This window comes from Pristis pectinata, chromosome 11 (assembly GCF_009764475.1).
Source record: "Pristis pectinata isolate sPriPec2 chromosome 11, sPriPec2.1.pri, whole genome shotgun sequence".
In the NCBI taxonomy this organism is placed as follows: domain Eukaryota; kingdom Metazoa; phylum Chordata; class Chondrichthyes; order Rhinopristiformes; family Pristidae; genus Pristis; species Pristis pectinata.
The window spans coordinates 33,105,906-33,364,180 of record NC_067415.1 but is presented as its reverse complement, the minus strand read 5'-3'; the positions used below and the strand labels follow the sequence as shown (position 1 = coordinate 33,364,180).

Sequence of the window (258,275 nt, the reverse complement as noted above, 5' to 3'; positions counted from 1 at the left end):
GGCAAATTATTTGCTCCAAGGAGATGTGAATAGAAGAAGATGAATTAAAACAGAAGGAAGAGAGAGAGAAAAAGGGAAAACATCTCTGGCCAGTTCTGATGGAAGGGCTTGTTATCTGAAATTGTTGAATTCAATGTTAAGTCCTGAGGACTATAATGTGCCTGGTCAGAAAATGCTGTTCCTCAAGCTTACATTGGACTTAATTGAAATAATCTAAAAGACCAAAGCTAGAAAGGTCCGAATGGGAGTGGGTTGGAGAGTTAAAAGGACAGACAACTGAAAGCTCAGGGTCACCTTTGTAGACTAAACAGACGTATTATGCAAAATAGTCAATCAACATGTACTTAGTCTTTCCAATACAGAGCACCTAACTCAATATACTAAACTGGAAAAGGTTTCCTTGGAGTCATATTTGGTCCCAAGTTGAGTTTCAGACCCACATCAGTATTGTTATTCAAATCGATTCATAATTTTTCCCATGTTGGTATTGTTTCATAACTCTATGCATAACTCAGTTCAATAGCTATAGAACCCCTTGTCCATGCCTTTTTTTACTCCTAGACTCGGCTATTCCAATGCACTTCTGGCTGCCTCCTTCTCTCTATATCTTGAGGTCATCCAAAAGGACTATCCATCTTGACTAGCTCCAAGTCCTATATCCTTGTATCTGCAGATCTACAGAGACTCCTGTGTGAGCATTGCCTCAACTTTAAAATTCCTAAATCCCTCCATGGTCTGACCTTTTTATATCTTTGTAATCTCCTCCAACCTTGTAAGCGTCCAAGATATCTGAGCTCCTCTACTTCTGTCTTCTTATTCTAAAATGTAATCATTTCACTAACAGTGGCTATATTGATTTCTTCAATACAAATCACCTTGTGAGCATTGAATGCATTACACTAGACTGGAAGAATTATACTTCCATTCCTCTTCTTGGTAACTTTTCTCAGTATTATATTTAGTCCCAAATTGAGTTTCAAATCCCTATCTTCACTATTAAGGCCCTAAGAAATGAAATTCCTCCCCTTAAACTTTTCTGCCTTTCTTTCCTCCATTAAGATACCCCTTAAAGACTACCTCTTTAATCAAGCTTTTGGTCATTTATCCTAATATCCCTTTATGTGGCTTACACAAATGTTGTTCATTGATCCACATCTGAAGCCCCATGAGACATTTTTGCTTTGTGAAATGAAATTATATAATTAAAAGTACTTATTGTTTTTACTGTTATGGTTGTAAATCCGTCCTCCATGAAGGATTGATGGTGTTCAATTTGTTGCTTTGGAGATGTTGCTTTACTTTTATAGATAACACCGTAAAGCAGGTTTCATTACTTGCTTCAATGCAGTATGAGAGAGAGAGATATGCCAAGGGACAACCAATAAAGTTTAACAAGCATCCAGGTGTAGTTATATAGCGCAAACGAAAGTCCATACCAAAGCACTTGAGGAAATATTAAAAAAAAGATGCCCAATGGCTTGGTTAAAGTAATGAATTTTAAGGAATTACGTAGAAAGACGGAGAGGTAGGAATGACAAATCGTTAAAATTGAATTCGGTGTGACTAGTTTGCTGAACTTGTGAAACGAATGACATCACAGTGGTCAGAAAAGCCTTGTGGATACTTACCTTTCTAGTTCGATCGGTAAACTACCTTCAGGCTGGCGGTTAATACAGGGATAACCCTACAGATGGGGCCCTTCTCCACACTACCTCACAGCCAGATATTGGGGTGCCTAAAAATACTTCCCCGCTGAAAATAAACCCATCTGAGTCACCAATAAAGGTATCCAGCTATTGCAAAAACTAGAACAGGTTATTGCTTTTCCCAAAGCCACCACGGGACTGTGCGCAAGTCCACGTCAAGAGCAGCTGGTTAATGAATGTGACATTAATGGCACAAAACTGAAGATGAATGGCTAGCCCCCCGGCGTTTAACAGCGCGTCCTCCATCGGAAATGCTGCCATGAATCGACATCGCGCATTTAAAGCGCCTCTATACACAGCATACTCGATATACGTAATCATCAACATTAAACAACGAGGTCAAAATTAATAATATGTGACGTACAGTTGGTTTTGCATTTGGATGCCTTTAATATAGGTCATAGCGTCAAGATTACATTAGTTAGTTTTATAAGTTATTTAGTGCTGATCTTGAGTTAAGATTGTAATCGCGTGATAATATTCCGTTACTATCCGGAGAGGGGTGGGGGTGGCGCCTGGCTTTAATTCCCAAATGAAACGTGTGGTATTAATAGAAGACCGACAAGCAACCGGTGATTAGTAACAAAACAATGAAAATGATCTCGATTGTAAAACAAAAACCTGGATACTTCACAACGTAAATGCTCCAAGTGAGAAAAGACACCGGGCTTCCAAGGCCTGAATTCTTAGGCAGGTCATCTGATAAGGCTATAAGAGAACATTTGGGACTAATTCGGGTAATTCCGCGCTGATCCTATCTCAGTACTTTGATAAAAATTATTCATTATATTTTCTGTCTATTGAGACGTATCAACAGTTGGATATCCACCGCAAATGAATGATATCTTAATGCAGTTCATTGAATTGCATGCTGCTGTCAGCTGTATTTACTTTGAGCTCCTGTGACTCCCATATTGCAAATTCCTTTCCACTTTCAGCCATGTGGAATGAATACTGATGGAGGAGATGGTTTCTCAAGGAAAAGCAGCAGCAGGCACGTCCGTGGCTCCACTGCACAAGAGGGGAAGGAAAAGATTGGGAGGAGGAAGAAAGGGCATTTCCTCCCCTTTCTGCGGCCGCAAATGAGTATGTTGTCTCTCTGGTGCTAGGGTCAAGATGTCTCCGCGCAGTTCTCAAGACACATTCAGCAAAAACCACAGGAGCAAAAAAGGGCCAGAACCCACACATGAATAGGTAAATTTAAGGACCTCAAAGTTATTAATCTCTGGAATACTCCCAATGCTATGTGCTAGCAAGAATAGAAATAGAATCGTTCATCAGATGAATACCAAAGATGCTATGGTGGTGGGGGTGGTGGTGCTTGGTGTGTGGTTGGTAGGGGAATTCAAATTCTTGGGCCAATTCTGGGGGGGAGGGGGAGTGGAACCAGAATAATCTGGACAGGTTACAACAATGTCTGAGGGGTGGGGGCGATGTTCACTGTTGCTAAACAGGAGGATTTAAACTAGAATTGCAGGGGGAGAGGAACTTGGGAAGGCAGAGGAAGGGGAACAAATGAAAGACGGACAAGAAAGATGCAAAAGTGGCAGGCAGAGAAAACAAGGGCAAGAGACAAATCAGGTCATACTGCAAAGAAAATGTTAAAAAGGCAAGGCTAACACACTGTGCTTTAATGGGTGGAGAATTCAGAATGGTGTAAATGAATTAATAGTGAAAAAATATATAAAAGGTTATAAGCTAAAAAAAAACAAGCTGCTGGCAAAACTCAGTGGTTCCATGTCGATTCTCCATTTCCCTTCTACAAATGCTGCCTGACCCACTGAGTTCCTCCAGTAGCTAGTTTTTTGCTCTAGATTCCAGCATCTGCAGTCTCTTGTGTCTCCATAAAAATGTTATAATATTGTTGGTATTAGGGAGGCATGGCATGGCTGCATAGTAGCTGACTGAACATCCAGGAATGTTCTATATTTAGGAAGGTCAGGCAAAGGGTAAAGGGGGTGGGAGTGTTTTTAGTTAAGGAGGAAATCAATGAAATAATGAAAATGGAAATTGGCTCAGAAAATTATGATGTGGGATACCTATGGTTGGAGTGAAGAAACATCAAGGGGTGGAAAATGTTGGTAAGTGATGTAGGGGGTGGAATTAAACAGGAAATTGGAGATGCATCCAGTAAGGGTACTATTGTAATCATGGAAGACTTTAATCTACATATAGATTGGTCAAGCCAATTTAGCAATAATACTGTGGAGGATGAATTCCTGGAGTCTATGTGTGAAGATTCAGGAAAGAGGGCTCCAGCATGGCTTACAGGGGAAAAGGCAGAACAATTAAACACATACTTCAGTTCTGTCTTCACAAAGGAGACAAAAATAATCTCTCAGATATGTTAGGGAACCAAGGGTAGAAGTAAAGAGAGATCAAGGGACTGAAGTAAATCAGTACTAGTATAGAAATTGTGCTAGGTAAACTATTGGGGCTAAAGGCTGAGAAATTCTTAGGGCCTGATGATCTAAATCCTAGAGTACAAAGGAAAGTGTCCCTGGATGCATTGGTGGTCATCTTCCAAAATTCTTGAGACAGCCGTTCCTACAGATTTAAGGGTGGCAAAAGTCACACCACTACTTATAAATGGAGGAAGAGAAAAAAAAAGACAAGGAATTACAAACTGATCAACCTAATGTCAACTGTGAGGAAATGCTAAAATCTGTCATAAAACATTTGGAAAGCAATAAGTCTTGAACAGAGTCAGCATGGCTTTATGAAAGGAAAATCATGTTTCACAAATCTACTGGAGTTTTTTGGAGGACATAAGTTGTAGAATAAATAAGAGTGAACTGGCAGATGTGATGTATCTGGACTTTCAGAAGGCTTTTGATAAGGTTCCTGTCAGAGGTCAGTGTGCATGATTAACTGGCATAGATTCAGAAATGGTTGGTCTTCATTGCAATAGGATTTGAGTATAAGAACAATGATGTCTTGCTGGACCTTTGATGGACCCCATCTGGAGTTTTGTATGTGGTTGGTCTCCATATTCAAAGTTGGATGTTCTTGCCATAGAAGGAGTGTAACAAAGTTTTGCTAGACTGATTCAATGGCAAGACTGACGTATGAGGAAAAATCATGTCAGTTAGGCCCATAGTCACTGGAATATGGAAGAATGAGAGGGGATCTCACATAAACCTATAAAATTTAACAGGATTAGGCATATTAGATAAAAGGAGTGTGTTTCCAATGGCTGTAGAGTTCAGAACCAAGGGTCACAGCCTCAGGTTGTGGAGTCTGCTATTCAGAACCCAGATCAACAGAAATTTCTTCACCAATGGGAGGAGAACCTTAGAAGATGGTGGTGGCAAATTCATTAAATATATTCAAGAAAGTGGTAGATACTTTTTAATAAGAAGATCAAGGGATATGGGGAGAAGCCAGGAACATGGTACTGAAGTGGATGAATGGTGGAGCTGGCCTGACTCCTCCTATTTTCTATGTTTCTATGAATAGTATTTAGTGACACATTTTTGGCTTTGAATACATAGGTTATATTTAGCTATTTGTATATATTCTGAGAATCTACTTTATCAGTGATTTAACATTTGGCAACATGCCATCCTTGACTTCATCATAAAACCCTTGCCTCTGAGACTAAGAAGTTTGTGAGTCCAAATTCCACCCAGAGACCTCACCACACATATAATCACATTAAGGGAAAAAGCAATAATAATTGCCTTCAGTTTGGTGGAAGGGCTAACACAGGACAGTTTGCAATCTATCAGCCATTGTGTACCAGATGTCAAAATGCAATATTACATATCAGGTTTACTCATGGGCACATGCTAACTCGTTATGTTAGGTCACGCCTGCCCTCTTGCATTGCTTGCACATGTCAGTGTAAGCCAAATCCCTTCTCTGTATTCATTTTCCTTTTATTGCTACAAATCCACCTCATAATTCTATTTTATATATAACCATAGAGCTTTAGCAAATTACCCTTTGTACTATTTAACACTACGCTGATTTTCAATACTTGCTCTGTGCCTACAACTTATTCACTATCGTACCACATTCTTGGAGGATATTTTCAGTGCTACGACCCAGGACCAATCGCTTTGAATCAGCTGAATATTCACTTCATCCTTCAGCACTTCTACAACATATCCTCTTTCTTCTTATTTTTACACATCCAACTCCCTATCATCAAGTCTGAGTTTGTGTTAGAATAAATAAGATATTGTAACTTGGTTGGCGAGGTCTGTACATGCGCAATTAATGGAGGTGCCAGTCTATTCTTCGTCTTAGTCACTTTTTATTAGAGCAAACCTAGGAGTCAATTAAGATTTATACATTTAGGAAGGTGGACTCTTATTTGACTAAGCAATGAGAGGAGCTCATATAATTCAGGCGAATGCAAACTATAACAACACATTAAAATAGAAAATGCTGGAAATAATCAGCAGATTAGACGGCATATATTGAGAGAGATGCAGTTATCATTTCAGACAAATGGCCTTTCTTTTACACAAGATATATTCCTCTCTCCGCAAATGTTGCCTGAACTGGTGACCATTTCTAGAATTTTATTATCTCCGATTTCCAACATCCACAGTATTTTGCTTTTGTTGCTGTAATACCTTATTGTTCTGTAGTGCATTACCAAATTGTTCCTGGCAGTTCTACAACTTGACAATCTCCCACCACTTTCCTACTGTCTGTCGAATTGTTAAAGAGCTTTCTCCCTTGAGCTTAAAGGCCTGATGATTCATCCCCTGCACAACTTCTTTACACAGTTACAGCCTAGTTATCCTCTAGAGGAATATAAATTGAGAATGGCAACATTTCCAACATGCATTGAATCAACATTTAATTTCAGACTGGCACCAATGGGTGACTTATTTACTGTATATCTTCACTACAATCTTCATATCTTCTCAATTTCTTCAACCTATCCAATATCTCATTAAATGGGATGACGCACAATGGAATGGTGTAGGAATGTGCATTGTCCAAGATGAAAGGTGCTTTGTGAATGAAAATCAAAAAGCTGCAGATCCCAGAATTAAAAAAAAAGACAAAAATAGTGGTAACACTCCACAGATCCGGTAGCATCTGACATGCAGATAAGACACAAGGTATACCTCTAAAAGAGCAAGGCCAGAATTGCCCAGGTGATCACAATGTCTATTGTATCATCTAGTTAATAGATCAATGAGGGCAGTTAGGGAGAGAGAGAAAACAAACAAAAAGAGATGTTACTGTTGTAAATTTAGGTCAGAACTGTTGCAGAAAACTGAAACCAAAAGGAGAATGCCGGAAATGCCTGTGGAGAGAGAAAAAGATCTATTATTACGCCCCAGTGTTCTCGTCTCTTACTGCTCTCAATAACCTAGGGTATATCCCATCAGGCCCTGGGGACTTATCAATCTTAAAGTTCTTCAAGAGACCCAACAGTACCTCTTTCTTTATCTCAAAATGCCCTAACATATTGTCATGCTCCACACTGATCTCACTATCCTCCACGTCCTTCTCCTTGGTGAATACTGATATAAATCACTCATTTAGGACATCCTTTGCACATGTTCCCTCCTTTATCCTTAAGTGGTCCTACTTATCCTCCTGCTCTTGATGTATATATATTTGAAATTTCATTTACAGAATTTGATTTTCACTGGCAAGACCACAATTTATTGTTTATTCACTTGAGAGGGTGGCGGTGAACTGTCTTCTTGAACAACTGCAGTGCTTGAAGTAGAGGTATGCCTGCAGTGGTACTGGGTACACAATTCCAGTACCTGGATCCAGTAAGAGTGAGTAAGTAGAAAGATGTGTGACTTGAAGAGGAATTTGTAACTGGTCGTGTTCCCTTTTGCCCTCTGTTCTTGACCTCATAAATGGTTGAGATGATGCATTTTGGAAGCAATATCAAAGAAGCCTCAATTCATTCTTGCACTGCATTTTGTACTTGGCACACATACAGCTAGTGTACATCAGGGGCAGAGAAAATAAATCTTTAGGGTGGAGGATTGGATACCAATCAACTGGGGTACTTTTTTCCTGGATAGTGTTAGACCCTTAGAGTATTTTTGAAACTGCATGCATCCATTCAACTGAGGAGTATTCTGTCAACTCCTTGTAGATGGAGGAAAGCATTTGGGAAGTTAGGAACTGAGTTACTCCCCACAGGATGCCCAGCTTCTCCTTTGTTCTTGTAATGAAATTATTTATGACGAGGTCCCACATGGTGGGCTGGTCTGGAAGATTAGGTCCCATGGAATCCAGTTAGGTTGTCAATCCATGGAGAGCTAGTTAGGTGGATTCAAAATTGGCTCGGAGGCAAGAAGAAGAGGGTGGTGATTGAAAGTTGTTTCTCGAATGAAGGCTGGTGACTGGTGGTGTGCCGCAGGGGTCAGTGTTGGGACTCTTGTTATTCATTATTTATATAAATGACTTGGATCCAAATGCACAAGGTTTAATAAATAAGTTTGCAGATGACATGAAATTAGGAGGTGTTGTTGATTGTGAAGAAGGTTATTGTAGACTACACAGGGATTTTGATCAGTTAGGGAAGTGGGCCGAGGAGTGGCAAATGGATTTCAATACAGAAAAGACATGAGGTGATGTTTTTTGGAAAGTCAAACCAGCGTAGGACTTGTACTATAAATGGTAGGGCACTAAGGAGTGTAAGAGTGTAATGGAACAGAGGGTCTTTGGAGTACAAATGCATAGTTTGTTGAAAGCAGTGTCACAGGTAGACAGATTGGTGAAAAAGGCATTTAGCACGCTGGCCTTCATCAGTTAGGGCAATGAGTTGGGACATTATGTTGCAGTTGTATAAGTCATTGGTGAGGCTGCACTCTGAGTACTGTGTACAGTTTTGGTCACCCTGTTAAAAAGAAAGACATGGTTAAACTGGAAAGAATGCAGAAAAGTTTACGAGGATGTTGCCAGGACTAGAGGGCCTGAGTTATAGGGACAGATTGGCCAGGCTAAGTCTTCATTCCTTGGAACGTAGGAGAATGAGGGGTGACCTTATACAAGTGTTTAAAATTATGAGAGACATAGCTGAGGTGGACGGTAACAGTCTTTTTCCCAGGGTAGGGGAGTCCAAAGCTAGGGGTTATAGATTTAGGGTGAGAGGAGAAAGATTTAAAAGGGACTTCGGGGCAACATTTTCACTCAGAGGGTGGTGAGTACATGGAACGAGCTGCCAGAGGGAGTGGTTGTGGCAGGTACAACAGCATCATTTAAGAAGCACTTGGATAGGTACATGGAGGGGTGGGGCTTGGAGCGATATGGGCTGAGTGCAGGAAATTGGGACTAGCTGGGTGGACACTGTGGTCGGCATGGACTGGTTGGGCTGAAGGGCCTGTATCTGTGCTGTATTGATCTATGATTCATGTAACTAGTGGAGTTAAGTACGTCTGGTCAGTGGTGGCCATCAAATGTTGATGGTAGGTGAAAAATTGACAATGGTAATGTCATGTGGAAGTAATTAGGATCTCTTGTTGGAGATGGTCATAGCCTGGTGATGCTGATGGCCAACACATGTTAAAATGTCCAGCTCTTGCTACGTACACCTCATTATTTGAGGTGTTGTTTGTAGATCTTGGCATCATACAATCATAAGTAAATAACCCAATTATGACAGAGCTAATGTCACTGATGAAGCAGAAAATGGTTGGGCCTGGAAAATCATCATGCTGAACTTCTGCAAAGAAGTCCTAGGATTGAGAAGATGATTTACCTTCAACAATCGCAACTATTTTTCCTTATGCAAGGCATGGTTCCAGTCAGCAGAGAGTTTAACCCTTGGATCTCATTAGCTTCAGTTTTATTAAGGTTTCTTGATGCCACATTCAGTTTAATTCTTCGTCTATTGTCAAGAGCAGTCATTTTTGCCTTGCTTCTAGGATTCAGCTCTTCTCTGTTTACTTCAAAGCTACAATGATGTCTGGAGCCGAGTATCCCTGCCATTAATGGTGAGTAAATCAACAACATCATTCATTACTTTGTTGATGATGAGGTGGTTTTGGTCCCGAATGGATTTGTCCTTTTTGTAGAGAGGTTGGTCAGTTAATTGGCCACTGTTAGTGTATAAGTGAGTGGTAAAATCTGGGGGGAATTTTTGGGAATATGGGTAGAAAAAATAGGATTAGCATAAGTAGGTGCTTGGTGTTCAGTGTGGAATCAGTGACTGTTGGGGGGAGGGGGGTGCTGGGATAGAGGGCCCCATCTAAGTATGACTCTATGTCCTACATTAGCAGTTTTCTACATTTGTCTGCTAAATGCTCATATTGTAGCTGAAAAGAACGAGTATGAGAGGCTCATTCTGGACTTCAGTTCTTCAACATTGTAGCCATTTTATTGGGTCTCTTAGCCTTTACTGTATCCAGTGTTTTCAACAATTTCTCCATATTGATGATCATGAGGACTCTTCTCTCAATCCTGGTGTTGCACATCACACATCCTCTGTCTTGCTTCTTTGAATTTAAGCACAAGTGGCCTTTAAAGTAACCTTCCTACCAAAACAATATTTAATTGTTCTTATTGTGGGAAGCTAATGAGAAGCAGGAATACAACTACAAACACAACAAAGTACGTGTGGTGATGGTTGCTCTGGCTGCCTAAATCTTTGTCTGCTTCTAGATAGCCCTGGAGTGCTCAGTGTCTCACAATACACTTAAGGCATCTGTGACCAGTGGGCATGATAGTGCCTGTTGCTATGCCATTGCAGAAATAATATTTAAAATGCTTCCTTTATCATTTTTAATAATGTTATCTTAAATGCCTACCTCCTAAAGTAAAAAGCATTTTTGTTGGATGCATCTACTATCAGGTGGCTCTTTAATGCTTTCAATTAAAAGAGCAGGGAATGCATCAAGTTATTAGCAACATCCTGTGGACAGGTGAAGTTCCTATCCAACATGAATATAATAAAATACTCCAATAATCCACTATCCGACTATTGGGAAATGCTGATGGTTCAGCATCTGGCTCACCAGATGATTCTCGCCGGGCTCACTTTCCACTCTCTGGGGCCCCTGTTCTCATGCTTCGTTCCCATTCCCTGGGACCCCGGTTCCCGTCCTCTCTTTTCACTCACCTGGGTTTCAATAAGATTACTCTTCATCCTTCTAAACATCAATAACAATGTTTCCTCTTAAGACAACCACTTTATCCCAATAATCAACTTAATGAGCCTTCCCTGATCTGCCCCCAGTGCAATTATGACCCCCCCCCTTAAATAAAGAGACCAAAACTGTACGCTGAATTCCAAGTGTGGTCTCACTGACACCCTGTGCAGCTGTAGCAAGTTTCCTACTTTTATATTCCACCTCCCTTGCAATGAAGGTCATTGTTCCATTTGCCTTAGTTATTTGCTGTATTCACATTGCTGACTTTGAGTTTCATGTGTGAGGACTCCCAGATTCTTCTGTACAGCAATATTCTGTAGTTTAGGTTTTGATTTTTCTATTATTCCCAGCAAACTCACGTTTTCCACATTACTACGGCTGTAATTTTCCCCCCACTCACTTAAGCTATCTCTTTTTTTTTAGGAAATTCTGTGTGTTTTCCTTGCAACTTTCTTTCTCACCTATCTATGTATTATCATCAACTTTGGCTACCTTATATTCAGTCCCTTCATCTAAGTCATCAGTATAGGCTGTAAATATCTGAGGACACAGCATGGATCCCTGTTACACCCCATTAAGTTGCAGGATGCCAACCTAAAAACATCCTTTTTAACCCCAACTTTCTCTTTTCTGTTAGATAGCCGACCTTTTATCCACACCAATAAACTTACCCCAATACCATGAGCTATTTCCTTGTGCATTAATGTGACATCATCAAATGATGTTTGGAAATCCAATTACATCTACTATCAGGTGGCAGAATGGAAAATGTATTATCATTGTATATTTTAGATAATATTGGAATAAATCAATTGTTAATTTAAAAATAAATGGATAGTAAAGTTAAAAAGATAAATTATTGAGAAATACAAGTTTAAGAAATTGAAATTTATTAATAAAGAACAGTAGCAAACATTTTTGAAAGAAATACAAATGAATTAATTTATATTGATTTGTAATTGCAAGTAATATTTTTGGATAACATTTATGGATGCTTGATACAAATGTACAGATCAGATCTAATTAAAAGGTAGAATTTTCCATGGGTGCCAGCTTGCATGCTAGAAGGAGGTTATCTTTATTGTTGGCGATGAGGTAGATTGGAGCATCAGTGCAAGTTTTGTTCGCTATGGAGTTTGGATTGAGTAATGGCAAGGAATGAAATGTTTAGAGATGGGTTATGTAGTAAGTAAAAGTGGCAAGCTGTTGTTAAGGGAGATACTTTTTCTGATTTACAAAAGCCAGTCAAATGTTAGAAGACAGACTAAAAATTCGACAGGCACAGTAATTGGTGATTAGAGTGCAGGGAAAGAAGTTGATGGAATAGAGTACACACAGAAAAGGCAGATTAGGATAGAGAAATTGCCAAAGGGAAATTTATGGGGCAAGATTCAGTACAATTAAAAATTAATGTGGGAGACAGGTCTCGCTGTTTGAGATGATAAGTCTGAAGGTTGAATTAATGGACATAAAGATCCAGTTTCTTCATTTTGACCTCCCAAATGAGTATTAATGGCAAGCAAACTTGTTTTAATCAACTGTTGATTAATATTTAAAAGCTTCTCTCGATTGTTTTTTTAAGAGGGGAACATACTAATGATATATTGCAAATGCCCAAAGGGTCTTCCACCTGAAAAGTCAGCAGTTCTCCTTCTACAGATGATGCTTGATCTGCGAAGTGTTTCCAACATTTTCTGCTTTTAGCCCAAATGTAACTTCGTTCCTCGTGTCCAGTATTACTCAGGTGATAATACCTTCAGTTTGCCTTGAACCCGGTACTCACGGTTTGGCCGGTTTTATTTTTGGTTGTCGAGGTGAGCTCGTCGCGGGATTCCCGCTGCAGAGTCCGCCGCGCGGGCCCGGTAGCGTGCACGAGAGTCCGCAGTGCGGGCCTGGCGCGCGTGTGTGCGACTGCGGCGAGGAACCCGCGCGCCCCGGGTGCTCGCAGGCGCGCGCGCTGCCTGCCTGCCTGCCGTCCGCGAAGGCGCTGCTGCTGAGGATGAGGCGCAGAGAGTGAAACAGCAGATAGTCATCATCCTCCTTCGCCGGCTCTTAAGACCAGCACCATGTGGCTCGTCATGGCCGTGTTGTCGGTGCTGCCGTTCGCCTTTTTCGACTTGTGGTATTTCATGCGCGGGGCGGTGGTTTTACTGGTCGCTTCTTTCGACACCCCGGTCAAGGATATTCTGAGGGAACAAACAGTCCGGGGTAAGGAAGATCGTTCATGAGGCGCTGATAGGCTCATTGCAGCGGGTGCAGAAGCTTGGCCTCGGCTCACTTTCATTCATTTGAGATCGCCAGGAAGCTACGGCCTCCTCGAAGCCCGATGACCCAGTTAACCTATTGCTTTCTTTCTGCTGTGCAAACTGAGGTGGTTTCCCCGCCCGGCCGTGGCCATTTACTGCCGGTTCTCTGTGATGCCAGTCGTATCGCGATGACTGGCAGCCCGGCAGGGCAGGGCAGGGCAGGGCAGGGCAACATCAATGATTGAAACCGTTCCATGTTTGGGAATTGAGACTGAGGCAGATTCTCCCAGAGGTTTTGTTTTAGTTAATTTATTTTTCAGGAACTTGGCATTGCTGGTAAGGCCAATATTTATTGTCCATCCTCATTTGCCATTAAGAAGGTGATGGTGAGCTCCCATCTTGAACTGTTGCAGTCCTTTAGGTGAAGCTCTTCATACAGTGCTATTACTTAGGGAGTTTCAGGATTTGTACCTGGTGATGATAAAGGACTGGCGATGTGTTTCCAAAATCGAGATGATGGAAGACTTAGAGGGGAATATGTGAGTGTTGGTGTTACTTGCTGCCCTCGTTCTTCTTAATAGAAGTTGGGTTGGAAGGTGCCTTTAGAGTAGCCTAGTGCATAACACCCGTGTGTTTTGTACGCAGTTCGGATTGAACCTATTAATGCTTAGGTGGTGAATTAGGTACCAATAAAGTGGGCTGCTTTATTCTGGATGCTATCAAGTTTCTTCAGTTACTGGAGTTACACTGATACAAACAAGTCAAGAGTATCATGTTCCTTGTATTTGGCTTCCACCATGTGCCATCTCAGTGGTGGAAAGACTTGGGGGTGGGGGGTATCAGCAGATGAGTCACTCACCACAGGATAACCATCTTCTGGCCTATTTTTGTAGCCATGGTATTTACTGTATCTCAGTAAATGTGACAGTAAACCAATTACCAATTATCTTGCTGTTCCAATTGAGTTTCTGGTCAAAAGTGACCCCAGGATGTTGACAATGGGGAACTCAGCAATGGGAATGCCCTTGAATGTCTATGATAAATGGGCCTTAGGCATCAGGCTGAACGTAACCAGGGTCAACCAGCTAAAAGACACATGGCCCTGGCTGTGCTGTTTCTGCCACTGTAGAAAAACATTCTCATTCTCTACTGCCTAATACTGAACAATTGGAGATGTTTCCATTCTATTTTGTTTTACAGCTCCATGTCTACATGCCTTTTTGTCTTTAAATAGATAAGATTAGTTTATAGTTGAGTTCATTTAGATCTCTCTTTAAAATTGTATGGGCAACTGCAATGTATACAATTTAAAAAAAAGAACAGTGGCCTTCATTAATACAATTTGTTTTTCATCAAGGATTAGGAGAAAGACGGGTTGTTTTTCTTTAAATATTAATTATGCTTAATAGCTCCAGGAACCCAGGTTTAATCCTGACCTCGGGTGCAGTCTAGTGTAGAGTTTGCATGTTGTCTCTGTGACCATGTGGATTTCTGTTGGGTGTTCCAGTTTCCAAACCACGTGCTGGTAGGTTAATTGCCTACTGCAACTTACCCTGTCACGTAGGTAAATGGCAAAAGAATCGAGGAGAGTTGATGTAGGAGAGAATAAATTGTATGGCTGCAGGGAATAGGATTGCTCTGTTGGAAGCTGGTATGGGTTCAATGGCCCAAATGGCCTCCTATGTTGTAGAAATATATTAGAGATCATAAGAACATATTAAGGAATGTTTGAGAGGAAAACAGTAGTATCTCAATATTCATACATTCCCTTACATGCTACTTCCTGATGACTGCTTGTGTTGCTGTTTGATTTTTATGTTGTATAGCAAAATAGCAGAAATTAAGAATACAATAAATCTCTGTTGATCTGGCTTGCTCAGGACTTTAGTGCCAGACTAGCAGGTTTTCTGGACTATTGGATATTGTTCCAATTAATACTTCAACACAATTTTAATTTACTTTGTTTTTAGATGTTGCACACAAGTATAATCAATTTTCCAGTGAACCTGGTAAGTTTAAATGGAGCACTAAGAACAACCTGGTGAGTTTCAAAGGAGTGCAGAGCCAATTGGCCCCAGAATCAGTACCCAGTAAACCAGATGTTGAGCCATCAGAATTTCCAAACAATCGATAATGGATTATCAGAGTATTACTGTACTTGGAATGCCCCATTTTCTTCCTTTGCACAGTACTTGAGACTTGCCTACAACAATTTCATCAGTCTGATTATTGAAGATGTTGTCTGTTTTTCTCAAAACCTCGAGCTGACTCTTCACCTTCAGGTCCTCTTTTTGAGTCCAATTCTTCTGTGAATCTAACCAGTTTGCAAAGCAATTCTGAATTTGGTATTAATTTAATTTGCACAGAAAAGTGCAAATTTCTGAGGCACTCCAGTACTTACTCCTTACCTGATGTAATTTCTCTAGCTGCTCAACTTTAATTTTCTTTTGACAATTTCTGAAGTGAACTGGAATGTATGCAGCAATGCATCATGAAGGCCCACAAAAGTCAATTCAAAAGTCCTACAGGTTGTCCAGCTGTGCACAGAACTGATTCTAAAGCAGGTATTTTGATCTCTTTTATGTCTTCAATTGTTTGAAGTAGTGTATTTCCCCAGTTAATTATTTGCATCTTGAATTGTTTATGCAGATTCTGTTAAGTAAATCTGACTAATTTTAGCCTCTATGTATATTTTTCTGCTCTTCCTTCCCACTTTCTTATTCTTCCCCTCTCTGTTTGTCCAACCCTTGGACTCAAGAATGACTTTTGTCCACTCCAGTTCTATGGGTTCTGAAGTGGCTGATAATGCCAGTGTGGGGCAGGAGGTATTTGATGGGGTGGGCAGTTTGGGAGGTGATGTGTTCCTCCTGTCATTTATTTTGGGCTTCTGCATGCTCCTGGTGAATGGACTCCAGGTTCTCTACACCATCCCAATGTTGCCTCTCCATTTTGAGCAATCATTGGCCGGGGTTCCCACAAATTTGTGGAGAGATTAAACTTTCCTGAGAAAGCATTGAGAACATGCTTGAATTGTTTCCCCTTTCCATCTGGTAAATGATAGCCATCAAAAAGAGTTTTAGTTGGTTGTAGTATCAAATGACATAAAAAGGACCTATAGTCAATATTACACTTGAATGATGAACTTGCATATTGGACCAAACATTGCAAATTTGGGTGAGCTGATAACAATGGATGTATGCACAAGTAATGTGTTGTTAAACCTACTAGGTTTTGATTTACAGTCCATTTTGAGTCAACAGCTTGTAACTGGAGTGCCTTTTGAGGAAATAGATATGCCTCCATACTCTTATTGAAATAGATTGGGCTAAGACCTTTTTGCCCTTCCCATAAGTAGCCTCTTGGTAGAGTCATAAGAATATTTACTACTCAAGTTTCCAGGCATGTACATATGGATTTTCAGAGACATTCAATACAGTCTCATAATTGGGATCTGATTTTTTTTAAAAACAAAAGGCAAAAAGTAGAGAAACAAATTTTCCTATCCTAGACAGTTACTGTAAAGCAAGAAAACAACGTATTTAAGTTAATTAGGTACAACTCAATAAATGGATGTATGCCAGAGTCGATGTTGGTTCTCTTTTGTTCCCAATACATAAATGACTTGAGATTTGTCTTTGGAAGTATAATCTCATGGTGCCTCGCTTTGCTGATTTATTGGCAATCTGTGTCTTTGAGCACTTATTCAATGATCAAAATTACCCTGGACTCGTCTTCCTTCTTCACTGACTGTTTGAGATTTACGTTTGCTTTTTCTAGTAGACTGAAGGCATGTTGATATGCAGGGTGAAAGATCAGGATACAATCTTGTAAATGACTAATGTCACTCAACCCATTTACATTAATGGTGCTCTAAAGAAAATTTGTCATTTTAAAGGGAAACTTCAAAACTTTGTTGCTAGTGATGCTGTAGGCAACACTTCCTGTTTTTTACTTTTGACAGGGTATATGACCTTTTCAGACAACTTGTATGTTAGTTTTACCTTTCCTACAAGCATTAGGATGGTTCCATAATGCAAAATATATGGCAATTTTATATTTGCCAACCCCTAGCGCCAGGTCCATTTTATGCCAAGGACAAGGTTGATTTCTCCAAGTGGATTCTTATTTTGTCCCAATAAGTTGTCTATGGAGATAACGTGTCTTAGATTGTAATTGGCTTATACTAAATAAGAAAACTATAATCAGCTTGTGAAAAGGGAGGTCATTTAGGATTTTCTAAACACATCCAGTCTTAAATATCTTTCTGGTAGAGAGAGACTGCAGGAGTCAATCACTTAGCTTGCCTTGATAAATAATTCTGAAATATGCAAGACTTGACATCAAAATAAAAAAAGTCTGCGAATGATGGCAATCTGAAATAAAAACAGAAAATGCTGGAAACACTCAGCAGGTCAGGCAGTGTCATGGAAAGAAAAAACTTGTTATTCCCTCTTTCCCAATTATGACAAGTTTTCAGTTGCAGAGAAAGTGGGGGAGGGATGGTTGAACAAATGGAATATTTGTGATAGGGTAAGACAAAGGGTATCACAAAAGGTCATCATATCAAAATGGACTTCACTTGGTGTTTATAAAATAGATTTTTTTAAGTCACTCAGTGTATTTTCATATTTTTGCCTTCTCTTTTCATTGGAGGCTTTCAAATAGCTATTTAAACAATTTATTTAGGTGAAGTTTTCCTAAAGACATCATATTTATTCTACTATCTGCATTTTAGGCATCGTGCTTTTCCAAGACATCGACTTCCTGGGCCACATGAATAATGCAAGATATTTGCGGGAGTGTGATTTTGCCAGGTAATTATCATTTATACTATATTAATTAGGTTTGTGTCAGAACTGGGCCTAGAAAGCATCAACTGTTCCAAACTATGCAAATCCCTTCTACTTTCTAAGTGAGGAAAATTAATCCTGAAAAATCCTTTGATGTTGAATCAATGCCCTTCCTGGCTGAAGAGTACCTACAGAATTATGTTTTGGAAAAAGCATTTTAAAGGTGTGAAGTATAGGAAACATTCCTTAGATAATACAAAACCCTTCTGCTTGTCAGCAAGATCTTCAAAGCCATTTCTTGAGACAGTCTCAGAGTAGTTTGGGTTTAGGCACATGTGATAAACCATTCTGTCCAATGTTTAATTTTTTTATTTCTAGAAACACATACTTTGGGGAAAACTGCAGAAGAAATTTAGTTGTTTAATTATTGAAATTAATTCTGATATCCAGCTTGGTACCCGCTGTCACAAGCCAGTCTTTAGCCATTTCAGTTTACTTCATGTGATGTCAGGAAATGGCTGAGAGCACTGGATACAACAAAAAAGGTATGAGTCAACATCTCAACTTTTGTAATGAAAAGCTGCACTCCAGAACTAGCTGTGTCTTTAGCAAAGTGCCAGACGATGACTATCTCACACGAGAGTTTAACCGACTATCTCACACGAGAGTTTAACCAACTATCCTTGACATTCAGTGGCAGTACCTTTACTGACTTCTCCACCTATCAACATCCTGGGGGTAACCATTAAACAGAAATTTGTCTGGACTAGCCACATAAATGCTGTGGTTACCAGAGCAAGTCAAAAGCTGAGTATGCTGTCATGAGTGATTCACCTGGCACCCAAAGCCCTTCCATCAATGAAGGCACAAATCAGGAGTGTGATGGAAAACCCTCTTTGTGCCTGGAGGATTACCGCACCAACAACTCTTTAAGAAGCTTTCAAATCCAGGAAAAAGCAGTCTGCTTGGTTGGCACCCCATTCATTTTCTCCACTGGTGTATAGTGGCTACAGTACCATGTACAATGTACTGTAGTTACTGTCCTTGGTTGCTCTGACAGCTCTTCCCAAACCCATGAACTCTACCACCAGGAAGAACAAAGGCACACATGAACACTGTGCAGGAACAGGGCCTTAGCAACCATTCTGACCCTTAAAGTTTGACCTTGCAATTTACAAGGCTGATGACTGGGATCTCAACCAATTTCAGGTTGTGCATTGTATCTTCTACAAATGCTACCTTTATGTTTACCACTATTACAAATTGTTTTTCTACTTCACATCACTTGCACTGTTCCACTCACAAATTCCTAATCTGCCTGATAGTTGATGTGTACGAATATACCTCAGATGGTCTGGACTGGACATACTTTCTTGAGTCAAGTGACCAGATCAACTCCTCCTTCAATTGTAGTTTGATTGTCTCTGACTACAGTTCTGATTCGTATCTCCTGCTCTTTATCCTTGTCCATCTGTGAGCACAAGATGATTGCATGGTCAGTTCTTGATTGGCCACCCAAGCTGTGCTCCTAGTGACTGGCCATCTGTGGCACATTCTGTAGTTGTTATCTCGACAGATAGGTTTAGGTTGCAAGTCTTCAATGTAAATATGCCTTGGATGATGTTTATTACTTTGCTGTTCCCTTGTGAATTGTAATTTGTCCTTCAAGTAAATTCTATAATCTTCATAAATTGTACTTTTTAACCTCAGTTTTTGTTTCTGTTTAACGGTTTGGAGAATAATTCTAGTCCTTCAATTGTATTTGTCACTTACAACCTAAGACAAACTCACTTACACGGCCCCTCATCAGCCAAGAGCGAATCTGTACCATCCCATATGATTTTAAGCATGTTATAATATACATCAGTCTACATATATGGTTAGTAGTTAAGTCATTGGCTATTTTTCATAAAAATTCAAAGTTAAACTTCCAACATATTCAGATATTTTGTAATGTGATACTAACTGATCTAACTGACATTTAGACAGACACAGAAACAGGCAGGGAATGGAGGGACAATCAAAATCAAACTGGACAGATTTTTTTGTATTCAAAGTTCCACTTTCAGCAAATTAGATCAGAACATCAAAGAATGAAACAGGGCAAATAGACAGCTTTTAATTTTTAATCAGACTGGAGGGAATAAAAAAATACAGAAGCAATCCCCAGTGCATCCTCTTGGTCTACTAATAAGGCAATCAACTGTTAACCAGCAGTACAGTACCTAGGAAAAGTCAGTCAGGGACAGTGCTGGCAAGGCCTAGGGCATCAACAGGAGAGGGGAAAATAAGGGAAGAATCCCAAGCTCCACAACCGCAAAAATCCCAACCAGGCATTAATAAAGGGCCCACATTGCTAACTCGGTAAATAGATGTACTCCGAAGGAATGCCATTGATGTATTTTTTTTTTAATTGGCATCTAGTTTTTGATAACTTAGAAGAGAGATCTACTTATCAACCAGTGGAAAATCTATGCCATATTTCTTCTTAATCTTGGGTGGCAAACTATCAATTTGCAGTTCCTTTGTGAATTGTAAATTGGCCTTCCAGCAGGTGCAATGATACTTTGAGCTGTAATTTTTGTTTCAATACTTTTTGCCTAATCACTTGGGGGGGTGGGGGGGGGGTGTCAGAAGGATAATTCCATTTATGAGCTCTGGCAGGTACTTTACCAAGTCTCAGGTCATCCAGACTTGGAAATGTATCACCATTGCTTTGTCATCAGTGGGTTTAAATCTTTGAACTCCTTGCCCAACAGCATTGTAGGAATATCTTCATGCGAAGGACTGTAGTGGTTCAAGTAGGTGGCTCAGCACAATCTATTCTAGGGCAATTGATGGGCAATAAAGGATGATCTTACTAATGACACTTACATCTCAAAAAAAATTGCTTTTTTTTTATTAATTAAAGTTGTCTTTTACCTCTTACAAAATGGCAACTATTCTTTAAAGAGACCATATTAGGGTATGCTCTGATGAAATATGCGTGCAATTCTAAATGCTCAAATGAAATGTGTTTCAAAAGAATCGTGGCTTTTACTTGTTGGTCTTCCTCTAACAGAGAACCTTTTTTTGTTACTTTGTGTCACGAGAATGATTTTGTAATTGGTATTTAAATTGTCTCTTACTTTTGAGTGTTTCCTCCCAGTGACGAATAAATGAGTTCACCTGATGTCGAAACAAGATTGCTTCAGTCATATCATAGTTTTGTTGGGCTGGAGAGAATAACTAACATTAAGTTAAAATAAAATATTAGCTACATATTTCCTTGAACACCTGAATATAAAATAGTTGGCTCAGCCAGGTTTTATTTTTCTTTAATTATTATTAGAGATACTGTATTGAGGCTAAGTGTCACATGAATAATCCACTTGAAATTCTAGAAAACTCTGCCCTGTGCTGGTGGAAAAATTATTTTGCCTAAAATTGTTTTGGTTGATTATTGTAGGGAAATGGCTGGAGGAAGTATCTAAGGTTTTGTCTGATGTTTTCACTTCCTTGTTTAGTGCACTATATACATATTTCTTTCATATGCAATAATTGGCTTGAATTGAAAAATTGATCTACTTTCTTTTACTCCCTGGTTTGTTTGACTTGTGCAATTTTAAACCACAGTGTTTTAAGGAAGTGTATTGTCACTTCCAAAATATGCTATGCTGCATTGTGTTGGAAAAAATCCAGTTTATGCCTGCAGTTCTCTACATGATAAATCCAGTTGTGACATGCAGTGAAAGCATAAAAGCTCTTTCCCCATAGGGAGAAAGGAAAAAACAAGTGTCAATTTTGTGACTGAGGCCAAAGATCCGTTTCATTTCCCACACTCTCAATGAAGTAAAATATGGAGATGGGAGAAAAGCAAATTGAAGCCAAAAAGGACAAAGTTTGAAAAGAAAAATGTGTCATTTGGGTCTGTGAAGTTTAGTTTTACAGGAAATAGCAGTGATCAGTAGCATTATAGTTGAATGGGTTAGTGTGGGAAAAGAAGGCTTTATTTCTGCATTACCCAGAAATTAAGACCTTTATAATTAGTACGATCATGACGTATCAAAAAATATCAAAGGCAGAGTGTGAAAGATTACTGGTTCTTAACCCCCCAAGGAAGCAGTTGTAGTTTTTCCACCACTTCAACTCTGCGCCACACCACAAGGAGCCTTGGACTCTGCAATTAATCTTCGGGCTATCCAGTAAGGGTTAACAGCATTGTCTAATGGTGCCCAGATTCCTTGCACCTACTAGTGCTATATGTTAACTGTGTGAAGTAGTACAAAATGAATATTGTTTTCACTTAGTGCAAAAGTATTTTATCACTAACAAGAGTTGGGTTCACCTGAACCCTTCAGGAAGATGATTATTGATCCAATAAAATACAACTGTCCTTCGATTCCTTAGTTTAGAGCTGCAGCTGAAATTGTATCACTACAATTTATTCATTTCTGAGAAGTGGCTGTTGCTGGTAAGGCCAGCAGTCATATGCCATCCTTAACTGTCCTCTAAGGTGATGTTGACCTGATTGACCCATCTTCTTGAACTGCTGTAGAATGCTTTCAGTTGAAAGATCCAGGATCTTGACTAAAGTGATTATGTAGGAATGGTGATGTATTTCCAAATCAGGAAGGAATACTACTTGGAGGGAAACATGCAGGTTGTAGTATCCCCAATAGCCAGTTGCCCTTGTCCTTTTTTGGTGGTAGAGGTAGTGGGTTTGGGGAAGTGAAGTCAGTGTAGCATAGCTGAGGTGATTAACTGTGGTTCCTTTTTGTAGATGGCACACATTGCAGCCATGTTGCAATGGTGGTGCAGGAAATGACTATTCAAGATGGTGGATGGGGTCCAGTTGAGTAGACTGCTTTATCCTGGATGGTGTCAAGCTTCTTAAACATTGTTGGAAGGTCACTTGCTTTGTAAAGTGGAGAATATTCTATTAAGCTCAAAACTTGTGCCTTGTAGATAAAGCACTGAGTGTCAGTAAGCAAATTATTCACTATAGGATATCCAAACTGTAACCTGCTCTTATAGCCACCAATAAATGTACAGCTGGTCCACTTGCATTTCTGCTCAGTGGTGATCCAAGAATTTTGATGGTTGGGGATGTTCAGCTATGGTAATGTCATTGGTGTATGGAGTGGACTCGGCCTTTACTTGGTGGTGTTGAAGTATGACATGATGCATTTTAGGAGGACTAATGAGGGTTGGATGTACACAATGAATGGTAGGGCCCTAGGGACTATTGAGTAACACGGGGATCTTTGTTTACAAATCTAAGGATCATTGAAGGTGACAGCACAAGTAGATAAGGTGGTGAAGAATGCATATGGGATACTTGCCTTCATTAGCAAGGGTATAGAATATGAGAGCAGGGAGGTTATGGTACAACTTTATAAAACATTGGTTAGGATGTATTGCATTGCAGAAGGTGCAGAGGAGATTCACCAGAATTTGCCTGGGCCGGAGCTTTTCAATAATAAGTAGAGACTGGACAGGTGGATTGTCGGAGGAGGGTGAGTGGGGAGCTGATTGAGGTATGTAAATTTTTTTGTAGATAGATAAGATGGTTAGAAATATTTCCCCATAGTAAAGGTCTTTAAAGACACCGAGGGCATAGGTTTAAGATAAGGGACAGGAGGCTTAAAGGGTTATGAGGAATTTTTTTTCATCCAGAGGGTGATTGGAATGTACTAAGTGGGTGGTGGAGGGTGAGACTCCCACGTTCTAAGGATCTAAAGGAGCACTTGAATGGCCACGGTAAAAAAGGTTACAGACCATTGCTGGTAAATAGAATTGAGATAGATGGGTGCTTGATGGTCAGCATGGACATGATGGGTCATGGGGCCTGTTTCTGTGCTGTATGTCTTCTTCATATGAAATTATTCTCCAGGTTGCATTTAGAGAATCTCACTGAATAATGTGATACCCTGAACAAGACTGACAATAATTTCCCCTTCATTAGGGAAAACTTAAACCTGACAACCCCCTTCAGAGTTTGAGATAAGATAAGATTTCTTTATTGGTCACATGTACATCGAAACACACAGTGACATGCATCTTTCATGATTCCATTTGGTAAGGAGTAAGAGTGTGATAAATTGACCAAAAGTCCCCCGCCTTGAAATGGTATTTTTCCATGGATTTTGCAATAACCACAGTGCATAGCTCCTAAAGAATTGCTGCTGTATACATATCATCTAAATCTCTGAATTCCAACTGGTTACTTCCTCACAACAATTCATGCTATCAAGTTCCATTTTGATAGTTTGAAGTAATAGGTCTATCTCAATTATCATGTGCATTGTTGAACAGCCAGGCATTTTAAAGAAACTGAAGAAGCAACCCACAATAACTTGTGGAAATCTCAAGGTGACAAGGAAAATTGAGATAGTTACAAGTTTTGTGGAAGAATTTGCATGGAAGGTGAAGTTGCAAAAAAATATAGAAAAATTGTAGGAGCCAGGGAGGAATTAAAGTGAAAGCAAGCAAAGGAGTTCCATTGAAGAAGTTCTGCTGAAGGTCTATGAGCATTAGGGTTCAAAATAAAACAATGATAATCTCTGGATTACTACTTGAGACACATGCAAATTTGGCATAGTGTCATTGAGATCAGTGAATTGTATGCATGATTAAGGATTGGTATGCGAGAAATGTGCATCAATACCACGGAAAGTGGGAATTGTTCAGATGGGATAGGCTTTGCTTGAATTGGCCTGGGCCCAGTGTCCCAGCAAATTGATTAACTAGGGTTGTAGATGGAGAAGGCTTTCAATTAAGTATTAAGGTGGGTTCTGGTGAGGGGAAATTTCGGAACTTAAAGTGAAGGGGAAAGATGAATAGCAAAATGGATAATAAAAGCTTGTCAGGGAAGGTCAAGGACTATAAATGTAAGGGAAAACCTCCAATTAGTGTCAAGAACAGGGGAAAATGATTCAAAGACTGAATTGAAGGCTCTTTATGTGAATGCATGTAGTATTTTTGACAAGATTGGTGCCATTAATTCACCTATAGAAATAAATGGATGAAGATGCAGTAACCTTTACAGGGACCTGATTCCAAGATCAGGAGTTAAAAATTCCAGGATACCTTTAGAAACATGAGGCAAAATGGAAAGAAAGGAGGGATGGTCCTGATTTTTAAATCGTAAACAAAGATAGTAGATTGGAAGGATCTTGGCTCAAAATATCAAGAAGTATAATCAGTTTGGAAGGAAGTAAGAAACAGCAATAGTCAGAAAACATGAGAGGGAATTGTATATAGGCCCCCAAACAGTAAAGGTAACAGATGATTGGTATAAAACAGGAAATTATAGGTGCATGTAACATGAGTAATAACATAGTCATGGGGAACTCCAATGTACATAACAGACTAGGCTAACCAAATCATCAGTGACTGACAGTTAAATTTATGGAATGCATAAGATATCATTTCCAGATCAGTATATTGAGGAACCAATGATGGAGAAGGCTATTTTAGATCTAGTATTGTATGATGATAGGATTAATTGATGATTTGGTAGTTAAGGGGTCTTCAGGAAGAGATAATAACATAGAATTTTATGTAAAGATTAGAAGTGATTTTAATTCAATCTGGCAGAATAGAAAGGGTAAACCAATTGATGTGGTGCTTTTTAACTTCAAGGAAGCCTTTGATAGGGTACCACACCAGAAGACTTTTTTTTAAATTATGATGCAAGAAAATGGGATATATACTGGTATATTGAGGATTGGTTAACATAGAGAAAACGGTAGGAACAAAAGGGATACTTTCAGGTTGGGACTCGTAACGAAAAGGATGCTCGAGGGATTGGTGTTGGAGCCCTAGCTGTTCACAACTTATTTCAATGATTTGGATGAATTAACCAAGTATAATGTATCTAAATTTGTTGATGGTGCAAAGCTAGATTACAGCGTGGGCTTGAGGAGGATGCTGAGAGATTTCGGGAGATGTCACCAGCCTATGAGAATGGGCAAGGACATAACAAATGGAATATAATATCAAAAAAGTGAGGTCATTCACTTTGGTGGGCAAAATATAGAAAGGTGAAATTTGTTTTTTAAATGGTGAAAGATTGAAAGACATTGGTATTCAGAGAGGCCTGAATGCTTGTACATAAATCACTGAATATTAATGTGTGGATTCAACAATCAATTAGAAATGCTAAGGGTATGTTGGCCTTTATTGCAAGAGGTTTTGTGTACATGAGTAGAGACGTCTTGCTCCAATTATCCTGTTAAGACTGCATCTGGAATATTATACACAGGTTTGGTCTCTACTTAAGGAAGAATATATTTGCAGTAGCAGGATTACAGCAAAAGTTCACCAGATTGACTCCTGAAATGGTGGGTTTGATGTACAACAAGGGATTAAGTAGGCTTGGTCTGTACTATCTTGAGAATTTTAAGAATGAGGGGTGATTTCATTGAAATGCACAAAATTCCTAATGTGTTTGACATGGTAGATGAAGAGTTGATGTTTCCCCTGGCTCAGTTGTCTAGATCTAGGATTGCAGCCTTAAAATAAGAGGTCAGCTGTTCGAGATGGATGAGAAGAAATTTCTTCATACAGAAGGTGGTGAATCTTCGGAATTCACCACTAGGGAGCTGTGGAGGATCAGTAACTATGCACATAAGGCTGAATTTTTCTTTTCAGTTGGCCACTTGAGCCTTCTGTGTCTTTCGGTAAGGTCGTGGCTGATCCAGTCTTGGCCTTGACTGAACACCGTTGTTCTGCCATCTCTATGGGGCAGGGAAATGCAAAGATTCTTAACCCTCTGAGAGAAGTAATTCCTCTTCATTTTCATCTTAAATGGGTGACTCCTTATTCTGAAACTCTGCTCCTGAATTCTAGATAAATCTACCAGGGAAACAACCTCCACCATCCACCTTTTAATACTTCTCAGGAACTTGTATTTCAATATGATCACATCTTGTTCTTCTAAACTCCAATGAGTACATGTCCAATGTGCTCAACCTTTCTTCATAGGCTAACTCCTTCATTCTGGGAATCAATATGGTTAACCACCTCTGCACTATTTCCAGTGGAAGTGTATCTTTCCTTTAAATATGGAGACAATGATCTTTGGGTTACTAGTTACTGTTTGACAGATTGAAAATGAACCATTTATCCTGACAATTTTCAATTAGTTAGCGGTTCCCCTTTCTGTGCTTGTATTTACCTGCAGCACCATACTTTGAAGTTTTGGATATGAGTTTCAGACTCTAGTTCCTCAACCTCAAACTGAATTTCGAATTCCACCATGCTGTGATCACTCTTTCCTAGGTGATCCTTTAATGTGAGACTATCAATTAATCCTGTTTCATTGCATAATGCTCAATCTAAAATAGTCTGCTGTTTGGTTCCTCATTGAACTTCTCTAAGAAACCATCCCAAATACATTCCAAGAACTTGCTCTTAGGCTACTTCTGCCAAATTGATTCATCCAATTTATATGATGATTAAAATTGCCCATAATTATTATAATAACTTAATTACAAGTCTGCATTATTTCTTGATTTGTACTCTGTTCTACACACAGTGATGTCTTGCCCTTACTATTTCTTATCTCCAGCTAAACTAATTTTATATCCTGAGATTGAGCAGTTTCATTCCTCACCCTAGCAGTGGTCTTTTCCTTTACTAACAGTTACTTTACCTCTTTTACTCTTCTGTCTATTCCTCCAAAAAAGCAAATAGCTATTAAATAGCAAATAGAAAATAACAAATACTTCATTTCATATTCATTTCCTAGCCTTAGTCATTAAGCACATCTCTAATGGCTCTCAGATAATACCCATTCGTTTCTGCTAGTACTGTTAACTAATCCATGTTATGAATGTTGCATGCTTTCAGATAAGGATTCTTTAATTTTACCTCAGTTTTCTTATTCCTATTCTGTTTGCTGTGCATTCTAACTAGGATATGCTCTGACCCTTCCTGATACACTCTGGTTATTGTTAGTTCCATCATTGCCCAGCACTATTACCTTTTCCTTTATCTGAACCCCTATCTTCTCCATGGATTGTCACCTTGTCGTGGTGGAGAAGCTTGTGTGGTCCTGAGATCCCGAGAGCGATGCCGTCTGGAGCTATGCTCCTGGTAGGGTCACCCATGGCGGTAAGGTCAATGGGGAGGTCCCTGACAAAGAACAATCCAACCAAAACTTCAGCGGTGGAACAGGCGGACAAAGTTACTTCGAACTCAAAGGCTATGAAGGCGGCAACAAATCCATCAGCTCCAATCATCGTGGTTTCCATACCATTGGAATCAGTTGGTTGATTTGTGAAATATCATGTGCTTTTTGTAGTGCAACATCAAGTACATGTTAAACAAATACACGCACAGGCATCTTCGCTTGTGGGCTACTTCTAAATAGATCAACGGAACGAAGACCATCATCCTCGACCTCGAGGGATAGCCACGACGACCCCATCTTCTATTTCCATCTCACTGCCATGCTAATTTAAATCCTCCCGAACAGCCCTAACAAGTACTCTGCCCGTCACCACCACCACCACCACCCTGCAAAGAAATTGGTTGCTTTGGTGCAACCATCTGGCTTATAGAGTCCCGGCCCTCCAGGAAACAGTCTTAATTCCTCAGGAATGTAAAGTCTACATGATCTCTCCAGCTATCTGTATCTTCCTTATTTTTGTACTTACTAGCACATAGCACTGGTAATAATCTTTTTGAGATTCAGTTTTTTAACCTCTTTCCAAGCTCCCAAAACTCTGCCTGCAGGACCTTATCCCTGTTTCTACTCATATCATTGGTAAGAGATGAACCATGACCTCTGGCTGTTCGCCCTCCCCCTTCAGGTCCCTGGCACCAAGGAAGCAACCTATCACAGCTGAAGACAAAGGCTTTTCAACCGAAAATGCTAATTCTATTTCTCCTTCCATAGATGCTGCCTGGCCCTGCTGAGGGTTTCCAGCATTTTCTATTTCTGTTATAAGAAACATATCATCCTGGATTGACATCACTCACTGAAGCACCTGTTTGACCCCCTAAATATTGATTCCCCTATCACTATTGGGCTCTTACTCCACTCCCATGCAGCTGAGCTGCTTGTGTTGCCATGTTCCTTTCTCTAGCTGTACTCCCCTTAAGAACCACCCACCACATCAATATCCAAAAGGGAAAATCTATTTGTGAGGGAAATGGACTTGGGGTTGTGTGCACTGCCTGCCTTCTCTTAGTCTGCTTGACAGTAGACCATTCCTTTTCTGCTTGCACATTCTTGGGTGACGGCATCTCAAAATATTCTACACCACTTCAGTAAGGTTATGGCTGATCTTTTGCCTCCAGGTCTCTTGCCTTGTCATTAACTCTATATGCCTTGATACATATGAAATATGTGACTGGAATATGCATCCTGTGCTTTTTGGGGAATTTTTGGATTCTCCCAATGGTCAAGACTACTGCATTGCAGGAAGTATCTCCAGTCTTGCAGGTGTGCCATAGTGATTCCAGCAGCTATTACATTTCGAGATGCTGGAAATGCTTCCTGCACCTGTGTTTGTCTAGATCACCGGAATTGTTCACAATCTAAGCTGGGCACCTTCTGATAGCTGGCCTTCTTGGCATCCAGCTTCAGTAAGGAAATTGTGTAGTGCTTCAAAGTGCTTTGATTCTAACATTCATTGAGGTGATGTTGAATATAAGAGAAATAGCTGGATATTTAGTGGATTGGACTTTGCTTAATCATTTGCATCATTTCTAATGGAAAAATCAGTTGGAAAGGAATGTGATGTCTAAATTACTCTACTCCAAAACTGAAAATCAAATTTGATCCAGTCTCATGTATGTTGACAGCTTATCCCTGGTTTCTGGTGTTCACATTGGCATCTAATTTATTTTGTCAGCTGTCATTATTAGACTATTAGAACACAAGAAAATATGAGCAGGAGTAGGGTACCAGGTCCCTCAAACCTGCCCTGCCATTCAATATGATCATGGCTGACCTCTGTTGGCCTCTTCTGTGCCAGCTCCCCATAAATTTCAATTCTTTGATCTTTCAAATATTTATCTACTAGTGCTCACGCTAACACAGATTTGCAGTCCCTTTTCCACTCTGAATTATAGTTTTGTGAGTTAAACCAAAGATAATTTCACAAATTAGTTTCTGCTCATGATAGTTGATTATTCTCCAATTGTCTTTCTTCCCTTTTATCCTTCTAGTCTAGCCAAGGTTCTACTTACTCAAGTTGTCAGGATTATTTAGAACACATCCCTTTAGAAATAAATCATACTTGAATCATAGTATTTCCCATTCTTGGGAATAATATCTAACCCAGAACTTTGTACATATATAAATAAAGATGGGTTACTTTCAGTATGTTCTGGAGACTGTAATGGTATTTTGTGTGTTTTTCAGGTTGTCCCTTTATATCCGCAATGGTCTATTACATGCAACAAGGAAGTTAAAAGCTAATATGGTGGTCGGTGCTGCAACCATACGGTATAGACGATCTCTGCATTTGTTTGAGCAATTCAGGATTAGGTCTAGAGTAAGTTGGTACTTTGTATTTAACATGAGAAAACAAAGAAATAGGCTGGATTATGATTTTTAATTTTCATAGTGGATAAGTAAGCAATAAGTAAAAATAAAATGTTAAACTTAAAACAAAAAGTTGAGAAAGCAGGATTCTAATAGATGTTTGAAATTCAGACAGAAAATGCTGGAAACGTTGAGAAGGTCAGGCATCATGAAAAGCAAAACAGAATTAACATTTCAGGTTGAAGACTATTTGTCAGAATTGGACTTAGTACCTCAATCTGGTGATGACCTGTAACATTAACTCTGTTTCCCTTTTCATTGATGCTACCTGATCTGCAGGGTGTTTTGAGCATCTTCTGCCTTTATTCAGATTTCCAGCATCTGCAGGTTTTTTTATTTTCCAATCTGATGGAGATTTATTAGATGATTCCCATTAAATAAATTTGGCAGGATGGGGATAACAATTGTAAGTTTTATAAATGTCAGCAAGAGTTTTTCCTAGCTAGTATATGCCCCAGGATCCCATTTCCTTAAGCTCCTTAAAGCAAGAGGTATACCTGTTTCTTGTTGTGACGGATATCCTTTCTTATAAAATGTAGGTACTACAGAAATTTCAAGTGTCTAGAAGGTTGGGAGAGGAATTTCCCCCAAACTCATCTGAAAACTTTTATCTAGCTTTCACCCAGATGTATATTGTGATACATAGTGCTTCACAATTAAGCACAACAGACTGAATAAATCAGAGGAGCCCTACCAGGTTGTTCAATATTGCATGCTGTGTTCGGGCAAAATCAGGTTATTTGCTTTTTTTTATAGAAGCTTCATAATGGATTCTTTTCAATAAATTTCCGGTTATATACTCATCTGATAAGCTTATTGCAAAAGTAATTTCACCCTTACACAATGGGAGTCAGGCTTGTTCAGTACAATACAAGGATAGTTAGAAGGAGAACTCACTTAGCTTGGTAATCTATTTAAAATATCATTAAAAAAAAATTGTGTTCCTTTCGTGGAAGACGCTTTGTGTGAATGTAATATCAAAGAACTAACCAGAATTTTAGGAAGCCATACTGGTTATGAAATTTTCATTTGATATCCATTGCGACAATGAACACATGTACATAGTTAAAGATTAATGTTATTTGTCCAAAATTTTGCCTAAGAGAATATCTTACACCATTTAACATCTGGCTGTTGCAGTGATGCATACAGCCCTGTCACTGCTGGTGGAGTGCAAGGTGTTCAATCTGGAGCATATAATAGGGATATTGAACAACATTAGGAACACTGACACATGGAATCAGAATCCATCCTTTTTGAGATGAGGAAATTGAGAGAAACTGGAAAAAATGGGTGCGATGCAACGATTGTATCAGATTTTACTGTAATCTTATACAGTCTATGATCAAGATTTCAGACTAAGGTTTTGACTGCTTTTCTTTCGCTCCTCCTGTTGGCTCACTTATCCTTCCTTCTGTGATCCATTATAAAATACACAGCGTATCCTACTAGTAAGAGATGTTTAAAATAATCTGACCAGCACAAATGCATTTTAATTAATGTTTAATGATCTAAGTTTCTAGACAGAATAATGCTTTCGAATTTCCAGGTGAGGAGAAAAGGCACAAAATGATTGATTTTGTTTTTATGTATTTGTGACATCTTAAGGGTGATGGATATACTCAGAACTGTTAATGGTTGGATTTGTTAAAAGAACAAGTATTTACTTAGAGCCTCTTCATTTCTTCCAGGACTTTTCTATATTTCCTACATCACAGGTGTTTCCCATATAATAAATTTGAAATCTAGTTTCTGGTTAGACAAATGTAACATTCATTTTATAGATCTGCAGGAAGACTGAGCAGCTGATCTTTGTTGGTTGAGGGAATAATGTTAGTCACTGTACTGGAAGAACTGGCCTGCTATGATTATTGCCAAAATTCCAAATGGAACACCTAACCAGAGGTGAGCTTATTTTGTGTCTTATCCAAAACGCAGCATTGCCATGTTATTACTGTTCCTCAGTAGTCTGCTGTTATCTTCAATCAAGTCTACACAAGTTAACATTCTAGTAAAGTTAATAATCCATGTACATACCATGATACATACAAATATGCAAGTTATAAGTTTTAAAACTCTGGTCACTCAAGGAAAGAATTGCAACATTGCTTGATATACCTCCATTTCAGAATCAGATTTATTATCACTGACATATGACGTGAAATTTGTTTTGTGGCAGCAGCACAGTGCAAAGACAAAAGTCTATAAATTACAAAAACAAAAAAGAATAATGAGGTGGTGTTCATGGCTCATAGACAGTACAGGCCCTTCAGCCCACAATGTTGTGCTGACCTATATAAACCTTATCCACATTCAATCTATCCCCCTCTCTACTTCACCTCTCATAACCCTTTATTTTTCTTTCAACCATGTGCCTATCTAAAATTCTCTTAAATGGCTGTATCGTATCAACCCCTACCACCACCCCGGCAGTGCATTTCAGGCACCCACCGCTCTTTTTTTTTAAAAAAAACACCTGCCTCTGACATCTCTCCTGAACTTTCTTTAAATGGGTGACTTCTAGTATTGGCAATTACATCCCTGGGGAAAAGGTGCTGGCTGTCCATTCTGTCTGTACCTCTCATAATCTTGTATACATCAATCAAGTCGCCTCTTGTCCTCCATTGCTCCAAAGAAAAAAGCCCTAGCTCGCTCAAACTCCTCATAAGACATGTTCTCCAATCCAGGTAGCATCCTGGTAAATCTCCTCTGCACCCTCTCCAAAGCTTTCACATCTTTCCTATAATGTGGCGATTAGACCTGAACATAAAATTCCAAGTGCGGTCTAACCAGAGTCTTGTAGAGCTGCAACATTACCTCTCGGCTCTTGAACTCAATCCCCGGCTAATGAAGGCCAGTACACCATAGGCCGCTTTAAACACCCTATCAACTTACACGGCAACTTTGAGGGATCTATATACTTGGACCCCAAGATCTCTCTGTTCCTCCACACTGCCAAGAATCCTGCCATTAACCATGTACTCAGCCTTCAAATTTGATCGTCCAAAGTATATCACTTCACACTTCTCTGCATTGAACTCCATTTGCCACTTCTCTGCCCAGCTCTGCAGCCTGTCTATATCCCATTGCAACCTACGATAACCTTCTGCACTATCTACTACACCACCAGCCCTCATCATCTGCAAACTTACTAACCCACCCTCCTACTTCCTCATCCAAGTCATTTATAAAAATCACAGAGCAGGGGTCCCAGAACAGATCCCTGTAGAACACCACTGGTCACCAACCTCCAAATCGAATACTTCCCTTCTACAACCACCCTCTGCCTTCTGTGGGCAAGCCAATTCCAAATCCACACAGCCAATTTTCCATGGATCCCATACCTCATGACTTTCTGAAGTCGTTCAGAAATCTGGCAGAGGGGAAGAAGCTGTTCTTGAATCATTGAATATGGATCTTCAGCCTCCTGTACTTCCTCCCTGATGGTAGTAACAAGAAGAGGGAGTGTACCGGATGGTGACAGTCCTTAATGATGGATGCTGCTACCTTGATGGTGGGGAGGGTTGTGCCATGATGGAGCTGACTGAGTCTACAGTCTCTTGTGATCCTGTACATTGGAGTCTTCATACCAGGCTGTGATGCAACCTGTCAGAATGCTCTCCACCGTACATGTATATAAGTTTTAAGAGTCTTTGGTGACGTACCAAATCTCCTCAAACTCCTAACAAAGTAGAGCTGCTGGCGTGCTGCCTTCGTGATTGTATCAATGTGTTGTGCCCAGGATAGATCCTCTGAGATGTTGACACCCTGGAACTTGAACTTGTTTTACTCAAATTTTACAAAATGTCAGATGTTACTGAGTGGTGAAGGTAGTTGTATTTTAGGAAGTATATTCAGTAAAATCTAATAATTGCAGTTGAAAGTGAAAATTTAGAAAAAAAACAATTATAAATTATGAAATATCTGTTGAAGAATCTGGGATGCTGGAGTGTAAGGTCAAGCATCAGCTGAAAATTGAGTGCTCTTGTCCACGAGCAATGGATTATTGGCAGCAAGATCATGAATAAGTGAGGGAGTGGGAGGAGAAATGCATTCAGAACCATTCAGCCTGAAACTTTGTTCACAGACTGTATAAGGTTACTGTAAAATCTGACTGCTCTCGCATATCATCTGTTCTTTTCAGTTCTTCTTGATTCTCCCATCTCAAAGACAAGGTGGTAGATTTTGCAAGCACAGATTCTGTTAAGGCTTCTCTTGTTGTGCCATATGCCTGTTACAAGCTGCTTCAAATTCAATACTTCACATTCTTCCACCAACAGTGACACAGCTATATCAATCAGTTCTTCAGCCAGATGATAAATAGAAATGCAGGAAATAGGAACAGGAGTAGGCCATTCGTCCATTCAACATGTTTCAGGGCCTGTCATAGCTGATCATTCGTTTCAGGACACTGTTACTGCTTTGTTTCCATAAGCCTTAATACCTTTTAGCAATAAAAATGTGTCTGTCTTTCCCTCAAATATATTTAATATCAAATGGTATAAGATGTTCTCTTGGGCAGAATTCTAAACTGATCGAATCTAATCTTTAACTACACACACTGTCTTCACAGTTCCGGTGCGAACCAAATGGGAATTTCATCACCTTTCTGAAACACTGATTAGTTCTTTGATATTAAAGTCATACAGAGAGAGCTCCAACAATGAAAGGAGTACAAAATCGTTATTACATTTTCTAAGCTAAGTGTGATCTCCTTCTGACCATGGTTGTATTGTATTGAACAATGAGCCTAACTCCTATTGTGTAAGGTGTGAAATTATCTTTGTATCAAGTTTTTCAGATGAGTCATTACTGGAATTTACAGAATGGAATCCATTTAACTACAGCTTCAGTCTGATGTAGATTGTCAGACTTGCCAAGGATAACTAAATTGATACTCTTTCATCCTGATCCTACCATTGCAGTTGAAATGTCATTAAAAAGAATATTTTATTGTCCCAGATTCCCTTTTGGTTACACTCCTCTTAAAGATATTTTGCAATGGTAGTTCATATATATACAAACTCTACAGATCACTACTTGTCTTGAGGAACAAATTTGGCAATGATGAGGTTACTATACAATTGCCTTAGAGCGATTTTTTTTAATTTTTATATATATATATATAAAAAAATCTTTCTTTGACACTCTGGATAGATCTTTGAGCACAAATGGCAATAACCTGATTTATAATCAGTGAGGTGAGAATATTTTCCAATACAGGCAGACCAAGCAGCATGTATTACTACCTAGAACATTTTACATTGGTGCTTTGCTGACTTCTATCAGATTCATCTGAAGAAGCATATGGTAAAAGAGTTTTTCAGCATCTGATTATGTAAGGGGTATAATCAAAAACAACACTATTAACTCAGTGCAAGTGGTGAATATTGTGTTTAGGCCTGCCCGTTCACTCCCATATTTGGCCAGCCAGGTACACTCATTGGGCCTTGAGGATGGTGGTTTTCTGAAAAGTTAGACAAGACTGATGTCAGAATATATGTAGCTAATTCTGACTATTGTTTTGGCATTTTAAAATCTGCAAGAAATTCTAGCATTTCTTGCCAAATGCTAGAACATGGGGAATCTCACTTTCTCATTCTGCTGTTGACACCTATGTTAGACTTTTGTTTATTGACTTCAGCTCTGCCTTCAATACAATAATCCCAAGCAAGCTTGTCACCAAACTCCGAGATCTAGGACTCAACACCTCCCTCTGTAACTGGATCCTTGACTTTCTAACAAATAGACTGCAATCAGTGAGGAGAGGCAGCAATTCCTCCGGCACGATTATTCTCAACACTAGTGCCCCTCAAGGCTGCGTCCTCAGCCCTCTACTCTACTCCCTATACACTCATGACTGTATGGCCAGATTCTGCTCTAACTCCATCTACAAGTCTGCAGATGATACCACTGTTGTAGGCTGTATCTCAAACAGTGATGAGGTGGAGTACAGGAGGGAGATGGAGAGCTTAGTGGCATGGTATCATGACAACAACCTTTCCTTCACTGTCAACAAAACAAAAGAGCTGGTCATTGACTTCAGGAAAAGGGGCAGTGTACAATGCACCTGTCTACATTAATGGTGCTGAGGCCGAGAGTGTTGAGTTCCTGGGAGTGAACATCACCAACAGCCTGTCCTGGTCAAATTGCGTTGATGCCACAGCTGAGAAAGCTCACCATCGCCTCTACTTCCTCAGGAGGCTAAAGAAATTTGGATTGTCCCCTTTGACTCTCACCACTTTTACCGATGCACCACAGAAAGCATCCTATCTGGATGTATCACGGCTTGGTACGGCAACTGCTCTGCCCAGGACCACAAGAAACTGCAGAGAGTTGCGGACACAGCCCATCACAGACACCAGTCTCCCCTCCATGGACTGCCTTTACTTCTCGTTGGTGAAGCAGCCAGCATAATCAGACCCCACCCACCCAGGACATTCTCTCTTCTCTCCTCTTCCATTGGGTAGAAGATACAGGAGCCTGAGGGCACGTACCACCAGACTTAAGGACAGCTTCTGCCCCACTGTGATAAGACTATTGAACCCTTATACAATGAGATGGACTATGACTTCACAATCTACCTTGTTGTGACCTTGCACCTTATTGCACTGCACTTTCTCTGTAGCTGTGACACTTTACTCTGTACAGTTATTATTTTTACCTGTACTACATCAATGCACTCTGTACTGACTCAATGTAACTGCACTGTAATGAACTGACCTGTACGATTGGAATGCAAGACAAGTTTTTCACTGTCTATTGTCACAAACCAGCAACAAAAGAAACACACTGAGCATGATTCAGTGTTAAAAACTATTTTATTAATCACTACTTATGATAATACATAAAATAAAAGTTAAAAAAAAATGTTAGTATGTTAGAATTCAAGAATGTTAAACCTCGAACGTTAACCCCAAAACTAAACTCTTCGTGTGTGTGTGTGTGTGTGACAAAGTCCAAAACTCCCAGTTCCGGAATGGTTCTTAAAGTTCAGTTCCGCAAGCCATAAGGTGAAACATGAGCAAGGGCTTCTTCAACAACCACCGTTGTCTGAAGATAAGATGTAGATGTAGAAAAACATAGAGAGAGTACATACGAAATCCAAATGTTCCACGATGGAACCCAAACGACACTCCAGTGTTTACTCGGTAGTGACTTCCTCACCCCGAAAAGCATCCGAACCGTGGTCGTCCACATACAAATACCTGTTTCCTTCTACAGGTCAGCAACAAAGTGAACTCCACCGGATTACTTCCAACTTCCATACATGGATTTCAGTGGCAAACACAGTTATTGTTTCTCATCCATCGATAGAGAAAACAAGCAGGCTGGTGTCTCTCTCCCTTCTCTCTCTCTCTCCTTCTTCTTCTTCTTACTTCTTCAACAACGTCATTACGTCCTTTATCTTCTATTGACGTAAGCACGTCCCACACACACATACACACACACTCTCTATCTTAAAGGGACTTTCACTGAGTCCGTAACACTATTGATATTGGTTTATTATTGTCATTTATACCGAGGTAAAGTTAGATTTCCCATATTCAAACATTTGGCAAGATACTTCATAATCCATGCATTGAACTTGAAAAAAACACATATAATGAATACAACCATGCTTATTCTTTTAGTCCACATCTCTGGCTGATTTTTTTTAAAATTCCAAATTCCTGTTAGAATCCAAAAAACCTATTCATCTCAGGTCTGAATATACCAAACAACTATATATTCACATCACTTATTAGTGAATTCTGAAGGTACACAACCCTCTGAAGTTCCTCAAAATTCTAAATAGCCCCTTATTCCTGAGACTGATCCCTTGTTCTGGACTCTACAGCCAAAGGAGACAGAGCATTTCCAAGGGTAGATTCTAACTCCTGTTTCAAGGAAATTGATTCTCATTCTTCTAAATTCCTAGAATATATGTGATTCAAACCCATATCTTGGGACTCAATGTTGCATTTGGCCTATAATTTTCCAGCACATCCTCAGACTATTTGAAATATCAACTCCATGACAAATTGAAAAGTATGCTCAGTGCTGAATATTGAATTGCTGCACCAATTCTGTTGCATATCTCAGACTGTCACTGCTCATGCCAGTATTAATGGTTCTGGATTTAATTTTATATTCTAAAACCTGAATGTAAAAAGTGATCCCGTAATAAGGGTTGAGGCTTGAAAACAAGGTCTGAAATTGTGAACTGAAATCCAATCCTGGGCTAGTATCACTGTAGATAGCATGCCAAAACAATTCTGTTTTAAAATTACTTTTTTCACGCAAACTATGACTGACTTTCAAGTTATTTGCTTTCTCTGAAGACCACCAATGTGAAAATCATGTCCTTTTAAGAATTAAAATGATAAGTGCAGTCATTAAGCTTTCACACAGGGTTGATTTTCAAATCACTCTACCTGCTTAGAAATAGAGCAGTACCAGATACAGCTGCAACATTCATAGCAAACAATGGAAGTAACATGCTATAGCCAGAGCTACACAATCCCAAAACTAATGGTTCAGATTAAAGTTCTCTTGGTTCTGCTACACCAAGTTTTGAATGGTGGGGGACAATTAAACAACTACCAATGAGAGGAGACCCTATTAACATCTCCTCCTTCTGATGTTGGAACTGAATGGATGAATGCACTTACAACTATATTCAGCCACAAAAACCGAGTGAATGATTCATTCACCTTCTTAAGGTCAAAACCGTCACAGATACAGTCTTCAGCCAATTTAGTTCATTCTACATTTCAAGAAATAGCCAAATACATGGTTACAGCAGAGGCAATAGGCCTTGGCACCATTCCATCTATAGTGCTGAAGATATGTCCTGAAGAACCAGTCACATCTCAGCCCACCTGTTCCTTTCCAGCAAATGCATTTACCAAAAAGTGGGAGTTGTGCAGTTATGTCCTGTTTATGAAAAGCAGGACAGTTTCGATTTAATTACCACCCCATCTGTTTACTCTCAAACATCATCTAAGTAAAGGAATGTTGCCAGCAGTGGCTCCTGCCAATATCCCACTCACCGATGCTCATTTGGATTCTGCTTGAACCACATGGCTCCAGGCTTCATCACAGCCAAAAAAGCTAAATTCCAGAGGCAAGACAAAACAGACTACTTTTGAGACTACTCTTGATTGAGAATGATTTCAAAGAGTCCCACTAAAATTGTAGTGAATGGGAAAATTCTCTATTTGTAGTGCAAAGAAAGATGGCTGGAGAAATTGGAGCAAGTTAACACATTGTTTTGCATGTTTGTCAGGGCAGTGCCCTAGGCCCAACCATCGTCAGCCACTTCATCAGTGATTATAAGGTCAGAAATGGGGAAGTTTGTTGATGATTACAGATGTTCAATTCCATCCGAGATCCTTCAGGTAATGAAGGACTCCGTGTGCATTCAGCAAGAGCTAAACAACATTCAGGCTTCAGCTGCTTGTCCCACACAAGTGTCAGGCAAATACCATCTCTGGTAAGGGAGAGTCTAAGCATCGCCCCATGATATTCAAGTGCATACCATAGTCAAACCTCTCCCCTCACTGCTTCAACCCATCAATATCTTTGAAGGGGGTGGTGGTGTGACTATGAGACATTAATAATTACAGTTGGCCATAAGCTTAACTGAACTGACCACATGAATGCCATGGGTATAAGAGGAGATCAGAAGCTCAGTATTCTGTAACGCAACACCAGACTTCTCAAAGACCATCCTCTAGAATGCAATCAAGTACTCTCCACTTGCCACGATGAGTACAACTCTAATAACACCCAACAAGATCAAAATCACATTGGCACAGCAACTTGCTTGAAATGTTTACTCCCTTCACCATTGCATTATGACTGCACTATGTATTGTCTGCAAAACGCACTACAGACAAACTTTATTTGACAGTATTTCCTAAACCAATGACCTCCACTGGCCAGAAAGTTAAGGGCAGCAGGCACATGGGGAAACCATCACCAACAAGTGAGCAGCATTGTTACCTTTAGGATCAGACATATACCATTTAACGTGCACCAGCTCCAGAAATGACAGGCAGTAGCTGATGGCAGCTTTCAAAATATGAGAAAAAGTTTCATCAAGCTAGGCTTCTGAATGTTTTAATATAAATGAAGAATCAAGTAATGGACAGATACTCAATCAGTGTTCCCTCAGCTTTACAAACTCCAGTAATTTTGATCAGGCTATTGGAATTGGTTTATTATCATCAGTACTGAGGTACAGTGAAAAACTTGTCTTGCATACCATTCGTACAGATCAATTCATTGCACAGTGCATTGAGGTAGTACAAGGTAAAACAATAACAATGCAGAATGAAGTGTAACAGCTACAGAGAAAGTGCAATGCAGGTAGACAATAAAGTGCAAGGTCATAACGAGGTAGATTGTGAGGTCAAGAGTTCAATTTAACGTACTAGGGAATCGTTCAATAGTCTTATAACAGTAGGATAGAAGCTGTCCTTGAGCCTAGTGGTACATGCTTTTAGGCTTTTGTATCTTCTGCCCAATGGGAGAGGGGAGAAGAGAGAATGTCCGTGTGGGTGGGGTCTTTGATTACGCTGGCTGCTTTACCAACGCAGCGAGAAGTATAGACAGAGTCCATGGAGGGGAGGCTGGTTTCTGTGATGTGCTGGGCTGTGTCCTCAACACTCTGCAGTTTCTTATGGTCACAAGCAGAGCAGTTGCCATACCAAGTCGTGTTGCATCCAGATAGGATGCTTTCTATGGTGCATCGATAACAATTGTTAAGGGTTACCGGGATCATGCCAAATTTCTTTAGCCTCCTGAAGGAGTAGAGGCTCTGGTGAGCCTTCTTGGCCGTGACTATCTGGGACATCCTGCTCCATCTTATTGAGGATCTGGATATGAACTGCTCTTCCTTGCATCTTGATTTACACTTGTGAGATTCTTTTCCCCTGCAGAATAAGGGAAAGATGCAGTTAGAGGCTATCACAAAATGATGTGATTTTGTGATATCAATTATGAAAACTATTTCATAAATGTTGTATACTGGGTGAAAGGGTTGAATAGTATGTTGCAAGCAGGAAAGGGAAGTGGAAAGAAAATGGTTGAACTGTGAATTTAGAGAGGTGTCGTCAGAATAGTTCTATATTTTGCAATTGCTACCAAATCAGAACAGAATGCTGTAAGGGGGTAACTTTTATTTTACGCCTTCAACAAATGCGGGCATTGCTGCAAGGCTATCCATCTCTGATCTCAAACTTAGTTGTTTGCTGATTCATTTCAGAGGACAGTTAAGAGCTAAAACTATTGTTGTGGTCCTGGTCTTACAGATGTTTTTTCCCCTAAAAGACATCAGTGAACAAAGTGGGTTCCTATGACAGTCTTGCAGTTTCATGGTCATCGTTACTATTCGAGGTACTGTCCCCTCGTGTGTGGCGAGGATGGGGAACTGATGTCCCCAGATGTAGAAGAGTGCAAAAGTGAACATACGTACCCATTTTTGCTGATCTAGTCAGATTATTGAATTTTTCTTTCACTGAATCCTAGGCTATTGGGAGTGATACTCCCCATGTTGATGACCTCTGCTTCCTGCAGGCATGTTCTTTTTTCATATCATTTTCCCCTTTAATGCCCTGTGTGCCTTTGTATTCAATCTTTAAATAGTTATTTGTATATCTGCTTGAAATCATACCCTGAAGGTCAACTGACTGCCCATACTGAAATTTCAATGAATTCCAGCAATTTAGTACACCCAGCCCTTCCTCAGAAAGCTCAAAATGTGCTGCCAGTTAATATTCCGCTTATAAAGTCTCATACCTTTCCATCCCGGTCTAACCAATTATCCTATGCAACAAGTGGATGGGCACCCTACAATACTTCCTGCTCACTCGAAAAAATTATCACTCCATTTCTATGCCCTGCAATTTTTTGTCCAAACCTTTCTGCCGTGCCACTTCCTCCCTGTCTTTTAAAGTCTTCAAAAAATATTCTACCCCTCTCCACATGTATGCACATTTTAATACTGCTTTGATCTAAATGATTGATTAGTGGGACCTTAAATATATGGTAATTCAACCTTCTGGGTAACCATGGATAAAAATAATGCTTGATCAGTCCATGATACATCCAGTTGCTATTGTAATACTCTGCTGCCACCTGACCTGTAAATAGTACTTATTCTCAAGTGTTGCTGACATTTTCCTTATGGCCAGGACTAAGTATAAACTGCCTTTTTGATAATTGCCTTTCTTTATTTGATTGTGATACCAAGATGGAATAGATTTATATGAGAGCATCGACTTACATTTACATAGTATCTATTAATGTTGTTAAAAGCCTGGGTGTTTCGCTGAAGTATATGTTTTGTAAGTTTAACCAGTTTCCTACACATTCAGATAAAATGTGTGCAGAACATTAAATGTTTGAAGGTCTAAGGTATTGATATCATCGTATTAACATGTGCATTTTGTTAACATAAGTGTCTCAGTAAAAATAAGTTGAGAATTTTTTCCAGAAAAAGCATATTGAGGGATAAAGTACAAACTGTAGGAAGTTACAGTAAGTCTTTATAAAACAATGCCTGGGCCTCAGTATGAGTATTGTGTTCCACGATGAAGAGATATGGATAAGTTCTTTAGGGTATTAAAATTGTATTGTGTTATGACAAGGCTGATACCTTCATTAAAGTACAGAAAATGTTTCATTGAATTACTGGAAGGGCAGAGAAGAAAGTTGTGGGCTGCAGGAAGATACCAATAGACAATTCAAATGGGCAAAAAAGTGGCAAATGGAACTCGGCCTGGGGTAATGCAAGGAACCCAAGGGAATGTGCCATAAATGGTAGGATAATAAGAAGTGTAAGGGAACAGTTGATGGCTAGATTTATACACTTGGCCTACTGACACAACTTGGACACTCCTTTGGTGGCTGTGATCCTTTGACATTGAGTCCTCATTGCTCTGTAGATTCTGTGTTCTGTGAATTCCTAACATTTAGCTATCTGCAAAGTGTGATGAAAAGTGTAAAATACACTCTACATACGTTACTACAGCTTCAGGAGCATTCAGTCACATGACACAAGCCCCCAAGAGATAGTAGCCTTAAAGCAACAACTATTGTTCACAACCAATATTATGTATTGTATACATTCTTTTGCAGGCATTCTTTTAATATTGTGCTGCCAATTACATGTGTTGCATAGGTTATTTTTTGAAACAGAGAGATTGGTAGCTTATAGAGCTTCTCAGAATTGGATTGCTGCTTTGTAGAAGGTTCTCAGGCAATGTTTCTTATTATTATGATTAGTATTGTGGAAGCAAGAGTGGCAGCAGCAGCAAGAGTTCAATATCCTTTGAGTTATCCAAGTGCTGTGACCTGCATCTAAGTGCCACAGCCACATCAAGCACTGATGTGTGGCAAATCTGTTTTCACTCTCACCTTTGAGTAGACTTCTATGAGTATTTTTTTGCACACTATTGCTACCTTATAATGATCTTACATTTCCAACAAGAGAGTTAATTGTCTGATTTGGGTTATTTTGCACTTTGTTGTAAACAACTGCTCCTCAGGATTATTCCACTTACTTCAGCTGATGGACATTAGTACAGAAGTAGTAATTTTGACTGCAGTTTAAAAACATAAGCATGGAACCATGACAAAAAGACCATTTGGTTCAGCAAGACTGTTCCCTTCACAGACCACCAATGGTCATTGCCTTCAGGGATTCTTGCAGCAAAATTTCTCTAGAATACGTTTTGTTTAAGAAATCTCCCATCCCTAAAGTTGATCAAATACCACCTTTCATTTTGATCTGTTGTTTTGCTAAAATACTATTCAGCCCACCCAACCTCTGGCTTCATCAGAGGAATATTGGCTGCATCATAGTTCATCATCCCAGTCTACTATTGTACTATTAGCTTGAATGTTAGAATTGAATCTGCACTGAGTTCAAAGATCAGAGAGACAATGTTGTGGCCTTGTCTTTAGTTAACACTCTACAAACATGAGTCCACTTTTGGCAAGTGGAATCATCCCTACTGTGGCAACACCATCACTATTTTATTACTGAAATACGTATTCTCTCTCCCAACAGATCCTTTGCTGGGATGAAAAAGCTTTTTATGTCGAGCAGGAGTTCATCTCCTGCAGGGACAGCTTTGTGTGTGCCACCATGCTGTGTCGACAGAATGTATTGTACAGCACCCCAGATAAGTTACTGCAGCTCCTATGTAAGAGGAAGGTAGAATGCCCAGATTTTCCTGAAGAGGTGCAGTTGTGGACCAAGTACAACCTGGCCAGCAGTGCAAGGCTGAGAGCATAACGATCTCATCAGCGAGACCAAACAGCCCTAGGCGAGGAACCAAGGATGGTGGAGATTTCTAGTGATAAAAGCAGTGGTGTATCACTTTAATGTTGATATTCTGCTCTAGGATTTGTTTTTATTTTAAGCTCCTGACCAAATAATTTGTTTTATGTTTCAAGGGAAAGCTTAGATTCATATTTGTGAATTTTATTATAAATCAGTGACACTGGATGGCACATTCCTTAGAAATTGTATTTATGCAGTTTTTGTTTTTGTGAGCTCTTTATTGTTAAATGTACTTCATTGACTTGAAATTACATTCATATTTGCTTGGTGGAAATCATCATCAATGCATTATTAAAATAACTCTATCCATCTCATCTTCCCTACAGTCCAATGTAATCCTTTTGTCTGTGATGGCTGTCATCCTTGCAGTGATTTTTCACTAGAACAATGGCATCAAACCACAGAAAGGGAGAAACAGTATCCAACTGCTGACCATCTGAATAAAGGGGCAATACAGCAAGCAATTAGAAATAGGTGTGGACTCTACCTTAGCGCTGGGGAAGATCTCCCCATCTCGCCAGCATCAGTGTTTAGTGTGACAGCTTGAATAAAACCTGCAACATTTTCTCACCTAGCAGGAGGCCCAGGACTTCTACTGGACAGACAGCAGCTCAAATGCTAAGTTACAGCTTGGGCAGAATCCTGATTACAGGATAGAGACGTGACAAAGACACAGGTAGCTGATGTAAACCTGGACCAGACATTCCACTAACCAACAGGCAAAGATCCCATGCATGGCATCAGCTAAAGTTGATCTGTATGATGTTGTCATTCTTCAGCAGGTTGTCAGTTTCTTCTCTCAGAGCAAAATTTGTAACTTACACTGTAGCACATTCACAAATCTTGGCTTCAGAACTGAAATATCAGTTCCATACAACAAAGTTGTGTCATTATAAAAGTTAAAACATTTGGTGGTTCAAAAAAATCAAAATTACATCCATATTTTGAAGCAACAGTTTCTATCTCATATTTTAGAGGTCATGTCATCTTGGCACACCACAATTGTTTTCAAGACTACAACAATGACTTCTGCCTCACCTTTGCACCACACTGCAATGGGACATGCCCTTCCAAATCCAAAAATGTTCTTCATACCTACAGGGTTTGGTTACCTCTGTTTAACAAAAGCTTGACATCTTTAAGAGGCCTCAGACTTGCACTCAAATGGGGAAGGTCCAGGGGCAGGGGCTGGCAGTGATCACTAACAGCCTCAGAAACAAAAGTGGTATAATACAATTTTTCATTACATCAGAATGGAGAGTTGCAACTCAGAACTTTTTTGGCAGTATAGCACTACAGCAAAACTGAAATTAGGCCAAAGCTGAAAATGGTTTAAGCCTTTCTCCTCCAGCTTGAAAAATCATGACCTTATTTACAATAATAGGCTTGTTGTGGGCCCTGGCTGAAAAACCCACAGTAAAAGTTCACAGCACAAGAAGGAAATTTATACAAAGACAACTTATATATGAATTCTAGCATGACCTTGATGCCACTGTCTAAATAAATCATTTACTTCACAGATATTAAAGCAAATAGATTTTAATCAAATACAGATTTGCAGAAAATGCAAGGTAAGCAATGAGATTTTCGTACACATTTCACACCAGCCCCGAAGTATCAGAGATGCAAGAATTAAGAGGCATAACAAGAGTTTAGAATGCCTAAGAGACAGCAACAAATGAAGGGTAGGCAACTTCTGTTGAACCACACCTATGTAGACCTGATGGAGCCCTTGGAAGCCAGGACTGAGTCTTTGCAAAAGGTAAGGAAGTGGCTGTGGCGGTATGGTATGAGGATGACAACCAATCACTAAGAGAAAAGTCAAAAATACAAGCATCTCACCAACCAAATCCGGGAACTGACAAAAGGATTCTTTGACAAAACTCTTTGACCTAATTATTGAAGCAAGAGTGAAAAGGGCAAAGGAAAACAACAGCCTTATGCAGTTCCTGTAGGTCAATAGATATAGATAATTTGCTAAATGTCTCTAGTCTAACAAGCAGATGATAAGATAAAGATATCTTTATTAGTCACATGTACATCGAAACACAGTGAAATGCATCTTTGCGTAGAATGTGCTGGGAGCAGCCTGCAAGTGTCGCCACGCTTCCAGCACCAACATAGCACGCCCACAACTTACTAGCCTGTACGCCTTTGGAATGTTGGAGGAAACTGGAGCACCCGGAGGAAACCCACGCAGACATGGGGAGAGGGCACAAACTCCTTACAGATAGCGGCCAGAATTGAACCCAGATCGCTGGTGCGGTAACAGCGTTATGCTAACCACTACACTACCATGAACAATATATGTATAGATGGATATGTGAGATTGTAGTTCCCAGCCCATCAACAAAATCTATTCCTGCATGGTAGTGCGGTGTTTTGGTTTTCCATTAATCATTAATAAACTTGGCAATAAAAGACATCAGATGATGGAATCAAAAGTATTGAACAACTACATAGGCAGTAACAGTGGCAATCTTATTCTATGGCTAGGAGGACAGCATGCTTGGTGATGCAACTGACCAAATGTCTATATATCAAGATCAAGCAAGACTTTCATCTGAATAACTGACCTACCAATTCCATCTGGTCAACTAAGGAACACATTTCAATGAGACAGGCCCCATATATTCAAATCCAACCATTCCTAATGGCAGTGGTGAATGAGGCATGATACAATAGTAATACAATGATAGAGGAAGCTTATTTGGGGAAAAATATACTTTTAAGTCAAGTTTCTCATGGTCTTTTTCATTCCATGACTATTAACTATTTGAATGACAGAGTCAGCACTCAGTAACGCTCATCATATTCTGTCATCTCAACTTTTAATTTCTGTCTTCCAGTCATATATATGACCAGCCCTGGCTTAAAAATGTAACTGATATTAAATGAACTGTTTTAACTCGGTGTCCATTCCTCACAGCCATTACTGTAATGCAAAAATCTTTGTAATCACAGCCTCCTTCACCTTAGTCAACATAACACTTATGGCTTCTTGCTCTGTGCTCAGAACCCAACTCCAAATAACCTGCTTTCAAGTACATTATCAATTGCTGTTTATACTTTAAAATAAATTGGACAGGTTTCTTTGTCTAATCGGTCTAGAAAGATATTCCCAAAATCAAGCCCACAGGAGTATTTATCCATACCTGATGTGAATATTTTCTTTCCCTCCCCTGACTTTTTTTGTGTTTGAAGTGAGTGACTATTTGCATTAGAAACTGCTATTTTTGGTAATTGTTGTGCACACAAAGTATTCCCAGCTTGTCCTGGAATGTTCCTAGCCCTCTTAGAGTCATAGAGTTACACAGCATGGAAAAAGGCCATTTGGCCCAGCTTGTCCATGCCGACCAAGTTTCTAGTCCCATTTCCCTCTAAACTGTACTAAAATGATATTTTTCTATTTATCACAGCATTCATCCTGTACACATTGTGAGACTGGCAATTTAGTACTGGGCTTGCAGCAGTTCATGTCAGGGGCACCCACACCCCTTTTACTTACTTACCAATAAATTAGTCTAGCTCTCTTGAATTAGCAAAGTTTCAGAAGTACTCAGTGATGAACCTTCCAAGATTTCATAGAATGCTGAAAGACTAACCAGGTCCTGTGAACAGTAGAAAAGAAACAATAAGACAAAACAAAGCTTTCAGTGAAGATTGTACTAATGGCTACAATGAAATTTGCTATTTATTAAAAAAGTCAAATATGAACTCTAAAAATTTTCATCACAAGAAAGAAAATTTATACAAAAACAATGTGTATTTGAATTCCACTGTGAACTGCGCAAGTGGAATGTAAACCACTTGTTTCAGATATTAAAACAAGAGTTGGCTCAAACTAATTCTTTATATAGTGCCATAATAACAAGTTCTCCTATGAATGTATGCTTTGAATAAGAGTGAACAGTGTAACATAGGTAAAATTGGTTAATAATCCTTGCTGTTTTATGACTGTACCACTATTGTGTGACTACATCATGTGACCAACTGCTCTCTGCAGTTGCCACAATGTTTAGTGTGGAAAGTTCCAAAGTCTGTCCACCTCTGTACAAAGAAAGCCACAGCAAGAATGTTCCCTAACATTGTAAGTTTTTCTTTTATTCAATAACATACTCAGATGAGCGCATTTGCCATTTAATATCTGCTTCAATGAACAGTAATTTACTCTGGCTGTTACAGAATTGTAGAAGTTCTACGGCAGTGATGGAGGTTGTTTGGCCCACAAAGCAGAAGCTGATTTTCAGGTAATCCCATTCACAGGCTCTCCCTCCAGTCCTGCGACTTTGCCCACTTCAAGTACTTAAGCAATTCCTTTTTGAAAGCCACAATTGAACCTGCTTTCCATCATATTTTAAGGAATGATAAGGATTTTCCTCATGTCTCCTTTGCTGTGTCAGTGCCAGCTCTTTGAAAGAGCAGTTGTACTTAGTCCAACAACCCCATTTTTGATGTAACTCTATAACTTTCTTATTCACAGCTGCCTGTTCAAATTTCAGTGAAACTTGTTTATGAAATCAACTACCACTAATTTTTTTCAGGCAGAATATCCCAGATCACAACAGTGTTGAGTCAACAATTTTAAACCTATGACCTTTGGTTATCACTCCACTTGCCAGAGGAGCAGCTGTACTCTATTCCATCAAAACCTTTCAGCTAGAACATCTCTATCAACTTACCCCTTCTCCTCTATCCTCAGAAAAGCATACTCCATAGTCACTCACATCTGTCAAGTTCTTGGAGACTCGTTATTAGGGCCATCATATCTTTCCTGAGAGTGGTTAGATTTCGTCTGAAGCCTAACAATGTTTTTATGAGGGGAAATGCTGCCCGGGAGTTGGCATGGACCTGATGGTCTCCTGCCTCGTTATAGAGATGAGTACTTTGATCAGCTGTTTTTAAAGGCTTTTCTATTTCACAGTTTCATTGTTGAATACCTGCAAATGGAATAATCACTGAACATTAATTGCGAATCTAATACTTAAAGTGGGATCATCTTCAGAGATTTAAAGTTCATGGGATTACAACGCAAAACATTAAATTTACTGACCTTTTAGGATAATAGTTCAGTGACAGGAAGCAGGGAGTGGTGGGTGGATGTTTTTCAGACTGTAAGATATTTTGGAGTCGCTGCTCATCTACATTGTTAAAAATTGTGACATTTATAGTATAAGGCTTTTTCATACTGGCCTTTCCAAAATCTGCCACCTCATACTTTCTGCTTTGAACTCCCATCCACTATGCTGGTTTCTTTAGCCAACCTGCCAATAACGTTCTGCAAGCCACCATTCCCTCTGTTCCGTCTATAACGTTGACAAGTTTTATGTCATCTGCAAATTTTCAAACAGTGCTCCATCTGCGTCTAGAGCATCTATAAACATTGAAAGCAGTAGATTTATGGAGCCCAAATTGATCCTTGGGAAACATTGCAAACCACCTCCCAGTCTGAAAAACAACCATTCTCTGCTTCTTGTCACTGAGCCAATATCAAAAGAAAAATCAGTGAATTTAGTGTTTTGTGCTGTAATCCTGCGGATTTTAAATCTCTGAAAACACTCCCACTTTAAGCATTAGACAAACGATTAATACTCAGTGATTATTCCATTTGTTGACATTAAGCAATGATACTGTGAAAATAGAAAAGCCTTTAAAAAACAGCAAAATACTTTGCTGGGAATTGACTTGCACAGATCAGTATATTTGGACTGGAAACTGATGGATGTTTAATGTAAAAACAGAAATGCCTCCATCCCACATCCAGATGGTCTGGGGACCGTCCCTATCTTCCATGAACAGAGGCCCAACCACCACACTCATTTGCTTAACTGAACTCATTCTTACATTGCACAACAACTCCTTTAACTGGTAAAAGTTAACTCCTTTAACTACCCCAGTTGGCCCATTGTTTCTGCCTGTTCCTGCCCTACTGAACTTGCATCCTCATATCTCGACTCCATCTTGTCCCCCTTTGTTCAGTCCCTTCCCACCTACATCTGTAACACTTTGCATGCTCACCACCACTTCAAAATCTTTCAGTTCCCTGGCCACGACCACCTCATTTTCATCATAGACGTCCAGTCCCTGTACACTTCTATCCCCCATCAGGAAGGCTTCAGGGCTCTCTGCTTCTTTCTTAACAACAGACCCAACCAGTTCCCCTCCATCGCCACCCTCCTCCGTCTGGTCAAACAGGTACCTCAACAACTTCTCTTTCAGTTCCTCCCACTTTCTCCAAACCGAAGGTGTAGCCATGAGCACTCGTATGGGCCCCAGCTATGCCTGCCTTTTCTTTGGTTATGTGGAACAGACCATGTTCCAAGCCTACACCAGTAACGCTCCGCAACTCTTTCTCCACTACATTGACAACTGCATTGGTGCCGCTTCCTGCACCCATGCAGAGCTTGTCAGTTTCATCAACTTCCAACTTTCACCCTGCCCTCAAATTCACTTGGTCCATCTCTGACACCTCTCTCCCCTTTTTTGATCTGTCTCCATCTTGGGAGACAGATTATCCACTGACATCTTCTACAAACCCACTGACTCCCAGAGTTACCTCGACTACACCTCTTCCCACCCTGTCACTTTGAAGGATGCAATTCCCTTCTCTCAGTTCCAACGTCTCCGCTGCATCTGTTCTTGTAATGAGGGTTTCCACTCCAGGACATCCAAGATGTCCTCCCTTTTCAGACAACGGGGTATCTCCTCAACTGCTGTTGATGCAACCCTCACCCACACCTCTTCTATTTCCCATACATCTAACCTCATCCTATCTCTCCCCCAAACATAACAGAGATAGAGTACCCCCTGTCCTCAACTGCCACCCTACAAGCCTACACATCCAACATATCATTCTTTGCAACTTCTGGCATCTCTAGTGGGATCCCACCACCAGGCACATCTTCCCCTCCCAGATCGCTCTCTCCGTGACTCCCGTGCATCTCACAGTTTGAACATGTTCTTTTGTTTCTTTCACTGACTGCCATCATTAATCTAACTTGACAACTCTCTAGACATCAGGAACAGGTGAACAACTATGGCCTCACTTTATCAAAGATATTCTCCTTGTCCTATCCATCCCTCTCTACAATTTAAAACTTGTTCTGATGAAGGGTCTGCAATCTGAAACATTAACTGTTTCTCTTGCTGCAGGTGTTGACCTGCTGAGTGTTTCCAGCCTTGTTTTTATTTCAGCTTTCCACCAACTACAGTTTCATGATTTTTGGTGTTTATTGCAAAGTGGAATAACAAATCCCAACAATATAAAACATGCAGTCTGCATAATACATTGGTGAATCCAGAGTTCACTAACAGCCCCAGGAAACCATCAATAAAATTAGAACCGGGAAATAAATCTCAACTTCTCTGATTATGTTAAAGAGACTTAAAACTGTAGTTGGAATGGATAAACTCAGCCCAGGCCATGTATACAGCCTGGGACCTTCTCGGCTTTTAATACTGAACACAGAGGATAAATTCACTTAACAGAATAACACAAACACACTAGCATTATTGCCAAACCCTTTCTTCAGGAATTAAACTAGAAACTGAGCAATATATTTAAGACTTAAGGGTCAGTCCAGTGTTCATTTGAATACACAGTTCTGTCTTGTAAATTAATTCCCTTCTGTTCACCACATAGCTTACCGCTCACATAAAGGTGCACAGTTGCTGTATCGAGGAGAGCTTTGAACCGTTCAATGGTTACCAGGGGCAATAACTACGTTACCAAAGTGTTCGTCTGGCAAATTGTTCATTCATTTTCCATTGCTGACAAGGCCAGCATTTATTGCCCATCCTGAACTGATATTGAGAAGGTGATGATGAGCCATCTTGAACTGGTGAAGGTGCTCCCACAGTGTTGCGAAGTTGAAAATTCCAGGATTTAGACCTAGCAACAGCAGAAGGACAGCAATATTTTTCCATATTAGATGGCGTATTATTTGAAGTGAATCCCAATTTCTCCATCTCTGTTGCATCTATTCTGATAATGCAGTCATTCAAACTAGTGCTTCCTTTATCCTCATCCATGGTTTCTCCACTACCAGAGTAGAAAGGTGCTCAACTGTATCATTTCCATTTCCTGAACCTTCGCTCTCGTCTCTCACCCAGATTCTCTCCTTATCCTCACCTTGAAACCCATATTGAACAGTTTATCCTTTGGAATTTCTGACATGTCCAATCTGATGTCACCACCAGACACATCTTCCCATTCTTCCCTTTTGCCATTCCAAAGGGAGCATCCCCCCCCACCATGCTCTAGTTCACTCTTCCATCTCCAACACTCAGTTCCCTTCGCATAGCCTTATTCTATACAAACACAGGAAATGCAACATCTGCCCTCACTCTCCTCCTGCCATTCGGAGCCCAAGCATCATTTTCAGCGATTTACCTGTACAGCATTCGGTGCTCACCATGCAGTCAATTCTGCATTTTGAAAGCCAAACACAAACTCCATTTGATCTGCAAAGTGGCCCCAAGTTGGCCACATAAAAAGAATGTTCAAAAATCCAGTTCTCATGAAAGGTCATAGACAGTTTCTTTCTCCATAGATGGTGGCCGAGCTGCTGAGTCCAGCATTTTTGAGTTTTAAAAATAAAAGCATTTCAGTATAATGGAAAAGTCAGAGGGCAGGTAATGAATGACCATATTTTCTTTGTGAAGTTACAGAGCTAAATGTTTACACTGATATTCTCAATTTCTCCCTTTCAACAGAGATATTCTACACAATAGACTGATGGAGATTGATCACTTTTTCAAATCTACGTATTTGTAATTAGCTGACTGCCCAACAATACTTATGTCAAGTTTTGTTAGTCTTCAAGAAGCTGAAGGGAGAATGTGAAAGGATGAAACAGCTTAAAGAATGGTGGTGAAATGACAGAAATGCACTTCTATTTAGAGTATCAAATTTTAATTTGCTTTCATAAACTTTAACTGAACACAATGAAATTTGAACCTCACAGCTGAGGACAAATTAAAAATATACATTAAGCTCATTCTTATTTTCTATTTACAGTGCAAAATGATGGCAATTTAAATATCTTCAATATGGCATGATTTAAATTTTACATTCTTGTACTGCCATCTGAATGCTTCATGATAAAATCAGTGGGGTCTTGAATTGTTTTCAGTTTTCTTAATCAGTTGTGGTTGACCTAGAGAACCATTGTAAAGAAACATCTAAGTCATCGTCCAACACAATGTTTCAAGGGACTGTAACCATTTTCTTGTAGAAGACAACATTATTCCTTATTTTTTGTTTTGGTACAGTCATATGGCTTCCACCACTGTGAAAACTGCAGCACTTTCTTCCTCTGATCGTCAAAGTTTTCTCTGTGTGGTTTCCGCCAACGTCGTGGCTCTAGATCTAACATGCCACCGACAATTTCCTTTAAAGGAGGACACAAGTTAGTTAATGTCAATTATTTTTCTGCAAACTAACAACGTGATATTTCTATTCCCTATGTTATTTCTATTTCACCCATTCCCCCCACATACAAAACCGAATCAATTTCCCCCCTCTGCCTCTTAGGGTGGGCAGGGGGAATACTCCAAGTTGATTTCTGACTCCATCCCTTACCTTTCAATATTCAAAGAAGCATTGCCCAATGTTTTCTAATGATTCTGAGATTTTAAAAAATGAATAACTCCCCCATTACACTTCTGAAGCCTTTGTTCTTTAGTTACATTGCCTTCACTTGTATGGTTCTGTTTTTTTATTCATTGTACTTAATGAACTGCAGTCCCAAATACTGGCCTTGTACTCAGGTTCAGTGCACTTGTGAAGTAAGCTGGTCGGCTATCTGGCAAACCATTACTAGTTTCATAGATGATCTATTTTTAATCAAAGCAGCTTTTATTAATCCTCCTGCTTGCACAGGAGCAATTTACTTGGATCAATGCGAAGTAATGCATTTTGGAGGGAATATAAAGAATGAGGCATAAAGTTACTGGAAAGATATGAAATAGTGTAAATATGAAAGGAACATTGTGAATAAGATAATTTCTCTCCTTCAGACATCAATGACAGGATGCTTTTATTTCAAAATGATTAACAAGAGATTGAAGAGGTTAGGAGAATTAAGTTCAGTGAATTAAAGAAAAAATAAATAATTATTTGAGGTAGCTCAAAAGGAAGAGAATGAAGTAATGGGATTTATTTTAGATAGTTCTAGATAAAACACCAGCACAGGCATGATCAGCTGAATGGCTCCAGATTGTATCTGTCCTCCCTGAGCGACAGAAGACATGGTGAACAGCAAACAGCACAAGTAACAAAACAGTGTCCAAAAAATGAGACCAGAGTGCAAATAGATAAAACTCCCAGAATTCACCTTATAATTAAATCATCAGACCTTGCGGGGCAAGCACTTCAAATACTATAGTTGGTATATCGTCTCAGGAAGTTGAGTCAATACATTTAACATTTAAGGAGTTTTTAACTAACTGAATTCTTTCTGAGATGATTTAAATAAGAATTAACTTCACTGTTTGTGCAACTCCATAGCAATACCAGTTGCCAGCAATTAGGTTACCTTTCCAAAGTAAAAAGGAAACTTGTCTTCATTTTCAATGACATGAGCAAATCCACCTTGAAGACCAAAATCCACAGAAAAATAAGGAAGACCTTTAGGAACCTGAAAAAAAACTATTATTATTAATAGGTATCCTTAAGTGCTGTTGATTTTACAATGTGAAGCCAACTGCATCTAAATGAAGAGTAGTAATGTAAGAAGTCAAATACTCAAGGACTGTGTGTTCACTATCAGATTATATCAAGCATAAAGAAGAAACTTTTATTGAATAAAGACAGACTCAAAAGGAAATGGAATGATTCCTGAACATCCAAACTATATTATATCTTTTGAGTTCTAATATCTGAGTAAACAGTGAGAAGTCCTATTTGGCTCAACAGGACACACAATTCCCATTCCTAAAGTTAGAGAACTTATTTTCTTCCAATCAGAGTAACTCCAAAGGAAAAGAACTTTCCAAGAGGCTATCAAAGTATCTAAATTTTGCTCTCAGTGGGATTAATGAAAACTGTAAACAAAAAACAGAAAAAGCAGAAGTATTCTTGGCTGAATGCAGCTTGAAGTTTAAATACTCTTATGCACTGTGAAATAAATATTCAATCTACAAATATAGCTGCTTAAACTTTTGCAATATCCAGTTGTTTTATTTGTTCTTAAATATATCTTTTCCAGAAAAATTAACTTCATACAATTATTTCATACAGATATTTGCAGAATTTCTAGATAATGGTAATAATTACTTACAGCTCTGCGGATATCCTTTGTTGAAAGATCAACTAGCTTCTTGTTCATGGCCCACTCTTCATCAGCTTCCATTATAGCTTTCTTTCATAAAGTGTACAAGTAATAAAGGAAAATAATTACATTTAGGAAAAGCATTACATCAAACAATGTCCTCTAATATCATTTTCCTTTTGTTTCCTTATTGTTGGCTCTATTTACAACAACCATTACCATATTATGAAAAGTTAAATGCTTATAAATGATTTACACTTAAGGATATAAAAAAAATATTTCAGACCAAAAAAAACTGAAAGCACTGTGCTTCAAAATTTGTAGGTTACTCAGTACATTTTACTCACACAATCTGGTATTTTTATTTATAAAAACTTACTCTTTTTGTACACTTAGGTTTAATTAGTAACAGTAATGTTAAAATGAATGATAGTGAAAAAATGCTTTTGGGAAACTGATACTGTTTGGCAAATGTAATTTTCAGAAAAAAAATATTTTTCCTGTTTTGAAACTAGTTGGTCCTTAGCATATGTTTTAGCTTAAATCAAATAAAAGAAAAATGGATATGTTCGATTTGTAGCATTTGAGTATGCAAGCATAAAAATAATTAAAATTGCAGGCCCTAGAGAAGTCAAATTAATTTTTAGTGGTGCACTGTATTACAACTTGGTATATCCCTTTTGTCACAAATAACATATACTACAGTTAAATAATTTTAAGATTTTTTTTAAAGTAGAATATGTACAGTAGGACATTTTTACCTATCATCTCTTGCTCTTGGGACTAGCTTATAAAGATTAATTTATTGCCTATAGCTATATGAACACTCAACATTTAAGATCGAACATAGAATTTAGCACAGTACAGAACCGTAACAGGCCTTTTGGCCCATGATGTTGTGCCGAACTAATTAAACTAATAATTAAATGCCTAACTAAACTGATCCCTTCTGCCTACACAATCTCCATGTCCCTTCAGTCTCTGTACATTCACATGCCTATCTAAGAGCCTCTTAAATGCCTCTGTTGTATTGCCTCCACTACCACCCCTGGCAGCATATTCCAGGCACCCACCACTCTCTGTGTTAAAAACTTGCCCTGCACATCTCCTTTGAACTTAACCCTCTCACCTTAAATGCATGCCCTCTAGTATTAGACATTTCGACCCTGGGAAAAAGATACCAGCTGTTTACTCTATCAATACCTCTCATAATCTTATAAAAGTCTATTAGGTCTCCCCTCAGCCTCCGTCACTCCAAAGAAAACAACCCAAGTTTGTCTAACCTCTCCTCATAGTACACGTTCTCTAATCCAGGCAGCATCCTGGTAAACCTCTTCTGCACTCTCTCCAAAGCCTTCACATCTTTCCTATGATGGGGTGATCAGAACTGAATGTAATGCTTCAGATGTGGCCCAACTGGAGTTTTATAAAACTACAACATAACCTCCCGACCCTTGAACTCAATACTTCGACTAATAATGGCAAGCGTGCCGTAGGCCTTCTTAACCACCCTATCAACCTGTGCAGCCACTTTCAGGGAGCTATGGACTTGGCCCCCAAGATCCCTCCGTACATCAACAATGTTAAGGGTCCTGCCATTAACTGTGAACATCTCATCTCCCAAAGTGCAACACCTCACATTTGGCTGGATTAAACTCCATCTGCCATTTCTCCACCCATATCTGCATCTGAACTATATCCTGTGAACTTACTAACCCACCCACCTACATTTTCAAACAGCACAAGTCCCAGTACAGATCCCCGCAGAACACACTAGTCATGGACCTCCAGCCAGAATAAGTCCCATTGACCACTACGTTCTGTCTTCTATGGGCAAGTCAATTCTGAATCCAAACAGCCAAGTCACCGTGAATCCCATGCATCTTAATCTCCTGGATAAGCCTACCAAATGCTTTACTAAAATCCATGTAGACAACGTCCACAGCGCTACCTTCATCAATCACCTTCTTCACATCCTTGAAAAACTCAATCAAATTAGTAAGATATGACTTGTCCCACAAAAAGCCATGCTGACTGTCCTTAATTAAGCCATGGTTTTCCAAATGCTCACAAGTCCTATCCCTAAGAATCCTCTCCAACAGCTTCCCTACCACTGACATGAGACTCACCAGTCCATAGTTTCCAGGATTATTCCTATTTCCTTTCTTGAATTACAGAACAACATTAGCTATTTGCTAGTCCTCTGGGACCTCGCCTGTGGCTAGAGAGGACATGAAGATCTTGGTCAGGGCCCCAGCAATCTCATCTCTTGCCTCTCTCAATAACCTGGGGACTTATCCATTAATGTTCTTTAAGAGACTACCTTCTTGGGTTCAAAATGCCCTAGCATATTACCACGCTCCACACTGATCTCATTATCCTCCGCATCCTTCTTCTTGGTAAATACTGACACAAAGTACTCATTTAGGAACTCACCCACATCCTCTAACTCTAAGCACATGTTCCCTCCTTTATCCTTCAGTGGTCCCACCCTCTCCCGAGTCATCCTCTTGCTCTTGATGTATGTATAGAATGCCTTGGGATTCTGTTTAATCCTACTTGCCAAGGATTTTCCATGGCCCCTCCTGGCTCTTGAGTTCTTTTTTAGCTTCTTTATAATCCTCATGGGCTCCATTTGATTTTAGCTTCCTAAGCTTTACATATGCTTCCTTTTACTTCTTGGCCAAGCTCACCACCTCTCTCAACATCCAAGTTTCCCTTACCTTGCCATCCTTGTCCTTCCTTCTTACTGGAACACACCTGTCCTGTACTCTGTGCAGTTGGTCTTTAAACACTCTCCACATGTCAGATGTGGACACCCTAAAACAACCGTTCCCAATTAACTCTCCCTAGTTCCTGCCTAATACTCTCGTAATTTGCCCTGCTCCTGTTTAATACTCTCCCTCAAGGTCCATACTTAACCTATCTATAGCCATCTTAAAACTTAAGGAGTCGTGGTCACTGTTCCCTCAATGTTCTCCCACTGAAAGGTTGGTCACATGGCCAGGCTTATTTCCCAACACCAGGTCCAGCACGGTCCCTCCTCTCGTTGGACCATCTACATACTGACTTAAGAAACCCTCCTCTGGATGCACCTAACAAATTCTGGCCCGTCTAAACCTCTTGCACAAAGGAGGTCCCAGTCTATATTGGGGAAATTGAAGTCACCCATGACAATAATCTTGTTGGTTTTACACCGTTCCCCAATCTGCTTGCATATCTGATCCTAGAAATACATTTAATTGTTAATATGCACCGCCTTCAGAATATTGGGAATCATTACTTCAGGGAAGATTATTCAGTACTGATTGCTGATTCAAAACAATTTCCAACCTCAGTACTAGATATTTTATGTCATCTGTCTTATCTCGGGCTGCAATGTTTACACGGCTATTGAAAGTTTACTACCAAAGTGGCTCTGCTGTTTATTGGCAAGCATTTTTCTATTTAAAGTAAAAGTTGTAATTGAAATAGCATTTCCAAAAGGCAGTGCACTGCAGTGAAGCATTATTTTTCCAGAAGGGTCAAGTTTAAGCTTTAGACCCTTAAATGAAACAGTTCCCATGGTTTGAAGGTTGTGTTGGGATAATGGTGGTTAGGGGAATGTAGGGTTTCTAACCAAGCATTAATCTATAAACTTTTTTTAAAATGTTGATTGACCCGAGTTTCTAGCACTTTTTGTTTATATTTCCTTCATTGGCTGTTTTTTTCTGTCTCCCTTGCACCTTTCATTGGTCTCATCTTGGTTTTAAATGTCTTTGTATTTAATTAATTCTTTTTTGTGACATCAGAGATCTTCAAAATCAGATTTTCTCTTCATTCCAATATCTATTTACTTTCCACTGACTGTGCCAGAAGCAGCACTCCTGACTTCCAACTATTGTTGCATTGCCTCCCCACTTTAGTATTATTACCGGGCTCACTTAATTTCCAGTTCTGATGAAGGAGCTACAACTAAATTTAAAATTTGTTTAAGAATAGGAAAAGCTGGACCTACTCAGAATATCAGATAGCATCCATGGGAAAAGAAAAACAGTTAGTATTTCAGGTCATTGACCATGGTGTTTATTGTCTTACAAACTTTCCTTTGGCATACTTTTCCTGTTTCTTCTTCCTCTTAACGTTTAGTCAAAAGGACGAAGGAAGCATATTTAAGGTTTAGGAAGCAAAAATCAGACAGAGCTCTTGAGAGTTATATGGTAGCCAGGAAGGAGCTTAAGAAGAGACTTAGGAGAGCTAGAAGGGGACACATAAAACGCCTTGGCAAGTATGATTAAGGAAAACTCCAAGGCGTTCTACATGTACTTGAGGAGGATGACGAAGGTGAGGGTAGGACTGCTCAGGGATAAAGGGGAAAACATGTCCCTGGAGGCGGAGGAGGTCCTTAATGAAGACTTTGACCAATGAGTCTTGTGACAGTGGTGGGCAAACTATTGGAGAGGATTCTCAGGGACAGGATTTACAAGCATTTGGAGAAGCACAGAGTGGAAGTCTTATTAGGGATAGTCAGCACGGCTTTGTGAGCGGCAGGTCGTGCCTCACGAGCCTAATTGAGTTTTTCGAGGAGCTGAGAAAACAAATTGATGAAGGTGGAGTGGTAGATGTGGTGTATACGGACTTTAGTAAGGTGTTTGACAAGGTTCCCCATGGTAGATTCATCCAGAAAGTCATAAGATCCATGGAAACTTGGCTGCGTGCCTTTGGAATTGGCTTGCCCACAGAAAGCAGAGGGTGGTAGTAGATGGAGCATATTCTGTCTGGAGGTTGGTGATTAGTGGTGTTCCACAGGGATCTGTTCTGGGACCCCTGCTCTTTGTGATTTTTATAAATGACTTGGATGAGGAAGTGGAAGGATGGGTTAGTAAGTTTGCAGACGACATGAAGGCTGGTGGTGTTGTGGATAGTGTAGAAGGTTGTCATGGGTTACAACAGGATATGGACAGGATGCAGAGCTGGGCAGAGCAGTGGCAGATAGCAATCCGGTAAAGTGGGAATTGATACACCTTGGAAGATCAAACTTGAAGCAGAGTACAAGGTTAATGGCAGGATTCTTAGCAGTCCATAGATCCCTCAAAGTTGCCACCCAAGTTGATAGGGTGGTTAAGAAGGCGTATGGTGTGCTGGCCTTCGTTGGTCAGGGGATTGAGTTCAAAAGCCGCAAGGTAATGTTGCAGCTCTATAAAACTCTGGTCAGACCACACTTAAGAGTATTGTGTTCAGTTCTGGTCGCCTCATAGGAAGGATATGGAAGCTTTAGAGAGGGTGCAGAGGAGATTTACCAGGATGCCACCTGGATTAAAGAATATGTCTAATGAGGTATGAATGAGCAAGCTAGGGCTTTTCTCTTTGGAGCATAGGAGAATGAGAGGCAACTTGATAGAGGTGTATAAGATTATGAGAGGCATAGATAGAGTGGACTGCTAGCTCCTTTTTCTCAGGGCGGCAATGGCCAATACCAGAGGGTATCAGTTTAAGGTGAATGGAGGAAGGTTTAGGGGAGATGTCAGAGGTAGGTTTTTTTTACACAGAGAGTGGTGGGTGCTTGGAACGCACTGCTGGGGGTGATGGTAGAGGTTGATATAACAGGGACATTTAAGAGACTCTTAGATAGGCACATGGATGCAAGAAAAATGGAGGACTATGGGCTGTGTAGGAGGGAGGGGTTAGATTGATCGTGGGTAGGCTTATATAGGTTGGCACAACATTGTACACCGAAGGGCCTGTACTGTGCTGTACTGTTCTATGTTCTATATTTGGCTGAGTTTTGCTATTTATCTTCCATAATCTTTCTACTTTTTTGGCTTGATTCTTGCAGATTAAAGAATGGGTGCACAGCTTATTAGTAATGCTTCCTACAGCTATCCAAGGAGGTAGTGAAGACTTTGTGCATGTTAAACCTTCAATTTTAAGCCCATCTCCACTCAAGTGTCTTCCATTGGCAGGGTTCAGATCAGGAAGAGTGGAGCAAGTGTCAACTTTCTACCTGACTTCACCTTATGAGAACACAGTGTACTAAGTTCTTTGAAAGTGACTTTTTTTTAAATTAAATTTTAAATTTTATTTACAGCGTGGTAACAGGCCCTTCCGGCCCAACGAGTCCACGCTGCCCATCTTAAACCCCCATATTAACTTACCCGTACGTCTTTTGAAAATGTCCTGAATTTAAGATCGAATCATTATCAGATAAGGTTAAAATGGAATAAAACATGCTTGTTACAATCTACTTAAATATTCAACTAAAGTATCTGTAAAGATTAGTTATCAACTAATTTCCGGAATCAATGAAAAGTGAGTACTGCACTAGAGATCTTTTTTGGAGGTTCTTAATTATCTATTAAAGAAAAACAATGTTTCAATTATTTTTGTCTATATTCAGAACTTACCTTAAAGTAGATAGGAGCCATGTCTCCAAGTTCTTTTGACAGTGGAATACATTCATACACCATATGAAACCGTTTCTTCAAACTCATACTTGTCTCAAAAAAGACACAGTCAAGACCTTTGTCTTCTAACATTTTCACCAAGGTTTTTCGGAACAGCTATTAAAAAGATAGAATTTAATTCCATGCCTAAAAATGAAATATTCTACAGTATACACACAGCTATCTGGCAACTATGGGAAATGGGGGGGGTTGGGGTCGGTGCCAGTTTCTTGAATATGCTGGTTGCAAGAGATTTGCTCAAAAAAAGACATTACTGTACATCACACACTAGTATTTTATGCATAAACCTTTAAGTAAATTGCTGTACTATGTGTTGCCATGTGCATTGCACAGCACTTTTCATCAATTTTATCACTCTCTGAGTTCAGGAACACAACTCTTTAAGCTTTGCACTTTGGTTCCTCAATGATTTGTGCCATTAAAACACAATGTTGAATTCCTTCATAATAACATAACCATTTTCACCTTTTTCCAGTATTTTACATATTTTCTGTTCAATGTTAGAACAACACGTTTCTGCCTCATACCTTTGCTGGGAATGTTCGTATCCAACATAGTGGATAGTTGAGTGAAATAAAGTAAATGATGAAATGCAATTGGAATCAGCCGCCACATGTAAATGCATGCGTGGGACTGAGGGTGGGCTGCTGTGCTGTAGGTTGATGGAAGACAGCACATGAACAAAATTAGATTGGAACCCAGAGTGCCAAATTCAAATATACGCTTTTTATATTTTATGTAATTGCTTGCTTAATATTCTTAGAAATCTTTGCTGGTTGCATGAGAATTCCAGTTGCATTAATACCAGATAAACAAGAGTTTACTATACTTTTAAACCATCTAACGACTGCTGTGTTATGGCTGTTCAGGTTACAGAAATTCGCCCTTACAGAATTCACAAATCACTACCTAAAAATTTAAGTTACAGAATAAAATTCATTCTTACAGAACTTGTGCAAAAAATATAAACACTCTTTTTCACACTGCGCATTTCTTGAAGCATGCACAGACAAATGGCGTCACGTTACAGAAAATTACAACATGGGCCATTTTCTAGGAATGCAACCTCCCCCGGTAACACAGGGGTAGCCTATATTTCAAATTCATGTAAATATATTCAATCAATTACCAGAATATTCAGCCTTTTATCTGGAGATCTGTCAAGGATAGTGCCCTTGCTCAACGTCGATTCATAGCACTTCTACTTTTCATTCATTTTTGTGAATGTTTTGATTTTAAATTTAAATTTTTGTGAATGTTTTGATAAGTAGCATTTTTTCGTGACTTGTTTGTATGAATTCAATCTCTGAGTTTTGATTTTTGGTTAAATTACAACAATCAGCAATATTTCAATAAAATACAAAAAAATAATTTGCAGTATTAATCTAACCTGCATTTCCTCCCAGATATCTTCATCCAATAGGTTACCTGCAGTATGATGCTGGAGAGGTACTATTAGGCAGTGACCTTCTGTCATTGATTGGTAATTAGGAAGGCACAAATATACCTGGCGATGAGAGGAAATGTCTGAATTCACATTATTAGACTAAATGAAGAAAAGAATTATGTTAGTTCAATATATTTTAGTTCAAGATGTAGCTGCTCCAATGTATAAATAAATGACTGTCTCACATATCATGTTTTGGATGAAATTAAGGCATATTCTGAAGAGCAATAAAAAAAAATCAAGCACATACTTGGTGATATTCCATATTAGCTATCCATAATTAGTCAAAAGTAGAGTAGTCAGATTGTAATAGGAGTAAAGTGTTTTGATCAGTGGGGTGGTTATCATATTAGTGTTTAAAAGGATTATGTGTCATTTTATTCAGTTCTCAAAAAAAAAGGCAAGATGATGAGAAGGAACAGAAAAAGATCCCAACATTTTCCAATGAGGATGGTCTCGACAATGAGGATGGTTAAGGCAAAAGCTCCAAAACTGGTTCTCACACCACCAGGTGGAAGGGAGATTATAGTGATGCTGAATGCCAATTCTCTAATGCAAGAACTACACATCAGTACTCCAGGAAATGAAATAACTGAATCAGGACAGGCAAGTAACACACTGAGCACATTCCTGCGATTTTTAAAACTGTGCTCCAATATACCATTCAATTATTGGAAGTCAGTAGCATGAAGCCACTACTCTTCGAGGCAAATTACCCTTTATTTAAAAATAAAAGAATCCTCTGATACAATGCGACAAATGTGATAGGAGACCTGCTAATTTCTTATGAAATTTCCGGACAAGAGATCAGTTGCAGGCTGCCAGATGTAATTATACATCCCCAGAAGATCTCACTATGATCTCTACCACTGACCACCCAACTTCGTGTTCTTGCTCCCAATTGCCTGGCACATCCACCCTCGTGCTCAATTCTTCATTATCCAGTGAGATAATTTTTAACTACTGGTCAACAGTCTTTGACCCTCCAGAGTTTAAAAAAATATATATTTATATATAATTAATTATCTAAAACATTGATGAAACAAAAATATATTTTATTATTATCTCTAGAGCATTCATTTTGAGCTGCAATATCCCTCAGATAAGTTTTCAATTCAGGACAATCAGCTAGACTAAATCAGTACAGGGACTGCAAAGGCCATTGGTAAAAGCTTGTTTCTTTGCAGTGACTCCAAAGTTTATTTACCTACCTTTACACCAATAGCAATGATAAGGTGCTTTGGAAGTTCAGGGTTTTCAAAGCAGTACTGGCATTTCTCCATACGCTCAGCCAAATGCTTGTGTTCATTTATAGCTTTATTTCGTTGCCTTTCGCATTCACGACCTGACTGGTCTTTCCTGGCTGCTTTCGACACAAACATATCATCCAATGTGTAGTAGTCCCTATCCATCTTCTCCAGAAACTACAGAAAAACATAAAACGAACAGCTGAAAACACCAAAATAATTGCCATAAAGATCATGAATCTTACTCCTTGATTTTTATGTTCACACATCGACATAACGTTGAGACCGAAAAGCAAGTCATATATAAAAAGAGAGATTTGTTTATTTTATTCTATTTTACTTCTACAAATTGCATTTTCACCCATCGTGTTGCAATTGTAGTTAACTTTCCAAGGCTAACATCCTGAGCTGAAAAACAAAGGAAATAAACAAGGGTAATTAAATACTTGGGCTTTACTTAAAAGATGCTCGAATTGTTAGTTCTCCTTGGTAAATTCCAGTTATTTCTCCTTGCAGAAAGAAAGCTCTATGTCCAATGTTCTTTTATAATATCTCATTTTATGAATTAAAATTTCTGATATAAAGTTTGTAAATTTAGATTTTTTAATGCAACCAACAATTGGTTGAAATGCTATTACATTGGCTCTTTGGCCATTGAGTTATTCAAAATGATGTATTTCAGAATCCAGTCCCAACAACCTGAAATGCAGTAAACTTGATTCCTGTTCACTGAACTGAAGATACCTCTCTCTACTCCTCTTGTCAAGGCATCATAATAAGAATAACTGCAATTTCAGTTTTGTAACAATGTCAATTTGCTAATCAAGCTGGGACACTGGATGGATCTGCTGCAAAGGCAGCAGAGCAAGTCCTAGCGCATTGCAAATGCACATTCAAAGGAGATGTGCAATTATAAAAGAGGGGCACATGAAACATACATTAGCCTTAATGATATACTTAGCCACCAAAGATTCATTCAGGGCACCTGCTGCCATAATCCCCACAATGCTGGCAAAGTCAAGAAAAAAAAATTATAGTACTCATTTTTATGTGTCAGAATAAAAACTGCAAAAATAACATGGTGACTTGTCTGAAAATTTCTTTGAAGGCTTCACGAGTGAAAGCACAACTCATAAAACAGAACACCCAAGGCAAGTCTCAGAAAATATGCTTGGGTATATACATCCTGTTGGATGGGCATCATCAAAATGATCTGACTGGTGCTGCCTGGTGAATCCACCTTGCTTGAGATTGATGATGCTTCTCCTCCCCTGTATATGAATCATGCAATTAGAATTCACACCAGTAAAATCACTGCACGCTTGCTGTTAGAAATTCAAAAAGTCTTTTGGAAAAAAAACTATCATTAACATGTGACTGCCACTGGGAAAACAGAATGGAATTCACATTGGCATCAAGCTGCATTGGAATCCTGGCATAGAATGCTACCACCAAAAATTTCTGTATAATTCTTGATAAATTCTTCTCCTGCCTAGAAATTTCTACTGCAATTTTCTGGTTATGGAGAAAATCTGTTTTCTCATTAGCATAATTTGAAATTTAGAGCTAATTTTAAAACATAGAACAATACACCACAGGAACAGGCCCTTCAGCCCACAATACTTCTGCCGACCATAACGCCAATGCAAACTAATCCCATCTGTTTGCATGTGGTCTATATCCCTCCATGCCCTGCTTGTTCATGTGCTTGTCCAAATGCCTCTTAAATGTTGTCATCATATCAGCTTCCACTACTTCACACTTCAGGCACCTACTACTCTGTGTGTTAAAAAAAAACTTGCCTCATAAATCTTCTTTGAACTTTCTTCCTCTCATCTTAAAGCTATGCCCTCTGATATTTGAAATTTCCACCCCAGGAAAAAAACTATCTACCCTATCTATGCCTCTCATCATTTGATGTATTATCAGGTTGCCCCTCAGCCTCCGACGCTCTAGAGAAAACAATCCAAGTTTGTCTAACTTCTCCATATAGCTAATACTCTAATCCAGCCAACATCCTGGTGAACCTCTTTTGCACCTCTCCATAGCATCCACATCCTTCCTGTAATGCAGCAAAAAGAACTGCACATAAATCATTTATCTAGAGGTCCCAGCACTGATCCTTACGGAAAACCACTGGTCACAGATCTCCAGTCAGAATAACACCCCTTCACCACTACCCTCCGTCTTCTATGGCCAAGTCAATTTTGAATCCAATCTACCAGGTCTCCATGGATTCCACATGCCTTAATCTTCTGAGTCAGCCTACCTTGATAGACCTTGTCAAAAACTTTAAACAAGTCCATGTTTACAACATCCACTGCCCTACCCTCATCAATTATTATTCACCTTCAGGCTAGTCTGGAAGTTTAGATCGCATGGGATCTGGAGGGGGAGAGAGCTGATTGGATTCATGATTGGCTTGATTGTAGGAAGCAGAGAATGATCGTCAACGGTTGTTTCAGACTGAAGGCCTGTGACTGGTGGTGTGCCACAGGAGTCAGTGCTGGGAAATTTGTTGTTCATTATTCATATAAACGATTTGGATGGGAACATACTAAGCATGGTTAGTAAGTTTGGGGCTGATACTAAAATACGTGGTATCGTAGACAGGTTATCAAAAATTACAGGGGGATCTTGATCAGCTAGGTAAGTGGGCTGAGGATTGGCAAATGGCTTTCAATTCAGATAAGTGCAAAATGTTGCATTTTGGGAAGTCAAACCAGGGTAGGACTTATATAGTGAATGGGCAGGCACTGGGGTGTATTGTGGAACAAAGGGACCTAGGAGTACAAATATATAGTTAGCTGAAAGCGGCATCACAGGTAGACAGGGTGGTGAAGAGGGCATTTGGCATACTGGCCTTTATCAGTCAGGGCAATGAATACAGGAGTTGGGATGTTATGTTGCAGTTGTACAAGACGTTGGTGAGACCGCACTTGGAGTACTATGTACAGTTTTGGTCACCCTGTTATAGGAAAGACATCATTAAACTAAAAAGAGTGCAGAGAAGATTTACGAGAATGCTGCCAGGATTCAAGGCCTGAGTTATAGGGAGAGGTTTGGCAGGCTAGGACTTTATTCTTTGGAACATAGGAGATTGAGACCTTATAGAAGTGTATAAAGTCATGACTGGTATAGATAGGGTGAACGCACACAGTCCTTTTTTCCAGTGAAGGGGAACTAAAAACTAGAGGGCATAGGCTTAAGGTGAGAGGTGAAAGATTTAAAAGGGACCTGAAGGCCAACTTCTTCACACAGAAGGCGGTGCGTATATGGAATGAGCTGCCAGAGAAAGTGGTTGAGGCAGGTACAATAACAACATTTAAAAGACATTTGTATAAGTACATGGATAGGTGGGGTTTAGAGGGAGAAGCAGGAAAATGGGACAAGCTCGGTGGCACCATATTCGACGGCACCATGTTCGACATGGACAAGTTAGGCTGAAGGACCTGTTTCCATGCTGTATTACTCTATGACTCTCTGTAAGACATGACCCCCCCACCACACAAAGCCATGCTACTAACCCCAATAAGTTTATGCTTTTCCAGATGTGATTAAAATACCATCCCTAAGAATCGTCTCCGATAATTCCTCTACCACTGATGCAAGGCTCACTGGCCTATAATTTCCTGGTTTGTCTCTACTGCTCTCCTTAAACACAGAGGAACAACACTGGCTATCCTCCAGTCCTCTGGGACCTTACTCAAGGCTACAAAAATCTCGGTCAAGGCCACAGCAATCTCCTCTCTTGTCTCTCTTAATAATCTAGAATAGGCCTGGGATCCCATCAGGCTATGGGGACTTATCCATCTTAATGTTCTTCAAGAGACCCAACACTCCTCTGTCTTGACATCATCATGCCGTAGAATATCAGCATACCCTTCTCTGATCTCACTGTTCTCCATGTGCTCCTCCTTGGTGAATACCCCATGTGAAGTATCTGTTTAGTACCATGTCTACTTCCTCTGGATCCAGACATACATTCCCTGTGTCCTTGAGTGGTCATCTCCCTAATTACCCTCTTGCTTTTACAGTATGTATAAAAAGCCTTGGGATTGTCTTTAATCCTACTCGCCAAAGACATTTCATGGCCCCTTTGAGCCCTCCCAATTCCCTGTTTAAGTTCTTGCTTTCTTTATATTCCTCAAAGGCCCTGTCAGACTTCCTTCACCTGGAGTAGAAAAAAATATGCAAGCTAGAATTTTGATTAAAATAATTCATTTAGTGCTATCCCCTGTAACAGATCAAATACACCCTCAAATACATTATGTAATTATGGAAAACATGATAAAGATATTATTTCTCCTCGGCACTTGATTCTAAGAGTATAAAAATAACATTATTTAGCACAAGATTTCACTTTAACCAGTTCTATATGTGGAGAGTTAATAATATTACTTTTTCAGTTAATGCATACAATTCTGAGTCAAGGAAATTAACCAATTCTGGTCAGTTTATGTTGAAGCCCCTCCCATCACAGAGCCTCTGAAAGCCCCCTCCAAAGCACTATTATGTTTGCCAATGAGTTATCCAGTCTTAAATAGGCAAATCACAATATAAACTGAAATTTGCAAAGTATTAAATTTTCTAAAACACATGCCACGCACGTATTTACAATCTCAGTACAGGTTCCACAATGCAAGCACCTGGCCTCAAAGCTGTTGACTGACAACAAAGGTTCTTGGTCAACACCATCAGCCTTCACTGTCATTTTGTTGTTTGGTTATTTGTGCTCACATGTATGATTTTGAATTTTTACTACCACTTTGTCAAACGAAAATGAATAATGTAGAAATTCCCCTATTCTAGATTAAATGTGCCTGTTTAATGGCAGAGTAAACATTCACATCACTCTCAACTTGTCCCATATTCGCAAATTGGACAATTCTTTGAAACGGAGATAATTTTTTCTAGATATGTACCATATCTGCTGACAGATCAAAATGGTACTGTGCTTTGGGAATTGAAGTAGTCATGCAACTAAATACCTATCAATCTATTTCTAGAGTTTGAATAATTTTTACTTATCGGCCATAAAGGGTTTTGGGATGCATCCCGAGTTTGGGAAAGCCATTAAATAAATGCAAAATTATTTTTTTCTGCGTCTGGATGGATCAGTTTCTTGAATGCAACGTTTGAACATTTCCACTATGCACTAAATACTGCTTATAGCAACAATTTTTTTTAAATAGTAAAATGATTTACTACATGGAAATCATATTGATCTATATTATTCAATATTATTCTGATCAGTGATCTAACTTCTTGAAAATGTTAAATATTGACATATTCCTCAGAAATCTGTAAATTAGTGGCACAAGTAGAATCTCAACAAATATTAATTATTATTTTATTAATTCAATTTGCAATATGGCTTCAACTTTTAAAAGTTACATATTTCATTATTGAGAAATATATTATTTTTAAGGTGAATAATTCAGAAAAGGCAGAGAAGAGGCAACAGGAAGGTCCACAAAAACACAAATTGAGGTATGGTATCAAACTAAGATAAATTGCATTTAAATAAAGCAAATTTAACACAATCAAATTTCCTAAGGCATTTTATGGGAACAATCATCAGACAAAATTTGACATCATTCCACATACAGCAACTTGGATTGATGAGTTGCCAAACCAGAAGTCAGCAAAAGTCAGCAGATGGGTGAACAAGACTTAGAGAAAATTAGGATACATAAAGCAGAGATCTGAATGTACATTTTTGATAGCGCAAGATGGAAAGTTTTCCAATGATCAAGATAATAAATGAGTTTAAAGGTTACAAAAGCATGTGTGGTTTCAGCGTCAGATGAGCTGATTAGTACAATGAACTATGCACACTCCAGATCATGGTTACAAAAAGCCTACAAGAGAATTGTGCAAAAGGCTACAATGAATTTAAAATAACATCCTAATTACCTTCTGGCAGAAGATTCACTTTCAAAACACTATTCAAAGATTATAATGGACAACTGCCTAACGAACAAATTACCCATGTACAAATGAATGTATCATAAAAAGACTGTATTTATAAAAAGACTCTGTGCCTTAGCTTATTCATTGCTGAGTATTTCCAGCAAGTTCTGTTTCAACTGCATGGTTGCAAATTCACCCTACCAGATACTCTCTTTTTAAATATACTTAAGATCTAGTGATTCCATAAAGTGAAACTAATCTAAGTGAATACTCCTGGTCCTAAATATAGTATTTAGGTTCTTTGATTTGACACACCTGTATGTGAAATCACTTCAGGACCAGAATAATTTTGCTGATGATTAACATTTTATGCTCAAATTTCATACAAGAGGTTGGACAAATAAAACACTGGGAAATAAGACTTAGGGTAATCAAGAGCACTGCAACACCAAGACATTAAATCATCTTACTGAGTGAATGTTAAAGTGTAATAAATATTAAAATTAAACTCATTTCAATTTGTCCACTATAAACTGATCTGTTAACCTGGATGAAATGTTTAATGAAGCCTATATACAAAAAATTACATTGATGTATTAAAAGAAATAAAACAATGCAGTGCAAAAAACTCGAGACACAAAAGACTGCTGATGATGGAATCTGGAGCAACACAAAAGGGGCTGGAGGAACTCAGCGGGTCAGGCAGTATCTGTGGAGGGAAATGGACAGTCGATGTTTCGGGTTAGAACACAGAACAGTACAGCACAGGAACAGGCCCTTCAGCCCACGATGTTGTGCCAAGCTAACTAAATTAGTAATCAAATGTCCAACTAAACTAAACCCTTCTGCCTACTCTATGTCCATATCCCTCTATTTCCTGCACATTCATGTGCCTATTTAAGATCCTCTTGAATCCCTCTATCGTATTTGCCACCACCCCTGGCAGCGCATTCCAGGCATCCACCACTCTGTGTAAAACTTGCCCTGCACATCTACACTGAACTTAGCCCCTCTCACCTTAAATGCATGCCCTCTGGTATTAGACATTTCAATCTTGGTAAAAAGATACCAGCTGTCTACTCTATCTATGCCTCTCACAATCTTATAAACCTCTATCAAATCTCCCCACAGCTCCAGAGAAAACAACCCTTGTCCAACCTCTCCTTATAGCACATGCCCTCTAATCCAGGCAGCAGCCTAGTAAACCTCTCCAAAGCTTCCACATCTTTCCTGTAAGGGGGCGACCAGAATTGAATGCAATACTCGAGATGCGGCTTAATTAGAGTTTTATAAAGCTGCAACATAACTTCCTGACTCTTGAACTCAATTCCTCAACTAATAAAGGCAAACATGCCATATGCCTTCTTTACCATCCCATCAACCTGCATAGCCACTTGCAGGGAGCTATGGACTTGGACCCCAAGATTCCTCTGCACATCAACACTCTTAAGGGTCTTGCCATTAACAGTGTACTGTCCCTTTACATTTGATCTCCCAAAGTGCAACACTTCCCATTTGGCCGGTTAAACTCTGTTTGCCATTTCTCCATTCATATCTGCAACTGATTGATAGTCCGCTGTATCCTTTGGCAGTCTTCTATGCTATCCACAACACCACCAATCTTCATATCATCGGCAAAATTACCAACCCACCCATCTAGGTTTTCATCCAGGTCATTTAATATACATCACAAACAGCAGAGGTCCCAGTATCGATCCCTGCGGAACACCACTAGTCATAGACCTCTAGCCAGAATAAGCCCAAAGACCACTACCCTCTGTCTTCTATGGCTAAGCCAATTCTGAATCCAAGTGCCAATTTTGAATCCAACTGCCAATTTACCATGCATCTTAATCTTCTCAATGAGCCTCCCATGAGGGACCTTGTCAAACACCTTACTAAATTCAATGTAAACAACATCTACAGCTCTACCTTCCTCAGAGACCCTTCACCCGAAACATCGACTGTCCATTTCTCTCCACAGATGCTGCCTGTCCTGCTGAGTTCCTCCAGTGCCTGTTTTATTACTCCAGTGCATGAAATCATCACTATCATTTGCTACTATACTCAGTATCAGCTGCTGTTAGACATCAACTGTGGATGTTTTCCTATTTAAAAAATTATACCCCATCCCTTCCTCCAACCCTTTTTTGCATTACCGGAGGCTATTTCTAAACAGGCTGAATTAGTTGGAAGTCTGGCTCACAGGCTCTATGAATTGTTAAAAGACTTAGGAATACTATGTTGACCAGCAACCATCTTCAGAGATTTACTATCAAGATGTATATTCAGAATTAACGGTCCAGATTATGCAGTTAGTGGTGAACCAGTCACATGCTCCACTGAATGTCACGGTAAGGTGTCATGGCTCTATATGGCAGAGTGATTATGAGTCTAGAAATCTTTTCCCTAGAAGTCAACTGATGCATGTCAGTTTAATTTAATTTTAAATTTAAGATAGATGGACTTTTATTAACAAAAGGCAGCAATTGGTACAGGAAAAATGAAGCTGTATGGAGTTAGATTACAGATCAGCCATTGAAGGCAAAGTCAGCCTAAGGGTTCAAAAATTATTCTTGTTACTAGCAAATTGCAACAAGAGAAAACAGTAATTACAAAGCTCTAGCTATCGTACAACATAATTGCATCATGAAAAAAATAACTAGAACATAATGTGTTAGGGCATATGACCATGGACTGATCATGGAAAACTATCCTTAAGTATAATTTATTTAGCTAGATTCAAAAAAATTAAACTCTACTTAGTTCACTCATTACATGGTTTAATAGTTTGTTTTTTTTTATGTATTTTGACCCTTTTCTCTGCAGAGGAGGAACAAACAGAATAAGCAAACTATTTCAATGTTGTTTCAGCTGCAGCAGGAGCATGGGAAAGAGCACAGGTCATTATCTAAAATGTTGTCTCTTCATTTAACTAGTGTATACTTCGAGTTACCAGTTTTCAGTCTTTCTCCCTCTAGCAACCTGCATTATGCTGAGAAAATTCCCAAATGCCCATCATTTGTGTTCAAATGGGCAAAAGTTGTATCTCTTCTTCCTCCTGGCAGAGACTCTCCATAGCTGTCTCTGACAGCAGAGTATGCATTTGCGAGGCAAGTTTTTTTGTTTTATACAGAGTGTAGTAGGTGCTGGAACATGCTGCCAGAGGAGGTAGTAGAAGCAGTTATGATAGCAATGTTTAAGAGGCATTTAGACAGTCACATGAACAGGCAGAGAATAGAGAGATAAGGGTCACGTGCAGGAAGATGGAATTGTTTAGAAGACATCATGGTCAGCACAGACATCATGGACCAAAGGGCCTGTTCCTGTGCTGCACAGTTCTATGTTCTACTCCCAAGACAACCTCAACCTGAGATGTGGATTAATAGATCAATACAGTAATCACAATGTTAATACAAGATGGGAAGATGTTCTCAGAAACTAGCAAGAGTGGGTAAATTATTGTCTGGTTATACACAGAGACACTTCATATCATAGCATTTCGATCCCTGCAGGAAATGCAAGAAAAAGTTTTTAAAAAAAAAAGCTTCTATGGATGAGGTATATTAGCTACAAGGTTTGACTGGAGAAGCTGGGGTTGCTCTTGAAGCAAAGAAAGTTGAGAGAAAGTTTCATGAGGCATACAAGATACAGTGCTAAGTTTATAAAGGGTAAACAGAGAGAAGCTATTCCCATGAATGGATGGTTCAAAGACTGTTAGATGGGCAAACCATATGTCTGTCATAATCACTCTCACTAAATGGACCACAACCACAGGATAAACACCTGATCTTACTTTATTCATCTGTGGTTTACTCCTCACCCTGCTGAAGAATGCACAAGACACAAAAGAACAGGTGAGGACTGTGAGTGGGGTACACAAGTTGTGCACTCACTGATGAAATGTTGGTGCCATGGAACTAAATAGCACATTTTTGTCCTCTTCAATCAAATGTTAATTATTGGGAACTTGTTTGTGGCTGTGAGATTAAAAATCTCCTTGACATGCATCCTGGCTTTATTTCATCAGTGAGTGAACTAAGAAGAGCCTGAATATAATGATTCAGGTTCTTCTTAATTCACTGTTTAGTAATAAGAAATTCATATTCCTTTCTTTTGTCTTCTAATGTACAGGTAGTATAGCCTCAAAGGACCTAATTTCTTCTAAGGAAGTACTAACACAAGCTATAAATCAGCTTACTCAATAGATTTTGTAGTATTCACTTAGAGATTCACTGTTCACAAAATTCTGCCGTCAGGGGCAGCTATGAGAGTCTATGCCAGGAGGAGGAGGGGATACAATCTTTGCTCAGCTGAACACAATGCTAAAAGAACAGCTATCATCATTGGGAAGGAGAATGCTACCAGGGCATCAGACAATGTGATGCACACATTCCCCACGATAATCAAGGTGTTCCCTGTAAACACCAATGGAATAATGGAGAAATTCATTATGAATATATCTGCCAGGAAGGGAGTGGTTCCCTCATGAAACTTGAAGTATGACTTTCCAAAGCATCTATGATTATGGCTGCACAGACTTCATGTGTAAGATAGAGAATGTTGATTTAATTTTCAAAGGCTTCAATTCGGCACATTAGGGCTCTCTGGAGACAACATTGAGTTTACCAATTTTAGGTAATGAATATTTACAGAATTTTCATTCCAGCTCTCTTGTACAGTGATATCAGGTAAATTCTATATTTTTGCTTTTGTTATCTTGCACTGTCATCCAGCAGAATCACAGAATGACAGAGTACTTTCAGGATTTTCTGTTTTTATTTCTTATTTCCAGAAAATGCAGTATTTCATTTCTGCAGTTAGTTTATTAGGTGATTGCACCCAGCTATTAAGAATTAAAATGGGGATGAAAATTAGGTCAAGATATCACACCTTCACGAGCCAAAAGAGTATGTAGTAAAACATCCAGTTACCAGATTACATTGGACCCCACAGTTAATGATTGGCTCTATTTACAAATAAATAACATTGCAAATAAACAGAATTGTAGTCTAAGTAATGTACAAGAAGTCACTATTGCATCTGCAATTGAGAATGACAGATATTCTGATGGTGCTATACATTGATTGAAAGGTGATCTTACTTTAGAAGCTATTCGCGAGAGCCTTTCATTCTGATCCCCTGCAGTCGTCATTTTTTCTTGTCTAACCAAATCCTGTAGACTCTGATTGTCATCATCCTGAAAGTACCTAATCCGTTCTCCCTTATGGTGAGTCTCAATCTGAAACAAACATGTTTTATTACAATTGCATCAATTATATAAAATGCCACCAAATTTCTCAGCCAATCCATCTTAGAAGCAATATTATAGCTTTATTATAATTCAGAGCTTCATGCAAAATATCTGAATAAAATGAATCAAGGATAACAGAAAAAAGTAACATTATTGCATAACTTCCTTTTTATAAGTCAAGGCTTCTCAAGCCAGCTCCACCATTCAATGCAATCATAGCTGATCTATGCTGGCCTCAACTCCTCTTCTGGCCCAGTTACCCTCAATTCCTCAATCTTTCAAACAGTTATCTATTTTCATCTTAAGTACATCTAATGATTTGGCTTCCATCACTCTCGAGGACAGAGAATTCCAGAGGTTCACTAGCCTCTGACAGAAGAAATTTCTACGCACCTTGGCTTTAAATGACTGGTCCCTTATCTTATAGTTATGTCCCCTTGTTTGATACTCTTGTACTAGTGAAAACATCTCAACATCTTGAGATTTTATATGCTTGAACAATGGCACCCTTCATTCTTCTAAACTCCAAGGAATACAGACCCAAACTGCCTAGCATCTCTTGAGGGGACAAATGTCTCATCCCAGGAATCAGTCTGGTACCTCCGATGTTATGACATCCTTTTTTTTAGGTAAGGGGATCAAAGCTGTGCACATTATTCCAAATATGGTCTCACCAACATCCTGTACAACTGCAACAAAACCTATTTTTAAATTCCAACCCCTTTGTAATAAAGGCCAAAATACCATTTGCCTTCTTAACTACATGTTCGACCTGCCTGCTAACCTTTTGTGATGCATGCACCTGAACACTTAGATCCCTCCAAACTTCACTCATTTGTAATCTACCTTTTTTTGATTCCTCTTATTGAAGTGCTGACCTCATAGTTCCCCACACTGAACACAATTTGCCAGGTTTTTGCTCAATCCTCAATCTGTCCATACCCTCACAACATGCCCTTCCACCTATTGGCAAACTTGGAAACCATACATTTCAATTCCCTCCTTCAAGTCATTAATGTAAATAGTAAACAATTGACCACTTCCTAGGGCAACTCCACCAATTACATTCTTCCTACCTTTTCCTTTGGTTAAATACAATCATTCTCATAAAATCTGCAGCAGATACTTAATGATACTTATATACAAAGAATACCTTTTTTTAAACTCTGGCTAACAGAATAACAAAGACTGCTTCTCTGGGTCCATACCCTGAAATTAATCTGTCCTTACATTGATGTTGATTCACCCATTGAGTACTTCTCCAGTTTTGTTTAAAAATGACTGATTTTAGAAACTTCCTACTTAGCTTTACATTTCATTCTAGACAGGTTTACTTTTGGGACAATGCCCTTTGTCAAAGTTCTCCACTGACAGTGGTCAATATCCTTTCTTCTTCATGAGTAATTCACCCATCGGGCTTGTCTGCATTTCCTCCTTTAACTCCAATTTTTCTGTATTATTTCTCTCTCCTTCACTACTGTGGTGCTTTTGTTGTACACATTTCATATCATGTTTTTTTCCCTCCAATCTCAAAATCTGCACACTCTTTTGAGCTTTCTGCATTATCCCTTTGGTGATTTTATTATTGTTTATTTTTTATGTAGCTTAAGGTCATATAAGTCATTTATTGTTTCTATGATTCTGTTTTATTTCTTTTACTTTCCTACTGATCATCATCAACATTAACTGAAATGGCTGTTTATCTCTTAGCCTTCAATATGATGAAAGGTATCCAAAGAAATGACAAGTATTTACATAGTACCTTTAACATTAGTAAAATACGAAGGCATGTCATAGGACCTTTACAAAACAAAATTTGAGAGAGAGCAAAATAAAGAGAGATTAGAGCAAATGACCAAAAGCTTAGACATAATTACAACACTATAGCAGAAAAGAGAAATATGACAGCAAGAAAGAGTCTCACAATTACCATTTTTAAAGGCTTTAGGACAACTAAAGCACTTTCCAGCCGATGAAGTACTTTTTAAGTATTGACTATGCAATAATAGAAGAAACTCTCACAGCAATGTAATAATGACCACCCTTTATAGTGATGTTCGTTCAGAGAAGTGTACAATTATTATTGGCTGCTTTACTAATCAACTGGTACAGAAACAATTTTTAATCAGTCTGTCATTTACTACTGTTTTTCCTCTGGGAAGGATCCTTACTTAGATTAATTTAGTACTTACTAACAAACGTCAGGCTTTTTGTCTACATTGCAGGAAGGATATGTTATGAAAGCAGCAGAGAGGGTTCAGAGGAGAGTTAAAAAGATGTTGTCAGCAATAGAGGAAAGATTGGCTAAAGCAGGGAAGGACAAGATGGTGAGGTCTAATTAGGTTGAATAGGATGGACCTATTTCCCTTACTATAGAATTCAATAACTATGGATCACAAATTTGGGTAATATGTGAAAGGATAAGAAGTGGAAACATTCTTGACCCAGGGTGGAGGAGTGGGGGAGGAGGTCTGGGGTTCTGGAACTCAGTGAATAACAGCGTAGTGGAAGCAGAAACCACCATCAATAAAATACTCTGAAATTAATTTGAAGTGGAATTTTGACACTTGGCAAGAAGCCCAACCGACATCTTGGAAGCAATTACTGATGTTTTGACTTGAAGAAATGTCTATTAATCATAATAAAGATTATCTACAATTTACCGTTTGTCTCTTCTTTTTTCCTTCTGTACGGATCATGGATTCTGCTGATGTACCAACAGGCCACACTCTACCTGATGGATCAGTTCGAACAAGTACCACCTCATGATCTTCATCTGTGGGCTAGATTTTTTTAAAAAGACATAACCACTTTGTTAAATAAATATATTTCTTTCATAATTTAACCTGTTCCAACTTTCAAAAGTATTGTACAATATGGCAGGAAGTTACAATGCACACATTTTCAGTCCACATGTGAGCAGGCAAGAAAATGAATTACAAGCTGGAGAACAGATGAGCAGATATGAGGGCCTCTTGTCCATCTCCTATACTTATTTCTTATGTTCTTCTATTGTGTATCCATGCAAGGTACTTTTACCATTGCATCAATATAGGTGCAAGTCACCAAATCAAATAAGGAAAATAGACTGAAAGAACTTTCGCAGAACAAACTACGGGGATAATCATTAGTTTGAATGGACACCCATCTTTCAAGCAGGAAGCATCCATAATTTAACAGTAGAATAGCCTGCACCCAATATATGAAAAAAAGTATACATAAATTTCTTTCCCATCACCTCCAAAATCTACCCTCTGTGCTGTCTCTGCTCAGACACTTAAGAAAAAGCTCATTTTCCCATGTCATGAATGGGAAAATGATCCACCCAGGTATTACATGGGCCAGGTCTGCCAGAGGCCGCCAACGTGGGAAATAGAGACTTAACTTTTCTGGTTTTCATGATCTCCTCATCATTCTATATCGTACGCAGCCTTCTCTTCCAGAAAACAGCCCCTGCCTCCCTAATCTATATTTGCAATTCTCTCATCACAGGAACCACTCTCGTAAATCAATGCTCTAGTTGAGGCTGTACCAGTAGTTTATAAAATTTCAACATGACTTCCCCACTTTTACATTCTATGTTCCATTGACAACTACTTCCTCAACCTGCCTTGCCACTTTCAATGACTTAGTCCCCAAGTTCCTGCACCTCTTTTAAAATAGTATCCTTTATTGTATATTGGCTCTCCTCATTTCTCTATTCAAAATGCATCAACTTACATTTCTTTACCTTAAACTTTATCTGCTACATGTCCAGCCATTTCCCTATTCTACCAGCCTTTTGACATTCTGTTGCAATGTATCATTATCCTCTTTGCACATCACAGTTTTTGTTTAAAAACTGTGGCTTGCACTATCAAGGTTAGGTCATTAACATATATCTGAAAAAGCAATAGTTCTAACAACAATCCCTGAGGAACACCACTGTTTACTTTCCTCCAGCCCAAAAAACAACCATTCATCACAACTGTTACTTAGCCAACTTCATGTCATGATATCAATGTCCCTTTTTTTTGCCAGGTGCTCCAACTTTGCCGATAAGCCTGTTATGCGGCTCCTTATCAATTGCATTCCTCTCATCAGCTTTATCCGTTACGTCATCAAAATTTCCATCAGATTGGTCAAACATGATGCTGTCATATGGGAGGTTAGAACAAGCTCTACCCATGAAACAGTTATAAAATCTATTTGCTGTCTCAGCCATGTCCCCAGGACACTCAAACATCTAACTCTTAAAATTCAATAAAACAATTAAAAATGAAAAGCAAAAATATTAAAATACAAAAAATTTTGAAACGAAGATATTTAAGCACTGTCAATGAATATTTTATTTCTTGCAGTCATTCCTTGTATTTGAGATGAGTGGGACTGATATTCTGCACCAGTCGAACTTGGGGAATTAAACACTAAAGATATGCAGCAACTTTGTGCTCAATCCACGAGGAAACCAAATCAGAATGTAAAATACCAATGAAGTACAGCCTGCAAGTCTGGGATGAGCAGGTCTACCTGCAAATTCTGGTTAAAAAAAAAACACCATACTGCTGGCAGTTCAGCACTAAACCACTGGTAATTCCCAAAATGTTCTGGCTCACCTGTCCAAAGCAGGAAATTCACATCATTAATTTTGTTGGATTTGCAGGAAAACTACATTGTTGTCATTGATGAGAAACTATTAATATAGCAGTATTTGTACAACATGTAGCTTCAAAGTAGTTGCAATATAACTAAATGTATATTTTAAGAATAACATTCGGTAAGTTCTTGAATACCTTTCCCATCAATTAAATGATTTAGTTATGTCTAGGCAACTGACAAGGAAGATCAAAGTTGAGCTGCTTTTATCTAAAATTTTAAATGAGTAAGATTTTGGAATCATTGGGCAAAAACGCATAACAACAATTCAGTTCTGTCATATTGAGATTAAAATAATTTAAAATATGATACATCTTCAATGTGTGCCAGACATTCTTTGATGCAGTTTAAGGTAGTTCACAGGACCCATATGTCAAAAGATAAGCTAGCTCGTTTTTATCAACATATAAATCCTATATGTGACAGATGTAAATCGAATGTGGCTTCTTTAACACATATGTTTTGGTCTTGTCCTCTTTTGGAAAAATATTGGAAAGATATTTTTAACATTATTTCAAATGTATTGAAGATTGACTTACAACCTCATCCTATCACTGCAATTTTTGGATTTCCAAGGATAGAGTCTGGCCATCTATCTGCCTCCGCTAACCGTATGATTGCTTTTGTTACATTAATGGCCAAATGATCCATTTTGCTTAAATGGAAGGATCCAATATCCCCTACTACTTTTCAATGGTCCTCTCAAACTATATCATGTTTAAACTTGGAAAAAATTAGGAGTGGTACTGTTGATCCTTTGCTTAAATTTGAGGAAGTTTGGAGTCCATTTATTCAATATTTTCACATGATATAGATCCCCTTGTAATAGCCTTTTAACTTAGAGGAATAGAGTCGATGACATAATATTGCTCTGTTTCTGAGTAATTTTAGTCCAGTTTTTTTTTGAATTTTTTTTTCTTTAGTTTAGTTTGGTTTGATATACTGTTTATAAATTTTCTTATTGTTTTGGGGACTTTTTTTTCTTTCTTTTATATTTTATAATAAATCTTTTTCTTTCCTTTCTTTTATATTATATTCATTCACTAAGAGATCGCTGGATCTATAGATTTTTTTTATACACTTTATTGTTTTTTATGATTATCCATGCCATGATTATTCTTCTGATTTCTTTGTATTACATGTACAAACATTGATGTTGTATATTAATCTGTATTAATTTGAAAACTAATAAATAGATTGAAAAAGAAAGTAAAATATGTAGAATTTAGTTCACTAATATTTGTTCATCCACAGCTAAAAGATTGACTATTTGTCATTTTCTAAAGCACTAATATCTTGAGTTCAAGTGATGTTGGCAGGTTCCCCCAGTAATTTCCATTTCGTACTCAATATCATGTTTAATGTAACATGCTTGATTTATTGTATAAACAAAGTCAGTGTTTTTTATTTAGAATAAAAGTGCATCTATCCAGTGAACTTGACCTTCAACTTTAAAAAGTTAATAGTCCCATGTCTCCAGAGATGACTTTATAGCAATTACTTTAAAAACAAATCATGGATAACCTAAATTAAAACCGACAGAGATATATTGCATAAACTGCGAAGTAACTATGTGCGCACTGAAAAATTCCAGATTATGAAATCTGTCTTTTATGGAGCTATATCCATGATAACAGATCAGAATGGAATTACCCTCAAGGCCGAGAGCAGAAGTACATCATAACATCATCCCTTAATGGCACAACCCTAATTTTAAGAATAATTATGCCCTTTTGTTCTGGATTCTCAGCAGATAAGAAATAGTTTCGAAGTACCCTAAGAGACACCCTTATTCAGTTTAAATAATTAAATGAGATCACCTTTTTAATATTCTATACTTCAGTGAACATATGCAACCTGTCCTCATAATTTAACCATTTTGGCCTTGGTATCATTATAGCGTTTCTCCCACTATATGGCCCATATGCCCTTCTGCAGGTGATACACAGTCACAGAATTAAGGCAAAGTACTAAAACTAGCTTTTTAATCTATCAAAACATCTCTCAATTAAATTGTACTTTAAAAAAAAATGAAGCAAAGATGGATTTTAAATCATAGGTGAAAGTTTTTTTAAAAAAATCTGCACAATACAGGCTCCACAATGCTAATATGGATATGCTAGAATAGATAACACCCACTGGAAATCCTCCCAGAGCATGGAGATAATTAGAAAAAACTTTGTAAACCATTGTCAATGGGAGCAGATTGCAAGTCAGAAATCATTTCAGTTCTCATCAAATATTAAAATGGATCTCTGTATTTGTTATTTTAATCATTAACCTTATATCTTATATAAACAGTTTTCAATGTAATTCAATGACCTAGGCCCATTTTGTGGAGAACTAGTATAATTCTGAAATTTTGAAGACCTGAATAAAAATAAACACAAAAGATTAATTTACAGTAACAAGATAATTTGCAGTTTATTGGTTTCCACATGGATTGGAGCACCGATGATATAGCACTTTCCGAAGTCAGCTGTGAGCGCCTGTCTTACCACACTATCAGTCCGCTTTTGTGTTGTAGCTGCTGTAATGTGACTTTTTCCTTGAATCTTCAACTTTCGAGCCTCCTCCAACTGAGCTTTAAGTTTTGATGCCAGTTCCTTAAAAAACAAATTCAAAATTTACCAGTGAAAACATCCTCTATTTAAGTTATTTCGAATGTCTTGGCAAACCATAACACATTTACAAGAAGGTTCAAGGCAACAGGGGAGATCTACATTAAAGTATTTATATGGACCCCTTTGTTATTACTCTGTTATTTAATTCCAATTAACAATCAGCTTTTATCACTTTACTAATGCCCTACAATGTGGTATGAATTATTTGCACATTAGCCAGAGCTGGAAGTACTTGCAACTCAATGGACCACAGGATCAAAAGACTTGGGAGAGTTACACATTCAGGTCCTGATCATTATACACTGACCCTAGCTGAAAACAGCACACGTGGATTTGCAGTAAGAAGAGATGTACACTACCCTATGGACAAAAAGCCTGTAGATTAAAGGTCTACACTCAGAACCACGTCAAACTGATTCATACCCTTCTACTTTGAAAAAAAATACTGGAAAGAAATTTGTGAAGCAAAAATCAGTGTAAAGCACAATTAGGATTCTTGGATGATGACCAAACCATGACAAAATAGGGAGCCACTGCAAGTCAAAAATGACTGCAGTCTTGGGATTTTGCTCCATATTGAAATCCCAAAATAGAGAACATGAAAATGGACTCAGCATTGAAGCCATACGCCTCCTTTGTACAATGGAGACATAAGAGACTGCAGAAGCTGGAATCTAGAGCAACACACAAAACGCTGGAGGAACTCAGCAGGTCAGGCAGCATCTATGGAAAGAAATGGACAGTCAATATTTCAGGTTGAGACCCTTCATCTGGACTGAAAGATAGAGGGCAGGTAGCCAGTATAAAAAAAGTGGAGGGAAAGGCTGGAGCAAGAGCTGGCAGGCGATAGGAGGATCCAGGTGAGGGGGGAGGGGGTGATAAGCAGATGGGGAGAGCCCCTGGGCCCCCATCACCATATCTCTTTCCACTACCCCACCCTCTCCATTTGCCCATCGCTCGCACACTCCTCCCAGTGGTTCCCCTCCCCATTCCTTCCTTGCTCCACCTTCCTCTCCTATCAGATTCCATCATCTTCAGCTCTTTGGCACTTACACTAATTACCTCCCAGCTTCTGACTTCATTCCCACTCTCCCCCTCCCCTATCTGCCTATAGCCCCGCTCACCTGGATCCTGATATTGCCTGCCAGCTCTTGCTCCACCCCAGATAAAGGTCTTGACTCGAAACATCAACTACATTTCTCTCCATAGATGCTGCCCAACCTGCTGAGTTCCTCCAGCGTTTTGTGTGCCTCCTTTGTACATTTCATCTTAGTTCTGTCCTCTCCATTCACAGAACATTAAGTCAGAGAGAATATAACAAGATTATTTTGCTCATTCTGTCTGTGCCAGTTCTTTGAAAGTGAGCTGATTCTCTTTCTCTGACTGACCCCACTAATCTTTACAGCTTCTCCCCATGGCAATGCTGGCCTCACCTTATCAGAAATAGTCCCTTGATCCCATTCATCTTCCTCGCACCCTCTCTGCAACAAAATCAATTTGTTTTCTCTATTTCTCAGTTCTGATGAAAGGTACTCAATGTGAATCGATAATGCTTTTGCTCTTTCCACATATCCTGTCTGACCTGCTGAATGTTTCCAGTAATTTTTTGTTTTTATTTCAGATATCCAACATCTGCATTTTTTAAAACCTACTTTGAAAGTATCATTCAATTAGTCTCATTCTCCTGACTCATTCTTCTTCTCAGTGCATTCCAGATCAAATCTCACGTTTCCTTTGGTACTTTTGCTAATCATCTTATTTTCAACCCACTCACAAGTGGAGGAAGTTTGATCTTTATAATCTCATCCAAACCCTTCATTAATGCAAGTACCATATCCAACATCTGGAGGACCAGCCTGTTGAAGAGCAACCAATTAATTTCACTATGCTGCACTTTCCCCAATGCCCTATAAATTTCTTTTCAGCATTTTCCAATAATGTTTTGATAATTACCATCAAACCTGCCTTAACCAATTTTGCTACAGAGAGAACAATTGTAGCTTTTCCAGTCTCAAATCTGTCCTCTCAAATCTGTACTCAATCTTCTAATTATTGCCATTCCAATGCTCTTTGGCCTTAGCTGTATACTTTTTGTTAATAAAACCTTATCTGTATAGTTTCACTTTCATGTTCTTGCATTCTCCAAATTGTTTTCTTTCGGATACTCATACCATTTTCTTTTAAAAAGTGCAACAAAGAATGACTACCCACTGAATATAGTCAAGGAAAATTCAAATATTACAAAAAGCTTTGTTTCAGTACACATTTACATTGTAGCCGAGATATATTACAGGGCTTTCTTTGATGTGTATACTAAGCATTTGCATCTGTAGGAAATTGAAAATGGTTCAAAGCATGAAAACTATTAAGGGATGATGATATATGTAAAGATACACAGAGACCAGGTCAGAGATGACGAACTAACACTTTAAAATATAGATTTGTCTGCATTAAATAATCTAACTGCCAAGCACAATCACCGGCTTCAATAAATAATTCTCCATTATATGCATATGATAAAAGATTAATTGAAAAATAACAGCTTAGAAAACTTTCAAATGGGGTTGATAGCAAAACCTTTTGCTTGATTGACATAGATAACATAGCGAGTTTAGCTGAACATATAACCACAACTAAAATTTGAAATGGGCTACAAATTGCTTACTTCTGTTAAAATATTTTAGTGACTGTATTCTAGTCATCATTATTATTAACAGCCTTGGCTTTATCAAGCCAATTCAATTATACTGAAACTTACAATGTTTCCCATCAGCTCTGCTTTGATGACCTTAGCACCTAGTTTATTCATTTCTTCCTCACTGAGGGCCGGTATGGGTTCTTCAATCACAGCAACAGTTCTGGTGGAAGTAGATGCATTATGTCATGGAGGAAGAGATAAATCCCATTGAAAGAAAATGTGAATAACTTTTATCCACATTCACAAAATACCATCAACAGCATGCAAAGTCACACAAGGTTTGTACCCCTTTTACAAACTTTAAAGAAAAGTTTTGCTTGATTAATGAACTATGCAACAAGATATATTAATTTTTATACTACTTTGTCTTTATAAAGGGTCAGCAATATGACATTGCAAAATATTGCAACAACAAACAATAATTTATGAAATCCTTTCATGAAATAATGATGGAAAGTGCATTCTAGCTTGGACTACCATTATTCTATATATCTAAATTACACTTCTGGAACCTCATGGTTTGATTTCTTATATGGATTTCATATTACAGTGCTGATAATAAAATAAAAATAGGAAACACCAAGTAGGTTAATGCAAGGTCTGCACACAGGGATTGAGTTAATATTTCAATTTGATGACCTTTCTTCAGAACTAAACAAAATGTTGTAGATAAAACAAGTTCTAAGATGCACAGAAATGGAGGAGAGGAAAGTGCAAAGGGGAGAGATTAAGTAACAAAGAAATAATGGTGCAAGGCAAGAGAAGAGCATAATAAAATAAAACAACAAAAGCTTGATTTGATTGAAGTCTAAATGGTAACATTATCTGCTGTTGTAAACTCAAGGTCAAGTCCAGAAGGCTGTGATGTGCCAGATCAAAAGGGGGAGCTCCTCTTCCTTAATTTATATTGTACTCCACTCGAACAATGTAGGAAGCAAAGGAAAGAGAGTGCTTGAAATGTGAAATTAAAGTGTCTTTGCTTTTATTTTGAATACTGTGTAAAACATATGACTTTCACGTGTAGATCCCAAAGTGCCTTAAATGTTAGTCAACTTGCATCGCACAAATTATAAATATTTTAGAGATATATAAAAAATCTTACATACATAATAAATGTGCATGGGAAGATACAAGGTTTTCAGCTTCAGATAAGCAGAAAACAGTGTTATTTATGCTTTTTAAACCCTTTAATCACATTAAAGCCATGTAAAGTCATCCATATATCATTTAACAATTTTAAGAGCAAAATGTAAACATTTACATTGCTGTGTCACCTAGAAACATGCGTCACTTTCCCACTTCACTCCTCCACCCTCCAATACACAAGAACACAGGAAAATGGGAGCAGTAATAGGAGTAGGTTACCAGGATCCTCCAGCCTGCCCCGCCATTCAACATAATCACGGTTGATCTGATCCAGGCCTCAATTCCTCTTTTGTGCCAGTTTCACATTGCCCTCAATTCTCTTAATTTTTTTACCTACTTCCTCTTTAAATATCTTTTTATCTTAAATGATTTATTTTCCAGAATCCTTCATGACAGAGAATTATAGAAGTTCATCACCCCCTGTGAGAAGAAATTCTCACACTTCAGCTTTAAATGACTTCCCTTTATCTTGTAACCATATGCCCATGTCTGAGACTCCTGCTAGTGGAAATGCTCAACATTCATCCTAATATAATTTTTTTTTGGAATCGACTAAGGTCTCCCCTTCTTCGAAACTCCAAAAAAAACAAAAGTCTAACTTTTTTTAGTCATTTGTGATAGGTCAACCCTCTCATCCCACAAATTAGACTACCGAATCTTTTCTGCACTACAATACTAGTATAATCTTTCTTAAATAAGGGCATCAAAACCACACACAGTACTCCAGGTGCAGCTTTACCAACATCCTGTAGCATTGTAACAATACTTTCCTCAGAATTAGGTTTATTATCACTGACATATGTCGTGAAATTTGTTGTTTTGCAGTAGTAGTAGTAGTTACAAAATTAAATAAATAGTGCAAAAGAGGAATAACGGTTCATGGACCATTCGGAAATCTGATGGCAGAGGGGAAGCAGCTGACCCCTCAATGAAGATTGGTGTGTGTTCTCCTGACTTCCCCTTCCTGAAGTCCACAATCAATTCCTTGGTCTTGCTGATGTTGAGTGTGAGGTTGTTGTTGCGACACCATTCAACCAGCTGATCTATCTCACTCCTGTACACCTCTTCATCGCCATCTGAGGTTCTGCTAACAACAGTGGTGTCATCGGCAAATTTATACGTTAATTTTATGCATTTCCCTGCTTTTAATATCACTTGAAGAACAGAAATCAGACATCGGTGGACTGAATATTTAATCAGTATTCAGTAGTTAATCAGTATAGCAACAATGGGAAGGTGGTGAATGTTTAATACACTATCCACCTATTGGTTGTTTTTTTTTATAAGGCATTGCACTTAATACTTTTTGACATATTCCAGTGATATTTCATGAACAGACAGGAAGCCATTCAGTCTTTGAATCTACTTCAGCTCTCAGAGCAATTCTATCAATCCACAACTTATTTCCTCACAGCTTATTCTCTCTCACATGCACATCAACTCCACACTGTTTCTCTAGCATCAAGGACCAACTAACCTACCAACCAGCACACCTTTTGGATGTGGGAGGAAACCGGTATACCCAGGAATATAAAGAATCTCCACAATGACAGTACCAGAGATCAGGACTGAACCCAGGTCACTGGTGCTGTAGGCCAACTGCACTACTTCTCTAGCCTATCTATTGAAATGAAAACCAAAAATGGCTTTTTCTCAAAATCACATGATCAATATTAACATAGTTTAGATTAAGGTATCAATCAATTTTCAATATATATTTAATTATTTGTTTTGTTATTATAGTGGTGTCGCAACAACAACCTCACACTCAATGTCAGCAAGACCAAGGAGTTGATTGTGGACTTCAGGAAGGGAAAGTCGGGAGAACACACACCAATCTTCAGTGAGGGGTCAGCTTCTTCCCCTCCACCATCAGGTTTCCAAACGGTCCATGAACCGTTATTCCTCTTTTGCACTATTTATTTATTTTTGTAACTACTGTACTACTGCTGCAAAACAACAAATTTCACGACATATGTCAGTGATAATAAACCTGATTCTGAGGTGCAGCAAGTAGGTAGGAAGGCCAGTCCATATTGGCCTTTATTGGTAGGGATTTGGAGTTTAAAAATAAAGAAGTATCACATAGCAAATTTACCTATTATTGCACACTTAAAAAGGAAATACTGTGAACCATTTCCAGTGACGATTGAAATGATTTCTGCCATCTTGTAGCAACACAAAAAGGACTGGAGGAAGTTCCTCCAGCGCTTTTTGTGTTGCTCCAGATTCCAGCATCTGCAGTCTTTTCTGTCTCCACTCTGCCATCTTGTAGTTTATTTTTTTTTTAACTAGACTATTTGATGGAATTCATCTTAATGGCAAGAATGTATCAACAAAAGTCACATGTTAGAGGTTGGAGGGAAAAACGGCCACATTGACTTTGTCACCTCATGGATATGATCCTGAAATCCCATGAAATAAGTTTTCCTATGATGGGGTTATTACTGTCACTTCTTATGTAGCATTTTACTTAGACATGCTTAGATCTCTCACAATCCTCAAATGTGAAAATGGCTTTCCTCAGTCTCATTGACACATATGTGACAGAATGACTAGATGAGACTTACTAAATATGTCACAAACCAGCAACATATACTAAATATGTCACAAACCAGCAACAAAAGAAACACACTGAGCATGATTTAGTGTTAAAAACTATTTTATTAATCACTACTTATGATAATACGTAAAATAAAAGTTAAAATGTTAGTATGTTAGAATTCAAAAATGTTAAACCTCGAACGTTAACCCCAAAACTAAACTCGTCGTGTGTGTGTGTGACAAAGTCCAAAACTCCCAGTTCCGGAATGGTTCTTAAAGTTCAGTTCCGCAAGCCATAAGGTGAAACATGAGCAAGGGCTTCTTCAACAACCACCGTTGTCTGAAGATAAGATGTAGATGTAGAAAAACATAGAGAGAGTACATACGAAATCCAAATGTTCCACGATGGAACCCAAACGACACTTCAGTGTTTACTCGGTAGTGACTTCCTCACCCCGAAAAGCATCCGAACCATGGTCGTCCACACACAAATACCTGTTTCCTTCTACAGGTCAGCAACAAAGTGAACTCCACCGGATTACTTCCAACTTCCATACATGGATTTCAGTGGCAAACACAGTTATTGTTTCTCATCCATCGATAGAGAAAACAAGCAGGCTGGTGTCTCTCTCCCTTCTCTCTCTCTCTTTCTTCTTCTTCTTCTTCTTCTGACTTCTTCAACAACGTCATTACGTCCTTTATCTTCTATTGACGTAAGCACGCCCCACACACACATACACACACACTCTCTATCGTAAAGGGACTTTCACTGAGTCCATAACAGTAGCTATTGGTATCTTTTGAATCCTTAATGTTCTTTCACAGCAGCTATCCTTTCGAAAATTTCTTTTTTCCCCCATTATTGCTAATTCTGAATTGTAGATAACTTTAATTTTTATAATTCCAAACTATTTGAGAGCTTCATTACTAAAAAAAATCAAATACAAGAATAGCTACTGTATATTGTTGTAAAGGTCATTTCATTTCTCTCTCTGATCCCAATCTTTTACCATTATTTTAAAAGCGTCTACTACAATACTAACTGTATATCTTAAGAATAAGCAATAACTTCTGTGGTGATTCAGCCCCTGAGGTTCTCCTTTTTCACACATGGGGTTCTGTGCTTCCCAACTGCAATGTGCAAGAAACTTTGACTGACATGCAGAAAACAAAAGTACGGAGGATGATAATGTATGTTAAAAGAGGAATGACAGATGACAGGAAAAGGAAAGAGGATGACAAAAACAAGGAACTGAAGCAGAGTATGTACAATGTCAAGGATGAGACATGGGTGGTATTGAGATAGAGTAAAGGACACACAGAGAAACATTGAAAACAGAAACGAGAAAGAATCAAACTGAACTTGAAAATTAAATAAATGTGATGAATTAATAAAAGATCCTTTTTGCAGTCTTGGAAGTACCAATATCCCTGGAGTGCCACCAAAACAAGTGAACTCTTTGGTTTCAGTTCTATTAAGTTAAATAGATTTCAGTGAAATGTATTATTTATGGTGTTCATGCAGCTTGAAACAAAAATGTGAAAACAAGATACTTTCTCCAGATAATATGGATAGGTTAAACTCACTGCCATTAGCTTTAGTTTAGTTTCTTACCAGAAACGGAGATAATGACAGCTTCCTAGCTGAACCTGCTCTAAGCCCTTTTCCATAAATTCCTGGTGTGTTAGCCCTAGTAATGTAGACTAGAATTATGTCAATTTGAGGTAGGTCTAAGGGCGGCATGGTAGTGTAGCAGTTAGCATAACACTATTACAGCACCAGTGATCGGGTTTCAATTCCCATCGCTGCCTATAAGGAGTTTGTACGTTCTCCCTGTGACTGCATGGGTTTCCTCCGGGTGCTCCAGTTTCCTCCCACATTCCAAAGACGTAAGGGTTAGTAGGTTAACATGGGTTTAATTGGGCGGTGTGGGCCGGAAGGGCCTGTTACTGTGCTGTATAAATAATTTTTCAATTTATATATTAAAACTCATTCATGATTTTTTTTTAAATAAACCACTTTTAAATGTTGTCCACCCTATCATTTTAAATGTAGCATGAACAGAATTTCAGCAAGGGAAGGCAATACTAAGATTGTGATGTGCCAAATTGGCCTAATCCACATTTTGACTCCCTCAGTCCTGGCTCTAATCCTGCCTATCTAATGTCTCTAACACCCAAGTTTTAGCATGGGATACATTCCACCTTATTTCCCACTTCAATCCACAAAGAGTCAAATATATGCTCAGTATATCTGCAACATCACATTTATGAGAGTTGCACAAGGACAGAAAAAAAATAATAGTCAGTGGGGAGTGAGATTTACACAAAAGTTTTGAGCACCCTTTAAAAAAGTTAAAGTAGGGGGAAAAAAGTTTACAACTACACTTGAGAAAGCAAGCCTCAGTGGCAAACATGTGGAAAAAAGTCTTAAAAGTAATGGAGATAGATGATGCAGGTGAGGGTTTGATTAAGAAATGCACTGATTTCAAATGCTACTGTAGATAATAATAAAAGATCAAACTATACACACAATTCTAAGTTTAGCTCAAAATGGGAATGAGGGAAGTATTTGGAGTGAAGAGAGGTCTAAACTTTGAAGTACACTGGTTACGGTTAACGTTCACAGAAAAAAAAACCTACAGTTTAGGCTTATGAAAAAACAATCTACAGCTTATGCTGTAAACAACCCCAAGACACCACAACAGCATCAACAAACAACATTCAACACCAGATCACTAAAGGAGTTATTAGGACAGATAATTAAAAGCTTAGTCAAAGATGTAGGATTTCAGTAGCATCTTAGGAAAGAAAGCATTAAAGACATACAGAGGTTTAGGGAATGAATTCTGAACTTTGCATCCAGATAGCAGGAGGCAATGCTACCAGTGGTAGATTACTTGAAATTGGGAATGCACAAGATGCCAGGATTGGTAGAGGACCCAGAGAATTATGGAGCTGGTGCAGATTATAGTAACAGGGAGGAATGAGGTTATGGAGGATTTAGAAACAACCTAAATTTTAATAGGTGCATTACTAGATCATGACAAGGTAGATAGGTTTATGATCATAGAGATGGTGAGTCAACAGGGTCCAGTGACACTTGTGGAAAAAGCAGTAAGCTTACGTTTATGGAAAGGTACTCAGGAGAGCACTAGAAGAGCCTAAAGACAACATATTAGATAACCTGAGGCTTGGACAAAGGGCAGTTAACTGATTCACAGCACGTGCACGTTGCTGGCTGAACCAGTAATTACTGTCCGTCCCTAACTGTACCTGGAATAGAGTGACTTGTTAAGCCATTTCACAAGTCAACCACATGCATGGGTCTGGAGTCACATCAAAATGCAGAATTCCTTCTTTGAAAGACATTAGTGAGGGATCTGGCAGTTCCCTGCTCACCATGACTGATACTACCTGTTTAATTCCAAAAAGTAATTACTTAAACATAGATTTCTCAGATGCTATGGGATCAAACATCCTGACCTCTGGATAGTTAAGTAACTTAACAACTTTGCCCTCAAGTAAGTTGAGAAATGATGTGCATTCCAACACTTGGTTTTGTGCAATTAAAAGGAATCATAGGTTGCATAACTGTCTTTAATGTAAAAGTAACTAAAATATAATTATCAAGTCTCTGTCCATTATATTTTCAATGAAATTTGTAAGTTATCAACTTTTATTAACCTTTACAATGAACATTCAAACAGCTAAGTGTTTTGTACTGTACATTCAAGACTTAGTGAAGCCTTCGATCAATTTATTCATCAGCAGCAATTTTACTCCAAGTTATTTAAACCACATTCTCTGACTCTAGTGGGTATCATCAGTCCTGACATGCAGACTGGAGTATTGCTATAACAAAATAGCAATGTTCAAAAGCTATGAGACCACATTGAATCAGATGTGTTAACCACCCAATTCCATAAAGTAACACCCTCAGGTCATCTGTTTAATTAAATAGGAGACTGATGTAATTTAATATGCAAGTAACAGGTTGGTACATGAAGATGCATATTCCTATTATGACCTCAAGAGACTCGTTGAATAAAGTCAAGTACACTTTGTCAGCAGACCACAACAGAAAGATTGATTCAACATTGGATTATAGAAAATATATTAAATTATCCTAAACTGTGGAAAAAAAATTAGTTTTTTCACAATTCTATCATGCAAGTAGAGATTTGTAAAGTAAAAGAATGTTGACCTTTATACAAGTTTATCTAACCATCCCAAATATTTCATTAATAAATGGAATTCAGAGAATAAAATATTGCCAGATATTTATGCTTGAAGGATGGTGACTGTAGCAGTGTGAAACACACCATCAACCTACTATGAATTGCAGAGAAGATATTGCAAATAGATAGAAGTCATATGGGTAATATATGAATTAGAAAGCAGAGGATATTTTCAATACAATGAAAAAAAAGGAAATTCAAGTAGTTATAAAATATAGTTCAGGTATGCGCATTTAAAACCACACCACCCACAATGAAAAATAATTACACCTAAGTAAAAACAAAGATAAAATCAGAAAATGCTGTAAGTATTCAATCAGTCAGTCAGATAGAGTTCTAAGGAAAGAAAAACAGAGTTAATATTTCAGGTCAATGACCCTTCAACAGGTTTTCAAAACAAAGAAAATCTGATTGCTCTGGGATATAAAATGCTTCAAATCGAACACTTTATTTGCATACAACTTAACTAATAGGTTTTGCTATCTTGTGCTGCAGAACGAGATAACTGAGAAGACATCAAGTACCACTGTCCTACTACTTTGGCATTCCAAAGAATACCGATTTACTAAACATTTAATTGCCATTAAATGGTCAAAGATTCTTCAGTAATAATTCACTTAAATAACCCACAAACAATGCCCATAAATAGCAACAGAGTTGCAGGTCAAATATATAGTTTGATGACCATGTCTAGGAAAGGGTCATTAGTTTTGGCATTCTAATATTGCACATTTAGGAAAAAAAGTACACACTGCAGGCTCTGGCTGCATTTCCAACCCCTGGCTCTGGCACACACCCAAAACCACATTCCAGAACCCGGCTCTTGCCACATACCAGTCCACATTCCTAACTTCAGCTCCACCTTGGTGACGGAGGCCAGGAATGCAAGTCAGCTGCATGCCCCGTGTAATGGTTCAGAATTTAGGATGTGCAACTGCTTCAACAAATGCACAGATGGGTCTGATCATGAATGGAGCCCGGTATGTGGCTAGGCTCAGGAGCTGGTGACCAGATGGGAAGGAGGGAAGCTTTGGGCAGGCACGGTAACACGGTAATGTAATGTAGTGGTTAGTGTAACGCTATTACCAGTGCCAGCGACCTGGGTTCAATTCTGGCCGCTGTCTGTACAGAGCTTATATGTTCTCCCTGTGACTGCGTGGGTTTCCTCCAGGTGCTCCGGTTTCCTCCCACATTCCAAAGACGTATGGGCTTGGAAGTTGCGGGCATGCTACATTGGCACTGGAAGACCAACAACACTTGCGGGCTGCCCCCAGAATATTCTACGCAAAGATAAATTTCACTGTGTGTTTCTATGTACATGTGACTAATAAAGAAATCTTAAATATTAACCTTAAAGGGCTTCTGCACCCGAGTCCACACATATGTATGTGCCTGTCTGTGTGCCTGCATGTAAACTGGTGCACACATACCAGGTGGCACCTTTAAGCGTGGACATTAACACTCGTGCAGCAGAGCCTAGTCTCCAGTGGTCTTGATTCCTCTTGTGTACGTAAATGGCATTAAAAGAAGGAAAGCTGAAGGACATGTGAGACAAGATTATTCACAACGGAATGCTCCTAATTAAATTTATCTACCAGGAGCCGACATAAACTCAGTGGGCTGAATGGCCCCCTTAACATCATTATAATAAGGAAGATGTTTAAAGATACAGGATAATAATGAATAAATGTTTTAATTTGTTATCACTTACCTTAAAAAAAACTTGAAACTCTCTCTTAAAGAATGTTCCTCCCTGACATCAATTCCCACATAATTAAATGGAAAATCAAGTACTTTAGCTCAGCAGGACTGCACCAGTACTTTTCCTTTTGCCCAAGCACTAGTCCTTGTACCTGTACTTGCCCCCTTACAACATCATTTTATGCCTTTGTTCCATCTTGGAATGCATCACTGCCACCCAGTTCTGTACTTAACTAATATACCATCTATCTCAGCCTACTTCATGTTTTGATTACAACATGAAGACACCAACAGGTGTCTTGAATAACTCTGTGCTGAGCCACTAATCTTACTGCCAAACAGTCATCACAATCACTTACTTCCATCCTCATATTCTGTCCACCTTATCCCAATATCACTGAATCCTCATCCACACCATTTAAGGCTTAAAAAAACAACGAAGTCATTTTGAAGAAAATATCCGAAGATGTGTTTTAAAGCATGGGCATTGAATAAAAAAAACAGAACAAGGTCATTTGGCCTTCTGAGTCCATGGAGGTTTTTTGTAGAGCAAACCAATCACTTGGAGAAAGTCACCACGTGAGCCAATAATTTGAAGGACTCAAACAGCAAAGTTTACATGAATTTATGATAACAGTGGAAGAACACCTCAATTCAGATTTTAGAAACTTTTAAAAAATACTCCAACATATGAGGATGGATGCTGACATTACCAAGTCATTGCACAATTAGCAAAAACTGCATGATCATACTATTGTTTTATTATATTATTAATAGTTTATCATATTATTGTGCATCAGAGTTGAAGTTATTTCTACAACACATCCTTCTCAATTAGCAGTAATTTTAAATTATTAAAAGAGTACATGAAAGTGAAAAAGTTCTAAACCAATTCTATACTCACTAGAATACTATAATGTCAATATGAACCCAAAAAATGCACTGAAGCTTCCTTGTTTATTGAAGTACACATACCTAAAACTTGACTTGTGTTGGCCTTGGGAACTTTCTCCTCGCACAGGACTGTTTTCCCTGAGCTTGGTCCCTGTCCATTCATCTGCCGCATTCGGTATTCCTTCAGGTGTAGCGATGCTTCTTTGATGTAGTAGTGGTGTAGGTTGTTGTGATGGGCTTTCCCCACTATTGGATCTGCTCCACATTGATATACTATCACTACCATCATCTGGTTTTTGAAAACTGCGACTACGGAAAGGTTGTGATTCCGACAATCGATTAGAACAGCTTGGAAACTTAATACCCCATTTGCTGCTATCACTTCCAAAATCCTCAGGCTTCATAAACTTAGATTTTAAATCATTTAAGGGAAAGGATTTGTCTTTCTCCCTTTCATGAAAACGATCACTTCCTAAACTTCTAACACAAGTATTTTGTTGCCCTGACTCCTTATGTTTTTCTTCTTGGATTCTGTATTCTCTATTTTTATCTTTGGCATGCTCAATTTCCACCTCCCTTTCACTGGATTTACTTTTGTCTCTGTACCTATTGGCAATTTCTTGTCTTTCTTTATCCCTTTTCCACTTGAACGGATCTTGGAAATTTCCTGCTGGTTTCTCTCTCTCTGCAGTACTGTCACATTCCCAGTGTCTGTCTTTGCCTCCACTTTGACCCCTTCCAGAATTGTATTTCTTCTTATCAGTCTGATCAGAAGTCCAGTTCTTTGCTTTTTCCAAAGTCCCTCTCCAACTCCTTTCACTGTCTTTTTGACATTTTGATGCTGCGACTTTTTCAGCAGCTTGGAGCTTCTCCTGGAATACTTCCACAGACTAAAGGGGAGGGAGTAAATACATAAAAATTCACAATTAGCAAGTCCTTCTATTTGGATTCTTTTATCACTTCAATCACAAATCATAATGCTTTGCAATTAAAATATTAAGGTGATAAAGTCAATTTTACCCATCATATAATCCTCACAAATAGTAAAGCTGGTAAATACTTTTTTAAAGAAGCACAGACAGAAAAAGCTGGAAGCACAGAAAAGCTGGAGATGCTCAACAGGTCAAATAGCATCTGTGGGGAAAGAAAGAGAGTCAATGCCTTAAGTCAAAGACGCTTCATAAGGACTGGAAAAGTGACCAAACAAGCATGTTTTAAGTCGCAGACAGAAGGGTTGAAAAGAGCAGAAGGAATGCAAGGCAGTTCTGAACTTTATTAATAGAGGCATAGAATATAAAGGCAAGAAGGTCAGGCTGAATCTTGTCCGGCCACAACTGGGGTACTGTTTTCAATTCTGGTCGCCCGGTTATAGGAAGGATGTGAAGTGGTTAGTGAGGATTCACAGAAGATTTTGGAAATGGTTCCTGAAATGAGAAACTACTATGAAAAGGATAGATGAGAGAAGTTGGAATTATTTTCCTTGGAGAAGGCTGAGGGGTGATTTGATAGAAGTATATAAAATGTTGAAAAGAGTGGATAGAGGAAGACTGACCCTTTGGTGGACGGATCGAGGACCACAGGTCACAGGTATAAAAATGGGAATAAAATTAAGAAAGATATGAAGAAAAACTCTGTCTGAAATCTGGAATGTACTTCCTGTAGATGTGGTGGATGCAGGTTCCACTGAGGCCTTCAAGAAGTATCTGAACAAATATATGTGAGGGAAAATTTTAAAGAGGGGATTGGGGTGGAAATGGCGAGTTGGTCTGGTAGAGAGCTCCATGAATATCAAAAAACCTGTGCTGTAACCATTCTATGATTCTGTCCTGTGATTCTATAAATATGTCTATATGCATCTGCTGCTTCTTGCTATGTTTTTCTATTTTAACCACATCTATAGAAATTCCTTATCATTCTTCACTTAATTAAGGCAAGAGTAAATAATAGCTTCAAACTCATGCATAACTATGGAGAATACAAATCTATATGCGCTGAAAGTAAACATGTTTCATGTACATTATAGAAACTTGTATAATAAAGGCTAGAACGACGAAGTAGTAGAAGGCTTAAGAGCCAAAGCAAATACGGTCAACATATTCTGTCAAATCCAACATAGCATTTAAGGACAAATTTGCTGACCTTAAATGAATTTTACAAGGATTGAATCTATAGCAATGTGGCTTCCTATCCAAATATCGGGAAACCAAGGTGACATTTAAAAATTGGAAATTAAAAGCTGAAGGTTAAAAGAAAAGTAGAAATGAATCATTTTGCTTAGTTAAATAAAAACACTCTTACGCCATATCTCTCAGCAATTACATCCTCCAGTTGACATTGATCCCTCGCTGCCTGTTCCTTCATGCGCTGATAGGATCGTCTCAACCAGCTCAGTCCGCCATCTTCTATCAAAGCTGCTATGTATTCAAAAGAGTTGGGAATAATTTTTTTTAATTTCAATGGAATGCAAAATTTATGTTTAAACCAACTAGGATTTTATCAAAATTTGCAATAGTTGAAACCAGAATTGTGTATTAATTGTGTTGATAAAAGATCAACAAGCTCTACTATCAACTTGTACAATATTAAACATTCTTTTCTATGGCACCTTTGCTTCAACATGTAAGCAGAGCGTTCAATTTAAATTAAGCCTTCCTTTGACACACACCCAAACCAACCAACCAAACAGCAAAACGTAACTCTTGCAGAATTTATTTTTAATAGAAAGACAGAATAATGGGCTGTAATTTGGCAAAAAATGCAGTAAATATTTTAAACATCTAAAGTGTATGGACTAAGTCAGAGAATCGTGTCTCCAGAACATTTAGTCTTTCTTACAAAGAATGGTGGACAGAGACAGTTGGCTAAAGTTTCCCAGTTCAGACTGCTTACTTGGTGGAAAATAAGGAGTTGGGATGAATCTGTCCCCTTTTTTTCACCTGTCTGCAATCTGCAGGGAGAAAACATGCGTCACATCTGTCTCAGGTAGACCCTGGCACATGACTCAAGAGGTAAAACACGAGTTGTTAACCCACCACAAAGAATAAGGACTTAATTTCTGAACACAGGAGGAATGGAAGATGTAGTTCCACCGTGACTTCCCAGCTGAGAGAATACTGAGACTTACATGGAGGAAAAGAAACTTCATTGTCCCCTCACAGCAACTCAGATGAAAACTTTAGCAGCTACAACTTAATTAAATTACTATGAAGGCTCTGCATCTTCTCTTCCTGTATGCACCTCCACTTTTCATACCATGGCCCCAACAATACATTTATTCTCTTCCATTAAGGTTGTTCCCATTATCAAGGTAACTCAGACCAGAGCAATACTGGCACACCACACATTATGTCATCCATTACCAGACTTGGCTGGACCCCATTAAATGGTCGAATTTCACTCTGCCAAATTATTCAATAATGCAGGATTATCCTGGATAGCAAAGAAAACTCATGGCTTCTTTTCACTAAATCATTGCCTTAAAACCTTATCACTTGTCCCCCTCTACCACTACTTCCAAGAGTGCAAGAAGCGCATGTACTTGATCTTTCCAATAATACTATGACCATCTTACCAGCTGGCTCTGGTCTTTCTCGTGCTTCCATGTTCCTACTACATCAAATTTTGCCCTGGCTTTCCTAGTCTCCTCTTGCCCTGAAACCATTTCTTTCCCTTGCTTTACTCATGCAATCCTTTGAACTCTATCATGTAGCTCCTACTCCTCCAATTCCATTCACAGAAGCTATTGATAAATCAACTTCTTCTCCTGACTCAAATATTATTGACTTTATAAATGGACCATGCTCCACAGCCTTTCAATCCACTTACTAAAATTGTCATCGACATCACAGAGAAGGCCACAACTTATTTGCCCATGTTTGTAAATAAACAAGCAACATGTTAGCATTGAGCAGCAAGGAAATTTAAATAACATTAAAACAGCTCCCAAAATTAAATTGAATGGAATTCCAATTTACCTTTTTGAATTTGTGCTGAGTCACTCTGTACAGATGGCAAGCCTGTTCCTCCATTTTTCCAAAAGGGGTTTAATTCTCTTTTGTCTATTTCAGCCTATAAGGAAGTACAATAAATTAATCAGATTGGAAACATAATTTCTAATAAAAGAAACTAATTTAGTTTGCTTTCTTCTATTATCACTGATGTAAAAAGTGGGAGTTGTTTGAAAACTAAGGCATTGATACCCAGAATAAAGAAATCCAGTGCTAAAATATTTATTAGAAATAAATGTTGAAACTACTCAACAGGACAAGCAGCATTTGTGAAAGAAAAAGAGTACTGACCATTCATCAGGACTGCTTTTGGAAAAAGCTTGTGTCTCTGACTGTAGGCTTAAAATAAGTATGCCTTTAGCTGTACTATAATTAAGCGCAAATCTAAGTGTTTATTTTGAAAAAGCTAGGTAAAGAATTTACAGATTATTATAAACACAGAATGAGACCAATTCAATTTTTGGTGAGCAATTCATTAATAATAATATAGCAGACTTGAAATTCATCCTGGGAAAGTTACTTGCATAAGCACTGTCAGTGCTTTACATATCACATTATAACTATTCACCATAATGCAGAAACAACGGTTCACACAGAAGTTCTGATATATGGAAAGGGACTAGTTGATTCAAAGTTAAAGAGAGCTAGGGGATTGTGTACAAAAATCATTAAAATATCTTGTTCAGGTACATAAAATAATTGAAAGACCTTTTGAAATGTTTGCCTTTATATCTTGGGGCCAACATACAAGGGTGGGCGTAGGTGACATAAATTTTGCTACAGCTATATGAAACTCTGCTTAGACTATATCTGGGAAGAATACACTGGCCTTGCAAAGAAAGCATACAGATTTAATATAATACCTGCATTCCAAGGGTTAGGTTGTGAGCAGACACTAAAAAAAACTAAGGATGTTTTTGACAACTTGTATTTGTAAAGTGCCTTTAATGTAGGAAAGGTCAAAGCACTTCAAACATGCAATGTAAAAATTTGTTAATGAACCACACTAGGGGATATTAGGTGGGTGACCAAAAGCTTAGCAAATGAGAAAAAACTTTAAAGTTACACCTTCAAGGAGGAGAAAAATGTTCCTCCAGCATTTTGTGTGTATTAATTCACACCGATTGATTGTTGCAATGTTGGATCCTCAAAAAAAAACCCCAGCAGGAATGAATCGAGAACAGCATTATCAAATGATTAAAGAATTTTGGAGCAGACAGTATTCAGGCCAAAATTCTAAAACTGTGACTGAAGTTTCTCTCTGTCAAAATTCACAACTTCATCTCATTTGTCCAGAAAGAGAAGGACATGCCAAGGGACTCTGGAGAGGCCCTAATACTGACCATATTCAAGAAAAGAGACAAAGCCAATTGTTCTAACTATAGAGGGATGTCCCTGTCTGCTATAGTTAACAAAGGAAAGTTATCAGAGTCTTCCTCAACCACCTCTACCCAGAGGGCAAAGAGCTGCTTCCCAGATTGTAGATTCCATCCACTAGGAAATACAACAGACATGATCTTCACCATGCATCAACTCCAAGAGAAATGCATCAACCATGATACATGGCCTCTTTTGACTTTCCTAAGGCCTTTGACTCCTTTAGTAAAGAGTGACTGTTGAGCATTCTTCTTAAGTTTGGCTGCATGTAAAAATTCATCTCCATTTTGCGTTTGCTTCAAGATGGTATGCAAGCCATGATCTTAATTAACACACCCACAATAGATATAATCTCAAATGCTTCAAAAGCTCTCTCAATCTTTCTTGCCACAATGCACATCGTCTCTAAAAAGCTTGCTATTGGAGTAGGGTTAAATCTACAAAACAAATACATAGCTGTTCAACCTGGATCACCTCCACTCCAAAATAAAGGTAACCTGAACTTCTACTGTCAAGCTGCATACAATAGTTTTTTGTATATACACGCTTAAGACAAGCTCCAAGTCACTGTCAACTTGTTCATTGATGTACAAAAGAAAGAGCTTACAATTAATATTCCTCCGTCAATTGTCTCCAACTGTTCAAAACTGCCCACTAACAATAAAGGTCTCATATAAGAACTTGGAAAATGTGGAACAGTCATCGCAGGAGTACCCTCCAAAGAAGGGAGATATCAATAATGATATTCACCATTGTCTTCAGTGGTTCAAGAGGAAAAGAGTGCTTAAAGATCAATAACTCAAACCTAGTGCAAAGCTCATGATCTACCAGGTAGCAGTAATGCCTGCCCTCTCTTGTGGTTCTGAGACATGGACAATCAAAGCAATGGAGATATAATATCAATGTGATTATCAGGAAAATATTCAAGAATGTTCTCAAAGCATCTCCGATTAAAATGTAATAGCCTCACTGACATGTGGAAATCCCTGGCCCATGACTGTTCAAAATGGAGGAGCATTTGGGTATGGCAGTGAGAACTTCAAATTACAAAAAAAAAGCCCAGTGTAAACAGTGGAAAGAATACACCACCCAAATTACCCAACCACCTGCCCCATTAAGCATTCCCTGCCCCAACTGCAGCAGAGTCTGCAGTTTATATATTGGCCTTATCAGCTGTCTCAGAACCAGAAAAACAGCAAATCACTCTCAAACCCCAGGGGTTGCCTAGGATGGAGAAGAGATTATTTGAGTAGCCCAGATAAACTATATGCCACACTAGTTTGGAAGCTCACTAATTGTGGACTTTATTGTTCCATTGATTAGCCAGAATAAATACAATGACTATTTGATATAGTTGAGATAAATGAAAAAATGGAAACAGTGTTCTACAATGAAACATTTTACTTACAATGAAACCCCACATTAAATAGCTTACAAAAGCAAGAAGCTTTGTCACTCCTAGCTTACAATAAATACAGCTGGCAGAGAATAAAAAGCAAGAATAATAAATTCAAAAATCATACTCAGAATCAATTTCTAAATTCACAGAGTCAACCTTGCTCTGTTAATGGAAAACATCAATCAACTATGAAATGTTAGCTACTCAAACCTATCAAACAGAAGGCTAGCACGTTACTCCATATAGAAGAAATTAGAAACTCTTATTTTAGATTTAGAACAACTGCTTTGTAACAATTACTCAGTTTTCAATAGAGAAATTTCTTTGATTATCCTCTGGACGCAGTCTAACTTGCTATTATCAAAACCCACAGGATGCAGCAAGTATAATTGAAAGTAAGATCAGGTGGGAAAGAACACTTGCACTGAATCTGGTAACATCAAGTTTCTGTTTAGCTAGATGAAAGTCAATTATCACCCCAGAACTGTAAAACATCTCAGAGTTGTACAGCATGGGAACAGGCCCTTCAGCCCAAATTGTCCATGCTGACCAAGGTGTCTTCCTAAAGTAGTCCCATTTGCCTGCATTTGGCCCATAACTCTCTAAATCTTTCCTATCCACGTACCTTTCCAAATGTCTTTTAAATGTTGTAATTGTACCCGTCTCTACCTCTGGCAGTTGGTTCCATATACCCACCACCCTCTCTGTGTAAAATTTGCCTCTCGGGTCCCCTTTAAATCTTTCCTCTCTCACCTTAAACCTATGCCCTCTAGTTTCAGACTCTCCTTCCCTGGGAAAAAGACTGTGACAATCTATCTTATCTGTGCCCCTCATGATTTTATAAACCTCTATAAGGTCACCCCTCAGCCTCCTCCGCTTCAGGGAAAACCATCCAAGCCTATCCAGTCTCTCCTTATAACTCAAGCCCTCCAGTCCTGACAACATCCTTATGAATTGTTTCTGCACCCTCTCTGACTTAATCACATCCTCAAGTGCAGTCTCACCAATGTCTTGTACAGCTGTAACATGACTTCTCAATTCTTGCACTCAATGCCCCATCCAATGAAGACAAGGATTCCATATGCCTTCTTTACCACTTTGCCTACTTGTGTTGCCACTTTCAGGGAACTATGTTACTTGTACCCCGAGGTCTCTGTGTTCCAGAATGTTTCCCAGGGTCCTGTCACTTCCCCACTAGTGGAAATATCTGGACATCTACACCATCTCAGGATCTCATATGTTTCAATAAGATTACCCGATTCTTCAAATTTCCAAAGATCATAGATCTAATTTCTTTAGCCACTCATAATAGAACAACCCCTTTATGCCAGGATTAGCTCAATGAATCTCTTTTGGGCTGCCTCCAATGACAGTGTACCCTTTCTTAAATAAGGGGGCCAAAGCTCTGCACAGTTCTCCACAATGTACAACCTTAACAATACTTACCTATTTCTAACCTCCAACCCTCTTGCAATAAAGGCAAATATGCCATTTGTCTTCCTACCCAGGCATTGCACCTGCCTGCTTACTTTTTGTGAATCATGTACAAAAACACCTAAATCTCTCAATATTTCACTCTTCTATAAAGTTTTTCTTGTATTAATTCCATATGCCTCTATGCCTTGCTCATTCAAGTACCTGTCCAGATGCCTCTTAAATATTGTTACAGTTCCTGCCTCCACCAGTTCCTCTGGCAGCTCATTCCAGACACCAACTACTCTGTGTGAAAAATCTACCTCTCAGGTCCCCTCTACACCTCCACTCTCTCACCTTAAATCTATGCCCTCTAATTTTAGACACACCTACCATGGGAAACAGACACTGGCTATCTACCCTCTCTGTGCCATTCATAATTTTACAAACCTCTTTAAGGTCACCCCCCCAGCCTCCTCCACTCCAGGATAAACAAACCCAGCCTATCCAATCTCTCCGAATTACTCAAGCCCTACAATCCAGGCAACATCTTATGAACCTCTTCTGCACCCTCCCTAGCTTAATCACATCCTTCTTATATTGTGGCAACCAGAATTGCACACAATGCTCCAAGTGCAGCATAATCAACATTTTGTACAATTTGACATCCCAACTCTTATACTCAGTGCCTCAGTCGAAGAAGTAAGCATGCCATATGCCTTCCTCGCCATGTCTACCTTGTTGCCACTTTCAGGGAACTATGTCCATGTCCCCACAGGTCTCGCTATTCAACGACACCCCCCAGGGCCCTGTCTTTCACTGTTTATGACCTGCCCTAGTTCAACCTTCCATCATTTTGCACTTGCCCAAGATAAATTCCATTTGCCATTCCCTTGCCCACTTTCCATAAGACATAGGAGCAGAATTAGGCCATTCGGCCCACCGAGTCTGCTCCGCCATTTGATTATGGCTGATTTATTTTTCACTCTCAACCCCATTCTCCTGCCTCCTCCCTGTAATCTATCAATCTCCACTTTAAATATACCCAATGACGTGGCCTCCACAGCGGTCTGTGGCAGTAAATTCCACAGATTCACCACCCTCTAGCTAAAGAAATTCCTCCTCATTTCTGTTCTAAAGGGATGTCCTATTCTGAGGCTGTGCCCTCTGGTCCTAGACTCTCCCACTACTGGAAATGTCCTCCCCATGTCCACTCTATCCAGGCCTTTCAAAATTCGGTAGGTTTCAATGAGATCCCCCCCTCCGAAACTCCAGCGAGTACAGGCCCAGAGCCATCAAACACTCCTCATATGTTAACCCTTTCACTCCTGGGATTGTTCTTGTAAATCTCGTCTGGACCCTCTCCAATGCCAGCACATCCATATATGGGGCCCAAAACTGCTCACAATACTCCAAATGTGGTTTGACCAATGCCTTATTAAGCCTCAGCATTACATCCTTGCTTTTATATTCTAGTCCTCTCAAAATAAATGCTAACATTGCATTTGCCTTCCTTACTACTGACTTAACCTGCAAGTTAACCTTTAGGGAATCCTGCACTGGGACTCCCAAGTCCCTTTGCACCTCCGATTTCTGAATTCACTCCCCAGTTTAGAAAATATTCTATGCCTTTATTCCTTCTACCAAAGTGAATGACTGTACACTTCCCTACACTGTATTCCATCTGACACTTCTTTGCCTATTCTCCTAACCTGTCCAAGTCCCTCTGCAGACTCCATGCTTCCTCAACACTACTTGCCTCTCCACCTATCTTTGTATCATACATAAACTTGCCCACAAAGTCATCAATTCCATCATCCAGATCATTAACATATCATGTGAAAAGTAGCCAACCCAACACCGACCCCTGCAGAACACCACTAGTCACCATCAGCCAACCAGAAAAGGCCCCCTTTATTCCCACTCTTTGCCTTCTGCCAGTCAGCCAATCTTCTATCCATGCGAGTACCTTTCCCGTAATACCATGGGCTCCTATCTTGTTTGGCAGCCTCATGTGTAGCACCTTGTCAAAGGCCTTCTGAAAATCCAAGTAAACAACGTCTACTGACTCTCCTTTGTCTATCCTGCCTGTTACTTCCTCAAAGAATTCCAACAGATTTGTCAGGCAAGATTTCCCTTTAAGGAAACCATGCTGACTTCGGCCTATTTTATCATGTGCTTCCAAGTACCCTGAAACCTCATCCTTAATAATGGATTCTAACATCTTACCAACCACTGAAGTCAGGCTAACTGGCCTATAATTTCCTGTCTTTTGCCTCCACCTCTTCTTAAAGAGTGGAGTGACATTTGCGATTTTCCAGTCCTTTGGAACCATTCCTGAATCCAGTGATTCTTGAAAGATCACTACTAATGCCTCCATAATCTCTTCAGCTACCTCTTTCAGAACCCTGGGGTGTAGTCCATCCAGTCCAAGTGACTTATCTACCTTCATACCTTTCAACTTCCCAAGCACCTTCTCCTTCATAATAGTGACTACACTCACTTCTGCCCCTGACCCTCTCGAATTTCTGGCATGTTGCTGGCATATTTCATCTTGTCTCTCCTTAATGTTTTTTTAGTTGCCTTCTGTTGGTTTTTAAAAGCTTCTCAATCCTCTAGTTTCCCACTACTTTTTGCAACATTGTATGCCCTCTCTTTTGCTTTATGTTGTCTTTGACTTTCCTTGTCAGCCATGGTTGCCTCATCCTCCCTTCAGAATACTGCTGCTTCTTTGGGATGAACTGATCCTGCATCTTCCAAATTACTCCCAGAAATTCCTGCCATTGCTGCTTTACCATGATCCCTGCTGGGGTCCCCTTCCAATCAACTTTGGCCAGCTCCTCCCTCATGCCTCTGTAGTTACCTTTACTCAAGTGTAATATCAATACATCTGATTTTAGCTTCTCCCTCTCAAACTGCAGGATAAATTCTATCATATTATGACTACTGCCTCTTAACAGTTCCTTTAACTTAAGCTCCCTAATCAAATCCAGTTCATTGCACAACACCAAATCCAGAATTGCCGTTTCCCTAGTGGGCTCGATCACAAGCTGCTCTAAAAAGCCATCTTGTAGGCATTCTACAAATTCCTTCTTTTGGGATCCAGTACCAACCTGATTTTCCCAGTCTACATGCATATTGAAATCCCCCATGACCACTGTAACACTGCCCTTTTTATATGCCTTTTCTATCTCCTGTTGTCATTTGTACCCTACATCCTGGCTACTATTCAGAGGCCATCAGGGTGTTTTTACCCTTGCAGTTTCTTAACTCTACCCAAAAGGATTCTACATCTTCTTATCTTATGTCACTTTTTACTAAGAATTTGATTTCATTTTTTACCAACAGAGCCACCCCACCCCCTCTGCCCACCTGCCTGTCTTTTCAATAAGATGTGTATCCTTGGATGCTTAGCTCCTAGCTGTGATTTTCTTTCAACCACTACTCTGTGATGCCCACAACGTCATACCTGCCAATTTCTAACTGTGCTATAAGCTCATCTACCTGCTTGCATTCAAATACAACACCTTCAGTCCTGTATTCACCACCCTTTTGAAATTTGTCTCCATGTTGCTTGAAATTAAGTTCTTATCCCTTTCTAAACTTTCCATCTTATTCTTTATTCTGGTGACTTCAGTAACCTCCCCTGCACTCTCCTTCCCTTTTACTTTATCCATACTTTTCCAATCTGCTGAATCCACCCCCTACTATTTAGTTTAAAGCCCTATCCACAGCCCTAGTTATGCGATACACCAGGAGCCTGGTCCCAGCATAGTTCAGGTAGAGCCTGTCCCATCGGAACAGCTCCCTCCTTCCCCAATACTGGTGCCAATGTCCGATGAATCCAAACCCACTTCTCCCACACCAATCTGAGGCACGCATTTAACTCTCTGATCTGGGAGAATGGATCAGCTCATGATAGAATGTTGGAGCAGACTCAATGGGCCAAATGGCTGACTTCCGCTCCTTTGTCTTATGGTCTTATTGACCCTGTGCCAATTTGCATGTGGCTCAGGTAGCAATCCAGAGATTATTACCTTTTTTGGTTCTGCTTCTTAATTTAATCATTGGTACCCACATTGACCATGACAACTGGATCTTTCCCCTCGCTATCCAAATTCCTTTGCAGGTCAGATGAGGTGTCCCGAGCCCAGGCACCAAGCAGGCAACACAGCCTTTGAATCTTGCAACAGAGAATTGTGTCTATTCCCCTGACTATACTATCCCCAATTACAACCGAATTTCTCTTCTCTCCCCCCTCTTGAATATGCCACCCATGCTGCCACAGTTCAGTTGCTCATCCTTCCTACCTGTCTCACTTGCAGTCACACCTTCTTGTCCCTGACCACAGACCAAATTTGAAGTAGTTAGTCTAATGGGTGTGACTGCCTCCTGAAATAGAGCATCCAGGTAACTCTTCCCCTCCCTGATGCATCGCAGTGCTTGAAGCTCAGATTCCAGGTCATCAACTTTGAGCTTGCGCTCCTCGAGCAACAAACACTTGCTGTAGATGTGGTCACCAGGAACCACAATGGGGTCCACCAGCTCCCACATCATGCAGCTACAACATTTCACCTGATCCTGCATCTTTATTTTATTGAATTAGTTGTAATTTAGTGTCTTTTTACTTAACTGCTATAAAAAATAGTTAAATAAAAAGATACCAAAACATCCCAGTTGATCTATATCCTGTTGTAACTTTCAGACAATCTTCTTCACTCTCCACAATACCACCAATTTTGGTGACATCTTTAAACTTATCGATTAGGCCACCTAGAACCTCATCAAAATTATTAATATACATGACAAAGAACAAAGAACCCAGCAGCAATCCCTACAACACACCACTGGTCCCAGGCCTCCAATCTGAAAAAAAGCCCTCCACCACCACCCTCTGTCTCCTACCACCAAGCCAATTTTCTATCCAATTTGCTAGCTCCTCTGGGTCCACATCTTTAGTTGCAACTTGATTCTGTGTCAGGAGTAGGGAAGAGTCAATACAGGCCAGCACTTCAAAACTGACATGAGAAATTCGAGGTGCTGTGAACACCTTGCATGGGAAAATTCTGGTTGCCACAATATAGAAGGGATGCGATTAAGCCAGAGAGGGTGCAGAAAAGATTCACAAAGATGTTGCCTGGATTGGAGAGCTTGAGCTATTAGGAGAGATTGGATAGGCTGGGTTTTAGATAGCTCTAAAAAAAAATTGGTGCCATTAGAGGAATCACTACATTTGGAGTTGTGTTACCTGCAGTAGCAGCAATATCATCCAATATGACAAAAATTAATACATTACAGTATTATAGCTACACTTATTGGCTGCCTAAATCATGTCTATTTAATGTTAATTTTTTTTTCCCTCATTACCTGTTCAATGGCTTGCACTTTCTCTTGCTCAATTTCTTTCTCCTTCAGTTTTCCAGCTCGGATTTCAGTGGTAGATATAGACTTTATGGACATGAAGTCTAACGTCATCCATTCTTCCCTCTAGTGGAGAAAGAATACATCATAGAATGCATTTGCCTCAAAGTAAGACGAGACAAGACATCTTTATTAATCACATGTACATCAAAACACACAGTGAAATGCATCTTTTGCGTGGAATGTTCTGGGGGCAGCCTGCAAGTGTCGCCACGCTTCTGGCGCCAACACAGCATGCCCACGACTTCCTAACCTGTACATCTTTGGAATGTGGGAGAAAACCAGAGCACCTGGAGGAAACCCACGCAGACATGGGGAGAAGGTACAAACTCCTTACAGACAGTGGCCGGAATTGAACCTGGGTCGCTGGTGCTGGTTACACTAAACGCTACACTACCATGCCAAGTATAAAAAATGCTTCTGCAGGTGACTTCTGATGGAGAATGGTTGAGAGCCTCTGTTTTTTGGTGTCCAGGAGAGGTAGCCCAGTTATGCTGGTAATTATTTTTTGGAAAGGGCACATGTTCAACCCTGGGCAGTGCAGTCTATGCCAGTCAACATCTAACACTGCTTGCAGCTGTAAAAACCTTAATCGAAAATCAAAGCAAAGTTGTCAACATTCACTCTCATTACCTGAAACTGTTAAGCATCTTCCAGATTACGCACATATGCAGTGAAATAGAAAAGACATATCAATAATTTCCTGCTCCTCCAAAGGCTTTGCTAGCATACTCTTTGAGAATCAAAGATTTGATGAGAAATTCTGGTATTAACTAATTTTGCTGATTTTCCCCCTAAAAAACTTACTTATGGTTGCATGAGGTATAAATGAATTTTTAATAATGTCCTAAATCATTATTACTGCTTACTAACTTTCATGTGTGTGAATTGTCATTCATTCTGATAAATTTCAAAAAATGGATTTAGGAATTATAAAAATTACGTATCTTTAAAAGTTTGTAAAGTTGTTCCTTCCATTTCATTGGTGTATTTCAACTTATATTTAAAAATGTTTAAAATTTCCATTAAAAAATTACAATTTTATTTCCAAGGTTGCTGCCTTTTTCTTCAATGTGATTGACTGCTAAGCCTAACTAATCACATGCTGGACCCCCAAGAACTGATACTCAATAGCAACCAAAAGACAAAATAAAAGAACGATAAGGGAAGCCTATGGCACAGATACCAGCTTTAACAATTTAGTTAAAATTTTAAAACAATATTGAATCAATAATGATATAACAAACATTAAGGGTCCCAGGACCTGTCCCTGTGGTACACCACTGGTCACAGACTTGCAATTACAAAAACAACTTTCCACCACTTACCTCCTATTACCAAGCCAATTTTGGATCCAATTTGCCAACTTGCGCTGGATCCGACTTCCTCTAAACTTTTGGACCAGTTTCCCATGTAGGACATTGTCAAAAAGCCTTAGTGAAGTCCGCAAAGATTACATCAATCACACTGCCTCATCAATACATTTTGTTACCACTTTGGTACAACAGGACATCTCCCTAAAGAAGCTGTGCTGACCATCTTTCATAAAGCCCTGTGTTTCCAAGTGTAGACTAATCCTGTCCTTCAGAACTTTTCCTAACAACTTCCCTACCACTCGCATGAGACTCACAGGCATGTAATTACATGGACTATCCCTGCTACACTTCTTGAATAAAGGTTTCACATTTACCATCTTCCAACCATTTGGCATCTTACCTGCAGCCAGGAAAAATCTATAAATTAATCAGGGCCCCAGCAATTTCCTGTCTTGCATCCCAGGCTGCTGTGGGAAGCATTTATCAGGCCCTGGGGCTTTATTCATCTTAAAGGCCATAAAGATATCTGATATTTCCTTCCTTTTGATGAAAATGTGCTCTAGAATTTCAAAATCCCCTCCTCGAATTCTCCAACTACAATGTCCTTCTCCTTGGTGAATATAGACTAGAGGCATTCATTAAGATCTCAGATATGTGCTCTAGCTCCCTGCACAGATTGCCCCTTTGGTCCTTTATTGGACACATTTATTCTCTAGTTATGCTGTCACCCTCGATATAGTTTTAATGTTTTGGGATTTTCCTTAAATTTTGTCCCTCTTAAGCTTTGTGCACCTACTTTGCTGTCCTAATTTCTGTTTTAGTACCCCCCCACACCATCGATACTCCGGAAGTCCTCCCCCATTTTCAGTTCTCTGTACTGAAAATATACATTTCCTTTCTTTATCCAACCCTCACAATCACCCAACATCCAAGGATCCAGCAACACTAGCCCTGAACTCATTCTCACTTTTAAATGTCTCAGTTGAATGCAAACATATCCGCAAGCAGCTGCGCCCAGTCCACTTTTGCCAGTTCCTGTTCTGTGATGTTGAAATCAGCCTTCCCCCAGTTCAGGACCTTAATTTCTAAACCATCCTTACCCTTTCCGCAACCACCTTGAAATTTACAGAGCTACAGTCACTCCCTCCAGAATGCTTAGCCACTGACACTCCTTCTACTTGTTCAACTGCATTCCCTATGATCAGGTCCAGTATTATCCCCTTTCTACTAGGACTATCTGCACAATAGCTCAAAAAGCTCTCCTGAACACACTTTAACAATTTCAACCCCTCTAAGTCCTTCACATTAAGACAGCTGCAGCTAATATTGGGGAAAGTGAAATCCTCTCCTACTTTAACCTTATTTCCCTTATACCTCTCTGTGATTTGCCTAAATATCTATTCCTGTAACGTCTATTAACTGTTAGGAAGCCTATGGTATACTCTCAGTAATCACCCCCTTTTTGTTCCTAAGCTCTTCTCATACGATCTCATTTGAAAAATGTTCCAAGGTATCCTGTCAGAATACTGGAGTATTTGACTACTTAATCAATACAGCAATGCCATCTCCACTTTTACATCACCCCCACCTCCCCCTTATGCCTGAAGATTCTATATCCTGGAATGCGAGTGGCCAGTGCTCCTTTCTTTCAACCAAGTTTCTGTGATAGCAACAATATCAACAGCGGTGATCACTCTCTTACTCAGTCAGACTCCTTGCATCAAAATAGATGCAATTTAGCCTTCCAGTCCTCCCATGCGTCTCATCATGTCCATGTCTGCTCTACCTACTGGACTGACTTGGTTTTCCCTCCCCGCATCTCTGTACAATTACTTTGTGTCCCATCCCTGCTACATTAGTTTAAAACCCTACCCAACTATTACCAGCAAACCTCCTCACAAAGAGTTGGATCAATTCCAGTTCAACTACAACTCATCCAGCTTCTACATCCTACATTCCCCAGAAATCATCCACATGATACAGAGATCGAAAGCCTTTCCTCATTTAGCCAAGCAGTTATCTGACTTAACTTCCTGTTTCTATACTCATTGCATTGTATGGCATTACTGTCATGCTAATGGAATAGACTCAGAACAGGCAATCTTACAACCAGCAGCTTAAATCAGGTTTCTGCAGTCCAGCTGTGTCTGATTATGAATCATTTGGCAAAGCATTCATAGCCACATTCAGCCAGAAATGCCGAGCACATATCCTGACATCCTCACCAACACAGATGCCAGTCTTCAGTCAATTTGATCCATTCCACATATTATCAAGAAAGCTTGGAGAACACTGGATATGGCAAAGGCAATGGTATCTGACAAAATTGCAGTTGTATCACTGAAGCCCAGAAAGAGTTGCACCTCCAGGCAAACTGTTCCAGTAGAATTCAACACCAGCATCTACCCAAACAACTGGAAAAAAGCTCAGGCGTGTCCTGTTTACAGGACACCTCCAACAACATGCAATAATCTTGACAATGTATGGGTACTAGCTTGGTTCCACATGAACCAACTTAAACATTCATTCCCACCACCACCAGCAGATGGTGGCTGCAGTGTGTACCATCTCCAAAATGCCCTCTGCATTGAAATATTCAGGCTACTCTAAGCACCTCTCAAACTCTCAATCTCTATGCCCAAGAATGATAAGGGCTTCAAGCACATGAGAACACTACCTACCACCTGCACACTTTCCTCTAAGTTGCCACACATTCCTGACTTGGAAACATGTCACTGCTCATTGATCACTGGGTCTAGATTCAGAACATTTTCCGTAACAGTACTGTGGGAATATCTTCACCAGAAGGACGGCATTGGATCAAAGTGGTGGCACACCACCATCTTCTTGAGGGTAATTAGGGATGGACAATCAACACTGGTTTTCCCAGAGATGCCCCGACCCCAAAAATGGATAATCAAAAATTAATTTAAATATGCAATTGCTCAAAAATGAGGAATCTTGAAGGACTTCAGCCAAATAGGAAGAAGATGGCCACTGAGAAAAGGCTGCAAATATTGGAAATTGAAATTAAAACAAAATACAGTAACTAAACTTGTATAGCCTTCATTAAAGTATTAAGCTTCTATTTTTTTAACTAGCTTTTTTTGGTTTACATAGCTTCTAAGGAGAAAAATACAGGCATGGACTTGAAAGTTTACTTCCATATATTTCTATATTACAACATTCTGAGATGCCATACAGGTCTTTCATACCTGAATGGTATCTGTTTTTTCTGTTGAACTTGATTGTTCTTCCTTGATTTTCCAGGGTTTCTGAATGCTGTCAAGATTAGAACCAGCAGTAGATTCAACCCATTCCATTTCTGAACTCTGAAGTGTAAAAAGCAATTAAAATACTTTTTGTTAATTATGACAAGCACATAAATAGGATTTAATTGGTTTAGATGTAAGGAATTTTTAAACAGATAAATTACTTAACTTCCATATTGATCAAGCATTTCCTATTAAAAATTTACCTTGCCTTTGTCAATTCAATGTTGCATTACCTTGATACTTGATAAAACAGCAATTACTTTGCATTCTTTACAATTAATTTCTCCCTGCAATTCTGACCAACTCATCAATGAAAGTCTCAAGAAGGCACAAGAGACTGCAGATGCTGGAATCTGGAGCAACAAATAACCTTCTGAAGGAATTCAGCAGGTCAAGTAGGAACTGTGGGAGGAGAGGAACTGTTGATGTTTTGGGTTGAAACCCTGCATCAGGAGTAAGGGTGGAGAGGGAAGATAGCCAGTATAAAAAAGAGGGGGGGAAAGTGCTGAGGCAGGAGCCAGTGGGTGATTGCTGGATCAAGGAAAGGTGAAGGATGACAGGCAAATCAAGCCATGTAAGGGAGGAAGAGGTGTGGAGTTGGGAGACAGAGGCAGGTGGATAATAGATTTTATAACAAATTTAATAAAATTACTATCCACTTTAACCTTGCACCACCATCCCTTCTGCCATTTAATCATACCTATTTTCCACCTTATAAAATTGAATTCAGCTTGTGCAAATAATTATCTGCACACCTGACATTATGATTAATTGGCAGAATCGCACTGGACCAGGCCCATGACAGACGGTTGCCTTAGAGCTAACCTCACAGCAGTACTAACCTTTTGCAACTGCACAGTTCCCAACAACCTAAAAGCCTCACTGCCATGACCATTGTGCAGCAGGCCACTCAGTGCTAAGGATCTCAGGTAAGTGCAAGCCAAGGCCTCACCCATGGACAGCCTCATTAGTCTTCATAAAGTCTCAGACACATTTAGAAACAACAGAAAAGATTAATTTAAAAAATTGTAACTAATAAAAAAAAATTAAAAATTCACTTAGAACACTATTAACTGGCATGTCCAATGCCTACATTGCAGTGGCATGGGAGTGATCCCATTCACTTCAATTCTCTAACTGTCTATACTAACAATCAGGGGAAAAATTATACTCATAAAATGAAAACCACATTTATAATTCTTGAACAGTTGTATGTATGTTTTATCCCACATTTCCAGCAGCTTGTCACAAAATAAAAATGTTTTATTTTCCAATAAATCCACACTTACAGAAGAACTGTCACTGAATGTTTCAGTCTTTTCCTTTGACTTGTTTCTTTTTTTCGCTTTTTTGTCTTTCTTTGATTTCTTTTTTTTCTTCTTGGATTTAACGGAATGTTCCTATAAAAAAAGCACAATTCAAACATTAAACCAAAGGAAACAGAAATTTTACCACTCTTGTGAATTACTTAGCAAAAATATGCTGTCTTTATCCAAACTATGCAAACAACCCAGTAGCAGAATATGACTGCAAATTTTACGTAGGTTTTACTGAACATATTGCAGTGCCAAGATCAAATTCTTACAGGTTATTAACACATACAAATGTGAATAAAGAGTAATTTTTTTATCTATCTATCACACACACACACCAATAAGAGAACCTAAGATTGGGAACTACAGCATATTAAAACACGTGACAAGTATGTGTGTCAAGGCAGCATTTACTAATCATTTTCTAGTCAAGGAAACCTTACAAATGGTAAATCTATTTCATTGTTTTTTGTGGAATTTTGATAGCATTGTATAGTTGTACATTTGTGAAGTTATTTAATGACATTGTGACATAAAAAGGAGCTATATGAAGTCACATTTTATTACCTACTGCAATAAAATTCTCCTATTGACAATTTATAAAGTACCTTTAACATCGTAAGGTATGCCAAAGCATTTCACAACAGTACTATTTGAGAGCAAACAATGCAAGGAAATATCAGGACAGGCAACCAGAACTTGGTCGGAGTTGTGGGTTTAAAGAGAGTTGTAAAGGAAGAAAGAAAGGTGAACTGGCTTTTGGGACGTTTCCAGAGATTACAGCCTTGACAGTTGATACCATGGTGGCTAATGACTGGGCAAAAGAAATGGGTGAATGTAGAGGTCTTGGAAGGTTACTAGCAATGAAGGAAGTTAGAGATATGAAGGAAAAGGATACATAAACAAGCTCAAGAACTTTAAACTTAAAGATTTCCTAGACCTGGAGGCAATGCGAGTCAGAGAGTTGATGAAAAGAATGAGATTAATGTAAAGAGCTAGCTCAGGTTGCTTCAAAGTCTTGGGGTGAGGTATAACCTACAACTATCTGAGTTAATACAAAAACCATTCTGAACTGTGCCAAATGACATAAAAGTTAATATTGGGAGGCTTTTAAAATCATACGAATAGAAGTGAACCTGTTCATTTTATAATTTCCCCAGCAGCTGCCCGAGTTGAAACCAGATTTTTAGCAACCTATACGAAAACAAACTGAGGTTGTTATAGGCTACGATAGGCTATTTGTGACATCACACATGGAAGAAACAGGCACCAAAGAACATGATCAAATTCCAGCACCACATCAAATTACACACCATCCTAATAATGATTTTTAAATATATTGCCATCCATTCATTATTACTGGAACAGATTGCAGTGGTTGAACACAGAAGCTAACCAATACCCTCTGGCAAGCGAAAGGAATGATCAACACTCATGATGAATGAATGAACATGAAAAGGGTTACAGAAATTCATAAATTATCATGGGCATTCTAACATTCTGCACATCACCTTTCCATCACACTAGGTCAGATCCCCTTTGATAAATGTTGCCCTCTAGGTTTTTCTATATGAACCCACTTGTGCATCAAAAGAACTACCTTCAACTTTGAAGATTCTTAACCGTATCTCTCCTTTGTGATTTAAGAATAATTCACAAAATGGCATTACTATGCTATATTTAAAATGCACCTACATTCTTGCAGGACTTGTTTTTTTTAAACAGGATCCATAAATAAGTGACAAACCAAACTACCCTTGAGATCAATTCCAATTAAAGAGTTATTGGGCAATGTTATTTTAGCATAAGGAGAAATCAACAGCAATAACATTTAATTTGTATTTAGCTAATACTTCCAAATATCCTCTGTATGACTTGTACAAAAGGGACGGATTACACCTGAACTCGAGAGGGACCAATGTCGAGAGGAACCATGGCTAACAATAGAGATGGAAGGTTTAGGAAGCAAAAATCAGACAGGGCTTTTGTGAGTTATAAGGTACCCAGGAAGGAGCTTCTAAGTCTCTTCTTAAGGAAAGCAAGAAGGGGACATGAGAAGGCCTTGGCAAGTAGGATTAAGAAAAACCCAAGACGTTCTACAGGTATGTGAAGAACAGGAGGATGACGAGGGGGAGGGTAGGACCGCTCAGGGATAAAGGGGGGAAACCTGTGACTGGAGGCAGAGGAGGTCCTTAATGAATATTTGCAGACATATTTAACCTCTCCCTGCTTCAATCTCAGGTTTCCACCTGTTTTAAGAAGACTACTATCATCCCGGTACTGAAGAAAAGCAAGGTAACATGCCTCAATGACTACTGACACCCACCATCATGAAGTGCTTTGAGAGGCTGGTCATGGCACGCATCAACTCCAGCCTCCCAGACAATTTCGACCCACTGCAATTCGCCTATCGCTGAAATAGGTCTACAGCGGACGCCATCTCCCTGGCCCTACTCTCAGCTCTGGAGCATCTGGACAGTAAAGACACCTATGTTAGACTATTGTTTATTGACTACAGCTCTGCCTTCAGTACTATAATCCCAAGCAAACTTGTCACCAAACTCCGAGACCTAGGACTCAACACCTCCCTCTGCAACTGGATCCTTGACTTTCTGACCAACAGACTGCAATCAGTGAGGATAGGCAGCAATACCTCCAGCACGATTATTCTCAACACTGGTGCCCGACAAGGCTGCGTCCCCAGCCCTCTGCTCTACTTCCTATATACTCATGACTGTGTGGCCAGGTTCTGCTCCAACTCTATCTACAAGTTTGCAGATGATACCCCTGTTGTAGGCCGTATCTCAAACAACGATGAGTCGGAGTACAGGAAGGAGATAGAGAGCTTAGTGGAATGGTGTCATGACAACAACCTTTCCCTCAATGTCAACAAAACAAAAGAGCTGGTCACTGACTTCAGGAAAGGGGGCGGTGTACATGCACCTGTCTACATCAACGGTGCTGAGGTTGAGAGGGTTGAGAGCTTCAAGTTCCTGGGAGTGAACATCACCAACAGCCTCTCCTGGTCAAATCATGTAAATGCCATGGCCAAGAAAGCTGACCAGCGCCTCTACTTCCTCAGGAGGCTAAAGAAATTCAGTCTGTCCCCTTTGACACTCACCAACTTCTATCGATGCAGCACAGAAAGCATCCTATCTGGATGCATCACGGCTTGGTATGGCAACTGCTTTGCCCAGGACCGCAAGAAACTGCAGAGAGTTGTGGACACAGCCCAGCGCGTCACAGAAACCAGCCTCCCCTCTTTGGACTCGTCTTTACCTCTCGCTGCCTGGGCGAAGCAGCCAGCACAATCAAAGACCCCACCCACCCGGGTCATTCTCTCTTCTCTCCTCCTCCATCAGGAAGAAGATACAGGAGCCTGAGGGCACGTACCACCAGATTTAAGGACAGCTTCTACCCCACTGTGATAAGACTATTGAACGGTTCCCTTATACGATGAGATGGGACTCTTACCTCACGATCTACCTTGTTGTGACCTTGCACCTTATTGCGACCTTGCACTTTATTGCACTGCACTTTCTCTGTAGCTGTGACACTTTACTCTGTACTGTTATTGTTCTTACCTGTATTACATCAACTGTATTACATCAATGCACTCTGTACTAACTCAATGTAACTGCACTGTGTAATGAATTGACCTGTACGATCGGTATGCAAGACAAGATTTTCACTGTACCTCAGTACAAGTGACAATAATAAACCAATACCAATACTTTCCTTCAGTGTTCACCAGGAAGAGGGACTTAGATGAATGTGAGGTCAGTATGGAACAGGGTAATGTGCTAGAGCATGTTGAGGTTAAGAAAGAGGCAGTGTTGGAGCTTCTGAAAAACATTAGGATAGATAAGTCTCCGGGGCCGGACAGGATATATCCCAGGTTACTACGGGAAGCAAGGGAAGAGATTGCTGGGTCATTGACGATGATCCTTGCATCCGCCCTGGATGCAGGAGTGGTACCAGACGATTGGAGGGTGGCAAATGTTGTTCTGTTGTTCAAGGAAGGTAATAGGGATAATCCTAGAAATTATAGACCAGTGAGTCTTGTGTCAGTGGTGGGCAAACAGTTGGACAGGATTCTTAGGGACAGGATTCTTAGGGACAGGATTTACAAGCATCTAGTGAAGCATAGTCTTATTAGGGATAGTCAGCATGGCTTTGTAAGGGGCAGGTCATGCCTCACGAGCTTAATTGAGTTTTTCTGAGGAGGTTTCAAAACAAATTGATGAAGGTAGAGCGGTGGATGTGGTGTATATGGATTTTAGTAAGGCATTTGACAAGGTTCACCATGATAGACTCATCCAGAAAATCATGAGGCATGGGATCCATGGAAACTTGGCTGCATGGATTCAGAATTGGTTTGCCCACAGAAGGCAGAGTACAAGGTTAATGAGAAGATTCCTAGCAGTGTGGAGGAACAGAGGGATCTTAGGGTCCAAGTCCATAGATCCTTTAAAGCTGCTGTGCAAGTTGCTCGGGTGGTTAAGAAGGTGTATGGTGTGCTGGCCTTCGTTGGTCGGGGGAATGAGTTCAAAAGCCGCAAGGTAATGTTCGGCTCTATAAAACTCTGGTTAGACCACACTTGAGAGTATTGTGTTCAGTTCTGGTCACCTCATTATAGAAAGGATGTGGGAGCTTTAGAGAGGGTGCAGAGGAGATTTACCAGGATGTTGCCTGGATTACAGAACATGTCTTATGAGGAAAGGATGGGTGAGCTAGGGCTTTTCTTTTGAGTGTAGCAGGATGAGAGGTGACTTGATAGAGGTGTATAAGATTATGAGAGGCATAGAGTGGACAGGCAGCACCTTTCTCCCAGGGAGGCAATGGCCAATACCAGAGGACATTCGTTTAAGGTGAGTGGAGGAAAGTTTAGGGGAGATGTCAGAGATAGGTTTTTGTTTACACAGAGAGTGGTGGGTGCCTGGAATGTGCTGCAGGGGCTGATACAATAGACTCTTAAGAGACTCTTAGACAGGCACATGGATGTAAGAAAAATGGAAGGTTATCGGCTGTGTAGGAGGGAAGGGTTAAATTGATTGTGGACTAGGTTTATATAGGTTGGTACAGCATTGTGGGCCGAAGGGCCTATACTGTTCTATGTTCTATCCTCTTTGTTCCCACACCCCCATTTTGTGATAGAGCCTTCAGCAACATTGATGCAACAAAGTGCAACTTGCTCTGTAAATCTTTCTGTACCCACCCTATTTAAAAGCCTCCTTAAAATTAACATCTTTCTTTATTCACTATTAATTTTCAATTGTTAGGCATTTACTTTGTTGCAAGTGCAATAAAAGAGAAAGTAACTTTTGCTCATGGAATAATCATGAACTCTGATGTAATGCATATGGAATTTTAAAAGAAATCTAACAAGTCAAACCATTTTTTCCTCTTTGAGAGATCTATTTCTGTGTAATAAATCAAAAGAATCTCATTAATTTAATTGAAGCAGTAACAAAGATATAAAAATTACGGTTCTATTACCTCTGAAAATTCTTCTATTCGTTCATTAACATCTGGCAACATCCATGTGTCCTCACCACGTAAACGTTTGAGCTGCTTCTTTTTCTCTTCTTTTTCATATTTAGCTTGAGCCTTCAGTTGGAAAAGATTCCATTAGGATGTGAATATCTACAAATACATACTCTGATCTTTTTCTTCATTTTCTAAATGGAAAGCTATATACCACATGGATTACGATAATGTCACTTTGGGACTTAAATATACCAGTTATGCCAGTACATAAAAACTAATCCAAGGACAAAGCTTTCTTTAAAAAAATCATGTGTAGCATATTAAATGTGGTCAATCTGATTAAAGTTCATGCCACAGCATAACAATTATATATACTTTTTGAGGTACTTCATTCACATTAAGGCCAATTCTAAAAGCACAGTATCACATAACATATCCTCTCACTTACATTTGTTAGATTGAATAATCACTCATTTGTGCAGGATCTTTATAATTGTTGTTCCAAATATAGCAACCTTTGAATGCATGCTAGCTGAAGACCAGTTGGCGTGATGCTACATATGGCATCCTTTTCTATATTAGACACAGAACCAGAGTTGCTTCTCTATCTTCATAATGATGGAACTGCAAGAAGCCGTGAGATTACAGAACAAGATGACATTTCATTCACCTAGTCATCAGTGTCTCATACATTCCGGTATTGATTGTAAATCAGGCTCATTTAGCTCAGCTTTATGGCACCATGCAATAGAGGCCATTCTCAGTACAAGGTCAGAATTTTGTCTCTAAGCAACTGCGTGTTCATTTCTTCCAAAGCTGTCAGGGACAGATGAGTCCACAAATGGTACATTAGTTAGGATAAAATTAGGTAAGTAATTCATGTGTTGATTCTCTCACCAACCCAACTTGGCAGCTATATTATTCAGGATAGAGGTCTGCTCTGGTGAAACATTAAAACCCAACCCAAGCCCAAGCATTTTGCATGTCCTCTGTGGCAATGTGGGTTTCCTCTTGGTGCTCTGATTTCCTCTCACATCCTAAAGATGTGTAGATTGGTACATGAATTGGACACTGTAAATTGCCTCTAATGTGTAGGTGAGTGATAGGATCTACTGGGAATGTGGGTAGAATAAAATGGGATTAATGTAGGATCAGTGGAAATGGATGCTTGATGGTCAGCGCAGACTCAGGGGACCAAAGCACCTATTTCTATGCAGTACAACTCTATAACTTATTTCTTAGCTGACCCAGCCCAGAAGCATTTGCAGAATATTATGCCCAGTAACTGATACCAAGTCAGATTTAACACAAACACTCAAAAAAAGGAACACCAAGACACACAAAGTCACCCTGCTTCAATCTGAGGTTCCCACCTGCTTTAAGACCATCATCCCGGTACCTAAGAAAAACAAGGCAACATGCCTTAATGACTACCGCACGGTGGCTCTGACATCCACCATCATGAAGTGCTTCAAGAGGCTGGTTATGGCATGCATTAACTCCAGCCTCCCAGAAAATCTCGACCCACTGCAATTCGCCTACCACTGAAACAGGACGCCATCTCCCTGGCCCTACACTCATTTCTAGAGCATCTGGACAGTAAAGACACCTATGTTAGACTATTGTTTATTGACTACAGCTCAGCCTTCAATACTATAATTCCAAACAAACTCTGAGACCTGGGACTCAACACCTCCCTTTGCAACTGGATCTTTGACTTCCTGATCAACAGACTGCAATCAGTAAGGATATTCCAGCATGATTTTTCTCAACACTGGTGCTCCACAAGGCTGTGTCCTCAGCCTCCTAATCTACTCCCTTTACACTCATGGCTGCATGGACAAATTCTGCTCTAACTCCATCTACAAGTCTGCAGGTGATACCACCATAGTGGTCTGTATCTCAGAGTACAGGAAAGAGATAGAGAGCTTAGTGACATGGTGTCATGACAACAACCTTTCGTTCAATGTCAGCAAAACAAAAGAGCTGGTCATTGACTTCAGGAAGGGGCGGGGGTGCACATGCACCTGTCTACATCAACGGTGCTGAGGTTGAGAGGGTTGAGAGATTCAAGTTCATAGGAGTGAACATCACCAACAGCCTCTCCTGGTCAAATCATGTAAATGCCATGGCCAAAAAAGCTGACCAGCACCTCTACTTCCTCAGGAGGCTAAAAAAATTTGGCATGTCCCCTTTGACACTCACCAACTTTTATCGATGCACCACAGAAAACATCCTATCTGGATGCATCACGGCTTGGTATGGCAACTGCTCTGCCCGAGACCACAAGAAACTGCAGAGAGTTGTGGACACAGCTCAGCACATCACGGAAACCAGCCTCCCCTCCATGGACCCTGTCTATACTCCTTGCTGTCTCGGTAAAACAGCCAGCATAATCAAAGACCCCACCCACCCGGGACATTCACTCTTGTCCCCTCTCCCATCAGGCAGAAGATACAAAAGCTTGAAAGTGCGTACCACCAGGCTCAAGGACAACTTCTATCCCGCTGTTATAAGACTATTGAACGGTTCCCTAGTACAATAAGACGGACTCTTGACCTCACAATATATCTTGTTATTGTCCTTATTGTCTACCTGCACGACACATTCTCTGTAGCTGTAACACTTTACTCTGCAATTCTGTATTGTTTTACCTTGTGCTACCTCAATGCACTGCGTAATGAATTGATCTGTATGAACGGTATGCAAAACACATTTTCAACTGTACCTCGGTACAAGTTAAAATAATAAACCAATTCCAATTCCATCTCCATCACTCCCCATCCACTCTCTCATCCACTCCCCATGGATGATGGTCACCACTTGACTAGGACACCAAGGGAAACTTGAAATCATTGCCAAAGAAGGAACTCCCCAATCTCAGGCAACATTCCCTTTCTTCCTTCCTTGTCAGGTAACACACATGGCTGCTAACACTAAAACTTGAAATCGACATCTGAAAAAAATCACACTTCCATTTTGGAACATATTGCCCTCTCTGTCTAATACTGCTATCACAGATTGACACCAAGTCAATCTCACCTGGATAAAATACTGAGGTGAGCTGGCATAGCTTGACCCAAACCCAATAAGACCCAAAGCCACTGGATATAGTCAGATTCACAGAGCTTGTATCTAGTAGTCAGACTCTAATTCAGGCCTAATCCAACCAGGATTACTGGCGGTATTTCTAGGACACTTCTGGTGACAGACACAGAATTTACTCTGGCTGAAAAATGTCATTTCTTTGCTACCCTCAGCCCTTCCACACATCATCATCCTATAAATTGTAATCATTAATCAACTGAAGGCTTCCAAGCACATTTAACTTTTAAGCCAAAATACTGCAGGTTCTGGAAATCTGATACAAAGTCATCAAACTGAAATTTTAACACTGTTTCCTTCTCCAAAGACACTGTCTGACCTGCCAAGTATTTCAAGCAATTTCCATTCTTGATTCAGGGATGATGTCTGCAATGAGTCTGGGATATAGGCCAATAATAGTAGTGCTGTGGGCACAATGAGAATAGATTTTGTGCAAAGTATTCAAGGGATAATTCTCCCAATGTGGACACCAGTCTCCAGATTTCAATGCCTAGCTCACTGAGAAGTGGTTAGTTCCATTTTCTTATTGCGGGACAATGAACAGAATAACTTAAATAGCATCTGAAATTGCTAAACAAGAGTCAACTATATTGATGTGAAACTGCAGTCACACCCGGATCAAACTGAGTAGGGACAATGGGACATTAGTGCGCAGGATGTTCTCTTTCAAACAATCCAACAGCTTCATGGTCACTTTACTGGTACTAGCTTTTATTTCTAGAATTTCTTCTTCAAACTGCAATGTTGGGATTTGAACTTAGTTTCTCTGTATTTTACTTGAATGCCAACACCCCCTTGTCTACGAGTCAGTATTATTAGTCTAGCAATCACTGCACTTACAAATCCACAGTGATCCAGCTGGAAGGTCAGGTAAACTCTCTGATGTCCTGGTGAACAGTTATCCCTCAACCAGCATCAGAAATGATTTGGTCATTGTTATATCATTGCTGGTGGAAACCAGCCCAGACCAAGTTAACTGCCAAGTTTCCTAAGCTATAATTCTGATTGCATTGCAAAAGTAATGCATCTGCTGTCGAATGTTTTGTGGTATCTGAAAGGTGCTGTATAAATGCAACTCTTCTTCTTTCATAGTGCAGCAAAATGAAAGACCAGGTACAGACACTACATCTGTAGATGCTGCCTAACCTGTTGAGTGCTTCTAGCATCTTCTATTCTTCTTTCAAATCTAGAGCATCTGCTTTATTTTTCAGGCTTTTTTCCCCACCTAGTTTTATCTAACATTTTTAATCACAGTAGTTGATCTTAGGGTTCTTAACTTTTAAAAAATGGGGACAAATTGTAAGTTGCAAGACCCAAACTACTAGAACAAAGGCAACACAGAGATAAAGCAACAACACGGAAAATAGGAAGAAAATATGGATTTAGCCTTCAGCTAATAATTATCCAATAATCAACAAATGTAAGTAACACATTGCTATAAAAATGAAATCTGATTAATTTAAAGAGTGAGCACAGACTGTACCAAAGTACCCCAGTAAGAATAAGAATACAAAATTCTCAAAATATTTTCATCTCTTATTGGAAAAAATCTTTTTCTAGACAAGTAGAGAAATTCAGTTATTAAAAGTTTGCAATCTGTGACTCATCATTGTGGAATGAAGATGATTCTTGGCAAGTCTCAAAAAGATTAGTTTCAAACTCTTGTACAAATTTGGTTACTAGCAGCTCTGTAATAATTATATACTTGATTTACTTAGAAGTGTGATGCTTTTTTGTCTATGCTGTGAACAAGCAGTAACTTTATGAAGAAATTTGCCTCTTTGACCATATTTAGCCTAAAGCTTGTAAGCAATATGACCTTACTGAATTCAGAAACATATCTTATTTTCTTCTCCAAATTCACAACAATGATTTTCTAAATTTATAGAAAAGACAAGAAAAATATGGAATAAGTTTTCAGGTAAAATTTGACACAACCAAAAAATATAACACAGTATCTTTTGAAACTAATAATGAATATTTCTTCCCAAATGAAGGACAAGATGATGCTTTATGACACAGAAAAGAATTCCAGCCCAATCCTGGAATGTAGCCTTCGACTGAATCAATACTGATTTTCTTTTCCCAATGAGAACATTCAACATTAGAATGTAATCCATGAAGACTACTATCTTTTAGAACACTAATGACACAAATCATTCATGGTAACATTTTATGTGCTCTTGACCTTAGCCTGGCAAAATTTTTAAAAAATCAAAAATCAAAAGGGGCTTTTTATTTTAAAATTGAAATTATGGAAGATTGTAATTAAATAAAGGATTTACTTCTACATCAACATCTTTCACTCCATTAAAATGCTGTTCTAGGAAATGAACCTGATAAGTGTAATTTGATTGTTCAATTAACAACAAGGAACAACAAGATGTACTTTTAAAGTTAATACTTTTCAATTATACAAACCAGTAGAAAAAAAATTAGACACCCACACCAAACTCCCAAGAAGAGTTAATGTGATACAACACTAGGGTTCTGATGAAAGATCATTGGAGGTTCCAAACAAAAAAATGGACCTGTTAAGTTCTTTCTTTAATATTACTGAATGTATTCATGCCACTTCCCTTCCCTTGGTTAATGATTCTTCCTTTATCTAGCTCCATTTTGGGAATATGCCATTCTTTGATATCTGTTATAAGCCAACCTTGTCCATTCTTCTCTTATCTTCATTTACACTCCTTTCAATTCAGTATATAGTATTCACTGTTCATCGATCCTCTCTGTATTGGGAAAACTAAACATGATCACTTTGCTAAATCCCAAGCATTATCCACTGTCTCTAGTCACTAATCATGTTAAATTCTTTGGTTCAATCCCGCGATCCCTCTATCTTTGGCTTCCTTCACCATTTCAGCCAAGCTTTAAGTAAATGTGACAAACAGCACTTTACAGCCTTCCAGACACACCAAGTCCAATAACTTCAGATCTTAAGTACTGCTCCCACATTTTCAGAAGGCAGGTGTCAGATAAGTCTCTGCCATTGCCAGTTACATTTCTACCAGACCTCAACTTTTCACATGTACAGTATATTATCTTTCAACATAAGCAGTGCTAATTCAGCCCATGAGAGTCCATGCTAGCTCTCAGAGCAATTCCATCAACTTCATTCAACTGCCCCAATTTTCCTACCACTCAACTACACCTCACTTACACAGTTGTCCATTTGATGTTTTTGGGATGTGGGAGGACAGCGGAGCACCTGGGGAAAGACCACATGCTCACAGAAGGTCACCAGTGCAAACTCCACACATATGGCACTGGATAACAGAATAAACCTTGGCAGCTGGAGCTGAGAGACGGCAACACTACCTGCAGTGTCACTGTGTCACCCCTTTTATTTCTTTACTTGTCATATTGTAATCTGCCTTTGTCTTGCACCATCAAATAAGTTATTCATTAATCAATCTCTTCTCTCTTCTGAATATCACATGCTAGCGAGGCAAGAAATAGGATGATACTATAGGTGAATGTGTGGCAAAGGAACCGTTGCAGGGGTGAGGGATTCAGGGATCTGGAACATTGGGTTCCCTTTCAGGGCAGGTGAGATTTGTCCAAGGAGGATGGGTTGCAATTAAAGCGGGGGAGAGCACCAACATCCTCACATAGAGCTTTGCTAGTGTTACCTGGGATGGTTTAAACTAGCATGGCAGGGGTGGGAAGCAGAGCAGTAGGTCAGCAAGTGGAGGGATTGAAGGGAAGGTCAAGGTTAGGTCATACAAATCTGAAAAGAAGAACAGGTAAGGCCAGGTTAATGAGCATGGCGCGGCCGATGGGCTGAAGTGTATTTATTTCAATGCAAGGAGCATCACAGGTAAGGGAGACAAACTTAGAGCCTGAATTAGTACAGGGAACTATGACATTGTAGCCATTCCAGAAACTTGGTTGAGAGGTCAGGGCTGGCATCTCGATGTTCCTAAATTCAGATGCTCAATGTCAGTAAAATTAAAGAGCTGATTGTTGATGTCAGGAAGGGGAAGGAGGACGAACATGTGTCGGTTTACATTGGGGGAATGGTGGTGGAGAGAGTCAGCAACTTTAAATTCCTGGGCGTTAACATATCAGATGACCTGTCCTGCGCCCAGCGCATAAACGAAATCACAGTGAAGGTCTGCCAGCATCTTTACCTTCTTAGGAGGTTAAAGAGGTTCGACCTGTCACTGAACGCTCTAACAAACTTCTACGGATGTACTGTTCAAAGTATCCTGATTGGTTGCATCATGGTCTGGTATGGCAATCCTGATGTGCAGGAACATAAGCCGCAGAGGGTAGTGGACTCTGCGCAATGCATCACAGGCTCTGCCCAATGCAACACATCACAGGCAACTTTTTTTTTAATACACAGAAAGTGATAGGTGCCTGAGGTGCCCGGAACACACTGCCAGGGGAAGTGGTGAAGGCAGATATGATAGCAATGTTTAAGAGGCGTTTTGACAGACACACAAGGCTGCATCCTCAGCCCCCTACTTTACTTCCCATACAGTCACGACTGCATGACCAGATTCTGCTTTAACTCCATCTACAAATCTGCAGATGACACCACTGTAGTGGGCTGAATCTCAAATAGCGATGAGTCGGAGTACAGGAAGGAGACAGAAAGCCTACCGACATGGTGTCATGACAGTGTCAATGTCAGCAAAACAAAATAGCTGATCATTGATTTCAGGAAGTGGGGCAGTGCACACACTCCTGTTTACATCAATGGTGCTCAGGTCAAGACGGTTGAGAGCTTTAGGTTCCTAGAAGTGAACATTAACAATAGTCTGTCCTGATCCAACCGCATATATATTGAAAGTGCACGAGCGCCTCTACTTCCTCAGGAAGCTAAAGAAATTCAGCACGTCCCCATTGACTCTCACCAATTTTTATCGATGCACAATGGAAAGCATCCTATCCGGATGCATCACAGCTTGGTATGGCAACTGCTCTGCCCGAGACCACAAGAAACTGCAGAGTTGTGGACACAGCTCAGCACATCATGTAAACCAGCCTCCCCTCCACAGACTCTGTCTACACTTCACGCTGCCTCGGTAAAGCTGCCAACATAATCAAAGACCCGTCCCACCCCGGACATTCTCTCTTCTCCCCTCTTCCATTGGGCAGAAGATACCAAAGCTTGAGAACTCGTACCACCAGCTCAAGGACAGCTTCTATCCCACTGTTATAAGACTATTGAATGGACCTCTTGTACTATAAAATGGACTCTTGACCTCACAATCTACCTCGTTATGGCCTTGCACCTTATTGTCTGCCTGCACTGCACTTTCTCGGTAACACTATATTCAGCATTCTGTTATTGCTTTTCCTTTGTATTACCTTGATGTATTGATGTGATGAAATGATCTCTACGGATGGCATGCAAAACAGTTTTTCCACTGTACCTCGGTGCATGTGACAATAATAAACCAATTTATGTGAACAGGCTGGGAACTGAGGGATATAGAGTATGTGCAGGCAGATATGCAATTTAAATCTGCATCAAGACTCTCACAAACATTGTCGACAGAAGGGCCCGATCCTGTGCTGTACAGCAAAGGCATGATAAAATTCCTTAAATTTCACAAGAGTTCAAGTTTGAAGATAACCAGTCAAGCCTATTGTTGGTTTGCAAACCCAAATGTTGGTTTGTAAAATCACCAAAAAGATACTTAGCTGGGAAATTAGTTCTGAATGACTGTGGTTAAAAGAAAGCTACTTGAAACTCTAAAATCCTCATGTTTTTCTGATGTCAGTTCTTTGTAACTTACAAAATCCATTTACACTATGCTGATTCTACAGTGCTCAAGTTTCAATCACAGAGTTTTGATGTTACATTGCTTTGTATTATGTGCCATAGTGTTTTGCAAGGCCACTTCATTACAAAATGCTCAATGTGAAACTCTTGTGCAAAGAAAAAGCCATGAATTAACAGCTGCTAATAGCATACAAATTTACTGCTCAAACTCAAATTCTGTGCAAAAATCAAAAATGACTTTTTAAAAAGTTAACAATAGGACTCCCTAATTCTGGCACATCACAATCCTAGTGTGGATGGTAAGAACAGAAAGAGGAATGGGGTGAATAAGAAAGTGCACCTTAATCTAGTTATCTTTCCAAACAATATTACTGACAATGAGGTAATGACAGCTGGTGTAGGTAGGGATCCAGGAGGGACAGAAGCAACATTTTAGACTTCTTTCCCAGCACAAAAGAAACAATCATACCACAAGTTGATCAATGTTCCAAGAGTTATAATAAGCAGGAATGATAGTTCTTGACTACTATCTACATGAAATACATACGACTGTCATCTAATTTACCAAATACACATATTTTTATTGCAAATCTCCTATGACATTTTGTTTAATATGCTTTAAAGATCTACCTGCAAAGTATGTATGGATTCCCTTTAAGTATTCAATATCTTTTCTAAAAGTAAAATTTCTTCAACATAAATTTAGGTTGTAGAAGAAAAGACATTGATTCGAACACATGTATCAGGAAATCAGAAGTTAGGAAACAACAGATTCTGCTGTTGGTGGGTGCTTTGAAGGCAAAGGATTTGGGTGGGATGGTAGGATGAGAGGCACAGCAGCAGTATATCTGGAGGTTGTTAGAGCAATAGGGAGCTATCAAATAAGATATCTTTATGAGTCACATGCCCATCGAAACACACAGTGAAATGCATCTTTTGTGTAGAGTGTTCTGGGGACAGCCCACAAGCGTCACCATGCTTCTGGCGCCAACATAGCATGCCCACAACCTCCTAACCTGTACGTCTTTGGAATGTGGGAGGAAACCCACGCAGACACAGGGAGAACATATAAACTCCTTACAGACAGCAGGCGGAATTGAACCTGGGTCGCTGGCGCTGTAATAGTGTTACACTAACCGCTACACTACCATGCCATGCCTGATATTGAATGTAGATACACCCAGAGAAGGGGACAAATGCATTATTGAAAGACATAGACTATTTAGAAGTGACAAAAAATAAATTAGTGTAACCCTGTCAAAGCGGGTACTAGGAAGCAAAAGTGCTTCAAAGGAGGTGGTGAATCTACCTAAAGTCAGGATGTTAGGATACAGAATGTTAGGATAGGGGATGAGGTATATAGGAACATGTCTAAGATAGTATGTAGTGAAGATGGTAAGAAGGATAGACAGGTGGAAAGCCAGGATAATCTGCTGAACAATAGAAGTACAACAAAATTAATAGCAGATACCGGACTAAACGTACTATATTTAAATGCACGTAGCATTAGGAGTAGAGTAGATGACCTAGTGGCACAACTACAGGTTAATAAATACGACATTGTGGCAATCACCGAGTCATGGCTTTATGATGGATGTGATTGGGAACTGAATGTCCAGGGGTACACAGTGTATGGGAAGGATAGGCGGGTAGGCAGAGGGGGAGGTGTGGCCATGATGGTTAGTAGTGATATAAAATTAATAGAAAGGAAGGATATTGGGTCAGAGGAGGTGGAATCCTTGTGGGTGGAGCTAAGAAATAGCAAGGGTAAAAGGACAATAGTAGCAGTCATATATAGGCCCCCTAATAGCAGTCAGCAAGTGGACGATAAGTTGCAGTTTGAGATAGAAAAAGCATGCCAGAGTGACAATGTGAAGATAATAATGGGGGATTTTAACATGAAGGTGGACTGGGAAATCCAGAATGGCAGTAGTACTCAGGAGAGGGAGTTTGTGGAATGTCTAAGGGACGTTTTTCTAGAGCAACTTGTTGAAGAGCCCACCAGGGGATCGGCTGTTTTGGATTGGGTGCTGTGTAATGAACCGGAGGTGATTAGGGAACTAAAGGTAAAGGAACCACTAGGAACCACTGATCACAATATGATTGAGTTCAGTTTCAAGTTTGAGAAAGAGAAGCTGATAACTGGTGTATCAATATTTCAGTGGAACAAAGGAAATTACAATGGTATGAGAGAGGAGTTGGCCCTAATTGATTGGAAGAGTAAGCTGGCTGGAGGGACGGCAGAGGAGAAATGGAAGGAATTTCTACAGGAAATAAGGAAAATGCAGGATAGATATATTCCAAGAAAAAATAAGGTTTTGAATGGAAAAAAGGCACAAATGTGGATAACGAGAGAGGTGAAGGCTAAAATAAAAGCAAAAGGGGCGGCGTACAAAGAAGCAAAAATTAGTGGGAAAACAGAAGACTGGGAAGCTTTTAAAAACCTGCAGAGAGAAACTAAGAAGGTCATTAGGAAAGAAAAGATGAATTATGAAAGGAAGTTGGCGGATAACATTTGAAAGGATACTAAGAGTTTTTTTAAATACATAAGGAGTAAAAAAAAGGCACGGGTTGATATAGGACCAACTGATAACGGTGCAGGAGCTATTATAATGGATGATAGAGAGATGGCAGAGGAATTGAATGAATATTTTGCATCGGTCTTCACCGTGGAGGACATCAGCAATGTGCCGGTTAGTCAGGAGTCTCATGAAATGGAACTGAGTTCAGTTAAGATTACTAGGGAGAAGGTGCTAGGAAAACTAAATGGGCTAAAGACTGATAAGTCTCCAGGACCGGATGAGGTGCATCCCCGAGTTCTGAAGGAGGTGGCTTTAGAGATAGCAGAGGCATTGGCAATAATTTTCCAGGAAATGATAAGATTCCGGCATGGTTCCAGAGGACTGGAGGGTTGCAAATGTAGTTCCATTGTATAAGAAAGGTGGGAGGCAGCATAAAGGAAATTACAGACCTATTAGTCTGACGTCAGTGGTGGGAAAATTATTGGAATCTATCCTCAAGGATGGGGTTACGGAATACCTAGAGGCGCAAGGCAAGATAGGTCCTAGCCAACATGGTCTTGTGAAGGGAAGATCCTGCCTGACCAACCTATTGGAGTTTTTTTGAAGAAATCACAAGTAGGGTGGATAAGGGAGAGGCGGTAGATGTTGTGTATTTAGACTTTCAAAAGGCCTTTGATAAGATGCCTCACAAGAGACTGATTAATAAGATGAGAGGTCATGGAATTACGGGCAGGATAACAGAATGGGTGGAGCATTGGCTGGTTGACAGGAAGCAAAGAGTGGAAATAAAAGGATCTCGTTCTGGTTGGTTACCGGTTACTAGTGGTGCGCCGCAGGGGTCGGTGTTGGGACCGCTCCTTTTTACCTTGTACATTAACGATTTGGATAATGGAATAAATGGTTTCGTGGCTAAGTTTGCGGATGACACCAAGATAGGGGGAGGAGTAGGGGGTATTGAAGAGATAGGAAGGTTGCAGAGGGACCTAGACAGTTTAGGAGAATGGGCAAGGAAATGGCAGATGAGATTCAATGTTGAGAAATGTGCAGTTGTACACTTTGGAAGCAGAAATAAGCGGGCAGATTATTATCCAGGAGGAGAGAAAATCCAAAGCACGGAAGTACAAAGGGACTTGGGGGTACTCGTGCAGGATACCTTAAAGGTTAACCACCAGGTCGGATCGGTGGTAAAGAAAGCGAATGCTATGTTGGCATTCATTTTGAGAGGTATAGTGTATAAAAGTAAGGAAGTGTTGATGATGCTCTACGGGGCACTAGTGAGGCCTCATTTGGAATATTGTGCGCAGTTTTGGGCCACACATCTTAGGAAGGATGTGCTGACGTTGGAGAGGGTTCAGAGGAGATTTACGAGGATGATTCCAGGAATGAAAGGGCTTACGTATGAGGAGCGTTTGTCGGCTCTTGGACTGTACTCACTGGAGTACAGAAGAATGAGAGGGGACCTCATAGCGACATTTAAAATATTGATAGGAAAGGACAGAGTAGATGTGGCTAGGCTGTTTCCCTTGGTGGGTGAGTCCAGGACCAGAGGGCACAATCTTAGAATTAGAGGGTACAGTTTCAAAACAGAAATGAGGAAAAATTTCTTTAGCCAGAGGGTGGTGAATTTGTGGAACTCCTTTCCACGTACAGCAGTGGAGGCCAGATCAGTGGGGGTGTTCAAGGAGGAGATAGATAGATATCTAAATAATCTGGATATCAAGGGATAAGGCCGGAAATTGGGATTAGAATAGGTTTTTTTTTCTTTTTTTTTCTTTTTTCTTTCCCCCATTCCCCATTTCTATTTTCCCTTTCCTTGGAGCAGACTCGATGGGCCGAATGGCCTGCTTCTGCTCCCTTGTCTTGTGAAAGAGACACCTGCATGCCACACAAAATGAAAGTTACCACATGGATGTGATGGACCACCAAGCAACACTTGGAGGAGAAGCTATACTGAGACAATGGCAAACCTGAACAAGAAGGAAACTATTTTAAATCAGATACTTCTATTAACCTGAAACATAATCAGATGACCTTGCAGCTTAGGAGCAAATTTGGCAAATACCAGACATCTACTACTGGAGCCAAAGATGCCATAAGAGGCCATACTCAAACTGATCTGCTGTTGGCAATCCTGAAAACATGCATAAAATGGATGTGTGAGCATAAGTGAGTTAGTGATCAGTAGAGCTCTTGCCTCACAGCTCCAGCAACCTGGGTTTGAACTTGAACTTCTGGTGCTGTGTGGATTTTGCACATTCTCTCAGTGACCTCTGGCTGCTCTGGTTTCCTCCCACATCCCAAACATTGAAAGTTTAATTAGCCACAGTAAGTTGTCATTTGTGTCTTGGAGAATGCTAGAACCTGGGGGAAGTTGATCAGAACATCGGCAGAATGGGATTAGCGTAAATGGGTGCTTGATAGTCAGCACAGACTTGGTGAACTGAGTTGGTTCCGTGCTGTGTGACTGTTGTGCCTAAATATAAAACTTAACACAAGACTCAGAAATAACTATCGGGAACCAGACACATAATTTTTGAATTCAAATAAACAAGGGACTATTGTTTTACATTACAATTCAGTTGCTTTCTACAATACACAAAAAGTATTGGAGGAATTCAGCAGGTCAGGCAGCATCTATGGAGGGAAGGAAACAGTCGACTTTTTGGGCGGAGACCCTTCATCAGGACTGGAGAGGAAGAGGGCAGAAGCCAGAATTAGAAGGTGGGGGGAGGGGGAGGGGCCAGTCGACTGTTTCCTTCCCTCCATAGATGCTGCCTGACCTGCTGAGTTCCTCCAGCACTTTTTGTGTATTGCTCCAGATTCCAGCATCTGCAGAATTTCTTGTGTCTCAGTTGGTTTCTGTCTTTTCAAATTTTGAGCAATTGCAGTTTTAACTTTCTTAATCAGCTGCATTGGTTATATCGTAGCGTTTACTGAAAATATTAGGAAAAGCGTCACCACAATCAAATTATGAAGCTCAGTTTAAGAAACTATTCCCAGCCTACAACAAATTCACTTCTGAGCTCTAAGGCGAATGTTCAGTGCTGGGAAGTGGAACTCGATTTTGTAGTGACTATTCAGATGTAGAGATGGTTAACGTGGAGGGAGGCGACATTTCGTGGGTCGTTCAAAGTCGGATCGATGACTTTTTCACCGGATTTAACCTCAAATACCGTTCGCTCGGTGATACTCAGTTTGAAATGTTAAGGGATTCAGGCCGCAACCTCTACCATCGGCAGGGGCGGCTGAAGATGCTGCATTCAGAGACGCGCGGTCACCGCCGAGTAAATACCTTGGCAGCAGCCTCCTCCCTCACTCTCCGTTTAAATTCTCTTCTCTCCGCCAGTGTTTTCTCACTTTCAAACCTGCCCCCGTACTCCGCCATGGTGCCGCCACCGCCACCCTCCCCTTACGGCAGCCGCACAGCGACCAAACGCAACGTCGTGAGGAGTCACCCAGTGGGCGCGCATGCGCACCCCGGGTGACCCAAAGACGGAAACCTGTTAAACTGCAGCAGTCGCCCTGATTTGAGCCAGAATCATCTAACAGCGCAGGAAACCATTCAATCCACTTATGTTAGTTCCTAGCCATTTAATCTATATCATAAATCACAGCTGCAGAAAGGGAAGATGTCCTGGGGGGATCGTCAACTGAGTCAGTGCGGGTGGAGGTCAGAAACAGGAAGGGAGCCATCACTCTATTGGGAGTATTCTACAGACATCCCCCCCCCCCCCCCCCCCCCCCCCCCCCCCCCCCCCCCCCCCCCCCCCCAATAGCAACAGAGATGCTGATTTTGGAAAGGTGTAAAAAAATAACAGGGTTGTTGTCATGGGTGATTTCAACTTTCTTAATATTGATTGGCATCTCCTTAGTGCAAAAGGTTTGGATGGGACAGAATTTGTTAAGTGTGTCCAGGAAGGATTCCTGACACAATATGTAGACGGCTGACTAGAGGAGAGACCATTCTGGATCTGGTACAAGGCAATGAACCTGGCCAGGTGTCAGATCTCTCGGTGGGTGAGCATTTCAGAGACAGTGACCACAACTCCCTGACCTTTACCCCTTGCCCTGAAGAGGGATAGGAACAGATGGTATGGGAAAGTATTTTAAGCTGTCTTTATTAGTCACATGTACATTGAAACACACAGTGAAATGCATCTTTTGCATAGTGTTCTGGGGGCAGCCCGCAAGTATCGCCACTCTTCTGGCACCAACATAGCATGCCCACAACTTCCTAACCTGTACGTCCTTGGAATATAGGAAAAAACTGGAGCACCCAGAGGAAACCCACGCAGTCACGGGGAGAACAAACAACTCCTTAGAGACAGCGGCTGGAATTGAACCCGGGTCGTTGGCGCTGTAATAGTGTTGTGCTAATCGCTACACTACGATGCTATTAGGCAGGAACTTGGGAGTGTAAATTGGGAGCAGATATACTCGGAAATGCAAAATGGAAATGTGGAGGTTGTTTAGAGATCACTTGAAGGTTCTGGATAGGTTTGTCCCACTGAGGCAGGAAAAGGATGGTAGGGTGAAGTAACCATGGTTGACGAGAGATGTGGAATATCTAGTGAAGAGGATGAAAGAAACTTATTTAAGGTTCAGACAGGATTCTAGAGAATTACAAGGAAGCCAGGAAGGAGCTTAAGAATGGACAGGAGAGCCAGCAGGGGGCACAAGAAGGCCTTGCCAGGTAGGATTAAGGAAAGCCCCAAAGTGTTCTACTTGTATGTGAAGAACAGGAGGATGACTAGAGTGAAGGTAGGACCAATTAGGGATAGAAGAGGAAACATGTGCCTGAAGTCAGATGGGGTACTGAAGATTGCTTCAGTATTCACCTGTGAGGACAGCATAAAATAGGCTGAAAGCTAGATCATGTCAATGTTAAGAAAGAGGATGTGCTGGAATTTTTGAAAAAACATTAGGATAGATAAGTTCCCAGGGCCAGACAGGGTATATCCCAGGATACTACGGGAAGCGAGGGGAGAGATTTCTGAGCCCTTGGCGATGATCTTTGCATCCTCACTGGCCACAGGAGTAGTACCAGATGATTGAAGGGTGGCAAATGTTATTCCTTTTTTCAAGAAAGGGAGTAGGAATAACCCTGGGAATTATAGACCCGTAAGTCTTACTTCAGTGGTGGGAAAATTATTGGAAAAGGTTCTTAGGGACAGGATTTATGAGCATTTGGAGAAGCATAGTCTGATTAGGGATAGTCAGCATAGCTTTGTGAGGGGCAGGTTATGCCTCATGAGCCTGATTGAATTCTTTGAGGATGTGACAAAGCACATTGATGAGGGTAGAGCAGTGGATGTGGTGTGTAAGACATTTGATAAGGTTCCTCATGATAGGCTCATTAAGCAGGTTGGGAGGCATGGGACCCAGGGAAACTTGGCTGTGTGGATTCAGAATTGGCTTGCCTATAGAAGGCAGAGGGCGGTTGTAGATGGAGTGTATTCTGCCTGGAGGTTGGTGACCAGTGGTGTTCTGCGGGGATTTGTTCTGGGACCCCTGCTCTTTGTGATTTTTATGAATGACTTGGATGTGGAAGTGGAAGGGTGGGTCAGTAAGTTTGCAGAAGACACGAAGGTTGATGGTGTTGTGGATCGTGTAGAATGTTATTGGGGGTTACAATGGGACATTGATAGGATGCAGAGCTGGGCTGAGGAGTGACAAATGGAGTTCAACCTGGAAAAGTATGAAGTGATTCACTTTGGAAGGTTGAATTTGAAGGCAGAATACAGGGTTAATGGCAAGATTCTTAGCAGTGTGGAGGAACAGTTATTATTTTTCATCCATCGATACAGAGACCAGCAGACAGTGCCCCTCTTTCTCCTCTCTCCTCCTGACTCTGACTGAACCAAAACATCAACACATCGTTATCTCCTGTTGTTGTCGTAATAACGCCACACACACACAACTGTACTGTCTTAAAGGGACATTCCCCAAATAGTAACCTAATCCATAACACTATGCAAAAGATGCATTTCACTGTGTGTTTCAATGTCCATGTGACTAATAAAGATATCAGTTCTGGTTGCCCCACTATAGAAAGGATGTGGAAGCTTTAGAAAGGGTTCAGAGATTTACCAGGATGCTACCTGGATCAGAGAGCATGGCTTATGAGGATAGGTTGAGCAAGTTTGGGCTTTTCTCTTTGGAGCAAAGGATGATGAGAGATGACCTGATAGAGGTGTACAAGATGATAAGAGGCATAGATTGAGTGGACAGCCAGAGGGTTTTTCCCAGGGCAGAAATGGCTAACACAAGGGGGCATAATTTTAAGGTGATTTAATGTTCTGTATTCTATATAAGTATTTAACTCATTCATGTGAATATCTTTACCGATAATAAATATATTAACTTGCATTAAATGAATACTTATGACCTTATAAAACTTCCCAAATACAGGATCAAAATTTGGCAGAGCCAATAAAGTATTTGTAATTTGTATTTAAGGTGTGCTGGACACTAAGGTTTGCGTCAAAAAGCAGTTGGGAAATCTAAAATATGAGAATACTGGAAATATTCAAAATGTCGTTCAGCACTTTCTCTTTCCATAGCTGCTGCAGGCCTGTTGAGAATGCTGAATTAAATGAGATTTAAGAAGCATCTCACAGGATGATATTGTCTTTTTGGCTGATGTCACTTCTGGAATGCCAGTAATAGTGTGAGAACAGGAAGAAAATAAGTTGTAAGCCATTTGCTGGCTGGTTTTGACTAGGTTTTGCAACATAACATCCCAACTCTTATAATTCCATGCCCCAACCCGTGAAGGCAAGCATGCCATATGCATTCTTCATCACCCCATCGACCCATTGCCTCTTTCAAGAAACTATGGACAGACCCCTAGGTCTTTCTGTTCATCAACATTCCTTAGTGCCCTACCATTTACTGTAGGTGCCTTGCCCCTTTTTGACTTCCAGGGATTAAATTCCATCTGCCAATGCTCCACCCAACTTTCCACCCATTTCCTGCTGTAACTTTAGACAACATTCCTCACTATCCACAACACCAATCTTCTTGTCATTTGCAAACTTACTAATCATATCTCCTACATTCAAATCCAAGTCATTAATATACATCACAAACCAAAAGGTACCAGCGTCAATCCCTGTGGGATACCACTCGTCTCACACGTCCAGTCAGCCTACCAAATGGAACCTTGTCAAAGTCCATACAGTGAACACCCTGCCTTCATCAATCTCTTTTGCTACAACCTTAAAAAAATTAAATTACTGAGGTAGGATTTGCCTACACATAGCCATACTGATTTATCCCCTGCTTTTAGAAATGCACATGAATTATTGGAGAAAACCCTAAGGGACAGGATTTTCCTGCCACTGATAAGATTCACTGGCCTGTAGTTAACCTGGCTTATCCCTGCCCTTCTTAAAAGGATTAACATTAGCAATCCAACATCTAATTGTTTAAATCTTGCATGTAGAGATTTATTGAACTTGATTTTTTTTTCCTTTTAGATATCACATCAACATTCTACTTAATTATATTTAATATTCTCCATATAGTTCTGGACTCCATATCATTAGAGAACATGGAGGTATTAAAGGTATAACAAGATTACAAGGATGATACCAAACTGATGTGATAACTAACAAGAAGGTCTGAATGCTACATTTTTTTTCCTCAAGAGTTGTTGCCAAATAGGGGTCTAAATTTTGGAAGGAATTTGGAATTTTGAACATTTGAAGACGTTTCTACTAGTGGGAGGAACCAAAACTACAATTTACAAATACAAGACAGTTACTAATAAATTCAACAGGGAATTCATAAGAAGCCCCTTCATCCAGAGAATAGTGAGAATGTGAAGCTCACTGCAACATGAAGCTGATTATATGCGTCTGTGCTGTCTTCTCAGAGATAAAACATCCTGATGTACGGGCGGCCTCCACGTTACAGGGAGGTCGCCTTCCTAGAAAATTGCACATATCACGATTTTCCGTAACTTGAATCCGCATCATCTGCCTATGTGTCAAGAAATGAGAGTTGAAAAAATATTTGTTGGTTAATTTACTCACCCCCCCCCCCCCAAAAAAAATTCAGTGCGAGCGAATTCAATTCCACTTCTCAAATTGTGGGTAGTGATTTGTGAATATATAGAACCATAGAACAATACAGCACAATACAGGCCCTTCGGCCCACCATGTTGTGCCGACCTTTAATCCACGCCTAAGACTATCTAACTTCTTCTTCCCACATATCCCTCTATTTTAAATTCCTCCATATGCTTATCTAACAATCTCTTGAACTTGACCAACGTACCTGCCTCCACCATCGCCCCAGGCAGCGCATTCCATGCACCAACCACTCTCTGGGTGAAAAACCTTCCTTTGATATCTCCCTTGAACTTCCCAATCATTACTTTAAAGCCATGCCCTCTTGTATTGAGCATTGGTGCCCTGGAAAAGAGGCACTGGCTGTCTACTCTATTCCTCTTAATATTTTGTATACCTCTATCATGTCTCCTCTCATCCTCCTTCTCTCCAAAGAGTAAAGCCCTAGCTCCCTTAGTCTCTCCTCATAATCCATACTCTCCAATCCAGGCAGCATCCTGGTAAATCTCCTCTACACCCTTTCCAACGCTTCCACATCCTTCCTATAATGAGGAGACCAGAACTGGACACAGTATTCCAAGTGTGGTCTAACCAGAGTTTTGTAGAGCTGCAATCATTACCTCGCGGCTCTTAAACTCGATCCCACGACTTATTAAAGCCAACATCCCATAAGCTTTCTTAACTACCCTATCCACCTGTGAGGCAACTTTCAGTGATCTCTGGATATGAATCCCCAGATCCCTCTGCTCCTCCACACTACCCAGTATCTTGCCATTAACCTTGTACTCTGCCTTGGAGTCCATCCTTCCAAAGTGTACCACCTCACACTTCTCTGGATTGAACTCCATCTGCCATTTCTCAGCCCAGCTCTGCATTCTATCAATATCCCTCTGCAAGCTTCGACAGTCCTTCACACTATCCACAACACCACCAACCTTTGTGTCATCTGCAAACTTGCTAACCCACCCTTCTACCCCCTCGTCCAAGTCATTAATAAAAAATCACAAAAGGTAGAGGTCCCAGAACCGATCCTTGTGGGACACCACTAGTCACAGCCCTCCAATCTGAATGCACTCCCTCTCCACAACCTCTGTTTTCTACAGGCAAGCCAATTCTGAATCCACACAGCCAAGCTTCCCTGGATCCCATGCCTTCTGACCTTCTGAAGAAGCCTACCATGTAGAACCTTGTCAAACGCCTTACTAAAATCCACAGAGACCACATCTACTGCACTACCCTCAATCTTCCTGGTCACCTCCTCAAAGAACCATATCAGGCTTGTGAGACATGATCTGCCCTTCACAAAGCCATGCTGGCTGTCCCTAATCAGTCCATGATTCTCTAAATGCTCATAGATCCTCTCTCTTACAATCCTTTCCAACAGCTTGCTCACCACAGACGTAAGGCTCACTGGTCTGTAATTCCCTGGACTATCCCTACTACCTTTTTTTAAATAAGGGGACATTTGCCACCCTCCAATCCTCTGGTACCATTCCCGTGGACAACGAGGACTCAAAGATCCTAGCCAACGGTCCAGCAATCTCCTCCCTCACCTTGCGGAACAGCCTGGGGAATATTCCGTCTGGCCCCGGGGACTTACTTGTCCTAATATTTTCTAACGGCTCCAACACATCCTCTCTTGACATCTACATGCTCCAGAATATTAACCTTACCAACACTGTCCTTAGCGTCATCAAGGCCCCTCACTTTGGTGAATACTGAAGAGAAGTATTCATTGAGAGCCTCACCCACTTCCACAGCTTCCAGGCACATCCTCCCACCTTTGTCTCTAATCGGTCCTACCTTTACTCTCATCATCCTTCTGCTCTTCACGTATGTGAAAAAAGCCTTGGGATTCTCCATAACCCTACTTGCCAAAGCCTTTTCATGTCCCCTTCTTGCTCTCCTCAGCCCCTTCTTAAGTTCCCTTCTTGCTACCCTATATTCCTCATGAGCCCTATCTGATCCTTGCTGCTTACGCCTTATGTATGCTGCCTTCTTCCTAACTGGTTGTTCCACCTCTCTTGTCACCCATGGTTCCTTCACCCTGCCATTCTTTCTCTGCCTCAATGGGACAAATTTATCCCTAACATCCTGCAAGAGATCCCTGAACAACAACCACATCTCCATAGTACATTTCCCTTCAAAAATGTCATCCCAATTTACACTCGCAAGTTCTAGCCTTACAGCCTTATAATTTGCCCTTCCCCAATTAAATATCTTCCTGTCCTCTTTGCTCCTATCCTTGTCCATGACAATGCTAAAGTTTAAGGAACGGTGGTCACTGTCCCCCAAATGCTCACCGTCCCCCAAATGCTCACCCACCGAGAGATCTGTCACCTGACCTGGTTCATTACCTAATACTAGATCTAATATGGCATTCCCTCTAGTTGGCATGGACACACTTAAACTCTGCCCCGTCTAAACCTTTGGCACTAAGCAGGTGCCAATCAATATTTGGGAAGTTGAAGTCTCCCATGATAACCACCGTTATTCTTGCACCTTTCTAAAATCTGCCTCCCAATCTGCTCCTCAGTATCCCTGCTGCAACCGTGGGGCCTATAGAATACTCCTGGTAGAGTAACTGCTCCTTTCTTGTTCCTAACTTCCACCCATACTGACTCTAGAGAGGAGTGTGTGTGTGTGTGTGTGTGTGTGTGTGTGTGTGTGTGTGTGTGTGTGTGTGTGTCTGTCTGTCTGTCTATATACACACACTATATAAATATACACACACACACATATATGAAATATAAGGGCAAATTTTCATAATTCAAATGGCCTTAACATGGAGGTTGCCTGTAATTGGATAGTGAGAAGAGTAATATTAACGTTATGCAAAATCTCTGCCTCATTCTCTACTAATCCAAGTATATACATTATTTTCTTACAAAATGCCTTAATTACTCCAAGCAGCAAACACTATTTTCCATCAGCTCACCAACAAAGACTCTTCTCCTAGTAACTATTTTAAATTAATAGTTCCCCAACAGCAGAAACAGTCCACCTTTATAAATATGTAAAGAAAACTCATCTTGTGGAAACCTGTTTTATGACCTGACTTTCCCTTCATTAATGAGCTACCCAAACTATAGCCTAACCATTAAAAAATATTAATTCTTATGACCTTTTAGACCCTCAATGCAATTTGCCTACAATGGCTTCATTTGCACATTCAGATAATGTTTGAATCCATAAGACTCCCAACAAGCTTTCCTATCACCCCACTGGTATATTCCCACATATTGTTTTTCCTCCCAAGATTTATTACCCCACACTTATCCATGTCAAATTGAATCTACCATCTGCTCTTTCTGCAAATCCATTTCCATCTACATAAAGTGTTTTACATATTCATAATCACCGACAGGTTCTATTAATGTACTTTTGCACTTCAGGAACCAAGCCACACCTGTAAGTAAAAGCTCCTGCTTCTACTGCATGATTTTCCAACTTCCAGCAATATCATTTTCTGTATTAGGAAATCAATAATCACAATTACCTTTTGGATGCACTGCACGGTGAATGATAAGGCAAAATGTTTTGATGATGGGTGAAAAGGTCAGCATGGACTGTGTGGGTCAAAGAGCCCACTTCTGAGCAATACAACTCTATCACTCCTGGAAGCAGTTCATGGAATAAAAGATTCAAGACAGCAATTTCAGATCATGGAGAAGCTTGCAGGTTCTTTTGCAGAAGATCTCAAAGATCATCTCCTGGGTGCATCAGTGACATTTTCCAGAAAAATTGGCATGAACCAGAACACAGAATCCACTGAACTCTCTTCCAATGCAGGATGCACATCACCAATCATTCTCCTCATCTTCCAAAAACCTAAGAACAAAGGAAAGTCCTAAGGTATGCTTGAAGGAAGGTTACCCATATTAGACGAGATAGAATAATTCACTGAGGATTAATAACTGAATGGTATTTGAAAACTTGTTAAAAGGATAAGTCACAATTTGGCAACTTTATTAATGTACATGTTCTGGTAATGCTGAGAACAGGAAAGTGTTGCATGCATTACAAAAAAAATCTTAATACAAAACAGCACAGCAATCTAGTTTAAAACAAAACTAAGTTAATGACTTTTGTATTGAAAGTAGAATACCTCCTTGAATAAATTACTCATCATCAGTAACCTTTTCCAAACCAGCTAATGGAAAGAGAATAGTAAACTATAAATTCAAAATTAAAATAGTAAATCCAGAAAACTGGAGCCTTTTTTCATTGCTTAAGGGTTTTTTTTTACATTTGCAGTTTCCTACATGTCTTTTGCATTTAAAAATATTTTCTTTCCACCTTATTTGGACAGATGGGGAAATCAAAACACTCATTAGATTTGAAGTCAGCCACTATCAAGTTCTTTTCATAAAATTATTCCACATTAAATTTTTAAAAAGGTATTATATACACCTATTATAGAATGTTATTCCTCATTTATTGGTGATAATTTTTTTTATTATACAGGAATATTTAGTGCACAAAATGTAAAACTCTGTTTAATACAGGATTCCAATTCATGTGAGTTTCAAACTACATTTAATGTCGACTGGGAACAATCTCAGTTGGAGCAGCTATGAAATAAATAGAAAGAAAACCAACCAGACAGTAGTGTAAATACTCAAAGCTTCTTAAGAATGGATGAAGATAGTGTTGAAAGACATCAACACTTCAGTGTACTCCTACATTTTTAAAATGAATAAAATTTAGTGGTTCATTTGCCCATTTGCTAGTGACTTGAACCGTCACCGCCTCTCTATATACTCGAAATAAAAACAATTATTCACACATGAATAAAGCCCTTTTTAAGGATTATTCCACCAAATCTTCTCCCCACCCCCTTCCGGGGAGATTTTCTATCATATAAAACTTTTCTACAACTTGCCCCACTGACATGGCTGTGGTGACCTTAACTTCTATTTGCTTGTATTGAGTACTTACTGGGGGAAGTAAGTTTTGTTTCCACTTCCATGTCAGAAAATAAATTAATCCAAGAATGGAGTAAATAGTTGCAGTTGTGAGACAGTGCAATCACATGCCAATACATTGACACAAAGCCATTATCTGTAATGTGCCTAATGATCTCCTCTGTTGAGTCTCTATTTAAACATGCATCACAATGAGACAGAGTAGAAAGAAAGAGAAATGATCAGCAATGTTTTGAGATTGCTCCAAATAGTTCCTGATGGGAGGTTTCTGGATCCATTATTTTTTTCATATACCAATCTTCTGAAATTGACTCACTACATAGAACTTTTAGATATTTTTCTCAGGTTTTCATTTTGTTCATTAGATATCCTGAAGTCTCTGATGAAAACAAGTGTTTAAAATGTAAAGAGCATTGGTAATAATCATTATTACCTCTTTATGAAGCACTTTTCTTTAAAAAGCCTACTACTATTACAATTATATTTATACTATATTTCTAAGTGCAATAAGTTTCCAAATTAAGTCTGAGGTTACAAGCAAGCAACAACATTTTAGCATTTTTCAATTATGACACACCAATTCCCTTGATCATAATAACTCTGCACAATCCTAATATTTGATATACTTCTACATAGGTTTTCTAATTCTCCATTGGAGAAAACATGATAAAAACGATGATAAACTGCATGTTCTTTGACTTCAGGTTGCAGTGCTGAGGTACCATCAGCTTTGTGGTGGCCTTTAACTCCTTTTAAATGCCATGGAACGAGCAGATCTTGTGAATCAAAGGAAGTTCTATTTGTGTGAACAGGGAGCTTTGCACTATTTTGTTTATCTGTTGCATCCTTGATAATATCTGGCAACTGCTCAAAGCAAGTTAAATCCATTTTATTGGCATCTTGATTGATGCAAGAGCATTCATTTCCTGTTTGCACTTTGGCACAATTTGCTTGGGATTGGACTGGTTTTCCTTTTCTTTCCATGAGATATTTAGATTTTACTTTGTTGTGTTCCTGTTCCATTGCCCAAACATAGATAAGCCCCTTGCCTCCCAGCCGTAGTAGTCTCACAATCTCTTTGACAGCTGACAGCCTCCTTTCCTGTAATTGAAAAAACACTCAATGAACAAAACCCAATCTAACACAGAGCAAGAATTTTTGGATATATGTTATGGTTACCAGTTTACATCAGAGCATGATATAGCCAACTCCTTAAATATAGTAATGTTCATTGCTGACATACTGTCCAATTTAGATTTTCTCATAGTGTATAGCACACCTCAGATAAGGGCTGAACAGGTAGTTTTTTTAAAAAAATAAAACATACAAACTCTAACTCTCCACTCCAATTCATTTGTATTAAGCATGGATTAGTTAATATGTCAGGCCTAATATCTCATCTTGGAAAAGGTGTCTTAATTTTTTAAGTTTTATTTACTAGATGATGAAGTTTGTCAAGTGTACATGGAATTTATACAGCGCAGTAAGAGGCCCTTCCGACCCAACAAGCCTGTGCTGCCCATTTAAACCTATGTTAACCTACCCGTACGTCTTTGGAACGTGGGAGGAAACTGGAGCACCTGGGGGAAACACACGCAGACACGAGGAGAACAATAGACTATTCGATTTATTTTGATTGCAAAAGGACAAAAAGTTGAGCAAGTTCCAAAATTCTTCAGTAGCAATGGAAAACATGGGTAATCCTTCATATTTCAAGTCAGTAAGCAAATACAATATTTATAAAGCAAACACAAAGTACAATACGGATTGATGAAAGGCTTGCAGTCAATAAGTAAACTTTTCTCTTTACAACCATGTGTTTCCAGTAGATTCTGTTATAATTCAACAAGTGCTTGGTTAATGAGAATGCATTTTCAGGAAGATTAAAAGCAGGGGACTTTGAGCAAGGAACTACAAGCAGGAAGACCATTACGGCTGAAAGTTCTGCAGCCAATAATCAAATATACAGGCCAGAATCAGACACCCAGAAAGTACAGATGGGTCCAAAAAAACAAACAAAAAATAAGTCAGACTAAAGGGATTTGAACAGGAAAATGTGAAGATACATGTCCAGAGGTTAATATACTTAGGATAGGAGGACTGCAGTAGGAAAGGAAAGAATGTACAGGTAGGTAAAAGCTGAGCTCTTAAGGATAATGATGATTTTGAAATGAAGAAAATATTGTAAAAGGCTCCCATTAATTCTTGCACTGTCAGCAAACATTAGGTTAAAAGAGATAAAAGGAGCTCAGAGATAAATAGGGAAAAAGTGAGCAAAAAGAAACTACAGAATAATAAGGTTTGTTGAAGGAACATGGAATTTATACAAAGTGGGTTAGGAAACCTAGATAAAAAGAGTGGTATTAGTCTATTTTATGATTGTCCCTCCATCTTCAAGAATGAAGATGTAATAAATATTTACCCAAGGTTGGGAACAGGTTGCCATTCACAACCACTTACAAAATCCTTCCTCTTCAAAGCAGAATTTAATCGCAAATTCTGTATTTTGATACTCTTAGATCATGCATGGCATTTCTCAAACCTCTCTAGAACAAACAAATTTGGAGCAGAAATGGTGCCAGTTTTACATTCTATGACTAATTTCCACTTAGTTTGGTGAGCACACAGCCAAGTTACTACACCATGTGAATATCACCTTTTAGATCCAACTGGAATGCAAAACATTAAGTGATATATTATTTTAAAATAAAACGTTTTATCCTTATTAAATATTCACTAATAGTTCAAACTAAGCATGCACATAATAAAGAAACACATTACCATCCTCGGAACACATCGTTGTCAAAATTAAGTTTATAGTTACCTCTGTTGAAAAGTGGTGAACAACTGCTATAGAAATACAAGCATCACAAATGCCACTACGTAGGGGCACAAGCAAACCATCGCAGATGAAGACCTCAAATTTTTTCTCTCTGCAAATATCAACAAGATTTTTGCTGCGATCACAACCAATCTGAGAACGAAAAAAGAACTGTGCTGCAATGGAGCATCTTCAAAGTGCAAATTAGGCAATCACAATATTCTAAAATCACTATTAACAAACTGGTATTTATTAAATATACTTATTGAACACCAAGCATTTAAATTACTTCAAGCTCCAAAGAACAAGTGAATACTAATGGCTGTGATTGATTTTGATATTAAACAACCATCAACATAAACTAGTACCCTCTAAATTCAGTTGGTAGGGGCAAGTGGGATGGGGGGGGGGGGTGGTGGTGGGGAAGAAAAAGTTCTGCCATTAAATTTATTAGCCTCAAATGAATCAAACTGTCTAATATAAACCTTTCATAAAATCAGATGCAGATCCCCTCCCACTCACTTTTCATTACCTGACTTGCATCTCAACCTTCTCGTTGTAAAATTTATTTAAACTTTATTGTTGCCAATTTTCTGACTCTAAATCCTTGCAGAATATGTCCAAATTTAGTTAATAAGCACGAGCATTGATACAAGTTTAAGAGCCAGATAAATGTGCAAATTGAAAGATTGGCACAGATCTATTATCTGTAAAGATTTTAAATGACAAGCATATTAAAGTGATCCTTCCTGAACACATAATTCATTGCTTGGCAGTTAAGCTGAATTTTTATGTTAATTGACTCCAGTCATATGAAACAACCAATAAAAAAAATACTTCTTACACTTTAAGAGGGGATTTTACAAGAGAGCATGCAAATACAATAAAATGGGTGATATAAGAAAATAGGGGCCCATGGGCCACATATTTTCCCAAATTCAATTCTAACCTGACCTAAATAACAACCACTTTAGAAAGTTTGATGAACATAGCTCAAAGCATTATTGAATCTGATGCACATACATACATATCTGATGTCACATCTGATGTCAGCAGATAATTTGTTTGACACAGTACAGACAAAATGACCTTCAGTTTACATGGTATTACACAATTAACATAATCCTGGCAGCAATGGAAATAACATTTCTGTACCTCAGAATATATTAGCCAATAGCAACTTGTTTGAACAATCTAAAAAATATATACCTTGGTCTTTTTAATACTATGAGCTATGTGTAATAAAAAATAGTATGCACATTAATTTACTGCAGCAACTGTGTAGCAAGTCTTAGAAAAGGAGGGTATAGGATTTTACCAACCAAAGTGCTCTACATGATCAATTCATGAGCTTATGTAGTAAATATATGGTATTCATGGTGAGCATGAATGGCAGTGAAATTCTCATAACAGTGGCATGATTCTTGGGGGAAGATAAGAGGCTAGAACGAAAAAAAAAATGGTTTAAAATGGTAATAGCCATTTCCAGCATAGCTGAAAGCAACAGCTACATGATGAGTTGGGGGGAAGCAGGGAGGAAAAGTAAATTAAGCCAGTGGATAATGCTGTGAGTAAACAGTATTCCTACTGATGGAACAAAGGAAGAAGAGAACATTGTGTTTTGAGCTCAAACATATTAGATTAGGGAGTGGTTAATGTTGCTGTTGATGCAAACTAGGCTACTATTTAAAAATGAAAGATGATGAAAATTTTGGAATATAAAAGGATCGCAGATGAAATTTGAAGATTTTTTTTTTAAACAGAAATCTAAAGCAGTGATTCCACCCTAGAAATCTTTAGGTAGCATTTGAATGCTGTTTAATTCCACACAAATGTTATGCACGAGGGAAACCTGAGAGGAGGAGTTGTTGCTCTAATTGGAGCCTGCACCTGGCAATATCTCAGGAATGGCTAAATGTGAAAGTTCCCCACTCTGCTGGTCTCCCATTTCCACCCCCCCCCCCCCCCCCCACCAATCCTTCTCTCCACATTTGTCTACTTCCAGCCATCTCACAAAGCCTTGCTCCTCCCAATGTCTCCTACACAGATGAGCCATCTCAGATTACAACCATGCATCTCCCTGTACCTACAAATCCCTTCCCTCATCCTTCTGTAAGCATCCTTCCAATTTCAATTCATTTATTTACACAGCACTACAAAAAATTTCAGTTTGTAATCTTTTCCCTTCTGTTCCTCCATTAATCTGTTCAATTGGCAGCTACCAATCTGTTTAACCACAACTTTAACTCTACCACTGTTCACCTCATCTCCAGTTAAACCATTTTTCACTTCTGCCAGCCCTTGGTATAGTCCCCAGCTCTGATGACTAAGGGTACTGATGTGAATGAATATGGCATTCCCAAATTTAATTGTTCCACTTATGATGATTGTGCCTGAGCTGCAGAATTCCCTCCTCATTTCTGCATTGTGTTTGAATAAAATCAACCTCCAACCAAACTGTTGATCATTTATCATAACATTTTCCTCTGCAACTTACTGTTGATTCTTTAAATATTGCTTCTATGAAGCTCCTTGGGATGTTTTTCCAAAGATAAAAGTGTTTTACAGAAAAAAGTTGTAGCTGTATTTGCAGGCTAAGTTAGTGTACTGCAGTTGGCCATAAAGGGTAATGACAGTTTTGCTGGTATCACTACATCTATCAGCACAAATTGAGAGAGTTTCTATTCATTTCTGGTGGAATCAGGTTCTCCCAATTCTGTACCTCCTCCATGAATTAACCCCTGCTTTTGCTTTTCCCTGTTCCCCTGCTCAAGATGACCTTCTGGTTCTCCAAACTTATTGTATAACCACTGCTTGTAAGATACTGTGAGCTAAGATACTCAGCTACATGAGGCCCAAGCTAGAACCAGGTGGTCAGGCAATCACACAGTCAGGAGATTACTTGATTCCATCTCCAGGACTGCTTCAAACAAGAGTTGCTGCAATCCTAGATGCAAGTCTGAGCATGGTGCACAAATATCGTGGCATGAAGCTGTGAGTGATTTTGAGAGTTTGGAATTTAACACACTGGGAACAGAGAACTGATGTACATCAGCAAGGACAGTAAAGCGTGAGGCAAAAGTGGGCATCAGAATTCAGAATGTTCAAATCTACGAAGCATAAAGTAGGATATTACAAATGAAAGTCTGGAAAGGATTTTTTCAGTAGTAAATTTGGATGCAGAGGATGTAGAAATAAACAATCACAGTCATGGGATTTAAAACAACCTCGAATGAAATAAAGAGCTCCACAAGACTCAATTCAGTTTCAGCAGGGTGGGAAAGGGGGTGGATTATGTATATGCAAGCAAATAGATTTAAGCCTTGTAAAAACAAGCATTTTTGTTTTGTTGAAGCAATGTTTCATTCATCCACAACACAGTAAGAGCAGGGCGGGTTTACTGCTAGAAACACCAAATCAAAAAAGGCACAGGCAAGGAGGCAACTGATCAGCTCAAAAAGACGAAAGCCACAAAAAGCCAAAATCAGAGTGAATTTAAGGGATTTCGGGTGACTTCTTTAAAAAAATAAATAAATCTGGGGAAGTATGTGGTAAAGAAAAAGAGCAAGTGATTAAGAGTTAAAGCCCTTAAAAGGTAAAGAAGCAGTTTTAAGGTGGCATGGCCAATGAAAAGGCAATGAATGTGGTTTGAAAAGTTTGAAAGGGGTAAGCAAATTTAAGTGTGTACTTTGAAGGCACAGGCAACGAGAAATGAAGTAAAGAGATGTGATATTTCATAGAATTCAACAGAATACAACTTGGTTCCACCCCTCGTAACATTTAAAAGATTCAATTTCTCCCGTGGACCCATTAGGAAACTTAATTTAAACACAAAATAGTTATGTATTTCACATTTTTAAAGATTAAGAAATATATTTACCATGAACAAGTCCTTGTTAACTCCCAGGTATTTACCATTTCCACAACCAACATCAGCCACCAATGCTCCATCTGGCAGTGTTTTGAGGAATTCGACCACCTTTGGCCACGGGGTGTGCCTAGTATTGCTGAAATGGCCAGCAATCTCATCATAGACATCATGTACATACTTGTGTTCCAGCTCTGAGGCATCCCCATCAGTGGTTGGAACAGAGGGAGAGGGATCGGTATATTTGCAACCAATTTGACTGTCACAGACTTCTGGGTAAGCTGTAGACATGAGCAGAATATAATTTTTTCCTCATTAAATGAATAGAATTTTGCATCTGGTATTAGAATAAAAAGGAAAATAAATCACAAATGTAAAACTTTTGTATTTTTCAGTTATTGTAAAAAAAAGTAGTTTCAAACAAAATATTGCATTGTGAGCATCACTCTGAAGTTGAGCAGAATTTTTACTTTGACTTTTTCCACAAAAAAATCAATGATTTTAATTTGTGTATTTTCTCCACCTACAGTGTTTATATGATTGGTAGGCAATTTCCATCCTATGCTAATACTTCATTTCACATCGTCATTTTAAAAAAAGTGTCTGGAAGTGAAATAGTAGGTTTTCCTAATCTACTCCAGTGATTTCATGTCTTGACTCAGATTTAACAGTGCTCCGAAGACCAGAAGGTGCACAGAACACCACCACCTACAAAGAACCCCACGACCTGCAAGTTCCCCTCCAAGTGGCACACCATCCTGACTTGGAAATACATCATCATTCCTTCATTGCTGGGTCTAAATCCTAAAATGCCTACCTACTTAACAGCACTGTGGGAGTACCTTCACCAAGTGGACTGCAGCTGTTCAAGGTAGCAGCTCACCAGCACCTCCTCAAGAGCAGTTAGGGTTGGGCAATAAATGGTGGCCTTGCCAGCAATGCTCTTGTCTTGAAATGCATACATAAAATACCAAGGTGATAAATACAATGGCTAGCTAGGCCGAAGGTACACACTGCATTGCACAACTGTTAAAATATGTCCTCAGTATCTTTTGCCTTGACTAGATGCAACAAAAATATTCCTTAGCTCAATAATTTCTATGACAGAATTTAAGAGTGATAACAACACTTAAAAGACATTTGGACACGTACATAGGAAAGATTTAGAGGGATATGGATCAAACACAAGCAAATAGCAACTAGCTTAGATGGGCATCTTGGTTGGCATGGATGAGTTGATGAGTTGGGCCAAAGGGCCCCCATTTCTATACTGTTTGACTCCATGACTCTAAGAGAAGGCAAGGTACTGGAAGACTGGAGGGTAGCTAATGTTGAGCCTTTATTTAACAAGGGTTGCAAGGACAAGCCAGGAAGTTACAAGCTGGTGAGCCTAACATCAGTGGTGGGAAAGTCAGTGGAGGGGATTCTGAGAGACAGGATCTATCTGCATTTGGAAAGGCAAGGACCAATTAGGGATAGTCAGCATGGCTTTGTGCATGGGAAATTGTGTCTCACGAATTTGATTGAGTTTTATTTTTGAAGAGGTGACAAGAGGATTGACAAGGGCAGAGCGGTAGATGTCATCTACATGGCCTTTGACAAGATCCTTCATGGTAGGCTGGTCCGGAAGGTTAGATCACATGGGATCCAGTGTGAGCGAGCCAATTGGATACAAAATGTGCTTGGAAGGAATTAGAGGGTGGTAGTGGAGGGTTGCTTTTCCAGATTGGTGGGTTGTGACCAGTGGTGTGCTGCAGGAATCAGTGCTGGGCCCTGTTGTTTGTCATATATATTAAAGATTTAGATGAGAATGTACGTGGCATGATTAGTAAGTTTGCGGATGAGACCAAAATTGGAGTTATAGTAGACAGTCTAGGTTACAATGGGGTCTAGATCAACTGGGAAAGTAGGCAAAGGAATTGCAGATGGAATTTAACACAGACAAATGCAAAGTGATGAATTTTGGGAAGTTAAACCAGGGCAGAACATACAGTGAAGGACAGGGCCCTGGGAGTGTTGTTGAACAGAGAGATCTAGGGGTACAACTACATAGTTCCCTGAAAGTGACAACACAGGGTAGACACACTAGTGAAGGCAGCGTATGGCACACTTGCCTTCATCAGTCAGGGCATTAAGTACAAGAAGTGGGATGTCATGCTACAGCGGTACAAGACATTGTTCAGATTGCACCCGGAATATTATGAGCAGTTCTTTTTGTTTAGAACATTACAGCACAGTACAGGCCCTTCAGCCCATGATGTCGTGCCTACGTTTTATCCTGCTCTATGATCTATCTAACCCTTCCCTCCCACATAGCCTTCCATTTTTCTATCATTCCAGCCCATTTTCCTCTGAAAATTAAAATTTTATAAATGCAAATAAAAAAAATCTGCAGATGCTAGAAATCAGGAAAAAAAACAGAAAATGCTGGAAAAAACTCAACACTTCAGGCAGCATCTGAGGAAAGAGAAACAGAGTTAATGTTAACACCTACATCCCAGCAGCAAACAATCTGCTGGAGGAACTCAGTTCTGGTCACCATACCATAGGAAGAATGTTATTAAGCAAGAGAGGACACAAAAAAAGCTTCACAAGGATGTTTCCAGGACTGGAGGGCTTGAGTATAAAGGAGACCAGATAGGCTGGAGCTATTTTCCCTGGAGTGAAGGAGGCTGAGGAGTGACATTATAGAGGTCTGTAAAGTCATGAGGATAATTAAGTCTTTTTCCAAGGGTAGGGGAGTCTAAAACCAGAGAACAGATTTAATAGAGAAATGCATAGAGAAGTGCAGGTTACTTTTGAGGTCAAGTACCCTCTCCCGACAGATGCGACGACCTGCTGAGGGCTTCCATCATTTTGTGGTTCCAAGAAGTTTCACTAAAATTTGAATCAACAACAATCAAGGGGATAAACAAGTATATTGACAGGCATAACACCCAGCACAACGGAAGACAATTATGACTGTTAGAGGTCAATCACATCAGCCTTAGAACATTGTTGTACGAGTTCCTCGGAGCAGTGATCTTGGCTCAACCACATGAGAGAGAATAGGTTTTAGGGAAATATGTGGGTATTGGTGACATTGCTCTGAGAGCTGGCATAGACACAATGGGCTGAATAACCTCCTTCATGTCATAAGGAAAATATGAATGCAAAATATGAAAATCAGGTTGGAAGTGGGAACATTTGCTGATGTTTGATTGAATTTGTAACTCCCAAGAAAGTGAAGCTGTACATGTCCTCACGCATCGAACCTGAATGTTGTTCAGGTCTCGAGCTAATAAATAGTAAGAAAGATTTGTGCAGCACTCAAGCTGGGCAGCCGCTACAATAATAGCACCCCTTTCTCCACCTTAAATGTTTAATCCTTTGTGACTAGTACAGTGTGGTTCTAGTGCAAATCCTAAATATGCAACTCATCAAGGCTCAAATCATTGACAACCTACATTTAAAAATAAAGGTATCAGGCACATGCAAACAACATCATGCAAAGTCATACACCATCTTGGTTTGGAAGTGTACTGTTGCTCTTTCATCAATGCCAACTAATATTCTGGAGTTTCCTGTCCAATGGCACCCTGGAAGTACTTTCACCACAGAGACTGCAGGAACTTAACAGCAGGTCACCATCATCTCAAGGTCAATTAGAAATGTGGAATTAGAAATGCTGGCCCTCATAATGATGCTCACATCCTGAGAACAAAAAACTCTAAAATATCTAATGCAATTATATCATTGGATGTTCAAGAGCAAAATAAAAATGGATGGCAAAGTGTTAAGAGTCTATTTCTGAATTCATTTCAATAATTGGTTCAAGCACAATATAAACAAAGACTTCAGATCAAATCAATAAGACAAACCATCATAGAGAAAAGGGTGTTCGACAAAGGAAGAAATTGGAAAGAAAATACAAACTTACCACAATCACAGGGTTTCTTCCTGACCTTTCGGAAAGTAAAACTGGTCCTTGTTCCCCTCTTATTCAAGGTCAAGTTACTAACATCACCACTGATAGTTCCAGTCTTTTGCATCTCTGATGCTGGCACCACATCAAACTTTCTAGGTGTAATTCTATTGAATATGAAAAAAGCCAATGATCTTTTGCTATTTACATGTTTCTGAAGTACAGAGAAACACATCATAGCCAATAGAGAAGTGATAAAAGTAATAAATTCTTTGTCTGTGAACCTACAAGTAGATTAGGCCATACTTATAAAATAAATGTTAAACAATAAAAGGTATATACAACAGTTTATCTTTCCGAATGACAGCTGAAGTGACTAGATAAATGATTGCAGTCTTGTTTATTAAGGCGGCTTCCTATGCTCAATTTTCTCTAATGATATTGTTGGTAGGTTCAAGCAAACTGGGAATGAATATGAACATCTATCCACAATTTTCTGATATAGTACCAACATTCATTTACTACTGCTTAACTTTGAATGGTTTTTCATCCCATTTAATTAAATCTTTCTGCAAACAGTCAAACGTATAAATAGAATTAATCCTACAATTAGAAGTGTCACTGACAAGTTTACAAAACCACTACTTCATCATAACCAGTGAACAATACATTGCAATGACTAAGAGAATACATTCAGATGAAACTGTTAAAAAGTACTCAATCATTCATCATTTCTTTCACAAAGCTGGGTTACCATCTAAACAAAGTCAGCAACAAGTTCAGCTTTAACAAAGGGTTCCACATAATAATCCCTCTTTTCATTTGTGCCTGATATACCTTTTAGATATTTTTCAGATTCGATGCCGTTCTTTTTACATTTTAAAAAAAACAGGAGTATCGTTCCCTATCGATATGTTCTGAGCCGAAGAGGCAAGGACCTGGAGCTAGTTGGAAGTATATTGCTCATGGCACAATACAAGTAAACCATAGCAATTCTCTTTAATTTCCCCCTTTCTAAATTTTCCTCCAAAACCTCACACATCTTAAATTGTTCAGCCATTTGTTTCTAGATTCATGCAGGAGTTACATTAGTCTAATATTTCTATCACTCACCCATGACTCCAGAGATATCTGGATTCACCGGTCATAACCAGCAAACTGCGACGAGGTAACATCACTGGAACACTATGGCCGGCTGGGTGCCTAAAATCCATCACAGTCTACAGGTTCAAACACAAATATTTGTTTTAAGTCCAAAGTAATTAATAATTCAAAGCTAAAAATTTGTGTAACATTTTAGAAAAGTTAATGGAATTCTTCCTCAAAGGATGGCGATAGTACTTGAATATTTTTAAGTTAGAAAGGTGGATTCTTGATAAGCAAGAAGGTGAGGAGCAGCAGACGGGAATGCAGAATTGAGCTTACAGTCATATCAGCCATGAACTTATTAAATGCAGAACAGGCTCGATGGTCCTAGTAAATTACTACTGTTCCTAATTCATATGTTCAGTCCTGAAACAATGTCAGCAAATTAGGTTTTGATACCGTAGCTAAAAGTAATGTTAATCTATCCACACAAGTATTGTGTAAATATTTCTCATCTAAATTCTTTAATGCAAAAAAGATATGAATAACCCAAATTAAAATCAGTCTTTACTTAAATCAATGGGAAATAGCTTGTCATCCTAATGCAATATACTAATTTCATTTCCTGAATACTGAGACAAAACAACTTTCAAAGAGTTCAAACACTTTACCAAATAAAATATTCAAGTAAATCACATACATCAAAAATTCTGTCGAAGCAAATTACCCATGGGGCTCTCTTGAAGTAGCATCCAAAATACAATGAAAATCTGTGGCACCTAGCTATTCCCTCTTGTTCAAGGTCCTGATACATTAAGTTGCAGTCCACATGTGTGCCACCAGTAAGTTGTGTGTATAAAAGAGGGGGAAATTAACCAGTTCTATGTTGACCCAGTTAGTGAGGAAGTTGAAAATAGTGGTGGTTGGCTGCTAAACTTGGCCCTACAATGAAAACCCAATCAACACCTAGAATGTTGTAAGTTCTGCAGTGTCTGCCCACATGAACACAAAATCTGCACAGTTTGCATATTTAAGCAGTTGTTCCTACTAGGCAGTCTTCTTGCCCAGTTGTCCGAGGTAAGCCACGATAAAATGCTTTCTTCTCATATCCTTGATTTTCACTGTTTTCAGAGCTGAAACAGGCACACAACCATTGAAAATCGTTCATTAACTGCTGGAAACAGTCTCCATTAGACTTTGAAAATTGCCCAGTGTTAACAACCTGCATTTTGGATCAGGAATATGGGACAATGTGCATTTATACGAAAACACTAACACAAATGAAAACCAAGATGTATCTGAAATTGTAACTTGCAACATTACAATTTCCATTGACATGGAAAGCTTTTGGTGAAAGGAGGGGGCAGTGCAAAAGTTTCATAAAAGTATAATCTGTTCATCTTCTCCTTATCACTGCAAGAACAGAGAAAAAAAAAATCAGGGTAGGATTTGCATTCCAACTCCCTTGGTACATTAATTCTGACATCAATTTGATAGACAGGAAAGGAAAGCTGCTTAACCACTGTTGTAACTATTAGAACTCAAAACCTTTGAATACCAATGAATCTAATATAGAACACTATTCAAATTCAGCTCTTCTTTTCTTCTCCTTCCCTGCCCCCCCCAAAAAAAGACACAATGGGAGAAAATTTAACCAAAAATTGAGTAGGTTTCACCCAAAAACACTATCACAACCTGCATTCGACTAATTTCCAGCTTTAACAAAAGCAAGACAAGCATCAAGCTATCAAACCATTGGGCTCATCATAATGAGGCTGTGTATTAACTCATTTTAAATTAACTACCATTTTAAATTTATTCCAGTTTGGCTGTTTCCCCCAAAGGACACAAAGGAAAACAAGTGGCACTGGATCCTTGATCATTTACATCCTGGATATAGTTAAAAACTTAACCCATCTCTGCAATCAGTGCTTATGATCTTCCCTCAATTACCTCCCAACCCACTCGAACATGGCTTCTAATCTCTTACCCAGATCCCCAAAGCTCCTTTCTTTGTTCCATTTCCTGGCTGTAGCTGGTTCCCAGGTCTAGGTAGCTGCAGCTGGGAAACAAAGCCACATAAGAAAATGGAAACCAGGTACCACCTTTACCATAGTGACTGAAATTCCTTTCTTCCAATGATAAATTAAACTTCATGTAATTAGCAGTCACACAGATTATTGAACAAGACCTTTCTGGTGTCACTGCCAAAATAGTGCTTTCCATTGCAATTCTCCCAATCTTCAAAATAAAACAAAAATCAATGAATTAATCCTCCATGCTCAATTAATTTTCTATCTGACAGATACCTTATCTGTATCTACATTCTATGAAATATTTTCAACTAGTTGCTGATTTTAATTGATTCACTTTACTCTTTATAGTCAATAAATATCAAACTTGTAGCTTGCCTAGAATAAATGGGAGTAAGCAAGAACTAAAGTGGATTCATTACAATTGTACAAAATCCAAGTTTTCATTAAGTTATGACAATTTTTTTTTAAAAGTTTATATCTATTGTATTGTTACGTACCAGCAACAACAGAAACACACCGAGTCATGTACAAGTGTTAAAAACTACCGCGGAATAAAACAAGACTCTACTCGGAGGATTGCCAAACAGAACTGGTTTATTTTCCCACCCTGCGTGGGCCCTTTAAGGGAGAATGTTCCCGCCCAAAACAACCGGCAATGACGTAAGTCCTACATCATCAGGACTTTCCCGCGCGCGGGTTCTCCCCGTCGCTCGGAAAGACTAGGCCCGCCGCCATCTTGGGCCTCGTTGCTCCGACGCCGCGCGACCCGACTGCCGAGCCGGTTCGCCTGACTAGACGGTGAGTCGCCACACTAATAACTATTTGTAATGATAAGAAAAGTAAAAATGTTAGATATCAAATATAATCCCCAAAACTAAACTCAAAGTGTGTGTGTGGCAAATTCCCAAACTCCAAGTCCAGGAATAAGTCTCAAAATTCAGTTCAGCAAGTCATAAGGTGAAACTTGAGCAAAGGCTTTTGCAAAAGCACCGTTGACTGAAGAGATAATGTAGAGAGAGAATAGAGAGAAATTACGAAATCCAAATGTTCCACGATGGAACCCATACGACACCTCAATCACTGATCATCTCCACTGCTTTGTTCCAAAGTATCTGCCACCCCGAAAGGCATTCAAGACGTGGCCGTCCACACAAATACCTGTTTCCCTCTACAGGTTAATGACAAAGTGGACTCCACTGGATTGCTCCAAAAATCCATACACGGATTGTAGTGACAGACACATTTATTGTTCTTCATCCAATGATACAGAGACCAGCAGTCAGCGTCTCTCTCTTCTTTCTCACTGACTGACTGAACAAAAATGTCAGCACATTGTTATCTTGCTCTCGTGACAACACCACACACACACACACACACACACTACTACTCTACTGTACTATATTTTAAAGGGACATGTACCAAATAGCAACCTGATCCATAACAGTATATATAGTTGAATAGATAGTATACACAGAAGATCATAAAGCAACAAATATCAAATGAAGTACCAAGGAAGTAATAACCATTTATTAACATTAAACACAACATTCATTTCCATTAAACACAAATTCACACAATATTAAAGTGCAGGAGAGGGGGGTGGGAAAGGTAAATTATTCTTCTCGATGCTTTGTCTACTGACTCACAAGCTTTATTTCTAGGATTTTTGCATCCAGCAGATTGTGGCCTGTATTCTTCTGTGATAAAGATCACTCATGTGGCAAGCTGCTCTCTGCGTAAAAAAATTGCCCCTCACATCACCTTTAAACATCCCCCCTCTAACCTTAAAAGCATGTCCTCTGGTATTTGACATTTCTACCCTAGGGAAAAGATTCTGACTGCCTATCCTATCTATGCCTCTCAATTTTAAGAATCTCTATCAGGTTTGAACTCAAAATTTGTAGCATTTCTGCCTCTGAATCAAAGTCCAAAAAGGAATACAGTATGAGCTAGCAAACAGCACAAAAAGGAAACAATTAAACATTCACTTACAGTTACAGGCATAAAGAAATGGCAAAACAAAAGAGGGACCCTAATTACGAAGGATGGCATGCATGTCCAGAAGCAGAAACTTGTGGGTGGAAAATAGACTGGATAACTTGAAGAATGAGCAATTTATTTCACAATACCCAGAACATAACAGCAAACAGGTAATTCTGCATAGCCTTGTGGTACTGCTAGATGGTTTGAATACAGAGTAAAGATACCTTACTACAATTTTTAGGGCCTTGGTGAGACCACACCTGGAGTATGGTGTACAATTGCATCAGCATAGCCAAAATCAGTATTCACAATTAGAATGATTGATCTGGGATACTGATGAATTACTATTTTCTTCAAGTTACTACTTGTCAGCTTGACCTAGAAACACAGTTTAACGAGTCAAAAAATGACAAGTTCAATCTCCATTCCATAAAACAAGTGACCATGCCTGATCTATGCCATCTTTCATTAAATTGGTAATTGGTTTGTTGTCACATTGTACCAAGATGCAGGGAAAAACTTAGTTTTGCATGCTATCAATACAGATCATTTCAAAACATAAATACATCAAGGTAGTATAAAGGGAAAAGCAATAACAGAATGTAGTGTTACAGAGAAAGTGCAGTGCAGGTAGACAATAAGATGCAAGGGCCATGATGAGGTAGATTATGAGATCAAGAGTTCATCTTTATCGTACAAGAAGTCCATTCGAGAGACTTACAACAGCGGGATAGAAGCTGTCAGAGCCTGCTGGTGTGTTTTCAAGCTTTTGTGTCTTCTGCCTGATGGAAAGGGGGCGGCGGGGGTGGGGGGGGGGGGGAAGAAGAGAGAATGATCAGGGTGGTAGGGGTTCTTGAATATGTTGGCTGCCTTAGTGAGGGTCAATGGAGGGGAGGCTGGTTTTCACGATGGACTGAGGTGTGTCTACAACTCTCTGAATTTTCTTGCAGTCTTAAGCAAAGCAGTTGTCATACCAGGCTGTGATTCATCCAGATAGGATACAATCTATAAAAATTGGTGAGGGTCAACAGGAGCATAGCAAATTTCCTTAACCTTCTGAGGAAGGAGAAGTACAGGTGAGTTTTTTTGGCCATAGCATCTACGTGTTTGGACCAGGACAAGCTATTGGTGATATTTACAACAACTAGGAACTTAAAAGCTGTCAACTAACTCCACCTCAGCACCATTGATACATAGAGGGGAATGTGCTCCGCCTGCTTCCTGAAGTGAATGACCAGCTCTTTTGTTTTGCCGACATTGAGGGAAAGGTTGTTGTCTTGACACCATGTCACTAGGCTCTATTTCCTTCCTGTACACCATCACATTGTTATTCAAGATATGGCTCACTACAGTGGTGTCATCTGCGAACTAGTAGATAGAGTTAGAGCAGAATCTGACCACACAGTCATGAGTGTATAGGAAATAAGGGGCTGAGAACACACTTTTGCGGGGCACCAGGATTGAGGATAATCATGGCAGAGGTGATGCTGCCTATCCTCACTGATTGCAGTCTGTTGGTCAGGAAGTCAAGGATTCAGGTACCTTGTGAAGTCCTAAAGGATACAAATGATGCAACATGATTGCCATGCAATCTCTTTGTTTTACTACAACTGAGCTACAATTCACAGCTTGGAGCATTGCTTAAAACACGTTATCTTGTATTGACTCCTTTCACTGAGCTATAGTGTTGAGATTTCATACATTGATGAATGCATAGTTAAATCAAAGCACAAGGCATAGCAGAATGCTCAGATTAACTCAAGACCTTGCAAGTTCCTTCAGTGATCATTGCAAACAACTGTAGCACTTTAGGAATGTATGCTATACATCTTTGAGCAATACAGGTGACCCCCGCATTTCAGTAACGGAAATTCGTCCTTGCAAAATTCACAAATCACTAACCAAAATTTTGAGAAATGGAATAAAATTTACTCTCACAGAATTTGAGGGGAAAAAAAAGTAAATAAACAACATTTATTCTTTTTCAACTCACGTTTCTTGATGCATCCACAGACATCGCTGCTTCGAGTTATGAAAATTCGTGATATGAACCATTTTCTAGAAACACAACACCCTGTAACGCAGGGTCGCCTGTATAACAATTAGGCAAAAATCAGCCAAACACCAAAGTGTGAAATGTATCTACCTTTTGATAGAAGACCAATTTTTTTGCCACTCTAATCCACAGCACCATCTAGAGATGATACAGCAGTAACTACATGCACCAGAAGATCAAATAAATTAATTATCCATTCAAATTGCAGTCTAATTTAGCATGTCAATACTTACAAGATAATCAGTTAAACTGAAGAAAAAACATTTGCAATCCTGTCACAATATGCAAAGTAAGTTTGTAGAAAGAGACTGGTTTTGTTACAACAGGGAAGATTTTGGAATGATAAAATTAGAGGTATTTAAGATAATGAATGAACAGACAAAATACACAGAGATACAGCTAGTGGTTATCAGATTCTCTGGCAACTACTGTCCCCTCATTCTAATCCCAAAATTGAATTGGCAGAGAATTAAGACAAGGACAGAATCAAATAATAGAATGAATTAAAGTTTGCAAGTAAAGCAAAGTTCAAGTCAATATTTAATAAATTAAATAGATGGTTAAAGTGAAAGAAAATCAAAAGAATATAGGAAAAGGGTAGTTGCACAGAATTAGAGTTACGGCTTGTATAAATGAGAAACATGAATGTAGAATGGCTGGGCGAAATAGTTTGTGTTGTAATTTAATAATTTTTATAAACTGGCCCTAGCTGACAATATGGATTGCTCAGTTTTGGTCATTCCAATAGTGTTTAGGAGCTACACACTTGTAACATAAAACAGGGGGATTAAATAAGATTAAAACTTCCAGAGTGAAGTTTGAAAAAAAAAATGTAAATATTTCAAAATTCTGGGACTCAAAGCAACTCCTTGGTTCATATTAAAGAAAAAATAAATTGCATCTGGAATTTGAAAATCAAAAAGAATTAAATCATAGTGCTGTGCTCAGTTCAAATCACATTTTACATGAAAAATAACTGTCACTCTGTCATACTAAAATGCAAATTGTACCAGAATTGCTGGTCAATATAGTTCTTTAAATATGGGTTTTCTTTTGGAGCAGTCATTGCAATTTACCTGATCAATCAAGATGCTAGTCAAAAGGAGCATCTTGTATCCTCCCTCTCCCAATTAAACCAAAAAAATTGTAAACCATAAATTGACCTAATAATCCAAACCATAATCTATACCTCCCCTTAGCCCAAAACTAACCCCATTGTAAATAATACCCTGAGAACATACTAAGTGACACAGGGTCAGAATTCATTCCTAAAGAACAGTATGCTTATTGCTGCCCTACTTTGCAAGCATCTCCTGTTGATATCAGGCTTAAACTAGCACAATTCAATGGGCAGATTCCTCAACATGTCTAACATAAGAGTGCAGTCGGGAAATTCCAAGTGAATGTTATAGCACTTGTGATAAATACCCACAGTTCTGTGTGGAACTGTTGGCATTTCCTAGCAAATTCCAACTAGAAAATATCCCAACAATACAAACAAAAACTCAAATAGACCAAACACCAGAAAATATCCCGACAACTTTGTACATTACTTGCAGCAAATAAAGGTTTGTTTTTAAAATCATGAATTTAAAAATAAAGTCCATAAATTCACACAATTAGACTTGAGGTTTCAATTCTCAACTGCCATTTATCTTGTTAAACATCCCAAACACCAACGTTCAAATTACTCATGTTGTCTCACTTAAGATTGAAATGGCATGTTCAATTGTCTTTGTTGCTCATCCATTCTTTCCCCCCAAGCCAAGCCTACCTCGAGTTTTCTGTCTGCAAGATTGCCTTTCCATCTACCATTATGAACTTCTCAACTTAGTTGGCCCAAAAGGCCCACATCCTCTTATCTTGACCTGCATAAGAAAGCGGTCAGCAGCCATAATACATTGCCTTAAAGAGTGGGGAAAGTGAAGTCACTGATGACATTTGATAACTGTCTAGACAAGCTCTTGAATCGCCTGAGTACAGGATATGGCGAAGTGATAGAAAATAGAATTAATGTGGATAAACATGTTTATTCATTATCAATATCATTGAGATGAGAAAGACAATCCAATACCAGAACTCGACGAGGAGCATACAAGGAATAATAAGGGATTGTTCAAACGCTGAGGATCTCAAACTTGAAACCAAACATCCCAAGTTTCCTGCTTTCTGCATCAAGAGGTGAAGAATTTTGAGCAAATAAACAGCTGCTAGGAGACAAGTTACTTATTTATACAACAAGGGCAAATGCCTCACATCGTTCCTCCATTTTAGGATTAAACTTGGTCGCCTGTTTTACCAGAGGTCATAGGCAGCCCAGTAATTCAAATGAAATGACAGCAGGTTAAATTGACGTTGGCAAGATCGCACTTAGAATACTGTGTGCAGTTCTGGTCATCTAACTATAGGAAGGATGTCATTAAAACTGGAAAGGGTGCAGAAAAGATTCCCAAAGATGTACTGGGGCAGGAGGGCTTGAGCTACAAGGAGAAACGTAATAGGTTGGGAATTCTTTCCTCGAGCATAGGAAGCTGAGGGGTGACCATATAGAATCATGAGGAGCACAGATAAGGTGAATGGTCACAGTCTTTTTCCCAGGGCAGGGGAATCTAAAACTAAAGGGCATGGGTTCAAGGTGAGAGGGGAAAGATTTAAAAGGGATCTGAGGGCCAACTTTTTCCACACAGGTGTTGATGGGTATATAGAATGAGCTGCCAGAGGAAGTGGTAGAGGCGGGCACAATTACAATGTTTAAAAGACATTTAGACAGATACATGGATAGCAAAAGTATACAGGGATATGGGCCAAAAGTGGGGAAATGGGACCAGCTCAAGTACACAACTTGGTCGGCATGGATGAGTTGGGCCAAAGGACCTGCTTCTGTGCTATGTAACTTTACGACACAGAATTAGCAGGAGTTCTGTAAAACACATCTAAAAAATTTTTATAAATGCTGGACAACTTTTCTACTACCCGTATAGAGAGAAAAAAAAGTTCTTATAAAAAGGTCGTTCATTCAAAATGTTAGCTCTATTTTTTTCTCCACAGGTATTATCTCAACTTTCCAGCATTTTGTGGTTTTAAATTTCAGTTTTGCTGTATCTGCATAATTTACAATAAACTACACCCGCAATTAGTCAACATCTCCCGACACCCAACCATAATCTCCCACCCACCAACTTTTAATTTCTTCATCCCCCTCATCCCCCCAACAATTCCAGACTTCCATCTCACATGTAATTTCAGACTTGTCAGAAAGATAGTTACTTCCAGAAAAAATTTGAGAACATTAGTTTTAATGTAATTGCATTTCTGACATTCTCTCATTAATTCCAGATCCACAAATACTACAAGATACACTCAGTTATGAGAGCAATAAATGTCTGTCAATTTTATTTTTAAATGAACACTACCTGTACAAAATAGGCACTGAAGTCAACAAAAGAATTTTCTGTTGAACTTAAAATTTGTGATCCTATTAAGCCCATCAGTTAATAGTACACCATTTATCTATTAGACAGAAAATGTTTCCTTCTTGTACTAGAGCATGTATACTAACAAAACATAATATCAAGTAGTAATAATGGACCTGCAGGTCACCAAGCATTCCCACCCCACATAATAAAAGAAAAATTCAAAAGCCAGCCAAATTCAGGTGTTCTTGCACAATTCACTATAAGTCTTCAAACCTATTTTAATCTCCCAAATTTGTCTCTGAAACCCAACCCTAGACAGGCATCTCCCATGTTCAAAATGCCTCGTTAGAACCTACATTAATAAACATACTTTTGACTACCTCTACTAATTCTTCCTCCAACACTTTTCCATATTAAATATGCTACACTGAAGCCACTTAAGGCTTTAAACCAAAAATCAACATTCCATGCTTTTCACGTGAACAGTCACAGAGTTTACAGCAAGCTAGACATCCGATCTTCGTTAGTAAATTGTACAATACATGAGTGTGGACATGTAAAACTTTTTAAAATATTTAAACTTGCATTTAATTGAAATTAGTGACATTCTGTACATTTCTAACCATTGTTACGTACCAGCAATAATAGAAACACAACAAGCCATGTATAAATGTTAGAACCTATTTATTAATAACTACTTGTAATAATAAGAAAAATAAAAACATTAGATATTAAACATGGACCCCATATTAAACTCGGTGTGTGTGTGTGTGTGTGTGTGTGTGTGTGTGTGTGTGTGTGTGTGTGTGTGTGCAAGTACCCAAACCACCCCCCCCCCCCCCCCCCCCCCAAGTCTAGGAACAGTTCTTAGAGTTCAGTTCAGTTCAGCAAGTCACGAAGCAATAAGATGAGCAAAGGCTTCTGAAAACCACAGTAGAATGTAGGGAATATAGAGAGAAGGAGTTTACGAATTCCACAAGTTCCACGATGGAACCCATACAACCCCTCAATCGCCAAAGTTCTCCATTGCTTTGTTCCAAAGTATCTGCCACACCGAGGGCACGCGATACATGGTCGCCCACAGATATACCTGCTTTCCAGTACAGGTTAACGACAAAGTGGACTCCACAGATTGCTCCAAAAATCCATACATGAATGGTATAGTGACAGTCACAGCTATTGCGCTTCACTCATAGATACAGAGACCAGCAGTCAGTGCCCAACTCTCTCTCTCTCTCTGTGCAACTGCCAGTACACTCCAGCTGTAGTCTTTTTTTCACTCACAGCAGTCAGATAAAACCACACACATACTGCTACACTACCCTCCAGGTGCCTTAAACAGACACTCACCAGATAGCACCCTGGCTCGTAACACCATAGTAATGTTGAAAATTGGATTTAAGATCCGACTTCTTCAAATAAATTGTTTTACCTCCTAGTAATGTACTAATGGGAAGGAAAAAGAAGAGCAGCCATCCATATTTCATTGCAAAGCTGGATATGGCTAAAGCAGACAGGATTGTATTAAATACTCTACATCTAAAATCCATTAACCTGTGTCCTGACATTCCAGTTCCACTCACCTGCCTTACCCATGAAAACCAACTATTGATTATATACGTGTAAACATAATCGGCAATTTTTAACATAAGCAGATTAATCCATTAATAAACTATGTACACAGAAATAGATAAACTTTAAGTATATTGTATCACTAACAGTTTTCACTATTGTCAGATAGCTGGAAGAGTTGACAGGAAACAGAGCTTTGCAACTTCAACAAGTACACAATAAGCCATACAGCTCTGCTCCCTGGATGTGTCGCTAGTCCCATGGAAGCAAGAATGACTTCAGAATATCAGCTCACCAATGTTCAGCAGAAAGAGGAACAAAAGGACTCAGCATCTAATTCCTCAACTTTAATATCAATACTAGGGGGAAGATACAGGTTTACTTGAAGAACACATCCCTTATAAAAAGTGAGCAAGCAACCTTTAAATACAACCTGTTCCTACGTTGATACACAGTCCAATCATTCTATTTAGAGGCTGAGAAATATTACATGTTATGCCCAAAAAAAAAACAATTTGTAAAACCAATGACATGAAGCAGTAGCAAAATGATTCTCCAGGGAGTCTCATTTCATTTCCCTCTGCAGCCTGATTAAATGTCGATATGTACATTACACAGTAATATTCTGTCCTTTGAACATTAGCTTTATATTAACACTATGGTTGCCTATTTGTATCCTAACCACGATAAAAAAGGAGAACCTCAAAATCAAAACCAGTTTCTCATTGATACATGAAAAAAATAAGTTAAACCCTCAAAAGTTCAAGATACAAACAAGTCAATTGTTTAAAAAACATCACTATAGGTAACAACGAATCATTTTGCCAGTTCTTGATTCAAAATGCAAATACCGAAACCAAAATATTTTCAGTGTATCTAATTTTGTCCTGTTAGATATTCTCATTGAAATTCAGTAATCAAATCTCATCTACTATTTATGATCCAAGTCTAAATTTACCTCTGCTCCAAGGCTCAGGCAGATAATCCCATCCTCAAATGGCGAATGAGTATCAATGTGGGGAGGAATTCCTGACAGAGAGTGCAAAAATTATACAAATTTTAATCTTGCTCTTAATAAAAACCAAAACTGAATCACAATTCCCATATTTTAATATTTATTCACTGCAAAGTGACAGATAAAATAATACAGTACATATTCTCTTCCTTTTTAGGCATTCTCTCATTGAAGAGGACCTGCTTCCACTCCATTGCTGTGCTGACTTTAGATGCCTATGGGGGACTCTGTAGACTCTGCAGAGTGGGAGTTGGATGTGGCAGGAGGGTGAACTGTTTGCTGGGTTCTACGTCACTTCTACATGCTCCTGAAAAGACTTGGTGCTTGCTGCTTTCATGTACACACTTTCTCCATTTTTAAATGGTCGCAAGCCAGGGATTCTTAGCAGTCAGTGAGGATGTTACATTTTCCTCCTTTCCCCCCACCCTCAAGAAGATTTTGCAAATATCCTTGAGCAATTCTCCGTCCTTCTTAAAATGTCTTACAGCAATGAAGGTTGGAATGCCTGATTTAGGAATCAGGTTTACAGGTATGCAGATTTGGCCAAGTGTTGTTAAAGTGTTGATGCTGGGAATGTCAATTTAGGAGAACATTGACAATGGTCTGCTTAGTCTGCCATTTAATTCAGAGGATTTTGTGAAGGCAGCATTGATGATACCCCTCCAGTGCCTTGAGGTGCCTGCTGTCAATGACTCCTAACACTGAAGCACACAGGGGATCACTTCTGCCTGGCAGACTATGTGCTTAATTCCTGGTTTGACATCTTGACCTTCAAACTGCAGCTAAATGACTCAATGTTGGAGTCATAGTTACCCATATGTCCGCAGATTAGCTCTACTCCAGTGGGGATTGTGTTGGAGGTGAACATTGTGACAAGGAAGATCGAGAAGAGGGTTGAAGGGCACAAGCTTGCTGGATCTGTGCGCAATGGGATTAAATCCATGGTGGATTCTTTGGTTACACTGACAACTTGCATGTCATCATAGAACAGTCAAAGAGAGACAAACTTCTCAGGGCAACCAAATTTCAAAAGGATTCTCTTATACTACCCCTTTTTACAGAGTGAAAGCATTTTTCAATGTTTACACTTACATTTTTACAATGTTACACTTTTTTTGGAACCGTTACATGGTGAAGATTATCTCTATTGCACCTTGAGGGAGAGAATCCACACCAAAAATCATAGCAGTTCTACGGCCACAAGGTGGCAGCTTTTGAGGACAACCTTTGTTATGACTCTCCCTGCAGCAGATAGCAGGGAGATTCCTCCATAATTACTGCAACTGGATTTATCTCATTTCTTGAAGATGATCACAACTTAATGTTAAGTTAGCCACAATACCAATGTAATACAATCCCAAAATAAGATTTCCCTGAAATACTGAGAGTGGAATACCAACATTTATTGAATATTGATTTATATTTTTCTCATTAATAACTAAAAATATTTCTTTAAAAATGTTTGGCTAATTTACAGTGCACAAGGAGATGGAAACAAAATCATGTTCCATTGCAACATGAATTAGGCACACAATCCTAAATTAACAAACCTGACATTTAGCTCACATGAGAGATTCTCTCAGTCCCTGAGCTTTCAGTTACCTACCCCACACACTCGATAGCAGGTCAAAATACAATATGAAGTAGATGCATGTATTTTACCTTGTCCTGGCTCATACTGATTTATCGTCAGCTGATCAGGTTTGAATTTCACATAGCCTTTTTCCATGGATTGCTCCAAAATTTCATCACAAATTTCAGGAAGACCTATTATTTAAAAAAAAGACAAAAATTATCAAAGTGCTTGAATACTAGCAACTATGCACAACAAAAGAACAAAACAAATGCTGGAAATGAGTCTGAATGTTATTAGGAGTCATGGGCAGGAACAAATGGAATAAACTGTGGGATTCTATTGTTTCCATACTATCGGGTTCAGGCAACCCAAGTTACGTCAGGTGGCAGGCGGAGGGTGCAAGCATTCCTAGAAAATAGTCCGTATCACAATTTTTCATTTCATGAAGCTACACCAACAGTGTCACCTGTATGCAATTTGAAAGTCAACAAGTTGAACTAGGAACTAATCTCATGGTCTATTTGGCAGAAGTGATCCCCTCTCCTGTGCACCTCAGTGAGAAAAGCTAGGCAATCAAGACACTGGAGTATTATCACCGATGCTGCCTCTACAAAAATCCTCCAAACAAGGTGTGAGAATGAACAGATGTACTCCAGTTTTATCTATATCATTAGAGATCAAGGATCCTTATTTCCGAAATTCCAATAAATCTTCTGTTTCAGGCCTACCTCTGCACTTAACTTACAATTTAAAATAGACACATAGATTCTTTCACTCTACTTACAATATATAATTGGCCAGTTAACTTTTAATGCGTTTCTTTTTTACAAAAAGGCCCACTCCAATAGTTGAGGTAGATTTCCTAGTAATGGCAGTTTAACACCTTCCTAGTATGGCATCCTAAGATTTTTGATGGAAGTATGGGAGGAAAAGTGCAGGGGACCGACTATAATCCTTCAACACTCTTTGGATAAGGGGTTAGTACCAGACGATTGGAGAGTAAATTGGAATATTGGTTTATTATTGTCACGTGTTCCAAGGTCACGCCATCCATACAGATCATTTCATCACATCAATGCATTGAGGTAGTACAAGGGAAAACAATAACCAAATGCAGAATAAAGTGTCACAGTTACAGAGCAAGTGCAGTGCAGGCAAACAATAAGATGCAAGGCCAAATACGAAGCAGATTGCGAATGGCAAACATTATTCCCTTGTTCAGAAAAAGGGATCAATGATAGGCCCACCCAGGTCATTCTCTCTCCTCTCCTCTCCCATCAGGCAGAAGATGCAGGAACCCGAGTGCACAAACCACCAGGCTCAAGGACAGCTTCTATCCCACAGTGATAAGACTATTGAACGGTTCCCTTATACGATGAGATGGACTCTTGACCTCACAATCTATCTTGTTTGACCTTGCACCTTATTGTCTACCTGTAATGCACATCCCTGTAGCTGTGACACTTTACTCAGTATTCTGTTATTGTTTTTATTCTGTAATACCTCAATGCACTCTGTACTGCACAATGTATCTGCACTGTCAGCAAAGTTGAAGCACCAGGACATTAATAGTATGGACATGATGTTTGTTAAGTAACAGACAACAAAATTTGGTTTTTCAGACTGCAGACAAGTGAATAGTGGCATTCCCTAGGGATAAGTGTTAAGCTCATTATTTCTCTGATCTATATTAAAGACCTAGACTTGGGGATTGCAAGCCACAATTTATAAATTTGCAGATTGCATTTCATAACATTGCCAGTTTTGTGCCAAGAGGGTACTGATAGATTGCAGCAGGATACAAACAAACTAATGGAATGGGTAGATGCATGGCAGTTGAAGTTTAATGTGGAGAAATGTGAGTTGATGCATTTTGGTTGGAAGAATCAAGAGGCGAAGTAGAAGGATACTGTTCTAAAAGGGGTGCAGGAGCAGAGGGTCCTGAAAGCATAAATATTTGAAAAAAAATTGCAGGGCAGACAGTAAAAATGGTTAATAGGGTATACACAATTCTGAGCTTTAGAGCATAAAAGCAGAGAGATTATGCTGAACCTTTATAAAACACAGGTCCAGCCTCAACTGGAATATTGTTTTCAGTTCTGGTCACACAATTATAGGAAATTATAAAAAGGGGGGGGGAGGGGGTGCGGGGGAAGAGGGGTGCTATTTGATAAAAGTATACAAAATAGTAAGAGGTCAGAATGTAAGGGAGGAGGCTGTTCCCTTTGGTAGAGGACAAGAGGTTGCTGGCACAAATAAGGGACAAAAGGAAAATTTAAGTACGGTAGGAGGATAACCAACTGGAACAGCACTGATCGAACATCTTGCAAGAAGGAAGCTGTCTAGGGGAGGGGGAAACTGAAGCACCTGGGGAAAGCCCACACAGACACCAGGGAAAACATGCAAGACTTTTGCCACTCAGTTTCTACTTTAATAAAAGCTGTAGAACTCTACTTAATTATAATTCCTAGTTTAGCAAATGGATTTTATTTAAAGAATCAGTTAAAACTAAGAAATGTCAAACTTCATACATAATAAATGTTAACAGCATATTTTCTGTAATTAATTATGTTCCAAATATTTATTGCATCACATCCAAAAACAGCCAGAAATACATGGTCTAAGGTACCTCCTGGTAGAGGTTTATCCTTGTCAATGTTATTGTTGTCATAACAAAACTCATATCCATAGTGCTTTACTCTTCGATGTTTCAAAGACCTCTGGACTGTGGAAAAAAAAGAGGAAGAAGATGTACAAGAAAAGCTTTTGCAGATTGCCTGTGATGTTCTAATATTACTTACTTACGCATTTAAAAATAATTAATTAGACTCAGGGTTTAAAATATACAAGCTTCTAGTGCCTCGGTGCAAAACTAAATCAAAGTCTGTTAGCAAAATGGCAAATATTAAATACCAACAGGCATCAAATTTTACCATTGTATTTTCACTACATTCACTCCATTTCATGACTTTCCATTCAGAATGATACCACAAATCATTTCCATAATTCCATGGTGCATATTATAGTATCAGATATGATCAAAAAATAATGCAAGCTTGATATTAAAACAGATCCCACAAGATGAAGCCATCAGGACTGCAGGGTCTCGACTTGAAACATCACAGGTATTGCTCAACCTGCTGAGTTCCTCCAGCAGTTTACTCTTTGCTCCAGATTCCAGCACCTGCAGTCTCCAGTCTCTTGGGTCTCTGAAGACAGAGGCATATCAATGGCTTGGTCCACAGAAAGGTCATTCTCTCCTGCTTCCTCCTCTCCAACTGCAGCTTCTTCCAGATGGGCTAGGTAGGCCAACAGGGCCCACGGATGGGTAGTTTGAGAGGTGGTGCACACCTTACACAAGGTGCATGTGTGTGCTCCAACCACATAGGCTCAAGGTTCTCATCCTCATCCCTGAATGCTCCTTCCCCACTTTGAGTCATGGGACACAGTAATACTGAACATAACATACTGTCTCCCCGATTTCACCCCCCCCCCCCCCACTCTGTGTCCCCATGTATTGCTCACCATTTTCTTTTGTGTCTGTGCTTCCATCTGCAAATGCCAAAAGTCTTTTCTCATACTCAGGAGAAATAACCTCTTCGATCACCAGAAGGCCCGGTGGCAGGCTCAAAGGAGAAATTTCTTCACTAACAACTTTGAAAAAAAAATTAAAAGCTTTTTTATTTTACAAATAATTTTTCTAATTAGCACAAATAATGATAATTCTTATCAACATTAATTTTCTAATAGATAATTAGTTAAGATTCCTGGATATCTAAACACTTCTGTATACTAAACCTTCAAAGTACTTTAAAGCTGGGAAATGAATGATAAAAGTGATGCCCAAAAATAATAATAGGCAAACACCTGACAGCACACCTAGGGAGGCTTTATAGTTTACGTCAATTGATCTGGAATCTGATTGACTGTTTTTTGTTACTTACATCAGAGCTGGCACAACAACTTCTCGTAAAAAAAAAAGTACAGAAAAAGATGCCGTTCTATCATACACAGGAAAGGCACCAATTATCTGTGTAGCAAATGATTTATCGATTGATTTTTCTACTACTACTTCTGAAGCCAGGTTACATTTATGCAAGACTTCAATGAACTGTTGCCACAAAACCCACAATGCATTTGAAGAGACCAGATTTATGTAATTACCAATTGGTACACTGCTCCTAAGAAAAAAATCATTAAAGATCTATTTGTCTTCACCTAATTTTGTAATGAAGTAGGACAGCACAATACTCCTGAAACTTAGCCAAAAGCAGAAATGCCGGAAGAACTTAGCAAACAGCATCTGTGGAAAGGGAAAGCAGTCAATGTTTCAGGTCAGCAACCCTTCCTCAAAACTGAGCAAGGAAGACATTTTGTAAATCTTGATAATATTTTTGCAAAAAGGTATATGTCTTTAAAAAGGAAGTCAACATCAGATCTTTGATAAAGAAACTAGAATAACATACTGAAAAAAAATCAACACTCAAGATCATCATAAAATGGAAATGAGCTTACCTTTCTCTACAAAATTCACATACAAAGTGATAGGTTGGGTACTTCCATCAGTCTTTAAGACTTGTCCATTGAGACCATTGTGTGCCCCCCTGGCCTCTTGAATTGTACTAAATGTTGCCAATGCATACGGTTTATTAGGAGACATCAGAAGGATTTCAACTGTTCCAAACACCTGTAATACTTCAAGCAGTTGCTGTCGACTGACTCCATTGCCCAAACCACCATTGGCTATGACTAAATGCTAAAGGATATAACATCAGTGATAAAAGACAGTTAAAAAAAAATTCCACACATCTCAAGTATGTTTTATAAAAGAAAATTAAAGAAATGATAAAATCTTAAACTGGTCTCTAATTTAAAACAATTTTTCCAACTTTCAACTGCATGACCATTGAATTAAACTTTTGTTATCCTGCAAAGGTTGCAAGGTAAGGGCCATCATTGTTTATCACAGATTATAAATTAGAACTGTACATTTACAACATGTTGTGGAATACTAACAATTACTACCTTCTGATCGTTATCCGAAGAAACATCATTTGACCAACAAAATCGGGTATGAGAACGCACATGGACAAATAAATAAGAGGGAATCAGTAAGTGAATATCTGGTGCTAGCGGATATGCGGGTGGTCAAAGATCAGGAGAACAAGAGTAGGGGGAGTGCTGAAGGGAATTAAAGGAAATGGGGATTATAAAATTACAGCAGTAAGAATAAAGTAAAACCTAACTTTAACAGCCAAAAGAATGAAATGGTACTTATCAATTAGCGAATTTCGTCGAAGAAACTTTTGAAAGATGGGGCGGATGTGAATCGCCTGCTATTCCTTACCCATATTAATAATTCGGATTTAGAGTGGGTTCATAAGGTCGCAGATCATGCTCAACTTTGAGTGAAGAAGGGCAAAATCGCAATCATATTCATCACAATCCTAACCCTCCAACATTGGGCAACAGCTCTTGAACAGAAATGGTTTTCGAGTGGATGCTTTAAATTATCACAAGCAAGTTTCCGAAGACAAGCTACCAACAAGAGAAAAGAGCGTACTTGAGTCGGCCCGGACACAGTTGCGATGCCGTCGTGTTTCAGGAGAAGATGTTGCGCTTTAACTTGTTTCCTCAGTAATTTCCTTTCTCCTTTGGACAACTTCACGCTTCTGCGGCTGGGGGCCGCCATGTGGGCAACCGCCCGCAATCCGGCTTCAACACTTCCCCGGCGTCGGCGCCGAGGAGCGGAGAAGCGGCACAACTGGTGTTTTATGTGAAGGGATAGTTCTCTTGACAAGATCGGTCCACGGGTTGCGGCCTGGTGACTGGGGTCCTCCGGGGTCGCTGGTTCCTGTTTCCGGCGCCGTCTGCCTGTACTTCCGCCGCAACCTCTACCATGGTAACAGCGTCACTCGCCGGCTGACTGAAGTGCTGGTGAATCCCCGGGCCCGGTGGAGAGGATCCGCCTCATGAAGGTAGATGAGTGTCTGCCTGCCTTGGGTTATGAGCGGAGAGGGAAAGAAAAACAAATGGTCGGAGAAAGGGTTTATCATTGCAGTGCAGGGTAGGGTAGGGTAGGGGCGGCTGCTAAGGCAGGTGACCCGCATCTCCTCCTGGACCGCAGCCGGTGCGGCGCTTCGCCGCCAGCCCAAGTACCTGCGAAATCCTTGATCAGGTTTAATCCTGCTCCTGAGCGCAGTAGAATCCCAGAGACACATGAGGAGAGGAGAGGAGAGGAGAGGAGGGGGTCAGTTATTTAGCCCCCCCCCCGTTACACCGTGCAGTAATTAAACGGGCTGCAGAAAGCCTCGGGTTGCGGCGGCTGGGTATTGAACCCCCTCAGTAATTTATCCCCACTCCCGGGCGGCTCCGGTCAGGCTGATGTAGGGTGTGATGTACGTGTGAGTGATGGTGGGAATCCATCACTTCCATCGTTCAAGGGTTTGATTACAAAACAAAAGATTCGAGGGTTGATTCAAACGTTTGAATGGCGTGATATTTAATACGAAGCGCGTCGCCCACCCTGCCAACCTGATTGCAGTGGCATTCTGCGGCCACCCCCCACCCCGCTCTACGTGCCTCCCGTCCCCGACTCCTCAGCGAGGTGCAGCAAATGGAGTCGGGCTGCATCCTCGCAGCACCAGCGAGCATCACTTAACAATAACCGCATCACTGCCCTGGCAGGGGAGGCTCGGCCTGCGGTTTACAATCCTCGTGTGGTATATATTTTTAAAATTCATTGGAATTGATTACGTAAACCAAAAATCCCATCCTTCGTAAAACACCGAGAGAAATTGCGCCAATTATAAATTTAGTCTGCGACATGTGATTTGATTGTTCTTTGGAAGAGCTGTATGATGATATATTTTCTATAGAGCAATTTAATTTTATGACTTCGTTTCTAAAACCTTAACGAGTAGACGTATTTTTAAACTACCTAACGCCCCGGAAACAAGGCTGAATCTGTAATACGGGTATCTTTGATCATTCAAGGTGAATATTGTCACCAGCTCAGTGTTGTCACGTTTACCTACTCCCGTGTCATGTGTAGAAGTGTTTATTGGACATGTGTACATGATTTTGATGCCATTTCATTTAATTAATTGTAAACCGAGATTAATGTTTCTGTTGATATATTATTAAATGATAAAAAATTAAATTAATACGATGTGTCGATATTCAAGCAGAATACTGTTCAGGTAACGTCAAGGCCATTTTTAATCAGGAGTTCGGGCTGCCTTCATTGAAACTGCCGTGACGCGAACGGTTTGGTTTCAGCATCATTTTATAAAATATTTCAGTGGAGAATTAGAGAGTAAAGAGTGCTCATTTTTCAAAATTGATATCAACTTATCTCACTCATTCAAAATCCCACAGAAGTGCGATGGTTGTTCAACTTATTATTTAAGTTGTGCTAATTGGTACTTAATATTAGCTGTGTTTAAAATTTGTAAATATGCAGAATAAGCTTACATTTGTGTTGTGCTGTCCCCAACCATGAGGTGTCCCAATGTCCCTTCAACCTGAATAAATTTACACACAGCAAGATGGTACAAATGGCAGTCCAAATATTGTCATTGAGTAATTTAAGTTTTGTGTGGTACCAGTATTTCATTGTTGACAACTAGCCATTGCATAACTGCATCTATTTTTGAAAGAAAACTTGCCAGTCTTGCACATGAAAATGGCTAAGTGTTTAAAAGTAGAGCTGCTTTTTTAAAAAAAAGTTATGTTCAAGTACCTCCTGCATTATTGGAGTCAAATTCTCATCCCTGAATTATAAACGTGCTAATTTCAGTGATCTCAATCTAGTTCCAAGTTGGTTGGAATTCATTGCACAAAACAGGCTATGAATCAATTGGCTCTCTTGGAGGCCATGTGGATGCTAATTGATGCTCAAAAATAATGCTGCAATATTGCTATGAAAAGGAACCCCCTCTTGAGATGAAGTTAACACTGTTAAAGATTTGTCTTGCATCATCTGTGGAGGATGCTTCAGTCAATAGAACAAAGGAAAACATCTGTTTCTTTGCAGAGACGCCATATGAGGAAAAAAGACAAACTTTGAGAAACGTATTATTAAATCTATATGGCTTTATCAACTTTAAGATGCCCTTTTTTCATCACATGGTGCCATGTTGGCATGCAATGGTGCTTATTTGAAAATGTGAATGTTAAAAGGAATCTACTAGCAAAAGTGCACATTCATCTTGCAGTGTGTAAAGTGAATGGGACTTTAATATTGCAATTGTGAAAACTTTATAAACAGCCTCTTTGTGAAAATTTACAGTAATCATTAAGTTCACAGTGATATTCAAAAGGAAGAAACACAAAATAGCTATTCTAATTCTAAATTCTAGAGTCTGGTGAAGCCAACCTCCATGCAAATAAGATGTTGGATGTCTATACAAAATAACTAGTGTGCTAGCATGTGAAACAACAGTAGATAAGTTGGCGGTGCCTAGCAGTAGTTTATATACAAAAAGTAGCACATCTTTCACCTTTAGTTAACAAAAATCTCTGTGGTCATAATTGATATGAGGAAAAGGTGGCTTTGTTGAATTGGGTCACAGATCAACTATGAATTTATGGAATAGTGAAATAGGCTGGAGAGGCTAAATATCTTAATGAGTTCTTATGGTGCTTTTTTGTGATTGATTGAACTTGCACAATGAACAGATGAATTATTGCTGTAATTAGTGCATTTATCATACCAGCAGCAAGTTTAGATTTATGCAGTCAATTGGAACTGTTAAAACATTATAGCCTGATTTTTCAATACACTTAATACTGTACCACACCCAATATTTAGTCTGATTTTCTTCTTAATAAATGCAGTATAGTGAATGAAACTGTTTTCTCTCTCAGTATTTGGTGTACAAGTTCTTTGGCTCTGAGCTCTTGTTTTCTTCTCTAATTATAATTCTGTCCCATTTCCCCTGTGCTGAAGATGTGATGTGGCTGAAAGCATTAAATGCTCCCCAGTTCCTTATCAAATTGAACTTTAGAGTGTGACCTCAGGTTAATTAACCATGGAGGCATCAAAATTGACCCCAATTCTATTGCTCTTCAGCTTTGATACTTGAGTATTTTCAGTGAAGATTACTGAATAACAGAAAAGAGTAAGAACTCTGGCTGATTTTTTTTTCCTTCTCCCTAAACAAAAGATAGTAAGATCTATATAATCTGGCTATTGTCAGCTAACAGCAAAGACTGAAGATGTAACAGGGGAACGGTAGTAAGGGAATAGCTCCGTCAAAGAGTGGCAGAGACTCAGTGGGTCAAGAACTTCTGTAAATCTATAATTCTGTGGCAGCAAACAAAGTACCATTAAAATATGACCATTTCAGAAATGCTTTGCAAGAGCTTGGCTAATAATTGAAGGGGTTAAATATACTGGCCACAATTCCTTCAAATTTGATAGACTCTGGCAAATGCTTAAACTTCCACAAAATCTGCTTGAAAAAGAAGTTTCATTTTGAATTGTGGAAAGTAAGCATACAATTGTGGTTAAGAGTTGTCAATTCTCTAGAATGGTCCAAGAAGTAAAGAATAGTCTTCTGGTACTGCTGATAGCAATCCAGGAGAGAAAAAAAATGTGACATGATTAAAATTTATGTGGGTATTTTTCATTCTCCTTAAACATATCTGCCCTTTTTTCTTTTAATATAAGAGATGAGTGTGGTGGTGGGCACGGGATGGTCTATGACTAGCAAGTTAGTTGCAGATGGGAAGCCATATAGTGAGACCTCCTGGGATAGATCAAAGGTGAGTTGGTAAGTGGGGCACATAGCTAAGCCATTTAAGCTGCTGATACTATTACAGGAAGGAAAGAGCAGCAAGTTGACTGAAAGGATTTTTGTAAAGTTCTGAGACAAAAACATGAGAGTACACCCGGTCTTGTTGAAACAAAAAAAAAATCTGACATTAACTAAGATGTTAATAGTGCAAAGCAACTTTTTTATTCATTGTTAGTAAAATTGAAAACAAATCTTCAATATGGATTATAAGTTCTTAAATATTAGGTGGTAGATGCTTGATAATTATTTTAAGTATTTCTTGTCTTGACTTGGTCCCATCTGAAATTTTTATTGTTTGACTTCAGGATGTTGGTCCAATTGTGTTGGTACTTTTACTGCACATGTCTGTGGCGTTTTCTCAAGTTTGCCTTGAGAAAAATAACTGGAAAATGTGAGTTGCAGAGAATCTGCTACAGCAGAAAGCCTGGAGCTCAAAGGACACTGAAAATAGGTAAGCGATATGGAAGGTTTTTTTTAAACTCCTGCATCTGATATCATTTTGAACTGAGAAAAGGGATGTAATTCATTTTCAGATTTTTTTTCTGAGAAGCATTTTTTTTTACTTGTCTTGCACTGTTTTTACTATGGGAGAAAGATGCAAGAGCTTGTTGCCTGCCAACCAAAGAGGAATCTCATTTGCAGATTGAAAGTATCCATCTTTAGCCATTGGAACCTTTTAAATTTGAAATAATATTTTGTGGTGATCTAATACACATTTTTGAAGATCATCTGTTCTGGATTGAATGCTTCAAGGCTTCTACATAACTAATATTAATTCCAGTCTATAGATCCAAGGAAGCTGCTGAAGCAAGTTGGGAGGTGGCCATTGTGTAATCAAGGATAATCTGCTGCATGCAGAGGAAATTAGATGTAGATGTGAGAAACATTTTCATGCAAATTTTTGATTGGTTTTCAAACTTAAAAGGTTTCAAAATGCTAATTTTTTTCCTGCAGTAGGTTCTTCAAAACGTTGCCAAATGATCTGAAGTGCCTTCTAAGTGCTGGTGTACTTCAGCTGTCCCGTCTGGTTTCTTATCTCAAGGTCAGCAAGCTGCCTATTAGAAAGATTGTTTGGCACTGACAAAATTGTGTGCCACATTTTGAGGAGGAACTAGTTGTCCTTTTGACATTGCCTTGAAGTTGTAAAAATGTTATGATAAAAGCTATCTGTATCCATTACAAATTAAGCATTAGTAATGATGGTAGCCAACAAACTATTGTGGAGAAACATTATTTTAGTTATTTTATAATTGGCAAAATTTTACTCAGCCCAGGCCCACCACCGCAAATCGCCACCTGTGATGTGTGTCATCCCCCTGTGTATCCAAATGTGGAGGACATTCAGAAACATTCAAGACGTGTTTAAAAATGAAGTAAATAATTTAAAAATGAACAATCAAAAAACTTTAAAATACCCAAAATAGAAATTATAAGCATTTTTAAAAATATTAAGCTAAGTTAATGAAAATGGATAAATAGATTGGGAGCAAAGAACAATTTATTTAATCTATCTGTTTGCAATTTATGGATTATTAAAATAGCAGAAAAATAGATCCCCAATAATTGACAAGGGCAGGTTGATGACAGAGTGCACAGTTTCAGTCAGAAAACAGAGAAGCCTACTTACTTCAGTGAAAGATTTGTAGAAATTACAAATAAAAACTCCAAAAGTTCATAAAAATTCCATTAAGGATACCCTTCACGTCAATGATAGGGATTACCTACAATACCATTAATGTCATTAATAACACCTTGTGTTTAAAGGAAATCTGTGTTTGTGTGTTGACTGCTCTCTCTTGCTAGTTGGCAGGCTTGTTAAGATGGGTTCAATGATTATCTTAACACAGAAGTATACAGCAAATTGACATTTGACTGAGATCAGGCAATGCATCATAATGGAGAAGAACCCAGGGGTGTAGAAATGGTCAATCCTATTTATATCCCAGAGTGCTCATTGGCAGATATTTATTGGAGGTTTTGAAGTGTAAGGCATAAATAATAATGACATTTTCCTTTAAAATATCTTGCACTGAATATGTTTTTTTGATGTTGCTGCTCTTAAATATAAATGACAATATACTTTGTCAATTTGGCAGGTATTAACAGAGAAAACATTGTCTGCTTGGTGACTGCTTTATTGCATTCTGAAAGCTCAACTCCACTGTTAAAGATATGGATTGCATTTAAGGTGGTCAGAAAATGCTCTCAGCAAACATTGTCAAACAGCAATAACAAAATAACAGTCATTTTAAGCCCAGTGCAATGCACTGCATGTACTATTCCAGCTTATTATGAACTGTTGAATTTCCTTGATTGCACAGTAGAATAATTGATTTCTGTATTTTCTTGCCAGAATCATCATTAAAATCCTCCAGGAATGAAGTAAGTAGAATACTTAGTTGGTATTCTTTTCATGATTATTAGCAAGGTATAAACAGTATGGACATGAATTCCTTTAACAAATAAGGTTTAAACAATTAATCTGTGACAATACTAATACTAAGTGAAAATCTATTCCATAACACAATGCCACGGTCCTTATCATTCAAACCATATGAATGCTAGATTTTGTAATACAATGACGTGAGCAGTTTGGGATCAGTAACAATGTAGTCTTTCATCACTGGTATTGATCCCTTTAAACTCACCAAGGCCCTAGTTCCCTGCACTCCTTTTAAGCTCATCGAGTCCCCTGTTTGCCCCTCTCTCTTTAAACTCACCAGGGCCCTTGTTTGCTGTGGTCCATTTAAACTCACCAGGTTCACTGAAAAATTTATTATTCAAAGGTGTAAAACCTTATAAAGTCAATTAAATGCGTTGAGAGTATTAATAGAATAACATCTGATAGTCTGGATAATCTGCTAGTCTGACACCACCAAAGTCCCGGGAATACCTGATTAACTGAGTTTTGCTGAACATAAATGCATGAGTTTTTTTCTATTTCTTTCAAATCTAAAATAAACAGAGCAAGTTACTATCCCAGACTTGTCTATCTTCCAGTTATGGCTAAAGAAATGATTAGCTCCAATGTCAAAACCTTTTCTCTTGCCATGGATTTCTGTAGATTACTTATAAACTATTACAATGCAGTGGGTATGCTTAAACTAAATAAACGGGTAATGGTTTTATCAAAAGTATGCTCAAGCATTAACAAAATACCACAGGCACTCACCAAAAAGGCTTAATTTTCTGCTCAATCACTTCTGTTAGCTGTCTACTCTCCTCACATTCTTTGCTTCCACCTGCACTTGTTCTCTTCTACCCAGCTCTTCCCTACAGCTCCGTCCCTGTGTTAATGCTGTTTTTCAAAGGTCATTGATACTTCTTACTCTTGGATCTAAGGGATTACTTTATCTTCAATGCTAGTAATGTAATTCTATGTTTTCTTTGCTTATAAGTTTAACAGACTTGGCAGATTATAAAACTAGTTAATTTGTTCACAAAGCCATTTTTTACTTTTTGAATTCAGATGCTAAATCCACCGTTAGAAATCGACCTTTTCTAACAATCTGCAGTTACAATTTCAAAAGACAAACAATCTGTGGGTGGAAAATGCTGCATTAAAGACAAAAATTCATTAAGCTAGACAACTTAAAATCTTCTGGAAATTTCAGTCGTGATATTTAATTTTTATGACTATCATGAAACTTCGATACTATGCAGATGAGCAGGTGAAAATGTGTTTTTTTTCCCCCAGTTCAACAGGAGTGTGAATAGGCAATATAAGCATTGATTCCTGCTTGCACCACTTCTAAAGTCAAAACTTGAGTCTTAATTTTGTGATTTTTTTTTTGAAAAAGATTTTTGAAGTTCTCTTTGGTTTTTCTTAGCTTATTTCAAGAAATTGAAATGCATTTATCCATATTGGCATCCAATTCAATTTATCCTTGCATTAATTAAAACCCAGAATTGCCATTTATTTTTCTGTAAATTGAAGAGCCACTATTTTTAAGGACCTTTGCTATAATTTGACACCACAGTTCTATGTGATCACGTAAATGTCCTATGGTCATTTTTGTTAATGTCACACTTGGAGCTAATATCTTTGAATATTGGAATAACCGAGGTCATTATTTGTTATAGAAATGCAAGAAAAAAATCAGCTTTGCTGAGAACACAAACTGTTGGGGTACTATATTTTCTTTGTTTTTTTTTACTTTTGCCCTGATGCATGCAGAAGGTAGTATAAGATTGGAAAAGCTTAGTGGCTTTTTCAAAAAAAACTAATGATTCTCAATCTCTCACGGAAAATTTCCCTCAAAATTTCACACCCCCCCACCCCCCGCCCCATTGCTTCCTTGCAATCCATTCCCATCTGATCACCACATTAAATTTGAACCATGCAAGTTCCCTCTTCTAACTTGGAGAGTGTCTATATCCATGTGAAACTCTTTCGTTATTTATATGTAGTTCATCTTGATTTCTTCTCATTGAACCAAATTAACAGTGTGGCTTTTTGAAAATTTTACTGTTACGTTTCTAATTTTTCTCAGATCCTTTCTCATGTTTAATACAAAAAGGTTTCCATCTAGAAACAAGTCTTTGATGCCTTTGAACTGAAGCATCATCTTACAGGTATATAAAAAAAGTAATAGGAGCAGGTTATATGACCACTGCAGCCTATAGTGTCATTCAATAAGATCATGGCTGAACCTTTCTCATCAGCTCCAATTCCTGCCCTGTGAAAATATCCATTACACTTAAGAAAACACTGTCCTCTGGGGAACAAAATTCCAAAGATTCACAATCTTCTACATGAAGAAATTTACCCTTGTGTCAGTGCTAAATGGCTGATCCTTTATGATATGATTTTTAGAGTCCTCAACCTCTGCCCGGTTCTTAGAAAAAAAATTTCCAATCAATTTCATTCTTTGAAAGTTCAAAAACTATAATCCCTTTTCACTTAATTTCTCCCAAAAGGACAGCTCCTCTTATCACAAAAATCGATCTGCACAATCTTCATTGCTTCCCTCTAAGCAAATGTATCCTTATTTGTTGAGGATCCCAAAACCCTATGCTCTGCGGTTATGGTCTCACAAAAGACCTATGTAAAGGTAGCAAGATTTTGGAAGACTCTTCTTTCAAAAAAGATATTTTGCATAACAATTTATAGAAACAGTAGTACAAATAAAATCCCAAATTCATGCAAATAATGTAATAAATTCAGTTCAGAAGGTTCTAGGCAAACTTTCTTGTAGAACCCATGATTAAGTAAATTTGTTTCAGATCAAAATGTCTGATTTGATGTCAGCTGTGACTCAATTACAAGCACTCTTAATCTGAGTCAAAAGGTTATGGGTACAAGTCCCACTCCAGAGATCAGATCAAAAACCTAAGATGAAAACCCAGCGCAGTTCAGAGTGCTATACTTGGAGGCAATCTTTAGGATGAGATGATAAACTAAAGCCCTATCTCATCTTTCAGTGTATGCAAAAGATCTCCCAGCATTATTGCAGAGGTAGCTGAAGAGATTGTGGATGCTTTAGTAGTGGTCTTTCAAGAATCACTGGAGTCAGGGAGGGTCCTAGAGGACTGGAAAAATCACAAATATAACACCCCTGTTTTAAAAGGGAGGGAGGCAAAAGACAGGAAATTATAGGCTGGTTAGCCTGACCTCAGTGGTTGGTGCAATTTTAGAGTCCATTATTAAGGAAGAAAGTTTGGAGTACTTGGAAGTACATGACAAAATAGGGCGAAATCAACACAGTTTTGTTAAGGGGAGATCTTGCTTGACAGATCTATTAGAATTCTTTGAGGAGCTAACAAGCAGGTTAGACAAAGGAATCAGTGGATGTTACTTACTTGGATTTTCAGAAGGCCTTTGACAAGGTGCTGCACAAGAAGCTGCAAAACAAGATAAGAGCCCATGGTGTTAGAGGCAAAGTACTAGCATGGATAGAAGATTGGCTGACTGGCAGAAGACAGAGTGGGGATAAAGGGGTCCTTTTCAGGATGGCTGCCAGTGACTAGTGGGTCAATGTTGGGATCACAACTTTTCACTTTATACGTTAATGATCTGGATGAAGGAATTGATTGCATTATGGCCAAGTTTGCAGATGTATCAAAGATAAGTGGAAGGATGGGTAGAATTGTGGAGGCAGGGAGTCTGCAGAAGGACTTGGACAGGTTAGGAGAGTGGGCGAAGAAGTGGCAGATGGAATACAGTGTAGGGAACTGTACTGTCATACACCTTGGTAGGAGGAATAATGGCGTAGACTATCTTCTAAATGGGGAGAGAATTCAGAAATCGGAGGTGCAAAGTGACTTGGGAGTCCTAGTCCAGGATTCCATTAAGGTTAACTTGAGGGTTGAGTTGGTAGTAAATGCAATGTAAGCATTCATTTTGAGAGGACTAGAAAATAAAAGCAAGGTTGTACGGCTGAGGCTTTGTAAGGTGTTGGTCAGACTGTATTTGGAATATTGTGAGCAATTTTGGGTTCCCTTTCTAGGGAAAGATGTGCTGTCCCTGGAGAGGGTCCAGAGGAGGTTCACAAGAATGATCCAGGGAAAGCTTGATGTATGAGGAGTGTTTGATGGTTCTGGGCCTGTACTCAATGGAATTCAGAAGGATGAAGTGGGATCTCATTAAAACCTACTGAATACTGAAAGGCCTGGATAGAATGGACGTTGAGAGGATATTGCCATTAGTAGGAGAGTCTTGGATCTGAGGGCACAGCCTCAGAATAAAGGGATGTCCCTTTAGAACTGAGATGAGGATGAATTCCTTCAGCCAAAAGGTGGTGAATCTGTGGAATTCATTGCCACAGAGGGCTGTAGAGGCCAAGTCATTGATAAGATAAGATTTCCTTTTTAGTCACATGTACATCGAAACACACAGTGAAATGCATCTTTTGCTTAGTGTTCTGGGGGCAGCCCACAAGTGTCACCATGCTTCCAGCGCCAACATAGCATGCCCACAACTTCCTAACCCGTACGTCTTTGGAATCTGGGAGGAAACCGGAGCACCCAGAGGAAACCCACGCAGACACGGAGAACGTACGAACTCCTTCCAGACAGCGGCGGGTATTGAACCCAGGTCGCTGGCGCTGTAAAGCGTTACACTAACCGCTACACTACCATGCATGTGTATTTAAGGCAGAGATTGATAGGTTGTTAATTGGTAAGGGGGGGTTAAGGGTTATGGGAAGAAGGCAGGAGAATGGGATTGAGAAAAAAATCAGCCATGATTGAATGGTGGGGTAGACTCCATGGGCCAAATGGCCTAATTCTGCTCCTATATCTTGTGATCTTGTATTGAAGAACAATAAATTTATCCCCAGTGTCCTGACCAATATTGAACATCACTCAGAAATATAGATTTTCAGTAATTTTACTCTCTGTAGAAGTTTGCTACTATACAAATTGCTTGCTGCATTAAAACAATAATCACATTTCAAAAAGTATTTATAAGCTGTGGAGTTCATGAGGATATCCTGGGGTCATGTAAGATGCAATATACTGTAAATACAATCACAAAACACCCAGAAACAAAAAGGTCCTGGTCAAGTTGGTATTTTTTTGTTATTCATCTCTGCTGGCCTCAAATCCTCTTCTGTGCCATTTCCTCGATCCTCCAAATATTTATTCATCTCCACCTTAATATATCTAATGATCTGCCTCCACTACCCTCAGGAGGTGCTGGCGGGGGGCAGGGGTGGGGGGGGGGGGTGCTGTGTAGTAGGGCAGAGAATTTACTTTCCTCTGGGAAAGAAATTTCTACACAGCATTGTTGTCTGGGGAGATTTAGGCCCAAGGACTGGCAATCTACTTCCATGTTAGGATGGGTTGATGACAACCATCATCACCTCTCTGATGTCTGACAGTAGACTGGTTAAGCAGTAACTAGCCAGACTGGATTTGTCCTGCTTTTTGCGAACAGGACACACCCAGGTGATTTTTCACATTGTCAGGTAGATTCCAGTGTTGTGATTGTACTGAAACAGTTTGAATATATATATCCATCAATGGGTTAAGCCTTTGATACATGCTGATAATATTATTCAAATTTAACTCTGTTTCCCTGTTGAATTAATCTATTTTAAAGCATAGACCACAGGACTATTTTCCTCCTTCCATTCATCCAATTATTCATTCCCCCCAGTTTATTGTCTAATTTTGCTCGATCTCCCCCACTGAAAAAAGAAAAAAACATAAACCTAGTTGTTCAAACAAATAACTTAACAAATTTCACATGATAACTATAAAGAAAATAGTAATCCAAAGATAAATATCCTCAATATACTTGTGAATGAAATTTAAAGAATGCATAATGTAATTAACATTAAAGGAGATATAAAAAAATATGAACAGAGTTTTACCTTAACATTTAATTGTTTATCAAATGACCTGCATCATTCAAAAGCTGTCAGCATAATTAATTTTGCAATGACTTTCAATTTTGTAATCTGCAATCAACTGAATATATTAAAGAAACAGCTCTCCAAAATTTACTTGTTAGAGGTCTACTATAACGTGGTGAAATCAGATTGCTTCAAACTTATTTTTGTTGAAGTAGATGCTGTTTGGCTATTGTTTTGCTATTATCTTTCTGTTCTCTTTTTGTTTGCAGGTACTCCAGTCTGCTGTTCTTGCCCATATGGATGATATAGAAAAGACTGTTGATAACATAATGCAGCTGAAAAAGATTAATCCTGACACCAATCCACAGTAATGAAACTTGAACTTTATCCTATGAACTTTTGTCAGATTTGATAACTCTCTGTAATCTGAAATATGAATACTAGATGTAACATAGTATATCATATATACACACATAGTACACACAGAATATGAAAATGACTCTGTCCAGGACAGTTTCATGTTAAAGCCACTCATGCTGATCGTGGAATTATGTTGCATCGAGCAATTTTCAAACTGCTGATGAATTTTGAGGTGCTGATACTAATTCTGATTGGACACCAATTTGGTAGTGTGTTAGGTAAGAAATAAAGCAACCTCAACTTTAGAGAATGGATGGCTACCTAAAGAAGTTGAAGGATCATGTGTTTTCTCATGGTTCCCATGAAAGATGAGATAATTTTCTAATGTTGCCAAAACACATTAGAGAGATTAATCTCATGAGAGATTAAGCAGACTAAACCCATACCTTCCAGGGTTTAGAAGAAGAATAGGTGATCTCATTGAAACATTAAAAAGTTATTACAATATGTGACAAGGTGGACACCTGGGTGATGTTTCTCCTGGCTGGGATATATAGAAGCTGGGATCAGAGTTTCAAAATAATGGGTCAGGCATTCAGGATTGAGATAAAATACAATTTCATTACCCAGCAGATTATGAATCCTTGAAATTCTCTGTACAATAGGGGTATGTTGGCTCAAAATGGAGTAAATTTTGACAGAAATCAAGACACTGTTATATTTTAAGAGAATCAAGGATGTGGGTTGATTTCAGGAAAGTGGCAATGAGGTAAAAGGTCAGCCATGAATTTATTAATGGCAGAGCATTTTGTTCTAATAAGTATGAAACACTGTGAAATAGGTAGAACTTTTTACAGTATTATTGGTTAATCTCATGGCACTGCATGCAAGTACCTAGGACCAGTTTTGAATTTGAATGCTCATCAGGGTTAAGCAATGAGGGTTAATGGAGAGAAAGAGATGATAATGGAGATGTGGAAAAGGATGATGAATAGGAGGTAAGGAATCAGAAAAGGGGACAAGAAAGGAAGGAATGAGGAGTTAGTCGGGAAGGAAGGGATAAAGTAGATTAGAAAAAAGAGAAATGGGATTATTTTCATTACTCTGTTATTCCACAAAAGTATGATTAGCTTTTATACATTATACATTTGTATGTGTTAAATTACCCAAGCAACTTTAATCCTTTACAATTCGTCAGTTTATGAAACAATTATTTAATTTCCTTTTCAAAAAGCTGTATGGACTCCACACAAATGTAAATCACACAATCATGTGACTCCAGCTTAATAGTGTTAAAGGGCAATTCAAGCTTAGACTATCAAAGTTTATCTGTCCTTTGCTGTCTTCCATCTATGCATACATTCTGAACAAACAGAAATCACAGATTGTTAGTCAGGACACAAATTGTGTATGATTTTGCTCCCCTCAAGAACTCAAGGCTGCAGAGCGTTTAGGCTCAAGTTTTAACAACCTAATTTTCCCTCATCATCTCATCCCATCCCATCAGATGGAAGAAAAAACTTGGTAAAATTATTATTTTGAAATTTTTGATCGCACCACTTTCTCTGCAACGTTATACTAATGGCAGTAATTCACACCATTAACAAGGCAGGAGACTATACAATTGGGTTTCTTTCCCCTTTCAAAATTATGCCTGTATCAATGTTCGATGTGTATTTTACATAGATGAAACGATTGACAATTATACCAGGTACTACTGAGATACCTGGTAATGTCCTGATTTTATTGCAGGTGTATGAATAATAATCTGTTTCTCAAAATAAATGTGCTGAAAATGCTTTTCTATTCTGCCAAGGTTTGGGATTTCTCTGCAGGCCTGTCTCCTACAGATTGTAGGATATACAAGATTGATTGCAGAAGTGGAAAAACTCCGCAAAGATCAATATGATTCAGAAAATCCACATCATGAAGAAATGCTGTTGAAGGTTAGTACATGGAGAGACTGCAGAACACATTCTGTTTTTATCTTCTACTTCAGTGCAGTCCTGCAGGATGAACCCTTTAAAATAATTAGTGTGTACTGAACCTATGGCATTGAGTAGATTTGGTTTCTTTGTTAATTTCTTAAAGGAGTTCTTTTCTTATTTTAAAAACATAAGACGTGCTAAACCTTAAACATTTCTACTAATCATTGTTTAATACTGAATTCCAGGTGTCTTTCAGCAGTTCACAGGAAAAATAAGAAAAACATGTAAATAAATTGTATTAGTTATTGCAAAAGCTGTATCAAGTTAGAATTCACAAGGCTTGGGAAAATCTGGTGCCTAAGGGGAGGTAGGAATATCTTGGTACATCAGGTAAGTGCTTTAGCAAAAAACAAACTGCTGGAGGAACTCAGAAGAACAAGCAGCATCTGTGGAGGCAAAGGAACTGATGCAGGGTCTCGATCTGAAACATTGACAATCCCTTTGCCTCCACAGATGCTGCTTGATCCACTGAGTTCCTCCAGCACTTTGTTTTTTGCTCCAGATTCCGGCATCTGCAGTCTCTCTTGTGTCTCTTGGTAAATGCTTTACATAACACTATTTGTGGGCAATTAGCACCAAGTTCTACAAGAAAATCTTCTGCCACCAACAATCAATCAATACTTGCCCAGAAACTCATGAAATATATCAATCATCTCCACTGTGCTGATGACAGAATGATTTCCTCCAATTTTCACTGCTTCTTGTCACTGGGGTGGGGGGAATACTGAATGGTCCCCAACTATGGCCTTCCATAGTGGCATTTTTCCACTCAGTCATCACTCTGGGTGGCAACTGGTTGGACATGGAGACAGAAACAATGAGAATGATGTCTTTTTGTTATATTTATTAGAACGTCTGCATTCCTGGCTTCTCTAGGTTTCCCTGCTCCACTGTGTTATCATATTTTCCTGTTCCCTCAACACCGTAAGAGTCAATGTCTATGATAATAACAGCAGCTGCACTGTACAGACCTGTTTTGCTTAAAACTATTGCGTACATTTATCCCATGTAAATATTAATTATAGGAAATTGCATTTGAATTCAAACTAACGATTATTTACCCATTATAATTTAATCAGAAAAATATGATTTTTTTTTCCTCTATGCTTGCTGTCAGCTGTGGACCTTCCTTCGTCCTGATGTAACATTGGATGGTCGAATTAGTAAGCAGTGGTGTGAAATAGGTTTCCAAGGTGATGACCCAAAGACGGACTTCAGAGGAATGGGGATGTTGGGGTTACATAATTTGGTGTAAGTATATATTGTAAGCAGTTTTTAGATTTTATTTTTTCTGATTTCTCCCTTCCTCACCTTTTCACATATGTTTATCTTCATTAATTTTTTTGTTCAGATATTTTGCTGAACATGACAATGCAACTGCTCGCCGAGTTCTCTTTGATTCTCACCAGCCAAAATACAGGTAAGTGGACCATATTCAGTCAAAATGCTTTATTCAGAATCTGTTGTCATTGATTGTGGATCAAATTTCAATTGGATAACTTAATTTTTGTAACTTCAGAACCAGAACTGCACTTTTTACATGGAACAATACATGCCCTCAGTTCATCCGGTACACTGCAATTAAAATCACAGCATGGAATTCCTTATCATGGTAAAGTGATAGCATTGAAGGTCAGCTTTGATTTCACTCCATATAAAGTCCATTGTGACATGTTACTGAAATGCAATAAACAAAATAACATCTTTTTTTAAAAAGAAATTAACTATCAATAACTGAAAAATGAGCATTTGAGGTGAGAGACAAAAGATGAAAGTTTCATGGAAAAGCTAAATTGATTACACCACTGAACATCAATAGAAGGTTGATTACTTAAGATATCTTTATTAGTCACATGTATGTCGAAACACACAGTGAAATGCATCTTTTGCATAGTGTTCTGGGGGCAGCCCGCAAGTGTCGCCACGCTTCCAGCGCCAACATAGCATGCCCACAACTTCCTAACCCATACGTCTTTGGAATCTGGGAGGAAACCGGAGCACCCACAGGAAACCCACGCAGACACGGGGAGAACATACAAACTCCTTACAGACAGTGACCGGAATTGAACCCGGGACACTGGCGCTGTAATAGCGTTACGCTAACCGCTACACTACCATGCCTGCCCTTTGTTACATTCCTCACATATTCAATGACCACATAAACATTATATTGGCATCCTTAACTATTGAAACACTCGTTGATAAAACAAAATGATATGCAGCAGCAAAACAACAAATCACAATATTTAAGAACTGCTAACACACAACAGGTACTTTATGCACATTGGGATTTTCAGTGCATACTACATGCACACGCACAAAAACCTCGGGCAGTGGGGGGAGGATTTTGAAAATTGTGATTGCACTATTTCCTTTGAAACTTTGTGGTAATAGCAGCAATTCAGGCCATTTGATAATAAGGAAACTATAATTATGTATTTCCCCTTCAAAATTATGCTCATATCAACACTCAATGTGAATTCTACATGAATGAACAGTTTGCAATAGCAGCAGGTTTTTATTTACACCAAGTTATATAAGCTTATTTTGATAATTGCCTGAATGTGTATATTCAGGAACTCGAGGACTAAAACGGGTCCAAACCGGAGGGTTTAGACCTGCTTTAGTAAAAGAGCCAGATGCTTCCTGGGCTGCAGAATCCATCTTCCTCAGAGAGGTAGGTTCATTCTTTAACTTTTCATTGTTAATAATCAGCCCACTCCACTCGCCTTCTAACTAGTGGCCTCGTGCTCCTCCTGCCCAGTCATCTCCCGGATCATCTCCATGGCTCTTCTCTCTGGTCTCCCTTTCCCCTGCCCATCCCCATCCTCAATCTAATGTCTAAATCACTACACAGTCTCCACTATGCTCTAGGGCAGGAGAGTTTGGGGGAAAGGTTTTTGTGTACATGCAAGATCAATTCTACCTTGCACAATATTTGCTCAAGTGTAGTAAAATATCTTGGGATCTTTCAAAAAAAACTGACTTGAGCATTTCCACGTGCAGAAAAGTAGTATCTGTGAAATGACAGGCAGATCCCAGTTGCACACCTTTTCTGCAAGTTATCTTCACCTCATTTCCATCTTATGTATTATTTTCATTTTTATAATATGTGCCAATGCCATATTAGTTGAACATTATATTATTTTAATTTCATCCTTTTCTTTTAGGGAACTAACTAAAGAAGATGTAAGGTACTTTTGAATCACTTTTTTTAATCATGTGCATCATTCTTTATATTTGATCTCATTGTTTGATAAGCATTTTCATTGGACAATCATTTAAAAGCTGTGCTGCTGTTATATTCTTCAAGAAAATTGCACTCTAGAGTTTTCAGCTATTCAGCCCCAGGTATCCTTGCCCTACTCCTATCCTGCTTGCTTGTTGTTATTGCAGACAGTGTATTAATATTTAGTAAGAACTTGGATCCCTACCACACTTGGACATGCAATCTAGTTCCATTCGAAAGAACTCTTTATTAGTGTAATGAAGGGTGCAGTGCAATTAATAAAGAAAATGTGGGGAAAAAGCTTATTATTATACATTAATCTACCTCTCCTCAACCCTTTTGCTTGTAAGGCAATCTGTCTTGTGGATTGGAAATTAATTTATAAAGTTTCTACTATGTCAAATTGTAAATTAAATGGCAACCTAGTCTGTCGGTCTGTTTAGGAAAACATGATGGTCTTACAAAAGAATGTAGCTATCTGTAAGAATAATTCTTAGATTATATGTGCATAAAAAGCGTTTTGATTTTGACAGCTGAAAGAATTGGAATGTGACAGCAGACCAGGTGGTGATAATTGTATTTTTATAGAATGAACATATTGAAAACAAGTTTTTTTTTATATCTGATTAAGTATTTGTAATGTGGCTTGGTGGTAATACCAATCTGCTAGGGACCTAATGTGCACTGCTTGCCACTTTGAAGAATAGACTGACCAAGCGTCAAAAAAAAAGCAACTACTGGAAATCTGAAATAAAGTCAGGAAATGGTGGAGATATTCAAATGGTCAGGCAGCAGACATGGAGAAAGAAAACTGAATTAACATTTCAGGTCACTGACCTTCTCTAGCATTTTCCGTTTTTACATACGATAGGCCATTAGGGGTATGGTATCGAGGGGTGTTGATCGGAATAAAGTGCATTAGCTCTAAATTATGATTTGTATCAATACCTCGTGAAAGTTGAGTTGTCCTTTAGAACAAAACTAAGAAAGGATGTAGTTCACTCTGGTCTTTCATTACAGGAAAGGCAAATTAGGTATAGTTTCAACTAGTTCTTCATGTTTAGAAACTCAGTGGAAGAGCTTAATTTAGCCTACTGTGTTCAGAACCAAGTGGTAAAAACAAATGTGCCAGATTCCCTTGTGTAACAACCTGCATTAAGGATTTTATGATAAGTAAATCAGGCTCACAACATTGAGGTTGAACATTGGAAAAAGCTGGGGGATTGAAAGCCCTCTCTGCCACCAGACTGAAGATTTTGATACTTGTCATCATTTAGGCTGCAGCAAGACAAATAGTTGCTGACAAAAGAAAAACAACAATTTGCATTTATGTGGAGAGAACTTGCATTTAGAAGCTCCGAGCTTCTCTAAACTGTGATCATTGTACTATAGGAAAGATAGAAATTAACTTGCTCATGTCAAGGTTCCACAGAGAGTGAGATAAAGAACCAGATCATTTATGTTGATAAAATAATTTGGCCACTCTTCTCCTTCTGCTTAATTGCTAAGTGAGGAAAAAATGGCCCAGAATTTCCTTTTGAGTGCCTTGCTGTCTGACATTGCAATCCAGAGCCTTTTAATCATATTTCCCACAGAAATGCTTTGACAGCTTATTAAACTGCAACCCCCAAGCTGAAACAGCTGTCAAAGTTATCAGCCATTCACGATCAAGAGCTGTTAATTAAACATTTTATTCATGTTTTTAAATTTAAAAGAAGTAAAAGCTGTAAACACTGAAAAATAAAAATAATTTGATTAACTCAACCAGTTGAAAATAATATAAATTCTTTTCAATGGAAGTTGCATAACTGTGAGGAAACTGCAGCAAGCAGCTTTGAAGCACAATAGACTTGTGCAGGCAATTCTATATGGAACTACTAGCCTTGCAAAAATTTCAAGCCAATATTTCTCCATGGCATTATCAGAAGAATGAAGGCAATAAATCCAAACTTTATGGTGTATGTTACATGCTCACAGAGCAAGAACGACAACGGTGCAGTAGAATAAATGTCTTTACTGATCCATATTAATCAAAATACAGAAACTGAGCAAGTTACAATTTGTAGATCCATGAGAAGGTCTGCAGAGACCTAGAAGCGCGCAAGTCCCCGAAGTCCCGTGCCAAAAGTGAAGTGTCAGAGGTGGCTGGCCAGTGCGTGCATGCATACTGCCACACTTGCGCAATCGATCCATTGGACGATCGACTGACCAGTGTGCGCACAGGTGCGCGCATGTGCCTTAGCTGCATTTGCCGCATTCTGCATACGGTTCGTCCCTCCGCCCTAAATAAGGGAACTGCAGGGGAAAAAAATAGGTTAAGTGAACCTAAGGAAACACTGAGAAGATTTTTTCACTGCTATTCTGCCGCTGCAGTGGTGGGGCGGGGGGGCGGCTTCTCTGTGTCTTTTAACAAACAGGGCAGATGCGCACCATATTCTCAATATCGGTGTCAATTTTTGGCCTTCATTCTGACCACACCAGGGTGAACATTATGCAGATCGTGGAATGTGCACTTGTGGCGTTGAGGGGGAACCAGTATTCGACTGCCCCAATAATATGTAGCTATCCTGTAGGATCAGTTCGTGTTGGCAATTTGTAAATGGTTGAAATTCGGGTGAAGGGCTGGCAGCCAACCAACCTGTAGTGCTCTTTTTACCTGTGGTAGGAGTGGATCATGGGCTGTACACTGCCTAATGAGGTGACTTTTGATTGGTATTTCATCTAGGCTTTGTAACAGGTGAACAACTTGAACAGAGGGGTGCCAGATGCTGTATCCTCAATCATTGGTAATCCGCTTAAGGCGTCAGCAACATTTTCGTTTCTGGGGGTATACTTCATTGTGCAGGAGTAAGCTGATAAGGTTCAATGCCCATCGTTACATTCTCAGTGATGACATTTGTTGGATACCTCGTGTCTTCCCCATTAAGCCTAGCACAGGCTTATGATCTGCGTGGATTTCGAGAGGCTGCCCAAGTATGTATAAATGGAAGCACCTGATGCCAAACATAATAGCTGGGGCTTCTCATTCAAGCTGTGAATAATTCATCTCCGCCTGAGACATTGTTCTTTAAGCAAAAGCAATAGGCGTCTCTGTTCTGCAAGGCATTTGATGTAGAACAGCCTTGACCCCGTAAAGTGAGGCATCACAGTTCATGACAATAGGCTTTTCAGGATCATAATGCAGCAACGCTAACGGAGAACTGAGGGTGGTTTTTACTTGTTCAAATATCTGTTGCTCAATTCTTGACCATTCCCAGTGTTGGTCCTTCTGGAGTAGTCAGTGTAGGGGCTTTAACACTGTTGCTGATTGATTTAAAAACCGGTTGTAATGTGTGACTAGACCCAGGAATGAGTGTAACTGTCATGTTTTGTGGATGTGGAGCCTTTGATTTTGTGCCCCTGTGGATGGAGACCTGTTTTGTTGACTTTGAAGCCCAGGCAATTGACTGAGTTGGCCAAAAACATACATTTCTCCTTCTTTAGAGTAAAGCCGGCTTCCTCCAAACGGGAAAGTACTCTGTCTAATGTCTCAAGATGATGGGACTCTGTACCTGTTACCAAAATATCATCAAGGTACGCACAGAGGTGAGGAATGTCCTTCAATAAATTACTAATAAAGCATTGGAATATCCCAGGTGCAGAACTCACTCCAAATACCAGCCACTTGTACCAAAACAGGCCTCTATGTGTATTGATAGTTGTAACATCCCTAGAATCTTCGTCCAAGGTGACCTGATTGTAGGTGTGTTTTAGGTCTAGAATTGAGAATTGTTGGCCTCCCAACAGGGATGCATACAAGTCCTCAATCCATGGTAGTGGATACATGTTCAGTCTTGTCGCAGGGCTTGTGGTCAGTTTGTAGTCGCCACAGATGCACACTGATCCATCAGGCTTGAAGACGGGTATGATTGGTGCCACCCACTCCGAGTTCTGCACCAGCTCAGTCACATCCACTTTCTGTAGGCAGTCAAGCTTTTCTTCTACCTTTTGAACCCACAGCATACGGCACCGGGCAGGCATTGTAAAACTTCACCTGGCAGTTCTCCTTAAATTTGAACTTAGCCACCCGACAGCAGTTTAACCCGAAGCATCGACTTGGAATACACGCTGGTGCTCTCATACTAGAATATTCAATGTAGGGTTTCCCCCGATACGATTGATGTAGGATCGCAATGATGGAATATTTTTAATCCAGTTTCTGCCCATCAAATTGGGCCGTTGGCCTCCCCTGACAATATGCACTGGTAAATGGAACAGGTCTCCATGGTAGACAACTTCTGCCATGAAAACGCTGCATACGTCAATGCTGTCCCTGGTGTAGCTGTGAAACACCAAGCTTGAAGGTTGTAATTTTGGAATCCAGCGTAAAGATGATTCGCTTACCAAGGTGACGGCTGACCCGGTATCCAGCTCAAATTTACGGGCTGGTTGTCCACTGTGAGCATAACCAGGTACGGAGGCTGGTTCTGATTGCCCAGTTCATGGGTTTGGAACATAGTATCCACTTTTTCGCACTGGCTGTCTCCTTGCGTGGAGTTAATGGTCAAATTCTGTCATTTTCCCGCGGTGCGTTGATTTGCAAAACACACCTTCTCAAGTGCCCTATCTTCTGACAGAACCGGCAGACAGTCTTTTGATACTTGCATCAGACCACTGGATATGACTTTCATTACAGTGGTGGCATCTCTCTGAAAGGCTGACGTGATTTTTGACTGGAAGCGGCGGGTCTGAAAATGCAAACATTGACATTTCTGGGAGAGGGCTCTCGCTCCAGTACTGCCTGAATAAGTGGTGATGGGGTCAGTTGAATCTATGTAAGGCCTCTCCTGACTGCCTCCCTGTGACTAGCTGTGGAGCATGCTTTGTCCCAGGACAAGTTGTGTTTTTCAGACGGGAGATTCTCACGTGTCTTCTCATCATGGACTCCAGTAATCAACGCTTGGATAAGTGTCGCTTCTTCGGATTTGTTCGGTTGGATATCTTTGTATTTGCATTCCTGCATGACCAGAGTTAATCTTGTGATGAAATCATCTACGTTCTCATCAGGGGTCTGTCGTATTGTGCCTATTGTTAGAAATTCATGATATCAATCAGTCCTTGGGTATTTGATTATGTTTTCATTATCTTCCTTGAGGAGGGGAGTTGATAGGTTGACTAATGTAAGTAACCTAATCTTTGTACGTCAGCATGATTTTAGGATGGGAAATCATATTTGATAAATATTATTGGAATGTAGTAGATCTATATTTCCAAAAGGCATTTGATAAAATACTGTGTCAATGATTATAACATAAAACAATGAGTGGAGGTTAATATATTGGCATGGTTAGAGGATTGATTGAACAGAAAACAGGATAGGAATTATTTTTAAGTGGCAAGACTGCAACTACAGAGTATTAAACACTCAGCTGTTCACAATTACATTATGCCTTTAAGTCAATAAGGTAAATGTATACAAGTTTGTTTATGACAAGAAATTTGATGGATAAGTAAACTACGATGAGGACACAAAGCATCTGCTAAAGGGCATAGATTAAGTGAATGGGGAAGAAGATGGCATATGAAGTAAATTGTTGGAAAATGTGAGATGGTGTACTTTGGTAGGAAGCATAGAAAACTGGAAACACGAAAAACTACAGATGTGGGATGCTGAAAACTGAATGTGTTTTAAATGGTGAGAAATGTTTATGTATAGAGGAACCTGCGTGTGCTGATTCAAGATATGCAGAAAGCAGAGTACAGAAAAGAGCTGGAACAGCAAATGGTGCATTGAAATTTATTGGAAAGGATTTGGAATACAAAAGGAAGTCTTGCACAAATTACGTAGGGTTTGGTGAGACCATATTTTGGAGTACTGTGTACAGATTTTATTCTGTGTATCCAAGGATATCCTACCTATGGAATTAGTGCAGCAGATTTATAAGATTTTGGTGTTTGTCATCTGAACCGTGAATGGGGAAGCTGAGCATGTACCAATAGCACACGACATACAATCTGTACACCCATGGAATACTCCTGTCCAACCTTCCATAGCAAGCAGACTGTTACCAACACATACACTCTACTATTTGAATTTACAGTAAACTCTGATAATCTTACAATTCAGCAATCCCGATGATTCGGCACCTCACCAGATGATGTTTGCTGCACTCCTTTTCCACTCAGCAGGGCCAGAGTTCTCTTGCTCCCTTTAAACTTGACTGATTCACTTTAAAATTTATAATGTTACATTTTTAAACAAAATTCAATAAAAGTGTGTTGAGGTAGTAATAGACTGGCACTGCTAAAATCCCAAATGTGCCGGATTATTGGAGTTTTACTGTACTTGCAAGTTAACTTGGTCCCCATAGTTGATCTCTGACTGATGACGGCCAGCCCAGTACAGGACCCTACCAATGCAAACAGCAAGTTCAGGCTTATCTCTGACACTCAGGAAAAAGAAGTGTTATGTTACTAAAAAAATTAATGATACTACTGAAAAATTAATATACTTAAAATGAGAAAAACACAATGTTATAAATTAGCTGAATTTTTCTTGAGCTATTCATTTTCTGTTGAAACTAATGGAGTCACATATTCACACAAGCAGTAGGAGCAGGAGTCACTCGACCCTTCAAGCCAGCTTCAACATTCAATAATATCACGACTGATCTGATTTGTAATCTCCACTCCATGTTCTCATCTACCAGTGGTAACCTTTCACCCCTATTATGTCTATCTGCCTGAAAAATTCTCAAAGGGTCTGCTTCTATCATCCTTCAGGGAAGAATTCCAAAGACTTGTTAATCTCTGAGGAAGGAAAATATTCACTTCATCACTGTCTTAAATGGTGATCCCTTAATTTTTAAATAGTTATCCTTAGTTGTAGATTCTCCCACAAGATGAAACATTCTTGCCACATCCACCCTATAAAGACCCCTCAGGATTTTGTATGTTTCAATCATTGCCTTTCACTCTTTTAACCTACAGCGGATGCAAGCTTACCCTGTCCAATCTTTCCTTATCACGCAACCCACCCATTCCAGGTGTTAGGTCCAGTAAACCTTCTCTGAATTATTTCCGATGCATTAACATCCTTTCTCAAATAAATAGACCAACATTGTACACTGTACTCCAGATGTCTTTTGTTACTGAAGCATAATCTCTCTCCTTTTGTATTCAATCTCCCAGCAATAAGCAAATCTAATGGCTTTCCTAAGTACTTGCTGTGCATGCTTCCCAGCCTTTTGTTAATCACAAACCAGACCACTCCAGAACCCTCCGCATCTCAAAGCTCTACAAATCCTGACCACTTATACATTTTATTTTCTTTGTGGACAATCTCACATTTTCACACATTACAATCCCATCTGCCAGATCTTTGCCCACTTACTTAGTTAACCTATCCAAATCCCTCTGTGGCCTCCTTGTGTCCTTTTTTTATTATTCATACGAGGGATGTGCGCTTTGCCGGCTTTTATTTACCTATCCCCGATTGCCCTTGAAGGTGGTGGTGACTTGGTTTCTTGAACCGTTGCAGTCCTTGAGGTGTAAGTATACCTACAATGCTGTTAGGGTAGGGGTTCCAGGATTTTGACCCATCGACGTCGAAGGAACAGTGATATATTTCCAAGTCAGGATGGTGTGTGGCTTGGAGGGCAACTTCCAGCTGGTAGCATACCCAAACCTTAGTGCCCTTGTCCTTTTAGCTGGCAGACGTCACAGGTTTGGAAGGTGTTGTCTAAGGAGTCTGGGTGAGTTGCTGCAGTGCATCCTGTAGATAGTACAAACTGCTGCTCCTGTGTGTTGGTGGTGGAGTGAATGAATGGTTGTGGGTGGGGTGCCTATCAAGCGGGCCTGCTCTATGTCACAACTTAACTGCACCAGGTCTACTCAGGCACAGGTTCAATAGCAGATTTTCAAGCATAACTGCAAGGAACTGTCGGACTTTCGGCTGCTGGACCTGATGAAGAATTCAACATCTCAGTGCAGTTGGAATGACAGCAGCAAGTACTTCTTCAATAGGTTTGGTTCATCCATGCTTGCATGAGTGCCCTTCAGAAATATTTGAATTGTAAATTGCATTGAGACGTACAAGATTCTGAGAGGGCTTGACAAGATAGCTGCCAAGGTGCTGTCTTTTTTTTTCTTGGTGCAGAGTTCAGAAACAGGAGATACAAGCTCAGGATAAGAGATTGGCCAATTAGGATTGAGATGAGGAGGAGATTTCTTTTAGCAGAGAATTGTAAATTTGCTGTTTTATACTTCAAAAAGGACTGTCCATACTTGGTCATTCAGTTTGTTCAAGGCTGAGATTGATAGTGTTTTGGAAACTATGGATATTAGGGGTGATCATAATTGATTCACAAGTATGAGGCACAGGCTCAGCCATGCCCTATTGAATAGTGAAGCAGACTCACTCCATATGGCATGTTCCTGTTATTTCAAAGCTGATTTTCATATCCACTAGAACTCTCTCCTTTAAAAGCATTAAACACTATAAAAACAGAGTGAAATAACATTTTATTAGGGTTGATTTACTTGCTGACCTAGTTCGTGTAATCTGGGATGCAGCCAAGATCTTTCAATTTGGAAAGTGTACAAATGTTTGTGTTTAAAATCCAGTTGCCATATGTTTAGAGTAATAGTGCAAACTTTAAATGAATAAGAACATTGTGAGAAAATTGATTCATATTTTGTTTACAATTTTTAAACAGCAAATTGAATAAAAAAGAGTTGGAAAAGAAAAAGTTTGATCAGGCAATTGGGTGAGTATTTTGAATGGCAGAATACAAGTGAAATAATGTTTACATATGATCTGAAATTATTGGTTGTATCAATACAAATCGTTCACCAAAAAAAACTGATGTAAACACCACCTGTTGAGGGAAGATAAAAAGCTGTACAATAAACTTGCAAAATTAGACATTCAAAAGAAATTCATTCAAAGATGACCCTAATGTGGAAATTGAGGAGATCTGATTGTAAGGCGGACCTTCACATGCATCTCCTCCAACCTTGTTGCATCCAGTGCTCTCTGTGACCTCCTTCACATCAATGATACCAAGAGCAGACTGCGCAACCACTTTGCTGAGCACCTGTGCTCCATCTGCCATGGCCCTCTGGAGCTCCCAGTTGCCAGCCATTTTAATTCCCCTTCTCATTCCCACACTGACCTGTCTGTCCTCTGCCTCCTCTACTGCCAGGATGAGGCTAAACACAAACAGAACAGCACCTCGTATTCAGCCTGGGTAGTCTACAACCCAAGGGCATGAACATTGAATTCTCCAATTTCGGGTAAACTGCTCCCCCTCTTTCCCTTTTTCTCTCTGCTCCTGATCTATCCAGTTCCTCCCACACCACCCCATCTCTCCAGCATCCTGTTTCTTTCATTCCTCCACCCCCTCCATCTGCCCATCACCCACACACTCCTTCCATTGGGTCCTCTTTTCCCCCCCCCCCCCCACTTTTCTCATCTGGCCACCCCACTTCCCTTATTTGATTCCATGCTCCACCTTCCTCTCCTATCAGATTCCATATTCCATCACCTACAGCCCTTTGTTGCCTCCACCTACCACCTTGCAGCCTCTGTCACTATTTCCACTCTTTTCCCCCCCCCCCCCCCCCCCAAATCATCTACCTTTCATCCCTCCTCACCTGGATTCCTCTATCACTTGCCAGCTCTGGCTTCACCCCTTCCCCTCACTGCTTTATACTGGCTATCTCCCCTCTATCTTTCTGTCCAGATGAAGAATCTTGACCCAAAACATCAATTGTCCATTTCCCTCCACAGACTCTGCCTGAACCTGCTGAGTTCCTCCAGATTCCAGCATCTGTAGTCTCTTGTGCCTCCTAATTGTGCATCTAGTATACAACAAACATGCTGCATAGTGGACTTGAAAAGTTATATTTTAAATTAGAGCAAGTTCCATACTTCCTGACCACAGATTATGATGTCCAAGGCAGAGGTGAACTGACTTAAAGCTTTTGATCTGCAAGAGGAATATCTATTTGGAACTGCATAGCCCCAAAAGCAGATTTGGTGTTCATCTTTTTGAATGTGTTTAGTGGCACGGGGAAAAAAGTAAAGTACAATTTCACAAAAATCTGAAATGAATTTATTAAAATTGTACTTGGTCTGTCACTTGCATAGATATTATCCATTTGCTTATACGGAAATGAACAATGACTAATTTTTTTGAACATTTTATTTTGTGAATTAATTGTTGTGGAGTAGAAGTACTCTCACAGTCTGTTTTCAGGTCAAAAAGAAATTATTTATTTGATTAATCTTTCACCTTGAGGAGTGGGAGAGAGGCTTGTTCACCTTATCAATGTAGTGCACACATTCCTTTATTTTTATGCTGCTTGTTCCACTGAACAAGTTCCTATTCACGAACCCCAGTCATTATGGCCGTGATCCTCTTCAAATTTTTATTTTGCTACTGGATCATTACAAATTACTTGATTTGCAGATTTCTCAGGTAATAATCTCCCACTAGGTGGGGAAGGCTTCTTGGTTTACATCAAATATATGGGTGATATTAAAACTATACTCACTAAAACATTGCTCCGGTCCACCACGTGTCCACTGAATGGGAAGATCCTGTACCCTATGCCAACTGTTGTGGAGCAAAAGGATTGCTTGCACAAATCCATAGAGTCATACAGCCTACCTTGTCTCGCCTCATAACTGAAATACTCCATTCCCAGGCAACATCCTGGTGAAATTCCTTTGCACCCTCTCCAGAATTCATTTTTGTAATATATTCATCAATAAACCTTTTTTTTAAACAAAAATACTCTCTTCCTGGCAACAATGATTTAAAAGAAAGCTATCTTCCACTGAACTGCCAATAGCTTGGTATTTGGTATTTATATAGTGGTTACCTTTTTTACCACATGAAACTGCTAGTTTAAATTAGCCTGTAAAGAGACATTGTATCAAATTACCTATGTTACATTAGTAAGGTATCCTCCAACAATAAAGTATGAAAAGTTTTCCATATATATATATATATATATATATATATATATATATATATATATATATATATATAGACACACACACACAGTTTTCATGATCTTGCTTCGATCCTTGTGAATGTATATAATGCAGGTTAACCATCTCTTATCAGGTCTGTGCCACTGGCATTCAATAATGAGCTTCTAAATCTATCTAATAATACTTGGGATGAAGAAGTTCACCACTAGCTTCAACGTGCTAGCTTAGCTTTTAGTCAATTGAGGAGAAGGGTATTTGGAGACCAAGACGTCAGACCTTGCACAAAAGTCGTTATCTACTAGGTACCTGTGATCCCTCTTAAATGCTTCTGAGACCTGGACTACCTCCAGCAGGCAATCAACCCAACGTCAGTATGCTACCTCAGGCCAATATCCCCAGCATCGAGGCCCTAGTTACTCTGTCCTGTACATCAAACAGGACACGTTGCTCACATGCCCAACACCAGCCTCTCAGAACAGATAATATAATTTGAACTCTGTCATGGAAAGTGTTTACCAGACAGACAAAAGAAATATTCATGGATATGTTCAAAGCTTCTTTGAAGAAGTACAACATCTACACCAGCTCCTGAAAACCTCTGGCCCGTGACTGCTCAAAGTGGAGAAGGAATGTTCAAGATGGTACAGAGAATCTCAAAGCCATGTGTTGGGACCATACAGAAGTCCTGTGTGAGCCTAAAGCAGCACACCACCTCGTGAGCTGTCCACGTCAGCCACCTCCTGCCCCATCTGTGGCAGAGACTGCGATTCCCACATTGACCTCATTAACCACCTTGGAACCCATAAAACCAGAGTAGAAGCAAGTCAGACTTTATCCTGAGAGACTGCCTAAGAGGAAGAAATAACACCAGGTAATTTGCTTTTTATTTCTGTAGTGCCTCCATTTGGCCCATTTGAAAATCCCTCCAAATAAGAATTTATTGTGAGGGAAATTTTTGACTAAATGCTAAATTACATTGATTTCATATTATTCTGATTTGATTACATTTTTAAATATGTATTTATTCTCTTACAGGTTTTCATTTGCTATAGTGGGGATTAATATCACTGACCTTGCGTATTCTCTGCTTATAAGTGGATCATTGAAGACCCATTTATATAATGTTGCTCCTGAAGCACCATCACTCTTTGACTTCTACAAAGTTTTCTGTAAGTTGATACCAGATATAAACACAAGTATCCTTTGCTGTGAGGTATTGCTGTTGAAATGTAGTTTTGGTCTTCCAGCATAAATACCTTTTAATGTACTTTAATATTCCTTGAAAGCTTGGGTATAGATAGATAGCTGCCAGTTATATTTTGTTCGGCTGTCGTTATGGAGCTCTGGGACATTGGAAGTCTTGTTCAGATATACTATTATTAGCAAAACTGAAGTCTTGGATCCTGATGCATAACATCCTAATTTTCCTCTTTTACTGTAATCTAAATTACCCAGGTTTTTTCAGTCTCTGCAACCACCAGTAGTAAACTTGTCAATAAACAACCCGCTGGAAAAATTCAGCAGGTCGAGCAGCATCAGTGGGGGAGAAGAAACTGTCAATGTTTTGGGTTAAAACCCTGCATCAGGACTGAGAGGGAAGATAGCTAGTATAGAGGAGAGAGGGAGCAGTGAGGCAGGGGCTAACAGGTGATTGGTGGACCAAGGAGGGATGGAGGATAATGGGCGAATGGAGCCAGGTAATGGATGGGAAGGGTTGGAGTTGGGACACAGATACTAGCTATCTTCCCTTTCCACTTTCAGTCCTGATGTGGAGTTTTGACCCAAAACCTCAACAATTCCTTCCCCCCACCCTCCCCAAGATTCTACTCAACCTACTTCCTCCAGCAGATTGTTTGTTACTCCAGAATCCAGCATCTGCAAGTCTCTTGTGTTTCTATTAAACGTATCACTTTGTGCTCTTGCTACGATTGCTGTAAACTTGCCCTCTTGTCGTCCTGTTAATACAACATATCCTGCATCTTAATAGATCAGAAGGTTCATGTTAGCTGGCTCTGCTTTCATTCTTGGGATTTAAGTAACTGAACAAATAAAAGTGCAATATCATAAAATTGCATTGTTTATTGTTCTGTCCACATTTTTCCTTCAAGATGAAAATCTTTTTCTGTTTTCCTTGTGTTCCATGCAGGCTACCTGATGCATGAGTTTCACAAGTTCTGGATTGAAGAGGATCCTCTTGATATAATGGAATTTAATCGTGTTCGAGAGAAGTTCCACAAGCGGATTATAAAGCAGCTTCAGAACCCAGATATGACCCTATGCCCCCATTTTGCAGCCTCGGAGAGTCTAATGAATCTGTAGATCGTCTTCCCGTTAGTCATATTACTGCCTCACTTCTGTACTTGTCTGTGAGCTGATTTTAAGAAACTGAATTTAAATCACAGCATTGATCACGACCAGCATATCTGATGACCATGGTGACTATGCATGCTTTGTTTTAAGTATAACAGTTCTCTATCTGGAACAGTAAAAGTACTGCATATGCTATACATTCACATGAACAATGGAGATATTCTCCATAAACACTTGCTCATATTGTGGCAGCATGGAGTGTTACATTTTAATCATTTGAAGAAACTTTCAATGTTTTCATACATTAACTCTCATATGTTGCTCTTCTCTCATTGTGTTTTGAAATGTTGTGATCTGTAGTTCTGTAAAGCCCTTTAGTTTGAAAACTTATCATGATTTGCACAAAATTACAAACAATATTTATTGTGGAAGAATGTATTTTGATCAAAGAAATTGCAGATTTGCATAAGTACACACCGTAATATCATTTTATGGGATTTAACTATATATTTGGTAACTTTAACTTCCCAGCAAATATATTTGGGTAAGTTTATTTATATTGTACTTCAGTTTAAGTACAAATTAGAGCAAATATCTTTTTTAACAGATTTGTTTTGAAAGTTTGGTGGCAAATAGCTTGGACTATCTGCTCAATATCCTGAGGGTTATTTGTTCTCAACATAAAATGTAATATGCAGCTTGGTACTGTGTGATGTTATTAATCCTACTTACTGATTCATAGAATAGCTATTGAAGCATGTGAATATGCAGTAGATTGCACACATTTGGCTTTAAGTGCATTCTTGGACTATTACACAGGTATTTTTGTGAGTTATCACACCAGTGCCATATCTAATTTAGAAACATTATGTCTGGTTGAAGAGGGATAAACTTTTTTTTAGCTTTGTTAATCCCTGCTATGACATGTACATGAAAACAAAAATGTTACTGTTTACGAAACAATAGTTGGTGAATCTATAGTTAAAATATTGTAGTTTATTAAGTCTCTTAAAGGGGCATCACCTACATGAAAATGTATTTCTTAACCAAAACAAATATAAAAATACATTGTATTTAATTGCAACAACATGCCACTGGTGCATATCATATTAAAAATGATGCATGTTTTTTTTCTTCTTAACCACCAAACAAATCTTTGATTAATTAAATTGATGATCCTCAAATTGCTTATAGCTTAGTTTTTAAACTCTAGGCTTATTCTCTAATATCTCATCTTCTCTCCCCCACCACCCCAAAATTTGAAGTTTAAGAGCATACTTGAGCATACTAGATTTTAATGTTTTTAATTCGAATATGATAATGTTATTGTAATCATAGGATCCTCCAGATTTTGTTTAAAAAAAGATTCCAAATGTTTGGAGTTGTAACTTTTAACATTGCCTTACTAATGGTAAGGATCCGTGTATTTATTGTGTTGGTTTGTTCAGAATATTCTGAAATTAGTAAGAAGAGTATTAATCATGTACATATTTATTAATTATCAAATTTATTTGCCTGCAATCAATGAAAGTTTTGCAAGTTACCCACGTCTACCTACCTAAATTTTTTTCTCCTCTGCCATGAGTAAAATATCTAAAAGGAAAATTCCTAAATTTATCCTTTGTAGTAAATGTTGAATTTACTTCATAATGCTTGCTTTTTACTCCTAGATGTTTAGTTTATAGGAATGTGTGGAAAATGTGAATTTATTAATTTTGGCAGGAATAATAAAGAAGCATATTATCCAAATGGTGAGAGATTGCAGAGCTTTAAATTCAACGGGACCAGAGTGTCATAAGCCATAATTCTCAAAAGGCTGATATGCAGCTACAGCAAGTAAATAGGAATGATTTTAGAACTGTTCATTGCAAGGGAATTGAAATATAAAGGTAGTTTCAGTTACCAATGTGGTACATTGGTAAGACCACTTCTGAGTACATTATTGATCTCCTTAAGGAAGGACATTAATGCATTGGTTGCAGTTTGGTGAAATTCTGAGGGGTCTTTATAAAGTGAGAAAATGTATTGATAAATTGTATTGATAAAATATACAGAAGATATCTCGGTTCTGCAATTTCTCACCATTTATATAATATGATTTTTCATTCATCCTTCCAAACGGACAAGTTCACATCTCTCATTTTTAATCAGTGAGCCCTGGTTCTAGATTCTCCCACAAGAGGAAACTTTCTCTCCATGTCCACCCAGTCAGATGCATTTGTCAGATCTATGCCCACTCACTTATCCTTATCCCTTTGCAACTGCTTTACATCCTCTTCGCAAGTTATTTTCCTATTTCATGTCTTTGGCAAATTTAGCAGCCATGCCTTCGTCCAAATCATTTACATTAAGTGTAAAATGTAGAGGCCTGAGTACTAATTCCTGTGGTACACCACTTGTTACATCTTGCCAGCTAGAATGGACCCAGTTGTGCCTATTCATTGTTTCCTGTAAGGCAGCCAATCTTCTATCCAAGCCAATATGTGAGCTTTTACTTTCCACAGTAACCATTAATACACCTTCTTATCGTATGCCTCCTGCAAATCTCATAGTATCCACTGGTTCCCTTTATCCATAGCACATCTGACTTAGAAGAATTCCAATGAATTGATCAAACATGATTTCTCTTTCACAAAACCACACTGGCTTGCCTTATTAACTTGAATTTTCCTAAGTGCCCTACTATAATGTCTTTAATTAAAAACTTCTAATATTTCAATAATGACAGACGTTAAGTGGCCTGTAGTTTATGCTTTGTTTTCTTTTTTGAATAGAGAAGTTATTTATTATTTTCCAATCTAACGGAATGATCTCTGAATGAAGGGAATCTTGGAAAATTAAAACCACTACCATTTTTAAGAGCTTGGGATGAAGTCCATCAGCACCCAGCAGCTTGTCAGGCAACAGCTGTAACAATTTGCTCTGGAAAACTTCCCGGGTGATTGATTGTAATTTTCCTGAGTTCCTTCCTCTCCTCCATTTCCCGATTTTTACAGTTATTTCTGGAATGTTACTTGTGTCCTGTTTAGTGCAGACTGATAGAAAATACCTGTTTAGTTCATTTACCAGCTCCTGGTTTTCCATTATTAATTGTCCGGATTCACGATTTATTAGGACCAACACTCACTTTATTAACTCTTTATTCTACGCTTAAATAATTATTGCAATTTTACTAAATATGCTCAGGTTACTTTAATGTCTGGTTATAGCTCTATAATTAAAAAGAAATACTGCTATAGTTAAAATGATCTGATGCACTAGAACAGAGCCACAGCAGATAACCTGCTATCCACTCTTACAGTTTTAGAATAAAATTGCTTCGGAATCTCTCTTTTAGGACTGAATACATCTAAGTGGTTAGAAAATGACTGAAACAAATTCTTGCATAAATTTAATATAAAATAAATTTATAAATTAGTGATTGTTTTAGCTGGAAGATTCTATAAGTTTAATGCAGCAAAAGATAGAGTAATGAAGTTAAGCCCTATAGGAACAATGAGAAAACTAGAGAAGGTAAGGGAAAGGTAAAATAGGAAAAAGAATAAAATCAATGGTGTAATCTTAACCTAATACTGCAGCTGGCTAACATTGAACAGGGCACCAGTTTACATTGCACCCAATTTTGCTGTTGATTGATTTCAATGGCATAAAACTGAGTGAAGTGTAATTGCACAAGTTTCCCATTTGACGGATTAGTTTAAAATTGTTCTTCCCCTGAGTACCCAACTCCTCGCAATGGCAGATGAGAGAAATGTAGTTTAAACTCGGTATACCTGAATATCGAGCCAACTGGGCAATAATTCGAAGTATATTAAAAGAATAAAAAGAATTGAGAAAGAAGAAGGAACAGATTTTAAAAACAAAGTTTTGTTTTTCAGTAAATGCTCCTGAATTCTGATAGTTAATTTCTATCACTTTATTTTCTAAAATTGTGGCAAAAAAATTGTTGAATGATGTATTAACTTGAATATGTGTCTTTGAACAATTAACTGAATTGCAATTTAGTTCATCAGTTGTTGTCTCTTGAATAGCATTCATTTCAAGTTGAACTCTGCAACATTTAATGAGGGCAATTTTGGCTGATCATGTTTGCCAAACATTGATATTTGTATATATTTAAATAGATTGTAATCTTTAAAGCATCAATTTGTTAATTATACATGTATATTTTACACTCAGCACCCGCACCTAAAATGTTTAAATAAATATGTTTAAGTGTACATTTACTTCTGGACTTGATAAAGTATGTTTATTAAGTTACTGTATGTGATTAGTTGTGCATGAACTTGGATTTCATAATGTGCAATAGCTTGTTCTAAATGCTTAGGAATTTGTAAAAGACAAAATGTTATTCTTGAATTCTGTTTATTTTTCAAACGGGAAAACCAAGCTACCCCAAGTTGTATCTATTATCTTAAACATTCTATTTTCCATGTAGAATAATCTAAAATCCTTAGTTCATCACTCAAGTTAAAAATACTACATTTAAATTTTCATAAAAAATACATTGTTTACACATTTTTTTCTCTCTTTTCCTTTTTAAGGCCCACACCTAGAGGTTCCTACCATTCTGTTCCGTCAATTGGATGGCTTTGTATTCATTTTTACTGCCAGTATGATCTGCTTGATAATATTCTCTCTTAGTGAAATAATTGGATCCAAATCTTTTTCTAGTAAATGAAGGCATAATTCTGGCTGACAGTTAAGTGCAATAATGTAGTGTACATTTGTTAGAAGTGTTTCTCTTCATGTGATCCATTAAGTTGTCTGTTCCAGTGCATCACAGGGATGAGCTGGGTGGTCATGGGCAAATTCTATGAAATATGTTAATTGAAGAAGACTAGAGGATTACTATTAACTTCATTTCCATCACAAAATAAGTTGCCATTCATCTCATTGCTATTTACAAGCAAGATGAAACAATGTATATGCAACAGTCACTTAGATATTTTGTGCAATGTGAAAGGCGCTATGTCAATGCAAATTGCTTATTTCTTCCCCTTGTGCAATAAAAGATCTATTGAAACAGGTGTTCTAAAAAGTAAAATACAACAGACAGTTGTGATCTCACTGGATTTCAAATCCACAATTGATCTACCTCTTACAAGTAATAAACTACATTTATAATTGCTTCAATGATCTCATAAAATAACTAATGTTTTAGTTTAATGGATTAAACTATTTTCTGATATTCAAGAGTAACTACACGGAACAGGTATAATATATACACTGTATATATAAACAAATTGTACTTTAGGTACTCCCAACATGTACTCATAGTAGAAAAAGCAGTTTGCAAAATTAATGCTACAGCACCAGTCTAAAATAATTAACATTAGAATAGCTGTGAATTTAATCATAAAATTTGAACAACTGTATTAGTTTAAACTGTCTTGGAGAATGCAGAGCTGAACAAAACTGCAGAGCTTTGTTACAACATATTGGTTATGTTGATGTAACACAATGGTTAAATGGTGGAAAGTTCATTTTTTGGCTTAATTATAAATAAATGCTACTGTACTTATGAAGTCTTCAAATTAGATAAGATTTTTTTCAGAGCATCAAGCTTGTTTTTGACATTAAATTTGAGATTGTGTGATTGGTTCATTCAAGTAGGAAAATATGGTTATACAGTATATGTATGCTGCTGACTCCAGTGTACATCTTTTCACCAATTAATGCAGGATTCCAGGAGGACGGAGCTCTACCATCTTGCCCGATGAACAGCACACTGAGGAAGTGACATTAATAACAAGCTCAGTGTACATTTAGATCACTTTAAAATATATGGTATTAGTAATGAATGTTTCCAGGTATTATAAATACCTTTTCTTAAACTTCCTTGGTCTTTCTCCTTGATCTGACTGCCGGAATTCACTCTTTTGAATCATGATTTTGCACTTTTGCAGCAAATCTAACTCTTATGAAAGGCTTTGTATTTTGCTCATTGTTTTTGCTTTCAGTTCTGATACTATGCTTTGGTTGAATTGTAAAATGATGGAAACTGTATTTAAGGTAGCAGCTGTCCACTTTGGTAGAAAACACAAAAATACTGAGTGTTTTTTAAATGATGAGAAATTGGAAAATACTGATGTTCAAAGGGACCAGTGTGCCCTTGAACTGAAGTCACTAAAAATTAACATGAAGCTGCAGCAAGCAATCCAGAAGGTCAAATGGTATGTTGACCTTAAATGCAGGAGAATCTGAGTAAAGATGCCTTACTGCAATTAAGACTGCACCTGGACTACTGTCTAAAATTTTGGTCTCTATCTAAAGTACATACTGGCAGTACAAGGAGTGTAGTGAAGAGTCACCAGATCGATTTCTGGAACAGTTCTGTCATGTGAACAGAGAATGAATAAGCTAGCCTCTTGGGAATTTGAAAGATTGAGAGATGATTCCATTGAGACATACAATATACATAAAAACTCAACCAGATACATGTGAAGATGCTTTCTCTTGCTAAGGAGTCTGGAACTAGATAATCTTAAAATAAGGGGATGACCATTAAGGACTGAAATGAGGAGAAATTTCAAGGTGGTGAATCTTTGGATTTCTCTACCTGCAAAGCTGTGGTAGTTCAGTTATTGATCGCATTCTAAGAGATATTTGAATGGGAACAAGGGTTAGAGGGACAGGGCAGAAAAATGGTGTTTGAGATAGATCAACCATGATCTTGTTGAATAGCAGAGCAGGCTTAAGAAGCTGAATGGCCTACTACTCCTTTTATTTCTTGTACTGGATATGTTATTGGTTAAGGCATAGAAGATAAAAGATTGTGCTAGAACAGTATAAACACTAGTTTAGTCACTAGTTTTTCAGTATTGTTGGTCAAGACTGGCAAGAGCTGGTACTATTTTCTTTGGAACTGAGGTAGGTGAGAAGAGATTTAATTGACATATATAAAATTATGAGAGCTTGAAAGCGTCCCTTAGTAAAGAGGTCAATCAGTAGGGGACATAGATTTGAGCCAATAGGTAGGAGGACTAGAAGAGTTTAACAAATAAAAACCTTTAGAAGCTGAATCGCATTGCCTTTAGGAATGACGAAAGCAGAAATACTTAGCATATTTAAAAGGTAAGTGAATAAGCATTTTAACAAGCTTTCAATTAAGCAACAACATTAATTATTTAGCAACTTGTGGCTATTGAAACTACACAGTTCAGTATTGGGTACCTCAAAAAAAATCTCAACATTTTTCAGAAAGACATTTGATATATAGGGTGATTTCTACCCAAAATGAAGTATTAAAATGTGATCTGTATGGTTCCTGGCAGAACTACTGTCAATTCAGTACCACAATCAGAGAAGAAGTTCTTAAAGGCATATTTGCCAATGGCAACTAGACACCAACAACAGAGCTTGTGGCTGCCAAGGAGGACTGAGAGGCTTCAGTGGAGGGGGAGAGAGCTCATGGTTTACTGAGGGGGATTTAGAAATCCCGGCCAATAAGATCCTGGTGACATCCTTGAGAGGTCCTGTGCATGGGAGGGAAGGTGACAGAAGACCCACCCAGGCTACCTTTAGAAGAGACTCAAAAGAGGTGGCTGAAATTGCCTCCTCCAGAAGTCATAATTCCTATGCAATGGATCAATGTCATAAGAAATGCAAGCAGCAAAATTTCAGCTGCACGCCACTGAAAGTATTGCTCTCTCATTCAGATGCATTTATCCACACACAAACAAACTCAAACTGAAACATACAAATACTGTTACTCCATCCACCATCCCTGCTCTCACCCCACTCTTGAACTTCAATAACATCCCACCCACATTCAAGCCTCCAAAGGGTGATATAATGAACAGGTCAAAGTTCGTCATCTACTTCTTTTAGAATAAAACAGTGATGAATAGGAGGGAAGCCATCCAGACAGGAAGGTGACCCACGTGATTAGATTGTATCTTTAGATTTGAGAAGACTGCCTTCTTCATAGACACCACTTCTGCAGCAACACAAACATCTTGTTGAACAGAATCGAGCTGCAATCTGACAGCTATCCTCTGGAGCAATGTTTCATAGTGATTACTTCAACCTCTTTAATATTATCAATAGTTGAACCCTCATTTCTATGTGTGCTACTACTGCTTTGGATGCAGCTTACAGATACAAATATCTTCCATTTAGTTTTTGCAGGATGTTAGAAGGACCAGAAGATTCCTCCCACCCCCACCCCCTTTTCCCCTTCACCAGAATACCAGTATTCAGAGAAGGAGCAGGAGAAAAGACAGAAAGGGGAAGGTATGGTGATGATGATAATGACCTGCAGCTAGATTCCCAAAGCACTACCTCAGAGACTGCCATAGAGAGTGTGATTGTTTGTCACAACTGTGCAGTCCATATAACTGTTTATCCCCAATGGACTTGGATGAGGACAACAACTGAAAAGATTTCATGACATGCATAATTAGATGGTCAGTGCATGTCAGGCTTGGCTGGCCAAATGCCTGCGATGTCAAGCAGCTTGGAGGAGTCTGTCTCCATGCTCTTTCAAGAGGTTGTGTGCAGCCAGGAGACCATGACCTCCAGAGTGGACCTCTTTTCAAGGGACAACCCATGAGTTCTACTGGAACAAAGAGATGCTGCAGACTACCAGTGAGATGTTCTACATAAACAGAAAGATGTTGGACATCAACAGATTCCTCTCCTGTATGAACTCATCTCTCATTTGCAGCAGCAGAAGTGTGGCCCTCAATCACATACATCCTCATCGTAAACAGTCCTGCTCAGACTGAGCTGTGCAGCAAATTCAGATATATGACATAGATCTGGTACTGCCACCTGGAATGACATAGTGGCCAGGAAGTTGAATCATTCCCACCCTTACCTCCATGGGGAGAGCAATCCAGGAACAAGGCTGAAGGTCATCCTGCGGGATGTTACTGTGATGACTGCCTTAGAAAATCTAAGCTCACAATACATTTCTCAGATAGCTGATACAGGTAAGATGTGATGTATGTCTCAGGAGAGTCTATGGAAATAGGCACTACTCATATGGACATGTGTTTGCCTCCTATCCAAATATCCCCCACCCTCCTTGAATTGCCTGTCAGGTCTATACCAAAGCCTCCAGTAAAAGAATGCTGCCAGCAGGGTCACTACCAAGGCATCCATGAATGAGTATTGTGGTAGCCAAATGCTGGAAAAAACACTGGAGGTTGGAGCAGACTGGTTCCATCTGCCCATCATCCTCAACCCCTCCTCAGTCCACCAATCACCTGTTATTCCTTGTCTCACCACTACACCCCCCTCCTCTTTATACTGGCTATCTTTGTCCTGATGCAAGGTTTTGCCCCAAATTCCTTTCTCCCCACAGATGCTGCTCAACCTGCTGCGTTCTTCCAGATGAAGAAACTTAGTGTGATTTTATTCCTGGTTCTAGTGAGACTGGTCTATATATTAATTGCCTGGAGCTTTCAACTCTGGTTTATATCAGTGCAGACAGAAACATTTGTAATCCATTCACCAAATTGTCTCCTGGGATGGTGGAGGCTGTCACATGAGGAAACACTAGACCTGCATTCTCATGAATTTAGAAGAACACATGCTGATTTTATCAAAACACAGAAAATTCTTAGTTTTATGGGGTAGCTTTCACCTGGCTTGGTTATCTGAAACCAGAGGTCATAGCCTCAGAATAAGGGGCTGTTTAGAGCAGAGCTGAGAACAAATGTCTTCACCAAGAAATAGCAAGTCTTTGGAATTCTTTACCCAAGAGGGTGGTGAAAGCTCAATTGCCATGTATATTCAAGATAAAAATGTGTAGTATTTTGGATATTTGGGGAATGGAACAATATGGGGTTCATGAAGAGACACTAAGATAAAAGATCAACTATGACTTTATTGAATGGCTGTGCATGCAGGAGAGCCTAAATGACCCATCTTGCTTCTATTTCTTATGTTCTCATGTACTTACAACATAGAACATTACAACACAATACAGGCCCTTCGGCCCACAATGTTGTGCCGACATTTTATCCTGCTCTAAGATCTATCCAACCCTTCCTCCCACATAGCCCCCATTTCTCTATCATTCATGTGTCTAAGAGTCTATTAAATGTCCTTAATGTATCTGCCCCCACAACCTCCGCCGGCAGTGCATTCCACGCACCCACCACTCTGTGTAAAAAAAACTTACCCCGACATCCCCCTTATATCTTCCTCCAATCAGCTTAAAATTATGTCCCCTCGTGTTAGCCATTGTCGCCCTGGGAAAAAGTGTGTTTGTCAGCTGCACGGCTCACAATCTGGGAAAGGTTGGGCATGCTCACTTGTACTGTGCACAGTCGTGCCTGGATTATTTCCATAATTGGCACAATTTCACATGAAATGATTGCGATTTTAAAGCATTCACAATATCACCGCAGTGCGGTCCAATTTCGACGCTATTGTGCCACAGAGGGGTTGACACAATATCGGTATGTAGTTTCCATGGTAGGAAGTTCCTGGGCAGCACCATCAATATCACTAACCACTCTCCCCATCCATCACCACACTCCACATCCCTCTCACTTCACCGGCCGGAGGTACTTGTGCTTTAAGCTTACATGTTTTAAGCTTACAAGAGCAAGTGATACTGGCAAAGACAGGGCCTAGGTTAGCGAAAGAAAAGGTCATCTAGTTACATCAACCCAAACCTCCAATCTCCGGAATATAATCAGACATTAAAGTACAATGCAGAAGTTAATGCCGCAGCGAAACGCAGACACTACCCCCACCTCTCGCCAGGTAGCCGCTGCGTCTTCTATTTGTCTTCAAGATGGTGCCTGCCTTCGTCACATCCGCCCCAGGCACTGCGCGTCCGGTTTGGTCGCTATGGCAGTGTGATCCACCCCGGCGGTGGTGGATGGTGAGTATCAGTCAGAACATGAAAGGCTCTCTCCGTTTGTATTGGACGTTTTCACACGTGTGAATTGTATTGGACACAAAGTAAAGGTGGGACGGATTTGAACTTTATTATTAGGAAGTGGGATGTTGGAAATATCCCGGGAGGAAAGCGGCTGTTACCTGACGCAGGATAAAGCAGTGAGGCGAGGAGCGAGTGCCGGGGGAAATAAGGCGGCTGTCACCTGCCTGCGGCTCTCGTAATTACAGAAGTACAAAACTATCTTAGCGCTTTGGTGAAATTCAAAGCGTATTGATGTTAAGTTTCTAACAGTGTTTATTCTTCGTCAGTTTTTTCGTCGGATGTGCATCAAGATAAAATGAGAATGGCCCTGTTTTAATGGTGCTTCTTAAATGCGGCAAATGGGTACCTTATTTTGGTTTTCTGGCCTAACCGTATCCACAATGGAAATTTGAAATGTTTTCCTGCAACGCCATTTAGATATTTGAAGAGGACAGATAAAGAGTGAGTGCTAACCATTTTATTTATTGAAAAGTGGTGATACATGCAGAATTAAGCTATTCGGAAAATACAGTCAAAATGATGGAACTTTCTAGTTGCATCGAACCAATATTGATCGAATTATATATTCTGTTTTATCTTTCAGTTGGTGGCTGCGTTTGTGTATTGAACGTTGTCACTTAAGTAAGCAAAGACGCAGGTTTTTAAAAAAAAATCTTTCAGTTCATTCCAAAATTACTTGTGAAAGGAACCGCATGACTATTGACAAGACCACACTGGTTCTTTTTTTTTTCGGTGTGTTTTCTCTATATTACGATAGCTTTGGCGAAGCCGCTGTCAAAAAGTGGTAACTAGGTAGATATTCATTTCCATTTCTGAGATTTCAAGATAATTCTTTAAAATTAGTATACTTGTGTTGATATTGCAAAAGAATAAATTATGTAGACAGTGAAGGGGGAAAAGAATATGATTAACAAATCCACCCGTATCCCGTGCACAAACTTGTGTTGATTTTGATTGGTTGTTTTCGATCAAGATTTCAGTCTACCTCAGTATGTGATTATGCATTTATTGTAAGAACCAAGGTGACCATATGGACCAATTCCTCGTTTTGAACTTCCTAATTCTGAATATTCAGTTCACATGCAGAGAAATGAATACAATTAAAACTAGTATTTTCTCAGTTTTTATTGACATATGAGCATGAAAAGTTCAACAATACATGAAGAAATACCTGTTTCCACATTGCCAAACATTTCTGGCACATTATCAGTCACCTGAATGGGTATGATACTTTTTTTTATTCCATGTAACATCCTTTCATAACTTGCAATTACTTGTTTAACAGACTAGATATCCATACTGACTGCCATTGAAAGGCAAAGCTACAGCAAGCAGTTCAGATTAACCAAGGACATTTCAAATTTAGCAGTCTACAAAGGGATGTTGAGGGCCTGATAAAGGGGGAAAAAAGAAATGCTTTGAGGCCCTTCAGACATATAGAATATGTGGGGGGGAGGAACCTTTAAAAAAAGAATTTCGGAGGACAATGTGGGACCGTGAAGTATCACTGGCAGACAAGGTTAAGAAAATACCCAAGGAACTCTATAGTATATTAAGAGCAAGAGGGTAACTGGAGAAAGAGAAGGTTCATTTAGAGACCAAAGGGGCAATCTGTGTGTGAAGCCAGAGGACATGGGTGAGGTCTTAAATGAATACTTATTGTGTATTCACTAGGGAGAAACATTGCAGTTGTAGACTTCAGAGAGGAGGATGAGGATAATTCCAGAGCATGTTATCATTTAAAGAGGGGGATGTATTTGATGTCTTAGAAATCATGAAGGTGGATAAATCTCCAGGGCCTGATGAGATGTATCCTGGTTGTTATGGGAGGCAAGGGGGTGATGCTGGGGCCCTGAGTGAATCTTTTAAAATTCAAGAACAGCAGTGGGGATAAGCTAGATAATTACATGCCAGTGCATTTTACGTCAACGTAGCCAAGTTATTGGAAAGAATTCTGAGGGACAGGATTAATCTACAGTTTGAAAGGCAGGGGTTAATCAGGGATAGTCAGCATGGCTTTGTTGGTGGGAGATCCTGTCTGAATAATTTAATTAAAAATATTTTATCTTAAAAAAAATCAACAGTATGTATTGATGAGGGCAGTATAGTTGATGTACTTCATTAAGGACTTTGACAAGGTCCCAAAGCTAGTCTGAAAGGTTAAAGCCCATGGGAACAAAGGCAAGTTGGCAAATTGGATCAAAAATTGGTTTGGTTAAAGGAGACTGAGGGTGATAATAGATAGTTGTTTTTGTAATTGGAAGTCTGTGACCAGTGCCATACCAAAGAGGTTGGTGCTGGGATCCCTACCATTAGCTATCTACATTAATAGTTTTGATATGAATGTTGGAAGTATGATTAGCAAGTTTGCAGATAACATGACAATTGCTGCTTTTGTTGATAGGAGGATGGTCTTACATTACAGATAATATTGATCAGCTGGTAAATTGTGCGAAGCAATGGCAGGTGGAATTTAATCCCAGTAAGTGTGAGATGTGTTGTGGGAGGTCTAATAAGAATAGTACATACACCACAAACGTTAGGTCCCTTGGGAACTGAGGGAGCTTGGGAAACAAGTCCATAGATCCCTAAATATGACAGTACAGGTAGATAAGATAGTGAAGAAGTCATGTGGAATGCTGGCTTTCATTAGCCAGTGCATAGATTTTAAGAGCAAAGAGGTCATGTTACAAATTTACAAAACTTTCATTAGGCCACAGTTGGAGTATTGTGTGCATTTCTGGTCACCACACTTGAAGGATGTGATTACACTGGAGACAGTGCAGAAGAGACTTATCACAATATTGCCTGGGATGGAATGTTTCAGATATGAGGAGAGATTGGATAGTCTGGGCTTTTTTTTCCTTGGAACTGAAGGGGAAACTTAACAGAGATATCCAAAAGGGTTAATAGTGAGAAATTTGGAGGGAACAGTGGAATTTTTTTTTTCACTTGGAGGGTGTTTGCAATCTGGAATACACTGCCTGAGACGGTGGAGGAGGCAGGTGCCCTCCTGACACTTCAAAAATATCTGAATGAGCACTTGAATTGCCAAGGCATGGAAGGCGACAGACCAAGTGCTGGTAAATGGATTGGCATTGATGGGTACTTGATAGCATGATCATGGGAGCTAAAGGCCCTGTTTCTGTGACTCAATATACATTCCAAACTAGTTTGAGTCTTTTATTGTTGAGGAAAATGGTATGCAATATGAATGCTACTGTCTAAAAATTTCTGTGATAGAAAAACTACAGCACAATTCAGGCCCTTCGGCCCACAAAGCTGTGCCAAACATGTCCCTACCCTAGAAATTACTAGGCTTACTCATAGCCCTCTTATTTTATTCGGCTCCATGTACCTATCTAACAGTCTCTTGAAAGACCCTATCGTATCCGCCTCCACCACTGTTTCCAGCAGCCCATTCCACGCGCTCACCACTATCTAGGTAAAAACTTACCCCTGACATCTCCTCTATATCTACTCCCCAGCACCTTAAACCTCTCCCCTCTTGTGGCCACCATTTCAGCCCTGGGGAAAAGCCTCTGATTATCTACCTGATCAATACCTCTCATCATCTTATACACCTCTATCAGGTCCCCCCTCATCCTCCGTCTCTCCAAGGAGAAAAGGCCAAGTTCCCTCAGCCTGCTTTTATAAGGCATGCTCCGCATTCTAGGCAGCATCCTTGTAAATCTCCTCTGTACCCTCTCTATGGCTTCCACATCTTTCCTGTAGTGAGGTAACCAGAACTGAGCACAATACTCCAAGTGGGGTCTGACCAGGGACCTATATAGCTGCAACAATACCTCTCGACTCCTAAATTCAATTCCCCAATTGAAGAAGGACAATACACCATATGCCTTCCTAACCACAGATAACAATAATATTCCTTTAACATTTTATTGGTAACATGTAGAATACTTTTGAAGATGTATTCTTAATTTCATTTTAGATTCAACCTTCAGTTATGCCAGGCCTCTTGAGGCATTGAGATGCAAGTCCAAAAATACTTAATTCTCTGACTTCCCCTTCTGGGATGTGACTGGCTTCTATTCAGCACTTATCTGTGAAGGCATATTTGGAAATGGATGACCATTTAAAAGGAGCTAAACAATTTGTATGCCTGTGTTTACAGAATGACTTTATTCAAAAGTAGTTTCTGCAGTCAGATTCAAAGTGTTATTCGTAGTTAACTAAAGAAGGAATGAGATTTAAACATTTTTTAGAAGTAAGTTTCAATCAAAATTCAAACAGGTAAACTCTTGCACAATTTTCTTAAAAATACCCATATACCTACCAGTCTTCCAGGAAAAATGGTTTTTCTAATAATTAAGAATATCATTTGTAGTTTGCCTTATGAAATTATAGTAAACCATAAACATTGATTATGAGTAAAGATGAGTGCAGGGTTAGGGCACATTTTATACCACTTGGGACATTGATTCAGCTTTTATATAACATGTAGCAAAACAAATATTCATCCCTATCCTATTAAACGAGCTTGACCTGGTGAGAATACAAATGATAGGAAACAAATAGCCCTCTAAAATGTTCTCTTGAAGATAACATCCTAGGACATGTCATGCAGGACAGCAGAGATAAAGGTATATAGGAAAGATTTAACTAACTTGTTATCTCCAGATAGGTAGTCTATGACATAGCTACTGGAAGAAAAGAAATAAAAGATGTTATAAGAAATTAATTTCAACAGGTCTATAAGCACATGATTGCCAGCGGAAATGTGGTACTAATAACAGGCCTGTTGAGTGCATATAACCTATGGTAGGATGTGGCATCGATTGATTGAAACAGAAAAAAATCTTATTTTGAATTGATACTGACAAGGGTAGGGCTGTCATCTTGGACTGGTCAAGAAGTGAAAACTAAATATCTGTACATTAGGCAAGTGAATCATGTGTGGCCCTGGAATTGGATAATACAAACTATGCTAAGAATCAAAATATCACTGTATAACTTGTGATTTTTAAGTTACCCTGGAACTCTGTGTCTGGGTGGCTCCTTCATGTTCTCGAATAAATTGATGAACAAAGGAGCTTGACTCTCAACCAATTACTGCAGGTGAGGAACTTCCTTAATAATGAGTTTCTTAAACTTCATCAGTGTGGTGAAATCACATTGACCTGAAATATTAATTCAGTTTTTCTGTCCACAGGGTCTACTTGGCTTGTTAAGTATTTACTGCATTTTCTATTTTTATTCATGAACTTCTTGTAAGTGTATTTCTGAAAATAATTTATAGAATGTTTTATCTTTACAGATTAGAGAAGTAAACCAAGTCAATCATGGATTCCGTTTCTAGGGCTGCTTGCAATGGAGTGAATGAAAAGAGAGCTATCTCTCTGCTGGCTGAGACTCATGGAAAGCAGGTTTTGAAAGTACTTCAGAACTTCCGGGAGCAGAACATATTCTTTGATTTCACAATATTTGTCAAAGGAGAAAAGTTCCCATGTCATAGGTGTATTCTTGCTGCATGCAGTGATTTTTTCAGGTAAATTTACGGGCATCCTTTGAATATTGTTTCTGTTGGTAACTTCTGTATTGTTATGGTATAGAATTTTTATAGCAAATATTAAGTGGAGGTTGAAAATCAAAATCTGCAGAATCTGGAAATCTGAAGTGAAAACAGAAAATGTTGGAAACATTCAGCAAATCAGGTAGCATTTGTGGAAAGAGAAACAGAGTTAACATTTCAGCATGAAGACCTTTTGTTAGAACTAGAAAAGAGCAAAAAAGCAAAGTAACTTTTAAATTGCAGAGGATTGCAGGAAGCACAGACAGATAAGTAAACGTGGGAATGAGATAGGGAATTAATGTGAACATCCAATCTAGTGTATTGCATTTAATGGCCATGATGTGGTCTCCCCTACTCTGGAGAAACCAGGTGAAGATTGGATGACCATTTTGCAGAGCACTGTGTTAATTTGTCAGCAGGAATCCTGAGTTTGCAGTTGCCTGTCTGTTTAATTCCGCATAACACTCCCACTTTGACCTAAATGTGTGGCGTCCTGTATGATAAGAAGGCACAACCCAGATTTGAGGAATAACATCTGAATATCTGTCTGAGCATGTTGTAGCCTTTTGGACTCTATCAAATTCAACGGTTTCAGATTATTTGTTTTATTGTTTGTCAGAACTGGCCAGTTCCGCTGTAGGCCATCCATCCGTAATATGTAGGCCATCCATCTGTAATACTCATTTTTTTGTCCTCCAGAGGCACAGCATGATTTGCTGGGCATTTCCGACAGTTCTACATTTCTCAGCTTTAGCACTGTCCTTTTGTGTTCTTTCTCTATAACTTCTCTCATTAACCTACCAACCAGATGACTTCATTGACAGCTAATCAACTATGGAAATCCTGGCCTCACTCTATCAAATATATTCCCCTTTTCCTATCTATAGTTTCCCCATTCTATCTGCAACTTCAATCTGAATTGTTTTTTTTCTTTTTCTAAAAAGGGTTTTTGATCTGAAGAGGTAACTCTGTTTCTCTTTCTGCAGATGCTGCCTGGCCTGCTCAATGTTTCCAGCATATATTTTTACTAAGTTGTCAACTACAATCTATTTTTGTCATTTTATGTAAAATCTGCAACATTTTAATTAGCATCTATTAACATATCCTAATGGAAATGTTGCTCCATTTTAAAACTGTTTTGGTCTAGTGGAATAAAAGTGAATTTGTTCAGACTTAAATATTGAAGCAGCAGAGTTCAGCACACTTGCACAACAACAACTAGATGTAGATATTAAATTTGCTATTTATACTGGATGACTGGTTCAAATTGGAAAACTGCTTTTAAAATATTAATCTATATAGGCTAATTCTGCTCCACCATAGACACCATGCAGTTTCTTTGATGCTTGTATTAGCATTGTTCTTCTCATTTGCTAGTGGTTTCCAAAAGTATGCCCCTTATGACAGTGGCATAATAGTTAAGTAGAAGCCTGTACGACTGATTTATATTTTTTCTGAAGATGTGGAAGAAAGCCATTTGGGCCATCGGTCTTTGCCGGATCTCAAAGCAATCCCATTCCCCCATTTCTAATAATCTACTTTTTACATGCCCATCAATTTAGAAGTGCAACTTCAAATCCAACCATTATCAATAATAAGGATCATGAAACCACCATTTTGATGTTAAAAAAGATATTTGATTCATTAATGTTCTTCAGGCAAAGAAAATGCCATCCTTACCCTTTCTGGCCTGTCAACAAGCCCAGACCATCATCAATGTGATTGATACTTAATTGCCCCTTGAAATGACCCAACAGGCCACTTATGTCAGTTGGGAGTTTGGGATAGGCAATAAATGCTGACTTAGCCAGTAATACCACATTCTGAAGACAAAATTAAATAAATTGCTAGGTCTTCTACCTCTTGAGTCAGAAGATTCTGGATGTGAGTCCCAGGACAGATATTTGAGGGGCCAAAGATCTAGGCTGGTGCACCAGTGCAATATGGAGAGAGTACTATGTCAACTATGAATGTAAAATGCAGCCTCATCTGGTGTCTCAGGTAGGCATATAAGATCTACAGCTTTGAAGAACAGCAAGGAAGTTATCCTCAGTGTCTTGGCCAATATTTATCCCACACTTAGCATCATCAAAACAGATTATTTGGTCAGCCCCACTTAACAATTTGTGAGAACTCCATGGTTGTCATGCTTTCTATATTACAGTAGTGACTACACTTTAATAAATTCCCAAAATGACTGTGAAATATTTTGATATATTCTGAGGTCATGAAAACAAGAGTTTGCAAAGTAAAGTTTATACAATGTGATTTGTATTAAATGGAAAGTGAAATAAGGAACAGAGTTCATCAGGCTTGTGCTAATGTTATTTTTCACAGAATAATTAATCCATTTTTATTAAAGATATAAGAAATAGAAATACCAGTAGACCATTTGGTCCTTTGACCATGCTCTGTCATTCATCAAAGTAATAGTTGATCTTTTACCTCAACACCAATTTCCTGCACTTTCTCCATATTTCTTGATTCCCTTGATACCCAGAAATCTATAAATCTATTGATCGCTGTCCTGAATCAACTCAATAACTGAGCCTCCACAGTTCTCCAGCATAGTGAATTTCAAAGTTTCACTCCCCTTGTCATGAAGAAATTTCTCCACATCTCAGTAGTAAATGGTCTACCCCTTGTTCTGGGACTAGTTCCTGGTTGTAAACTGCTCAGCCAGAGGAAACATCCTTTCTGCATCCCACCTGTTGAGCCCTGTAAGAATTTTGTGAATTTCAATGAGGCTTCTCTCATTCTTCTAAACCAGAGAATACAGATCTAGACAACTCAATCTCCTTTCATATGGTAAATCCACAGTTCCTGGAATCAGTCTAATGAATCTTCGCTGCACTTCCTCTGACAAATGTATCCTTTTTTAGATAAGGACACCAAAGCATACACACTACTCCAGATGCAGGCTCACCAAGGCCATATATAATTATAGTAAAGCATCTTTCATCCTGCGCTCTCATTCTCTCATAATAAAGGCCAGCATAATATATTCCTTCCTGTGTATGGGAGCTGAACTGAATTGTAAAAACCAGATGGTGTGCAAATATATATAGGGAAAAAATATTGGTGTGGGCTGGACATGTCAAATAGATTGTTTATACGTTTGTAATGTTACATGATTCTATTGTTTTAATATTTAATGATTCCTTGTATTTAACCCAAAATCTCATTTGGCTTTTATTTTGTCCTTTAGGCTTGCACTTCCAGCATTTTAAAAACCCATGTAGCTATTTACTTAGATCTCTGTTCCACCACAATTAAAAATCTTTCACTTTTGGGTATACCTACACAATTTGTTTACCCAAAATATTTCACAATCCTCTGCTTAGAGGACATGCCGTCTGTCTGCCTACTCCTGCTAACTCATCGGTGTTCTAATTTACTAACAAATTCAAGATTATTCTGTTTACGCCAATCTGAAACCAGTAATTTCAGTTGAAGAGATAATAGTCACATTAATATCCACATGCTAACCATTTATTCCTTGCCTTAATTTTCATGAGAAATCTTTCAGCATCTTTATCAAACACAGACTTGGTCCATTTATGCACCACCTTATGTGTTACTCTTGTATACTATAATTTAAAAAAAAGTGTAGTGAACTATGACTTGATGATTGTTTCTCATTAAAGAAAACTATTTCAATTCTTCTTGTGGTTTCTAAAAGCTACCAAAATAAATGGGGTGCCTAATATTGGGATTTTGGTCAGATCCATACTGAATATCATAACTTCCTTACTACATTAGGTATTCTACTTTAATGCTCACAAGTTTTTGTGACCTCCATCATTAATTTCATTTATATTAAAATGTTGCATCCCACTATTGTGGTTGTTCACCATTACCTTCCATTATGCTTACTCCAAATATATTTGAAGTGATTGTCTTTTCAGTTTCTGCATGAACTAGAAAAATACTTGTAGAATATTTGGATTTGTTTTGACTATTGGTTAAACACTGATGTTTGTAAACTTCTACAAAACCTGACTAAAAAGTGATTTGAGAAATTGTGAAGTCTATTGCAAGTTATATTGCTTAACAAAAAACTGTATATCATCTTATATAAGAAATGGTTAAGATTCACAGTTTTGTAATATCCAGTTAAAGGCAGTAGCCGTGTTACTGTTTCCCTTACAGAGCCATGTTTGAAGTTCACATGAGGGAAAGGGATGATGGAAGTGTAAAAATCACTAATTTATCTCCGGAGGCTGTGAGGGCATTTCTGGATTTTGCTTACACAGGGCATGCAGAGATATCTGAGACCAATGTTGAAATGTTCTTTCAGATGTCTTCATTTCTTCAAGTATCCTTGCTAGCTAAAGCCTGCAGTGATTTTCTTATCAAAACCCTTGATCTCGCCAATTGCTTACAACTTTTGTCTTTGTCTGAGAGTTATGGTTCTACTGCTTTGTACAATCATGCTTTGTTATTTGTGGTGCAGCATTTCTCTCTTCTGTTAAAATCAAATGACTTCTTAGAAATGAATGCTGGATTGCTAGAAAAATGTCTTGAAGCAGATACATTGAATGTCCCTGATGAGGACACTGTTCTGAATGCTCTTCTTCTCTGGACTCGATATGATGCTGATTCAAGAGAAAAACACTTGCCTCAGTTGATTAATCTGGTAAGGTTGCATCAGCTATCCAAAGAAACCCTGAAAGATTTTATGGAATCTGAAAGCTTATTAGTAAATAATCCTGAATGCATAGAATCCCTCAATGATGCTCTGAACAAACTTGAAGAGTTTAATGGGCTCTTTCCTGATGCAAGACCATCCACAACAGAGAAATACATAATTGTTCACAAAACAGAAGAAAGCAGCATGGTTAAGCATACATTTTGTTACAACATTGAGAGTGATACCTGGAAGGAATTACCTGCTACAAATATTATTGATTTTCCAGGATCAAGTTTGGTCACCTTTGGAGAAAAAATATTTATTACGGGAGGATGTAATGCTAGTTGCAGTAGATCCATACGACTCCATATTGCAGAAAGATGTCATGATGCAACTGATCAGACGTGGTGCTACTGTCCAAGGACAAACAACTTCAATGTAGTTTCATCAATGAAAAACACTCGGACCATGCACACATCAGTTATTGCAATGAACCAGCTTTTTGTAGTAGGTGGAAAAACAAGAGGAGCAAGAGAAATACGGAGCCTTTTAAATGTTGAATCCTACAATCCTCTTACGAAAGTATGGAAATCGGTGAGCCATTTGCCGAGAGGAATTTATTATCCAGAAGCAAGTGCCTGCAATGACATTATATATGTCCTTGGATCTGAGGTGGAAATAGCTGATATCTTCAATCCCTCATTGGATTGTTTCTTCAAATACAACGTGTCTTCAGATCAATGGTCAGAACTTGTTGCAGAATTTGGCCAGTTTTTTCATGCTACTCTAGTGAAAGCTGTCCCAGTAAATTGCATTTTGTATATTTGTGATCTCTCTACTTACAAAGTGTACAGTTTTTGTCCAGATACCTGTGTTTGGAAAGGTGAGGGCTCATTTGAATGTGCAGGTTTCAATGCTGGAGCTGTTGGGATTGCAGATAAAATTTATATTTTGGGTGGGGATTATGCTCCCGATGAAATTACAGATGAGGTACAAGTCTACCACAGTAGTAGATCTGAATGGGAGGAAGTATCACCAATGCCCAGAGCTTTAACAGAGTTTCACTGTCAAGTGATTCAGTTCAATAGATACCAAGATCCGTGGAAAACTCAATTATAATGCCTGTTGTTAATTGACAAATTATTTAGTCCAACTATTTATTTAAATTTTATTTGTTATTTAAATTCTGTTTTTAATTTTAAAAAATATTAATTTCCAAGCACACCTTTTTCTCCCTGCATTTAACCCCCTTTATTTATTTATTTGTGGATGTTGATGTTACAGGCAATGCCAGCATTTGTTGTCCAACCCTAAAACATCTCTAAAATCCCTGAAGCCTAATGCAGACAAGAGTGAGGTGATGCACTTTGGGAGGACGAACCAGGGTAAGACTTGCACAGTGAATGGTAGGGCACTGAGGTGTGTGGTAGAACAAAGGGACCTGGGAATACAGATCCATAGTTCCCTGAAAGTGGCATCACAGGTAGATAGAGTCGTAAAGAGAGCTTTTGGCACATTGGCCTTCATAAATCAGGGCATTGAGTACAGGAGTTGGGATGTTATGTTGAAGTTATATAAGACGTTGGTGAGGCCAAATTTAGAGTATTGTGTGCAGTTCTGGTCACCTACCTACAGGAAAGATAACAATAAGCTTGAAAGAGTGCAGTGAAAATTTACATGGCTGTTGCCGGGACTTGAGAACCCGAGTTACAGGGATAGGTTGAATAGGTTAGGACTTTATTCCCTGGAGTGCAGGAGAATGAGGGGAGATCGTATAGAAGTATACAAAATTATGAGGGGTATAAATAAGGTGATTGCATGCAGGTTTTTTCCCCTGAGGTTAGGTGAGACTAGAACTAGAGGTCATAGGTTTTGGGTGAAAGGTGAAATATTTAAGGTGAATCTGAGGGGGAACTATTTCACTCAGAGGGTGGTGCAAGTATGGAGTGAGCTGCCAGCGTAATTGGTGGATGTGGGTTCAATTGTAACATTTAAGAGAAGTTTGGATAGGTACATGAATGAAAGAGGTATGGAGGGCTATGGTCCGGGTGCAGGTAGATGGGACTAGGCAGAAAACCAGGCTGGCATGGACTAGATGGCCGAAGGGCCTATTTCTGTACTGTAGTGTTCCATGACACTATGCCCCTGAAATGAGGGATAAATTAAGAGCCAACAACATTGAAATGCCTAGAATCACATCAGGATGGCAGATTTCCATTCCCCAAAAGATATCAATGAACCAAATGGGTTTTTGTGACAATTCAGTTGTTTCATAGTTACTGTTACTAAGACCAGTTTTTTTAATTTCAGATTTTATTTAATTACTTGAATTTTCAATTCAACAGGTTGTGTGCCTGAGTCAGATTTGTGCCTCTACATCAGTAGAGAATTTTGACTGCCAGCCCAGACCTTTAACTGTTAACTATACCACCATGCATCTTGGCTAGTGGCTGGGATATAATTCCATGGACACGGTAGCTGTTTGGTTCCTTATCCACTGATCTTTCCTCAACTTGAGTTCTATGTCATTAATTTTGGCAGGCTATTTGACAGTGCTATCCATCAGACCAAAGCTTAATCCTTTTATCATTTAAAATGGCTATTCATGCATTTTGTAGCATACATCAGTGGAGAAATTCAAAACTCGTAGTAGTTTTTTCCCCCTTGGCATAGGAACACTCTGGGTTTAATTTTTGTTGTTTTCAACATCTGTAGAGCACATATAATAAATGTAATTAGTGAGCACCCATTTGTCACGGTTGTGATATATAGCCTCCCCCTCCCCCACCAGCTGATTTAGGCAAGTATTTTGAAGAATAAATGCATTTCAAAGAGAAATGTTCTTTCACCCAGAAAAAAATAGTGGCTGGTTATGTGAATTTGTAAGGCTTTTAATGACCCACAAAATGAATTCTCTGATTCCGTGTCATAGCAATGGTGTTTCTGGTGAGCAGCTTCAGACATGAGTATACATTTTCATTCTTTTAAATTGCACCAGGATCTGTAAAGCATTGATCATGAGGCTTTCTGTGAGATGGCTAAAGGTATCAGATGCCTGCAGCTGTGTTCTGAGTATACGAGATCAAAGCCACAAAGGTCTAATAACCTGACAAAGCCAGCAAGAAGTGGTGAATATATTTTTTGTCTTTGTGTTTGACCTTGCAGTACCTTTCCTTTTGTATGTAAGTGTATATGTGTCAATCACTCCACTTGCTTCTCTCCAATTATAGTAGGTCATTGTACCAGCTCTTTTCCCTATTCCAATCATAGATTCACCTGTTGCAGATGGCCTCACAGTATGTGCCAAGTAGTAGTCTCTGTTCACTTGGTTGCAAATGGAAACTTTTCTTGTTTCTGCAAATTACTCATTTGCTTCTAATTGAAGCCATTCCCTTGCACATGAACACCTCTCCCATTCTTCTCTCAACTTGTAGCTCACTCCAGCACGCACAGGAGATGAATTTGCTTCAGAGATATACAGTTCTTCACAAGGACTGCAAGCTAACTCATTCCAACTCCCATTGCAGGAAAAGAACCTCAACCTTGAAAAGATGTCTGCTTCCATTCAGTTTCTGATTATCGACAAAGAACATCAATGACAAGTAGCTGGAGACAAAACTCAGCAAGGTGTATGCTTTTTTTCTTTTGTTCTTTTACCAACTAGCATGTCTGCGCTGCTAGTCATCTGCGTAACTTTTAAAAGCAAGGATGATCCTTTTCCTTTGTTTTTGCCCCAAGATTCAGATCCTTCAAAAGAAGCTTTGAAGGGAGACAGTCATCAAAAGGTGGCATCGTACATACTTTCCAGACACCAATATAGAACTTAACACTTTCAGTTGGGATAAATGTTTGGTGATTTATAGAGCACAAATTAGGAGGAGCTGAGGATATGGTTCATTATGGCAGAAGTCGGGATCCTTGGATCCTTTCTCTAAAGTGCTGACTTCAAAGGTTCATCTGATAGGAGGAAAATTGTTTGAAATTATTGATGGCACTGGATTATCTCTTACTGTGATATAGTTTTTCAAGCAGCATATGATCTTTGTGGATGCCACAGCTGGGTCCTCTGCACAGGAGACCGGCTTGGCAGCTTTGATTTCCATCAGTTTGATTTTATTCATTCACTGGCCTCTACAGTCTCCACCAACTTCAAAATGCTGATGTTAACAAACTAACACTTGGTGTTCTGTGCAAAAGTGGAAGTGGCATCTTTGTCAATAAATGGGAGGCTCCATATTATACAGCACATTACACCAGAAAAAAAGGTAACTCTTCCAGTTGCATCAAATTGTCTTTCTCGTACTTTACCTGGCTCAATTTTATTTATTATCGTTGGGCCCTTTTTCATTGGATTTTTTTTTATTGACTCCTTTTTCTCTGCTGAACTGCTAAATTGCTCAATACTCTGCAAATAATGTAGAGTTCTCTTTGTGGTCAACACTGAAGGAATGCAGTGTTCTATCTAGGCACTGAAAGTTTTGCTTGAGGATGACAATTGTGTGCTCTTTCTTTTTGCTATAGTGCTTTTTGTCTCTTCATTCAGCCAGGAATGTTCCTCCCAAGAGAGGTTAGAAGAATTTGTACCAAGGGATCCCCTTATTTTTCAGTAACTATGCTCTTTTCATTGGGCGGATAGTGGATTGACAAAATTTATATCCATTATGATTGCTTCCGTGGATACCTGCATAATTTTTTCTCTTCATTCATTTCTCAGGATGTGGGAAGCATTGGCAAGGCCAGGATTTACTGTCCGTTTATAATTGCCCTGGAGAAAGGCGGTGGTGCACCACCTTACTGAACCGCTGCAGTCTTTCTGGTGAAGGTGGTCCCACTATGCTTTTGGATTTAGACCCAGTTACAGTGAAGGCTTGATAGTATATTTTCAAGTTAGAATGGTGTATGACTTGGAGGGAAACTTGCAGGTGATGTCCCCATGCACCTGCTCTCCTTTTTCTTCATTTTGGTATAGGTCATTGGTTTGGAAGGTGTTGCTGGAGTGATGTGGGTGAGTAACTGCAGTGCAATTTGAACATTGTACACACTGCAGCTACTATACAACAGTGGAGAGAATGAATGTTTAAGGTGGTGAATGCATGCCAATCAAGAGGTTGAGCTTTTTATGTTGTTAAGATTGCATTCATCCAAGAAAGTGGAGAGTGCTTCATCATTCTCTTGACTTGTGCTCACTTCTCGCAGCTTACTTTTTGAATTCTGCTTTTTGGTCATATTTAGACCCAGGTTGTGATGATGTCCGGAGCCAAATGGTCCCATGAAACTCAACTAAGCATTGGCGAGCAGGTTATTGGTGAGAGCAATTGACACTTGATAGCACTGTCATTGACCCCATCCATCACTTTTTTCCTTTGAAGGTAAACTGATTTGAATGGCAATTAGTCAGGTTTCATTTGATCTGCTTTTTAGTCAACAGGGCATACTTGGTCAATTTTCTACATTGTTGTGTAGATCTCAGCATTGCAGATGTATTGAACAACTTTGTTAAAGGTACAGCTAGTTCTGAAGTGTGTCTTCAGTGCTACAGCCAGGATGCTGCCTCATCCTTTAGCCTTCTCACTACCATATGGAGTGAATTGAAATAGCTGAAGGCTGTCTTTTGTGATGATGGGAATCTCAGGGAAGTCAAGATGGATCATTTACCTTGCACTTTTGGTTTAACATGTTGCAAATGCTTCAATATTGATATTAACACTTGCATGCTGATGATGATTGCAAACCAGCTACACTTCAAAAAAAGTATTACTTTTTTTTGAGGAGTTGCAGTGCATGATGATCTTGTGTGCAGTCATTGGTAATTTGTATCTAAGAACCTCTGCAATTACTGCAATCCCAGAATTCTTATCTGTTGGCTCAAGGGGAATTTGGTGTACTTTCTACTTTTTATGTAAAATACACCAATCATATATCTTTGTTACAGACATGGACTGCTTATCGGAGACAGGAAAATTTAGGGCTGTGGTTACATTAATAGCCACAGCTTAAATAAAAAGGCAGCTGGAGACGTGACTATTTGTTTTATTTTAGAAAGCTGCATTGGTCAGTTCCAGTTTGTTTTGAAAGTCACGGTATGATACACAACTCTTCTTTGAACTAAACATAAGCAATCCATGAACTACATATCCCATGTTCAGCACAGCAAACCTGCAAGAACTTATTGCCTCATTTCCAATCAGTAATACGTATCAGTTTCCTTTCTTGCTCTCCTCTTCCTTCTCAAGGATAATTTAAATACCCAAATTTCCAGACCCTCATTACTGCAAATAAAACAAAAGTTAAATATGGAATGAAATAGCAAAAAGCTTTCAAAAGCTCCAAAAATGCAACTAAGCCACTTTCTGTCAGATTCTTAATATGCGTATGTATATATTCCTTTAAAAGTTGTAACCATTTATTATTTCCACTTTGTTTCATTAAGTTTTACTGGGTGCGTCCATCATTCAGCACAACTGATGTGATGACTAAAATTGGCATTTAAATATCAAAATAAAAGCTTCAGGAGAGCACCTGACCTTTCTTCAAAATAATGTGAACTTTTAATTCTCAGATCTTGATAGCTATCTGAGAGTTGTAATTCTATAACTTTTTATGAATGTGCTTGTACATTGCATAATATCTTTGAAAATTACTTCAATAACTTGTATTTATATAGCACTTTCAACAAAGCAAAATACCACATGGCACATCAGATCGTTAAAAGACATGATCAGCACCAGACAACCTAAGGAAGTATTAGGATAACTTTTGAAGGGAAATTTAAGAAGAGAATTCCAGAACTTATAGCCTATGTAACTAGATATAACATTTAGTAGTAGAGCATTAAATGTCAGGAACGTGTTTTTTAAAAAAAGAAAATTGAACAGTGGTAGAGATATCAGTGGGCTGGAGGAGATCACAAAGATTAAGAGGGGTAGGACCATGCAATGATTTGAAAATCAGGATGAGAATTTTAAAAATGAGGCAACTCTGGATCAGGAGCTAGATTAGATTGGTGACAATAGGACAGGCTCAGAGTTTTGATGACCTCAGGTTTACAGAGGGTACATGTATGGATTTGAGCATAATCTTAAAATTCTGCATGGTTAAAATATTATATTACTATCTTCAAATTGTGGTCTGTTTTAATATCAACTTATAGAGTGTATGGGTGCATGAAAACTGAACAATCACCAAAAAACTAAAATGAACCTGGTCAAAAGAAATTTGGAGATTTCAGTTTGATTTTCCCTTTAAGCAGAACGGAACATTTGGCTTAAGGACTGGCAATAGGGGAAAAAATCAGATATTTTGAGTTCGTGGGCAGCTATTAACTTGCAATATCTGATGAGTTAATATCTGAGGAGTTTCCTCTCCTGTGAGAAGTGAACATTAACCAATTGCATATTTGGTCCAAATTGTTGCTTGAAAGTTCCATGGATTTTTCAGAATTTCCCGTAGTAATTTTGATGCAAGCCTTAAAGTTGGTTTGTTAATGGCCATCTATGATACACTGGGAAATCTGGGAAATCTGGCAACCCTGGCGGAAGTTGTAACTACCTAAATAGAACTAGCTGAAAATAAAAATCGTGCTTTTCCAGGTTTATTCTAAAAATGCATTGTTAACTTTATACTTAATGTTTTTTTTATGATTAGACATATGCACAATTTCCACTTTACAAAATACAATCCTGTGCATTGTCATACCATAAATGCTACTGTAACAATACTGGAGGGGAGCTGAAAAATACATAAAGGGCAATATCATACTGTGCCCACCAGACAGAAAGCATTTAGCAATGGGCGACACAGTGAGGAAGCTAGTAGAGTCACTGCCTCATAGCTCCAAAGATCTGGGTTCAGTTCTAATGCTGTTCTTATTTCTGTTGTTCCTGTGACTATGTCAGTTTCCCCTGGTGCTTCAGTTTCCTCCCACATCCCAAAGACATGTGGTTTGGTAAATTACCCCAAGTGTGTAGGTGAATGGTAGAAACTGGAGGGAATTGATGGGAATGTGAAATGAATGTTACAAGGAAAAGTAGTGGGGGAATATGAATGCTCTGTGAAATGGCATTGACTCAATGGGCCAAAATAAGCCCCTGTGTTGTAAGGAAATAAAGTAAACATGACATGACTTTGTTTTCATTTTTAATTTAAGAAAAGTCTGAGAGGCACTCTGCCTTCAATACTGACAAAGATTCTTAATCTTGATTGACTGATAACTTTCCGTGTTTATTTGCACAGGGTCATGAACCATAATGAAAAGGGAAATGAGAAAATATTTTACCTGTTTTATTGCTACACAGGAAAGTTCATTTATCTGGGGTTATAAAGTAAGGCATTTAAGTAATAGTTGTGAAAAGATAACAATTTCAACCATTATTAATATTTCATTTAAATTTATTTTGTATATTTTGCATAATTATGTATAATGCAGTAATTATGCATATGAGGGTTTGAGTGCAAGTGAACTTCTCTAACATTGATAAACATAAAAGTTCTCTACATATGACGGTTATTTACAATAGCAATAACCAACAATTTTATAATCCGTTGATGTCAAAAATATAAGCTCAGGTTTATGTCTCGTTTAGAAATGTAAAAAGGCTAAGTAGTTTAATGTGATATTTATTGGTAGAATTGATTTTTGTTTTAAGCAGCAATGCTTTGTGAAATTTGAATGCAATTGCAAGTACAGAAGTGCTTTTCTTATATAACACATATAAAATCACTGCAACAAAATGCAAAGGGTTATGATACTATCTTCCTTAAGGTGACTTTTTGACAATGAGCTTCCAGATCAAATATTAAATTGACTGCACTGTTTTCATGCATGAATTTTTTATACCAGTTTGGAAGACAAAATGCTGTAGTGAACCCACCTTTACATCAATATATATTTACAATGAATGTTCCTGGAAATTTCATTCAAAATAAGTGTACAGTGATACAACTAATGTATAAACTAACTTAAATTATTTCTGCTAATACTTCTAAAAAGTGCCTTGGGATGTATATGCTATAAGTTGATACAGTTGTCTTTTAAAGCAGTATTTGATAAAGCTGAAACTGAAAATGATTTGAAATGTATTTTCTGCTTAAAGCTATCACTAATTTATTAAAAGTGTAATAAGCCTCTCCAAAGTGTACTAAAATCCAATGATAATTAAAAGCTACAGCACCAACCTTTTAAAACCTAACATTTTAAAAGCATTTTCATTGCTCTATATTCTCTTCCCCCGCCCCATACCCCAGCCCATTCCACAGACAATGTAATCCTGCTCCTGCTGGAATAAACAAAAGGTCATTGATTTCAATGGGCTGAAAAAGTACATATGTACAGTTCCTTCCTTCCATAAGTCATGACCACCAACTGTCAGTTAAGGCTTTACTCAGCAATCTCCACTCGTGTCAATTCTAAGTTCAATTCCAGTACATAGGGGGAACAGTGGAAGTAGTAAATTTGGATTTTTAAAGGTGTTGAGCATTGTGCCACACTATAGGTTACTGTGCAAAGTAGGAGTTGTGGTGTTGGAAATAATATATTAGGATAGATAGAGGACTAGCTTAGTGGGGAGCAGCAAGTAGGGATCAAGGAGGTCGGGAGGGCGTATTCATTCTCCGTTTAGTAACCTGTAACTGGTAGTGTTACAGGGATCAGTACTGGAGCCATATCTGTTTATAATATCTATTATTGATTTAGAGGAAGGAGGAAATATAAATTAGCCAGATTTGCAGATGATGCAAAAGCAGGAGGAAAGGCAGATTGAGAGGAGAATACAAATCACTTGCAGAGAAATATTAATAGGTTAATTGAGTGGGCAAAAAGTCAGCAAATGGAGTATTATGTGGGAAAATGTGAAGCTGTTTGCTTTGGAAGGAGATTTAAAAAAAATTACTTAAATGGCAAAAGACTGCAGAAACCAATAGCATTGAGATTTAGGGGCCCTCCTACCTAGAAGTCAAATGTAGCATTTGGTTCCTGCAGGTTATCAGGAAGGCTGATGGAATGCTGGTTTCTATTTCAAGGGATTTGGAGTATAGAAGTAGGGAAGTCTTACTACATTGTACAAGGTACTAGTGAAATCATAGTTTTGGTGTTGTTATTAAGGGAAAGATGTCACTTGAGGCACTTCAGAGAAGGTTCATTAGGGTGGTCCTGGGTATGGAGGAATTGTCTTATTGAGGAAAGGTTGAATAGATTGAGTCTGTACTCAGAGGAGTTTAGGAGAATGAGAGGTGATATCATTAGAACATTTAAGATTCGTAGGAGGGACTGACAGGGTAAATTCTAGGAAGATGTTTTCCCTCATGGGAAGTAGAGGGCATAGTCTCAGAATAAGGAAGTGTCTGTTTTAAGACTGAGATGAGGAAGAATTTCTTTTCAAAGTCTTTGGAATTTCTTGACCCAAAACAGTGTGAAGGCTGAATCTTTAAATATATTCAGAGCTGAAATTGATAGGTTTTTCAATCTGTAAGAAAGTCAAAGGTTATGAGGTTAGAGTGAGGAAAGTGGACTTGAGAAGTTCTTATTGAATGGTGAAGCAGGCTCAAGGGACCATATGGTCTACTCCTGTTTTTATTTCTTATAATTGTTCAATTGCTCTTAGCATCTCTAAGACCTTAACATCTGTGAGCAACATCAATTCATATTTATTTAGCACCCTTAGCTAAGCAAAAATTCCCAAGGCACTTTGCAAGATGTGAATTTTAAAATGGATATATGTTCCCCCATCAGGAGCCAGTAAACTAGCAAAATGTGAGGATAGATTAACTAGATTTTGTGTGAGTAGTGATATGGATACCAGTGTTTTGAATGAACACAAATTCATTAAGTTCAGAAGATGGAAGTCCAAATGAGGTTTTAGTACTATATGAACAGAATCAAACAATATGCCATGGTTGTGATTCAACCCCAGCTGATCCAAAGGAGAGGAGTGAAATCACTGGTTAGGGAACAGAGTTTGTAATAAGGGTCAGTGACAATGCTTTGGGCATCCCTGTATTGAAAGAAGTATCTGCTTATCCAATATGGGATATTGGACAAAAGTGCAGAAGTATATTTAAGGGCATGCAGTAGATCAAAGGTTTCTCTGAAGTCTTGTTACATTATGTTTTTACACATCTATTTGGAGTGGGTACAGTCCAACTTTTCCCTGGTCAAGCTATCTTTATTACTATTTTCCTTCCACCAGTGCAGCAAGCAGACACCCCTATAGGTACAAAGAATTTTTTCTTATCTGAATTATCAGTAAGTGTTCTGGTATAATGTAGGTTTTAATCCCCACAGCATTGATCCAAAGTGGACATTACTGTGTATATATTTTTAATAAGGAAGGGCCTGTAGATCACTTTAAGGTTTATGGGTGTAACTCTTAACCCAATGCTTTATTGCAAAAAATTAGAGTGAGCAGTACAAAATATTCAAATGTAATCGTATTGGCATTTTGTGTAAGACTGTTTAACTTTATTAACCACAATAAAAGAAATGAATAATCAAGTTTTGTCTCTTTAAATTTGCTGTTTGGCCTTGAAGAGCATGACAGTAAAACTTATGCTGCACTGCCCAAGCATAGTACATCTGGAGTACTTAAATAAAGCCTGTAATGAGTGGCAGGCTTTTTCACTGAAGTGTGCTAGACAGCTTGGACCCAAAGAGGACAAAGAAGTATAGGCAGCAGAGAAGGAGCAAGGCTCAAGAGTTTGCAAGATGTCAACGCTCTCAAGTAATATTATTGAGGACAAATACTCATGAACATTCTTTCCCCTCACATTGCACAAACAGTCCCTTCATTTACCTAATCAAGTCCTCTCCGACTGCAATCCTGAAGCTTGTATTCATGGATGCAGCCCCTACATGGATCAAGACTAATGACAATCTAAAAAAATGATGGATGTATGACCTGTGCTTCAGTCTGATTTCTGCTAGATTTGGGGTCTGAAAGGGAAAGCAGAAGGAGGTTAGCAGTGGTATAGGAAAGCTTAAAAAGATGAGCAACTACTGAAAGCAGCACTCATTTGTAAGGCACACGCTGAGGGGATAAGGTGTGAAAACAGTAAAGGACTTTTCAAGAAGTCAAAGTCAAGTTTATTGTCATATGCACAAGCACATGTATGCACGGGTGCAATGAAAAAACTTAATTGTAGCACTGTCACAGGCTCAGCATCAGATACACAACATTCATAAGAAAAACATAAATTATACACAAGTTTTACAAGAAAGAACACAATTAGAACAAAAAAAAACAAAGTCCATTGTAGTGCAAAGTGGTCATAGTGCTGTTATATTGAGGTGGTGATTAGGGTTGTGCAGGTTGGCTCAAGAACCGAATGGCCGAGGGGAAGTAGCTGTTCTTGAACTTGGTGGTGTTGTAAAAGATAACTGGGAATGCAAGGGTTAAGGATGGGCAATGTAAGGGTTAATGGTATGCAGCTATTCTTGTTTGTCATACCATTCACACTCAGCCTTTAAAACCTCCCAGTCTTTGGGTGCACCCTCCTTAGTACATAAGTCAATCCCTCTTCAACGTGCATTATCCCTCCAACTACTCTCTTTTGTCCCCAGTTATCTTTCACAGTGTGGGACTTAAGGCTTCTGTATCTTCTGCCCTATGGTAGCTTCAAGTCCTAAAGGCATTGCTGGAGGCTGTTCGAAAACAATTATAATTTTATGAAGCCAGATGGGGAGAGATACTTGTGCAAGCTTTGGAAAAATGTTATGCACTATTGCTAGCCTGAACATGTGCCTTTTAGTCTTGCATTCAACTCCTCTTCACAATTGCAGGCCAGCTCAACTTCAGAGTTTGTCATGTCCTGACCAGCGAGTATTGATGGCAACTAATGTGACAAACGTAACTTACTGCTTCATTCAAAAGAGGCCCAATGCTGATCTTAGCCGGCTCTGCTCACATGCAGCATGGTTAATCATAGAATGAGGTTTTTGGACTTTATATTAATCCCACTTCCCAATTCAAATAACCCTTACCTCTTGTGGTCTCTCGTCTCTCTATCCTTCCAATCTAACTCTGGTCTCCCATTTTTCTTCCCTTTCCTATAACCCCCTCCAGCCCCCGTCACCCATTTTCATCCCCCTCCCATTCTTGCTTCCATCCACCTACAACCCACAAACTTCACCCACTGGATCCCCTCCCCCATCTGGTTTCATCTGCCCTTCACCTCTCCCTTTAATGATTCCCATTATCACTTTCCTTACTTATCAGATTCTAGCACATAGCCTTTGTGTCCCTGCTTATCACCAAACCTGTCTCCTCTGTCATCTTCACTTCTCCCGAACTGGCTTCCTTTGCTTTCTTTCCCCTTGTCTGCTTCCATCTATCACCCATCCACCTCTGTCTCCCAACTCCACCCTTCCCCCTCTCCCTACCTGGTTCCTTCTGCCCATTATTCTACTCCCCTCCTTGGTCCACCTATCACCTACTGGCCTCTATCTTACACCACCCCCCCCCCCTTCATACCAGCTATCTTCCCTCTCCACTCTCAGTCCTGATGCAGTATCTCAACCTGAAATGTTGACAATTCCTTTTATCCTACAGATGCTGCTCGACCCTCTAAATTCCTCTAGCAGTTTGTTTTTTGCTCCAGATTTCAGCATCTGCCCTCTCCTGTGTCTCCTAGTTCTTAGTTCTTAGTCCCTAACCTGCAGGGTATGACTGTTCAAGCGCTTATGCAGGTATTTTTTTAATATGAGGGTTTCTACCTTTAACGTGTTTAAATTTAAATTTAAAAAATTTTTTTTTAAATTTTAAATTTTATTTTATTTACGGCATGGTAACAGGCCCTTCTGGCCCAACGAGTCCGCGCCGCCCATTTTAAACCCATATTAACCTACCCATATGTCTTTAGAATGTGGGAGGAAACCCATGCAGACATGGGAGAACGTACAAACTCCTTACAGACAGCGATGGGAATTGAACCCCAATCGCTGGTGCTGTAATAGCGTCGTGCTAACCGCTATGCTACCGTGCCGCCCTTTATCAGCAGCAAGGTCTGGAGACCTGAAAGAACTAAGAACAAGACTGTTCCCACCCTAAACCCCTTGAAAATGATGTAAGTAATGAAAAAATGAAAATCAGCACCTGCTGAGCAAATCCAGTGTACGACTATAATCCATCTAAGTAGCATGAACTGGAGACCTATTCATTGAGTCCAGAATACGGTTATGTTCCATGTCTAAGCAGCAAGGCCTTAAGACCTGAAAGAACTAAAAATAAAGAAGGTTCCCCACCAAAGCCCCTTTGAAATGGATTTCAATAAAATAGTGCAAATGAAATTCAGCACCTGTTTAGTCCGGCGTATGACACTATTCTTCTATGCAAGCGGCATGGAATGGAAACCTGAAAGAACTAAGAACAGACTGTTCCACACCCTAAACCCCTTTAAATTTGTTTTAATTAGAAGAGTCAGCACCTACTGGAAAGGCTGTTCAACGCAGCATATCCACTGGGCAATGGATGGATACCTGAAAGACTAAGACTCTTTCCTTTGTCCTAAACTCATCGATGAGTGCATTAAGTATTTTCAGTTCTACTTTGAGCAGCAAGAATGGTCCCAGATCTCCACCACTCATTGAGTGAAATATTCCCAAACTCTCTATTAATCTATGTACCAATTAGCAAATCTATACCCAATAGTTACTGACTTCTAAGCTAAATGAAATAGGTTGTATTCCTGTATCTTCCCTCTTTTTGTTTGAAAGAATAGAATTGCAACTTTGACATTCTGTCCTCAGATCTACAGATCAACAACATTTTCATGAAACTCCTCCTCACCCTCTAGTGCTAACATATCCTTCCTACAGCCTCCCTAATCTTTTATTCTCATTCTTGCACTTGTTGTACTGATGGGTAACTTGAAATTCTCCTCCAATATCTTCTGATGTTCTTCCAGTGATAAACTAAAATCAATGTCATCTCATTACTACAGTGCAAGTGGATTTTCAGTTTTTATCTTCTAATTTTTCAACTTGCTTCTGAGACATTATAAAACTGAAATTGAAAGGATGTTCAAACAGATAATCCTAACACAATCTAAATCATGATGGAGTTTCACATATGAAATGTGTGTTACTAAAAGTGTCCTTCAAATATAGGACTTATGATTATAGTGCAAATAACAAGAGATATGCAACACTAAACTACTTTGCACTTGGTACTTTTGAAATCCCCGAAAGGATCAACATTTTATCCTCTCTTTGTGATCAATTTTACTTACCAACATTGGGGTGCATACTGACAACACCCAGGTCTATTTTTTACATTTTTCCTTGGCTTCTGATCTACCAGGCTTGTATTAGAAGAACATCATCATTATCTGGTCGGATTAGACTCACTACCTTTGATTATTATTATAGCTTGGTGGTTAAATTGTAATCCAGAGAGCTAGACTAGACTGAATCAATGAGGAATTCCTTCTCCCAGTGGTTTACGACTCTCTAGAATTTTCTACCTCAAGAGCTATGGATGCTGTCGTTAAGTATTCAAAGCTGAGATAGAATGGTGTTTAGACTCCAGGAAAATCAAGGATTATGAGGATAGAGCAGGAAAGGTGAGACTAATATCATACTGCGTGATAGAGAATATCCTCATTGTGGAGCCAGTAATGCTATCAGGGCTTATTTGGGAGGGTAAAACAAAGGCGGTTCTATGTTATGACTATCTTGAGCAATGAAGGTGCCGACATTAAACTCTGGTTAGTAGAAACTGAAACCTTCACCATCTAACTATATTCCATGTCCTTTTTTCCCCTCATGCCACCCATCAAGTATGGTAATCTAAGGCAAAAAAATGCAGGTGCTAGAAATCTAAAATAAAAGTGCTGGAAATACTCAACAATCAAGCAGCATCTGTGGAGGGAGAAACAGAATTAATGCTTCAGGTTGATGAAACCTCATTATTGACTGGAAACACAAATGCTGCCTGAACTGCTGAGTACTTGCAGTACTTTCTCTTTTTACATCCTGGAAAAACACTGATCTATCATTGGAGAAAAGAAATAGCAGAGTTTCTCCTTGCTTTTGTTTAAGTTTAGTTAAGGCCTGATAGTCTTGAGTTGAGATGGTGTAAGAGCAAATTGTATTAGGGTTGCTTGGGTGGAGATTTCCATTATTATTTTCATGCCTGTTCCTTCATATAGAAACTTGTAGCAATCATTTACCACTCATTCTCAACTTGATTTCTTCAGAGTCAGTCACATAAAGTCGAACTGGAAGATAGGGTAAAGATTGATTGGCTTACTATGACATAGAAGGATGCCATTCAGCTCATTGGGTGTATGCTGGCTCTCAGCAGAGCAATCCCATTAGTTCCATTCCCCGCTTCCCTATTTCCCTGTACCCCTGCAACTTAATCTCTATCACTTGCCCATCAACTCCCCCATTGTTTTTTTTTATTATTTACCCACACTAAAGGGTGAAATACAGTAGCTAATTAATCTATCAGCACATCTTTAGGATGTGGAAGGAAACCAGATTACCCAGCAGAAACCCAAATGGTCACAAGGGGAACCCAAGGACAGGATCAAATCCAGATCCCCAGAGCTGTGAGGCAGCAGGACTAACTTCTGTGTCACTGTGCCTTCCCTTTCTTGAAGGATTAATGAAATAGTTGGGCTTGAACAAAAATCCATTAAATTTATTGAATTAAGTTCCACAGCTTGCTGGTGTGCATGACTCCTGGATTGTTAGTCCAGTATCATAATCATTAAGGTACAGTACTCTAAGGTAATCATTACGTAATGACATTGATGAATATTTTTAAAACATCTTTAATATGATGTCATAAAAGTTTCATGTTATCATCAGCTGTGTACGTTGTGACATCACCTCAGAACTAATTTGCTAAGAAACAAAAATAATATTTTTACTGTTGTCTTTAGTTGCAGGAAAACATTCTTCATGAAGACCTGCTGGTTCCCATATTTACACCAAACTGAGGTAAAGTTTTAAGCGTTTAGTATTTTTAACATTGATTTTTTAGCTTTTGTAAATATTTTCAACCTTTTTTTGAAATAATACCATAAAATTTGTCCTAAAATTTCCATCTTTATTCATATTTCATTTGCAGTGGCTTCAATGTTGCCCTGAGAGCCTATTTGGTATTTTCTCATTCTGTCCATGCTATTTCCATTGGTGAAGGTTCTAACAATGTAACAGAAATAGCAAGGAAGAAGTTGCAATAAGAACACCAGCTGAGACTGAAACCCAAATTTGGATACTCCTCGATGCTAGTATAATACGTGACTGGGCTGTTATGTAAAATGTTTTAGATACTGGTTAATGAACAATTGATGATAACTGTCTTCAATTGTAACTGTAATTTTACAATAGCTTATGGTAATATGACACCTTGAATGGAGTAAAACATATCAAGACCTTAGAAAAGCAGGAGAGTTTTACTAAAATTGTAGCATGATTGAAAAGCTTCAATTACAGGGAGAAAGAATGCAAATGAGATGAACTCCTTTAGGCATAAAAGCTTAATGGGAGCTTTAGTAGAGATGTTCAAAATCTTGAGAGAATGCTGCAGTAGTTAGTACAACTGCTACAAAACTCCAAGGACCTCAATTCTGACCTTGAGTACTGCATATATTTCTGCTGAGAGCTCCAATTTCCTCCCACATCTCAAAGGTGCATTGGTAGGTTAATCACCTACTGTAACTTACCCCTCGATGTAGGTGAGTGGCAAAAGAATCAAATTGGATTGATGGGCACATGGGAGAGAATAACTTGCAGGGCTTGGTAACCAGTCTAAACAAACTTAAGAATAATTAACAAAAGGACCAGAGCCAACAGCAAGTTATTACAAACTGGAATGTGCATCTTGGAAGGGAGATGGATGCAGATTCGATAATAACTTTTAAAAGTGAATTGGAAAAATACTTGAGTAGAAAATATTTTCTGACCAAGGGGAAAGAGCAAGAGAGTGAAATTAATTAATATAAATAGCATTTTCTAAAATCCATCTTCGTCTTAGGCATTTATTACCCACCCATAACTCCCTGTGAAGGTGGTGGCAAACCACTTTCTTGAAATGGTGCTTCCATCAGTTGCAGCTTGTACCTGAAAAGGCCAGTGTGGAAACTGCAGATTTTTCCACAGATGGGGCAGGAGGTGCATATGGGACAGGTGGGTATGTACTTTTTGAGGTGGTGTGCTTCATCTGCAGTTTATGCAGCACATCGGCTTGCTCCCAATGCATGGATTCAAGGTTCTCAACAATATCCTGTGTGCTCATCATGTATGTCCCTTCTCCACTTTGAGCAATCGTGGACCAGAAGTTCCCAGGAGTCAGTGGGGATGTCAAACTTTATCAAGGAGGTCCTGAGCACATCCTTGAATCTTTTCTTCTGTCCTCCTGGTATCTCTTCCTTTGCCAGAGTTTGAAATAACGTGTTCATTTCAGGAGTCTGATGTCAGGCATGCTTTTTGAAAATGCCAACAGCGGAAGGATGTTGAACTGATTGGATGAGAATAAAATGAGAATTTTGAGGGCAGGGGTTAGGATTGACATTGATGTTAATACAGTAAAGTGGTATGTGGTTGCTGCAATGATAGTAAGAGCAAAGGTGAAAAGTTAACAGGACTCCCAAGATGGGCAATGGGTTGGGATGTGAGATTGACCTGGCTTCTTTTATGAGCAGAATCCTAACCTCATACTGTCTGCTCATTAACATGATTGCTACAAGCAGCTAGCACTAAACATGCTACTCATTGGCCACTCAACAGGGGGCCCAATATTGTGACTTGGTAGAACTACTTAAAGCAACCCTTCACTATTTAAAGCCTTCCTGTGTCTATAAGATGAGGTGCATTGTGGATGTAACAGATACTATGGCTCCTTCCAACTTCATGGCTTTAGATTCTGTGCTGAAGGCCAGGAGGGCTCTTCAGACAAACACTAACAAAGGCAAAGGAAGAAGTAACTGTGGAGGTTAACATGTTGGCAAGCTCTGAAGACCTGAATGCAGCAGGGCAAAATGTCCAATCACCTCAGTGGAGTGGTTAAGATCTCTGAATATACCCTCAGATGCAATGTACCACAGCTCCATAAATATCAGACACAACTCTCTGCACATGGCCTTTACTCAGCTAACAACAACCTCTATCAATCAGGGCTAATATCTAACATTCATTTGCCCCATCACACTCTCACTGTAAGCTTCACAACCACGACTCACATATTACCAGGTATTCCACCTTGGCAAACATACCACCCGATCACAATGTTCATTGTCATAAATATACTTTCTTTTTCAGAAAAACTGATGCATAATTGCAGACAGCAGTGACGAGCCTGCACAGGCACAGCTACATTGCTTTATGCCCATGGAAGAGACAGTGCTTATTATAATTGGAACAAACATTACTAAGACCACGGCCAGTATTGGGGTGGCGGGGCTGAAACCACAGAATATGACAGTAACCTAATCCCCCTTCTCACATCCCATTTCTCCTTCATCTTGCAATCTTCTTGTTTACCAATGGAAATGGTGAAAGCCCCATTTCAAGATGGTGGTTTACCAACACTTTCACGAGGGTACTTATAAAATGTAATAAATGCTGTCTCTAAAACTGACACCGCTTCCAGTAAATTAATAAATAAAAATGATGATCTTTACTTCCCTCTCCAACCAGCACTGCCTCCCCTCCTCACTGCACTATATTTGTTCCTTTTTCTTATAGTTTGAATGAGTTGTCCTAGGACAGCCTAGTCAGATAGGGCCTATCTAAGCTCCTCTAATATTCCTTTTTCTTCCTGTCCCCTCACTTCTTCAACTGCCTCTCCTCATCTGCTGAAAAGATGATTGTTACACAGCAATGGCAAGGACTGTGTCCATAAGACACCAAGGTTGTGTAGCCAACAGTGCACAACCATGAATTTTGATATTAGCTCAGTTGATTATTGTTGCAGAGCTCTTCCAGAGTGATCCAGACAGCTGATTCATTTATTTCAACATGCAAGTGGTCTTCTCCTTCTGCTTCTTATTATTATTATTATTACTATTATTCTCATTCTCCTTCTTCGGCAGTCCCTTGGGATCACGGACAACTTGCTTCCACTCCAGTTCTGTCAGATCTAAGCTGGCTAATGAGGTCAATGCAGGACCTGCAGACTCAGATACTTCATTGGCTGGACAGATGGATAGTTGTACTCCTTCAACCATTTATGCAAGGCTTCTGTGTGCGCTTGATTAATGATCTCAAAGTTCTCAACCCTGTCCAGAAAAACTGTGTGTGGGGCAAGAACCAGTGATTCCCACCAATTTGTGGGGCATAAATTTTTTCACAGATGCTCAGAGAATATCCTTGATCTTTTCCTCTTTCACAGATAATCTCTTGCCATGACAGAGCTTGTAATAGACTGCTTCGGAAGACTCGCATCAAGGCATACAAGCAACATGGCTTGCCCATTGGAGTTCCTCACTATAATTAGGGCCTCAGTGCTGGAAACATTGATCTGGGAGAGGATGCTGATGATAGTGCACACCCTGCCAGTGGATTGGGAGGATTTTGCAGAGAAAGCATTGGTGATGCTCTTCAGTTGTTTGAGATGCTTGCTGTAGATAGTCCATGTCTCATAAGTGTACAGAAGAAATTGGATCATGCTGCCTGTAGACCATGAGCATTGTGCCAAGCTTCTAGTTTTGATATTTAAACACCTCTTTTCCTCAGTTGCCATAGACTGTACTAGCACTGTGAAGGAGATGATAAATTTCATCATCAAAGCTTGTCTTCATTGAGGAGGTGGCTCTCGAGATATGAGAAGTGATTCATGTTCTGCAGGCTCTTGTCATGGTTACTTATTGTTGATAGGCTTTCAGTAGAGGACATCTATTTTGTGGATGTTAAGCATAAGCCCTATTCACTTGTATGCTTCAGTGAACAAGTCGATGAAAACTTGGAGCTCAACCGTTGAATATGTGCATAGGCAAGCATTATCTGTGCACTGCAGCTCAATTACTGAGGTTCTGCAATGGCAAAAATGTGGGTTAAGCGGTTTTCTATTCGTTCTGTAGATTCGCTCCACTCTAGTAAGAAACTTGTTGCAGGTGAGATGCAGCACTACGGTGAGACAGATAGAGAAATCTTTGGGCCTTGCTTGACATCAGTCTGTCATTCACTCATTGGTTAATATCATGACTTACATGCCATTATGAAGCAGACATAACCTGGATGTGAATCTCTGTGGGCAACCAGATTTGGAAGGATGCACCATAGTTCATCTTGATTGAAGCAGATAAAAGCTTTTGTGAAATCAAAAAATGTCATGTATATTAGTTGTTGCTGCTCCCGTCATTTCTTTTTAAGTTGTCACGCAAGTGAAGGTAATGCCAGTTGTGCCAGTAGATAGATGGAGTCTGTACAGTAATTTGGAAAACAGCTGTTTGGCCACAGGGAGGTGGTGATGGCTTTCCCCGTAGCAGACAGCAGTAAGACCCCTCTGTAGCTGAGGGATCCCACACTGTCAGAAGTGCAGTGCTGAGGGAGCCTGCACCGTCAGAGGCACAGTGCTGTTGAGGGAGTCCACACTGTCGGAGGGACAGTGGTATGGGAGTCCACGCTGTCCACACTGAGAGGATGCACAGACTGCAGACTGTCAGAGGGTCAGTGCGGAAAGAGCCAGCACGGCTGAAGGGGAATTGCTGAGAATCCTTCTTTGAAAATGGATAAGTCACCAGGCCAGAGGAAGTACATCCCAGGTTGTTAAAAGAAGCAATAGAAAAAAGTTCAGAGACTCTGAATACATATTTTCAATCCTCACTGGCTACTGGAGTAGTGCCAGAGGCTTGGAGAACTGCTAATGTTGTACTGTTGTTTAAAATGGGAGGTAAGGATAAACCAAGCAGGTTAGCTTAACTTTGGTAGCGGCAGCTTATAGGTTAAGTTGCCACTACCAAATCTTAAAGTACAGCATAAACTTTTATTGAGAAAGGCATGGATTAATCACGGACAGTCAGCAGTGGATTTGTTAAGGTCATGTCTGACTAAGTTGATTGGATTCTTTGAGAAGGTAACAGGGAAGATTGATGAGTAATGACTGTTTAATGTAGTCTACATGGATTTTAGCAAAGGCTTTTAACAATAACACACATGGCAGGCTGCTCAAAAGAAATAAAAACTCAGGGATTTAAGCGAGTATGGCATATTAAATCTGAATTGTGCTCCTGGCAGGAAGTAAATGGTAATGGTAAGAGTTAATATATGTTAATGATTGCGGCTTAAATGTAGGGGACTTCATAAAGAAGTTGGCAAAGATACAAAAATTGGCCATTTTTGACAGTGAAGAGGAAGGACTTTTACTGCAGAAGATAGAGGTGGTCTGGTCAGTTGGGCAGAAAATGGCAAATAAAATTTAATCCAGAGAAATGTAGGTTAATGCATTTGGAGAGGTGCAACAAGAAATACATACTATAAACAGTAGATTATTTGAGAGATGTGGGAGAACAGAGGGACCTTGAAGTTTACACCTACAGATCCTTTAGGGTAGCAGAACAGATCATTAAGGTGGTAAAAAAGGAATACAGGATATTATCCTATATTAGCCAAGGCTATAAGATTTGGAAGGCTATGCTAGAACTGCATACAATACTAGTCTGGCTAGAACCTGAGTACTGCATATATGCTACAACAAAGATATGATTGTACTGGACAAGATGCAGAGGAGATTTACAAATGTAAGGCTGGGAAAGGAAACATAGCTATGAGGAAAGAGTGGATAAGATGTTGTTATTGTTGGAACAGAGGAGGCTAAGGGAAGACTGAATTGAGGTGTAGAAAATTATAAGGGGCCAAGAGGGTAGGGGGAGGTGGGGGGGGCGTTAAAAAGAAGAGATCATGGATTTAAAATAATCAGTAGAAAGATTGAATGGGAGATGGGGAAACATATTTTCATCGCGAGGGTGGTAGGATCCTGGAGTTCAATGCCTAAAGATATAATGAAGGCGGAAATCCACATCACATTTCAACAGTACTTATATGTGTACTTGAAGAGCCATGACCTGTAGGGTTATGGACCTATTGCTTGAAGGTGGGTTTAGGTTGGAGAGCTCTTTTTTGACAAGCACAGACATGACGAGCTGAACAGCCTCTTCTATATCATCAGTTTTCTATGATTGTGTGACAAGTTTTGATGAAGTCATTGGGACCTGATGAAAATTGATAGTAGGTGGCCTGGGCAGTGAGCGGCAGTATCTTTCCTAACAACCCAATTGTGGCAAAGAGAACTGGCACCACAGAAGGACCAAAAACTTGTTTAATAATTTCCTTTACTTTTCCTTGGTGCTCCTGAAGAGCTCAAAAAAAACTTAGTCTCTCTTGCCTCCAGCAGTCTACTTGCTGCCTGATAATTGCAGAATTCAGGTCATCCTATTGGTAGTCTCTGAACCATAAGACCACATATTCAGACAGACTTCATACTTACTGCCCAGAAGGGACATCAGTGGGCAGAAAATTAACCCACTCAGTGGAATCTCATTGTTAAACTTCACACATCTTGCTAATTTCATTAATTTTAATCAACTTAACCTGTAGGTCTTGCTCTTGGATATACCAATGTGCAGTATTGTTTTTATTTCTACTTTTTTTTCCAGCAGTGTATACAAGAAAACAGAAAACTAATCAATAATTTTAAGGCAATGTTATTTTGAATTCCTGGCACTTTCTAAACCTGCAACTATTCTAAATGAGCTCAGATTAAAAATACATAAATTAAATTTTAAAGTTTTTAAATTTTAGTTACAGCATGATAGCAGGCCCTTCCAGCCCAATGAGTCCGCGCTGCCCATTTTAAACCCCAAATTAACCTACCCGTACGTCTCTAGACACGTTACATGTTAGCTGATAAATAGTATTGTGATAAAAAGGTTTAACCATATTCCAATTGTCTAGTTTAGAAATTTTGTAGATAATAAGCATTTTTATTAATTTCTTGCAGAACATTCAAGCTACACTTCATGATTCTATATTCGTACACCTTACCAGAGCTTTGCAGACTTTATGGAAAATTATGTGAAAGCTACGCCAACAAGGAGGAACCATCACTATTCCCTTAATACTATCGCAGCATCCAACCAGGAAAAATGTCACAATGCTAGAAGATGCTCCAGCTCTACCTCAAAACAACCCCCAATGTTAAATAATAGTAAGTTATCTGCATTGCCCTTACAAGTGTGGAAGACTCATGGGGACACTGACTTTGAGAACCATCAATATTTAATGAAATCAGTTCACCAAAACACAATAAAGAAACTGGTGAAGGAACAATGTGAAATGACAAAGCCAGAAGATCCCATTTATCACAGTTCACAGAATGATGTAGGGAAAGTGAAGAATGATTCCCAATCCAATTTCTGGAGTTTACATTCCACCTTAACGCTACCTGACGTGGAATGTGGAAGCGAGGAAATAACTAAACCACAAAGCAGCAGTTCATCCATATATAGTATCAATTCTTCAACAAGGAATTCAGTGCTCTTAAATCCTGTTGGATACCAGCTACCTGTGAATGTTTACGAGGAGGTGTACTATCAGATGAAACAACTCCAACATCTGACACATCATGTTGAAAAACTTGGAAAAATGGTAAGGAATAACTAAAAGTGATTGACACAACACCATAAAATAAATAGTTATCTGGAAATGTTCAAGTAATACAGTTGCGGTAAACAATTTCCATTCCAAAAGAAAACTTTCCCACCTTGATTTATAGTGAAAGTCAACCATGGTTTCCATTTCACATCATCCTATAGGAATGGAGACATCTTCAACCTCCATACATATCTAGTCAACAAGTAGTTAGTATATTTAGTTTCTTGAGTCAATTAAATTTTTAAATTAGAGGCAAAATCCAAAATTGCCTTTTTCCATTTCCAATGATCATGCTTCCCCATTCATACCTCTCTTGCACATCTGCCAAAATCTTTATGCAAGACTAGTTTTTCATGGTACCTCGGTACACGTGACAATAATAAACCAACTTACCAATTTACTAGTTTGCTTCCAAATACAAAAATTTATCTGGAACTAACTGCCTCCATCTTATCCTGCATTAAATCCAACTTACTCTTTGTTTCGGTTCTTGTTAACTTTATAGTAATGAACGCTGCACAGAATCTAATCCAATAGCATATTCATCAGTACTGCCAAAAAATGTACAGTATTGGGGAAAGAGTGCACATCAGCTCCAAAATGAAGTGGAGACACCCATCGGTCCCGACCCACATCTAATCAACAGGTAGTAACGAATTTATATTTAGCTGTATGAGTGGGTATAAACCACTCTTACAACCAACCTTCCTCATAAATGAACCTGTCCATTCCAGGAATTAGTCAAGTAAACTATCTCTGAACTGCTTTCAAGCATTAACATCCTTCCTTAAGGGAGTCCATTATTGTACACAGTACTCCATATGTGGTCTCTTTAATTATACATATGATTGAAGCAAAACCACCCTACTTTTGTATTTAATACCCCTTACAATAAACAACAGCATTCTGTTAGCTTTCCTAATTAATTGCTGTGCCTAAAACTAGCCATTTGCGAATTTTGCACTACAAAACCTAGATCCCAATGTATCTCAGAGCTCTGCAATCTCTCACCATTTAGATAATATGACTTCTTTATTTTTCCTGCTAAAATGGGCTATTTCCTATTTTCCCACATTATACTCCATTTGCCAGATCTTTGCCCACTCACTTAACCTATCTATATCCTTTGTAACCTCCTATATCCTATCCACAACATACCTAAAAATGAGCTGCTAATCTGTGAAGCTACAACATAAGTCAAAGTTAGGCCTTTGGCTTAATGGTAATGCTAGTGTCTGAGACATTCCATAGTTCTGATATATATATTTCTGCTGCTGCTAGTCCAGAGTGCCCTGTAGATGTGCAGTTTTGGACTAGATCTATCTGTATCTACCACTTTTAGCCCAATGATAGTGCTACAATGCAGTGTGCTTTCAATATAACCAAGATGAACAAGGATGGTGCAGTGCTCACTTGTCTTAATACTATTATGGACAAATTATCTGCAATATGTAAAATGATGAGGGTGAGGCTTTAGGTTTCTTGCGTAGCTCATTATTAAAGGTGCTACCGGGTCACCCTTGGTGACAAACATTATAGTTCTTTATCCAGAGTGTATTCAGTGTTCTCATAAGTTTCTTCCATAGAATCATTGCAGTGCAGAAGGAAGCATTTTGGCCCATCATCCATGCTGCTCTCTTTAAAGAAATCCAGTGGATCACATTATTCCACTTTTTCCCCGCAGCCCTGCAAATTAAATTTCCTCATGCCTATAGAGTTTCTTTTTGAAAACCCTAATTGATCGTTTCTACCACACTTACCGACATGGAGTTTCGGTGAGTAAGCATTCTCTGCATAATTTTTTCTTTCATATTCCTTGGTCTTTCAACCATTTGTCAATGGAAACATTTGCTCTCTATTTACCCTATTTACTCTATTTACCCATGATTTTGCACCCCTCTGCCAAACCTCCTCTCACTTCTTTCCTCCAAGGAATACAAATCCAGGTTTTCATTCTAATCTTGCAGCCAAAATCCATCATTCCTGCAACATTCTCATAAATGTCTGTTGCATCCCCTCCCATACCTTCACATTCTTCCTAAAGTATGTTAACCAGATTTGACACAAGATAGGTATTTCTTGATTTACAAACATCTATTTATGTATCTATTAGTGCAATTCACACTTTAGTATCCATGTTCTTGATTTACAAAGCTTTTAGTCTATGACGAACAATGCTTAATGTTTCTGATAAACAGCAATGGAAATCCCAGTCAAGTGGAGGGTGATTTTTGTTGACAAAGCTGCTCAACTATATCAACAAAGATTGGAATCTATTTGACTCACAGTTGCCTAAGAGTGGGGGAGTGGAGCAGAGAGGGGAAAGTGGGGAAGAGGAGAGAAGTGGAGCAAAGCAAAGGGATTCAGGAAAGAGAGAATGGACCTAGGGTAGGAAAGAGAGAGTGGGTAAAAGGGAGTGAAGGGGTGGAGGGTAAAAGGGAGTGAAGGGGTGGAGGCACCATGAGTATGACTATGTCAGGCAGTTGTCTGAATAATCTACTGGATTTTAAAATTTTGACATGCCTTCAGAAGCTAGTGAGGTGTACCTTGAAGGATTAATTGAGCTGGGTCTGCTTTTGTTGCGTCCAACTCTTGTGGTTAAACTAACACTAGAAGTTCTACCCAGTTTTTTTTTACTGTTACAATAGATTGATATAATTGAGTGGGTAGATATATTTAAGAAACTGAATTTAAATTTCCCAACTATTGAGATGGGATTTGATCCATATCTCTGGATATGGATCAAGCTGTTCAGCCCTTCTCACGCCCAGATTAGGGGAATGCATGACAACAGTATTCAATTTATGCAGTCGAGGAGCAGGTTCCTCTGGCCCGTTGACTCCCCCTTACTGGCAATGCAGGCTGAATCCCTGACATACCCACGGACACCCCACCATTATTCCTGCTCATGTGCATTCCCTGGCCCATGTGCATTTCCCCCTTGTGCCAGCCCCCTGATTTCTCTGACTCTGTTCTAGACTGGGAGTTTGAAACAGAAAGAGTTATGCGTGAAGCATGAGCAGGGCAGCATTCAGCACTAATGGCCCAGATCAAAAAGTGCAGGCCTATTGACGAACGTACAATTTCTGCAAAGTCACGTTTTACTCATCATATTCCCTCATACCCATCTCCCTCTGAATATAACCGGGCTCTCCTTATATTGCTTTCAAATGTGATAGCCTTTTCCTTCTGTTTGCTTGGTCAACTTCCTTCTATGGCCTATGTGATCCTAACAAGCACAAGTAACTTGTTTTCTGTAACTTGTTCCTTATGAGAATCAACTATGAAGAAAAAGCTGGTAAGGATTACAGGGTGGAAGGGAAAGCTGCTTAGAGCACAATGAAGTTTCTAAAATCCAGAAAGTCCACAGATCCAAAGGTCCTATCATTCTTCACAGGAGGGCCATGCTAGTATTTTCTTCTGCCATTCACCAAATTGATAGGCTGGGATGGCAGGAGGGTAACACAGCGCCAGAAGACTTCAACCTAGTACCATTGAGGATGGACCCCAATAATTAGGAAAGATAATTTTTGATGATGGGGCAGAAGGTTTATGAAGCTCAGCTAGGAATTTAATTGGGCCATGGTCAGAATCCAACTGGAATTTCACCAATGGTGGCTTCCAGAATGGGTCTCCTCCTGTAACAGCTGCTAGCTCTCACTTCCAATCCTTAACTGGATTTCCCAAGTCCAGCCAGCTGGCAGGAGTTAAATTTAACTCAGTGAATCAGATGTAGTCCAGGATTTAAATATTTTATTGAAATCTCCTACCTCTGGTCAGTTTAGCACTCAAATTCCACACGTCATGTCACCTTAAAAATTGGTATTGGTATTGGTTTATTATTGTCACTTGTACTGAGGTACAGTGAAAAACTTGTCTTACAAACCGATCTTATAGGTCAATTCATTACGCAGTGCAGCTGTAAATATTCTAGATTTAAATTTTATCACTCACACCTCACGATGATCCTCTTGATCAGGGCCAAAATGTATAATTATTGTCTTTTTTTGCCCTGATACATTCTGGGCCACCTCTAATTCATAAGACTATAAAAAAGATATTAAAAGTATGTATGGACTGTTAAGTCTTGAAGTTATGCCGATACCTGCCCCACTATTGGGGTGACAAACAGAGTAGACTCCAA

General features: G+C 39.1%; 5 protein-coding genes across 9 annotated transcripts; 3 read left to right on the top strand and 2 right to left on the bottom strand.

Moving 5' to 3' along the window:
- The first annotated feature begins 12,711 nt into the window (after window positions 1–12,711).
- LOC127575898 (protein THEM6-like) lies at window positions 12,712–45,024 on the top strand. The gene is made up of 4 exons (XM_052026114.1): window positions 12,712–13,000; window positions 17,774–17,852; window positions 30,190–30,322; window positions 44,435–45,024. Exons 1-4 carry the CDS (start codon window positions 12,859–12,861, stop codon window positions 44,660–44,662), a joined length of 582 nt encoding a protein of 193 aa, XP_051882074.1. The 5' UTR covers window positions 12,712–12,858; the 3' UTR covers window positions 44,663–45,024.
- Window positions 45,025–53,454: 8,430 nt separating this feature from the next.
- cwf19l2 (CWF19 like cell cycle control factor 2) lies at window positions 53,455–136,594 on the bottom strand. Of its 3 annotated transcripts, XM_052026111.1 has the most exons (19): window positions 136,450–136,468; window positions 121,794–121,904; window positions 118,621–118,765; window positions 116,271–116,381; window positions 114,922–115,038; window positions 110,337–110,456; window positions 100,748–100,841; window positions 99,072–99,187; window positions 96,855–97,663; window positions 86,308–86,407; window positions 83,424–83,531; window positions 78,954–79,073; window positions 76,141–76,278; window positions 65,085–65,297; window positions 63,817–63,933; window positions 62,367–62,522; window positions 55,993–56,073; window positions 55,249–55,350; window positions 53,455–54,102 (listed from the first exon to the last, which is right to left on the bottom strand). In XM_052026111.1, exons 3-19 carry the CDS (start codon window positions 118,657–118,659, stop codon window positions 53,956–53,958), a joined length of 2,688 nt encoding a protein of 895 aa, XP_051882071.1. In that variant the 5' UTR covers window positions 118,660–118,765; window positions 121,794–121,904; window positions 136,450–136,468; the 3' UTR covers window positions 53,455–53,955. The 3 variants fall into 3 exon arrangements, with proteins under 3 accessions (XP_051882071.1, XP_051882069.1, XP_051882070.1); XM_052026109.1 differs by lacking the exon at window positions 118,621–118,765 and having other exon boundaries at window positions 136,450–136,594; XM_052026110.1 differs by lacking the exon at window positions 118,621–118,765 and having other exon boundaries at window positions 99,072–99,184; window positions 136,450–136,583.
- An 8,590-nt stretch (window positions 136,595–145,184) lies between these two features.
- alkbh8 (alkB homolog 8, tRNA methyltransferase) lies at window positions 145,185–177,351 on the bottom strand. The gene is made up of 11 exons (XM_052026191.1): window positions 177,057–177,351; window positions 176,009–176,249; window positions 175,019–175,147; window positions 174,123–174,218; window positions 171,580–171,684; window positions 169,861–169,931; window positions 157,867–157,973; window positions 156,769–156,920; window positions 152,862–153,130; window positions 148,985–149,134; window positions 145,185–147,261 (listed from the first exon to the last, which is right to left on the bottom strand). Exons 1-11 carry the CDS (start codon window positions 177,183–177,185, stop codon window positions 146,713–146,715), a joined length of 1,998 nt encoding a protein of 665 aa, XP_051882151.1. The 5' UTR covers window positions 177,186–177,351; the 3' UTR covers window positions 145,185–146,712.
- Window positions 177,352–177,385: 34 nt separating this feature from the next.
- elmod1 (ELMO/CED-12 domain containing 1) lies at window positions 177,386–214,200 on the top strand. 2 transcript variants are annotated; one of them, XM_052026193.1, is made up of 11 exons: window positions 177,386–177,471; window positions 181,602–181,747; window positions 183,650–183,678; window positions 189,866–189,963; window positions 191,773–191,902; window positions 193,062–193,195; window positions 193,296–193,364; window positions 195,115–195,138; window positions 203,870–203,920; window positions 207,193–207,326; window positions 208,304–214,200. In XM_052026193.1, the coding sequence occupies exons 2-11, from the start codon at window positions 181,603–181,605 to the stop codon at window positions 208,474–208,476; spliced, it is 987 nt and encodes a 328-aa protein (XP_051882153.1). In that variant the 5' UTR covers window positions 177,386–177,471; window position 181,602; the 3' UTR covers window positions 208,477–214,200. The 2 variants fall into 2 exon arrangements, with proteins under 2 accessions (XP_051882153.1, XP_051882154.1); XM_052026194.1 differs by lacking the exon at window positions 195,115–195,138 and having other exon boundaries at window positions 177,387–177,471; window positions 208,304–214,199.
- Window positions 214,201–219,268: 5,068 nt separating this feature from the next.
- kbtbd3 (kelch repeat and BTB (POZ) domain containing 3) lies at window positions 219,269–232,535 on the top strand. 2 transcript variants are annotated; one of them, XM_052026709.1, is made up of 3 exons: window positions 219,269–219,313; window positions 224,652–224,882; window positions 229,059–232,535. In XM_052026709.1, exons 2-3 carry the CDS (start codon window positions 224,677–224,679, stop codon window positions 230,656–230,658), a joined length of 1,806 nt encoding a protein of 601 aa, XP_051882669.1. In that variant the 5' UTR covers window positions 219,269–219,313; window positions 224,652–224,676; the 3' UTR covers window positions 230,659–232,535. The 2 variants fall into 2 exon arrangements, with proteins under 2 accessions (XP_051882669.1, XP_051882668.1); XM_052026708.1 differs by lacking the exon at window positions 219,269–219,313 and adding an exon at window positions 219,645–219,814.
- Window positions 232,536–258,275: the final 25,740 nt, after the last annotated feature.

Bases quoted from the DNA above. Each gene is read 5' to 3' on its own strand.
- elmod1 (XM_052026193.1), top strand. From the start codon at position 181,603: ATGTTGGTCCAATTGTGTTGGTACTTTTACTGCACATGTCTGTGGCGT. The intron at 191,903-193,061 runs GTTAGTACATGG...GCTTGCTGTCAG, and splicing joins ATGAAGAAATGCTGTTGAAG to CTGTGGACCTTCCTTCGTCC. The intron at 207,327-208,303 runs GTAAGTTGATAC...TGTTCCATGCAG, and splicing joins TGACTTCTACAAAGTTTTCT to GCTACCTGATGCATGAGTTT.
- cwf19l2 (XM_052026109.1), bottom strand. From the start codon at position 136,542: ATGGCGGAGTACGGGGGCAGGTTTGAAAGTGAGAAAACACTGGCGGAG. The intron at 121,905-136,449 runs GTATTTACTCGG...TTCCAACTGAAG, and splicing joins GGGAGGAGGCTGCTGCCAAG to GCTCAAGCTAAATATGAAAA. The intron at 63,934-65,084 runs GTAGGTAAATAA...TCTCATCGCCAG, and splicing joins TCATTGCTATTGGTGTAAAG to GTATATTTGTGCCTTCCTAA.
- LOC127575898 (XM_052026114.1), top strand. From the start codon at position 12,859: ATGTGGCTCGTCATGGCCGTGTTGTCGGTGCTGCCGTTCGCCTTTTTC. The intron at 13,001-17,773 runs GTAAGGAAGATC...TCTGCATTTTAG, and splicing joins GAGGGAACAAACAGTCCGGG to GCATCGTGCTTTTCCAAGAC. The intron at 17,853-30,189 runs GTAATTATCATT...TGTGTTTTTCAG, and splicing joins CGGGAGTGTGATTTTGCCAG to GTTGTCCCTTTATATCCGCA.
- alkbh8 (XM_052026191.1), bottom strand. From the start codon at position 177,185: ATGGCGGCCCCCAGCCGCAGAAGCGTGAAGTTGTCCAAAGGAGAAAGG. The intron at 157,974-169,860 runs GTAAATTTAGAC...TTGAACCTGTAG, and splicing joins GCCTGAGCCTTGGAGCAGAG to ACTGTGATGGATTTTAGGCA. The intron at 156,921-157,866 runs GTGAGTGATAGA...CATATTCAATAG, and splicing joins AGATATCTCTGGAGTCATGG to AATTACACCTAGAAAGTTTG.
- kbtbd3 (XM_052026709.1), top strand. From the start codon at position 224,677: ATGGATTCCGTTTCTAGGGCTGCTTGCAATGGAGTGAATGAAAAGAGA. The intron at 224,883-229,058 runs GTAAATTTACGG...TTTCCCTTACAG, and splicing joins GCATGCAGTGATTTTTTCAG to AGCCATGTTTGAAGTTCACA.